This window comes from Sus scrofa, chromosome 3, assembly GCF_054392235.1.
Source record: "Sus scrofa isolate SSC_HxYL_T2T_F1_AM1 chromosome 3, Sscrofa_HxYL_maternal_Yorkshire_Landrace_v2.0, whole genome shotgun sequence".
NCBI classification, from domain to species: Eukaryota; Metazoa; Chordata; class Mammalia; order Artiodactyla; family Suidae; genus Sus; species Sus scrofa.
In genome coordinates, this window is record NC_139385.1 from 2,106,478 (window position 1) to 2,393,304 (window position 286,827).

Sequence of the window (286,827 nt, forward strand, 5' to 3'; positions counted from 1 at the left end):
CAGCTCTAACAGGTTACCTCAAACCACGCAGCTTGAAACAACAGAAATGTGCTCCCTTCTGGGTCTGGAGGCTCGAGGTCTGTAAATCAAGGTGTCCACTGGGCTGGACAGACCCTCAGGAGCCCTCTGCCTTTTGCAGCACTGGTCTCCCCCCCAACCCCCGGCCCCCACATTCCTGGACTTGCAGCTGCATCGCCCCAGGCCCTGCCCCTGCCTGCGTGGTGCCGTGTCCCCTCTGTGTTTCCGGATCCAAATGCCCCCCTTTTCTCTTGTGGGGACACTGGGCCCACGCTTGACCCAGTGTGGCCTCACTTCTCCTTTCTCAGGTTCGGAGTTGTTTGACTTATAAAAATTGTGTATATACAAAACATACCCCCAGCAGAGGGAGCAGCAGTCTGGCAGGTCTCACACAGGAAGCGTTTGGGGCCTCCAGAGGGGCATGTCCAGCGTGGCTGGATGTGGACAGCAGGAGGAAGAAGGTTCTGGAAGGGCCACATGGGGCTGGCTGCCGGGCTAGGGTCAGGCCCTCGCATGCCACCCCAGCACCACCCAGGGGGAAGGTCTAAAGCAGGAGAGGGATGTGACCCAATCGTGGTCCAGAAAGACAGCCCCCGCCCCCCCGCCACCATCACCGGTTCTGTACTTAGGTCCGTGTGCAGGATCTGGGGGGACCCTGACTCTAGCCCTTAACTGAGACTTAGCGTTTCCTTCCATGGGACCTGCTCACCAGTGGAAACTGGGCATCTTCCTGGCACAGGGGGCTCCATCACCTTGTGCTCATCACGACTTTGAAGTAACGACAGCCGTCGGCCCCATTGCTGGGTCCTGCTGTTGAATCTTGTTATTTAAGGTATTCACAGAAAAGCACAGAAATTACCAGATTACAAGGTTGCTCTTTAAATATTGTGATAACTGTATTTCAACAAAGACAGTTTCCTTTGCAAGCCGGTGCATTTTATTTTATGCATTTAAAGCTGTTCCTCGGAGGCCGGAGAGGGTGTGGAGAAAAGGGAACCCTCCGACGCTGTTGCTGGGAACGTAAACTGGTGCAGCCACCGTGGGAAACAGAATGGAGGGTCCTCCAAGAACTGAAAATAGAGCTGCCCTATGATCCTGCAATCCCACTCCTGGGCATGTATCCAGAAAAGACGAAAACTCGAATTCAAAAAGATACGGGCACCCCAGCGTTCCCAGAAGCACTGTTTACAATAGTGAAGACATGGCAGCAACCTAAGTGTCCGTGTGTGTGTGTGTGTACACACACAATGGTATAGGCACACACAGTGGAATACTGCTCAGCCATAAAAATAGGAAATAATGCCATTTCCAGCAACATGGGCAGACCTAGAGATGACCACACTGAGTGGAGAAAATCAGAAGGACAAATATTCTTATTGATTATAATTATAAAAATTAATAATAATGTTATTCGCTATCGCTTGCATGTGGCGTCTAAGAAAATAACGCCAATGACTGTCTTTATCAAACAGAAATGGACTTACAGACGTGAAAGCGCGTTTCTCGTCACCCAGGGACAGAGAGGGAGGAATAACTTCGGCGAATGGGGTTAACACATGCACAAAACCATATACGGAGACAACCAGCCAACAAGGACCTACGATACAGCACGAGGAGCTCTATAGAGCCAATACCTTGTAATAACCCGTCATGTAAAAGAATCTGTAACTGAATTACTTTGCTCTACACCCGAAAGAAACACAATGTTGTAAATCAATTACACTTCAATTTTTTTTTTTTTTTTTTTTTTGGTCTTTTGGCCAGTTCTTGGGCTGCACCCGCGGCATATGGAGGTTCCCAGGCTAGGGGTCTAATCAGAGCTGTAGCCGTCAGCCTACACCACAGCCACAGCAACGTGGGATCCAAGCTGCGTCTGCGACCTACACCACCGCTCACGGCAACGCCGGATCCCTAACCCACGGAGCAAGGCCAGGGATTGAACCTGCAACCCCATGGTTCCTAGTCAGATTCATTAACCACTGCGCCGCGACAGGAACTCCAATTACACTTCAATTTTTAAAGATGTTATTTTGAGAAGGAGGACGTCTCTGGGCTTCCAGACAGCCAAGGGGTTCATGGCAGAGAAACGGGTTAGAATCGCTGCTGGCCGACCAACCGTCAGGGGGAGAGCCGGGCCGGTGGGCTGCGGGGAGCAGGGGTCGGGGCCGGGGCGTGGAGGACTTTGACGGGCACAGCGGGTTCAGTGATGAATAGAGGCTGTGTGTTAGGCGTCCAGTCCGAGGGACCAGTGGGGCATCCCTGGAGCGGAGCGAGGCAGAGGGCTGGGGGGAGCAATGGAGCGTTGGTTTGGTTTTGAACATTTAATTTGGGCAAATCCCACTGGAGCCGCCGAGGGAGGCCAGGCCTCAGGAGACCCGCCGGTAGCAACCACGGAGCGGCAGGTGATGCCCTTTCGGGATTCCCTGCGTGCGCTCACTCGGGCCCCTCAGCGACGCCACGCGGAGTGTCACCCAGTTTGACGTCTCAGGTGCCTTTGGTGGTGGTGGTGGGGGTTACAGAGAGCTATCTTAGAACTCAGATGTCCCTTCCATCCCTGGGTCCTGCCTCCTCCCGCCCCCAGATGCCCAGGAGCCCTCTGCGTGCAGCCCCACCTGGACACAGATGTCACCAAGACGCCAGATGTCCGGCGGGGGCACAGAGGGGAAGAGGGATCTTGTTCGGGAGGTGCCGATGGCTCTCGGGGTCCTGAGCGCTGTCTCTCCGGGTGTCTGTCTCCTTCTGCTTCTCTCCTCCGCTTCATCTCTCCCCACCCCCACCCTCACCCCGAGGCAAACACAATTTCACCGCCTCACACCCCCGGGCCCGTTGGATCAGAGACACCACTGCTGGGGGAGGACACACAGCATCGGGCAAAACAAGATCAGAGCCACACGTGACATGTGATGGGAAAGAGAAATTCCTGTGGTAGAGGTTCGTTTCCAGTCACCCCAACCGGCTCGGAAACTTTCAATACAATTTTCAGCCAAGCACCTGGGGTTTCGCAGCAGCCTCTGCTAAAAGGGGAGTGTGAGGCCTTGGCCCCTCACTCACAGATGGCTAATTTTAGTACCCAAACAAACCAGGTCCTGAAACCCTTCTCTCCTCCTCCTCCCCGCCCGCCTGGCCCACCCCTGAGAGCCTCAGACTTCCTGCTTCGCGGCAGCCCTGCCTGGAAGGGCAAGCCCGGGGACCCAGGGACCCAGGCCGGGGCGCTCCTGGGGGTGAAGGGCTGGCTGGCGCTTCAGGGAGACAGGGTGTTGGGTCAGCATGGATGAGTGGCCAGGGAGGGGACAGGGAGGGACAGAGGCAAGCCCACCTGCATCTCGGTACATGTGGCCTCTCCCACAGGCCCCCCAGCACGGGGGAGGGGCTTCCCTCTCCCTCTTCACGCTTTCCTAAATTTTATCTGACCTTGACCCTGCCCCCTGCCCCCAACTGGAGCCTAACGTGAGCTCCGCGAGAGCCTGCACCCAGGAAGCCACAGGTGGCTCGGACGAGCGTCCCGTTTCCTCTGCAGATGTCAGCTCTGCCCCTTCCTGGTGAGGCCCCTCCCAGACTCAGTTTCCCCATCTGTTAAATGGGGGTGATATGTGCCACTGGCACAGATAGGTGGCAGGCTTGGAAACACCAGGATATGCCTGGCACGGAGTGGGTACACTGGTCCGCTGGAGGGGACGGCACTCTTGGGCTGGTGTGGGGGGTCTTTTTTGAGGTCAGAGGTCTGGGGCCCCCAAAGCAAAGGGAGCAGGTAGTCCCGCGTGGCTTACCTGAAGCGGAGCTCAGAGGCAGGAGCCAGCAAATGACTAGGGGGACAGCAGGCAGGCCCACAGTGTGGGCTGCGGCTGCTCTGCTACCAGCACAGTGCTGCTAACCAGAGGCAGGGGAGCGCCCAGCGAGAGCAGCGGCAACCTGGGCTGACCAACCGCATCCTGACCCAGGCCTGCGAGGGGCCGGACTTTGGCCCCTTAGGAGCCCAGCCAGCCCAGCTCCCTGGAGACCCCCACCAGCAAAAGTGACCTCTGCCTTCCGTTTGCATTTTTCTTTTCTTTTATTTTTTTTTGGTCTTTTGTCTTTTGAGGGCCACACCTGCGGCATATGGAGGTTCCCAGGCTAGGGGTCAAATCGGAGCCGTAGCTGCCAGCCTGCGCCACAGCCACAGCAATGCAGGAACCAAGCCACGTCTGCAACCTACACCACAGCTCACAGCAACACCAGATCCTTAACCCACAGAGCAAGGCCAGGGATTGAACCCGCAACCTCATGGTTCCTAGTCGGATTCCATAACCACTGAGCCATGATGGGAACTCCCTACATTTTTAAAAAAGGCACAAAAACACAACAGAATAACTTGCCCTGGAGAGGGAGTTAGGGGAGCTCTGACGGCTCTTCCAACACCACTCTCCCAGGGTCTGTTTGCAGCCAGCTACCTTGTTGTCAGCGGGGTCTGTGAGTCCCCCGATCCTTACAAGTCACTCTCACACACGACAGAACACCTACTTGTTCTTCAGTTGCCCTAAGCTGGTTTCTGCAACCCACCAAGAGTGGATCTTAACACACCCGCAACTGTAGCAATGAGCATCCCCTATAAACCTTCTGTTATTGTAGTCGTCAGGAGAAATAAAACCCAGTTGTTGTAAAGCATCGATGTTATATGTCGATTTATCAAATCATTGCTTCTGGATTTTTTAAATACTAACAATTGCATGACTGAAAACACTGTTTGTTTGTTTGTCTCTTTAGGGCCGTATGCACGGCCTACGGGAGGTCCCAGGCGAGGGGTGGAATTAGAGCTGCAGGTGCCGGCCTACGCCCCAGCCAAGGAACACCAGATCCTTTAACCCACTGAGCAAGACCAGGGATCGAACCCGAATCCTCGTGGATAACTAATCAGGGTCGTTACTGCTGAGCCCTGAAAGTACTATTTATATAATTTTTTTTTTTGTGTCTTTTTGCCTTTTCTAGGGCCACTGCTACGGCACATGGAAGTTCCCAGGCTAGGGGTCGAATCGGAGCTGTTTCCACCGGCCTACACCACAGCCACAGCAACGCGGGATTCAAGCCGTGTCTGTGACCTACACCACAGCACACGGCAACGCCGGATCCTTAACCCACTGAGCAAGGCCAGGGATCGAACCTGCAACCTCATGTTCCTAGTCGGATTCATTAACCACCGAGCCACGATGGGAACTCCTATTTTTATAATTCAAGATTCTAGGCAAACTAATGCCTCCACACATCAGCCCCTTCCTGCCACTGGTCAGTCTCTGAGCCCCATGCTCCACTGCCTGCGGCTGGCCAAACCAGAGATGGGTGAGAAGTTTAAATGCATGGCCTTTTTATAACCTGTGCCTTTTGAACTCTGAATGTTTGGGCTATTAAAATGGATACAATCAATTCTACTTTAATAAAATACAAATTTTAAACCATGGATACGAAAATTCGACACTAAGAATGAAGGCGAAGCACACATCTTCCTGGAAGCCTCTGCCCCCTCACTCCCGAGGCTCCCAGTGCCGGGCAGCTGGCCTGAGAGGTGACAGGTGGATGCCCCCAGTCCCCATGTCCCACAGCCACTTGGGGATGGCTCAGCAGGTGTTCTGCACTTGGAGAACAGTGGGGGCCGGGCAGGGAGCCCTTCCTGTTGCTTTCTGTTTGGGTCCCTGGGGTTTGAAATGAAAACTAAAAGCCAAGGTTCAGCCTTGGTTGGCGTGGCCCCTCTCCTCCTGGAGATTCCGCGCCAGGCCCTCAGAGCACAGAGGCAAGGCTTTCTGGAGGCTGCTGGAACTGTTGCAGAACCTTCTGGGCAATAAAAGGGGCTGGAGCAGCTGCTGGGAGCCGGGCCACCCCATCAAGCAGCCAGAGCATCCTGGTTGCCCTTGGCGGGCCTGCCAGACACAAACCTTGGAGACGGAGCACAGCAGGCCATGCAAGGGATGCCAACTCAGAGGGACGCACTTATAGGCCAACGAGGCCCTCAGATGCAGCAGCTTTTGAGGGCAGCACGATGGCAGGACGCCACGGCGCAAAGATACTCCTCTTCTCCATCCCCCACCTGCCCCTCCCCGGCTTGTGGCCTTGAGGTGGACACCCAGGCCCGCCCAGGCGGCAAGACCAGGCAGGGGAGGCTGCCCCCATCCCAGAGAGGAAGTCTGCCACCTCTCGATATGATCATTAGGCGACCTGGCCCCAAACCAGACACTGCCCTGGACAGCAACCCCTTCCCCCGTTGCTGGACGAGCAGAGAGGCACACAGATGCCACAGGGCCCCACACAGCACCGCTGAAGGGGAAGATCCAGCCTGGGAGCCTGCAGGTGGCCAAGCAGCCAGGCCTGGGTGGAGTTCCAACTATCAGCTGTGTGACTTTGGTCAAGTTACTTCACCTCTCTGAGCCTCAATTTTCTCCTGCATAACGTGGAGAGACGTTTTGGAATCTGTAAGGACCAGGGCATTTGTAAAATGCTTGGCCCAGAGGAGGAACTGAAAAACAAGTTAATATTTGCCTAAGCCAAGAGCAATGGGCCTTCATCTCTTGGGACTTACAGGATCCCTTAGGAATCTGAGAAATCCTGGCTTTTGTCCCTAGAACAATGTAGGTTGACACACACAGCACGCTTGCTGGGGCTCTGAGCTGCGTGGCTGGGGTCCTGGGAGGTAGACCAAACATTTGTCACTGGTGTTATCGGCCTGGCCCAGGGCACTTTCCAGAGCCTGGGGCCTGGGCTCGCTCGCTGTGTGGGTGGCATGCCCAACGGTGCAGCTCAGAGAGGCCTCCCTGAGCCCTGGGCCGGCTCCAAAGGAAACCCTCAGTCTGCAGGCCCCTGGGTGATAGCTGGAGCCGCAGCCAGACTCTGCAGAGCTTATGCTCTGCCTCCCCGGGCCCTGCTTTCCTTCCCGGGCGGCTGACAAACGGGAGCCTGGGGCTTGAGCAAATGATGTCAGGGGGTCTTCTTTGAAATCATCAGGGGACCGATTCCCCGGGGTGCCACACCCCGGGCTCCTGCCAACTTTGTCTGACCTTCACCCAGAATGCAGAGCCCGTCCTCACGTCTCTTTGCCCACCCGGCTGATGGGCACAGATGCAGCTCCACAGCTCTGCAGCCCGCAGCCTGGCTAGAATTACTTGAGGAAAAAAACACCCGCTACCAATTCTTTTAAGGTATCTTTCTCCAAGGGTGGCCTGTCTTGCCCCCTCCTTGTCGAGCCTGCCCCCCAGTTCTAGGCCAGCTGCAGGTCTGCTTCTTCTGCTCAAGCCTGAGAATGCTGAGGTCAAAGACATACATATAAATAAATCAGAGGGCATCTTCTTACTGCAGGACTCTTTTCCAGGCATGTCTGTCTCCCTGGCGCTCTTGACATACGTTACAAGGAAGCCTTGTTTCTAAGTGGGAACACGACTGCCTCGGTGCGGGGAAAATTTATTGTTGAACTTGGAGCTCTAACAAGATGGAGGAGGAACACCTGCGGCTCTCACGGCTCCTCAGGTGGCAGTTTATCTGGCCCTAAATAATCACTGAACCTCTGGAATCATGGCCTCTCCAGACCCAGCACATCCAACTTGTTCCTGGGGGCTGTTTGGGAAGAAGAAGAATTGCTAACTGGCTCTTGTGGGAATTTTATTTTATTTTTAAAGGCATCACACTTCTGGCAAACTCATTCTAGCGATGTAGAGCTGGTTTATCACAAGGAGAGGACCAGGCCCCCTCCTAGTCAGCCCCCCCCCCCCAAAAAAAACCCCTCATTACTCCCAAGGCTTTGTGGTGCTGATGTGATCTCTAAGAGTCGAAAGGCTAGAAAATGCTACAGGATACATGCTATTGTCTTTTTAGGATGAAGTATTCGTTCGTTAAGAGTTCTTTTATTAACAGTTTATATCTCTAATGTGAGGCAAAAACCTACCAGAAGGTCCACTCATGTCCATGGTATCTGAAACTACAAAGGAAAAGGTTGTTCCTCTGTCTGTGAAGAATTACTCTAGGCTGCAAGTAACTCAGAACCGAAATGAAAGTCATTTGGGACAAAATAAAAATTTACTCCAGTCTCACGTCTAAGAAACTCAAGCATTACCAAGAACATTTTTCAGAGAACACGAACAAAATATTTTAAAGTTTGGAAGCACAAAAGACACAGAATAGCCAAAGATATCCTGAAAAAGAAAAATGGAGCTGGAGGAATCAGGCTCCCAGACTTCAGACTCTACTACAAAGCAACAATCATCAAAACTGTATGGTACTGGCACAAAGGCAGAAATAGAGATCAGTGGAACAGGATAGAAAGCCCAGAATTAAACCCATGCACCTACAGCCAACTCATCTATGACAAAGGAGGCAAGAATATACAATGGAGAAAGGATAGCTTGTTCAATAAGTGGTGCTGGGAAAACTGGACAGCCACATGGAAAAGAATGAAATTAGAACACTCCCTAACACCAGACACAAAAATAAACTCATAATGGATTAAAGACCTAGATATAAGACCAGACACTATCAAACTCTTAGAGGAAAACAGGCCAAACACTCTCCGACAGCAACATCTTATCAGATCCACCTCTTAGAGTATTGACAATAAAACCAAAAATAAACAAATGGGACCTAATCAAACTTAAAAGTTTCTGCACAGCAAAAGAAACCCTAAACAGAACGAAAAGACAACCCACAGAATGGGAGAAAATCTTTGCAAGTGAATCAACTGACAAGGGATTCATCTCCAAAATTTATAAACATCTTCTGCAACTCCATACCAAAAAAAACAAACAACACCATCAAAAAATGGGCAGAAGACCTAAACAGATAGTTCTCCAAAGAAGACATACAGGTGGCCAAAAAACACATGAAAAGATGTTCAACATCACTCATCATTAGAGACATGCAAATCAAAACCACTACGAGGCACCACCTTGCACCAGCCAGAATGGCCATCATCCAAAAGTCTACAAACAAGAAGTGGAGAGGGTGTGGAGAAAAAGGAACCCTATGACACTGTGGGTGGGATTGTAAATTGGTGTAACCACTGTGGAAAACAGAATGGAGACGCCTCAGAAAACTAAACATAGAGCTACCATTTGATCCAGCAACCCCACTCCTGGGCATCTATCCAGAGAAAACCACGACTCACAAAGACACATGTACTCCAATGTTCATTGCAGCACTATTTGCAATAGCCAAGACATGGAAACAACCTCAATGTCCATCAACAGAGGAGTGGATCAAGAATATTTGGTACATATACACAATAGAATATTACTCAGCCATTCAAAGGAATGAAATACCAGCATTTTAAGCAACATGGATGGACCTAGAAATTATCCTGCGAAGTGAAGTCAGCCATACAATAAGACACCAACATCCAATGCTTTCACTGACATGTGGAATCTGAAAAAAGGACAGACTGAACTTCTTTGCAGAACAGATGCTGAGTCATGGACATTGAAAAACTTATGGTCTCCAAAGGAGACAGTTTGGGGGGTGGGGGGATGTGCTTGGGTTATGGGATGGAAATCCTGTGAAATTGGATTGTTATGATAATTATGTAACTACAGATGTGATAAATTCATTTGGGTAATAAAAAAGAAAGAAAGAAAGAAAGAAAGAAAGAAAGAAGGAAGGAAGGAAGGAAGGAAAGAAAGAAGGAAAGAAAGAAGGAAAGAAAGAAAGAAAGAAAGAAAGAAAGAAAGAAAGAGAGAGAGAGAGAGAGAGAGAGAGAGAGAGAGAGAGAGAGAAAGAAAGAAAGAAAGAAAGAAAGAAAGAAAGAAAAAAGAAAGAAAGAAAGAAAGAAAGAAAGAAAGAAAGAAAGAAAGAAAGAAAGGAACTCAAGTAGCAGTCCTGGGCTCCAAAGTCTCACCAGTGACTCTGGTTTTCTGTTCCACCATCCTCTGTATAGAGTTTTTGTCATCAGGGTCACCTCAAGATCTAAGATGACTGCTGGAGCACCAGCCATCACATCTGTATTCTAGATAGGAAACCAGAGGAAGGGCTCTTTATCTGCCCTGTCTCTACCCTAAACTTTGCCTTACATTTCCCTGATCAGCCTAGCTGCAAGGGAATCTGAGGACATTGGTCATTTATCTGTTTCTCAGGATAAAATCAGGATTCTGGTGGTGGTGAGCAAGGGCATGTAGCTATCAGACTGTCAATGAACAGTTGTTCCTACAAGCCCCTTGAACACAGAGATCTAGGTTTGAACCCCAGCCTGCCCCCTACCAGTGGCTGGATACCAGGCAGGGTACCAGGCTGAAGCTGGCCGGGTCTGGCTGTGCCTGTTGGACCTGAGCCTATACTTAGAAACTCGGCACTGAGGAGGTCGAGGAGAACATGGTTCTAGAATCCAGAGCCTTTGCAGTCAGTTGTCCTGGGCCGTGGGCAGCAAACCCACCACGGGCCCTTGGTCCATGTGTCCCCCTCCTGAACCAGAGGATGGAGTGAGGTGACATCAAGGAGGAATGCTCCACGCACAGAGACGGAGGACACGTGCAGGGGGCTCTGAGTGAGGGGGGGCCTGGCCTTGGGCTGGAGTCAGGAGACGCAGGGGCCTAGGCAGTGAGACCTTCCAAAGCAGCCTATTAAAGGGGGGGCCCTTCTCAGGGTGACAAAATAATCTTCCATCCAAACAGGACGCCTCTTCGTCAGAGGGGTTGCTATTAGTAATTAGCCCCCAAGCGGAAGATAAATCAGGCCTGTCTTGGGAAAACAGAGGCAGGTCACCCTATCTTCATGCAGCATGTGACATGGGCCTGAACTTGTAGAGGGGAGGAGGAAGGGCCCTCCCAGAACAGAGGGAAGGCAACCTGCTCTGCCAGCATCTGTGCGCCTGTGCCTGCGCAGTTCTGCAACAATGTAGCATAACCTGTATCCATGAGCGCAGGCGTATGTATAACTGTCTGCTCAAAATTTATGGAACACCTTGTAAGGGGGACAAAGGAATTTAGATGTAGTGGGAAAACTAATGGGGTATATAAGGAGACGTCCCGCTGTGTTTGGGGCTCAGCCTTTGGATATGAATCCGCTGAGCCAGGGCCGGCGGATAAATGATGCTTCCTAGCAAAACGGTCTTGGTGGCCTGTCTCCCTGGCTGAGAATCCTACAACAAACTGAGCTCGCAGGGGGTGGTCTGCACGTTAGCAAGGCGGCAAGAGCTGAAAACCTCTGCAAACTACTACATTAAAAAAAAAAAAAAAAAAAAAAAAAAAGGTTGAAAACAAGGAAATAGAAAGATTTTAATGCAACAAAAATAATACCACGGTGCATGTCCCCTCCTGCCTGGGACTGTGCGGATCGTGTGTCCCGAGGGCCGGCGGGTGCCTGGCTTTCAGGGTCCCCACCCTACAGGCAGCACACCTGTCCCATGCGTTACATTCAACTGCCACTCCGGCTTCCAGGGGCCACTGGCTTCCGACCTGGCTCTGCGTCCTTCGTGGGGGTCCCACCTCCCTGCTCATGCCCGCAGGGCTGGCCACAGACTCAGGAGGTCAGCCCTGGGCAGAGGAGACGACTCGCTGCCCCGACCCGCGTGTGACTGTCCCCCCAGCCGCAGCCGCCCCCGGGGCTGCCTGGAGGGGCTCCCCGACTGAGGACGGAACCCCTAGGCCGTCTAGGCAGTGGGGTGCCGCCTGGCTCCACGGCGCTGCCCGGCGGAGTCCGGACACCCGTCCCGAGTCCTGCTCAGACTCAGCGGCGCCCCCGCCTCACAGCTGGTCCTCATCTACCCAGACGGTCTTGCGCTGCTCTTCGCAGATCTTGTCCTTGACGACGCGGATCAGCTCCTCCACGCTGCCCCACATGTCAGCCTCCACCGTGGCGTACAGGCAGGGCAGGGCCTCCAGCTCCTTCTCCTTCAGCCGGCACAGGCGCAGGAACTCCTCCTCCGTCTCGGGCCGCAGCAGCATCTTCCTGCAGGCGGGGGCAGGGTGAGGGAGACACACGGGGGCTGTGGCATCACTGTCTGCCCACCCTGGGAGTGCCCGGCCACCCTTGCTGGCGCCCACCCACTGACCACTCGGGCCCTCCCTGCCCACCCACGGACCTCCCTTCCCGGCTTTGTTTCTCCAGACGGTCTACCCCTGAGCTTCCTATGTCCTGGACTCTTTTATTCTGTTCTTCGTGGAATCCCAAGAGATGCCCATTTTAGAAAAATGCCCTTGACGGGAGATCAAGATGGCAGAGGAGTAAGATGTGCTGCTCCCCCTTTTCCCACAAACACATCGAAAAAACACATCTACGTGTGGAACGATTCGCACAGAATGTCTACTGAACGCTGGTAGAAGGACTTCAACCTCCAAAAAGGGCAAAAAACCCTCCACCTAACAGGTGGAACAAAGGGAAAAAAAGAGAGAGTGAGAAAAAGAATCAGGATGCGACTAGCACTCCTGAGAGGGAGCTGTGAAAGAGGAAAGGAACCCACACCCCGGGAGGCCACCTAACCGAGGGGGAGATCAGCCGAGACGGAGGGACCTCAAAGTCACTGAGAAAAGCACCGCAGCTGGACTGAGGAGGGCCAAGCAAAGGAAGAGCCACACAGACCATCGGCACCACAGCCCCAGCCGGCACAGCCTGAGATGCTTGGGTGGGTGCTGGGCGCTGAGCCTCAGGCTCCGGAGGTCAGTTCTGGGGAGAGGACAAGGGCTGGCTGTGTGGAGACAGCCTGAGGGGCTAGGGAGTGGTGCACCACAGGCTAGGGAGTGGTGTGCTACTGGCTGGGGAGCAGAGCACCACAGCAGAGGGAACGTGGGAGCTGGGCCTGCAGGAGAAGCAAGGCGCCGTTGTCGGGGAGGGCGAGAGGAGGAGGGCGGACCGCCATAGGAATCTCTTTCCCTGAGCACGTGTGGGCTCCCAGAGGGCGGGGCACCTCTGGCACAGGCCATGGGTGGCAAGAGGCCACTTGCTTGGGCTGCAGGAGACTGGGTGCCTCTTGTGCAGGCTATGGGTGGCTGGGCACCTCTTGTGTGGGCTAAAGGCAGCAGGAGGACTAGCATGAGACAGTGCTTCTTGCATGATCTACAGGCAGTGGGAACAAACCACAGCAGTCATCTCAGAAACCAGAGGGGGGCATGGCCTGCCACCACTAGGGGTCTATGGACAGGCTCCACCTGCAGCCCCAGTCACCTCAGATGTTGGCAAAAAAGAGGGCACTGCAACCAAGCACCATTGATGTTCTCATTCACCTGGGAACACACCCTCCCTGCTGCTGCCAATGCCAAATGCTTGATCACTGTCACTTCCCAGGATCCTGCAACCAGGAGCAGCTTGTGCAGCACTTCCTGCATTGGCTAAACAGGATGGGGTGCTTCTTGCATGGTCTACAGTCATCTCTGACTCAGAGGTGGGCATGGCTTGCCACCATTAAGGGTCTGTGACAAGCACCTCTCAGACACAATCACTTCAGAGGAGGGCATTGCGACTGAACACCACCTATTGTTGCTCTCACTCCCCTGGGAACTCACACACTCTGTCACTGCCACTGCCAAGTGCTCTGGGCACCACCTAAATCTGCCTGAGGCTCATTACCACTTCGCAGAGCCTTGCAACTGGGAGTTGGCTGTGCCACCTTCTGGCAGATCCTTGCTACTGGCAAGAGTGCAGCAACCAGGCACTGACCACTAGCCTTACCCATTGCCTCCTTCTCCCTGGAAACACATTCAGCACCCTATCAAGGGGATAACAGCCTGCTCACACTGAAGAAAGAGACAGCAAATATCCAAACCCCCATGCCAAAAATAAATAGTAACACCCCACAAAATACAAAGGGGTGCTCTTACATAGAAAGACCTTCAAGACTACAGTAGTTCGTTTCCCTAAACTCACAGGAAAAGAAAAATATAAGCAAAACGAAGAAGCTTGGGAACCATTCCCAGTTAAAAGAACAGGAGAATTTACCTGAAGCAGCAGACAATGAAAGAGACCTCTGCAGTCTAATAGGCACTGAGTTCAAAAGGGAGATAGTGGAAATACTGAAGGAATTAAGGGTGAGTATGAAGGAATTAAGAGCAGATATAAACAGTACTTTAGAAAGAAGCTAGAAAATATAAGGAGGGACCAAGAAAAATTAGAAAATTCATTTGCAGAGATGAAAACCAAGCTAAAGGCACTAAAGGGCAGAATGAATAATGCAGAGAAACGAATTGGTGACTTGGAAGATAGCATAATAGAAATCACCCAATCAGGACAGCAGACAGAAAACCAAATGAAAAAACATGAAAGCAATATAAGAGATCTATGGGTTAATACAAAGCAAGCCAATCTAGGCATAATAGGGATTCCAGGAGGAGAAGAAAAAGAAAAGGGGATTGAAAATATATTTGAAGAAATTATGGCTGAAAAGTTCCCAAATCTAAAAGAAACAGATATCAAGATACGGGAAGCACAGAGGGCCCCAAACAAGTTGAACCCAAAAAGGCCCACACCAAGACATATTATAATAAAAGTGACAAAAGTTAAAGAGAGGATTGAGTCTAAAGGCAGCAAGAGAAAAACAAAGTGTTAATTGTAAGGGAACCCCCCCCCCCTAAGGCTGTCAGCTGATTTCTCTACAGAAACACTACAGGCCAGAAGAGAGTGGCAAGATATATTCAAAGTTCTGAAAGGGAAAAACCTGCAGCCTAGAATACTCTATCCAGCAAGAATATCATTGAAAATAGAAGGAGAAATAAAGAATTTCTCTAACAAACAAAAGCTAAAAGAGTACAGCAATACTAAACCCATTCTAAAAGAAATACTGAAAGGGCTTCTCTAAATAAAAAAGAAGTAACAAGAAACAGGATGGAGGAAATCACTGTTGGGAAGGAATCCCTTATATAAGCCAGTATACAGACCTAAAAGGAAAAACAAACCAAAAAAACCCTACCGTAAAAGTGACAGTAAACATAAGGAACAGCAAAAGGACAAAAGGGAGGATGTTAAAAAAGGACTTCGACATCCCCGAATGTGGGGAAGGAAAGTAAGGAAATTTAGACTTTTTTTTTAAGGGTGCACCTGCGGCATATGGAGGTTCCCAGGCTAGGGGTCGAATCAGAGTTGCAGCCACCAGCCCACACCACAGCCACAGCCATGTCAGATCCGAGCCGCGTCTGCGACCTACACCCCAGCTCACGGCAATGCGAGATCCTTAACCCACAGAACGAGGCCAGGGATCAAACCTGCCTCCTCATGGATGCTAGTCAGATTTGTTTCTGTTGAGCCACAATGGGAACTCCATAGACTCTTTTTTAAGAATGTGTTTGAGCCCATATAGGACTATCAGGCTAAAAAGCAGATATAGAAAGGGGTTAACATACTTGAAAAACAGGGCAACCACAAATCAAAACCAAATATTACTTTCCTCCCCCCCAAAAAAAAATTTGAGACATGTCCCCACCCCCCTGGCCCCTTTTTGGCCACACCCATGCCATAGGATGTTCCCAGGCCAGGAATCAAACCCAAGCCACAGCAATGACAACACCAGATCCTTAACCTGCTGTGCCACCAGCGAACTCCTAAAAATGTCTTTTTAATTTAATTTTCTTAAATCTCTCTCTCTTTTTTTAAGGGCCACATGCACAGCATATGGAGGTTCCCAGGCTAGGGGTTGAATTGGAGCTACAGCTGCTGGCCTGCACCACAGCCACAGCAATACCAGATCCGAGCCACATCCGCGACCTACACCATAGCTCACAGCAATGCTGGATATCCTTAACCCACTGAGGGAGGCCAGGAACTGAGCCCACACTTACTGGGAGACCAGTCAGGTTCTTAACCTGCTGAGCCACAATGGGAGCTCCTCTATGTTTAATTTTTGAGGAGCCTCCATGCTGTTCTCCATACAGCTGCACCCTTTTATATCTCCCACCCCCCTGCAGTGTGCAAAGGCTCCGACTTCTCCCCGTCTGGGCCCACCTGTGTCAGTTTCTGGTGTTTGTGCAGCAGCTATTCTGATGCATGTGAGGCGATGAGGTAGGGACTCTGGTCTCATTGACTTATGGTTCCCTAAGCCTAGCACCTAATGGGAAACCCTGGGGGAAGAATGGAGTGGCCTGGCCACCCTCAGTCTCAGCTGCAGCTGGTGTGAGGAGAGGTGGGGACCAGAGACGCCACCACGTGACAGGCAGGCCCCCAATCATGTGACAGGCAGGCCCCCCACCTCGGCATCATCCTGATTTCCTCCTTCTATTAAATCCCACAGCTGACCCCTCCCCCAATCGCACAGGCTTGACCTTGATGGATCCAGGATCGGACTTTCCTCATTGCTCACCAGATGGGACCCAGTCCCGCATCATGGTCCTTTGTCCAGGTTGTCGCCATGCCCGTCTTGGCACAGCAGCCAGTGGGCCTTGCCATCCCACGTTAGATTATGTCATTCCTCAAAACCACCAGTAGCTCTGTCTCACTCAGGAGATGTCACACTGTCCTATGGCCCACATGGGCTGGCGTGGTTGGACCCCACTTGGCTACAAAGTCCCTTCTCATGGCTCTGCCCACACTGGCCTCCTCCAGCTGTCCCACCTCTGGGTCTGGGCGCCTGCTGTGCCCTCTGCACCCGCCCGACCTGGCCTCACTGTAGTGGGTCTGTGCCAACATCAGCTTCCTGGACCACCTGGGTCCTGCGGCGCCCACCTGGCTCTCCTGGCACGCATCCTCCTGGACACCTTCCACCTACGTGTATGTTACTGTCTCTGCTGCTGGAGGTCAGGGCCATGTCCCTGGACTGGGGACAGACACTTGATAAGGATTCACTAAAGAGGTGAGCGGGGCTGGGGGGAACCCAAGCAGCCAGCTGTTCTTGGTGGGACCCCAGAGGCTTGGTGGGGTGGGGGTGGAGGTGGTACTTTAAGGCCCTGGGGGTCCTGGAGACCTACCTGAACTTCTTAATGTTCTTCTCTGACACGCGGATGAAGAGCACGATGGGGTAGATGCGGGACTTGATCAGGTCTCGGGTGCAGCTGATCCCAGCCTCCAGCAGACAGTGCTTGTTCTGCAAGCCCAGGGGACAGAGGTCAGCAGGGCCCATGCCACCTCTGCCAGGCTGGGTGCCTGGGGAGGGGCCCGCAGTGCAGGATGCGAGAGCCCCGAGTGCCCCAGATGGACCCCAACCTCTGAGACACATGGCCCTGCTCATTTAGACCCCTCGCTCCCTCTGCCACGCGCAGGGATGGGCACTGCCAGAGCCCCAGTCCCCAGCCTGGGGTGAATCAGCTGGCATGAACGAGTCTTAATAAAAAGCAAAGACAGCGAGAGAACACCTGCTACTCTGTTCTGCCTACAGATGCGCTCTTGGTACTAGATGGGGTGGAAAATGCTTGGGAGGTGAGGTGGGCTGGCTGTCCCCGGGGGGGTGTAAGGGTTCTCAAGCATGACTCCCTGGTGCCCATGAGCTCATCATTTCTGAAAATGATCCCTGTTTTGCTGCAGGTGCCACTTCAAAAAAAAAAAAAAAAAACCCACAAAAACAAAAACACCTTTGCACTGAAACAGAACAAGAATACCGAAACGTACACATGCTCCTAAGCTTGTAGCTCAGAAGACTTGTCACAAACTGAATGTGCTGGTGGGATGAGCACCCAGGGCCAGAGGCAGAGGTGGCCCTGGTCCTCCGGGTCACTGCTTCCCTGTCTCACCAGTGTAGCCACTACCGGAATTCTAACAGCAAAGATTCTTGGACAGTATCACCTTTGCACCTAAAACCTTCGTGGCTCCAACTCTGCCCACTCATTTTCCATCCACGCTGTCTGTGAAAACTTTAATACCCAATAAACTCTTCAAGGCTGGCTAATAGCCTGGCTGTGCTTTGATCTGTGTGACAATGGGGGCAGGTGCTTGAGTGACTGTTGGTTGGACAGCAAATCTGGAATTCCTGGCTGGACGCTTGCTCCTGCCATCCCCCAGGTCACTGCCCACCAGGGAGCCAAACCCCCAACTCTGGGGCAGCACTCATCCACTGTGGACTGAGAATCTCACCTTCGTCCAGACCTGGAGCAAGGAAGAACGCCATGCTCAGGGCTGCCCAGGATCATGAAGCCTGGCTCCAGAAGACTCTAAACCAAGCGCAGACGCCTTTTCTGCATTACTGCCAAGAACCCTTCCGATGCTCCATTTCCCCCTTTTGGAGAACACAGTCCCGACCACCTGCTCGCTCGCCATTTCCGGCCCCTGCTATCACAGCCAGGCTCAACACATCCCTGAACAATGTGGACCAGAGCACCAGCACCAGGGAGCTACCAGAAACACAAGGGGGTTCTGAACCATAAATGGACATTGGAGCCGGCGAACAGGGCTTGGTGAAATTAGCACGTGGCAGAGGGAGAGGAGGAGAAGGTTCACACGCAGGGAGGTGAGAGCAAGTTCTGCTCTAGTCTGTGGCCCAGGTGGCTCACAAGACGATCAGGCAGTGTCAGCCCCACCAGCCTCCAGCCCACCTCACCTTGGCTGCCACTGCCTCGATGTTGGCAGGAACGACACATTCAAAGGTGTTGGGGTTCTTCTCTCTGGAGTAGATGATAGTCTCTGACTTCTGCTTTCTGAGGAACTCTTCTCTCGTGACAACATCTGCAGAGAGAGGGACCAGTCCTGAGGGCAGCACAGGCGGTCTTGGGATGACCATCCCATCCAGGCGCTGCCCTGCTTCCTGGGCTCGACAGAGCTGCATGGCTGACCCCCTTCTGGCCACGTTTAAATGAATCTCATCTCCTCCACTAGATCCTGAGGTTCTTGGCCGAGGGCAAGGTCAGGGTCACACTTTACACTCCCCCCAGCAGCCCGCTGTCCACACGCTTTCATTAGCTCCTGGGCCCTTGATGGAAGAGGAAGAGGAAGGAGAGGAGGGGAGGGAAGAGGGGGGCCTGCGGGGCACGCACCTGGCTTGCATATGGTGAACTCCATGGCGCCCCCCGAGTTGAGCAGCTTCTGGACCAGCGCCTTGGCCAGCATGGTGGGTGTGAAGAGGACGGGCCGACGGCGCTCGCAGTAGAAGGCGTGCACCGGGCTGTAGGGGATCAGGCTGAGGTTCTTGCCGAGCTCACTCTCAGGGTCCAGCTCTGGGAAGGGACAGCGAAAGGCTGCCTGTGGCTGGGTAGGGGGCACCCCTGGGTGTCCTCTCGGCCCCAGGGAGCTTTGGAAGCCATTCTGGAAGGGTAGATGGGACCCTAGGGGCTGGTTCTCCTAAACCACTACACAGAGCGATGCAAGCCGGCAGCCCTGGACGCCCTTGGGCCACCCAGGAAGTGTATGAAATGACCTGCGGGCAGGCCCTGTTCTGGGAGCTGGGTCGACAGCACTGAGTCAGGCCCTGCTCAGAGGCAGGAGGGATGGAGGTGGCAGGAGGTGGACAAGAGTGGGTGACATGGGTGGACGATGCTGAGCTCCCCACGGAGGAGCGTGGCCTGAGGCCCGCCCGACCAGGAGGAGCCCGGGTGAGGGGGAGCAGGAGCAAGGACAGCTGGGGGCAAGGGGTCCCTGTCCTTCGTCCCCTGGCCTGGCCAGCCTGGAGAGGAGCCCCAGGCCCCCCGGCCATCAGTGCGAGGCCAGCAGGCCCTGGGAGGCAGGCCAGGAGGGCTGGCTCGCCACCAGCAGTGCCTTCTATAGGGGACTGTGGCCCCTCGCTGGCTTTATGATAAGTGGCAAGAGGCACTCAGTGGGGAGAGAAATCAATAAATAAATGCTTCATGGCAAACAGCTCCAATTAACACGGCATCTGGGCTCAAACCAACTACAGCAAGCGTCAGCTGGGGTGAGCTCGGCGGAATGCGGCCAGCAGGCTGCTGGTCCTCCCAGCAGGACCCCGCAGCTCCTCCCCAGGCGGCACCCCCTCCCCACTTCAAAGGAGCAGACAGGCTGGCTCTCGGGGACACTGAGGCTGCGGGCATGCGGGAGGTGGGCAGGGGCCGGCAGTCAGCACCCTACCTTCCTGCTTCTCGGTCAGGAGCTTTGTGGCGTCCAGCGAGGCCCGGCCCAGGCTCCCCCGCGGGCTCCCGGAGACGATTCGGACTCGCTCGTGGCTGTTCATCCGCTTGTACTTGTTCTCAGACCTGCTGACGAACTGGGGACAGTGGGGGCGAGGATGGCTCCTAACCCAGATCCCAGCTCTGCCCCCGGGGCCTGGGTCAGTCACTCCCCCCAAGGACAGGGGCCACCTGGCAGGTGCATGTTCTCCTGCTGTTTGGGAGCTGGGAGTCGGCAGGTAAGGAAACAAACGCCTCCTCTCTCCTCCCCAGATGGGCAGGACCTGCTGGGGGCTGCTCCCGAGCAGGCTCCCAGTGGAGCCCCCTGCAGTCTCACCCACTTCTCCAGAGGCGAAGACCCCTGGCTAGGAGCCTTCAGAGGAAGAACCCTGAGTCTTCTGGGGGTACCTCACCCTCCTATGATTCAGAGCTGAGCCCTGGAGGGCGGAAAGTTTTGCCCGGGGTGGGGGCCTATCCCCTGGGTGACTCTGCGTCTCTCCTCAATGTCCCTTTGCAGGCAGGAAAGTCCAGGGAGCGGGGACGTCAGCCCCTCTCTGTCATTAACCGGCCTTTGGGCGAGTCACCTGGAAGCTCAGGGTTTCGGCCTCCCTCGAGCCACGTGGGCACAGAAACGTGTGGTCTCACGTGGTCCTGTGTCAGACTTCACCACGGTGCCCCTCCGCCTCCCTAAGTGTCTTTCTGCTGCCTGTTCACCTCTACCTGGTTTTAGGGTCAGGTCACCCACCATTTCTCTGGGTTTCCTATGTTCCAACATGAGGACAGAGCAGTGGAACAAATGCATTAGTCCCTAATGAGCACAGCGCCAACCCAGGACCTCCTCGTGAGGCTACGTGTTAATACTACTCTCAGTTTTTGTCAGCCAGTGACAGGGAAAAAGCCGGCACACACTGCTCCTGCATTTATGTGAAGTCACTTCTGAATGCCTCACCCACTAAGCTGTTCCTCGTATAAAGATCCATGCCAAAAAAACCCACCCCTTTTAGAATCAAGTACAAGGAAAAATCCTTCCTGGTCCTAAGAGCTAAAACGTTTCTGCATCAGCCACGGTTTAAAGTCTCTGCTGGTTTTCCCTTTTTCCCTTGACTGCTGGGATGCTCAGAGATAACAGTGCTGAGTCTGAGGGACGAAACAGGCCTGGTGAGCTGGACTGTTTATTTCCCTCTCCTGATCTTTCTATTAATATTTCAACAGCTAAGGTGTTTCCATTTCTTTTAGCTCTAAGTTGCCCCAAATCTTTCACAGAAGTGAGGTTTGCTTCCAACAGGGACAGAGGCTGTCTGTCGACTTGTCCCTGTGAGGATAAAACGGGATGAGAGAGGGGAGGTGCCGAGAAAGGACAAACACAGCACAGTTGCTCAGATCCAGCCTCCTTTTGCTGGTGGGGAAAGGGCAGGGCAACAGCAAAGTGGGCCTGTAAAGTCAGCAGGTGCTCCGCGTGCTTTACCTGGAGGAGCTGGCCGAAGAGGAAACTTGCTCGGGAGAGGCGGGGGCTGACCCGGGGGTCTGTGGTGGGAAGGGGTTCTTCGGGCTGCAGGGTGTTCTGCAATCAGTTTATCAACCAGTGAGACCCCTAACACAGTAGTGCCACTGAGAACAGGAGCTCCCAAGCCCCCCACCCCCCACCCTCGCCCGCTCTGCACTGATGGAAGCATTTCAGATGGGGAGCAGGCTCAGGGCTAAGAGGGGACTCCAGACCTGTTCCAACAGAGACCAGAGAGCAGCGGGGCGTGGGGGGGGAGACTGCATCCCAGCTCGGAGAGGGGCTCCTTCTGGCGGGGGTGGCCGGCTCCTAAGGAACCTAGTCCCCTACAGTCATCCCACGAGACTGATGGCTCCCCCTTGGGATCACCCCTCAAAGGGCCCCAGGAGGTGGTGATTAGCTGGCAGGGCGCAGGGCGACCTACCCGGAGGGCCCTCAGCGTGTGGTGTGCCGTGTCCGCCTCCTCCCGGCTGCCCCTGTGCATCAGACGTTGCAGCTTGACCAGGAGCAGTTGCTGGGCGCTGGGGAGGGAGGGGGCGGAGCCTCAGGGGCCTGGCCGGGGCAGGGGGCCCTGGGCAGGGTGTGTGCTCTGAGCCCCAGGCCTATCCCAGGGAGGACTCAGCGTTGGGCATCTGGCCTTGAACCCTCCCTCTGGAGCCGACTCCTCATGGTGCTGGGGTGAATTCCCTTAACCTTCCCGAGACTCGGTTTCCTCATCTGGAAATCGGGTCTACTGATGCTGCCCTCGCAGGGCTGGCCTGGGCAGCAGTGTCAGGGGCTCAGGATGCTTTATGGATGCCTGGGCGTCTGGCCAGAGGATGCTGGCTCAGCCCCTGTGTCATCACCGAACAACGAACAAGGCTGGAGAGGTAAGAGGCCACATCCCCGGGTAGGTGGGGAGGGTTTAGAGGAGGAGGAGGGACTGGCGGGGCTCACTCTTCAGCAGGCAAAGGCTCCCCCTCTGCCGAGCTGCTCCATCCCGCTGGACCCGTCCGCCCCGCCGGTTCTGGCCTCACCGGCTGTAGCTGGGGATGGTGCCCATGTCCAGGTCGTGGTCCGTGAAGGGGTCGACCCGCGCACACAGCCACTCGTGCCTGTCCTGGTACATGGTGTCCAGGACGTGCACGACGTCGTCGCACTTCAGGGACATGGAGCAGGCGTCCAGCTGGCTGGAGATGTTGAGGTTCAGCCGGATGTAGAAGGAGTCGCCGGACGTGATAAGCCCCTCGTCTATGTCCTTCAGCAGCTTCCGGTACCCTGCGGGACCAAGGCGTGGAAGCAGCGCTGGCCGGCTGTGGGCCACCCCCGTGCAGCCCCCGGGATGGCCCCTTTGAGTCCGAGGCCGGGGACCCGTCCTCCCTGCCGAGGGAGCAGCTGGGTCGCTGACTGGGTTCCGTCTTTCTCTTGGCTGCCAGGAAGCTCGGAGCACACCTCTGTGCCACCGTACAACAGATCCAGTGATCCTGAACCCAAGTTCACTCTGCTCGCTGCAGGACAGGCCAATACATTGTTGGGGCAGGAACGAGGAATCCCAATTTTTAATCAGAAAGCCAGCAGGCCCAGAAGATGGCAGACTCGTGTCTCAAAAAAAAACCCCATCTTCTCTCAGCCCGAATTCAGGCTCCTTTTACCCAGAGGAAGGGGACAGAAGGGGCCGCTGGTCACTCCCTAACAGTCCTTGCTTGGGGGCGAGCCCACTGCAAGGCCGACCCGTGGCGGAGTAGGACCAGTCGCTCACACTGGGACCTCTGCTACGATCTCCAAGTCCCCCCCCCACAACCCATGGTCACAGAGCTTGTGTATTATCATGCTGTTCTTGAATCGATAGTCCCCCTCCACACACACACACACACACACACACACACACGAGCAGGCATTCTGTGCTCTTCCGCATCCAGCTTCCACCGCACAGCGCCACGCCTGTGAGATTCATCCGCGATGCTGCGCTGCAGCTGCGGGCATTCTTTTTCTTTGCTGTAGAGTATTCCACCCCACCCCCGCCTCGTGCTGACCGACCTGTGCTTCGGTGCACATCTGTGCCGTTGCCCGTTTTGGCTATTACGGCTAGAAACATTCTTATACCTTTGTAGAGCTATGTATGCTTTTTCTTAGGCATCGTCACAGGAGTGGCAGGACTAAGTCACTGACTGTCTGTAGGTTTAGATTTAGTAGACGCGGCCAGACCGGCTTTCTAACGTGGTGGGACCACGGCACGTATTTGAATGTTAGTTAACACTGTTGCCCTTTCATGTAAATTTTCACCAATCCTTTTGGAAGGAAGTATGGCATAAAGCCATACATACGGTAAAGGCGGGGAGCTGTCAGCTAACGTCCAGGCCATAAATCCCAAATTTAAGTCCTGAAATCGGCCTCACACGCAGAGCGCTACTTAACACGGAGGAAGCTAAAGCAGTCCCGGTAGCCAGGCCTAGAAACAAAGGCCCACACCACCCATGCCCCGGAGACTTGAGGCAGCAGGCTGGCCTCCACCTTTGGTGGAGACGGGGATTCGGGCGCCCTTCCCACTCACTTGGTCGGAGTTACCTCGCATCGCTGTCTGAGCGCCCCTCCCCCGCCCCGGAGGAGAGGCCCTGTAAGACCTTGCTAGAGGGAGCTCTTCTTTCCCTGACTTCCAGACGCAGGGCTCCGCAGCTGATGGGTCCACGGGCCACTTCTCACGCTGCGTCCTAGGGCACTGGGGCCGGTGGGCAGGGCAGCGCCCAGAGACTCACTGCCAGGCTGGAAAGCCAGGCCTGGCAGAGGGGAGGAGCCAGCCCGCGGGTTGGCAGGCTGGGCGCGCTATCTGGGGACAGAGGCTCATTATTATCTGCCGCACCGACCGGGCGCTGCCGGGAAGGAGCGGGCAAGCAGGCCGCCGTGTGGAGAGTGGCTATTTATGCTCTGTTGAAACATTCATGAGCCCTGCTGGGTAAAAATAAGATCCAGCTGCAGAGATAATCATGCAGGCAAAAAACCCAGAGGTGAGAACAAGAACTCAGTTTGGGAGGAGGAAGACAAAGCCTGGTGCCCCCTGCCCGGGGGGCTTGGCCGAGAAAGAGGAAAAAGCTGCTGGGGGCCAGACGAGAAGAGGGGTGAGCTGGCCTGGAGCCTGGCCACAGAACAACAGCCTGCTGGACCCGCCACCCCAGAGTCTCTGCCTATGTCAGGCTGGAGAGAGGAAGCAAACCCCAGCCTGGCAAGGAGAGGGGCGGGCTGGCCAGCAGGGATGCGGCCATCGCTCAGCAGGCTGCTTGGGGCTGGACGTGCCACCTGCACCATGAGCAGGGCGGGTGGCCTGAGGCACACCAGGGCAGGTGTGGGTCACACCATCTGCCCTCCCCTGCCTGCTGCCCCACAGTCCCCTCCGATGGCAGCGGGGCTGCGTCTTTGCTCACAGAGCAGATGCACAGAGGGCGCCGACACCAGGTCCCACGCCGGCTGGTGAACTCACCTTCCTGGTTGGCCTTGTAGTGCAGAGTGACGGGGCCGCTGCACCTCTGGATGGTCCAGTGCGCCTCCTCTTTGGTGCACGTGTCCAAGGGGACGCTCTGCCTCTCGCCTTTGATACAGCCCTCGAGCTAGAGATCAAAGACACGCTGTTCCGCTGGCGCCATGGGGAGCAGAGCTGCGGGGGCGAGGCTGCCCCGCGGGGAGGAAGCACCTCTCCCGACAGAGATGGGCTCAGCGCTGCCGCGGGAAGAAAGCGTCCGGCCGAAATGCGGTTCCCGCACCTCCCGTCCATGGCCCGGGGCACGCGCGTGCTGCGGTGTGCCCTGTGCGTGTGCACAGGATCTAGAAACACGAGCAAGGAGTGGCAGAGAGAAGGGCCTGGAGAAGGGCTTCTGACGAGGAAGGGCTGCTCCCCTCCGCCTCCCTCCCCAGCGTAGCACAAAGCCTTGGCCGGGGATGGGGGGGCGGTGGTCCATGCGCTGTCAGCGGCAGATGTGCAGAGGAAGCAGAGGGAAAGCCGTGGGCACTCCGGTGCCCAGCCTCTCACCAGCAGCAACTGGTGGCCCTCGTGGAGGCCGGCCTTCTCGGCCAGGGAGCCCGGCTTGACCGAGTGGATGAAGCTCCCGCTCGCGTTGCCCCCGAGCAGGGTCAGCTGGGAGATGAGGCTGTCCCCGTTCAGCGTGGTGTGCTGCACCGCGGGCCCGGGACCCCGCACGTGCCCCACGGACGTGACCGATGGCCGGAAGGGTCTGGGTCAGGAGATAACGTGGGGGTTAGGCGGCTGCAGGGCGGGCCCCCTGCCAGGACATGCCAGAGGGCGGGGCCCGGGGCTGGTCCTGTTCCTTGTCTCCATCAGGCTGTGTGGCCCTGGGCAGACCCCTCCCTCCCTGGGCCTGACTGGGGGTCAGGGGAGGCGATTTCTGACTCTGGGAGGCTCTGATTCCAGAACGAGGGTGACATGGACACTCCCCTTTGCAGGGGATCGAGGGGTGAAGAGCCTTTACCTCCTCCCTGCCCCCACCCCAGCTGTCCCCTTGCCCACGACCTTGGTACCTTTCCAGCGAGAACTTTCTGAACATGAGGTTGACCTGCTCCAGGTCATAGGCGTCCAGGCCCTCAGACTGGTGGGAGGAGGAGGAGGAGTGGATGGAGGGGGGGCCGAAGGAGTACCGCTCGTGACTGTCATCTGCAAAGGAGGGACGGACGCGTCAGGACCCCAACTGGCCAGCGGAGCAGGGAGGGGCTCCTGGACTTGCTCCAGCCCCTGCCCCTCCCTGCCTGCCTGCCTCCTGGGACATTCTCCTCCGGATGAATGAGGTGGGGGGGGGGCAGCCTCAGTCAGCCAGCCCCCAAGGCCCAGGGGGGCAGAGGGTCCAGCGCTGGCAACCTCTCCTACCCCGCCACTCCCCTGCCCCCAGGAGTCCCTTCTTAGCAGGATGCCTCACCAGTTTTTTTTAAGACTTTTGTTTGTTTGTTTTGCTTTCTAGGGCTGCACCTGCACCATATGGAAGTTCACAGGTTTGGGGTTGAATCAGAGGTGCATCTGAAGCCTACACCACAGCCACAGCAACATGGGATCCTTAACCCACTGAGCGAGGCCAGGGACCGAACCTGCATCCTCATGGATGCGAGTCAGGTTCGTTACCACTTAGCCTCAATGGAAACTCCAAGACTTTTTTTTTTTTTTGGTATCTAGAAAAAGGGTTTCCATCAGCAGGTGCTTGTTCTGCTTTGGAATCGGGTCCGTATTTTCCACTGGGGACCTCAGGTGTCACCAACATGCACTGGCCTCCATGGGGCTGGAAGAGCAGCGTCTGGAGTACAGAAGCCCCTCTCCTCCCAATTCAGCAGGACCCCGAGGCCCCAGGGGAAAGACGCCCACTCTGCTTAGCTGGGGTGGGGGTGGGAAATATGCCAGCCCTGCTCTGGGCTGCCAACAACGGCTCCTCTGCAAAGAGAATCTGTCCCGATGCTGCAAGGAAAAAAACCCCGCGTTGGACCGCTGCCCGGAATTCTCTTCGCAGCGCTCCCCTGCCCAGACTCCTTTAGTTCTTGCCATTACCCAGCCGCTATTAGGTGCTGACCTCCCTTTAACACTTGATAGCTTCTGATGGTCCCCAATTAAGGAGAGCCACTAATCTTTCATTGCATCTGCTGGCAGCCTGAGCCGGTGCGGGGTGGAGGCAGGCTGGGGGAGCACAGGAGTGGGGGTGGGGGGTGGGGCCTGGCAGGCCACACCCGCAGAATTCTGAGCCAGTCTCCACGCTGTCAGCTCTGCACCACCACAAGGCGCCGAGCCAATTCCCCAGAGGCTGGAACCCTCCCTGCTCCCCCCTCTCTCCTATCGGGCCAGCCAGAAGCTCAGGTTTGTAAAATCCTCCCCACTGGCCCAGAATAAAGCCACCACGAGTCTCTGAGTCCCATGCACCTGTCACAGAGCCTGGTGAGGCGTGGTGTGCTAGGCTGACCTGGGCCCCTGGCTGTAAGGGGTGGTGGCTGGAGCTGCACCCATGCGTACTCCCTGGAGACGGAGCTCTGGGCCGAGTGAATATCCCCTCCCTCACCCCCACTCCGCCTGTGGGCTGTTTTAGGGCTGCCACCTCCCCGTCATGTCCCCAGTGCTTGCCTGTCCCACACGTCCAATTTCAGGGAATGAAAACCACCGTATCTCCAGCCCAAGACCCCACCCCATTCCTGCCCCTTGTCTGGGTGAGACTCACTAACAGCTTAATTAATGTGCGGACTCTCAGAGGGTCCCCTGCTTCCAGGCCACCCTCCACCACACTGCTCCTCGGTTTCCCCAAGACTCTGTTTCTTCAGCTGCAACATGAGGACAATAGCATTGCTGCAAATGGGTGCTAAGCGTCACTGGAGTTGATTCACACAGCAAGCACGTCCACATTGCGTGGCTGCAGCCACAAGCACCGTTCTGTCTTAGAAACCCACACCTGGCTCTGAGTCCACGCTCAGCCCCGGGGTGGCTCCCACCACCTGTAAAACAAAAGATGGACTCCTCGGGTGCTTCCTGGCTCAGGCTGCTTCCGACGGCATAGTCAGCTCTCTTCCTAAAGACCTGCTGTGTGCAAGGCTTCGCCCTGGCGGGCCCTGGTGGAGGGTCAGGGCACGGCCGGCGTGGCTGCCACACCTGTAAGGCCTCTCGGATGGGCCGGGTACCCACCGTCAAGGTCTAAGCCGTCGAATCCACCGCTGTCGTTGTCTTCTTCGACTGTGCTGCAAGACATAAGGGAGGAACAGGGAGCTCTCCTGGCTGTGTGTGCAGGTGGTCAAGGGAGGAAGCTTCTGGAATGTTCTGGCTATCCAAGAGGCTTTGGTTCTGAGAGGGCAGGATGGGCGGGAGAGGCAGGTCAGCAGGTGGGTGGAAGGCCATGGGCCAAAGGAAGGTGGTGCAGGCTGGACGCTCTGCTGGGAGGGCAGGATGGCCCCAGCAGCCCGCAGAGGCCACGGTGCCTGAGGACGGACACAAAGAGCCGGTGAGCCGATTCCCAGACACCTTCATCTGCGGTTTCCCACTCACTCTTCTCGGATGCAGACGACTTAATATTTCTCAGATATCGGATGAGCTGCACTGTGCCATGAGCCCCAAAGAGCTGAGCCTCCAGGCAGGACTGGGTGGGAGGGAGGCACATGCTCCAAGAATTCTACGTTGTTCCTGGGTGGTTCTTGCGATGGAGCCGTTGGCAGGACCGGAGACACAAAGCCAGCCCTGCCAGCCACCCGCTGCTCTGGCCTTTCCAGGAAGCCCCTGCCAAGCTCTAACTCTCACTGTGACAGGTCAACCATCAGCTGAAGTGTATCAGGAACATCTGGGTGCCCTAGGGCATGTCTCACTGGGGACACCGATGGCTTCCAAGAGGTGAGGAAGGGGCCCCGGGGGGCAGGAGTGAGGGGCCACTCAAAGGGCCTCTCACCGTTGGCAGAGAGAGCCAAGCCGTGGAGCCATGGGGTGGAGAAACCCGATGTCGGGGTAGCACGGGGCAAAGTGACACAAGTTTCGTCCCTTGCTAGCTAGCGGCGACCCTGGGAAAGCCGTGTCCCTTCCTGGAGCCTCGGTCTCTTCATCTCTGAAGTGGGCACCGTCCTGCTTGTGTCTTAAGCCTACTTTAAGGACGGCCAAGCTAGTGGGTGTTGAGTGGCACAGCAGGCATCGGGCAGCTGCCCTACCTCCTCCGTCGCCCTGCCACTCACCTCCGATGAGGCGCGTCTTCCTTATAGCGCCTGACGATGGAGTCATTTCCTGGGGGCTCGGCCGTGATTGACATGATGCTGGAACGGCTCCGATGTGGCTGCTTCAACACACGCACACACACACACACACATTACAGGGAGCTGGGTATGTCTACGCTGCGCCTCCATGGGCATAAATATTACACACACAGGGACTTAATTTAACTCAGATGGGTCCTGCCTCCTACACAGGCAGTGTGGGCCCACAAGCTGGTTCTCAGCAGTGACCTTGGCCAAAGAAGGCTGGGGTGGTCAGAGCCCCTGAGCTGGGCGTACATCTGCTTGCACATCTGCTGGCCTGGGGAGTGAGGTGGGGCTGGGGGGTGCTGAGATCTGCCAGGCAGTGCCTGGCTTGTGCCCTGCACAGACTGAACTCTCTGTCCCCAGGGCAGTCCGGGCTTGGGCTCCTGCTCCGGAGGAGAGGACCTCTGGGTCTGGTGGTGGTGGGAGCAACACACGGCGACGACGACGCGGACAGCTCAGCTATTGGAGGAGGGTGACCCTTTGGAGCGAGGCTTGCGGGCTGGGGGAAGGGCTGCCTTAAATAAGAGCCTGGGATTTCACCTCCGAGAGCCACGCTCAGACAGGGGTCATTCATGGTCACCTCTCTGTCACCCCCAGGGTCTGATTTTGGAAGCAGAGCTGATGAGCTTCCCAGCGTGTCCCCTGGGGGCTGGAATTTCTAATCCCATGCCTTCGGCTGCCGGCTGGGGGGAGTAGCACCAGGCCGGTGGTATGGTGGTGGGGACCCTGCCTGGCCTGCCTGGGTGAGCTGGAGGGCGGCGTGGGGGCACGGGGCAGGCCCTGCTCTGCCTCGGGCGGCCTCGGCTGCTCCAGCCCTGCCTGCCCCCGCCACCAGCAGAACTGCCAGGGGCTGAGGAGCTGCGGCAGGACTTTCAGTGCCTGTGCCGTGCGCTGCGGCCCCACTGAGGCCCTCTCTTCCTCCCGCCAAGTGTTAAATTGGGAACGGCGGCGGCAAAAGGTGTAAACACATGGTGAGACAGGGACATATCTTTAAATAAACCTAAGGGGGGCCTGGGCCGCGGCCCCGGGAGGGGAAGGCCAGGGGCGCCGGGCCTGTCAGGGCAGATGCAGCCTGGGCTGGCGGGCCTGGGCCGAGCTCTGAGCTGGAAGCAGGGGGCAGTGGGGACCCTGCTCACCATCTTGGAGAAGGAGCTGGTGACAGGCAGGGACCTGGAGGAGCCCGGGCTGACGTCCATGCCGTCTTCTTCATGTCCCCTCCCTGTCCTCGGGGACACACAGGGATGCAGAGGGAGGAAAGAGAAGGGGGAGGAAGGTCATTGAAGAAGGCCACTGGGAGCCCCTGGGCACTGCGCCACTGGGGGCAGTGGGGGCACACCCTTCCTGGGGGGTGGGAGGCGCGTGGAGGCACAGCCTGGTCTTCTCACCAGCACGTCCTGCCTGGCTCTCTGTGTGGAACAGCAGGAAGCAGAGGACGTGTCTCTTGTGGGGCAGGAAGATTACTGCACAGCCGCCCCAACATCAGAAGGGACCCCACTGTCCCCACTTCACAGGCCGTCTGGGGACCGGGGCCCATGGGGGCAGGAGGTGTTGCCTCCAGCAGAGCCCCTAGCGCCCCATGCTCCTCTGGGGCTGCCTGGGGGCTTCTGCCCACTTTTGTTGCTGCAGATGGGGGGTCAGCCCATCCATGGCCCCAGGCCTGTGTGTGCATGTATGTGCGTGCACAGTAGCCCAGACTCTGGCTCCTGCGGGGATGAGCCACAGTTCCCTTCCTGGCCCAGCACCGCAGGCCGGGCAGTCAGCAAGGACTCCGTCCCTGCTGGAGTCCTTCCCTCTTCTTGGCACAAACGCCCTCTACTTCCCGCAGGCCACAGGCCCTTTACACCTCCCTTCCATACGAGGTCCTGGAAACACGTGGTCTGGCCCCTAGGGAGGTAGCCGGGCCCCCAGCTCGGGGCTCTCCTTCCCCCAGTGCCCCCACCAGGCCCAGGCGGGATCTGGACCTCTGGGTCCCCTGCTGTCCTCACAGCCCCCGGGAAGGATGAAGCCCACGGACCCGGGCCTGGCCATCCACGTCTGCAGCCTCGTTCCCAGGCCTGTCCCAAGCGCTGCCTGCTCCAGCCCTGGAAGGCGGTGCAGCCTTCCGTATCACACCCTTTCCAGGCTCCACATCTTGTCTCTGCTTCCTGCTCCATCCTGGGCGCCCCTCCAGAGGCCCTGCCCCGTGGCCTAAGTGCTCCCTCTTCCAGGCCCAGTCTACACGTCCCTTTCGGGACAGCTCCTTCTCCGGCATTCCTCCAGCCGCTCTCTGGGAGTCTGAGCCACTTCCTCCTCCCTGCCGACGGCCCCGCCTGAGCACCTGGGCCCCGGAAGTGCCTACGTGGACCTGCCAGCACCTGGCACACCACAGGGGCTCCCTGCACCTGGGCAAACCCTCGCTAGCCAGCTGTCACTCCAGAGCTGTGCCGGGATGAGGAAGGGGAATTCTGAGCACAGCGTGTCTTGGGAACCAGGGGCAGCTTGCAGGCTGGGGGCCGCCTGGCCAGCAGTCTGCGAGGTCAAGCTGCCCTCCGGCCGACAGGCCAGGAGCAGACATGCAAAGCTCAGCTGAGGGCTCGGGGGCCCTGGATGGACCCCTGGTGCCGGGGGTGGGGGGGTGTGTGGAAGGGAAACCTCAGATAGGACATTTGTGCAGGCAGACTCCTGCCCTCTCCGATGCCGTGTCCATCTGGACACCCCGCCAGCCACCCTGGGACCCCAGTGCCCCCAAGACCCATCCCGAGTTAACCTCACGGGATTGGTGCCCACGATGGCAGAGACAGAGGGACCCCGAGTCAGAGTGACAGCCTGGGGCGGGATCCAGACGTCTCACTAACCTGGAAAATCTGAGGCGCGCTTCAGGCTGATGGGGGACTTGGCTCTCTGCAGCTGGAGGTGGGGAGCAGAAGGAAGAGACAGAGGACACGATCAGACAAGGCCCGAGACGCGTGTCATCGGAGCTCGGGGAAAAAGGAAACTGAGTCGAGCCCACGCCGGCCCTTGCCACGTGGCTGCCGGAATCACAGAAGGCACAGGATGCCCGTCTCCACGCGGCTCCCCGGCCCCACGCGGGCAGCTGCTGGAATAAACAGCCCCCCCACCCCACCCTGAGGGAGGCTGTGCCATGTGGCCTGGATGGTACATGGAGCGGCAGGGGGGAACGGAGGGTGAAGCTGGGCAGAGCTGGGTATAGGACACAGGAGGATGGCAGGAAAGGAGGTGGCGTCGCGGCAGGCTTTGCCGCGCCACGTGTGCGAGGGCGGGGAGCAGAGGCGCTGCCCGGCCCCCTCGTAGGAGACCATTCCCGTCATTCCTTTGCTCACTCGTCCACTCGCTCACGCACACGTGTTCATCCCTCGGCCCAGGGGTGGCGCAGATACTGGGCACAGCGGACGGGTTCGCTGCTGTGAGTCCAGCGCCCGTCACAAGCCACTAACATCCATAAACGCGTGACAGGTACTCAATACCTATTTGTTCGATAAACGAATGAATTCGGAGGTAATGCCTCTTTCATTCTCTCTCCCTCTTGCTCTCCTTTTTTCCCTTCTACTGCAGGCACGAGAGATGAGGGCATGGATAAAAACAGCAAAGGAAAAAGCACAAGGGGGCACGAGTTCCGTTCAGAGCACGAAAACAGGTGGAGAGGCATCTGGGCTCCGAGACCCACCGCGGAACCACGTGGGGGCCCCCCCGCTGCATCCTCGCCCACCCACCCCCATCTCACCGGCCCCACCTGCGACGGTCCCGCCGCCGCCGCCTGCCCTCCTCCCCCGCAAGCACCTGGATGCCCTTGAGGTTCATCCTCCGCTTGGGCGGGTGGTAGGGCAGGAAGTATCGGCTGTCTTCCGGGGACTCCTCTGAGGTTGAAGAATCGTCAGCCTCCTGCCCGTTGGTCCTGGGGCTGCTGTCCCCGAAGTTCTGAGAGATGATGGTCACGGGCAGGTTTCTGGGCAGACTCTGGAGGCAAGGAGGGAGCCGGGTCAGTGATGGAGCCCGAGGAGCGGATGCCAGCCAGGGGAACGGCTCTGCCAATGTGCCATCATTCCCTCAGGCACCCAAGCCTGAAACTCAGGATGACCTGCTCCCCTTTCCCAACCCCCGCGCCCAGCCCGATGCCAGGACCTATCATTCTAGCTCTGCTCTCCTCCCCACAAGCCCTGGTCCCCTCCCTCCTGCCAGGGGCTGGAGCAGCCCTAGTATTCTTTGCAAGAGCAAAGGGACTGCCTCCTTGCTGGTTGCGGCCCCTCCTCTGATATGCCCCCACTGGATCCCTAATTTCTAGCCCTGCACTGAAGCTGCGAGTATAAAAATTGCTGCTGTGTAACACCAGTGCCAGGCACCGCCCTAAGGGACCCATGTCACGATCTGGGGCCGAGGCGCAGGGACCCTCTCAAAGCTGCACGACACCCTTCTGCTAAGTTGCCTCCAAACGCACAGCTTTGGGCCGTGCAAGAAGTACGATGCAAATCATCACAGTCCAAGAATAACTCAGACCAAGGTCCTTGGCTGACGGGCCACTGTGCTCCCTTCTGCTCCGCCCTCCAGCCACACCTCCCGCCTGTCCCCGCCACCCACTCTACAGATGGCAGAACCGCCAGGGGCGGCCCGTCCATGGCATGCCCTGTGTGTCACACCCCCGGACCTCGGCTTGTGCTGTCCCTGTGGCCTGGAACACCGGCCCCATCCCCCTGACCTAGCGGGGGCCTTGGTTCCCGGATTCGGCAGGCGTGCCCGGAGAGTCCACCCCGTGCCTGGCCCCGCGCCACGTGCTGGACAAACAGAGGCGCCTACAGGGAGCTTCTGCATCATCACACACCGTGGGACATGCCCACAGGGACAGCCTAACACAGAGGCTCCTGGTTTCCATTGTGGGGGTCGGGGAAAGCCTCGCGGAGGAAGTGACACTTCAGCCATGCCCAGGAGAAGTCAGAGGGGCAGCTTTCCAAGTGGGGATCTTGGCCTCTCCTGCAGGGAGGCTCTCTGGAACCCTGAGAGAATGGGGGCCCCCTGCCCTGGGCTCCCGCAGCCCCCCTGCACTCATAATTCACAATCTGGGTTGGATGCCGTGTCAGTCTGCCTCCATCGCTGGCTCTGAGTCCTCGGCGGGGGGCGGGGGCGGGGGCGGGGGGTGTTGTCCCAGCTCCTCCAGGCCACGGTCTCGTGATGCCCTCAGGCAGGTGGCTTAGCTATTTGTGTTCCGATTCCACCCTTGGCCACGGGAGACCGTGATCTCACCATCCCGGCAGGTCAGTTCCGTGGCCTAAACGAGACCCTGGCACAGCACCTGCATGAGACGGCGCCCAAACCCACAGCTGCAGGAGTAGCAGCATCTGTTCTGATGGCAGGAACATTCACGTCTGGATGCCTGGGACCCTGCTGTGACATGTGCCCTGAACTTTCTATCACCCGTAAACGGCAGTTTCCTTACGGGCCCTGGTGACTTTAATGGGAGCAGGGCATCTTAAACCCAGCGACCGTCCCGATGGGTTTAAGGAAACCCAGGGGCAAGGCTGAGGGCTGGCAGAGGGCAGCCGAGCACGAGCTGCAGTCCTAACGTGGACGTGGCTTGCCTGAGCCCACCCGGCCAGGGGTGGCCAGGCCAGGGTTTTGCTGCATCTTCCAGCTACAAAACGAGCGGCTTCTGCTCATCGCTACCCAGACGCAGGACGGTCCCGGGCCCCGGTGGGGAAGGGCACGGGTCTGCAGGGCGGGCGCAGGCCCGGCCAGCCCACCTGGTCCAGGCTGCTGCTGTCCTTGGAGAGGCGCCGGAGCTTGCTCTCCAGGTTCACGATGCAGGCCTCCCGCCGGACCATCTCGATCCGCATCTCGTCGTTCTTCTCCTCCAGCTCGCGGATCTGCTTCCGGTACTTGTCCTTCTCGATCAGGCACTGTGAGTACTGCGTCTGCGCTTCGTCCCGGGAATGGAAGGCCTGCAGGGAGGAGGAGGAGCAGGACGAGGAGGTCAAGGCCAACGGGTCCTTCGCTCCGACACACACACAGCAGATCCAGGGCGCCCCTCCCCAGCCCCCGTGGCAACCACGCCGTCCCTGGACCTTTTCTTGACCCTGACACTTAGGCGTTTCGGTGGCTCCTTTAACAACAAGTGCCCCAGGCCTGTCTGCCTGTCCAGCCCTGGCTGGGCATTGGGCGCTGGGTGCGGGGCTCTGATGCAGCCCCTCTCCGAGCCCACCCTCTGCCCTATCAAGGGGTGCTCTTCTTATCACTCCCATTTCACTGATGAGGGGACTGAGGCTTCCAGGGAGTGGCAGCTTGTCTGCAGGCACACGTCTGATGAGTGACAGGGCCTGGACTTGGTCATCTTGCTCCCAGGATCAGGGCCCTGGAGTCCAGCTCAGGCCCCCGTGCTCTGCAAGTGCCTGTGCCTTCTGAAAGCCTTTGGGGATAGAATTCATCTTTGGAAGGGAGGCAAGGAAGACAGATTCGTGAGCGGTTCCTGCGTGGTTAAGGACAGGACACCAGACACCCCCTCCTGCTGGCCCCCGGGACTTGGTGCCTGCAGTTCCACCGCGCAGCCGCCAGGCGGCCCCGTACCTGGTCCCGCTCCCGCTCCACCTCCTCCAGCTGCAGCATGACCGTGTTCATGCGGTGCTTGTACATTTCGCAGTCCTTCCCCAGCGTCGAGCACTTCAGCTCCAGGTCCTCCTTCTCCTCCAGGTACTGGAAGCAGCAGCGAGAAATCAATACGACCCGCAAGGCAGGGCTGCCGGCGTTTTCGAGCTGGGTCGCCCTGCTGGCTGGCCTGAGCGGGCCTGCCCCTCCCGACAGCGCCTGACCTTCTGAGCATCAGCTAGGCGACTAGAAGGGACCACGGCGGGAGGCCAGTCCACCCACTGGACTGGGTCGGGGAACGTGGTGGGGGACAGGGCGGACACCGCGGGTGTCCTCCTGGGGCCGGTAGTGGGGGAGGGGAGGCAGGTTCCAAGCTGACACAAGGATCCCAAGTACCGGCCAGGTGCTGCTGCTCAGGGTGTTTATACAGGCGTCAGACCCAGTCCCTGGAGGAGGGAGGGGCCTGGACGCTGCCCTGACCGCCCTTGGGCTCCCACCTTGTCTCGCAGCTCCTCCGCCTGGCGGACCTCCTCCTGCAGGTTGTAGATCTTGTTAACTAGCTCCTGTCGGTCCTCCAGGGCCTCCTTGCGGTCATGCTCCAGGATGTCCAGGATGGCCTTGTCCGAGTCCGGCAGGCTGCGCTTCCCGGCCTAGAAGGGTGGGGACAGGTAGGGAGGGAACATTTAAAGGTGTGTGTATGGTGGCGGGGGGGGGGGGGGGGGGACAGGGATCAAGGCACCCCGGAAGGTGGAAGGCGGCAGACAAAAGGGCCAGAGGGAGTTCCCATCGTGGCTCAGGAGCTAACAAACCCAACTAGCATCCATGAGGACGTGGGTTCGATCCCTGGCCTTGCTCAGTGGGTTAAGGATCTGGCATTGCTGTGGCTGTGGTGTAGGCCAGCGGTTGCTGCTCTGATTCAGCCCTTAGCCTGGGAACCTCCATAGGCTGCCAGTGCGGCCCTGAAAGACAAAAAAAAAAAAAAAAAAAAAAAAAGAGGCCAGCGACTGACTCTGAGTGAGCAGAAGGTTTTGTGCCAGGGAAGCAGAGGCAGGAATCACTGTCTCTTGGGTCCTTAAGCAGCTTATTATTTATGAGTTTTATCATCTGCAAAGACGCATAAATCCCACCTCTGCTCAGAAACATCCTGACGCCTATTGTTCTGCCCCAGCTCTTATCAGAGCCAAGAGCAGCGACTGCTGCTCCTCCCGACACTTCACGGGTGACAACAAAGAGAGGGCTGATCTGCCTTCCAGAGGCTTCCCCTGAAATATCAGTTAATCTGCTCCGATTAAACTGGGACTCATCCTCTGCTCTGAATAGGAGCCTTACACGCCAGGCAGCCAGTCCTGGGGCGGGGGGCAGATTCTGGGGGGAGGGGTGTATGTTGGGATGTGATTTCCCCGCAGACGTAGGTCGGGATGTCATTTCTCCACACCCACAGATGATTCCCTGATGACACCGGGGAGGAGCTGCTCTAAGTTTTAACCAATCCCGCTGAGCTGAGAGCTGCGTTTCATGGAATCTTTTTTTTTTTTTTTGGTCTTTTTGCCTTTTCTAGGGCTGATCCCATGGCACACGGAGGTTCCCAGGTTAGGGGTCCAATCAGATAGCTACGCCACAGCCACAGCAATGCGGGATCCAAGCCGCATCTGCAACCCACACCACAGCTCACGGCCATGCTGGATCCTCAACCCACTGAGCAAGGCCAGGGATCGAACCTGCAACCTCATGGATTCATTAACCACTGAGCCACGAAGGGACCTCCTGCGTTTCATGAAATCTTTAAGGGCAAGGCTGTTTCCTGGATGTCTTTTCCTTACAGCCCTCGTGCACTGATGTCGTGTGAATTTCACGAGGTGCTGCCACCAAGGGAGCAGCGGCACCAGGCCGACGCACATAAGGTCGGGGCAACAAGAAGCAGGTGGGATGGGCACTCTGCACCTGACAGGCGGGGGAAAGGGAGGGGCCCAAGGGTGACATGAGGTCTGTGCGGTCCTGGGCTCAGCAGGCGGGGGCTCCGGGCCTGCAGCCAACCGGCGGGGTGGGGCGGGGGTGGGGGGTCCCCGGCGCTTGCCTGGATGATGGACTGCAGCTCCTGGATCTTGGTCTTCAGCATCTCATTCTCCCGCTCCAGCTCCAGAACCTGCTCCTTCTTGGGCCGATTCTCGATGTCGTTCTTGAGCTTCAGTGACTGATTCCGCTCCAGCTTGCACTCCTCCTCCATCTTATTCAGCCGGTGCTTCAGCTGATCGATCTGAGACACCCCAGGGGGCAGAGGGGAGAAGGCAGTTGGCGGGGAACAGCCAGAAAAGGCAGCGCCTCCCGGAGCCTCCGGAGCTTCCAGCAGGACCTGCATTAGGCTCCCTTCTTTCCTTCCTCTGGCTGCTGACAGAGGAGGGCTCAAACAAACCACCACCTCCTTCCTGAGGAAGGGGCCCCCGATTCGTGCATTTACTCAGGACACGCTCTTGGGCAAGTTTTGTGTGTGTGTTGGGGGGACAGGTTACAGACGAGAATAGAAGATACCCAAGCGGGTGTTTCCCTGAGGTGGGCTACCCATTTGAAAGTTCTTTTTTGAGGGGTTTCAAACTCTGATCTTCAGAGCCAAGATTCCCCGAAGAACGCCCGTGTGACTGAAGCCAGCAAAGGGACGAGGAGGGCGGGTGAGGCCCCTGCTGCATTTACACCCCAGAGCAGCTCTGCCTGCATGTTTTGGGCTCTTGGTTGCACCCAAGATTTTTTTTTCAGCCATGCCCGCAGCACGTGGACGCTCACAGGGCAGGGATCGGACCTGAGCCACAGCAATGATGACGCTAGGCCCTTAACCTGCCGAGCCACCAGGGAACTCCTCATGCAAGATTTTACTTGAACAAATGGCACTGCTGCTAGTAGAACCGCTTGAGATCCACTGGGCTACAGGTTGACAGGCTCTCTGGCCTGAAGGACCTGCCCAGACTCAGTGCAAGACAGAGTGGCTTCCCGGAGGTGGCAGTGTCTATTCCTGGAAGTGGGACACCTGGAGATGTGCTCAGCATCACCCTCAAGAGGTGTCAGGACCTGGGACCAGGACGAGGCGTCTTAAACCGCTGGGACTACACGTGTCGGCTGCCCCGACTGAGCAGCCTTGGCAAAACACCCCAAACAGGACCGTTTTCTAGGGCTGCAAGGAAGGGAAGCCCCAAAGGGCGTGAGTGTCCTTTTTCAACTCTGGGCTTCACTTCAAGCAACCTGGCAGGGGGAGGGCCGTGGCCTTAGCAAGGAGGGGACTGCGGCTGCACGCCGGAGGTCCGAGGGAAAGGAGATAGAGGGAGGGAGCCCGGGCTGAGAAATGACCCAAGACTCAGCTGCCCAGGGTTCTTTCAAGTCCTAGGAGTGCTTGCTCACTATCAATACATGTCCAGAAAACATGAAACAGAAGATATTTGTCAGAAAGAAAGTTCCAAGTCTCTGCCACAGGTTAACCTCCCCTAAGCCTTGATAACAGCACAGAAACCTTTTCTCCAGGTCATGGGGGGAAAAAAAAAAAAGGCCCTCCCCAACATCTTTGAGGATGAACCCAAGTGCCCTGCTATGGGTCCAGAGCCCCAGCCCTATCCAAGCAGACATGAAGTGGGCACTGACGGCGTCAGCCTTTTTGCCAAAGAATTACTTGTCAGTATCTCAGCAATCCTAGGGCACAGGTATTATTCTAAATGTCACTTACAAATGAGGAAACTGAGGCCAACTAAAAGGTAAAGTGAGACGCCAAAAGCCAGATTGGAACGCAGGCCCAAAGACTGTAAAACTCGTGTTCTTTGCCTGCAAGGCCGCTGACGCAATTCACCCAAATTCTAAGGGATGGTTTACTGATCTGTCTGCTTCAACTAAATTGTAAGTGACCCGAGCAGAAATCAGGTTATTTATCCCTCTGTCCCCCACAGTGCTTAGCACCATGCCTTACACGTGGCAGGTGTTTAATAAATATTCCCAGAGTCTATTTTCCACTCCGCAGCCAGAGTGATCCTTCCAGATATAAATCAGCTGTCACTCCCAGCTCTCAATCTTTCGGAGGCTTCTATCACAACTGGAATAAATTCCAAAGTTCTTACCAAGCCCCCATGCCCTGGACCCCAGCCATCTCTCAGGGCTGCTTTCTCATTTGGCTCCAGCCCCACTGGCTCTCTGGCTGTTTCTCAAAAACACCAAGCATGCCCCCTACCTGGGGCCTTGGCATGCTCCCTTTCCTCTTCCCCTGAGACGTGGTACAGGGCTGGCTCCTCCCCTTTCCTCTGATCCCAGCTGCGACACTGTGTCCCCTCTGGGGAACCTTTCCTGAGCATCCTCCTTAAAACAGCATCCCTCACACACTCTCCCTGTACCATTTTTTCCCTCTTCTTAATAGCACGTATTACTACCAGGTATTGACATGTTTGTTTTCTGATTAGAATGTGAGCTCCGTGACAGCAGGGTTTAATCTTGAGTTATGTGTCCCTGGAAAAGAGCCTGGTGCACGGTGGCACACAATAAATAAAACGAATGAATGAATTAAGCCAATTCCCTTCTCTGTGTCCCTTTTGGAGGTAAACTCATTAACGACGTCCATCATTTGGCTACTGGATTATTCACTGATAAGTGTACTGACCATGCCACTGTGCCACGCAGAGCTTTGTGGGTACAGCTATGAAGGGCAGAGTCCTGGCCTCAAAGACCTCATGACCCGCAGGACAGGTGCTGTGCTCGTTTCCTCACTGATCTCCCGGAGGGCTGCGGTCTGGGTGGGCTCCTGGGTCCTCCACCTCCCCTCTCAGGGCAGGCCCTGTGTGCGCATGTCTGGTACCTCTGGCAGGTGGATCTGGGCTCTGGAACAAGGGAAGCCCTACCCGCCTGGCGGCGCTGGTCTGCACGCAGGGGCGCTGGTCTGCACAGGTGCCTGGCCGATTCTCGGGCTCCTGAGCAGGGTCTGTGTGCGCATGTGCAGACACGTGCGTGGTGGATCCTAAGCTGTCGCGCTAGGCCTCCCTGGGTGGGCGCACGCATGCGCACTGTGGATGCAGGCCCTCCTTGCTCCCCCACCTGGCCAGCTGGGAAATCCGGCACCTGCCTGCCTGGTGGTCTTCACTCTGGCCCGTAGGCCCTGCCCCGGGCCCCTCACCTCGAGCTGGAGGTCTCGGCTCCGCATGACGGCCATGTTTTTCTCTTCGCTGAGCTGGGCGTAGCGCATGGCCAAGTTGTAGTTGTCGTCCTTCACCTTGACCAGCTCGTCGTTGTAGCTGTCCCGCTCCTCCTTCATCTTGTAGTACCGCTCCTGGAAGGTCAGCAGCTCCACGCGTATCAGCGTCAGCTGCTTCTTCTCGTCCTCCAGCTGTCGGGACTTGGCCAGCAGCTCGCAGCGCTGCAGGTCCTTAGCCTTCATCTGCTGCTGCAGCTTGATGACCTCGTTCATCAGGAAGTGCGTGAGGCCCTCGTGGCCCTCCTCCACTGTGGAGAGGGGGCACCCAGTCAGGCCCGGGGACTGGAGAGGGGGAGAAGGGGCTTCTAGACGCGGGGCAGGAATCATTCGTTCACTCATTCGCTCACCAACATTTTACTGAGCTCTCACTACCCATTAGGCTCTGGGGGTTCAGGGTGAGCAAGACAGCCTTGATCCGGGTAGAGCTTACAGTCTGGTAAGGGAGACAGACATTAAAAAAACAAATGATCACACACAGATCTAACTACAGATAGGGTTTCACAACGCAAAGGTATTGGGGTCTGAGCGTGTGTAACAGGGGGACCAGATCCAGCCCAGGGGACAGAGGCATCAGAGAAGGCTCCTGAGGGTGAGCTGGAGAGGTGAGGTGTGAAACACGTTCTAGGAAGATGGAACAACATTGCCGAGGTCTTAGGGGGAGGAACTTGGCACATTTCCTAAAGTGAAGGAAGCCCCAGCTGGCTGGAGCCTAGTGAGGGAGGAAGAGGGAGGGAGAGAAGAGTGTCTCAGGGGCTGGACCATGTAGGTCCTTGTGGGCTGCACCTGGGTCTTTAGATGGAAACAATGGAAAGCCACTGAATGGGGGCTTTAAGTGGGGGAGGGTAACAGGAGGAGGAGAGAAACTATGGGAGCAGTGCAGGAGTGGGTGCAGAGAGTGGGGCGTTGCAGAGGTCTTGGCTATGGGAGGGGTATAGATGGAGAGAAGTCTGGCTCAAGAGTATTTAGGAAGGAAAACTAAGGCAGCAAGAGGGCCATGGGCGCTGGCTCATGGGACACTGATGAGAGAGTCGTCAAGACAAGTTCAAGATCCAGGTGGTACGAATTTCTACATGTTCCGTGAACTCCTTTTGGCTCTGCCTCCGTGTGCTCCTCCATCACCTACCTTTCAGCATCAGGCAGAAATAAGGAGTTGACAGCTCCCAAGTGCCACAGGGGCACGGCCCCGATGTCACAGAGCCATAGCCTGAAAACTGTCCCACCGCTAAACACACACACACACACGCATACACACCTCCCACCACAGTCCGAATGCTCCTGATGGCAAAGCCACTTACCCACAATGGTGGAGAATCTCCGGGTGGGTTCCTTCCCAGTCACCAGTTTGTACAGTTCTGGGTAGTAAAATTCCAGGCTCTCCAAGAAGACCACGTAGCCCCTTTGCCCCTTGGTATGCAGAATGTCCAACAGTCGGCCTAGAGGACAGGACAGATCCCTGAGCGAGGAGAGGTCATGTTGGACTGGACACACGTCTCCGAGTGGAGTCCTATCCTGGCTCAGGTCCCTCGGGACACTCCTGAGAAGACGGTCTCACCCCGTCCCGTGGCTCCTGAGTTATACCAAAGTGCCAAGCCCTCAGCAGGGATCCAGTGGGGGTTCGTTTCCTTTCTCCAGGAAACTGGTAGAACCAGAATAAATGGAACTGCAGCCACAGGAAACCAACAGTTTTAAAGAGCTTCCCAATCGAGCAGGGCTTCAATTAACCACATAGGCATCAGCTCGTCTGTGACGGATGGAGGTACAACAGCAATTACGGAGTCATATATGGTTCTCTGGGATTCAGACCAGGAAGACATATATTTGGTCAGGGAGCTAGGAAAAGTCATAGGAAGCAGGGATAGCTCCATGTTCTATGGGATTTTCGCAGAGTCTGGAAACATCTTTAATCTAAATGTAATCTGCTTGGCAGCCTTCGATTTTTATCCTACTGGTTCCACTGATTGTTTACATTTCTGCCCCTTCCTTAAGCATCTAACTTTCAGCTACTTCTTCCCTTTGGGTCCTAAAACTCTACCTCTCCTCTAGGAGAGACATAATAAATAAATTTCCTCTCGTGTCAACTGATGGTCTGTCAAAGCTGCCGGGAGCACTGTGTTGAAAAGAATTCTGAAGTTACAAGCACGCTGGGTGGGAGAGCATGCTGTGATTAGTGATGTCTGTCAGGTATGCAAAAGAGAGTCACAGCCTATGAGCTGCTTCTCACCAGTCACACTGCGGGCAAGTGATTTCCCACCTCTTATTCCACGGGGAGCCACAGGAAAAAATGTATTTTACACTGTGACCTCGAGCTTACACCGAGACAAATACACACACATTTGTGTGTGTACACACACACATGTATATAAAACCAAAACAAGGCTCACAAACCACCTTATTCCCCTTAATGAATGTGATAAAGTGTGGTGGAGCCCTAGGCAGTCTAGAAAAGCCTAGGTGTCCTTTATCAGAATAATGCTTTAAACAGATAGACTGCACTGGAATACAAAGGGAATCAATTATCATGAAGTCCCGTTATCAAATATTAAATTTGCGACTCTAATAAATGTGCTTCTTTATTAATGCATTAATAATCCAATCTCTTGGCAGGCCTAATAACTATTGTAATTTCAAGGGAGAGATATTTTGGAAGATCTGTGAGAGCTGTACTGTGATAGGAAGCTATCTGTACTGTTTCCTGTTGACAAAGTCACAGGTATTGCTCATCTCTGTGATCTGCCACCTGCCTGCATTCATAATCGGAGGGGATGCAAAGTCTCAATGTAGGCTGGTGAAATCAAGATGCCATCTCCTCACCTCCTGCGCCCCGTCCAAGTTCATGGATCCTCGCTACCCCTGGACAGCTTGGTGGGGGACCGGGGGAGGGCAGAGGTCTATGGATTCTAGTCAAAGCAGTTCCTGACTGAGAGAAACCATGTTGCTACAGCTAACTGTGGCTCCTGAGGTTACCTGCCCTGTTGATCTTGGATGGCAGCATGGGAGCGTTAAGCACTTCGTCTTCATCTTGCTCATCGATGACCTTGCACTGGCGCAGGTAGGGGGTGAGCTTGGCTGGGTTGATGTAGCGACTCAGCATATGCCGGTTGCACTCCACGTTCTCCCACAAGGCCTCCTCCTCATCCTTCAGCGTCTCCATGTAGTCATCCATCTCGGGCGCTCCTCCTTTTAGACACAAACCCCGACAAGGTGAGTAAAAGAGCCTCACTGGAATAGTTCTATCAACTTCGGCGAGACCGTCAGTACCTAGGAAGTTAAATAAAGTAAAGCAAAGCATGCATAGAGTGTTTTACTTTTTATTTAAGAAAGGATGGGATATGAATACAGGCATATATTTCTTAACGTACTAAACATCCACAATGGATGAATAAGCCATAAAATTTTAAAAAATGATAGGGAGAGAGGGAAGATTGTGCAGTTGGAGTAAATCCTTTCCATCCAAGTTCTTCTATCTTCCTAAGAATTTCTCTCTCCAAAAACAGTACATGCTATTTTTGTTTTACAGTTCCCCATAAACGGTGTCAGACTCTATGCTTTCCTGTTTCCCCTTTCAACTTGCTTCTTTCTCTCTGCGTTTATTGAGATTTTCTGAGATTGGTACATGTACACATCATTCATTCATTTTTTTAAAGCCGGGTTTGTTGAGATGTAACATGAATCATACAATCCCATTTTAAAAGCGTGCAAGTCAGTGGCTTTTGGTATATTCAGAGTTGTGCAACCATCAGCACAATTTGTTGCAGAACACTTTCACCCCCCCCACAAGAAACTTCCTTCCTTTAGCAGTCTTTCCCTCTTTTCCCTTCAATACCTGCCCCTCCAGCATGAGGCAACCACTATTCCACCTTCTGTCTGCAGACCTGCCTCTTCTGGACATTTCACATAAATGGGGTCACACGACTTGTGGACTATCGTGACTGGCTCTTTCCCCCATGACTTATATCATTTTCAAGCTTTATCCACGTAGCATTCTTTTTATTGGTGAACACCTTTCCACTGTACGGATATATCACATCGGATTTATCCATCCACCGATGAGCCTTTGGGTTGTCTGCCTATTATGAATTTTGCTACAATGAAGATTCACGTACACGGTTTTTCTGTAGACCCACGTTTTTCTTTCCATTGGTCAGATATGCAGAAGTGGAATGGATGAGCCATACGGTAATGCTATGTTTAATATTTTGAGGAACTGCTAAACTGTTTCCCCAAGTGGCTGCACCATTTGACACACCTGCTAGCAAGATATGAGGTTCTAATTTATCCACAGTCTTATCAATGCTTGTTACTGTCTTTTTCTATTATAGGCATCTGAATGAGTGGGCAGTGGTACCTCATTGTGGTTTTTGTCTCTATTTCCCTAATGACTAAGGATGTGAGCATTTTTCCATGTGCATGTTGGCCATTTGTGCATAGAGAACTGTCCAGTTAAATCCTTGGCCCAGTTTTACATTGGATGGTCTTTCTCATGGAAATTTTTTTTTTTTTTTGTCTTTTGTCTTTGTTGTTGTTGTTGTTATTGTTGCTATTTCTTGGGCCACTCCCGCGGCATATGGAGGTTCCCAGGCTAGGGGTTGAATCGGAGCTGTAGCCACCGGCCTACGCCAGAGCCACAGCAACGCGGGATCCGAGCCGCGTCTGCAACCTACACCACAGCTCACGGCAACGCCGGATCGTTAACCCACTGAGCAAGGGCAGGGATCGAACCCGCAACCTCATGGTTCCTAGTCGGATTCGTTAACCACTGCGCCACGACGGGAACTCCTCTCATGGAATTTTTAATGTGTTTTGGAGACAAGTCACAGATATGGTTTGCAGATTCTTTCTCCTGTTGATTTTCTTTTCACTTTCTTAAAGCTATTACTGGTAGCATGAACGCTTTAAATTTTGATGTGGCCCAATTTCTTTTTTCACTTGTGCTTTTGGTGTAAGAAACCATTGCTTAATTCAAGGTTATAGAAATATACTTCTGTTTATTTCTTCTAAGAGAGTTATACTTTAAATGCTCACATTTAGGCTGCCGATGCATTTTGAATTAATTTCTGTGTGTGGTGTGAGGTAGGGGTCCGACTCTGTCTTTTGCAGGAGGACATTCAGTTGTCCCAGCACAGTTTTGTTGAAAAGATTATTCTTCCCCCATTGAATGGTCTTTGGCACCTCTGTCAAATCAACTGATCAATTTCTGGACTCTCAATCCTATTCCATTGATCTAGATGGCGAACCTATGCCAGTACCACACGATCTTCATTGCTGTACATGTGTAGTAGGTTTTGAGATTGGGAGTTAAGACTCTTGCAACCATGTTCTCCCCTTCGCAGACTGTCTTGGTTATTCAGGGCTTCTTGCAATTCCATGTGAATTTTAGGAATCAGCTTATCAATACCTGGAGGAAAAAAGTAGCTAGGATTTCAATAGTGAATCCATTGAACATGTAGCTCAATTTGGAAAGTATTACTTTCTAACAATTAAGTGTTATGCTCCATGATTATGGGTTGTGTTTCTATTAATTTAATTCCTCTTTAATTTCTTGCAACAATGCATTGTAGTTTTCAGTGTACACTTCTTTTGCTAAATTTATTCCCAAGTATTCTCTTTTGATGGCATTGTAAATGTGAACTGTATTCTTAATTTCATTTGTTGAATGTTCACCACTAACATATCAATATGCAATTGATTTTTGTATATTGACCTTCCGTTATGCAACTTATTGAAATCACTTATTAGTTCTAATGGTTTGTTAGTATATTACTTATGATAAGATTTTTCTATATGATCTTCTTATATATAAGACAATGTTTGATGCATTTAGAGATCATTTTACTTCTGTTTTTTTCAATCTGGATGACTTTTTGTTTCCCCTGTAATTTCCTGGGCTAGAACTTCTAGCACAATGTTACATAAAACTGGCAAGAGTGGACATTCTTGTCTTGTTCTTGATCATGGGAGAAAAGTATCAGATCTATCACCACTGAGAATAATGTTACTTGATTAAGTGTATGTGTGTTTCAGATGTCCTTTATCAGATTGTGGAAATTCCCTGAGTATTTTTGTCATGAAAGCATGTTTGATTTTGTCAAATGCTTTTGCTACAGCCACTGAGAATATCATATAGTTTTTAGTTTTGATTCTATTAATATGGAATATTACATTAGTTGATTTTCAGGTATTAAACAAGCCTTGCATTCTGACATAAATCCCAGTTAGTTATGGACTTGGTTTCCTAGAACACTTTTGAGCATTTTGCCTTCATTTCGTGAGAGATATTAGTCAGCGGTTTTCCTTCCTTGTGATGTCTGACGGGTCTTGTTATCAGGGTAACTTTTGCCTCAGAATAAGCTGGGAAGTGTTTCTTCTTCTACTTTTTGGGAGAGTGTATGAAGAACTGGCATACTTTTTCTTTGGTGGAGCTCACCAGGGAAAAACATCTGGACCCAGGCTTTTCTTCCTGGGTAAGTTTTTGATTACTAATTCTTTACTCATTATAGGTTTGCTCATATTTCCTGTTTTTCTCGAGTCAGTTTCAGGCATTTGTGTCTTTCTAGGAATTTGTAAATTTCATGTAAGTTACCTACTTTATTGGAAACAATTGTTCACCTTATTCCTTTGTTTTTATTTTACCTTTTATTTCTGTAAAGTTGGTAGTAATGTCCCTTCTTTTAGTTCTGATTCTAGTAATTTGAGCCTTCTTTTACTCCTGGTCAGACTGGCTAAGGTTTTATCAATTTTGTTGATATTTCAAGGAACCAACTTTTGGTTTCATTGCTTTTCTCTATTGCTTTGCTCTTCTCTAATTCGTTTGTTTTTGTATTAACATTTATTATTTCCTCCCTTTTGCTTGCTTCAGGTTGGCTTTGCTCTTCTTTTTCTAGTCTATAAGGTGGAAGGTGAGGATACTGACTTGAGATCTTTTTAGAATATTAACATTTATAGCTATAAGTTTCCTTCTGGGTCCTGCTTTAGTGGCACCACTTAAATTTTGGCACGTTGCACTTTCATTTCCTCTCATCTCAAAGTAAATTTTCTGCTTTCTTTTGTGATTTCTTTGACCCATTGGTTGTTTAGAAGTGTGATGGTTAATTTTTCCATATTTGTGAATTTCCCAAGTTACTTTCTGTTACAGATTTTTCATTGGATTACACCTGTGGTTGGAAAACATACTTTGTATCACTTTTAAATGCACTGAAGCTTGTTTTGTGGAGCAGCCTATGGAGAACCTTCCAGGAGGCATGGACAAGAGCGTGGATTCTGCTGCTGGCAGGTGGCTGTGCTGTGGCTACAGGTGTCTGTTAGACTGTGCTGTGGCTACAGGCGTCTGTCAGACTGTGCTGTGGCTACAGGTGTCTGTCAGACTGTGCTGTGGCTACAGGCGTCTGTCAGGCTGTTTGTGCTGTGGCTACAGGCGTCTGTCAGACTGTGCTGTGGCTACAGGCGTCTGTCAGACTGTTTGTGCTGTGGATACAGGCGTCTGTCAGGCTGTTTGTGCTGTGGCTACAGGCGTCTGTCAGGCTGTTTGTGCTGTGGCTACAGGCGTCTGTCAGGCTGTTTGTGCTCTGGCTACAGGCGTCTGTCAGACTGTGCTGTGGCTACAGGCGTCTGTCAGGCTGTTTGTGCTGTGGCTACAGGCGTCTGTCAGACTGTGCTGTGGCTACAGGCGTCTGTCAGGCTGTTTGTGCTGTGGATACAGGCGTCTGTCAGGCTGTTTGTGCTGTGGCTACAGGCGTCTGTCAGACTGTTTCTTTGTAGTGTTCACATCTTCTATTTCCATGTCAATCTTCTGTCTATCGTTCTATCCATTACTGAAAGTAGAGTGTTAAAATACCCATCTATTATTGTTGAATTTTGTATTTCTCCCTTCAATTCTGTCCGTTTTTGTTGCATGTATTTTGGGGCTCTGTTGTTTGGGTTAGGGTTATGCTTGTAATTGTTATAACTTCCTGGCGGATTGACACATTGTCATTATGAAATGTCTCTCTTAATTTCCAGTAGCACTTCTGCTTTGAAGTCTGTTTTGTCTGATGTTATCCACTCTAGCTCTTTGATGACTCTTGTTAGTGTAGTATATCCTTACATCGTTTTACTTTCAACCTCTTTGTCCCTTTGGACATAAGATTTTTCTCCTGTAGATAGAATACAGGTGGATCTTATTTAAATCTAATATGATAATCCCTTAATTTCTATCGGTTTATTAATTTTATTTTTTTTATTTTTAGGGCCGCACCTGCAGCATATGGAAGTTCCCAGGCCTGGGGGTAGAACTGGAGCTGCAGCTGCCAACTGGTGCCACAGCCACAGCAATGCCAGATATGAGCTGCATCTGCAAACTGCATGACAGCTTGCGACAATGCTGGCTCCTTAATCAACTGAGCAAAGTGAGGGGTTGAACCGCATCCTCATGGAAACTAGTTAGTCAAGATGGGAACTCCTGGTTTATTCTTTTTTTTTTTTTTTTTTTTTGGCTTTTTAGGGCCATGCCTGTGGCATATGGAGATTCCCAGGCCAGGGGTCTAATTGGAGCTGTTGCTGCTGGCCCATGCCACAGCCACAGCAACGCCAGATCTGAGCCACATCTGCGACCTACTCCACAGCTCACGGCAAACGCTGGATCCTTAACCCACTGAGCAAGGCCAGGGATTGAACCCGAAACCTCATGGTTCCCAGTCAGATTTGTTTCCACTGGGTCACAATGGGAACTCCACTTTTTTTTTCTTTTCTTTTTTTAAAAGTAAAGTTCAGAATACACACGTGTGGTATAATAACAAATATGTTTGGTCTTGGCCTCCGGTTCCTGGCACAACTCCTAAAACTCCTGGAATCTCCAGAGTGGTCACAGTGGGTTTTTTGTGTGGAATGGAGGTGACGCTTGGGTGAGGGGCCCTGGCAGCTCCTGGATAGAGACTGGCTGCCAGAGAGACAAAGCAAGTGACGAGGGGGCTGTAACTTTCAGTCCCACACTCCCCCTCTGGGGTGGGGGGCAGCCTAGAGGCGGGGAATCCACAGGGGGTGACTTAATCCATCACTATAAGGTAATGAAACCTTGATTAAAAACCCCTCAACAGCGGGGTGCAAAGAGCCTCTGAGTGTCTGAATTCAAGCACAGGCTGGGAGGGTGGGGACAGAGGTTCCTGTACTCGGGGCCCTTCCAGACCTCCTCAGACACATCCCCATCTGCAACCTTGAAGATCAACCGTTACAATAAGTGTCGTGCTTTCCTCAGTCCTGTGAGTCAGTCCAGCTGATTAGTGAACCTGGGGAGGAGGCAGCGGGACACCCCACCTTCCAGTGAGCGCTCAGGTGGACCTGGAGCTGGCATCTGAGGCGGGCTAGGCTCGTGGGGTGGAGCCCGCACCTGGGCGTCCATGCTGATTCTGGACCTCCAGTCGGGTGTCAGAGAATTGGCTCATGTGTGAAAAAATGACACGTGTCTGGTGTCAGGAAAATACTGTTCATTTGATGTCAGAAAAATAACACAATACGGTATAAAATCATTCATGTAATCCAACACTGGTAATGAGATAGGTGTGTGTGTGTGCGCATGCGTGCGTGCATGTGTGCACCCGTGCACATGTGTGTGAAAGGGAGAGAGGAATGGGGAGGGGTGGGGCAACGTGATTCCACTGATACCACGGAGGAAGAGGAATGAATTCTAAGGTCAGTGGTCAGGAGGACTTGGCTGTCACCTACACTGGTCTTTCTTCTTCTTCTTTTTGTTTTTGTCTTTTTGTCTTTTCTAGGGCTGCACCCAGGGCATATAGAGGTTCCCAGGCTAGGGGTCCAATCAGAACTGTAGACTCTGGCCTACACCACAGCCACAGCAATGCAGGATCCAAGCTGCATCTGTGACCTACACCACCCCTCATTGCAGTGCCAGATCCTTAACCCAAGGAGTGAGGCCAGGGATCGAACCCACAACCTCATGGTTCCTAGTCAGAACCATGCAGCCTTGTGCTTTAGGGAGGCTGGGCAACTTCCGACCTGCGAAGAGTGGATATTATCTGGTCTCTACTACTGGCATAAGAATAACTATGTGGAGTGCTTTATAGCCTGGAGAACCCACCAGGAAGGCAGTGCTGATGCTTTTCCTTGATCTTTGACAGGAACACAAGGAAGGAATTTGGTCATGGAACTTTGGGACATTAGCATGTGAAGATGTGTGTGATGTTGGGGGTTTTTGCAGCCATCCTGTGACCTGAGGACTTACCTGAGGACAAAAGCTAACATCCCTAAGATGTCAGAGCAGAGAGATGGAAAGAACCTTGGTCTTTAATGGTGTCACCTGCTGGGCACTGAATTAACCAACAATGGGTCCCTCCCACCACTAGAGTCCTTTGTATATAAGACAATAGATGCCTTCTGCTTGAAGCCATTTAAAGCTGAGTCTATCCTTATTCACAGAGCAAAGCCTCCTGACTAGGAGATGCATCTTCCTAGCACAAAGACTTGCTAAGCACAATGAGTGCACAAGAGAACAGAGGGTCAGATGTTAACATGCTTATGCTTTTGGGGGGTGGGGTCAGAACCCCGTGCTTAGAAATTAGTGAAATGGTTGCTCAAGGTAGGAAGACAAGCAGGCTTGGATGGCCCAGAGAAGTTTTTGTTACTGCCTTCACCCACGAAGGAGATTGTGCCAGGCATGTGAGAAACCCCAGCTACGAGCATGCTCAATGCAATGAGGCTTCCTCCAGGGACCAGTCTGGCAATGCAGCCACAGAGCAGGCCTGTTGGTGACCTCCACCGGGAAGAAGACGGAAAAAACCAAGCAGGGAATGACCAGGGTAAAACAGATGTGAAAGGGACCCTCCTACCTTATATGCAAGGAAATCATGTGACTCATTCTAGCTTAAATCCATCAATACTACCTGTGCACCTCAGCTGCTAGTGAAGGCTGGCAGCACAGACCTCCTGACTTGTGACTGCTTAAGGGCAAATGCCTCAGTAACAGGCCCTGAGCGCTGTGCTAAGAACAGGGCATGTGAACTGTTTGTCCACAGTCCCTGCTCTCGGGAGGTGCTGAGTTTGTGCTAAGAGTGGGGGCCTGCACCACAGCTGCATCAGGTCATGATGAGGCCCGAAGAAGAGGCTGCCGTGGCCCCTGCCAGTGGAATGGGAGGTGCCCTCCAGGTGGGCCTGCCACCACAGTATCAGTCACCTCCTTCATACCCATTATCTCCCCCTCTAGTTCCCTATGGACGGAACCGTGTGCCCCAAAGTCCTAGGTTCAAGCCCTAACCCTCTCTGTGGGGCCCTTTGGGATGCATTAGACTAGATGAGGTCACGAGGATGGGACCCCACGACGGGATTGGTGGCCCCCTAAGAAGCGACACCGGAGCTCGCTGCCATCCACCAGGTGAGGGCGCTGTGAGCAGGTGGGGGCCACCACTCTGATCTTGGATTTCCAGCCCCCACACCACATGACATCAACGTCTGCTGTTTGAGCCTCCCAGTTGGTGGTGTCTGGTTTTGGTGGCCAGGGCTGATGAAGACAAGAGAGCAGCCAAAGAACGTGCTCAAGGTCACACGGCAAGTACAAGGTGGGCTTCCCGCCCGGACCTCCCTGGACCCCTCTGAGGTCCTTCTCCTCGGACAGCAGGTGGTATTCTAAGGGGCGTTCCCTGGGGGAGGGGAGGTAAATTAAAGCGGCCGAGTGAACATGAGAGTTCACCCTGCACAGATCCTGAGCTTGAGAGGAACTATGACCCAGGCCCGCCTGTTCCTCTTCAAGGATAAAAGACTAAGGTGATCGGTGATCCACCAGCATCTGTTAGTGGGTAAAAGAAACTAGGATGGGACGACAGGTCGACTTGACCTAGTAGGGTTGGACGTGCATGCCACACACCCCAGCCTTCCCACGTCGGCATCATGCCCACAGAAACTGCCCTGTACACCAGGAGACTCGTGTGTGCATCACGCAGTGGCATCACGCGCCCCAAACACCTGGACACCACACAGAGCTCTGGACACAGTAGAGAGGACAAGGAATGCGTGGATTCAAGAACGGCATGCTCTGTGCTCGCTTTGGCAGCGCGTAGACTAAAACCGGAATAATACAGAGAAGATCAGCACGGCCCCTGTGCAAGCAGGATGCACAAATTTGTGAGCGTTCCACATTCTTCAACAGACTCACAGACATGGAGAACAGGCTTGTGGTTGCCAAGGGGGAGGGGGAAGGGGTGGGATGGATGGGGGTTTCGGGTTAGTAGATACGAACTATGACATTTAGATGGATAAGCAATGAGGTCCTGCTGCGTAGCTCAGGGCACTATGTCTGGTCTCTTGGAATAAAACATGAAGATTGTATGAGAAAGGGAATGTGTGTGTGTGTGTGTGTGTGTGTGTGTGTGTGTGTGTCTGGGTCACTTTGCTGTGCAGTGGAAATTGGCATGACATTGTAAATCAACTACACTTTAATTAAAAAAAAACAAACAATGATGGACTCTACAACCGTGGGGAGGGAAAGAAACCCAGCTCATCCGGGTGCATCAACATACAACATGAGGCTGTGACATTTCTAAAACATACAGGTGTACGCTACACGGTTGAGGCTATAGAGCGAACCTGTACCAAAGGGGAACGGCGGGAGGGGATGGATTAGGAGTTTGGGATTAAAATGTACACACTACTATTTATAAAACAGATAATCCACAAGGACCTCCTGTATAGCACAGGAAACTCCACCCTACATCCTGTAGTAATCTTTAATGGAAGAGACTGGAAAAAAAAGGAATATACATATTTATATATACGTATATAGGAATATATATATTTATACATACACATAATGGAATCACTTGGCTGTATGCTTGAAACCAGCACAACATTGTAAAGCAACTCTATTTCAATACAAATATAAAAACAAAACCCAAAAGCTCCCACTACACTGAGGAGCAGAGGTCTGATAAATATCAGATGTGTCCATTTTACGGTTCTGCGTTTCATTGGTAGACACATATATTTTTATATGTGTGTGTTACAAGGTATGTGATATTTCATAGGCAAAAACTGTGGCTAGGGTAGCAAGCGGCAACAGAAAAAACTATCTTAGACACGATTTCAAGTGTATTTCTCTTCCTGAACCCTTCCCTGTAACTCAGCCTGACTCAGCCCCTCCGGCTGGATAAACCAGGATACAACAACCTCCTCTGAGACACACTCTCAGACACGGAGGCCCTGACCTTCAGCAGCCTGGCAGGCTGGATCCCTCCTGCCCCCTCGTTGCAGCCAGAGCTGGTGTGAGATGCAACTCTGACCCAGCCCTCAGCAGGCTCCGGCTTGGTCTTGAGTTAAACCCTAGACAACAGCTGTCTTTCTACAAACAGCGGAAAGGCAGGTTGCCTGCTCCCGGCAGGAAGAGGCAGGAAAGGCTACTCTGCTCACCTTTTTCGGTCAAGGAGCCTCCCTGCCCGTGGGCAGGCTCCGTGGCAGCTGTTGGTCTTGCTTTGCTCCCGCATTCACTGCAAACATCGATTGTGGGGCTCCTACTGCTGCTGCGACCCAGCTCAGCATCTGCACCCCGACCTCCGAGGCGTGGTGGTGAGCCTCCCGCCGGCCCCCACGGCCTCATCTCTGCGGATCCCTCTGCTTCTCCACAGACTCCCGCTCGCCTGGAGCTCTCCCCTGGCCAGTCTCACTTTATATTTATTTGATAAAGGGAGGGAAGTACCTGGCATGCAGTCGGCGCTCAATGGATGGGAGGTGCCCTCCTGTTACTGAGGCCCGGTTTCACTCCTTCTGGCTGCGGCGGGTCCCTCCCTGAGCCAGTGTCCTGGACATGGAGTCGTGATGGGCCGAACCTGCAAGAGGAAAGATGATGGGACTTGGCCCAGAGGCAGAGGCGGGAGGGGGAGAGAACCATTCAGGTACCGAGGGGTGCCCTGCTTTGGAAGAAAAGGCCACACAATCCTGGGGCCCGCATCTCTCCAGGTGATGGTGACACGGGGGACAGGGGCTTCTGTCCCCACCCATGGGCAGCCCGGAAATCCATGGGCCCTGGGCCCTGAGAGTCTGGCAGTGGAAGGAAGCCAGATGGTAACTATAGGGCTGCTCGGGGCTGGGTGGACGGTCTTCAGGCATCTGCTCACTAATTCAGCAGGTGAAAGCAGCAAACCATCTCCCGAGAACAGCAGAGCTTCCTCCGCTGTGAATTACCCCTGCTGGCTGCAGGGCTGGGCAGGAACAGGCTGTCATTTATTTCCCCGGTTGGCGTTCCTGATGGTGGCTGACAAGGCGGAGTGCCAGGCAGCCTCTCCAGGAGCCTGGCAGGGGCTGGGGGCTTGGGGAAAGGGCCGGTTCTCCTTCTGGAGAAAGGGGGGCGGGGGTGGGGGTGGAGGTGAGGCACAGACCCTGAGAAGGGGAGGAGGGGCTGACACCTGTCCTGCCAGCTGCCTGGGGACCCGCTGCCCAGAGCCCCCAGCAATTGCTCCAAACCCATGGCTCCACTCGGGGGTGATGGGGACCCTGGGACACCATCGTTTAATCGGGAACGTGCTCGGTTTTGGCTTCGAGGATTAATCACAAGTGACACCAGAGCTCCCAGGGCTGACAGAAGCGCCTCTCGTCGGGTGTCAGCTTGAATCGGGCTGAGCTGTCACAGACCCCATCTCCGGGAGGCGGCGGCCACGTGTCTCTCTGGAGGACACCATCTCCTTGGTGTCCTCACAGCCACTGGCCGGGGTTGGGGAGCAGGGGAGGGACCAGCTGGCGTCCCAGCCTCGAGCAGCAGGGGTGTGCTCAGCCCAAAGGACAAAGGCACGGGAAAGGACACTTGCATTAGAACAGAAGAATGCATTTGCATGTCCCTTCTTTTATAATCAGAAGAAAAGCCTTGAAGAAAATTAATTTCAGAGAGGTTCTAATTGCAGGAAAGGAAAAGCAGGTCTCTACTACCCGACATGTCAACATAGGTTCGGAAAACGGAGGCACAAGACACTCAGTAATGAGGCTGAACTTCCTACGTCTCTGCCCTTGGAGTTCTGAGTACGCCCTTGAGAACGTGGTCCTAAGTCGGGGAGAGTGGAGACGATGTGTCTCCTGGGAGACGGACTCATTGGTAAAACATGCAACTGGTACAAACATCATCCCTGGACTTATGGACTATTTTCTGTGCCAGGCGCTGTGCCAAGCCCAACTGCTCAAGGAGCCTTTGAGAAGGGGGGGTGTGCGCAGGGGGGTATCACCCCCACTCCCACCACCATCACCTCAGTATAGCCAAGAATATAAAACTTGGGGCGTTCCCATGGTGGCACAGTGGTACCAAACCCGACTAGTATCCAAGAGGATGCAGGTTCGATCCCTGGCCTTGCTCAGTGGGTTAAGGATCCGGTGTTGCTCTGACCTGTGGTGTAGGTCTAGATGCGGCTCAGGTCTCACGATGTTGCTGTGGCTGTGGTGTAGGTGGCCACAGTTCCGATTTGACCCCTAGCCTGGGAACTTTCATATGCCACGAGTATGGCCCTAAAAAAAAAGGACAGAAAAAAAAAAAAAAAAAAAAAAAAAGAGGAACGAAAATAAAGCCTGTGAGAGTTCAAAGAGTCATATAATTAGCATGAAAGGCAGGATTTAGATTTCCTCTTAATCCTTTTAATCACTATCATATAGTTCCTCGAAATGACCTTTTTTTAAAAATTTTTACTTTTTATTTTTTTTATTTTTATTTTTTGTCTTTCTGCCATTTCTTGGCTGCTCCCGTGGCATATGGAGGTTCCCAGGCTAGGGGTCGAATCAGACCTGTAGCCACCGGCCTACACCAGAGCCACAGCAACATGGGATCCGAGCCACGTCTGCAACCTACACCACAGCTCACGCCAACGCTGGATCCTTAACCCACGGAGCAAGGCCCAGGATTGAACCTGCAACCTCATGGTTCCTAGTCGGATTCGTTAACCACTGCGCCACGACGGGAACTCCAAAAATTTTTTCCTTTTAAATGACTCTCACCCAAAAGTGAAAAAAAAGAAAGAAAGAAAGCAAGAAAGAAAGCGTATGCACCAAAGCTCCCTGAAACATCACTTTTAACACACAGCTTAAGAGAGAACTAAAACCAAGCTCTCAGAGGGCAGATGTTGGCTCAGGGTTCAAAGGAATAACTTTTGCTTCTCGGAAGAGGAATAGAGGGCTTTTTAGTGAGTTATGAGCTCCCCGTCTTTGGTGTTATTCAAGCACAGTCAGTGAGTATTCTGCCTCCGGGAAGCCCATTAGTCCACAAACAGAACTTAAACACACAATTTTGTTGCCTCGCACATAAGAATAAACAGAGGACCAAGGATCACTTGCTGTTCAAGGAGAGCCTCCAGATGAAAGAAGGGATCAAAAGAGACGAATTGATACATGGAACCTGGAGGGAGCAGACAAGGCACAGAATAAGGGAAAACAGAAAAAAACCACAATCCAATAATTAAAATCCATTAAGAGATTAGATATCACAGCCATAAAGCAATAGTAGGGTGCTTTGATGAGGGAACAATCAAAGAGCAAGAGAGAGTTCTAGCAATTAAAATCACATAGGGGAAGTTTATAAGCCATAGAAAGTTTGGAAGATAAAATGGAGAAAATCTCCCAAAAGTTAATAAAGAATTTAAGAGAAGGAAGAAAAGAAAGGGGGGAGGATGAAGTCAATTGAGAGGGTTTAATATCCAATAAATAGAAATCTTAGAAAGACTACAGAAGTCAGGCTTCTTTTCTTGTATGTCTTTTGGGGATATGATCAATTACAGGATGAAATTATCAGTACAATCAGTGGAAAAGAATATCATTCTGAAATTTCAGGGCAGCAAGGACTAAGAGAGGATCCTAAAAGCTTCCGGGCAGAACACAGGAGGTCACGTGCAAAGGACTAGACGTAAGATCACATCAAATCTTCCAGCAGTAACACTGGACGCGGAAGATGATGAGAGGATTGCCTTTGCCTTGGCATTTCTGATGGAAAAGATTTCCAAGCCTAGTGTTCTAGTCCTACCCAAAATATCCTGTGTGAAGACAGGATTATGATATTTTCAGAAGGGCCTAGGTACCTGTTCTTCGGAAGCTACTGCAGGCTATGCTCCAGGACAAGGAGGGAATAAAGCAATGACGAGGGAGGCAGGACGGGCAGGAAGCAGGGCAGCAAGGAAAGTTCCAGGACGAGAGGGACGTGGCCAAAAACAACTGGCCTAGATTCTGGCAAGATCAGGGAGGAACCACCAGAGGGAGATTGCCAGGGGGAGAACAAAGAAACGTTATCTAGTATATTTGATAATTCGGGAAAAACTATTATTAGGCAAATAGGTCTGAGAGTCAGAAAAAAACTGACCATAGGTACATTAAAAAAAAAAAAAAAAAGCTTGGCAAATACAAAAAAAAAAAAAAAAAAAAAAAGACAGAGAGAGAGGCACTATTAACTTTGAAAGATACAAAAAGATAAGAAAGGAGACATAGTCACAGCATACACCTTGCCCGGACACAAATAATGTGACCTGGTCACAATGTAACACACACAATTGATCTACACGTCTGGAGGGAAAGTGCATGGAGCTGGGAACTAGGAAGAGGGAGCTAAGTTATCGTTTACCTAACGGTGCATCAATAAATAATGTCTTAAAACCGACACATCAATACGTAGCAACGTGAGCGTACTATTTAGGAACAAGGAGGTAAATAACAGAAGGAAACAACATGCAGCAGAGTTAGACCTGCCTGCCTCAGGGGGACTGGGGATGAGGAGAGCCAGGTTGAGAATGGGTGTTTTTTGGGTTGTTGTTGTTTCTGTTTTTTTTTTTTTTTTTTTTTTTTTTTTTTTTTTTTTTTTTGGCTGTGCCCACCGCATGCAGAGATTTCAGGGTCAAGGATCGAACCTGCACCACAGCCGTGACCCAAGCCAGAACGGTGACAACACCAGGTCCTTAACCCAATGAGTGGCCAGGGAACTCCAGGAATGAATGTTTTCATTACATGCCTACCTTCCTTGGTAACACTGCATGACCTATGCATCGTCATGGGAAAGAAAAATCATGAAAAATTACAGGTTGATGGTTAGACATTTGGACCATGCACTTGAGTACAAAGTCTGACAGAATGAGAGGCTGGCAGTAGCAGATGTTAAGCTACTGTGTATCAAATAAACAACAAGGACCTACTGTGCAGCATAGGGAACTACAGTCAATATCCTGTGATAAACCATAGTAGAAAAGAATATTCAAAAAAGAATGTATATGTGTGTATAACTGAATCACTTGGCTGTGCAAGAGAAATTAAAACAGTATACATCAACTATACTTCGGTGAAAAAATATTAAAATAAAATCGGTTACCTCCATTCTCTACACACTTACCGTATTCCACCTTTTGTAACACCTGTCAAACAGCTCACCCCCTCACAGATCAGAAATGCTAGATGCCACCCCACTTAACCTTCACAGGAGCCCGATACGCTTGGTTTTATCATTTCCGTTTCGTGATGAGGAGGTAGGGTCAGACAGCTAAACAATGAGGCGAGAGGCCATAGCCACTAAGTGGCAGAGCAGAGATTCCAACTCCCATCCAAGGGCTAAAAAACGGCGACCCGATCCTGCTTAGCTTCAGAGACCAGATGAGATCGGGGCGTTCAGGGCGGTGCAGCCAGAGACCAGAGCTTCCCACTCAACCCTCGCTGACTCAGCATCACCTGACCTTATTAAACTAGCCACCATCACAGCTAACACTTAGGAACCTTAGCATCTAATCTAACCAATCAGACTCCTCGCGTCCTAGGCTCCATAGCATCCTCTGCTTTGCTTTATTCCTTCATTTTGCTGGAGCGTATCCTCTCAGAGCTGCTTAGGAAAAGGCACACGGGAGCTGCTAGCGGCAGACGCTGTGCTAAATGCTCCATGTGGATGAAGTCCTTTAATGCAACAACCCTGCAGGCTGGATACTGTGCTCTCCCCATGGGATAGAAGAGGGAGCAGGTTAGAGAGGGTCGGCTACCTGCTACACGTCTGCCACATTCTGCATCCTCCCTTCCCCCCATCTCCGCCACAGAGCTCAGCACGACGCCTTCCTCTTAGAAGGTGGTGTTCAGTATGCATTTGTTGGGCGAATAAATAAAAATCCGGTCCTGCATAAAATGAACACCGAGGCTGCTATCACTTCAAATCCAGTGCCAAGCCCTTTGGAAATGCGCTGTCTCTGGGGGACAGACTTCTCCGAGATCCGCCCCAGAGCAAAACCTCGGGAATGAGGAGGGGGTCAACCGTCCGTTAGATGAATGCATCTCTGGTTAATTGATTTGCCTGGATGATTGGAGTGAGAGGCTTGAGATGAAGGGTTTAATTATTCCAATGAAACCTCCACTTAATTGAAAGGACTTCTGGCAAAAAAAAAAAAAAGGAAAAAGGAAAAAGATTATTGAAAAAGATGGTCTAGTGCCTGTGAGAAAGTGAGGGAGTCATGGGTGCGCCAGCACTCCGGTCTCTGGTGTTTACCTCCCAGAAATGAAAGCCTTATGAAAAAGAACAGAACCTGCCTCTCCTGCGTGCCTGCTCCCTGCAGTCCCCCGCCCATCCATACCAAGGGGCACCTGGAGAAGCAGCTAGAAAACTCCCCCTGCAAAGTTCTTCTCTGGCCTTCCAGTTAACTTTTTAACCTCTCTCTCAGCTCACTGAACTGAAATATTGAGATGATAATATTTCCCATGAATTAACATGTGTATGGCAATCAGCAGAGCGTCACTGATACATATTTTGAAAGTAGCAATTATCATTTGACATTCACCGTGGAGTGGCAGACACTGCCAGCTGCCGACCCAGCATCCATCCTCTCTCTTACTTATTAACAGAGCCTTGATTTTGTTTGGAACATGACTGGGCTCATCTCGAAAAACCTTATTTCCAGGCTCCCTTGCAGCCAGACTTGTGGGTGTGACACAATTCTGGCCAATGAGATGTCAGGGGGGCAGAATCAGGTGAGAAGCACCTTTTGTTTGTCTCTGTCTTCCTACCTGGAATGTGGATGCAATGCCTGGAGGCAGAGCAGCTATCTTGTGAGCATGAAGACAAAGGCCACACTCAAGTAAGGCTGCACTGAATGCTACAAGGACTTTGGGTCCAAGCCAACATTTGAGTTCTTGCTTCATGAGAAGAATAAAATCCCTCACCTTGTATGTATAAAACTCTTATTTTGTTTCTATGCCTTGCAGCCCTGAGCCATTCTAGCAGATACACACGGCAAAGAAGATCTAAGCCTTTTGAGAAAATCCCATAGGTCCCAGCCATAGACTTTCAAGACTACAATCTGGGCAGCTTCCGTATCTATTTCTTCCTACTTCTTTTTTTCTAGATACAAAATCAGAGTAAGCAAGCAATCAATATGGACTGACCACTGCCTGTGAATAAAGTCTTGCAGTGACAGAAATGGCACGACTCCGAGGGCCGAGCCCAGGAAAGGGTAACAAACACTACACCCCCGTCCACCTGCTTAGCCATTCCCAGCTGCCAGTGCAGAGGCAGGACCATCTATCCTGCCTCCTAGGTTCCGCCTCAGATCCCCGCTGAGCCCCTCACATTTCAGCTGATCTCTAGTCACGGTTCCCGCTTCTATCACATCCAGTGAACTCATCTCTTCTCTCCAGCCCTCATTATTCCATGTGCACCCCCCCATCTCAAGTTACAGCGAGACCTCTCAGCCACCACCCCAGGCATATCCTGGCCCTCAGCCCAGGGCACTGCCCACCACCCCCGAGCATCTCCTTGGGCACCAGGCCGCCTATAATATTTCTACCTGACACTCCCCAAGGTGCTTCGTCCATCCACCTGCTTTCAGGTAACCCGGGTGAAGGGCCAATAGCCTCCGTGGACTAAACATGCCTCAACTCAATAGCTTTTAGGAAAGAAAGACATAACGGTGGGCTGTCAGGGTTTGGAGGTGGTGGGGGCACACTTACTGAGCTCAGGAACCAAGACGTGGCAAACACCGCCCCCTCCCCCTCCGCGGGCCCTGCCACACGTCCAGACGTCTGGGGTAGTGGCTTCTGACTTGCACCCAGGAGGCAGGGCATTTTATTTTATTTACTTCACTATTTGTCTTTTTAGGGCTGCACCCGAGGCATATGGACGTTTCCAGGCTAGGGGTCGAATCGGAGCCACAGCTGCCGGCTTACACCACAGCCACAGCAACGCGAGTCTGAGCTGTGTCTGCGACCTACACCACAGCTCACGGCTACACCACATGCTGGACCCGCAGAGCGAGGCCAGGGATGGAACCCACGTCTTTGTGGATACTAGTGGGGTTCGTTACCACTGAGCCACGACGACGGGAGCTCCCAGGCAGGGAATTTTAGAGGGGCGTTCACACTGCCAGTACCAAAGGAGAGGCTTTTTCTCCCCCTCCGGCTCTCACTTTGCCAGCACCTGCAGAGGAGCTGTTGTGAAAAGCACAATTAGGAAGGACAGATTTAAATTGTCCTGAAATGTGTATCAATGTATCGCATTGGTTCTTTTTTTTTTTTTTTTTTTTTTTGTCTTTTTGCCTTTTCTCGGGCTGCTCCTGCAGCATATGGAGGTTCCCAGGCTAGGGGTCTAATCAGAGCTGTAGCCACTGGCCTACGCCAGAGCCACATCAACCCGGGATCCAAGCCGAGTCTGCAACCTACACCACAGGTCATGGCAACGCCAGATCCTTAACCCACTGAGCAAGGGCAGGGACCGAACCCGCAACCTCATGGTTCCTAGTCGGATTCGTTAACCACTGCGCCATGATGTGAACTCCTCGCACTGGTTCTTTAGAAGTGTTTGCTCTGTCTGGTTTCCAGGCCCGTGCACACAACAAGCTGACAGCTCCGATGGTCTCCGTGAGCCGTGCCTGGACACCGCTTTCCAAACCCCCGTCCCAGGGTGTGGGCTCACCCTCCCTGGCTCCTGGGAAGTATAGCCTTGCTCCAAGCTGGGCCCAATGGAGATGAAACTCTGCTCTCTGTGGCTGTCTTCCAGGCCCGATCGGCAAGCCCGCCTTGCCCACGGGGCCCTCAGCTCACCCAGACCGCCGGCTGGTTCCAATCCCAGAGGGATCTGTGCTTTCAGAGAGAGATCCTCGGCTTCATCCACCCGCCTGAGAAAATTCCCCATCACTGCCAAACTCTGTGCTGTCTTGGCCACCATTGGATGATCTGGGTTGGAAGCTCGGAGAGTCCACGGTGCGTCTGTGAATTCTTCACGTCCGCCTCACGGCCTGGCGCTCAGCCACGCTGACGGGGAGTGGGTTTTCCATAAACATTTGTTGAACTGGGGTTTGGGGATGAGCACATTCCGTGGCTGCAGAACTGTATTCACTCAACCGAGAACTGAGCGAGTGCCAGTGGCATGATCTGCCCAGGCTGGCGGTTCTGGGGACTCCAAGGGCACGGGCGCGCCCACCGCCCCATCCACGCTGTGCTTTCCAGCTGGTTTGGCCCTTATTTCTTCATCTGCTGCAAACTTGTCATGCTCCGTGTGTCTCCAGCCGCCGCCCACCTGCGGGTTGGGGTCAAGGTCTCCTTCCAGAATCCACCTTGGGGAGAGACTTGGTTTCCACTACTCAGAAGCAACCCTGAAGTGGGGCACGCAGCAGGTATTTTGGTTTTTTTTGTTTTTTTTTGTTTTTGTTTTTGTTTTTTTGTTTTTTTGCTATTTCTTGGGCTGCTCCCGCGGCATATGGAAGTTCCCAGGCTAGGGGTCGAGCTGTAGCTGCCAGCCTATGCCAGAGCCACAGCAACGCGGGATCCGAGCCACGTCTGCAACCTACACCACAGCTCACGGCAACGCCGGATCGTTAACCCACTGAGCAAGGGCAGGGATCGAACCCGCAACCCCATGGTTCCTAGTCGGATTCGTTAACCACTGCGCCACGACAGGAACTCCGCAGCAGGTATTTTGGTGCAGAAACTGCAGAGAAGGTGAATTCTAGCACAGGAAGGGTGGGCGGAGACCAGGAGCTCCTTTCCAGGTTGGGGTCTACAGGGGGCTGGCAGCATGGAAGGGACAAACCCGGACCCAGGCAGCCCCAGCCGTGAGCACTCACGGGCAGAGTCCTGCCCCAGTGCCTCTGAAGCTGGCATGTGAGTGTGGGGTGAGCCTGGCAGCCCCCAGAATCTTCTCAGTGAGAAGCCTGGGTCCTTGCGTTTGGTAAGAAAGGTCGCCAGCATCATCAAACACGAGCCCTCCTGGAGGGCAGCCAAGAATGAGACCTGGAAGCTTCTGCGGGAGCCACAGGCAGACTTAAATCTTCCCTTTTTATCTTCTTGTCTCGCTTGGCTGCACCGCATCCCACAGGAGCGTGAGACAAGGTTAGGAGACGGGGTGGCCCAGGGCCCCTGGACGTCCACGGGGGCCGAATGCAGAGTTTGCTAAGAGGGTACTTTGGAGGCGTCTTGAAGCAGACGAGGGGGAGCCTCACTCCCTCATTCATTCACTCACTCATTTACTCACTCACTCCTTCATTCACTGGATTCAATGACCATTACTAGCTGCAGACGACAGAAGACTAAGAAAGAGGAACAGACTAGAGAAGGTTCGGGAGAAAAAAAAGACAAGAACAAGTGAGGCTAAGATACAAGGGACACATGTAGGGACATTCGGAGCAGAGCAGAGGAGGCAGGGAAAGAGAAACTCAAAGGGACAGAGGTGAGAAAGATTCACTCGCAGATTCACTGGAAGAAAGAAGAGGAGGCGGGAGAGAGCTGGGAGCGGTGGCTGGGGAGGAGGGACAGAGGCAGAGGACCCCGGCCTGGCCTGGCCCTTGTTTGAAGGCAAGTGCCCTCTCCTCTGAGATGCAAAGCTGAGGCCCGGCCCAGCCCGCCACCAGGGCTGGGAGGGCAGTCACTCGGGTACCCCCTGCAGCTAGGATGGAGTTATCTCCTGTGCCCAGAGCTGGCGTCCTTTGAGGCCTGGAGCCAGCTGCACACAGAACATGCTCGGGTCTCTCTCTTCTGCATTTATAAGCCACACTGAAAATCTACTTAGGTTCGATGCGGTCATCAATTTCAAATGCATTTTCAGCGGTGGGGCCGCCTACTTTATGAAATGCCTTGGGGACAGGGAGACGCAGGAACACTCTGAAAAACCCATTTCCATGTGTTTGAAAATAACTCCACCAGAGAGTTCAATCAACTAGAAGGTTTGTATCTAGAAAGAGGCACATTTTGGGTTTTCTTATATGGGTGCAGGGTGATGGTGGCGGGGGTGGGGTGCCTCTGCCTCCAGCTTTGTAACCCTCCATCATCCAGGGAGAATGCCGGCAGGTGCATCAGGGCTGCTTCCTTGGCAGCAGCGGGGAAGCCAGAGGCATGAAGCTCTGACTTTCCCAGCTGCCAAGGGCTCCCAGGGCCTCTTTTCTTGAGAGGCCTTCGGGGCTGGTGGAAAGACTGAGGCAGGAAGCAGCAGACCAGGCTTTTGTGCAGACCTCAGACTTCTGCCGACACCCCGAGGCGCTCAGGGCTCAAGGTCAGAACTGTGCTTCCCCAGACCTCGGCCCCTGCGAAGAGGAAGGGGAAGTAGGGAGATGGTTTGGGGGCTGGTGGTGGTGGTTGGGGGGTGACTCTGTGAAGATGGGAGTTTCTCCTTCAGCTGTTGACTTAGAGAGCTGGGCTGGGGGAGGCGACAGGTTCCACAAGCGGGTGCCCTCCCCCCCAACACAATGACAATGGAGCACTTGCTGGTGTGAAGTGACGTCATCCCCCCAAAAAAGGCAGGGGCTGTGGGGGAGAAGGACTGCAGGAATTCTATGCTCATCAAGCAAAAAAGAGTCAAACCCCCAAATCTTTGCATCCAGAGAGAAAGCCAGCTCCTGCTGCTTCCCTGGGCTCTAGAGGAAGGGATCCGGCCCTGAAATGAGAGAGTCCTGGGTTCTGCCGTTTTCAGCTGTGTAGCCTCAGGCACCCAGCTTAACCTCTCTGAGCCCCCATTTATTGTTCTGCAAAATTGGGCACGCAGCACCTACATCCTAGGGTTGCTGCCATGCACACAAGGCACTTAATCACTATCACTCAGTTCCCCCTTCAGGAGCCTCTGCCTCGGCGTGCCGTATACTTACCTCCAGATCAAACGGATCTTAGAAAAGCAGCTTTAAAAATCTGTCCTCAGTCCTTTTGCCTGGGCTTCTGATTTGCAACTCTGCCCTCCGGGGTTGTCAGCATCTGTCTCCCGTGTTGCCTACGATCCTCCAGGGACGCCCGCCTCCAATTTCCCTGTCCCCCTGTGGCCTAGCGAGCATCCTGCACCAGGAGGCGTTTCGCATTTATGAGGTGATCACTTTCCAGTGGATAAGTGTCGGTGCTCCTCTCCCATTTGAGCTCCCTCTCTTCAGTGGGCCGGACTTCCATCTCGGCGTGTGCAGGGCGGCTTTCCCAGGCAGCCTGCTGATGGGATCACACGCCCTTCGTCCGCATCTGACTTGTTTTGCTGAGACGGCAATTCAGATCTAAGTGCCAATCTATCTTGTCACCTCCATCAGTCAGGGACGGGAGGCCCAGAAGACCCACCCCTCCAGCTTCTGATCTGCTGCGACAGAGCCATCTCATCACAAGCCATCTCTACGGAGAAATGCAGGAAAGCCAGTGGGCCCTTCCATCCTGCACTGGCTGGAACGGCCAAACCTCAGGTCCAGGTGATGGCAACAACGGATTTCTGCAAGGGGCTCCTTGCACCTTGCAGGAGCAGGAGTCTGAAGGACCTGCTGCATTTTCCTTCTTTCCTTTCTTTTATTTATTTACTTTTTTGGCCATGCCCTCAGCATGCGGAAGTTCCCAGCCAGGGATCGAACCGGTACCCCAGCTATAACCAGAACCACCCAGTGACAACACTGGATCCTTAGTGTGCTGAGCCACGAGGGAACTCCCTGCTGCACGTTCAAGGAGAGCCCATTCCGGCCACTGGCGTGCTGGAGTTCCATGTGTGGAATCCTAACTCTTTGAAAATGGAGAACCCAACAGCAGCCAGCATTTGGGGGAGTCGGCCTAAGTAATGTCCCTCCCTCACTGTAAGAGGTCACAGGACATTTACCTCCTCACCTCCTCACCTGCTGACACCTGGGGGCACTCGTTCCAGGTCAGAGGTGGGGACAGGATGACTCAGCTACAAGCCCCAGGGGTGGGGGCAGGCTGGTCTAAGAAGAGATGCTATAAGGCAAAGAGCTGGCTAACCTGCCCCCTGCAAGTTCCACGTGTGGGACTGGCCAGACCTCGGCCCTGCTTCCCGGCAGGAAAGCAGCAATCCAGACGGCGGGCGACGGAAAACTGCAGGACGCAGCAGCGATTTTTTAGTTTTTAGCGGGGCAGGAAGACAAGACGGGCGCCTCCCTCCCCAGCACATCTGCTCGCTCAGGAAAGGACTCGGGCGGGAACGGGGACAACGGCCCTTTCCCAATCCTTCTGGGACGGACGGCAGCCTGAGGAAGTTCCAGATGCCTGATCTGTGCCATGCCCCCTTTTTCTCTGTGTCTTGTGGCAACATCACCATTTACCGGAGACATTTTTGGAAGAATACAGAGCGATGCCTACAGCCGGCGCACTTACGGCCACTGTTATTATAACAATGAGTGTTTCCATACGACAGAAGTGAAATTCAAACCAGATTTTCTCTCCTGAGATGCTCTGCCAAAGAGACCGCGAGGGAGTAAGTTAGTTTAAATGCATTAATCGAGCATCCACTGCGCTGGGAAAGAAACAGGCGTGTGTGTTCAATTAAGCGTCAGGCTTCAGAGAGGGAGAGAGAGGAGGAGGCTCAGGAAGGGTCTCTCAACTCAGAATTCACTCCGAAATCAATAGCTCTCTCGTGGAAGGGGCCCCTGCCCCTCCTCCCACCCCTGCAGCCCCACCCTTCAATCAGTCCTGGGCTCTTCTGGTTCCCTTTACTTGGGTGCGTCAAGGGCTGGCTGTAGTTACCTGTTATCATGCACTCAGGAGCAGACCCAAACGGCAGCTTGGCGAGGCTGGCTGTGGCTGCAGGCTTCTCCCCCGTCAAAGGGGCCACCACAAAACAGAGCCACCCTGGGGTGGGCGGGGGCCATGGGCCGACTTCCCGCTTCTCCCACCTCCCTCTGCCCAGCTTCCCTGCCCAGACCTGGCAGCCATGAACCTCAGGGCCAGTGACCTTTAAAATGAAGACATCTGTATACAGATGGCCAGCAAACACATGAAAAAATGCTCAACATCGCTGATTATAAGAGACATGCAAATCAAAAATACCATGAGATACCACCTCACACCAGTCAGAATGGCCATCATTCTTAAGTCCACACATAACAAGTGCTGGAGGGGCTATGGACAAAAGGGAACCATCCTGCACTGTTGGTGGGAATGTAAACTGGTACAGCCACTATGGAGAACAGTTTGGAGATACCTTAGAAATCTATACATAGAACTTCCATATGACCCTGCAATCCCACTCTTGGGCATCTATCCGGACAAAACTCTACTTAAAAGAGACACATGCACCCGCATGTTCATTGCAGCACTATTCACAATAGCCAGGACATGGAAACAACCCAAATGTCCATCAACAGATGATTGGATTCGGAAGATGTGGTATATATACACAATGGAATACTACTCAGCCATAAAAAAGAATGACATAATGCCACTTGCAGCAACATGGATGGAGCTAGAGAATCTCATACTGAGTGAAATGAGTCAGAAAGACAGACAAATACCATAGGATATCACTCATATCTGGAATCTAATATCCAGCAGAAATGAACATCTCCACAGAAAGGAAAATCATGGACTTGGAGAAGAGACTTGTGGCTGCCCGATGGGAGAGGGAGGGAGTGGGAGGGCTCAGGAGCTTGGGCTTATCAGACACAACTTAGAATAGATTTACAAGGAGATCCTGCTGAGTAGCACTGAGAACTATGTCTAGATACTCATGTTGCAATAGAACAAAGGGTGGGGGAAAAATGTATACATGTAAGAGTAACTTGATCCCCATGCTGTATGGTGGGAAAATATATATATATAAAATAAAAAAAAAATGCCAACCATCAAAAAAAAAAAAAAAAAAAAGAAGAAGAAGAAGAAGACGTCTGGAGTTCCCATCATGGTACAGCAGAAACAAATCCGACTAGGAACCGTGAGGTTGTGGGTTCCATCCCTGGCCTCACTCCGTGGGTTAAGGATCCGGCACTGCCATGAGCTGTGGTGTAGACTGGCAGCTGAAGCTCCAATTGGACCTCTAGCCTGGGAACATCCATACGCCACGGTGTGGCCTTGAAAAAAAAAGCCAAATAAATAAAAAAAAAATAAAACGAAGACGTCTTGCACATACAATGGAATATTACTTGGTCATGAAAAGGAAGCAAGTACCGATCCACGCTACAACACGGAGGGAAATCTCGCAAGTGTTATAATGAGTCCAAGAAGCCGGACACCAAAGGGCACAGACTGTGCAAGTCCCTCAATGTGACAAGTGCATCAGGGGAAACCCACACAGTCAGAAAGAAGACCGGTGCTGGCCAGGGGCTGGGTTGGGGGTGGTGCTGATGGGAACGGGGTATATCTGGGGGTAATGAGAATGTTCTGGAACCAGAGAGAGGTGGCAGTTGCACCGCATCGTGGACGGGCTAAATACCATGGAATCGTTCGCTTTGAAACAGTGAAGGTTGACATGCAAATCTCGCCTCCTATCAAATCACATCGCAGCAATAAAAACAGCTACAATTCCTTGAGCACATGCGAGGCATCAGGTTGTGAACCAAGACTAACCCCAACCCTTTGAGAGCCCTGCCCGAAGGCATCTGGAAGGCCTGGTTCATTCTGATGAGGAAATAAGGAAATTGAGGCCGGGGGCGGGAAGGGGGGGGTGCGGGGAGGGGAGTCAGGGAGTCCTGTGCTCTGCTGTGTTCTTCCTCCGCTAGTTTTTCACAGCTCAGGTGCTGGAAGAGGTGGGAATCGGGAGCTCGACTTCCGTGGGATGCTGCGAGAGGAGCAGAGGCAGCAAAGGGGGTTGGGGTGAGGGTTTGAAGAGGGGATGGGGCCAGAGAAAACGGAACAGGAACTCAGAGTTTTATTTAGTACCCACAGGTGCGGGGCCGAGAAAAGGACAGAGAAATGAAGCAAGATGCCAGTAAGGGGAGGCGAGCCGGTGGCGGGGAGCACGGCGGGGGGCCGGGGGAGGGAAAGCGGGGTCCGACGAGGAAGGGCTGCTCCCCTCTCAGCATCCCCGTCAGTCGCATCCCTCCCCTGCCAGCTCCTGTGACCCTTGCACTTGAACTTGAGCAACAGCCTGCAGTCCGGCTCACCTGTTTTAAAAGACGCCAGTGAGCTCAAAACACAAATACTGAGACTCACATTTTCCACGTATCTCTGCAAGATCAGGGGCGTCAGAAAGACAGCGTCACAAGACATCTCCAAACACGCGGACTTTCCTTCTGAGGCGCGCTGTGCTGCGACGCCTCCCTTCGCATGGGCTGCTGTGCCAAAGTGCCTTTGAATGGATTTGTCAGGGTTGGGGGCCGGTGGGCGTTTCTTTTTCACTTTCTCTGCCACCAGGAACCGGCAGACAGGAGCCCATGTTTTTCTGATGCTTCACGCTTCCTACACAGTTGTGACGGAAATAACTCGACCACGTCTCTGAAAGTACCAGTGACGGGAATTTGGGAATCGTTGTGCTCAGAGATCACCTCGAGCTTCTCGCTGTGTAAGCGAAAGCTTTTAAATCAGATGCAAACCGGAAAGACTTTTTTTTTTTTTGCATGTTCCAAATGACACCATTACCAATAATGAAGTAAGGCACCCCTCCACGCTGCCCCCAGACACTGTAGACAGATACAGAGTTGAAGCCGTCAGGGAGTCGGGGAGCCTGGTGCTTCTGTGGTCCATATACAAAGGCCAGACGTGCAGGCCGGCTGGGGCTTCATCTGGCAGGAGGTGACATTTCTGCATCAAGGGGTGTTCTCTGTTGCGTGACTGCGATGCCATGAGTTTATCCCTGTTTCTCATTTTAAAGGATGCCTCTGAGACCCAGCTGGCTTCAAACCAGTGTGGTCCGCTGACCTCCCCAAAGTAGGCTCTAGTCTCTAATAAACAAAAGTTCCTGGAGCAGCGGGGCCGGGGCGGGGGGAGCGGGCACAAAAGGTTTTTCAACCCCCCGGGACTCAATGGATTCCTGAAACATTTCATTAGGAAACGAGGGACCTTCTCAGATGCCTCCCGGGTGGGGAGGGGGAGGGGAGACCTCCCTGGGGGCCTGGGCCTCCTGCCTCCCTGGTAAGCCCTTTGCCCCCCTCCAACTGGGCCGGTCCTCCTGGGGATTCTGGATCAAAGGTCTCCTGCTGGGCTCAGCTCTGCCATCTCTCTCTCTCTCTCTCATTCCATCTCACTCGTGGGCAGGGACTGGGCTTCGCTGTTGGACAATGTTTAGCAACAGGCTGGCGTTGGCATCTTAAAACACCTGGGAGGGGCTGATGGACAGGTGCTGCCCGGGGAGGGCAAGCCTGTGGGGCTGTGAGCTTCGGATCAAGGGAAGGGCCCCCGCTTCTGGGAACAGGCGCTCACACACTTCCTCTCCACCCAGCTGGGGCTGGGGGCACCTCACTCCTTCCACAGGAACCCATGGCGGATGCCCACCCCCATTCCTCGGCCCCTTGCACCGGCATCCCTTGGAAGAACGTTAAAAACCCCAGGACGTAAAGATGAGGGCATTTTGGTCCAAATCGCTCATCAGGCATTTATTGGAAGGCTTCTCTGGGCTCCAGTCCACGCTCTGCAATCAAAGCTACAGCAGAAAATAGCTGCCCCGCCACCTGCCGTTGAGAGTCGGCTGTGTTGTTTAGGAAATTAAGACGGAAAAAGAACATGCATGAGCCCGAGAGAGCACATGGCCGGGACGAGGGCAGGACCAGCAGGCGAGCGGCTTGGGAAACAGCGGCAGCCCCCTGACCTGTCGCAGAGGTCACCTCGCTGACCGAGGACGTGGACGCATAGCTTGGCGCACGGGTCCGAGTAAGAGCACCAGCGGGTTGGAAAACATACTCACGTGTTTGCAAACTAGCTCTGCCCCAGGTCTGGCCAGGGGTCTCTCCAGGGTCTCGCAAACTCCCTCTCCTCCAGCGCGGTGGCTGCCAGGCCCCAGAAAACGCTGATGCTGCAGGGACGGGTGGCCTCCCCCGGAAGCCCGCACAACACCCTGCTCAGAGGCTGCCTCTATTTTTAGCAGGGGCAGAGGTGGGGGCTGGGGTGGGCTGCCACACTTCCCTTTTTATTTTTGTTCTGAGCAGAGGCTGTGGGTGACTTTCCGCGGAGGGGGAGGCTGGGAGGAGGGGCTGTGCTCTCTCTGGCAGGCGGGGCACTGCAGAGAACAGGGGGGCGTGTCTGCCATGGGGGGGCAGCGAGGATGGGGGGGAAGAAGGAGAGGGAAGAAGGGCCAGGAGCTCAGGGTCACCCCAGCCCCACCCTTCCTGCTGTCCCTGCCCCTGGGCCAGACCTCAAACCTCGGTCCTGAGTTTGAACTGCCCAGAGGAGGAAGGCCAGCTGATGGGAAGTGCGGGGCCCAGAACATCCCAGGAAAGATGCTTCCATGGGCGTCGCTGGGGCTGCCCAGAGCAGATGCACCATCGCGCCTTCCTCCTCTGGACATCTTGCTCTCCCACTGACGCGGCTCCCCCGGCAACGGTGCCTTCCCTTCCCCTGCTGTCTGGATCTCACCCTGCAGGCTGCCACAGGGTGGGGACCCCCCCCGGGGGGGGGGACCCTGGGCACAGACGCCTGGGGATGGATGGGCTGGCAGAACTCTCAGGCAGAGAGCGAGCTGTTGGTGGGGGATGGCGGTGATGCGTGACAGTCGCCTGTCCGAGGGTCCTGCACGCCTGGGTGATCCCTGGCGCTTGGCCCCGTCCCCTTTCCCCGAGGCCTGCGATGCTTCCCTGTTCCCACGCAGCCAAACCCACGTTTCTCACCTTCTGCTCTGTGGCCCCACACGACAGAGCCCGGAGCTACCCATTCAGCCTGGTTCCTCTATTCTCAGCCTGGAGTCTTTCCAGCCCCCTTTCCTTTTCTAAAAAAACCACGGTGTGATGAGTAAGCTGCACGCATCTTAAACACTCAGCTTAGCGAGTCTGAAGAGAAGACCGCTGTCACCAAGACCCCAGTCGAGAAACAGGGCATGCCACCACCTCCTCTTCCCCACCCCCACCCCAGAGGCAACTTCGACTGAGCTTTCTCAGTTTTGCCTTTTGCTGGACCTCGGGAAAATGCGTCAGCACGGCAGGCTCTCTCTAGGATGTGGCTTGTGCCGCTCAGCACGTCGAGGGCATCAGCAGCAACCTGTCCTTCCGTGTCCACAGAGGTGTGGACCACCGTGTGTCCACTCGCCTGCTGACGGACGTTCGGAGTACAGTCCCAGCTCCCCTCCTGGGACCTCCCCGTACGAATCTTCACGTGTTGTCGGGTCTGTTGCGTAAAGGACCCCACATGCTGGGTCACACGGTCCGTGCGCGTTCAACTCTGCAAGAGGCCCAGCCCTGTCATTCTGCGTTCTCGCCAGCAGGGGGCCAGCGTTCCAGTGGCTCCGCGCCCTGGTCAGCACTTGGCCGTCAGGTTCTCCCATCTCAGGCTTGCCATGCTGTTCCTTCTCTCTGCACACCCCACGCTTCTCGCCTCATATCCCTTCTTGCCCTCCCCCCGCCCACCGGGACCACTCCTCCTGTTACATCCGCCCCTCCCTGCCCCCGCCCTGAGTACAAGGCTGAAGAGCGTCCCCTTAGACCCCTGTCCGCCTGGAAGTTCAGAACGTGACCTTTGCCTGGAATCAGGGTCTTTGCCGAGGTACCTGAGTCAAGAGGAGGGCTTCCTGGATTAGGGTGGGCCCTAAATCCAGTGACACGCACAGGGCACAGAGGCAAGGTGGCCATGTGAGGACGGAAGCAGAGACAGAGTGATGAGCCCACACGCCAAGCGCATGGAGCCACCAGGAACGGGAAGAGGCAGGGAAGGCTCGCCCCTAGAGCCTTTGTCCCGAGCACCGGCCTGCCTTGGTTTCAGACCTCTGGCCTCTAAGACTGTGCTAGAACATGCTTCTTGGGTTTTTAGCCATCCAGTCAATGGGCATGTGTTACAGCAGCTTCCAGAAATGTGCACACACTCAGAAACATCTCCAACTGTGCCCCCCAGTCAACCTCCTATCCAGCCTCAAGACCCTCCCTCACCAGCGCCTCCTCCTCCATGAAGCTCTCCCTGACTGCCCTCATCTCATGCATCTCCTGCCCACCAGCGACCTCTAGAGAGGACCCACAGTGGCTCCAGGCAAGATGCTCTGAGCACCACTGACCAGGTGGGTGACCCTGGGCAAGCCAGGGGCTGCTAGGACACACATGTCATAGAGCTGGGTCTGGGGAGGGAGTGATGAAGGGCCATCTGCAAAGGTGTGGCAGGCAGGTGACAGGGACGGAGTGCACCAGGCCTGCGATCCCTGGAGTCCCGCTAGACTGAAGGGCCAGAGGGAGGGGGTGTGGGCACTGGGACCCCAGAGCTGCCCTTCGAGGACTAAATGCCTGACCTCCACCCCCTGTGCTCTCCCACAGGCCAAACCCAAGCAGAAGCCAAGGTCAAGAAGCCATGGGCGGGCTTGTTCAGGTCAGTCCCGGGACACAGCAGGGGGGCGGGTCTGCAGGGCGGAGGGAGACCCGCCAGCACATCTCTCAGGTCCTGGGTGTCTCCTCTGTTACGTGGGGACAGTGCCTGGGTGTCTCCTCTGTTACGTGGAGACAGTGCCAGTCTGGCAGGGGAGCGTGAGGACAGAGAGATGATGCCTGGAAGAAGAGAGGCCGCCTGCACGTGGTGGGTGCTGGGGCCTAGGAGCCGTGTTCTCTGTCAGGGACGCCCCGCCAGGCTCTGCTCAGCGCCAGCCGCCTTCCTGAGCAGTTTTACGCATCTCCTGCTCATTCTTCCATGTGCTGGGTGCTCCCAGCATGACTACTGCTTTGAACTGGAAGGGAGTGTGGTGGGGTGGGAGGGAGAAGTAAGCCTGCCCGTCTCTGGGCAGGGGACTGGCTTTCAGAGGACCTCTTAGAGATGCTAGAACCTTCTTCCTCCTTGTTCCCAGCTTCTGCCACAGCCACCCCTACAGGAATGCCCTGGGGGGAGCCCTGCCCCACCACATTCTCCAGGCTGCATCCCGCGTGGCTCAGGGGAGGTGCAGGGCTTGCCTGAGGTCATGTGATATTCGGGGTGCCCAGGTGGCTTAGCCAGCAGGTGTGCTGGAGGCTGGATGTCTGGGATCAAGACATGGGCAAGTGGGCATCTGGTGAGAGAGGTTCCTGGTTCATAGACAGCGCCTGCTCACAGTCCTCACATGGCATTTCCCTGGTGTAAGTTCCACTGTCTCTGCTTCTAGGATCACCCATCCCATCGCGAGGGACCCCCACCCCCCCCAAGACCTCATTAACCCCCATCCCCCCCAAAGGCCCCTCCTCCAAGTACCACCCTGCTGTGGGTCTGGGCTTCAACACATGGATCCTGGGACCCAGTGTTCAGCCCACCACATGGGAGAAATGCTGACGGTTTGGCTCCGCGTGGCAGAGAGGGGCTCTCGCTGTGTCCCCCACAGGGTCAGAGCCCCATTGCCACCTGCTACGCTGGGAGCATCACGTTGTCAATGAGTGACAATGCCCTGGGCCAATCGGTGGGAGGGAGGCACGATGCAAAGGTTCAGCCTGACGCGGTCAGAGCGCAGGGAGTGGCGTTTCAGGGCCGGTGGGGGTCTCGGGTGGCAGTTCAGCCCTCGCCCGGCGGTGTCGCAGCCCAGGGAGGGAGACAGACGTGCTGAATTACAACCATCCACGAACCGTTCACGTGTGGAACACGGCCCTCTGCCCTCCGTGCTGCAGAGGAGGGTCTGAAGGTGGGGGTGCGGGACCTCCTCGGGGACCCCCGGGGGAGTGAGGGGACGGGGACCAACCCTGGTCTTCCCTGCCATCACCGCCACCTAACTCTTCTTCCCTCAGAGGACGCTGGACCTTCCAGGCTCAGGCAGGACAGACAGCAATGATGACAGTGCCCAAAGCAAGCAGAGGGACGCTGCCCAGGCTTGGGGGACGTTTCGGGGCACGGGGGTCCAACCACACGCAGGTGGGGCCAGACGCCCTCGAAATCCCTTCCAACTCAGGGATTCTGACACATGCCCTGGCGAAGAGACCAACCCAGATGGCAGGGTTTTTCCATGACGGGGGTGAGGAGATTCCCACTGGCCTGGCCGAGGGCCCTGCACAAGGGATGGAGCTGACACCCAGGGGCCCAGGGAGCTGAGCTCCCGGCCAGCCACCCAGAAGAGAGGTTACTCGAGACCACAGTGGAAGGCGACCCGGGAAGCCCTCGGAGAAGCAGCAGTGACTAAGGGACACATGGAAGGAAGTGGCACCCGAGAGCGTCCCGCACACCCCCCGGGGAGGTTTGCGCCTGAGCGTGGCGGCGAACGTGACTTTTCTGGCACGGCAAGAAGGAGAAAGAACAAAACCAGCTGTCGCTGCAAAAACACAGCCCGACAGGAGCTCAGGGGACGAAACTCAGTGGACATGGACCCTGTCCCAGAGCCCCGACCCTGTCCTGCGTCTGTCCTGCCGAGGACTAGTTAGCTCCCCCCAGTGATGCTTGCTTTATTCATCTCTGCCTTGCAACCGAGGTTCTAAATGGAGCAGGTCCCCCGCTGCTGACTCAGCCGCCAGAGCCCAAACTCATAAAATCCTATTTCAAAAAGGTCCAATGATTTTATTTTCTGATCATAAATATGAAATTTAATTAGCAGCTTGCTGCTAATGAAGTCGCCGAGAAAGCAGACAGGGGACGAGAACGTCCCGGGTAAAACAACCCGCCGCGTGTTCACGCTCGCCTCCCCCTCGTCCCCTCGCCCCCGGCAAGGCCTGCAGAGCAGAGGCGACAAGGACAAGGGCCCGGCGCCCGTGCAGGCAGGGAATCAGGTGTGGCTCTGGCACACGCGTCCCCTCCTTGGGTTGCTGGGACGTTGCCAGGCACGTCGGCCTTGTGAGAGGCCCAGCTCTGTCTCTACAGCAGAAGGAAGGGGCTGGGAAGAAAACGGAGTCTCTGGCAAGAAGCTTAAGGAAAACCCACTAGAGCTTAGAAAGAGCCCAGTTACTCTCTTGGACGCTGGGCATCTGAGGGTGAATGACCCTGTGAGAGCCACATTTCACCCAACACCAGACCCAACACCCACCCTGTTCCTGTGCTATCCATGCCCTCAGTTCTTCTATAAATAGGAACCCATAAATAATCTAGGGACGGTTTATCTATAAAATGGGAATGGGAATGCCCACGGCTGGCAGAACTTCAGTGATGATGAAACACATTTCGAAAGCACCGGCCTGAAATACAGTAGGTGCTCAATACACGGGAGCTTTCATCATGATCATTCTTGCACGAGGTCTTTGGTTAAACCCAAAGTCCAGAACTTACGAACATCTCAAGTCCTATTATGAAGAAACGGACTCTTCTGAGCATCATCCAAGATGTTGAGGTTAAACATGCTTGCTAATTTCTTAAATGTGACGGGGAAATAACTCATTCTGCGTGGTGAGTGGGGAAACACGGCTAACATCGCCCCAAGGGGGTTCTGCATTCCAGTGCCTAAAACCCAAGTATGTATGGAAAGGCTGATGTGTGCCTTTTACACGTGCAGAGGCCACAGGCATGCACACCGGTGTACACGGGAGCAGGTGCATGGACTCTCCAAACACCAGCACCTACTAGCTGTGACAAGGGACGTGCTCCCTCCCGATGGCGTCTGAGGCATCAAACTAGGACCGTGTGTCCTCAAGGAACATGAGTCGATATTCTAGAAAAAGGTTTCTGACAGAAAGTAACAGCATTTTTGTTTGTTTGTTTGTTTGTCTTTTTGCCTTTTCTAGGGCTGCTTCCCATGGCATATGGAGTTCCCAGGCTAGGGGTCTAATAGGAGCTGTAGCTGCTGGCCTACGCCACAGTCACAGCAACGCGGGATCCGAGCCATATCTGTGACCTACACCACAGCTCACGGCAATGCAGGATCCTTAACCCACTGAGCAAGGTCTGGGATTGAACCCACAACCTCATGGTTCCCAGTCGGATTCGTTAACCACTGCACCATGATGGGAACTCCTTCTTTGTTTTTTGCTTTTTAGGGCTGCACCTACGGTATGTGAAAGTTCCCAGTCTAGGGCTCGAATCAGAGCTGCAGATGCCAAGCACAGCAATGTAGGCTCCGAGCCACGTCTGCGACCTACACCACAGCTCATGGCAATGCCAGATCCCTGACCACTGAACGAGGCCGGGGATCAAGCCTGCATCTTCATGGACACTGGTAGGATTTGTTTCCACTGTGCTGTGATGAGAACTCCATTTTTTTTTTTTTAATTGAGGATTATTTCCATTTTCTGGCACGTGGGTTCTGGAAGTAGGGACAGCCCATGTTTTGACACCTACAGGGAATTCTTCGAGGGTCGTGGCTGAGATTCCTGGGATGCTAGGCCCTGATGCCCCTCAGGTGGGTAGAACTGTCAGCCCTGCAGGTGCAGGCAGCTTCAAGAATGAAATGTTTTAGCTTAACTAAATGTGTAAATCAAACCCTCCTCTCTCCATTTACAGGTTTAGCACCGTGGTCTCTCCTGGGGTCCAAGCACCAGCAGAGTCCCCAGGAAGGAGCTGCCTGGTGTGAGCTCTGGCTCACAGGTTCAAAGTCCCCACCAGCCAGAGTGTTGTCTGTGGGCCCCCAGCATCAGCACCACCTGGAGCTCGGGATTCACCTCGGACCGGCTCAGACAGAGTGGGCATTCTCACAGGCTCTCCAGGGGGCTGACCACCCTGCTCACCCCCTTCTGAGTCTCCTAGAACCTTCTAGACCCATGCTAGTCTCTCCTGGCCCATGCCCTGCCTTGTCTTTGATGGTGTTGCTGGCTTCCCATTTTTGGCTCTACACACTCAAGAATCTTTGGGGTAACTGAGCCCCAAGTTGGACCAGGTCTTCACACTTCATTCTGCAGCAGCCCTCGCTTTCTTGGGGCCTTGCTGGTAGGCCCTAGATACCCAGACACGTTGACATTTCAGTGGTACATTAACTTCACTCCTGACTGACAACACCTGAATGCAACGTCCAGGACTTGAGGCTGTGGGGCTGTGCTGCCCGTTGCCTAGCTCTGCTCAAAAATCACCATTCAACTTCCTAAAAGGGTCAAGGAAGAACTCTGTTGGCCTGTGGCTAGCCCTTTTGTTAAGTGAAAGCTTCTGCAAAGTAAGAATTAAGACCCACAATTATTTCCTATGAAAATCTAATATTTCACACACCAAGACGTTGGGGTGTACTTAAAGTCTTACCTGGGGACAAGGTGCTCAATGAACCCTACCTACCAAGTCCTACTTCACTGCCAATCTTTTATGATGCCCTCTTATCTGCCCTGGTAAATTCAGATCACTTGTGAGGTTTGTGGAAAGTAGCACATTCTGAACAACAGTGACAATACTGAACAATGATAAAATGGAATCAGATATCGGAAACAACTGTTGGTAAACGCGGACCAGCAGGTGGCTAGGGATGACCCTGGAGGAAGGTAAATCTATGAGGTTAGCCTTAGGATCACTGCTTTTTTTGCCTGGAGATACTTTACATCTCAGGGGGCAGAGCAGTGGAATGGAACTCAAACTGATCCCAGCAGTCCTGCTGAACTGAGGTGACAGACCAAATACAGGGCTGCTGAGGTCTGCACTTGGGGAAGTGGGGGTACCAGGAGGAGGCAAATGCAGAAAAAGAGAGAGAGAGAGTTTGGCTAAATGGCAAACTATATGTGCACAAGTAGGATTCCACGAGCTGAGCAGAGAACAAGTACCGTGGGGTTGGGAATGGAGAGATTTCAGATGATACGCAGGACAGACAAATGCTGGAGCTCCAACTAGCCAGACTGGGAAGATCACACTGTTCCCTGTGAATTCAGAGACCTAGAAATTCCACAGCTGAAGAGCAGGGCTACTCGTGCTCCAGAATATGGACCACTCTAGATGTAACAAAGTTTAAAAACAAGTTTAGAAAGAATCAAGCCTATTTATGTATAAATTAACTATTTGCCAGATCAAAACTTAACACATCTTACAGACAACAAAATCCAGACACTGGGCATCCGCAATGACTAGAATTCAATAAAAATTTTTTACTGGACATGTGCATAAGCCAACAAATTTGACTCATAAGGAGAAAAACCAGTCAATAGAAACAGACCTAGAAATTACAGCAGTGTTGGAATTTGCATACAAACCCTTTAAAACAGTTAATTATAAGTAGGCCAAAGATTTAAAGAAAAATATGAAGAGAATAAGGAAAAAGATATGAAACAAGAAATAACCAGGAGTTCCCATCATGGCTCAGTGGTAACAAACCTGACTAGTACCCATGAGGATGTGGGTTTGATCTCTGGCCTCGCTCAGTGGGTTAAGGATCTGGCATTGTCACGAGCTGTGGTATAGGTCACAGACTCAGCTCAGATCCTGTGCTGCTGTGGCTGTGGTGTAGGCTGGCAGCTGTAGCTCCAATTCTACCACTAGCCCTGGGAATTGCCATATGCTGCAAGAGCAGTCCTAAAAAAGCATAAAGAGAGAAAGAGAGAAAGAGAGAAAGAGAGAAAGAGAGAAAGAGAGAGAGAAAGAAAGAAAGAAAGAAAGAAAGAGAGAAAGAGAGAAAGAAAGAAAGACAGAAAGAGAGAAAGAAAGAAAGAAAGAAAGGAAAAGAAGTAACCAAATGGAAGTTTTAGACTTAACATTTAGAATTTATGGATTACAAATTCAATAGATGGGCTTAACAATCACTGGAGATTGCAGAGGAATAAAATCAGTGAACTTGAAAACAGAGCAACAGGAACTATACACCTAAGGCATAGAGGGGAGAAAGGCTGAAAAGGCTGAACAGAGAATCAGTGAATTGTGAAATAATATCAAGTGGTCTAACATCCATGGAATGAGAGTCCCAGAAGGAGAGGAGAAGGAGAAATTGTGGAAGAAAAAAGATTGCTTTAATTTTTTTCCAAATTTAATGAAAAATATCAACCCATAAATCCAAGAAATTCGATGAACTCTAAGCAAAATAAACATGAAACCATACATAAGCATATCTTAAATTGGTGAAAATAAAATATAAAAAGAAAATCTTTAAAGCAGAGAAAAGGAGTTCCCGTTGTGGCTCAGTGGAAATGAATCCGAGTAGGATCCATGAGGATGCAGGTTCGATGCCTGGCCTCGCTCAGTGGGTTTAGGATCTGGCGTTGCTATGTGGTGTAGGTCCCAAACAAGGTTTGGATTCCAAGTGGCTGTGGCTGTGGCCAGAAGCTGTAGCTCCAATTCAATCCCTAGCCTGGGACCTTCCATGTCCCTCTGGTGAGACCCAGAAAGCAAAAAAAAAAAAAAAAAAAAAGAAAGAAAGAAAGAAAGAAAGAAAGAAAAATGCAGAGAAAGGATACATACAGTGAAATAGTGATACAACACAAATATAGATTATTCCTCATAAGAAACAAAGCAAGAAAGAAGACAATGGAACTACATCTTTTTTTGGGGGGAGGTGGGGCACTGGTATGCAGCTGCTTTATGTGGGATCTCAGCTCCCAGACCAGGGACTGAACTCAGGCTGCAGTGTTGAAAGCACCAAATCCTAACCATTAGGCCACCAGGGAACTCCCTGGAGCTCCATCTTTAGAGTGCTGAAACAAAAGGTCCACTTGGAATTCTTTATCCAGTGAAAAATACCTTTCAAAAATAAGATGGCACATAGACTCTTTCTTTGATAAATCAAGATGGAAAAATATCCATCATCAGCACACCTGTGGTACCAGAAATGTTAAGTGATACTCTTCAGACTGAGAAGAAATACAATGCCAGAGGGAAACTTGGATCTGTGCGGAGGATTGAAGAGTGTCGCAAATGGCAACTATGTGAGTAAAGATAAATGTCTTTCGTTTGCAACTTCCTTAAAAAATAATTAGTGGCTTAAAGCAAGATTAACAACAATCTATTGAGTCATTTGTAACAGATGTGGGTAGAAATACATGATAATCAGTAACCAAAGAAGGGATGAGAAGTGGAAATACACTGTTCTCCCTCTTCACACTGTGTGAAGTGATGCAATATTAACACGTGGGCTGTGATTAGGTAAGGGTGCATTTTCTAAACCATACGCGACTGCACACATGCACAAATAAGGCAAGGAAGTGGGCTAACAAGTCAACAGAAGAGATAATATGAAGTACCAAAAAAGACCTTGATTCATTCAAAGGAAAGCAGAAAAGGAAGAAAAAACAACAAATAATGGATCCCTCAAAAAGAAAACACTTAGAGGGAAATGTAAATGGATTAAACACTTCAGTCGAACGGCAGCGCTTATCCGTGGATCAGAGCATGATTCGATGACACGCTGTTTCTAAGAGACACTTTGAATATAAAGACTCGTTTCAAAGTAAAAATACGGAAACAGGATTCATAGCAATTGGAATGGCTACACTGATAACAGAAAAGTTGACTTCAGGAAAAAGAGGATTCATAGAGATAAAGAGGGGTTTTTTAAAATGAAAATAGGAGTTTCCTCCGTGGTGCAGAGGAAACGAATCCGACTAGGAACCAGGAGGTTGTGGGTTCCATCTCTGGCCTCGATCCTTGGGTTAAGGCTCTGGCATTGCCATGAGCTGTGGTGTAGGTCACAGACGTGGCTCAGATCCCGCGTTGCTAGGGCTGTGGTGTAGGCTGGCAGCTGCAGCTCCAATTCATCCCCTAGCCCAGGAACCTCCATATGCTGCTGGTGCAGCCCCCACCCCCCAAAAAAGGAGTGAATTTGTTAAGAACATGTAACAATATGACCTGTGTATCACCTAATTATAGAGCTTCAAAACACATATGGCAAAAAAAAAAAAAAATGGGTAAAACTGAGAGAATCTGATAAATCCAAGATCACAGTTATAGACTTCAGCAGTCCTCGCCTGGTACCTGTGTGGACAATTAGATAAAAATTAAGACTGGAAACGACATTCACAAAAGGCGCCTCTTAAGAGCGGCGCGAGGCCCGCGCCACACATCTGCTTTTCACGTAAATGTGGAATATCCCCCAGGACCTTATGTTGGAGAGAAAACAGGTTTCAGCAACTTTAAGAAGCATTAAAATTATATGTTCTCTGACAAAAGGGAATTAAATGGGAAATGGATAATTAAATGGCACCCAGTAAATCCCTGGATATTTGGGAATTAAATGACACAGGCCTAAATAACCCACGGATCAAAGAAGAAACCAAAGGGGAAATCGGAAACTATTTTGAACTGAATAGAAATCAAACCGAAATATCAAAATGTGTAGAACGCAGCTAACGCAATGCTTAGGGGGAAATGTATACTTTTGAATGATTATATCCGAAAAGGGTGGCTTCACATGAATCGTGGGCGTTTCTACCCTGAGAGGCCAGAGGAGCCAAAGTAAAGAGATGATAAAGATACGTGGAAACCAGGAAAACAGAAAGTGCAGGTGCAATAAGGAGCAAATCCGTGAAGTCAAAAGCTTTGGAAGGATCAGCAAAACTGGCAACTCTCCTGTGAGACTGATTACACAATAAAAGAGAGAAACAAAATCACCAATCCCAGGAAGGAGAGGTGAGCTATGACTACAGATCCACCAGGAAGGGAGAGGATGTTACGGGGATATCATGAAAAACTTTGGGCCCGCAAATTCTATGACATTGATGATAGGCGCAAAAAGTTCTCAAAAGACACAACTTTTCCATTAAGGAATTGGAAGTCATGATCAGAAACCCTTCCACAAAGAAAGCTCTAGACTCATATGGCTTCACGGGTGAGTGCTGTCAAACATAATAAGGAAGACACAACACCAGTTTTACGTGAACTGTTTCACTGTATGTGGCCAACATTATGCTGATTCTAAAACCAAACAAAGGCATTACAGGAAAAGTATGAACGAGTGCCCCTTATGAATATAAGTACCGCAATCCTCAAGAGAATTTCCGCACAAAATATCCGAAATATTAAGGATTACACATCATGACCAAGTGGGGTTGACTCATGTCTTTACAATCTCAACGCAATATCTTTATGACCTTGAGGGAGGCAAAGACTTCCCAGGCAAGATCCAGAAAGTCCTAAATATAAAACTGCAAAAAAAAAAAAAATCAATTGGACTTCATCAAAACAAAAAACCTAAAAAATGAAAAACTGCTCATCAAGAACACCAGTAAGAAAATGAACAGGTCAGAGAGAAGAAACAGTCGTAACATATGTATTTGATAAAGGACATGTGCCCAGAACATATAAAGAACGTCTCAAAAACTGAAAGTAACAAGTCAAGAAAAAGAGGGCCAAAGGCTTGAACAAGCATTTCAAAAAGGAGGAACTACAAACAGCCAATAAGCACTTGAAGAAGGGCTCAAGGTCATTAGCCAGCAAGAAAAGGCAAGCTGGACCAAGAATGAGATACCCACACACATCCGGTAGAACGGCTAACATTTAACAGCTCACGACACCCAGTGCAGCGAGGACAGGGAGCAACTGGAACTCTCAAACACAGCTGATGGGGTTGCCAACAGCACAGCCACTGTAGGATGCAATCTGTCATTTCACATCGAGTCAACCCTACACTGACCTCGGGCCCCGCGAAGACCTAGGAACCTGTGACCCAGGACCCCGTCACTCACTCAAGAACAATGATTGCATGTTTGCACAAAGATTTGCCCATGAATGTTTGCACAGCTTTATTCGCGACAGCCCCAAACTGCAAACAACCCAAACGTCTGTCCAAGGAAAGTGGATCAACACACCACAGTCATAAAAGGGAATAAAAAGGAACCGACTACTGATACACACAAGGATGAATCCCCAAAATGTGCTGAGCCAAAGAAACCAGACACAAAAAGCTACATTTTGTGTGATGCTGGTTCAGTGAAGTTCTCAACAGCTCAGCTGTCCAACACGAAAGAAATCAGAGCAGTGGCTTTTCTGGGGGGATCCGAACTGACCAGAGGGACAGAAGGGAACTTTCTGGGGGTGTTGGGAATGGTCTGTATCTTAAGGGGGTTTGGGTTACCTTTGTCACTGAGGATTAAAACGGGATACTCGGCACTTGGGATCCGTGCCTTTCACAGTGTACAAGTTATATCTCAATTTATTTTCATTTTAAATTTTTATTAGTTTTATTTATCAGTTTTATTTTATTTTTTATTTTTCCTATGGATACTCCTTTCACTCACTTGAAATCCGAGACATCTCAGCAGGTGGTGGGGCAGTTAGGTGGAATTTCAGCAAACACCCTGGGGATGGACTCAACCCCATCAGCACCTGGGCACTGTTCACACATGGGAACCCCACGTCCAAAGGCGTGCAGACAGAAAGAGTTCGAACACAGCTACATGCGACGACACCTGAGTCCGCTTCCCAGGGCGGCAGCAACAAATTACCAGAGACAGAGGGGCTTAAAAGAGAAGAAATTCAGTCTGGCTCCCATCAGAACATTTACGACCTCAGCCGGACTGGTTCCTCCCAGAGGCTCTCAGGGACAGTCTGTTCCAGGCCTACGGACTTCTAGGGGTTTCTGGCAACCCCTCGCATTCCTAGTAGATGCAACGTCTCTCTACTTTTGCCTCCACTGTCACCTGCCCCCCCCCCTTTTTTTGACCACACCCATGACCCGTGGAAGTTGCTTGGCCATGGACCGCACCCATGGCGCAGTAGAGACCATGCTGGATCGTGAACCTGCTGAGCCACCAGGGAACGCCTCTGGCCCTCATCTCTGAGTCTCTGTATGTCCTCTTTGCTTTTCATAAGGACACCAGCCAAGGCATTGAGGGTCTGCCCTTAATCACGCGCAGCTCATCTCAACTGAGGAGAGATCTACAAAGACCCTATTTCTAAGTCTGCTCACCTTCTGCGGTTCCAGGTGGGCGTGAATGCTGGACGACACTATCCATCCATGAGTGTCTGCCCATAATCCCCCCAATTCACACCCACCCGACGTGCAAAGCGCGTGCCCCTCCCCATTCTGGCATTCCCCAAAGCCTTCAGCCGTCCCCAGAAGGCCCCTGTGACACTCACACGTTCCTGGGAAGAAAGGCTGCAGGGGGCAACCCTCTTCCAGGTGGGTCCCATTAGAACGGCATCATTTGCCTAGGAAGGCTCAGGGAGCCTGGACCCTGGAGAGAAGCACAGGTCAGGCAAGGTCCAGAAGAGGTGAAATAGGAAGACCCCCCCGGGGGATGAGCACTGAGCATCAACAGCCCCTGTTTGGGTTTGGGATGTGCAGGCCTGGGCAATGGAGAAGCAGCAAATGTGTATTTTTCAGCATTAGCATTCAAAAGAGCAAGATCCGTACACAGTCAGGCCGCCATCCCATCAGATGCAGGGCTGTGGGAGGCACCTGCCGAGGCTCCTGGGAAGAAAGGGGCATTTCCAGTGGTCATCCTGGATCCGTCTCTGGTCCAGCCAGAGGCAACGCTAAAATCTGTAGGTTCTGGGGACACACCTCTGACACCTGTTAGCCCTACAGGTAAGAGGAGGGGGCTGTGCCAGGGCCAAGCTCAACGAACACAGAGAGAGAACCAAAGGCCCGCCCTTCCGTTCTGGCCAGAGTGGCCTCTGCGTTGCTCTCAAGGCCATTGGTTTCCTCCAGAGGAATTAAGCTTGAGCAGGATGAGTAACTGCTTCTCAGCTGGGGAACCTCCTGCGGGTTCGGTGGCAGAGCTGGCAGTCAGTAAACCTGTCCTGACACACCCTGACCACTGACCCCTGCTCTTCTTCCAGGTGGGGGGGCCGGTTCCACCCACCAAGTACTCGGAGTCGTTGTGTCTCTTTAATCTTGTCCCTCAAGCTCCTTGCCCAGAAAAGCATGGAGGGAGCCACAGCCCCCTTCTCCAGGAGGAGCGTGCTCACGACCCCCAGGGTGGCACATAACCCTCTGCTCCTTGGGGCACCAATTCCCTGCCAGGCCCCAGCCCCGCTCAGGCATGTCTGGCTCGGGGCCACGGTTTCAGCAGTTGGCCGTTTCATGTGTCACCTCTCTACGAACACTTGTTTCAAAACAGTTGAAGTTCACTCCCCCTGGCCGAGGATTTTCATATACCAGTGATCTGAGGGTGTGTGTCGGTGGCAGAGGAGAGAATTTTTCCCAAAAAGGGGGCTTCAGAAACATACCACGCTTTACGCACGAGAAAAGATGCATTTAAAGGGTTGAGCCGGAATGGTTTCTGCCTGTGAATGCCAGAGGCTCAGAAATCCCCAGGAATGTTTAAAGACACCCCTTAAACACGCTGGGTTCTCTGTGGTGATGTATGGGCCAGGTGACTGGGTACCAGGCAGCTTAGACAACAGACACTGACTTTCTTACAGCTCTGGAGGCTGGAAGTCCACGGTCAAGGTGATGGCAGGGCTGTTTTCTGATGACGCCTCTCCTAGCTTGCAGGAAACTCCATTCCCACTGTGTCCTCATGTGGCCTTTCCCCTGGGTGCATTCACCCCCTTATCTCTTCCTCTTCCCCCAAGGATGTCAGCTCTACTGGATGAAAGTCCTGCCCTTATGACCTAGGGTAACCCTACCTGCCTCCTTAAAGGGCCCCGTCTCTAGACAGGGTCACGTTAGGGCTTCGGGCATGAATGCATGAATTTAGGGAGGGCACGATTCAGTCCCTAACAATCACAGAGTATCCACCTCTCCCCCCAGCATGACAGGGTTCAGGAACCAAAACAGACTTTTTGAAACAAAGAAGGCGTCATGGATGACAGACACTCAAGTGACCAGCCCTTTAAGATGGCCCTTCCAACAACGCTGCGATTGCTCAGTTCATCTGAAATGCACTCTGTGGGTTTATAGGCAACGGTCCCAAAGCTTGAAAAACAGCTGTGGGTGTGACATCAGCCCTGGAAAACGGGGACAGCCCACTGGCAGCCTCACCTCCGCCACAGCCTGTGCTGCTCCCTGGACCGGAACGCCTGTCCTGGGCATGTGTGCTTGGCAGACCCCTCCCTGCCCACCAGGGCCCAGGGCCACCCCTGGATGACCCCCGCAGCAGGGGGTCCCCGTTCCCCCAGGTCTCTCCAAACCCTGATTTGCAGGGCAGCGCTTGCTGCAAAGGCTCGTGCTTTGCCCGTGTGCCTCGTCCCATCCAGGATTTGCCCTCGAGGCAGGAGACTCTCCTTTTCGCCAGTGCAACCAAGGCCTCATCAATGGGCCACCGTCCCTTTCCTGTCCCTCTGCTCTGCCCTGTGACCCTGGTTCAAATCCTTGCCTCACAGACAGCTTTGGGGGAGCCCCGATGTAGCCACGGTCTGGACGGGAGACAGCTCTGGGCAGGCAAGGCTGACATCAAACCCCAGCTCCGACCAAGGCTCCTGGGGGCTCCGAATTCACACCAGACACACAATCTGCACCCTGAAGTCTTAAACCAGCACCTCAGGCAGATGGACACGCACCATTTCTCAGGGAGAAGGATGCCAGGCAGCCCAGAAGCCTCCCGCAGTCCAGCCCGCGTGGGCTGGTGCAGGTGGGCAGAACTGCCGGAGTTTGGTACCCTGCGATACTGTGGCGGTGTGGACGTGGAGACAGTCCTGGGACCAGCAGGCCCAGAGCGGAAAAGGCAGCTGCTGCCATGCCTCAGGCCTGAAAGGCAAGCTCCCCAGAGCTGAGCCGGCCTGCACGCAGCTCCTGGGGGGGTCCTCTTTGGGAACAGGGTGGTGGTCTGGGCCCTGGGCTCTCAGCTCAGGCCATAAAGGGAAAAGATGGGGTTATTTTCATTTCTCTGCAGACTCAAGCTGACGGGGTCTAACTTTACCCAAGGAAAGATCTAGACCTAGAAAGAGCTCTGTGCTGGATGCCAGTTCTCATAAAGGCCTCCTGCGGCCGTTTTCAACAATGACCCCCGATTCTCTGCCACTCCTCCCAAGGATGGGTCCTCACCTACGCCTCCCCCCTCGGATCTGGGCCCTGCAACTGACTTGCTGAGCACACAGCAAAGAGGAGGGGGGCAGAGTGGAGCCTGGACCCAGGCGCTAGGGGAACTGGCAGCTTCCAAGCCCGACTCTCTGCGACAGTCCCTCAAGGCCCAGCCACCATGCAGGGAGGGAGTGAAAGCAGCCGGGAGACCCCGGCGTGCGGAGGGAGGAAGGTTCCCGGCCTTCAGACCAGCTCCCAGCCCTTGGCCCTGTGAGCCCGCCAGCTCGGGGGAGGGGCCTCCGCCCCACCTGGTGTGCGTGGGACAGACACGCTTTTGCAGCCACGCTCAGCCCAAATGGCAGATTTGCGAGCTCAATAAATGATCGGTGTTGTGTAAAGGCATTAGGTCCTGGAGTCGTTTCTATGTCACAGCATTTAATGAGAACACCCGCTCTGCAGCCTCGGGCAGACGCCTCACCTCTCCAGCCCTCAGTGTCCCCCACGGTAAAGAGAGTACGGTTCAAAGCCTTCCAGCAGAACTTTCAGCTCAAATACTCAGCGCATTCTTTTAGTGGGAATAATCTTTTTCCCTGGTTTTCTCATGAAATAATACCTTTTCTCTAGTTCTCTAAAAAATGCCTTATATGGAGTTCCCATTGTGGCTCAGTGGTTAACAAATCCGACTAGGAACCATGAGGTTGTGGGTTCGATCCCTGGCCTTGCTCCGTGGGTTAAGGACCCGGTGTGGCCGTGAGCTGTGGTGTAGGTGGCAGACGCAGCTCAGATCTGGCGTTGCTGTGGCTGTGGTGTGGGCCGGTGGCTACAGCTCCAATTAGACTCCTAGCCTGGGGACCTCCATAGGCCACGGGTGCGGCTCTAAAAAGACAAAAGACTAAGAAAAATTAAAAAATGCCTTATATGTTCAAGAACACGGTGTCAAGTGCTTCTTAAACACTGATGTGCAATTGTCTCCCTGGGGGATCTAGTTGGGTGCAGACTCTTTATGCAGGAGGCCAGAGACGGGGCCTGGGAACCTGCATTTTTAGGGCCGCACCTGCGGCGTACAGAAGTTCCCAGGCTAAGGGTCGGATTGGAGCTACAGCTACTGGCCTAGGCCACAGCCACAGCCACACGGGATCTGAGCTGTGTCTGTGACCCACACCACAGCCTACGGCAATGCTGGACCTTTAACCCACTGAGAATGGCCAGGGATCGAACCTGCGTCCTCATGGATACTAGCTGGGTTCATTAAAGTTGAGCCACAGTGGGAACTCCAGAACCTGCATTTTAATGCAATGCTAGCCCACCGGTAGCATTTTGAGTGGCAGGGCCTTTGTCCCCTTGTCACCACCAGCAGCCACTAGCCACGGGACTAAATATGGAAAGACAGTCTCTTGTTTAATCCCTGTGACAGCACTCTGAGCAAGGTCTTGGAATCACTTGCACTTGACAGACTGGAGACCGGAAGTCTGGAGAGGTCAGGTGACTGGCCAGAGGTTGCAGTTAGTGCATGGTGTGGCCAGGGTCTGAGTCCAGGTCAGCTCGCAGACACACATTCCCGGGCTGCCGTCTTGTAAACACCAGCTGACATGAGATGAACCATTTTGGGGGGGAGGTTAATCTCCCCCGCCCCCGTGCCTGCAGCTAGCCAGCTGGGATGAAAATCTATCACGTAAGGACAGAAGTGGGGACGTGGGAACACATCGAGAATAACAAAACAGAGTTACCAAAGATAGAGGTGACTTTTTCAGGTTCCCTATCCCCAGCCGTGATTAATTTACAGCTTTTTACATGCTAATGTTTGCCTGCCTTCTGCCAGTAATAAATAACCAATATGCTTTAATACCTAGTTATTATTCATCCCTTCCGGATATCTGGATTTTGATTCTTCGCCGCAGCTCAATCACATTGAATTTCTTTAACCAGGACAGCTCCATTAAGAGTCCCCTCCAAGGACATCCTGGCAGGGCAGTGACAGTAATGGATAATGAATGGGTGACAAGGAAGAGTGGGGAGCCGAGACACAAAATATTTAGCATCAGGGCCGGGGGGGGGAACCTTAATAAGAAATGCCACCAAACGCCACTGGAGTCACGGTAAGGTTATGACACTGACCAATAAAACCAAGAAGCGTCACATTACGGCTGATGTGCCATCTGTCACATGCCTACGTTTGCCTGCTCCTGCAACAGAGACCGGGGTCCGTCTCCTCTCCGTCCGGACGTGGGGGCTCCCCTCTTTCCCTGGAAGGAGTGGCCCATGGCTCACCAGCCCTGGCCGTGTATTTCAGCAAGTTCCTGGGAGCTTTCTGCCTCTTTCACGTCCTCAACGTGTTTTTCAAGCAACAAAGGCCAAGCCCTCCAAGCCAAGGCTGGGAAGAAGGACCATGCTTTTTGGAAGAAGCGGTCCTTCCTTTGTCCTAACCCTCCAGAAGCCTCTGGCCATCTTGTCCTCCATCCAACACAGGGCAGCTCCTATTCTTTAGGGTCCACTGAGGATCAGACGCGTCCAGCCCCATTCTGCCCTGTGGCCACAGAATGCCAGCCTCACTGCTACGGTCCCTGCGGCGGGTGGGGGTTGGGGTCAGGCTGGGCCCTCACTGGACAGTCCGCTGCCTACCCAGGCCAGCCTCCTCCCTTCATGTAGGAACTGCAGGGTGGCACGTTTCCAGAACAAGGGGCCTTTCCCCGAGGGGCAGCACCTCTGAACTCTCCGAAATCCATTTGGTATCTGGAACGGCTCTCAGAAAAAAAATGATTTTCAACACACGAAATAACATACAGAAGATGACAAATTATATTGAAACAGTTATCAAATTTTTGAAAAATTGTGGTGTTCTAATATGTGTGTCTGCCTACCAATGAAGTCCATGTGAAATCTAGCACTGGGGCCTCAAAGCTACCTGGATTTTGAAAGCGGGGGAGGCAGACGATATTCTGAGTTATCTGCCAAAATCGTAATGGGATACGAAAACATTTGTGATTTCTGCGGGCGACAAAGTTCAAAGTGTCGCTGATATGACTGTCTTGTCACCTGATTTCCCAACGGAAAGAGATGGCGACTCCGCATTAGAGTGAGAGGAAATAAAGATATAATTTCTTCCATCCAAGTTCAGGGACCTTCTGAATTCTATCCACGGATCCCTGACGGAGGCGGAGCTCTGGGCTCCAGGGTGAGAGACCCTGCTCCTGGGGTCTCCTTCCTGCCGTTTCCTTGCCAACACCTGCAGAACCACCTGTCTTCCCTGCAGGGCCCCAGGGTCAGGAGCCCCGTCTGTCTTGTTCCCAGCGGCAACATGATGCCTGGCAAAGCGCCTGGCATATCTGCAGATGCATGAGAAATAGTGGATAAAAAATGACTCGCGTGCAACTTTGCTTTGCATCTGTGCACAGCAGTTCTGGGGGCTCCTTGAGAAAGGCAGGGAGTCCTGGGTTTTCCCATTTGCCTCTGTGGGGATTCACTCAATCAGTACACTATACATTTGTTGATTTTAACTGCGCTCTAATTCACATATCGTAAAATTCAGCATTTCAAGTGTACACGTCAGTGTGTTTTAGTATGCTCAGAAGGCTGTGCAGCCATCACGACCCTCTGATTCCAGCACACGTCCATCACCCCTGAAGGAAACCCCATTAGCCATCACTCCCCGCCCCTTCTCTGCCCCAGCCCCTGGCAACTACTAATCTGCTCTCTGTCTATGGAGTCCCTCTCTGGACATTTCTTAGCAGTGCGATGCTACACCATATGGTCTGGTTTATTTAGTGTTATGGTTTCAAGGTCCATCCATGTTGTAGCATCAGCACTGCATTTCTTGGTACGGCTGAAGAGTATTCCATTGTGTGAATGGACCACTTTTTTGTTTGTTTGTTTGTTTTATTTGCTTTGGATGCACCCATGGCATATGAAAGTCCCCAGGCCCGGGATCGAACCTGTGGCACGGCAGTGACTCAAGCTGCTGCAGGGACAATGCTGGATCCTGAACCCACTGAGCTACAAGAGACTTCCAAGAATGGACCACATCTGGCTTCTCCACTCATCTGTTAATGGACATGCAGACCGTCAACAAATACTGATTTAGCACCAAAATGCGCCGAACGGGAACTCAAGGCAGGGAGGGTGCGTGCCCTCAGCGGGTCAGAACAGCAGCCTCCGAGGCCAGATCCCTGGGTGTGACCCCTCAGTTCCCCCGTCTCTAATGTGGGGGAAACATCCTTCTCCCAGGGTGGTGTGGGGGCCTGAGAAAGTGAATAGGCCGGAAAGCTTTAGAACAGTGCTTGGCACACAGCCTGGTTGGGGAATAAATACAATACATTGCAACAGTTACACAACCATTCAGGCTAGGGAACCAACAGGTGCTGAAAGGGACGAGGGGAGTTGTTGAGAGACCCCAGGAACTTAGACAAGGCGGTCAGCAAGGCCTCAGTCAGTGTTCATTTAAGACCCAAATGAGGAGGGCAACCAATCTAACGAAGCATTGGAGGCCCAGGGCCACTGGCACAAAGATATGGAATAAAAAGGCCGGTAGTGGTCCCGGAACTCGATGTCCAACAGGAAGATGTTGGCCAGGAATGCAGGTCACAGACGTCGTCTTGAATTTTCTATGAGTTCCTGCTCTGGTTGAGTGGGTTAAGAATCTGGGCATTCTCACTGTGGCGCAGCAGAAACGACTAGTACCCATGAGGATGCGGGGTCGATCCCTGGGCTCGCTCTGTGGGTTAAGGATCCAGTGTTGCCGTGAGCTGTGGTGGAGGTCACAGAGGTGGCTCGGATCCCGCGAGGCTGTGGCTGTGGTGTAGGCAGGCAGCTGTAACTCTGATTTGACCCCTAGCCTGGGAACTCCCATATGCTGCAGATACCGCCCTAAAAGAGAAAAAAAAAAAAAAAAAGAATCTGAGTGTAGTGGCTCAGGTAGCTGCAGAGGTGAAGGTTCAACCCCTGGCCCGGCACAGTGGGTTCAAGGATCCAGCATTGCTGCAGCTGTGGTGTAGGTTGCAGCTGCAGCTCAGATTCAATTCCTGTCCTGGGACCTTCCATATGCCACAAATGTGACCATAAAATAAAAAAATAAAATGAAACAAAAATAAATGTTCTATGGGTCATGTTAAAGCAGGGCAAAAGAAACAGGGACAGCTAATTGGAATCACATACCGTATTTCACCTAATATAGCTACAACATGATTGTGTGCACCTGTGATCAGCATGGAGCACGCTGGCAGAATCTCCAGCATCCCTCTGTCTTCCACGCTAAGACTGAGCCTGGCGTGTATTTACACACACAGCGCATCTTGGTTTGGACAGAGCATCTTCGAGGGCTCGAGAGCCTCGCTGGACCTCACAGAGGGAGGACGTGTCAGAGGGTGAGCTGAGGGGGGCTGGAGGGTTGGGACCACAGGGAGAGTGGGGCCAGATCATGCGGGGCCCTGACGGTCCCGGGAAGGACGCTGGAGAAGCTGTTGGGGGGTTTCGGGTCGGACAGGGACACGATGTGGTCTGCATGTGAAACAGACTGAGGAGGCTCGGATTGGGAACAGACCCTGCGGAGACAAGGGTGGAGGCGGGGGAAGAACCTGGGAGGCCAGGATGATGGTGACCTTGGATGCTGGATGTTGACGGTGGACACGGAAGGGCTGACCATTTCCATGGAGTCAAAGGACAGTATTAAAGTAGCAGATGGTGAGGGCATGAAGACATTACTGCTGCTGCCAGCCTGAAGGTTTCTTGGTCCCGGGGACCATGTCTGTTTCACCCCTGCCCCTCGTGCTGCTGCAGAGACGAGGGTGGAGTCCTGCCTGGTTCTGAGCCCCAGTTGCTTGGAGGCCGTGCAGGCTGAAGCACATGCACTGGCTTCCTGTGTGGTCTACTGCTCCCCTGCCTAAGGAATCATCACAGCCTGGACTATGAATAATGAATCTTTGCCTGAAGGCCTCTCACTCTCCTTAATCCACTGTCACATCAGCTCAATGATGCACTTTTGGTAAGAACCCAAAGTCAGGAAAGACATAGGAAGAGACGCCACCATCTGCAATCCACCCCCCAGAAGGCGCCGGGCCTCCTCTTCCCCACACCCCCCATCACTTCTCCCCCTGGGGTCCCTGAGGGGAGGGGCCCCATCCAGGTGTAGGTCCCAGGCTCTTGCCATGGAGGTCACTATGGAGATGAGATGTCGGGTCCCCATGGGGACAGGAGGTCCGCAGAGTTCCCAGGTGAATGAGTGTCTTGGGAGAGCCAGGACTGGCCAGAGTGAGGATTCCAAAGCCCCAAACAGGCTGGGAAAGAAATGGCAAGAGAGCCCAAAAGAGAGGCAGCTGAGGTCACCTGCTGGGGGGCGCGGAGCCGAGGGTAGCATCCTGGGGCGTTTTGAGGATAACAGATGGCCACACACCAGAGGGCTAAAGAAATCAGACCCTGACTGTCCAGCGCAACTATGGGCTAGGAGAGAGGCCAGCAACTCCCCCGAAGCTCTCAGTCTGCCACCACAGCCTCACGTGCCTTCCCAGGTAAGGACTCAGCCAGCTCATCTCCAGGGTTGCTTGAGCAGCTGTCTAAGGACGCCTGAACACAAACGGCACCCTGCCAGGTCTCTTTGGGCAGGAGAGTTTGACCACAGAGAGACAGGTGAAGCCTCCAGAAAGAGACCAGGAAGCTGGAGATGCTTTCATGGGGTGACCCTCCACTTGGGGTGCGGGCTCAGCTGTACAAGCTTTAATTTTTTTTTGTCTTTTTGTCTTTTTAGGGGCCCACCCACAGCATATGGAGGTTCCTGGGCTAGGGGTCCAATCAGAGCTATAGCTGCTGGCCTACACCACAGCTCAGGGCAACGCTGGATCCTTAAGCTACTGAGTGAGGCCAGGGTTTGTGGATGAGGTGGGGCAAGGACCCATCACTCCAGCAAGCCAGCTTGGTTCAGCCCGCACGGATGACCCTCATTTATTTCACCCCAACTCTTGTCCGGTGGAATGTCAGGATGGCGTTTTCTGAACCTGTTTCCACACCGTGAGACTTGGACAAATGCCACCAGAACCAGCCGGGTAACTTACACAAGGTACTCCCCCATCTGTAAAGTTAAAATCATAACATCGCCTCCACTTGGGTATGATGAGTGAGTCTTTACAAAGCATTGACTGCAATGGCTTCCACGTCAGAATGGGTGTGTGCACGTACCCGCACCCCCCACCCCTGGAAATGACATCAATGACCTCCCCCAAGAAACTCACCCTCCAGGTGCAGAGGCAAACCAGTACGCCAGAGCAAGCAGGGCACGGCAGGACGATGACGTGCCAATCTGCGAGGGATTAACAATCAGTACATCCTGATGGCAGCGGCTCGCCAATTTCTTATGATAACCTTGAGGATAAGATAATAGCATTTGGAGGGACTGTTTTTCCTGAGAGGTGAGCTGGCAAGTTGTGGAGCAGCGTTACCCAAAGGGTCCTGACCACAGCTCTGTCTTCATAAACGTTTGCTGAAGAAATCAACAAACCTTGGGCAGGGTCTCGAGTGGGGAACCCAAAGCGCTCATGTCTGGGTCCCGCTGGGTTCGACCTTTTGGGCAATGATGGCAGTGAAGATGCAAAGGGGTCTTGTCAGACTTGCAGGTCACACGGAGTCGGAGGAGCGCTGATGTGATAAATGCGCTCATCGCCCTTCAAAGAGATTCGACAGACAAAACTCTAAGACCCACACCACACGGTGGAATCCAACAGAAATGGATGTAAAGTACTGAAGCCTGCCTTTAAAAAGTGTGCAAGGATCGGATGGGGAGGACTGGCAAGGCAGAGGCTTGTGGGGAGGAAAAAGAAAAGAAAAAAGAAGCCACACCTCTGTTCTCCATGTGCTGTACCCTAGAAAATGGTCAGAGCACTGTACGCCAGCTGTAATGGAAATAATAAAAATTATTACAATAAAAAAATAATAAAATGTGAAAAAAAAGAAAAAAAAACAGGGTGGGCTTTTTTGATCAATTTCATGTTCAAAGTGACAGTAATGGAAAAATGATAAAAATTACTGAATGTACTTAAAAATAATGTAAGAGTGTATAAAGAAGGAATTCTGCATGTGATGCAATCTCTCCCCTTCCTTCCACCCCTAACTCAGGGGAAGAGAAATTATGAAGAGTCTTTCTTCATAATTTGTGATAATGAGGAGACTGAAAGAGAAAAACCGAAGTCCAACTGGCAGCAGAAAAGGCCACGTCCAAGCTTGAAAGTGCCAGACACAGGAGTGGCCCTGGGGTGATGAGCCAGAGCCCAGCTCAGGACAAAGCAGCCAAGCCGGCTGCCCCACCGCAAACCCCTCCACCTCCCACGGCCAGAGCGCAAACCTTGGGGAGATCTTCCCGCAGGTGGGAGCTGTGATGGGGAGCTTGGTGCTCAGGGAGGCAGGGCGGTGCCTGGGGTAAGAGATGGGGTGTGCAGGCGAGACCCACCAGGAACAGAAATATCTCTTGCCCACAACCCACCTGGGATCATCTGGCTCACAAAACGGCTGCGAGTGAAGGGATGCAGCAGTGGAAGATGGGTTATGGAGAAGCAAAGTCCGATGTAAATTCAGTCCCCTCACCCAGGAAACACTAGATGTCTGAGCAAAGTCAAAACCATGTGCAACCACGTGCAACAAACAGTACCTGCACCCGGGAAGCTGTTTACAGAGCCAGCAGAACAAATCACTGGCACACACACTTAACACCCCCTTGAAAGGTGCAAGTAATATGGGCTCAGCCAATGGAGATTTAAAAGGGCTGACACAAGAATCAGCAGGCAGACTGAATTTGCAGAGTTCAGACACAGCCATGACTGAATTACTACTGAGCTGGAAGACTGAATCAAGGAATTCTCCCAGGATCCAGAAAAAAAAAAAAAAAAAAAGAAAAAGAAAGAAGAAAGGAAAAGGCTGGGCAGAATGAAAGAAAAGTCAAGAGAATGGAAGCTACATCCAGACTTCCAACATTTCTCTTATAGATGATCCAGAAGGGGAAAAATGACAAAAAAAAAAAATTGGAGAGAAAGACAAATCCAAAGGCATTCTAAGAAATACATTTTCAGACATGAGAAAAGACACGAGTCCTCAGCTTAAGAGGACACACGGAGTGCCAGGAAGATGCAAGAGACAAGACAGCATCTATTTACATTGTGGTGACCCCAAAGCTCACAAGAAAAAAATCCTCAAAGCTGGAAGAGATACATTACCTACAAAGAAACAGAATCGGATTGACCAATTGGCAATACCCAATGCAAGAAGATAAGGGGGGCATTATCTTTAAAGTCTCAAGGAAAAATGATTTTTAAACTAGAATTCCACATTCAGCTAAACAATGACTGGGGTGTAACATGTGGAAAAATGTATTTTCACACACACAAGGACCAAAATGTTTACTATCCACAGACCTTCAGTCAAAAATCACCAAGTGGGAGTTCCTGTCGTGGCTCAGTGGTTAATGAATCCGGCTAAGAACCATAAGGATGTGGGTTCGATCCCTGGCCTTGCTCTGTGGGTTAAGGATCCGGCGTTGCCGTGAGCTATGGTGTGGGTCGCAGATGCGGCTCGGATCCCGCGTTGCTGTGGCTGTGGTGTAGGCCGGTGGCTATAGCTCCGATTTGACCCTTAGCCTGGGAACCTCCATATGCTGTGGGAGCGGCTCAAGAAAAGGCAAAAAGACAAAAAAAAAAAAAAAAATCACCAAGTGATGCACATCAGTCGGGAAGGAGGAAAGAAATGCCGAGGGGAAAAACAGGATGTAAAAAATAATGGTCCTTGCCTGTTATGATCTGAATTGTGTCTCCCAAACTTATATGTTAACAGCCTAACCCCCTGTACCTCAGAATGAAAGTGCATTTGAACATAAGATCTTTAAAGATGTGATTAAGTTAAATTAGGCCATTACGACGGGGTCCCAAGAAGACGACACAGGTTCTAAGTTAAAAATGTTTCAGGAGACAAAGAAGGATGTCATACATTGACAAAAGGGTCCATCAACTGATTCAATGCAACAGTTTTAAATGTATATGTGCCTAACAACAGAGCCTGCAAAATCTATGACGCAAAAATTGACAAAATAAGGGGAAAACATGAGCTCTCCGGTAACAGTGGGAGACTTCAAAAACCCACTTTCAATAATGAAGAGAAAAACTAGAGAAACGATCCATACGAAACAAGGATGGGCAAACCATTACAGGAAAAAATAGAACAAAGAAAACGTGATTAATTCTGCAAAAGACGAGAAGTTTTAAAAAAGGTTAAAAAACACACGATGAGATATTACGAATAGGCTCAATGTATCGTTAACTACAAGACGTTTAAGGGTTAAGACGAAAATAGAATTAGAGGGAAAACATTCAAAGGGACGAAGGAGACTTTATGTTATGAGGAAATAACGACCATTACCTGCTATGGTCACGTGCCCCACAACGCGGCTTTGATGCCCTTAAAGCAGACCCTGGAGAAGTGCAAGAAGGAACTGGCAGAGACGCTGGCAGAGCCAGTTCGCAAAGCCCCTAAGAAGGGACGGACAAGTATGGTTACAGAAGATGAAAAGTAATTAACATGTTTGCGCTAATGGATGGACAGAACCCTGCACCCAACAAACGGGGAAAACAAATTCTTCTCAAACGCGCATGGAAATTTTACAAGTTAACCATGGATTAGCCACAAAGGAAATGTCAAATAATGAACAGCAGAAAGAACGTATGGCATATTTGCTAATGAAATACAACAAATAAAAAACTGCAAAGGAATAACCATCTCCAACCTAGACATCAAAGAAATTAAAAAATATATCAATATATTAAATATCAGTATAGTAATATTTAAATATATAGTATTTCAATATAAACCTATTGTTTAAATATATCAAATATTAATATATTGATATTGATATTTTAAAAATATAAATAAATAAACGTATTATTTAAATATACAAATACATACATTAAAAGTTGACTTATATACATCTATAAATTAAAAGTTATTTGTAAAGGAATAGCAATAAATGGCTAGAACTAATAAGAGTTCAGTAGGTTGGCTAAATAAAAGATCCACTTATGTCTCTCCAGATATTAAGGCATACGGAGGAACAATAGGCCGTAGCAGTGCAGAAACAGAAAATCAGATTGAGGAATAAAAGCCTGATAAACAGCTCACTCACGTGTAGACATTTAGTGGTGACACTTCAAATCAACAGTATTCCATAACTGCTGGGGTAATTTGCTAATAATTTGGAGAAAACTATCTTCCCACCTTGCCGCTCTGCAGAAATAATTTGCACCTCTTCATGACTTAAAAATTAAATAATGAATTCCGAAAGTTTTAGAGGAAGCAAAGTTGAAAATATGCTAATAACCTTGGGATAAGAAAGGCCTGCCTCAACCAGGCATAATACGCTAATGTCATTTGGGAAAAGATTGATGAATTTCAGTACATCGTAATTTAAAACTTCTGCGTGATGGAAAAAAGTGCAACCACGTTCAAGTGTAAGCTATATTTTAGGAAAACAGCTGTAATACATGAAATAAAGATTAATGTGCAGAACGACGACACGAAAAAGACAAGGAACAAGGTAGAAAAGTCAATTAGGAAAATGAACCAGCCAGTCAGAGACTTTTATGTGATCAATAAACATGAAGCAATACTTTGGCGCAGTAATAATCAAGAAAAATGTTGAAACAATAAGATGCTCTTCCCACCTGAGTTTCCTCAGCTATAAAACAGAAGCCATAGAGAACCCCACCTCTCGGGATTGTCGTGGGATGAAATGAGTCAATATACAAAAACAAAGGCATTGGGGCAGTGGCCGGTACATGCTCAACAACCTATAAGCATTTGCTATCATTATATCTTTAGCACACTGCTGCAAGCCGAGTGGCAAAGCTTTTCGATCTTGGTAATACAAAGATTTGGCAATGGTGTAGGTAAAAAAACAAACAAACATGCTCACGGTGTCTTGGCGAGACTATAAATTGGTCTCAGTGAATAGAAATATTCATTGCAATATCTTTGGGCAATTTGGCAATATCCATTAACACATATAATGCATGTACCCCATACCTGGCAATTCCATGTTGGCATCTAACCTGGATGAACGCGCACCTCTCTGCACAGGAGGCATGTGCAGACGAGGAAGGGCAGTGCCCTTCAGCAAAGGACAGATTACATGAAACACGGTGCTTTTCTTTCTCTTTTTTCTTTTTTTTGCTTTTTAGGGCCTCACGTGTGGCATATGGACGTCACCGGGCTAGGGGTCGAATCAGAACTGCAGCTGCCAGCCTCCACCACAGCCACAGCAGTGCGGGGTCCTCGACCTCCACTACAGCTCACGGCAACGCTGGAGGCTTGACCCACTGAGAGAGGCCAGGGATCGAACCTGCATCCTCATGGTTACTAGTCAGGTTCGTTACTGCTGAGCCACAATGGGAACTCGCTAAACATGGTGCTTTTATATCATGGGAGACCTTGCAGGTGTGGATAAGAATGAGGTGGCACTTACACTACTAGCGTGGAAAGATCCCTAGGACATAATTTTTAAAGTGAAGAAAGCAAGTTGCAGACCAGTGACCACTGTACGATGCTCCTTAGGAAAACAACCACCCCCCAAATAAAACCTGTATTTCTGTAGCTACATCCATATGCCTGGAGAGAGGTCTGGAAGATGATACCCGAAACCGACAATGTTCCTCTGGGGGGTGTATTGGCACGGATGATACGCTTGGAAAGAAAAATTTAAGAGCCTAGGCTACGTGACTTGAAAAACTTAAAAGAATAGTTGCACGTATGAACTTTTAGAAATAAAAATAAGTAAAATATAAAACAAAGCCTAACACCAATGCAATCTTGGCTACTTCATAATTGTGGGAATAGAGTGTCCAGGTCCAAAGGTGGGACAGACCCATTGCATGTGGGAGGGTCAGACAACATCTGGAGTTCTGTGTCCAGCTGAAGCACTGTGCCTTATTAGGATACGTCCCAGTTTTCCCGGGTCAACACTGGTTTATTTTTTTAATTTTTTAGTAATAAAGAAGTTAGATATTTTATTTAAAATTTAACTAAGGTTTTACAAGTTTTTAAGGAATTAATGGAAAACATATGAATTCTTTTTTCTTTTTTTTTCTACTTTTTTTTTTTAAATTTTCCCACTGTACAGCAAGGGGATCGAGTTATCCTTACATGTACATATATTTTTTCCCACCCTTTGTTCTATTGCAACATGAGTATCTAGACATAGTTCTCAATGCTACTCAGCAGGATCTCCTTGTAAATCTATTCTAAGTTGTGTCTGATAACTCCAAGCTACCGATCCCTCCCACTCCCTCCCTCTCCCATCAGGCAGCCACAAGTCTATTCTCCAAGTCCATGATTTTCCTTTCTGTGGAGATGTTCATTTGTGCTGGATATTAGATTCTAGTTATAAGTGATATCCTATGGTATTTGTCTTTGTCTTTCTGGCTCATTTCACTCAGGATGAGATTCTCTAGTTCCATCCATATTGCTGCAAATGGCATGATGTCATCCTTTTTTATGGCTGAGTAGTATTCCATTGTGTATATATACCACATCTTCTGAATCCAATCATCTGTCGATGGACATTTGGGTTGTTTCCATGTCTTGGCTATTGTGAATTGTGCTGCAATGTACATGCGCATGCATGTATCTCTTTTAAGTAGAGTTTTGTCCAGATAGATGCCCAAGAGTGGGATTGTGGGGTCATATGGAAGCTCTATGTATAGATTTCTCAGGTATGTCCAAACTGTTCTCCATAGTGGCTGTACCAGTTTACATTCCCACCAACAGTGCAGGAGGGTTCCCTTTTCTCCACACCCTCCAGCACTTGTTATTTGTGGACTTATGAACGATGGCCATTCTGACTAACATTGGTTTATGACAATTTCCCTGATGTAATTATTAATGGTGCTCCTTCTTACTCTTAGAAGTTTCCTGGTTTGATTTAAAGGAGTTCCAATACCCACCCCCCGCAAACAACAACAACAACAAGAAACCACCAAAACTCAAAACAGCCAAAACAGGTACAAACTCTATAACTGAACAGACACTGATGAAAGAAATCCAAGAAGACCCAAAGAGAGGAGGAAACATACCATTTTCATGGATTAAATAACTGGACATGACCAAGATGTGAATGCTTGCCAAACTCACCTACAAATTTAATCCAATGTCAATAAAAATCACAGCAGGAGTTCCTGCAGATGCAGACAGGCTGATTCTAAAATTTGAATGGAAAGGCAGAGAAACTAGAATAATCAAAACAATTTTGAAAACCTGTATTTGAAACTGCTATAATGCCACATTCATCAAGAGAGTGTGGTATTGCTGAAGGGACAGACACACAGATCAAGGAACAGAATAGAGTTCAGAAATAAACCCATAGGAAGAAATACGGCCAAGTGATTTTGGACCAAAGTTCATAAGCTACTCGATAGAGGCAAGGCTCTTCGACACATGGTAAAGGAATAAAAATGACATCCCTATGCAAAAAGTGGACCTGCAATGTATACCTTATGCCTTGTACAAAAATTAGCTCAAAATTGATTACATATGTAAATATAAAACACATAACTCTAAACATTTTAGAAGAAAACAAAAAATATTTGTGGCAATGGGTTAGACATGGAGTTCTTAGACAAGATAACAAAAGCACAGCACACGGAAGGAAAAGTTTACAAGCTGGACCTCCCGAAATTAAAACCTTTGCTCTGCAAAAGACACTATGGAAAGAATGAGAAGACATACAGACTGTATGAATTTAGCACACTTTATCCATTCACCTGCCAAATGAATGTATTTGGGTTATCCCCACCTTTGGGCTGCTGTGAACAGCACTGCTGTGAACCTGCGTGTACAGGATTTCTTCGAACACCAGGTTTCAGTTCGTTAGGGTACAGACCGGGATGGGATGAGAATTACTGGGTCACATGGCAACTCTGTGTTTAACCTTTTGAGGGTGGCCAGATGGTCTTCCACAGCACCTGCACCTTTTTACATTCCCACCATCATGGCCTTTTTTTTTTTCCTTTTCTTTTTAAAGCCACACCTGCAGCATATGGAAGTTCCCAAGCCAGGGGTTGAATCAGAGCTACAGCTGCCAGCCTACTCCACAGCCACAGAAACTTGGGATCCAAGCCTCGTCTGTGACCTACACCACAGCTCAAGGCAATGCTGGATCCTTAACCCCCTGAGTGAGGCCAGGGATCGAACCCACATCCTCACGGATCCTAGTCAGATTCGTTTCTGCTGTGCCACCATGGAAACTCCAGGAGGTCCTTTTAAATCACAAAGTGCAATAGAAATTCAGAGAAGGTAGGCAGCAGAAGCTTTCATGGGGCTTGAGGGAGAGGCAGGATGAGAGGTCTGCACACAGCTGACGGATGGGAGGGGGAGGGCAGGGGGACACCAGGGCAGGGGCCGCTGGGGGAGCAGGTGGCCCTCTGGCCAGGGACTAGCTGGCCTGAGTGCATCCACTGAGTCTAGGACGTTTCCTTGATTGCTGACTCAAGGGCCTCTAGAAGAGGCTGGCCTGGGGCATGCGGACACTGGTGCCCCTTGGCCTCTGAGTGGATAATGGAAAGTGTACAGTAAGAGGCAGGCGGGCCACCGGGAGGGTAGGGGAGCTCGCAGGAAGGTCATTCTTTTGTCCTGAGCTCTCAAGTGCAGAGGCGGGGCACCTAGAGCTGTCATCTGTCTGCTCCCAACTGTCATAAAAGAGATGTGCCAAGCAGGGCAGATACCAAGCTGGATTTCGCCTGCAGCTGAATAAAGGAATGAGCCAGCTCCCGTTTCTCTCTCTGACTTTAAAATGAACTCCCGGAAGCTCCCACAGTGCGTCAGGCGAGCCAATTTTTAAAAAACTAGGAGTTCCCTGGTGGCTCAGCAGATGAAGGATCTAGCCTTATCACTGCTGTGGCACGGGTTTGATCCCTGGCCTGGGAACATCTGGCGCTGCAGGTGCAGTCCCCTTCCCCCATATTTTTTGACTGTAAAAAATTAAAAAAACATTTTTTTTAAAGTGACCTCAGCCCCATGCCCGGGGGAGGTGCCTCGTAACAGTGGGTAATGGCAGTGGGGGATGGGCGCGAAGTGTAATCACCTCTCAGGCAGCAGAGCCCTCCGCCCTGCTCTGGGGACCTAGGGCGGTACCTCTGTTAGAATGAGCTGCACTGAGCTCAGGAGCCTGCACCGCAGCCAGCTGCAATACTTAATGCTGCACCACGATTTCTGGTACCCACAGGGAGCGTGCGGTTCTCGCCCTTGGGTTGGCACAGAGGTGGGGACAGGGAGCCACAGCAGAGAAAGGTCAGCAGCAGGGCTCCTGCACCTGTTTGCTGGGGCTGCCATAAGGAAGCACCGCAGATGGCAGTTCCGCAACAGACATTTAGTGGCTCCCAATCCTGGAGGCTGGAAGTCCAAGATCGAGGTGGCAGAGGTTGGGTCCCTCGGAGACCTCTCCTTGGCTCACGGACGGCCGCCTTCTACCTGCGCCCTCATTTGTGTCTGCGTCCCCACCTCCTTCTCGTACAAGGACACCCGTCCCCTTGGATGAGGGCCCACCCACGTGACCTCAGTTCACCTTAATCACCTCTGCAGAGACCCCACCTCCACACACAACCACATTCTGAGATGCTCAGGTTAGAACCTGTGTCTTCAGGGAGCGGGAGCACAATTCAGCCGGCTCCCCCACCCTCGGGGCCCTGCTGCTGAGCTGCTCCCAGGCCAGCCCCCCCCTCATTGGGCTGCGTCAAGCCCCTCTGGCTGGGCAGCCCTTCCGGACTGATTGCAGAACCCACCCAGGGAAGGAACCAACTGCGCTGGGGCTCTGTTACTTAAAACAGCAGCGGCAGGCACTGACTCACCCCAAGCAGCATCCAGGAATCTCAAACCACCCTCACGGTGCCATTAATTAAGACTCACAGCATCTCCGGGGCCTCTGGGTGACTCATCCACCTGGCAGATGAGGAAGCATTGCTCTCGGGGAACAGAACTCTGAGTGCCCGCCATTCACTTAGGAATCTGGGACACATGAAGGTCTGGTTCGGAGAAAAAGGGAAAACAGGGGTGCAGAGGGAGAGGCAGCCAGAGGGCCAGGGCCACCTGACTGACTTCCCCTGAGAGGGAGGGCTGGCCCCTCCACCTCTGAGACCACGCAGGGCACCAGAGCGCCAGTCACGCGTGTGCGTGAGAAGGATGGGGGTGGGGCTCGATGGCACCTGTGCCTCCTGCTTCTTCCCATCAGTCCTGGGTCCCACTGCGGTTCCCGGACCCAGTGATGGAGTCCAGTGAGATGACACTGTCACCCAAAGCCTGAGCTTGGCAGCCAGACACTGAGAGCTTCAGGAGTTCCCGTCGTGGCTCAGCAGTAATGAAACTGACTAGTGCCCAGGAGGACGCGGGTTCGATCTCGGGCCTCACCCGGTGAGTGAAGGATCTGACCATGAGCTGTGGGCAGGTCACAAACGCAGCGCGGTTTGGCGTTGCTGTGGCTGTGGCGTAGGCCGGCAGCTACAGCTCCGATTCGAACCCTAGCCTGGGAACTTTCATATGCTGCACAGGCAGCCCTTAAAAACAGAAAAGCAAAAACAAAAACGAAACACTGCTGAGAGCTTCAGATGAATCCAAGATCCCAGGAGAACAAAGTGCTGGGACTTCGACAAGCAGGTGTCTGACTCCAAAACAACACTGTGCTGGTGTAACAACATGTCATTCATATTAAACGCGCAGGAATCTACTCGTTGCCCTCTAGGGCCGTTTCTAACTCTCCAGAATGTTCTCCCAGATCCAGGCTGAGAACTTCTCAAGGCCACGGGCTGTTTTTTACCATCTCTGCATCTCCTGGGTATCTACCATCTGTGAAGATCTTACAGCACCACGCTCAGAGCCTTGCTCCAAATAAGGATGTGACTGGCTGGGGTGTGGACCAGGCTTCTAACTTCCAAGCTCAAAACCTCTGCTCTTGAGTTCCCAGCTTTATCAGGGACACAGGCGGAGCAGGACAGGGAGTCAGTGTGAGAGGAGAGGCAGGCAATGGGGAGGGGCCCAGGTGGAACCCTAGGTACGGACCACGCTTCTCAAAGGTGTTTCAAGAGCCACAGGGATAACCTGGGGCTCTTGAAACACTCAGAAAGTCTGGGGTGGGGTCTGGGGGCCTGAATTTCCAACAAGAACCCAAAAGAGTCATCTGTCCTGTGGGCCCGAGGACCACACTTTGAGAAGCAGGAGAAAGGAGTACCAGAAGTCGCCAGTAAATACAGAGAAAAACGTTACTTAAAGTGCTTCTAGCTGAATTTCCAGTTAAACCCGTACACATTTTGCTCTGTTCCCTCCTGAAACTGCACTAATTCAGCTGTACAAGGATGGTGCACACACACACTCTTTGCATGCATGTGTATGGGTATGCGTGCATGCATGCGTTCACATGGATGCAGAGAATGAAGAAGCCCACAGCAGGTGAGAAATGTCAACAAAATTTTGGAAGCCGGAAAGCAGAAAGAGACCACTTTCTCTGGGAAACTATGTGGTCTAAAAACGCTTCCCCCTCATGCATCCAAAATGCCACATAAAATACTTTAAAATATTTACTAAAGAACATGAGTGACCTGGCAAGACACTAAGGGAAGTCCTTGGGGGCAGCAGGAGTCTGGGAAAGTCAGAGAGCAAAGAGGCTCTGGGGCCGCCCCGACGGCCTCTCGCAAGCCCAGGTGAACGAGCCAGGGCCAGATGGCGATGGGGAGTCAGGCCAGATGCCGTCCCCTGAGACACGGAACCCCCAAGGGCTGCGTTCCCAGAGAGTGGTGAATCACACAACCCACAGATGGAGACAGCGGGGAAACCCACCCGTCTTTGCAAGCCCTTGTTCCGAATTTGCAGGCACCAGTTTCCTGTGACTTGGGGACCTTCTCAATTCGCTGGACTTCGTGGACCCAAAAAGCACCAGGCTGAGGATTTGGTTTCCATCACCCTTTGCTCTCGTACTGCTGGGGAAATACAAGGTAGTACAACCATTCTGGAAACCTGTCAGTTTGAAAGCAGAAACGCAATATCCTGTGGATGCCCTCTGCCCACAGTTCCATTCCTGGGGTGAGACTTGAGAGGAAATCAGCATATGCGCACACAAGACGTGCACAGGAAGTTCAAAGAGGCACGTTCGTCATCCCCCAGATGGGATGCACTCAGGTGCTCACCAGCCATAGCAGAGCTGAACAGAACGGAATGCTCCACGGTGATGCCCGTGAACTTGCCCATGAACCTGCAGCCTCAGCATCCACCTGGATGACACTTGTGGGCATAGGCATAGGCCGAGGGAAAGAGGCCAGGTATGGAAAAAGAGCACAGCCTGGACGATGCCATTTACATGCAAACGGGCCAAACTACTCCATGTGCAGGACTGTGGTGACCTTAGGGGAGGAAGGGATTATGCAGAGCAGGAGAACATTCTCTAGTTCTGACCATGACCGGCTTCCTGGCCGCAAAAGCTATGTGTGAATCATCTGTGGATTTTTTTTTTTCTTTTTTGGATATCTGCCACACGTCAATAAAACATTTATATTAAACAAACGATCATTGGCAGAAGCAAACCCGCATCATCTTTGGGGGAGCAAACCCTCAATCAGAGGTTAAAAATTTCCTGCAGGTAACATTTCAAAGAACACGAGCGCATGAATTTAAAAAAACCATAAAAGGAAACAAAGCCCCATAACCACTAGTTAGCAGAACAGCAAAGGCAGCATTAGCTCCACAAGGAATTCGGATGCAAGTTGAATCTGAATGCAGCATTATTATATTTTGTATGTTTAAATAAATAAAAAAGAGAACACAAATACAAAAAGTACATAACTCCTCAAAATAAAATTTGAGGCAGACTTCTAAAAGGACCAAATAGAGAAAGTAGTGAAAAACTATAATGATTGAAATTAAGAATTTATGGAGTTAGAACGGTTAGAGATGAGATGCTAGGGAATTTGGGATTTGCTTTAAACAATCCCATGAGGGCAGCTGTGGGGCGTAAAGATACACAGGAAGAATGTAAGTATAGATAATTACTGAATTTGGACAATGGGAAAAGGGAGGGGGTTCATTATTTGAATCTCTCCATTTTTGTAGGTTTGAAAAATATCCTTAATAATATGGTTTTTATAGCCCTCAAAGAATGGGTTAGCATAGCTACGCCTGAGGTGAGAATGGGTCAACCAAAACCTAAATATGGAAATATTACCTAGCCATAAAAAAAGAATGAAATATTTTGCCATGTGCAACAACGTGGATGGACCTAGAGAATATTACACTTGGTGAAGTCCGACAGAGAAAGACAAATATCACATCATACCCCTTACGTGCGGGATCCAAAAAAATAATACAAATGAATTTATATTCAAAAGAGCAATACATTCACAGACATAGAAAACAAACTTATGGTTACCAAAGCGGGGGATAGGGATACATTAAGAGCATGGGATTAACAGACTAACTACTATACATAAAATAGATGAGAAACACGGATGTGCTGTGCAGCACAGGGAGTTATATTCAGTATCTTATGATACATATAATGGAACATCATCAGAAAAAAACCGTGCATCATTATGGTGTAGACGTGAAACGAAGACAATACTGCAAATCAACTATAGGCTTCTATAAACAATAGATGTGGGCAATTACTAAGATACGAAAGACCAAGGATACGGTACAGCAAGGCCAAAAGATGGAAAACATTGGGGAGGCGGAGGCATGTGGAGAAACAGGTAAAACGACAGCACACGCGTCAAGAGATATCTCAGAAGAGAGACAACACACAGAGGGAAGGGAGTTGAGAATTTTGCAGAACTGATGAAAATGTGAATTTTCGCATTCAGGATGCACCATGAATCCCGAAATGGAGAAATAAAATGTCAGTCCAGACCCAAATATTCTGTGGCAGAACTGCAGAACAAACACCCTCAAACAGAAAGCATTTATAAAAGAAGCCACCGGAGAGAGGTACAAAGCATTAGGTGTAAACTAGTCTACAAGGATTTACTGTGCAATATGGGGACTATGGCAAATATTTTACACTAACTATAAATGGAATAGAACCTTCAAAATTGTGATCACTACAGTTCATACCTGTAACATAAATATTGTATATCAACTATACTCCAATTAAAAAAAAAAAGAATCAGCAGGAGAAAAGGACTAGCCTCAAAGGAACAACAATTAAACTCAGAGATGAAAAAAAGTGTATATATATGTGTGCCTGGGTCACTCTGCTGTACAGTGGAAACTGCCACCACTGTAAACCAACTGTAATGGACAAAATAAAAACCATTTAAGAAAATAAACTCAAGAGAGGACAAAAATGTCAGCCTGGGTGGAAACCTCGGGCAGGCGATGGACGTATTCGATGACAGAGCTGAAAGACCCCATCAGTCAACCTAGTATCCTCTGTGAACAACAGCGAAATCAAGGCGTCTGCAGACCAACAAAAATACAGAATTTATCTCCAGTGAACCCTCATGAAAGGAATGTCTCATGGATATAATTCTGGAAGGAAGAAAAATATTCTCGGGTGGAAAGTCTAGAGGTGAGAAGGAATAGTGGCCAAAGAAAATGGTGAGGATGTAGATACGTCTAGACAAACACTCGATCGATAAAACAAAACCACTAATGTCTACTCTGGGGCTCAAGAATAACAGAACTCAAGTGTCGGACAGCAGTGCCTGAAGTGGCATGCTCAACATTTAGAAAATCATACTAAAGTGGAGTTCCCGTCATGGCGCAGCGGAAAGGCATCCGACGGGGAACCACAAGGTTGTGGGTTCGATCCCTGTCCTCGCTCAGTTGGTGAAGGATCCGGTGTTGCCGTGAGCGGTGGTGTAGGTCCCGCGTTGCTGTGGCTGTGGTGTAGGCTGGCAGCTCTAGCTCGGATTGGACCACTAGCCTGGGAACCTCCATACGCCACGGGTGCAGCCCTAAAAAGCAAAAAAAAAAAAAAAAAAGCAGAAAAGAAAAGAAATTAATATTAAAGTCCTTGTGTTTTGGGGGAGAAGGGCAAAGATATTAATGCTATTAAATATGAATGTTAAAATGTCTAGAGTATCCAGGAGGTGACTAAAAAAACAGACTGCGTAACTTTTGGACCAGAAGCTAGTGGGTGGGTAGGAGGATAAAATCAGGAAAGAAACAAAACAGAAATCCCAATCGATTCTGAAGAACTAGGAAAAAAATACTCTGAAGTGGGGAACAGAGGAAGCATAAAATGAGTTAAAACAAAAAGACTGTCCGACTGGCAAAAAAAATACAGCCACAATAAATGAAATCATGACCAAGTTGGGTTTGTCCCAGAAATACAAGGTTGGTTGAATTTTAGAAAGTATGACGTAATTCTATTCCCTAACAGAGTGAAGGCAAAGGGCTCTATTCAGACAGACCTTGGTTTACTGCGTTTCACAGATCCTGTGTTTTTTTTGTTTTTTTGTTGTTGTTGTTTTGTTTTGTTTTGTTTGTTTTTTTTACAAATTGAAGGTTGTGGCAGCTGTGTGTCAAGCAAATCTGTTGGTGCCATTTTTCCAACAGCTTTGCTCACTGCAGGTCTCTGTATCACATTTTGGTAATTCTTGTAACATTTCAAACTTCGTCCCCGTTATTACGTTTGCGCTGGAAACCACAGACCTCATGTTTGCGCTGTGATCAGTGATGTTTGATGTGACTGCGATGCCTTTATTTGCTGTAGGCTCAGATGACGGTTAGCATTTTTTAGCAAGCGAGAAAAGTTAAAGTAAGGTATATACTTTTTTAAAGACATAATGCTGCTGCATACTTAATCGGCTACAGCATAGTGTAAAAATAACTTTTATATGCACCCCAAATTTGTATGACTACCTTTCCTGGGATGGTCTGGAGGCAAAAACTGCACTATCTCCAAGGTGTGTCTGTACAGTCACTTCAGGAACTGCAGAAAAAGCCCCTGATAAAATCTGACATATGTTCCTGATAAAATATATGGGCAAACTGTGAATGGAACGGAAATAAAAGCTCTCGACCTAATTAAACGTATCCACAAAAATCCTTTCATGAACGCAATTGTTAAGGGTGGAGCTTTGAAAGCTTTTCTTTCAAGAGAGAGCCCAAAACATAGATGCTCACTATTATTGCTGTAATTCAATGCTTTATTGGAGATGCTAGCCAGAACAGTAAAAAAATAAATAAATGAAGAAAAGAAAAAGACATAAAAGATCAAAGAATGGAAAAGAAGAAAATAAACAACTGTTCTAACTCACAAGTGATATTATCTACCTAGAAAAACCAAAAAGAATCTAGGGACTAATTATCAGAATTTTAAAAAGAGTTTAGTATAGTTATGAATTCAAGATTAAATATAAAAAAGATTGACTGTGTTTCTCTACACTAGGAACAAACATAAATGCGAAGTTTTAAAAGATATTCTTTATAATAGCAGTAAAAAACGAAAGACATTAGGAATAAGTTGAACCAAAACTAAGGAAGCCTTTTACAGAGATGCTTTTAAAACTTTACTGAAAGACATTATAGAATACCTTTACAAATGGGCAGATAAGCCAAGTTCATAGATGAAAAAACTTATTGTCATCAAGATGCCAGTTCCCCCAAACTGATCTATAGAGTCAATACAGCTGAATTCCCACCAGTGTTTCACAGAACACGAGAAGCTGGATCTGAAGTATCAGGAGAAGCAAAGGACCCCAAAGATAGAGCCACGCTGGATAAAGGAGAAGGTGCCATCAGACACTAAGATCTACTAGGAAGTAGAAGTGGTGAGGATGGTAGCTTTTCCTGAAGATCCATTTTCTGTTCCTTTGGGTGCAAAGTCTGAGCTCTCTATGCACTGTGAGCAAAGGCACGGTGTTGCTTCTGGGCTGGGTCCATAATAAACCTGCCATGGGTGCACCTTTCTGCCCTTACCATTCTGCTGCCCGGATGCAAACGACACGAATGACGGCTGGAGGAGGGCTGTCCTGCTGACCCCCCCACCCTGAGTTGTACCTGTGCTCTTTAAGACCTCGATATTGGGGGGGGGGGAGCTATTTATTACACAATGTAACTAACTAATCTCTTACAGCGACGCTTGGTATTTTGACCCACGGTTTCAGCTGCAACATGTCAAGGGCTTGGAAGTTACCACTTCTCTCCTTACAAGAAAAAGCTGGACAAACTGAAACACCAACAACGTCCTTGGGTCCATCAGAGAACCAAGGTCACAGGACAAATGACTACCCTGAAAGCCCAAGAGACGGGGACGTCTAGAGGGATACAGCAGCTGAGATCCGCTCACAGGGAGAAGAGGCCCCGGGAGCCGTGCACTGGGGGGGAGACTTAAAGGGTGATTTTGAAAGAATGAAATGGGGCCACTTCCAGCAACATGGAGGGACCCGGAGATTGTCATCCTAGATAAGGTCCGTCAGACAAAGACAGACAAATACAATACGGTATCACTTCTCCGCGGAACCTGGAATATGACACGAAGGAGCCCATCTATGAAACAGCCACAGACTCAGAGAGAACGGACATGTGGTTGCTGAGGGGGAGGGAGGCTGGGAAAGGAAAGGACTGGGAATTTGGGATTAGCAGAGGCCAGCTATTATATGTAGGATGGATAAACGGTAAGAGTCTACCATAGGGCACAGGGATATTCAATTGTGATACACCATGTGGCAGAGAATATGGGGTGTGAGTGTGTGTGTGTGTGTGTGTGTGTATACAAATATGCTCCGGAGCAGAAATTAACACAACATTGTACACCGACTATCCTTCGATACAGTAAATTTTAAAAAAGAATAGTGATTTTTTGATGAGCGACTGGAGGCTGGGGACTCATGGGAGAGGGAAAAGCAGGGAGGGTGGCGGCCACAGCTTAGGGGCCACCACGCTGTGGGGGCTTTTCAAAGTTCTCAGGGTGAGGATCCCACAAAGACCCCCTCCCTGGTGGCTCTGGCAGAGGATGGGACAAGGGGCCCCTGGGAGGCAGTCCCAGAGCCTTCGTCCTAACAAAGGCCTCTTCTCCAGGGGAGAGGACATGGCCGGATGCAATTCAGAAACCTTACCCCCACCTCCAGGGTAAGAAGGTCCTGCCTTCTTCGCCCCCCCTCCCCCGCCCTCCTGTCTCACCAAATGGGGAGGGAGAGCCCAGCCACCAGGATCAGACATCAAGGAGACAGCCTGGGGATGCTGCAGCTGGGGAGCGGGCAGGGGGCAGAGGGGAAACTACAGCACCCGAGAATCCCTTGGGAAAGCCTCAGCCCCCAAACGCAGCCCATTAAAACACTAACATTTCATCATAGTCTATACACCACTCCCCTTCCCCACCAAGGGCCACAAGGCTTCAGCGATGTTGTGTGTTACAGCAGAAAGAGCTCGGGACGTTCCTGTGTTCCCGCCGTGGCTCAGTGCTTAACAAAACCGACTGGTATCCATGAGGATGCAGGTTCGATCCCTGGCCTCACTCCGTGGGTTAAGGATCCGGCGTTGCCGTGAGCTGTGGTGTAGGCCGGCAACTGCAGCTCTGATTGGACCCCTAGCCTGGGAACCTCCATATGCCGCGGGTGTGGCCCTAAGAGACAAAGAGAAAAAGAAAGAAAGAAAGAAAGAAAGAAAGAAAGAAAGAAAGAGAGAGAGAGAAAGAGAGAGAGAGAGAGAGAGAAAGAAAGAAAGAAAGAAAAAGGAAGGAAGGAAGGAAGGAAAAGAAAGAAAAGAAAGAGAAAGAAAGAAAGAAAGAGAAAGAAAAGAGAAAGAAAGAAAGAGAAAAAAAGAAAGAAAGAAAAGGAAGGAAGGAAAGAAAAAGAAAGAGAAAGAAAGAAAGAGAAAAAAGAAAGAGAAAAAAGAAAGAAAGAAAAGGAAGGAAGGAAAGAAAGAAAAAGAAAGAGAAAGAAAGAAAAGAAAGAAAGAAAAAGAAAGGGAAAGAAAAGAAAGAAAAAGAAAGAGAAAGAAAGAAAGGGAGTTCTCAACACCAGCCTCTCTAAGGAGGAGGACAGAAGGAAGCCCAGCATCAAGAAGGAAGACACACACGGGGGAAGTGGAGAAGATGAAGCTTCTAGCACCTGCTACTACAACAGGCAAAGCCTGGCCACATTAACATCTATCCTCGCACGGAAAGCCTTCTCCACCTCCGTTCCTCCTGCCTGACACAGCGTGCCGCCTCTCCAAAGGAAGGCACAGCTACGCCAAAAGGCAAGAAAACATACATTTTGAAGTGACAAAGCCTCGATCAGAACCGGACTCCAAGATGACACAGACGCTGGAATGACCAGACAGGGGATTTTTTTTTTTTTTTTTTTTTGGCTTTTTGTCTCTTTTTTTTTTTTTGTTGTTGTTGTTGCTATTTCTTGGGCCGCTCCCGCGGCATATGGAGGTTCCCAGGCTAGGGGTTGAATCGGAGCTGTAGCCACCGGCCTACGCCAGAGCCACAGCAACACGGGATCCGAGCCGCGTCTGCAACCTACACCACAGCTCACGGCAACGCCGGATCGTTAACCCACTGAGCAAGGGCAGGGATCGAACCCGCAACCTCATGGTTCCTAGTCGGATTCGTTAACCACTGCGCCACGACGGGAACTCCCAGACAGGGGATTTTTTAAAGCTATGTTTTTTGTTTTTTGTTTTTTTTTTTTTTTTTTTTTTTTTTTTCCTGATGTTTAGAGTAGCTTTATTCATAATTGCCAAAACTCGGAGGCAACCAATACGGCCTTCCGTAGGTAAATGGCTAAATAAACTGTGATCCATCTCGACAACAGGGCATGATTCAGTGCTAAAAATAAACGAGCTATCAAGACCGGAAAAGATACAGAAGAACCTTAAAGGCATCTTACGAAACGACAGAATCCAATCTGAAGACAGGACAGACCGTACGATCCCACCTATAACGTTCCTTTGTTTGTTTGTTTGTTTGCACAGACCTTTCATAAAGGCGTCATTTAGAAAAATGACCCAGAAACACCTGGCTTCCGCCCTCTTCTTCCTCCCTATTGGCTCCTCCCCGCATGGAAAATGCAGAACTGTTTGTAGAGTAAGACAGCTATGGTTTTTTTCAAGGAAAGTTTGTCCGGATATATGCCCCAGAGTGGGGTTGCTGGGTCACATGGTAGGTCTAGGTATAGTTTTCTAAGGCGCCTCCATACTGTTCTGCATAGTGGCTGCACCAGCTGACATTCCCACCAACAGTGCAGGAGGGATCCCGTTTCTCCACACCCCCTCCAGCACTTGTTCTTTGTGGATTTATCGATGGGGTTCATAGATGCAGACTACTGCCTTTGGAAAGGATTTGCAATGAGGTCCTGCTGTGTAGCACTGGGCACGCTGTCCACTCACTCAGGATGGAGCATGAGAATGTGAGAAAAAAGACTGTGTACTTGTATGTGTGACTGGGCCACCATGCTGCCCAGCAGAAAAAAACTGTCGTGGGGAAACAACAGTAAAAAATTTTTTTACATTTTTTTTTCCCCACTGTACAGCAAGGGGGTCAGGTTATCCTTATATGTATACATTACAATTACGTTTTTTCCCCCACCCTTTGTTCTGTTGCAACATGAGTATCTAGACATAGTTCTCAATGCTACTCAGCAGCATCTCCTTGTAAATCTATTCTAGGTTGTGTCTGATAACCCCAAGATCCTGATCCCTCCCACTCCCTCCCCCTCCCATCAGGCAGCCACAAGTCTTTTCTCCAAGTCCATGATTTTCTTTTCTGAGGAGATGTTCATTTGTACTGGATATTAGATTCCAGTTATAAGTGATATCATATGGTATTTGTCTTTGTCTTTCTGGCTCATTTCACTCAGGATGAGATTCTCTAGTTCCATCCATGTTGCTGCAAATGGCATTATGTCATTCTTTTTTATGGCTGAGTAGTATTCCATCGTGTATATATACCACATCTTCTGAATCCAATCATCTGTCGATGGACATTTGGGTTGTTTCCATGTCCTGGCTCTTGGGAACAGTGCTGCAATGAACATGCGGGTGCATGTGTCTCTTTTAAGTAGAGTTTTGTCCGGATAGATGCCCAAGAGTAAACAGTAAACAATTTTTAAAAAGAGATGGCTATGGTTCATGTGCAGAGGGGTCTCATGGACAAACTGGACACCCTGCCTATGGTAACGTAAACAGAGAATGAAGCTCTACATGGACATCAGACACACGGTATCAGAAACACAGTGCCTTGGACAACCTAACCCATCGAAGAGCTCTGGTCATGGAAAAAATCAGTGAGCTTGGTATATAGGTCAGCACAACTTTCAAGCTGAAAGGGAAAGAGAAAAAAGAATGGACGGAAAACAGAATGCAATAAGCAAGGGTTACTGGACGATATCAAAAGTGTGGTATATACAGGAGTTCCTGCTGCAGCACAACGGGTTGGGTAGCATCTCTGCAGCGCCAGGACGCAGGTTCGATCCAGGCCCGGCACAGTGGGTTAAGAATCCGCTGTGGCTGCAGCCGTGGCGTAGGTTGCAACGGCGGCTTCGATCTGATCCCTGGCCTGAGAACGTCGTGTGCTTTGGGGAGGCACACACTCAAAAAAAGGGGGTAAATATGCACAACAGGATGAGCAGAGAGAGAAGAAAAAGAGAAGAAAGCAAAAGAAAGAGCTGAATGCATAATAGCCAAGAACTTTCCCAGCGAAGGACAGCAAAACACACAGACCAGGAAGTTCAGAGAACACCAAGCAGGGCAAATAACAAGAAAAGCATAGCTCGGCACGTTAGGTCCAAAATGCAGACATGCAAAGACAAACAGAAAATCCCAGAAGACGCCGGAGACGGGGAAAAACACCTCCCCTGTGAAGAATTAATGATGACAGCAGACTCCGTATCAAGAACCCACGCAAGCAAAAAGGAACCAGAGCGAAGCACTGCAAGGACAAAAGGAGAAAAGACTCAGAAGCCTAAGTCCAGCCAAACTGTCCTTAAGCGCAAAGGAGAAATAAAAACCTTCTCAGATAAACCAAGACGGAGGGAACTGACGGCCAGCAGGCTTGCCCTGCAAGACGTCTTAAAAGAGGAGCTTCAGGCAGAAGAAAATATCAAGAAAGGAAGAACGCTGAAGAAGGAATAAATAAGAATAAAATATGACCTTTTGTTTTCCTTATTCTTAATTGATCTACATGATAACTGCTTTTATTTATTTTATTTTTTTTGTCTTTTTAGGGCCGCACCCACGGTATATGGAGGTTCCCAGGCTAGGGGTCAAATCGGGGCTGTAGCGGCTGGCCTGTGCCACAGCCACAGCAACGCAGGATCCAAGCTGCATCTGTGGCCTACACCACAGCTCAGGGCAACGCTGGATCCTTCATCCACGGAGCGAGGCCAGGGATAGAATTTGCATCCTCATGGATCCTAGTCAGATTCGTGTCCGCTGAGCCTCGACGGGAACTCCCAGTAACTGTTGTTAAAGCAGTCATAGTATCAGTACATCTGGTGATGACAGCGTGTGGCTGCATGAGATGAACAGCTATCTCCAGGCTTGGGAGGGGGAACGGGGGCTCACATGGGAAGAGGGTCCTTTCAAGGGGGACCTGGCCTAAACATGGATTTTCTACTCTATGGGGCAACCGCTGAAAACAACGTAAAAAGAAGGAAAACTGATACATGGAGAGAGGAGTTAAAATGGGATCATAAAATGACCGATTAAACCCTGAGAAGATGGAAACCAAAGGGGGGGAAAGAGAGCCTGGTATGTGGGGGCAAAGGCCAAGCCGACCTAAGGAACAGAACAGCGAGCTCACACGCAGCGCGGGGGACACGAGGGCACCGGGACCAGAAACTCAGCACTGCAGGTCAGAGGGGAAGGGATGGGCTGAGCGAGCCCTTTGGAAATTAATTTAGCACATGTCCTTGGGTTTCAAACCATTCACAAAAATAAATTCCATAGACGGAAATAGGAACCCTTTTTGTTAGTATTCTTCATAACATATATATTTATTCTTTTGTTGGGTTTGGTGGGGGGATGTGCAGGGCGAGCCTATGGCATGTGGAAGGTCCCAGGCCAGGGATCGAACCAGCGCCACAGCTGTAACCAGGGCAGTGACAATGCTGGATCCCTCACCCGCTGACTATGAAGGAACGCCTTTGATTTGATTTTTTAAAAAGAAATTTATCCTTTTAAAATGTCTAATGAATGAGAGGAGAGAAGGATGAAAGCTAAGTGCTGAACGGTGGAAGAGCTGGAAAGAAAAAAAAGCCAATGTGCTTTGGCAGAATCCCAGAAAAGCCCAGAAAACAGAGGCACCGTGGACCACACAAGGCGGGGTGCAGGGTGGGACTGATACAAGGAAGATCCGGCCTTCCCGTCGTGGCGCAGTGGTTAATGAATCCGACTAGGAACCAGGAGGTTGCGGGTTCAATCCCTGGCCTTGCTCCGTGGGTTAAGGATCCGGCATTGCCGTGAGCTGTGGTGCAGGTCGCAGACGCGGCGTGGATCCTGCGTTGCTGTGGCTCTGGCGTAGGCTGGCGGCTACAGCTCCGATGAGACCCCTAGCCTGGGAACCTCCATGTGCTGCAGGAGAGGCCTTAGAAAAGGAAAAAAAAGACAAAAAAAAAAAAAAATATATATATATATATATACGAGGAGGATCAGCTGAAGATACCCCAAAGGAGCAGTTAACCCCCAGATTCTCGCCCCAGGCCTGGCAGGAGAAGCGCGGCTTACTTAAGGAGAAGACTGGACTTTAGGTGTGCGGGGTGAGGGGCCCTCCAGAAGGAGGTGACGCAAATGCCAGGGCAGTGGGAGGGGTGGGCTGGAGGACGGCTCTTTCTAATTTTAAGCCTTGAGGAAGAATCTGACCTTTTCAAGCAATACCTACATTGCTTAAAGATAAAAATTAAACTTAAAAAAGTAAAAAAAAAAAAAAAAAAAAAAAAAAGCAAAAAAAAAAAACCCAAACCCCCCAAAACACCCCCAAATTAAGGTCTCCACTGGGTTTGGTCATTGGGATGGTTTCTCTGTGCTGGTCCAGGGCATAGATTAGGAAGCAGCTGCACCCGGAGCCCGCAGCTTTGCAGGGCATCAGTGGGGCCCGAGGTCCAGCAGAGTGGGGTCCGGGGAATAGAGGGTGCTCCTGTAACGACTTCAAAATTTCTTCCCAACTTAGGCTCTCTCTTCCCTTTCATTTTTCCCCCAAACTCGATAATCTATCATGTACTTTGCCTCGCTTCAGGCTATGCCATTAATAACAATAGAAACAGCATTTTTTTTGCCTGTCGCCTTTCTCCAAGGCAACTTAGATGGTGTCTAAAGCTTTCCTGTGCATACAGAGTACTTGCGAATTTTGTTAAAATGCAGATTCTAATTTAGTCAGTCTTGGGTAGGGCCTGAAGGTCTGCATTTCTAACCAGCTTTCAAGTGAGGCCGTGGTGCCCCTCCATGCACCACGCTCAGAAGCAAAAGGACACGAGGCAAGTTGATGGGGTGGTGGAAACCTTTTATATCCTTTTTTTTTGTCCTTTTTGCCTTTTCTAGGGCCACTTCCCGCAGCAAATGGAGGTTCCCAGGCTAAGGGTCTAATCAGAGCTGTAGCCACCAGTCTACACCACAGCTCATAGCAATGCCGGATCCTTAACCCACTGAGCAAGGCCAGGGACTGAACCCGTAACCTCATGGTTCCTAGTCGGATTTGTTACCCACTGCGCCACGACAGGAACTCTGGAAACCTTTTATATCTTGATTGTGGCAGCGATTACAAAGGTATAAACTTTATCCAAATTCCCTGGACGGTATAGTTAAAATGGGTGCATTTTATTGTACATAAATTATCCTTTATGCAAGATGACTTTCAAGGAAAAATCCATTTTAAATGGATTATAGATATAAATGTGGAAGATGAACCAATCAAGCTTTTAGGAGGAAACACACACCTTGGAGCCAGCATATCTTTCTTAAGCAGGACTCACAAAAAAAGGTGAGCCATGAAGAAAAAACCACATGAATTGGATTCCATGAACTTAAAACCTTCTGAGTTTGATAAGCTCATAACGGAGTCAAAAGGCAAACAATAAACTGAAGGAAGGTGTCTGCAATCTCTGCACCTGACCAATTACTCCTACCTGTCATATGTAAAGAACGACTCCAACTCAATAAGAAAAAGACGAACCAACCAAACAACACAGGCAGAACCCTGAAGAGACACTTCACAGAGGAGGACGGGCGACACGGCTGAGAGACACATGGAAAGGCACTGGACTTAGTCACCAGTCACAGGTAAAGTGAAACCACAAAAGGATTTGTTTTGACTGCACAGCCTTGGAACAGCTCAAACGAAGAGACCAACAACCCTGCATGCGAGGAAAGTGTGGAGCAACCAGAAGGCTCATCCATGACGGACGGGGGTGTGGTTTGCACCAACATCCTCAGAGAACTACTTGGCTGTATTGATTAGAGCTGGATATAAAGATACCCTAAGATCCAGCAAAGCCACCTCTGGGTGGAAATACAAACCCGTGTCTCCAGAACGCAAATATAAGAATGCTCAAAGCAGCCTGATTCATAATGGTCTCAAATTGGAAATAACACAATTATCCATCAATGGTGGTCCAGATAAAATGTGGAATATCCAGGAGTTCCCTGGCGGCTCAGTGGGTTAAGGATCTGGCACTGGCACTGCTGTGGCTCTGGTTTCAGCTGTGATGGGGGTTTGATCCCAGGCCTGGGAACATCCCCATACTGTGGGCGTGGCCAAAAAAGTGGAATATTTAGAAAACAGACTCTCACAGGCAGTAAAAATAGGAAAGCAATACTGCTCCTTCCAGCAGGATAGATGAAGTCAGGGCTGTCGGATAAGCTACAGGGCGCCCAGGTAGATCTGTATTTTGAATAAACAATGAATCATTTTTTTTTTTAAGGACGTGAATGTCCCATGCAGTATTTGGGGACATAGACACCCTAAAAATGATCATTCTATGAAAACTCATTACTATTTTTAATTACAATATTATTTTTCAGCTGGTCTCGTTCTGTGTCCCGTCTGGGTGCGGGGGGCGCCTTGTGAAAATTGGCTGTGCACACACTGAGAATGTGGGCAATTTGCCGGACAAATGCTAAGCTTCAATACAAAGTTAATTGGAAATAACGACACAGCTAATCCTGGCCCTCGTCCCATCAGGAGGGCCCTCCCGGCCTCTTGCCCTGAGTCTCCCATCTGTTCCCCACACCGCTGCTGGTGATCTTTTGAACCTGCACATCCAGCCTGGCTCCCGGCTACGGCTCCGGCGCCCTTGCCCACGGGACGGCATCTGCCTCCTTGGCGCAGCATCTGGGGGCTCTCGGGGCCCCTCCTCCCCCGTCCCCACCTCTCCACATCTTTTGGCCAACGCCGATGCTCATCACACCTCCATGGCTTTTGCCACGTGCTACTTCTCTGGGGGCCCTCCCCGCTTCGCTGCCTGGTAAAAGCCTCATTATTTTCCCAGTCTCATTCCAGCTTCCCATCGGCCCTGGAGGTCTCTCCGTCTCCCTGGGGCAGATCTGGGCACCCATATCCCTCACCTCCACCTTCTCTGTGCGTCTTCAGCTTGTAACTGGCTATCTCCTCCCTGGACTACAGGCTTGATGGGTGGGGGCGGGGCGGGGGGGGCGGCCCTTATATCTTTTATTCCTGGCACCTAGCGGAGTGCCCGTGACTGGCAGGTGCCGGTTACTTGCTAAGGGCTGAAGAAGTGGGTAACGGGGGTGATGCATGTGAATGTAGGGCTCCGGCGAGGAATGTAAACAAATGTTATACAAACGGATTGTGCTAGACCTTAGGTCTGGTCAAAGGCCTTCAGAACTTGCTACCTGAGCGGCACACCTGTCCCAGGAGTGCACACCTGTTCCCCCCACCGTGCCTTCCTGAAGGCCCTGCACAGGGCATCCCAGCCATCTTCCTTGGTCGGGAGGAGGGATGCTCTTTCTACACCTGTTTGTTTCACTGATGCTTTCAGTGACTTGTCCAAGGTCACCTGCTGGGAGGGGCAGAGCCCACAAGCAGTGCCCTTGTTATTCTGTGAAACACACCAGGCGCTGAATCACTAAAATGCCCCCACGGAGCAAAACAGACAAGAGAGAAGGCGTCGGTGGCCACTCTGCCTCTGGCAGCTCTGTGACTCAGGCAGCCTTTCTGGTCCCTCTCAAATCGGTCTCCGTGGGTGGCCACCCCCTCTCGTGGAATGGCCCGTGGGGAAGGGACGTCCCCCCCCCAAGCCGCCAGACACAGCATTCAGCTCTGTCCAGGGGCTCTCAACTCCTGCCTGAGATTTTCAGGTTTGAAGCAAAACAAAAATCTGATTCACTGTTTCCAGTCCTTACAGGAAACTCAAGCCCTTTATTTTTCTGCCACTTAAAAAAAAGAAAAAGAAAAAGAAAAAATCAAACCTTTCTATCTTAGAAGAGGTTTGAATGCTTCTCATTTCACACCGCACCAAACATTGTTCACGACAAAGGCTGCAGACAGAGGAAGCCCAAAGTAAAAGAGGAAAATGAAACGCATTCCAATAAAACACACTCACCAATAAATAAGAGCCTGAGCAATGAATCCGACTCAGAATATACTACTGGCAAGAAGAAATGCCCCAAAGCTTTGCTTAAACCAAATAATGTAAGAACAGATGGCTCCCCTGGGTCTCCGGGAAAAGTTAATGCATACAGGAAGCTGCAAACAGAGACGCTGTTTGGGATTTTGGCAGAAAACACAAGGCATTAACAACATTCAAGGTGAAAGAAGGGAGACTTGTAGATTTAGGGAAAGGATGCTTTTTTTCATCAGGTAACAAAAACTGATATATCTGGATATCTCCCCAGGATTCCCACAGGCTGCAGGGCATAGGCCCGCGCCCGAAATTAACCAAAGCTGCGCCCAGCGTCGCTCTGGGGAGACCCACGGCTCCCAGTGGCCGCCTGGGGAATTAATTTAACTCCAGAGATTTGGATAATAAGGAGGAGCCCTTAAGGGAGACAAAAATTTATTTAAGGAAGATGTTTCTCCTCCTGTGGTACAGAAGCACCTCGAAGTGATGGGGTGACCGGGGGCGGGGGGCGGGGGTGGCGGCGCCCAGTAGCTGAAAGGCCCTGGAAGAGGCTTCCTGGCTTGCACCTGCCCCAGGGGCTGAGAAAGATGCTGAGACCTTCCAAGCTCAGACAGATCACACCCCACACCCCATTCTCCTCATCACCAGGGAAATTCGAATGGCACTGCCTTGCGCCCCCCCCCGGGGGGGGGCAACAATGAAGGCAAAGGCTTTTGCCCAGCCTAAGAAGATGGTTTAGAGGAAAGCATGACTAACACAAAGGCATGACTAGGGAGGTCAATTAATAACCACGAAGCCTTGCCTTTCTATAACGCTCTGTTATTTTCAAAGCAATTTTTCACCCACTATCTCACATGCTTCTCCAAGCAATTTTGTACGGTAGGAAGGCAGGGATTATTCATCTCCATCTTGTCCAAGAAGAAACAAAATCTGGGGATAGCGAAGTGATCTGCTCAAGGTCACGGGCGCCAGCACAGATTTTTACGGCGGGGAGAGTTCTCAGCGGGGAGGAGCCAGGGCAGGGATGCCTGATGGGGGCACCTGGGGCTGCACTTGTCAGTTTCACACCCACAGCAGACATGGGCAATCGATCACAGAGCTGGGGTGGGGGGGGCGGGCTTCTCCAACAAGCCATGACTAGCTGCCAGGAGCTGACCTCAAGGTGAAACCCGTTTGCCATCAATGAGGAAACTGAGCCCAGAGCAGAGGCGGGCCGGGGCCAAGATGGCCCAAGGATGATTGGCCCAGAACCCCAGGCCCACCTTCGGAGCCCCTGAGTCTCTCTGGTCCATCATGCTAAGCCCCATCGGCCAGGGAACAAGGTCCCCCTGGAAGATGCATTGGCCAGGCCCGGGAAGGACACTCTTGGTGGCCAAGCCAGAGCAAAGGGGGTTTCTGTGCTGTGTGTGGACACATTTCTATTCCTAAGGGAGGAATCCAGGACCAGCCAAGGTTCTGAAGCCTGAGCATTTGGCAGGATGGAAGCGCAGATGTTGGAGTCTGGACCCACTCCACGTCCAGGGGAACACGTCCAGACAGTTGGCTACTTAAGTCCAGCATCCAAGTGGGGAGGCCAGGGAGGAGATGGCAACTTGGAAGCCGTGAGACTGGGTGGGACCCCCCAGGAAGGCGCCCCGAGGGGACTCTGACCTTAGAGTGTCAGGGGACACAGAGGAATCAGAAGAGAGAGACTATGAGGAGACGGCAGTAAGGCAGGAGGAAACCAGGAGAGGGTACCAACTCACAGTTCAAGAAGAGAGATGGAGCCACCATGTCAAATGCCTCGGAGAGGTTCCTGCCCCCCCAGGGACCAAGAGTGGACCACTGGGCTTGGTGGCTTGGAGGCTGCTGGTGACCCTGATGAGAGCTACTTAAAATCAGTGCTGGGGCAAAAGCCTGACTGGAGCAGGTGCAAGACAGAGGGGAGGGGCGGGAACGGGGACTGGCCGTGGACAACACGTTCTGAGAGCTCACCTGTCAAGGTGTGATGCACTGATGTGTGTGTCCAAATTTGGATGCTGAAGCCCTAAGCCCACTACCTGTAGTTGGAGACAAAGCCTTTCAAGAGTGATGGAGTTAAAATGCGGCCCTAATCCTCTGGGGCCGGTGCCCTTGTAAGAGGAGATAGGACAGAGAGACGCCAGAGGTGTTCGCACACAGAGGGCCGGCCATGTGAGAAGGTGGTCGCCTACAAGCAAGGACAGAGGCCTGTGGAGATGCTCACCTGCCCACACCTTCCTCGCAGACTTCCAGCCTCCAGAACAGTGAGAGAGGAAACTTTGATTGTGTCAGCCCCCGGGTCTGCGGTCCTTGGCTGCAGCAGGCCCAGCAGATGCGCACGGAAAGGGTACAGAGCGAGGCAGTGACAGCTGCGAGGGAATACAAAATCCACGCAGGTTTGATTTTTTTCTTTAAAGATGGATGGAATTGCAGCGTATTTGCACCCTGGTGGGAACGATCTTTGTAGGGAAGGGAAAAAGATGATGCAGGAGAGAAAAGATGCGTCCTCAGATGGACAAGGTGGGCTCTGGGGTCTGAGTGCAGAGGCAGGTCTGGGCGAGTGAAGGCTGAGGGCCCAGGGAGGCTGGGCTGGATGCAGGATGCAGGATGCAGGATGAAGGATGGTCATGACCTTAGGGCAGGGGGGCCTCTCGGGCCCAGGTAGTCTGGTGTGAGCGATTGAGTTTTCAAGGTGTATTTTATTTTATTTCATTAGTTAATTTATTTTTTGGCCATGCCCACAGCATGCAAAGTTTCCCAGCCAGCGATGGAACCCGCACCATGGCAGGGACCACACTGGATCCTTAACCCGCTGGGCCACCAGGGAACTCCTCACATGCGCATTTTAAAATTAAGTGCAATTTTAAAAGACACAAAGTTGAGGGGATGGAGTTCCCGCTGTGGTGCAGCAGAAACGAATCCGACTGGGAACCATGAGGTGGCGGGTTGGATCCCTGGCCTCGCTCTGTGGGTTAAGGATCCGGTGTTGCCGTGAGCTGTGGTGTAGCGGGCAGATGCGGGCTGGATCTGGCATAGCTGTGGCTGTGGTGGAGACTGGCAGCTGTAGCTCTGATTGGCCCCCGAGCCTGGGAACCTCCATGTGCCACAGGAGCAGCCCTGAAAAAAAAAAAAGGAAAAAAAAATATATTGGGAAACAGAGTGACACCTGCTAGAGTCAGCTGGTCCCGGGCTTGGAGCAGTTACAGAAAACTATCCTTTTCTTCCTTGGCCACTTGCCTTGATGACCTAACACCTCCCGAAACTGAGACCCATGTGTCTCTGGAGCCGCATGAAAGAGCCTCTTCTCAGAGCACGGAAGACACGGCTGTTGAAGATGGAAAAGTCCCACAAGGAACAGGGACCCTCCCTGTGTCTCAGCAGCCCACCTTCAAACAGGGATGGCTGTGGACCTCGGCTCCCCAGGCACCACAGGGGTTCACAAATTGGTTTTGAAAAGCATCTGAGAATTGAAGACAGCTGCCTTGGAGAGAAGCGCAAGGGAGCGTTATTATTCAACCGAATAACCATCTGACCCTCGAATCCCTTTTTCAAAAGGCCACGTCTTCTTAGAAAACTTCAGGGAGACTCCGACTCCTTGCTCAGAGGCAGGGAACCAAGCTGCAATGTCAGCACAAGGCAGTTTTACTTCCTATCAACATCCGGCCACTGAAATGACCATCGGCTAAGCCTCCAGTAATGCTGGCACAGGGTTCCAGTTTGCCCTCCGATGGGGAAAAAAAAGGGGGGGGGTCATCATCGCCAAGACTTCTAGAAGAATGTTCGCAGCAGCTCTCTCATAAGCACCCCAAACTGCACACAATGTTCCCGTTTAGCCACGGGAGAATGGACAAATTATGGCCACTGCTCACGATGCACTATGATGCAGCAACAAAAAAGCCCCGTGAGTGCTGCCCGCAGGATGAATCCGAACACGGAGAGACAAAACAGTGTGCGCCACGCCACGGATGTGAGTTCAAGTTCAGACTAAGGGGGTGGGGGCTTCGCAACTGGGAAGGGACATGAGACACCCCCTGCACCACCCTCCCCACCCCTGGAGGCCTGGGTGACTGGTTACCTGGGTGGGTGTGAAGATGGCACCATCAGGCTGTTTCAGATGGGGGACAGTGTTCTGTGTGCCCCAACTTCATTTCAAACAAATCCTTTGTTGTTTGTTTAAGCAATCGGTGTGCCTTTCAACTGGAGGGCAAGTGATTTCTCTTACTGGGACATGGCTGAAATCAGAAGTCACTGCCAGAGAGACTCACTTTCTGCAAACCAGCAGGTGGGGAACCAGGGCAGCCAGGATTAGGCCAGGCAGCAGTGGATGGGACCATTGCCCTCGCTATTCTCTTCGGAACCTGCTATTCTCTTCTGAACTTGGTTTTTCTTTCTCATTTTCTTAATCAGGATGATAATAGCTGCTGAGGGTAAAAAAAAAAAACACTGCTGGTGGGAATGTAAATTGGCACAACCACTATGGAAACAGTATGGAGGCACCTTAGAAAACTATACATAGAACTGCCACATGACCCAGCAACCCACTCCTGGGCATATACCCAGATAGAAGTTCCCTTGAAAAAGGTACATGTGCCCACATGTTCACTGCAGCACTATTCACAACAGCGAAGACATGGAAACAACCTAAATGTCCATTGACAGATGATTGGATTAGGAAGATGTGACACACACACACACACACACACACACACACACACACACACACAATGGAATATTACTCAGCCATGAAAAAGAACAAAATCATGCCATTTGCAGCAACATGGATGGAACTAGAGACTCTCATACTAAGTGAAGTAAGTCAGAGAAAGACAAATATCTTATGATATCACTTTTATCTGGAATCTAATATACAGCACAAACGAATCTTTCCACAGAAAAGAAACTCATGGACTGGGAGAACAGACTTGTGGTTGCCAAGGGGGAGGGAGTGGGATAGACAGGGAACTTGGGGTTAATAGATGCAGACTATTGCCTTTGGAATGGGTAAGCAATGAGATCCTGCTGTGTGGCACTGTAGCACTGCAGCACTGAGAACTGTCTAGTCACTTACGATGGAGCATGATAGAGGATAATGTGAGAAAAAGAATATATACATGTACGTGTAACTGGGTCACCTTGCTGTAGAGTAGAAAAGTTATAGAACACTATAAACCAGCTATAATGGAAAAAATAAAAATCATTATAAATGAAAAAAAAAAAAAGGAAAGGACACAAAATAAATACTAGAATGTTTTCCCCTTGGTCCCTGAACCCCCATTCCCCAGACATCCTACTATAGGAGTTTCTTTCTTTTCTTTTCTTTTTCTTTCTTTTTTTTTTTTTTTTTTTTTTTTTTTGGTCTTTAGGGCTGCAGCCTCGGCCTATGGAGGTTCCCAGGCTAGGGGCTGAATCAGAGCTGTAGCTGCCGGCCTGCACCACAGCCACAGCAACGTCAGATCCAGGCCGCATCTGCGACCTACACCACAGCTCACGGCAACACCAGATCCTTAACCCACTGAGCAGGGTCAGGAATCAAACCTGAGGCTTCATGGATAGTAGTCGGGTTTGTTACCACTGAGCCACGACGGGAATTCCTAGAGCAGTTTCTTATTCATGCCAGTGGCTTCTTCCAAAAAGTCCCTCTATGTCCCTGTCTCATTAACAGCCTCCCGAAATTCCACTGTCTGGATAAACCTTGCTTTTTGGAGCATTTGTGTGGTTTTGAGCTTTCCCCCATAAAAACAATGCTACAAGGAACCCTGACAGGCAAAAAAAAAAAAAAAAAAAAAAGATGGACAAGTCTCTCCGTAAGAGAATTTCTTAGAGGCGGAATTCCTGGTTTACTCACTTATCATCTTGGCAAATATGGTTAAAGCCACCGCCCATTAGATCACGGGTTTCCCTCTCTTTTGCCAATACTAGATTTTATCAAACGTTTTGACCCTCGCCACTCTGACAGTGATAAAGATGGCACATCCCTGTTGTATTTCTTTACATCTATTCATCATACATGACGGCTAGGGCTCGGTCTATTCGAGTTCTGCTTTTTCACATCCTTTAAGCATTTTTCTCCTGGGTTGGGTGCCCCAATTCTGGAGTTGGCCAGCGATGGTTGGAGGGCCTCTCCTGCACTGTCCAGCCTGCACCAGGGGCCAGATCCGGTCCTGCTACGAGGACAGGGCTGAGCTGCCTCCACAGTGCCATCTGCTCTCAGTGCCTAAAAGAACTACTGTCTGGACCTTTTCAGAAAAAGTCTGCCGATGCCTGCATCTCACGGATTTCTTCTGAGAGCGCTCTGTAAATTAAGGAACTAGCTTGTCACGTGTACCTGGTTTTGCTTTCTATCTCCCACCCCCAATCCTGTCACAAATAACCAAGTCATAAGGGCACCTTTACAGGCAGAGCTCGCGCTCTGATTGGAAAGACTTGAGTCTATATTAACTTAGGAGGCGGGGCTTCAGACCCATTTTACCCACGTGGCAACGGAGGCTCAGAGCCATTGGTGACTTTCAAGGTCACACCGCCAGTACGTGGCAAAGCCAGGGTGGACGCCCTTTCTAAAGCCAGGCTCCAAGTCCCTGGATCTGTCCCCTGGAGGACTCGGACTCTCCACGGACAGGGCCAGCACCAGGGGAGGGCGCTGACTGTGCGAAGCAGAGGTTGGGGTGATGCTGGCGCAGCCTCGGGGAGGTATGGGGGACAGCCTGGGGCCCTGCCTGGGGCCCTGCCTGGTCACGGCCACACCTGAGTGTGGTGACTCACATTCCTGAGCTGCAGTGGCGGTGGGAAAGAAGGCCACACCCTCAACACAGAAGCCACTCGGGGGCGCGGGGGGATGCAGAGCACCCCACCTCAGGCTCACCGCCTTGCCTGTGGGGCTGGACCAGGCGGCTTCATCACCTCTCAGCACTGGCCCATGACGCAAATTTGACAGCGACCATTCTAATCTCACAGCCCTGAATAAACCACGGACAAGAAGGCAACCCTCCTGAAAAAAGTCACCCCACGAAAACGACTGACCCGCAAGTGGCAGGTGCTCAAAGAGACTTGGGTGGGGGATGGTGCACGGGGCGTGTTCTGCACGTGTCACGTCACCAGCCATGTCCTTCCTGTGGGCTGGACCGCAGGTGAGGAGGCTGGCATCTGGGCATTTGCCAACTTAATTTTTCCTTTGCAGAAAAGTGATTTTAAGGGGCTTCCTTGGCAGTCAGCCTTTCATTTCAGTCTGCATATTTCAATCAATTCAAATTTTTCTGGACCAACTGGCCTGCTTTGGCTGTGGAGAAATGACATGGCCTGAAGCTCCTTCCGCCCCCTCCCCCTCCAAGCCTGGGATCCCGAAGGTGGGACCTGGGCCTCCACTCCCTTCGTTCCTTGATCTGACTTTAACACACGCTTCACTCTGTGTCCAGCTGGTCATCTGGGAATTCTGGCCATGGGCTTGACCGTCGTCTGGACTGCCAGAAGGCGCTGTCTGCAAGGCCAAGGGCAAGGCAAGAGAGCACAGAAGGCAGCTTTAAGCTGATAGGGGGTGCTCCAATTATCAGCATCTGGGCCTCCATCTCGTCGCAATCATCTGAACAGTGGGACTCGATCCGGCCTTTCACGCATAAAGTGCTAGACACGCCAAGCCAGCCCTGGCAGCCTGGGGAAGCAAAGCCTCTGTGGGAAGGTGCAGAAACACCATGCAGGACAGTGGAGAGGAAGTCAGCACTTCCTCAGCCCAGAATCTTCTCGTAACCCCTGGGCCCTTGAGTCCCACCACCTCCCCCGCTCGCCTCCCAGCATCCTCCCTTCCCTCAATCCTTCGTCACAGCGACACAGACCGTACAGCCTGAACCACTTAAGGGGAGACATTTGGGTGTCACGTTCCTTCTGCGTGTCCCCCACGGTGCCCAGCACGGTGTCCCCCAGACAGTGCCCACTGAGCGATTCTAACAAGGGCCATCACTGTCAGAAGAGTTAGGCGTACACGTCATTTTGAAAGATCGCATAAAGGATGGACAAATAAACAGAATGTGGCCGTCCGTAAAGTGGAATATTATACAGCCTTAAAAAAGAAGGCAATTCTGACACCTGCTGCAACAGGGATGAAGTCTGAGAACGTGATGCTAAGCCAGACACAAGTACTGGAGGATTCCACCTCCACAGGGTCCCTAAAGGAGCCACCTTCATAGAGATGGAAAGTAGAAAAGCAGTTACCAGGGGCTGGAGGACAGGGAAAAAGTGGGGTTGCTGTTTAATGGAGACAGAGCTTCCTTTTGGGAAGATGGAACGTTCTGGAGACGGATGGTGGTGATGGCGCACAACGTCAATGCATTTAATACCCCTGAACCGTATACTTCGAAGCAGTTAAGATGGCAAATTTTATATCAGCTGCATTTCACCACAATTAAAAAACATCATGCAAAGGACCATTCGCGCAGACTCAAGATTGCAGAGGCTGGTGGGGCTATGAGCCTTCCTTTCTGATGTGGGAGCTCATAAAATCCACGTCCATCCAAACCACTTTGCTGGGATGTGACAAAGCTGAGACCCGGGCTCCCTTTGCTCCGGTCCGCGGCAGGACCACCACCTCTTTACAGCGGCTTTGGGGCTGGAGCGAAGCAGAGACAAGGGCCAGGGCAGAAGTGGACAATTTAGCTGAATTCCCACTCTCGCGTTAGCTCACGGCGCTTGGGTTTTCCGATGCACATTAGCCACCGAGCAAGTTCTCAATAGCTGTCCACTCCCGGCCCAACATCCCTTCCCTCCTGGGAGGCTGGTAGCCCCGCACTTTCCAGGAGGGGCTGTCAATGTCGGGAGACCTCTTCTGATGTTACAGGGGCAGGCTGGGCGAGGTGGGTTTGGTCCCAGACCAGGTTTGGGTGGATGGACGGCCCTCTGCCGACTCCACCTGGAGCAGCTGTCAGGAAGCTCAGACACATCCAGGTCCAAGAGGCCCTGCTCCCTGCACCACAACTGGCTCCCTGGGACCCTCCAACTGTGCTCTGAGCTCTGAAAAGAACCCCTCCCCCGTCCTGGGCCAAGAGCTGGGGAGACCCTAGGGGGAAGCCCTTCCAGCCCCAGCAGTGTCTTGGGGGAGGTCAAATCCCAAAGGAAGGGACTTCCGGCCAGAGGCCACTAGGAGCTCATCCTGGCATTTTGGGGGCCTGGGCCCCTCCTGGCTCCACACTCTCCCCGTGGGAGGGGCTGTCGTCTCTCCCCTCCCCTCGCAGGGGCCCCACCTTCTCGGGAGCCTCCGAGTCAGGCCTGGCTGTGGTCTGGAAACTTCCTGCCCTTTCAGGTCTTAGAAAAGGTTTTCTTCCTTCCTCTGGGGCAGGTGTGCACCAAGGGGCACCCTGCTGGGCTGCTGGCCCGGTGCCCCTTTCATCCTTTTCTTCTCTGAGGGGCATGGGGACTTTGCCAGGAGGAGCCACTCAGGGACAGGTGGCCCCAGAGAAACCCGGAGGCGAGACACGGAGAGATGGGAAGTGGAAGAAAGGAAAAGGTTTTGGGGGGGAGGAGAGAGGGAGTTGGAGAAAGAAGAAAAGGAGGAAAGATGGCGAGAGGGATGGGGGTCCAGTCCCTGCAGACCCCCGCGCACCGCCCGGACTCTGTGCCCCCCGGTGCGGGCCTCTGGCCCCCCCGCATCTCTTCTCCCCCAGCCGCGTCCCCCACCACGACGGCGCCGCCCCAATGTGGCCCCCGCGGTCCCCCCCCCCCCCCCGTCTCCACCCCCGCGTCCGCGGCGCCTACCTGGGCCGCTCATGCTCCGCCAGCCACGGCGCCTCCTCCGCGCAGGCCGCCGGCTTCCTCCCAGCGCTCCGGGTCTCGGTCCCGGCCGCCCGGACCGTCCGAGGGGCGCAGCCCGCCCAGGGGCTGCAGGGCCGGGAGGGGGCTGCGCGACGCCCAGGCAGGACTCAGGAGACCAGAGGAGGCAAAAGAGAGAAAAAAGGAGAGAAAGTGTGTCATAGGCTGGAAGGGGGAGGGAAATGCAAAACCCGACAGGAAATGAGACTTAAAAAAAAATGCAAAAGGTTAGAAAATGAGATAAGGAAGAGGGGGAGGGGTGGAGCCTGGGTCCCAACCCTGGAGGAGGGAGGCGATGAGGTGGGGATGGGGAGTGGCTCCTGCGTGAGAGGCTGCGGGGCGGCGGGCGGGGTGGGCTTGGGGCTGGAGACCCCCAGGCGGCCTCCGGGAGGCCCTGCCCCAGCTGGGATGAGGCTGGGCCCCTGCCTGGGGCTTCAGCCCCCACCTGCTCTGACCCCAGAGCCACCCACTCGGGTTCAGGGACCTGCCAGAGCCCAGGAGCGGCCTTGGGAAGGGTCGCCCCCTTCTAGGCTCTGCAGGCTCTGCCCCCCACTTTGAAGATTCTCCCAGAGGCCTCAGTGGGATGTGGGGTTAGGCTTTTCCCACCGCAGAGTGGGAGGCAAGGAATCCTGCAGCCCTGGGCACTCCCAGGCTGCTTTCTGCCTCAGCCTCTGTTCTGGAAGCTTCCTGGGGCTTGCCTGGCAGTCAGCACACTTTAAAGGCCTCACACAGCCCTCCTGGACACTTGGTGACAGAGTCTATCTGACCCACCCCTGCAGGTGCTCTCAGACACCTGTGACGGAAACCAACTTCTGGAGGCGGGTGTTCCAGCCTCTACCCCCAAAGCTATGGCACGGGGCCCTGGGTATGTTGCACTTGCACGCGGCTGGACAGGTGGGAAGGCCTCAAGGGTTTTCTGAATCAGGAACTTAAACATCTGGACAGGAGTTCCCATCATGGCTCATTGGGTTCCGAACCGACTGGTATCCATGAGGATGTGGGTTCAATCCCTGGCCTCGCTCAGTGGGTTAAAGGATCCAGCGTTGCTGTGGCTGTGGGGCAGGCCAGCAGCTGTGGCTCTGATTTGACCCCTAACCTGGGAACTTCCATATGCCGTGGGTGTGGCCCTAAAAAATTTGGGGGCAAACCAGGCACACGCAGAGAACGTTGGCTTCTCATCCACCGACTGCCTGTTTACCCGTTCCTCCCCCGTCCCCCACCGCTCCTCCTCTGCCTCGCTTCCCTGGTCCCCCCCCACCCTCCCATCACAGCCGGAGAACACACCCTCTTGTTCCGTGTTTGACGTCCTCTGAGTAAAGTTCCTTGAGCTCCTGGAGGGAAAGGCACTCGATAAATTAAGCGACTAAGCAGGGAGATAAATAAATAATGGTTCAAGCAGAGCAGAAGGGGAAATCTCGGCACTTTTTAAGGAGTGTGGTTGACTGATGCACGCGGGCCAGGCGCTAAGGGAGACACGAGTTTGCTTTCTGCACAGCGTGTTCAAAACACAATCAAGAACCGCAGAGAGAGAAGGTTCCTAAAATAAATGCCAAGGCCCATAGCAACCAGGCCCTCTGTCCCCAGTGGCTCACCGGGGACCAGGGTTGACTCTCTCTTGCACTTGACGCATCTTTAAAACCTGCTGCCTGGTTTTAAAGACCACGTCTCCTCCTGCAGAGCGTGAAGGGCAGGCAGGCCTTCAAACAACCCCCCAAAAGGATACGAATTCCTCAGAACACTAGAGAAATTGTCACCAAGTGGACACACCCAGGTCATCAAAACATAGAACTTTCTTTTTGGCCTGGAACTCCCCCTTATGCCCCCCCCCCCCCAATCCCTCCAAGGATAAACCACATTCTGGCCTCCAACCGCATAGGTCTGTTTTGCCGGATCTTTGGCCCCTGAAGTTCAAAACCTTTATATAAATGGAGCCGTCCACAGATTCTCTTCTGGGTCTGGCTCCTTTGGCTCAGGATGTTTTTCAGATTTAGCGACGGGGCCACATGCTGGTGTCATTTCTTGAAGACATCTCTTTTTTCCTGCAACATCTTATGAGAGTGTTTACACATTCAGAAGGCCTGGGAGGACTGAACGGTGGACCCCACATAGCCCCCTCTTAACTCGATAGGGGACTCACGGTGCGTTATTACACCCACGCCCAGGTTCCCCTTGAGCCACCTCAGTCCTTCTCGATGGCTTTTGATGCACTTCAGAGCCAACGGAGACGTCGACACACTGCACGCTTAAATACGTCATCACACGTATCATTAACTAGAAGGTCTTCGGGGGTCACATTTACATACAGCTTTTTCTGGGTCATGAAACTAGTCTTGACAAATGTATACACCATGTGACTCAAACCCCTGTGAAGACAGAGACTGGTGTGGTCCAAAATAGCAGCCACACTTGGCTGTTGAGCACTAGACATGTGGCTGGTTTGAATAAGGCACCAAATTGTAAGTCCCATTTAATCTTAATTGATTTTCTTTCTTTTCTTTTCCTTTTTACGGCTGCACCTGCAGGATATGGAAGTTCCAGGGCCTAGGATTGAACTGGCGCTGCAACAGCCAGCCTAGGCCACAGACACAGCAACTCAGGTTCGCAGCTGCGTCTGCAGCCTATGCTGCAGCTTGTGACCACGCCGGGTCCTGAACCCACTGTGCGAGGCCAGGGATCAAACCCACATTCTCATGGATGCTATGTCAGGTTCTTAACCTGCTGAGCCACAGTGGGAACTCCTACTTTTAATTGAAATCTAAAAGCTGACACTTGATTCTGTGATGGGAAAATGTTTAAGTACGTTGGGAGCAGCTTAAGAATATTAATCTACTTTTCCAACTGTACATTTTACAAAAGCTGAATACTGGGGAACATTTCAAGGAACATTTAACATCTGAATTGGGGTGCTGTGCGTATAAAAGGTGTTCTGGTTTTTTTTTTTTTTTTCTTTTTTTTTAAGGGCCGCACTTGTAGCACATGGAGGTTCCCAGGCTAGGGGTCGAATCGGAGCTATAGCTGCCTGTCTACACCACAGCCACAGCAACGCAGGATCCGAGCCACATCTGCGACCCACACCATAGCTCACAGCAACCCCAGATCCTTAACCTACTGAGCAAGGCCAGGAATCAAACCTGCGTCCTCAAGGATGCCAGTCAGATTCATTAACCGCTGAGACACGGCGGGAACTCCTCTTTTTTTTTTTTTCATGTCCCAGGTTTTGAAGCCATGGTATGTGAAAAAGAATGCAAAACACTTCCCTCGGAATTTCGACATGGCTTGCATGTTGAAATAATAGTATTCTGGATGTGTCGTGTTTAATCAAATCTATTGTTAAAGTGAATCTCGTTTCTTTTTTGATGTTGCTGCTAGAACAATTTAAATTATACCTTCTGTTTTTATGGGACCATGGAGACAGAAAGCAGAATATTACTATCCCCCGGAAAATCCCCTCCTGCCCAGGTGTGCCCCTTTGAAGACTTGGTCCCTCTGTGACCCCAGGGTGATTCAAGATGCAGAAGTAACAAGGACCTACATGCAGCCCAGGGGCATCTACTCGGTCCCAAGTAAGGACCTCTATGGGAAGAGAATCTGAAAAGGACCAGATACCCGTGTGTGGATAACTGGCTTACTTGGCCGAACACCTGAAACGAGCACAACTTCGTCATCTATGCGTCCATATAATTTTTTTTAAAGAGTAAATACTGAAAAAAGTCTTGGAAGAAGGACTTCTGTTTCAAGACAAGGAGCGAAACGCGCGCCTTCAGCTCGTCTTCCGGAGACCGGCTGGGATGCTGGCAGAGAACAGACTGTGAGGGTTGACAGATGCCAGGTGAGGAGGTGAGCCTACAGGTGAACACAAGGGGGGGGGAACCTGAGGCCCCCCGCTGAGCGTGCGGGAGAAGCGGCACCCAGGGGGCGCAGTCCTCTCACACGCAGCCTCAGAGCTGTCGGGTTTGCAGGCAGGGCAGCAGAAGGGGGGCTGACACGACGCGATGGCAGATGAATTGCTGAACATGGGGACCCCCCCCGCCCCGATGCCCCTGCCTCTGACCTCCCACTGTGCGCCCCAGCTTCTCCTCCAGGCGAAGCCAGAGAAGCATTTCTCGAGAAACTTGCTCTGAGGGTCAGGGGCTCTTAGGACAGGGGCAGTGGCCCAAGGGGACCCCTCTGCCTGTGACATTTAGCCTAGGGGCAGCCGGCCCAGACCCTTCTCTGCCTGGGCCCCCAAAGCAGGGCCCTCTGACCTCTGTGGCAAAAGTCATCCCCGTCTTTCCAGCCATGAAAACATGTCTGATCTGTTACAGACTGATGCTTTTGTCCAATAGCATTGAAAAGAATTCAGAAAATTGGATTAAAAAAAAAAAAGGTATTGGAGATACAGGCCCGCTGACCACACGTGGCTATGGCACGTCTCGATGCTGTAAAGCTTTCTGTGCTCAGTCTTGATTTCTGTTCTGGTCTCGCTCGCTGAGGACTGGGGCGCAGGAGGACACGGGTCAGGGGCTAGTTTCCTCGTGGCGCTGCCCTGGAGAAAAGGCACCTCGCTGGTGCATCTCATCTGCCCCTAGAGCCCAGGCAGCCTCTCGATGAGGAGGTCGCAAGACGTGGGCAGACATCAGCAGCTTGAAAGTGAGGGATCTAGAGGAACAAACAGGACAAGCCTCTCCCCAGGGTGCAGGGGAGCCTGAGCAGCGCTGGGGAGGGAACGGAGCATAATAAGCCCCCCAAAGGCTCTGGTGCGTGTCCTCAGAGAGCTGAGAGCAGAAATCCCGTCCATAAAATAAGAACGGGGCTGCCTGCAGAAAGGACGGTCTGCACAAATTAAAAACACGACTGCCACAATACGAGGACAAATGAATCACACTTAACAGCAGGGCTGGAAGAAGATGTGTGTCCAGGGGTCTCCGAGGCTGGAAAGTCTGAGCAAATGAAACCCCCCGAGACGTGAAAAGTTCAGACGTAAATGATCACCTTGAGAAGACCTTCGTCCATGTAGAAAGCAGGAAAAGAGAAGCTCCCATCGTGGCTCAGCGGAAACGAATCTGACTGGCATCCATGAGGACGCAGGTCCGATCCCTGCCCTCGCTCAGGGGGTTAAGGATCTGGCGTGGCTGTGGCTGTGGCTGTGGTGTAGGCTGATGACGACAGCTCCGATTCGACCCCTAGCCTGGGTCCTGGGGAAAAAAAAAGACCTCCGCCCCAAAAAGCAGGAAAAGAGAAACTAGAAGGGGAGTTGATCACAAAATGATCGTAATATTTGCCAGAGCTGAAGAGTGAGAGTGATATGGTTCTTCCACATTGTGCGAGGGACCAGGGAGAACCCATGCGATGAATAAAAAAAAAAAAAAAAAAAAAAAGGATCTGCCTCTAGACACATCCTCATGAAATTTCAGGAAAGAAAAGAAAAAGATGGATGACACGCACATTCTGCAACCTTTCAGAGAGGCAGAAAGCAAGCACGCCGATGCTGAGGATTGAATGGGACTCTGGGCTGTCATCAGTAACGCTGGATGATCTTCCAGGGAGGCGATAATGAAGTGATGGCTCGACGTTCGCAGGGAAACGTCGGCTAAACACGGACGTCTGCGTTCGGCCAAAGTATCGATCACGTGTAAGAGCCAAATACACACGTCCTTCCGTGGACACGTGGGAGCTTTGCAAATGCGCCCCTCCAGCCCTTCTCCAGAAAAGCAATTACTTGAGTGAAATGGAAAAGGGATCTAAGACGGAGGAAGGCATGGGACCTAAGAAAGAGGGAAATAAATTCCTGAGAACCACACCAAGGAACAGAAACTATGCGGGAGACCCGAAAAAAACAAGACAGGCAACGCTTATCCACAGGATGGATAAACGGCACCATCCTGTTGGACAGGGAACGGCCCTCGATGCCTTGGAAAGCGGAGGAGAGAGAACATAAGTAAAACAGAATCACGTTGCCGAGACGAACACGGCATCAGGAATCAGCTGTACATCGATTTAAAAAAAACAATAAGTCAGGATGTATCTGAGTTTCAGTCCAATCCTCACCACCCAAGGCCCCGGCAAGCACCATGAAGTTACGGGATTGGACTCCGTATTACGTCAGATGGATCCGAAAGGCTTATTTGGGCAAAAATAGGCATTTCTAAGGGGCTGAATTCAGAAGGAGTCAGGAGGGCTCAAATGGTCTCCACTGGATGTCCTTCCGTCCTGGGAGCTACATTTCATGTCACGTAATTCCTTTAGCATAAAATAGACCCTTTCTGCAAGAAGTGGGGTGGGGGAAGCCTGAACCGTAAACCCCAGGGAGGAACTTAGTTCCGGGTCCGCCCCGCTCCCGTCAGGGTCTGAGCTCGGGCTGGGGTCTCGGGGTCACTCTCGCCACCAAGGCGAGAAAAAGTCAGAGAAAAAGTCCGCTGTACCTGGCCGTGACCTCGTCTTCCTTCTGGGCCCTCCCCAAAGCGCCCCTCTTGCCGCCTCGATGTGGCTGCTTCCTTGTCTTTGGGTGCAGGAGATCTTTTCTGGTAGCTTCCAGCCTGTTTTGCGGATGGCTGTTTGTTCAGCAGTGAGCTGTGGTCTGGGTGTTCTCATCGAGAGGAGGTGAGCGCCAGGTGACCTCTCTCCTTGAGATGTAGCCTGATCCAGTGACGTAGCTCTTTGGGGTATTCTGGAATAAAACGGTTTGGCCTCTCCCATGGCTGCCCCTCCCTCGGTGTCACCCCAAGATGGTGCCCGAGTGTGGGGGAGGAGAGGGGCTTGGGGACCTGAGGACCACAAGGAAGACGTGAGACTCAGAGCTCCCACCAGTGCCCGGAGGACTCCAGACCCAAGTCCCTCTTGGCTTGGGTCAGTATCTGCCATGGCCTCACCCAGCCTGGAAGGCCACCTGCAGCCTCTGCAGAGGGACCACCTTTGGCGCCATAGCAGGCACGCGCTGTCTGTGTCACCTGTCACTGGCAGGCTTGGGAGGAGCTCGGAAAAGCCCAGGCCTGTCTCTGCAGGAAAAGCTGTGCCATCAGGTTTCTCGAGGGCAGCCTCAGACCCGTGTCTGTCCCCAGTACCCCTCTTTCTGACCCCTTTGTGCAACTGCTGGGAGAGTTCCAGGAGCCCCCACCTTCCCGAACGTGAGGGAGCTGACCGGAAAGGTGGTCAGGCGGGAGCTCTGGGCTTCTCTCCAGAGAGGGTCACCCTGAACCAGCCTCCTGGACACGGAAGGGTTACAAACAGCAGGGATCCGTGTCACAGCTGCACACTCGGAGGCAGCGCCCTGAACTAGTTCCACGCCCAGAACTGCCAGCTCCGTTTGCTGTGCATCCTTCTCATTCTTGCTCCCCAGTAGGTCTCAGTATGTTCCTGACCCTTGATTCCCCCCCCACCAAACAATGTCAGCGGCGCTCAGCCGCTTAAGAGCAGCTGGAAACGGCGAGCCTGGTTTGATCTGGAACCACATCTTGGCTCCTATCACCGTGTCGTGTTTGGGGAGGTTTCCATGTTGCACTGAGAGCAAAATGCAATGAGGGCGGCAACCAGGAGTTCCGAGGTTCCGTCTCTCAAATGACCCCTCCTTTGACAGTGCTGCCCCCCTCCCCGCCCCCCCGAGAGCTCTCTCCTCCTGTGAAGCCTGCCTTCACCTGCCAGGAAATCAGTCCTTATCAGGGAAAGAGTCACACGCGTGGGACAGCAAGAAGGTATTTCACAAACTGTTGATCGGAGAATTAATATATTGCTTTTTTTCCCAGATGCCACCCCTCACCGGCACGATATATTTTCATACCCTCCAAACTAGCGTGGCGAGCCAAACAGAGCCCACCAGGCCTTTAATTACATTTTACCTGCTTTCTACTTTTACGCTATTATTGTTCTTGCCGCCCCTTCAAGCTCCTTCCTCTTCATTTCATGTTGTTTTTTACGTTGTCTGTCTATGCAGAGATGACTCCAGAAAGGCATGAGTGTCTGCATTACGATCCCACACAAATAAAACACACCCCAGTGAAAGAGCCATTTACTCTCTCGTGTGCGGAACACCTTAAATGACCCTTGACTTTTTTTTTTTTTTTTTTTTTTTTTTAATTCTTGCAGAAAGCATGGCTTCCATCCAGGAGGAAAAAAACGTCCCCATCTGTAGGCTGGTAATGTGCTTTGATAGCTTTCAATTGCTTGAGTTATGAAATATGATGAAAGCCATCTATGTATCTCCTGGGGGAAACGACTCCTTGAATTTCGCTCTGAAAACAGTGCGGGAGGGGAGACATGTCTGCAAGAAATGTGCAAAACGGTGGTGGGCCCCCCATCGTACCCTCGCTGCCGAGAGCTGGGGGCTTCTTGGTCTGAGCCCCGGAGGGCAGCTTCATGAGGCCATGAAGGCGCCGTCCTAGGCACCAAGCAGACAGAGGCGGGGTAAACGTAGAATCCCCCGGTCTCTGCACATGCTTTGTCCTGTTCATTCTTCCTCTCCAAGGGGTCGGAGGACGGTCTCTGGGCCACCGTTTCCCACCTCAGTTCATCAGCATTAGGGCAATTGACACCTTACATCCGTTCTACAGCGTGGCGTGTGCGCTGGCGGCTCTCTATCAATAATGAACAACCTCCGTAATGACCAGAAATGCGGGGAGCGCTTGCAACGAGCACGTGATGGATGCTTTGTTTGTCTTCAGGGACTGTGCTACCAGCACGTAACTGATTAGGCTCTAAAACACTCTGGGTTACCTGAGGCCTGAAAGGTGCTTCATCAACCTGGACTCTGTTCCAGAACTTATGCATGGCCCAATATTTGCTTTAGGTCCCCTTGTTCGAAAATGGAAGATATTTAGCCCGGCTCATCCATCACCATGCCTGCCAATTGTTCCCCCACCCCTTGCTTTTAGAGAAAGCAACTAGAAACACCCCAGCATTACAAATGGCTCTGCGTTATGTCTGTTTTTAGTACACAGTGTTTGAGCAGAAAAGTCAGGGCTCATTAAAAATACGAATGTTGTCGCTTATAGAATTGGCCACTTTAAACACAGTTGTCTACACACCAGTGGCTCTCAAACGGTTTTATGGTAGTCAGGGTGTTTATGAGGCATCTCTCTGCATCTCTGTGCACATTCCACTTCAGATAATTTCCCCAAGGTCCCGCTGGGCATGGCGTCCACCAGACCCCTCCAGCCAATGAGGAGGCAGGCAGCCCGCCACGACGGATGTGAGAAGCACCTGTCACTGCGTCCCTGTTGGCACCGATGTGACAGTCATGTTAGGACTATTTAGAAGAATTATATGCATTTCTGAGCGTGGACTTCTGCACTCCTTTTAGCTGAAGCCTTTGAAGTGTTTACATTCTAGAAAATTCACTGCATTGTTATCTTGCTTGGAACTTAACCACACCGACAGTCTTGGGAAGATTTGTTTCTCTGACCTTTGATTTTCTTAATCAAAGCATCATGCCCCTTGGGAATGTTCCCACTGAAATGGCTGAGTTCCTCGTATAAGAACACGGTGAAACTGTACCTCCGCTAATAAAAAATTAGTCGCGAAGGAAACCGTACAAGGAGCAAGAAAGAAATTTTCTTTCTTTGAAGAAAGGAAAGAAAGATTGGAAAAGAGAGCCAGCAGGAACCCCTCGAGGGGTGATCAGACAGAAGCAAATGTTGGGGAGAGCCGGTAAGGTTCACAACGGTTCAGCCCAAAGGACCGAGGCCACGAGATAAGCACATGGAAGAAATACAAAGAAATACGTGGATCGCCGTGCCGGGGGCAGGGCTTCACCTGGCATACGCGGTCTGAGGCAGCCAGCCTGAGAGTGGCAAACTCTGGGAGCAACTTCAAAACCGAACCAAACAGCCTCGCACACAAACGTGTGCCAGTTTTGTATTCCATATAGACACCTTTTTCTTTTTTTCTTTTTTTTTTTTTTACTGCTGGCTTTTGGACATGGTGAGGCTGTGATTAAATTATGATCTGGAAACGGTCCATACAATTTAAAGTACTTGACTAGATACGTGAAATACATCAATATCTTATTCATAACCATTAATATCCACTGCACCTGCCGCTATTACTCTGGGTACAGCTAGTTTCTTTCAAGTGTGCCCTTCCAACCATTAATGACAGGTCCAGCCCCAGGGGCACCAGCGCACCTGGCACCTGGGACACATCATTCATAGCAAAATCCCCTCTAGTCCAGAAGGATGTTCAGCAATAATTATACCAGAATCAGTCATAATCTTTATTTTTCTTTTTTGTCTTTTTTAGGGCCGCGCCCAGGACATATGGAAGTTCCCAGACTAGGGATCAAATCAGAGCTGCAGCTGCTGGCCTACACCACAGCCACAGCAACGTGGGATCCGAGCCACATCTGTGACCTACACCACAGGTCATGGCAACGCCAGATCTTCAACCCACTGAGCGAGGCCAGGGATCGAACCGGCATCCTCATGGATACTAGTTGGGTTCGTTGGCCACCGAGCCACAACAGGACCTCCCTGGTTTGTGGTCTTCAGACAATTATCTTTTATAAAAAGAATGAATCTCAATTTTAAAGATAGTATTCAAATTCAGGAAAACATTTCACATATGAACCCGGATTTGTACTTAGCAAAAAAAAAAAAAAAAAAAAAAGTTACAGTTTGTGCTCACGTGGGTTTCTGTATCCAGCTTCTTTCACTCAGCAACTTGTTTTCAAGATCCACCATGTCATGGTATGTGTCAGTATTTCATTCTTTTTACTCCCAAATATTTTTCCTTTCTGTAAATACAGCACATTTTGCTCATCTGTTTATCAGTTGATGGACATTTGGGTTGTTTCCACTTTGGGGCTGTTACGAAAAATGCTACAAACATTTAGGTACAAGTCTTTGTGTTGACATGTTTTCCCCTCTCTTGGGTAGATGCCTGAGAGTGGGATTGCTGGGTTATATGGTGGTTCCACGTTTACCATTTTGAAGAACCACCAAACGCTTTTCCAAAGCAGCAGTACCATCTCACATTCCCACCAGCAGTGTGTGAAGCTTCCATTTCTTTCAAAGACATTTCTCCATTTCTTTGCCAACACTTGCTATTGTCTGTCTTTTTCATTGCAGCCATTCTAAGGGTGTGATGCGGCATCTCACTGTGGTTTTGTTTGGCATTTCCTTCATGGCTAATGATGGGGAGCATCTTCCTCTTTAGAGAAATGTCTGTTCAAAGCCTCTACCCATTTTTTAAAAATGGGGTTGTCTTTTCATCCCTACGTTGTAAGCGTTCTTTATATATTCTGTCTGGATACAAGCCCTTTGCCAGGTTTGTGATTTGTAAATATTTTCTTCTGTTCCATGGCTTGCTTTTTCACTTTCCTGGTGGTATTGTTTGCAGTTCAAAACTTTTCATTTTGACACTAGCCCAAATTATTTTTTTTCTGATGTTGCTTGCGCTTTTGGGGAAATATCTAAGAAATCATTGACTCACACAAGGTCTCAAGTATTTACTCCTGTGTTTTCTTCTAAGCTTGCTGAATGGACCGAGACGGTCTGGGGAGCCCGCTGAATGGCAGACTCTGTTCCGTCTCAACACTGCTCGTGGGAGCCTGTGGTCAGAGTGTACAGGACGCCAGCACCGCAGGGGCTACGGTGCTGGGTCCTCGCACCCTTGGGTGGAGCAAGGGCAGATGAGAATGACTCAGTTCTGCTGTTACTCATCGTGTGACCCTAGGGCCCCAGCTGTAGCTCTTTTGGTTTCTCTTCTGCGAAGTGGGGATAAGGTGCCATCTGGACCCCCCCGCCCCCCTGCCCCCTCCCCATTTCGCTGCCCACCTCAGAGTGGAAAGTTGGTCCGTGTGGCTGGTTACCGAGCCTTTCCAAGGAGCAAGATCTTATGAATAAGAAGGGGAAAAAGCAGCTGCCTCAGGGGCTCACAGCCTCGAGTTGTCAAAAGACACTTTAAAGGGGGTTTCACTTTTTTTTTTTTTTTCCGGAGATGAGGGGGATAGGGAGAGGGTATGGTTTTCCTCCAGGAGCCGACCAGCCGAGAGTCGCTAGTCCTAGGGATAAGAAAGAGAATTGCAGGAATAGGAGGGCAGCAAATGCCAGCCCAGGGGCCAAACCCACCCTGGAGCCTGATTCTCTCAAGTCTGTGCGCTAAGGATTGGCTTTGCTTGCGCTGTGATGATCTTGTGAGAGAAGGGTGCTGACGTTTAGAGAAACGTGCCTAAGTGCTTTTCTCCACAGTTTTACTGAGAGACGACTGACAGGTAACACTGCATTCGTTTCAGGGGTACAGCATAAGAATTTGAATATATTGCAGACTGTGAGTGTATTCACAAGTCCAGTTGACATCTATCACCTCGCATAATTACAAACTTTTTTTCTCCTGTGATAAGGACTTTCATTGTGCTTCTCCCAAGCTGATGAGGGATATTTTTTCCTTTGGCTGCCCCCTGGCATGTGGAGTTCCCGGGCCAGGGATCAGATCCGAGCCACCACTGGGACCTAAGCCTCCGCTGCAGCAACACCGGATCATCAACTGGCTCCCCCGGGGCTGGGGGTCGAACCTTTGTCCCAGAGCTCCAGAGACGCTGCCAATCTCGTTGGGCCTCAGCAGGGACTACTGAGGGGATTTATTTTAAAAAGGCGTCTATTCGTTACACCGGATGGTGGTGTGGGTCGCTTCGCAGATGGAAGAAGGTTTCACACGTCCGTGTGGGAGGCCCTTGGGAAGGTGTGCTCTGGGTCACCGGAGCGTGCATCGAGCAGCCAGTCCCTTTGCTTGGGAAGCTCTTTCCTGTATCTGGGAAACGGGGGTAATAATTCCTACCACAGAGGTTTGCTGTGAGGCGTCAGTGGGGATGGTGAGTAAGCCTGGGACCCGTTTCCTTCCCGCCCCAAAGCGCGCCTTTGACAGGAGGGTGGAGTCCAGCCGAGCTGTGTGTGGCTTCTTTCAAGTTTCCAGACCCTTTGGTGAGTGTCAGACAAGCATCAGATGAAAGGCAGTTTATAAAGTGCTGCTCTGATGACGATTAAGCTTTAGCCCCAAAGTGACATAAATAACAGTAGTAACAATAAAAAAGAAAGAAAGAAGGAAGGAAGGAAGGAAGGAAAGAAAGAAAGAAAGGAAAGAAAGAAGGAAGGAAGGAAGGAAGGAAGGAAGGAAAGAAGGAAGGAAGGAAGGAAGAAAGGAAGGAAAGAAAGAAAGAAAGAAAGAAAGAAAGAAAGAAAGAAAGAAAGAAAGAAAGAAAGAAAGAAAGAAAGAAAGAAAAGAAAAGAAAAGAAAAGAAAAGAAAAGTGCGGCGGCGGGGACATTGCCCAGCTCTGCCACTCTTCCGGCTCCTCTACCCCCCACCCCTAGGTGGCGCTCTCTCCCCCTGCCTTGGCACCTGGCTCTCCCACCTGGACCACTCCCAGCCTCTCCAGGGCCCCTCTCCCCTCCAAGTCCCACCCACTCAAAGGTTACGCCTGCGCCTGAGAGTTAATGCACCTTCCTCTGTGTCAGACTCTTTATATAGACTTTCCATGAATCCTCATAGGAACTTGGCTTCCCGGAAGCGGACGCTGAGAAGTGCATTTTTGTGTAAGTGGTTTCTTTGGGACGCAATCCCAGGAAGCACGGGTGGGGGTGAGAGGAAATGAAGCCAGGAAGGGAACGCAGCGAACGCAGGCTATTTGATGAGCAGGTCGCCACTGGGAACAAGAGGACCTTGACCCTAGGAAGGCAGCCGTACAGTAGCATCTGGATGACCTGGGGACGCTCTTTCTGTGACAGCTCTTTGATGTCTGGACAATGTCCCCTAGGCACAGAAAGGCAGGTCTAGCTAAAGAGAGCCCTGGTTGCTCTCTAGAACCGGCAGGTCTCGGCGGAGGACGCTGGCTGTTTCAGCCCCACTCTCAGAGTGCGTCAGTCCCCCTTTTGCAGGTCAGGAAAGCAATGCCTTTTTTGTTTATTTGTTTAGGGCTGCACCCACGGCATATGGAGGTTCCCAGACTGGGGGTCCAATCGGAGCTACAGCTGCCCACCTACGCCATGGCCACAGCAACATCAGATCCCAGCTGAGTCTGCAACCTACCCCACAGCTCACGGCAACGCCAGATCCTTAACCCACTGAGTGAGACCAGGGATCGAACCCACAACCTCATGGTTCCTAGTCGGATTCATTTTCGCTGTGCCACGACGGGACCTCCAGGAAAGCAATGCTGATGGAAAGAAGCTCAGTCTTTAGCCCATGGCGACTGACGCATAGTGGAACTGGAGATTCACAATGTCGTGTTGATGCAGTCTCTCCCTCCTGCTCCGTGCCCCACGCCCAGCACCAGGAGGAACCAAGTTATATAAAAAAAAAAAGCGTGAATAACACCCATGACCAAACTGCCAGCCCCTGGCCCAGGGCCTTGTCTTTTCTTCTCGGGACGCCCACTGGGCAGAGCTCATGCCTTTCATGCCTGTAGCTGAAGGTCAAACCCAGGCTGAATTTGAACTAGCTCCTATTTGTAATCTGAGGATGGCAGTGAAAATTCACCATCAGAAGAAGAAAACCTATACACGGATAAAATCATGATACACCCCAGGGGGGCGTGCGTCTCACAGCTCAATCTTTGCAGGGAGAAGACTTTTAAAAACACAGGTCCGCAATCAAGAAAAATCCAAGTGAATTTCATTCCCAAGTCATGTTTCTCCAAGCACATTACAGGGGGGTCCAATCTAAACCCCACATGAGCACTCCTTAAGCCCCACCCCCTCGCCCCAATCCCCAGATGCTCCCAAGGCCCCACCATCCACTCACCCTCCCCCCCTACACCCCTTTCTCAAGCCCCGGCTCTCAGGTTCCTTTCCGACACCTTCCCCAGTCCATCCTTAGACCAGATTCCTGCAAACAAGAATTCCTTCTCTCTCGGAGCTGGAAAACTGACCCAGTGACAGCAGGTTTCTGTCTGTTCAAGAGCAGAGACAACACGTTCTTAATGTGGGCCCCATCGAGGGTTTTGTGTTGTGTAAGGACAAGTCGGGTTGACTGTTGTCTCTGGTTCCTGGGAGGGGGCTGCTAAACCCTTGGGATCTCCCAGTGGACGGAGCATCGGCTGTTCATGGTGGGCCCGTCAGACCACAGCTGTTTCTGCTAGCAGGTGGCACAGGCTGGGGCTCACCAGCACACCAACCGCATGATTGGAGGGATGGAGCTCCGAGGCATGCGACGTCAGCCTGACCTCTGGGGAGGTCAGGGGCTGGAGACTGAGTTAAATCAGGGAGCCGGCAATTCAAACAATAATGCCCGCAGTGCAACTCCAATAAAAGCTCTGGACACGGACGCTCACTGCTCTGTTGGTTCGGAATGGGAATCTACGTTCAGGGGTTGTAGAGGGTTGAGGACGTGGAGACTTGCCTTTGGGGCTGTCCCAGTCATTACCCTATGGGTCTCTTCTTTTGGCTGGTCCTAATTTGTGTCATTTATTTTATCTTTTTTTTTTTTTTTTAATGTCTTTTTGCCTTTTCTAGGGCTGCTCCTGCGGCATATGGAGGTTCCCAGGCTAGGGGTCTAATCAGAGCTGTAGCCACCAGCCTACACCACAGCCACAGCAATGCAGGATCCAAACTGGGTCTGTGACCTACACCACAGCTCACAGCCTAGACCACAGCTCATGGCAACGCCAGATCCTTAACCCACTGAGCAAGGCCAGGGATCGTACCCGCCACCTCATGATTCCTAGTCGGATTTGTTAACCACTGAGTCACGACAGGAACTCCCTGTGTCCTTTATTTTAAAAAAAACAAAAAACAAAAACAGTAATCGATGGTACAGCACTTTCCTGAGTTCTCAGAGTCATTCTAGTGAATCATCAAACCCGAGGGGACAGTGGGGGCCCTGAATGTGGAGCCCGATGGTCAGAAGTGCAGGTGCCCTAAGGAACTTGTGAGCTCTCAGTGCCTGAAGTAAGGACAGTCTTAACCTGTGAGATTGTGGTACTTGTTGTCAGAAGCACATTGTAGCATGTTTCCGCCTCATACTGTGGCTAAGAGGATACAATTTAGATGAGAACTGGCCATTTCTGGGTAGAGAAATCACTTGTTAGAGTGTGACTAATGCCTTACTCGGGGACCCAGATTTTTCCCTTCTGCCCTTGTTTTGTTTTCTGTTTTTGATTGAAGATGAGGATCAGGGTGGAAAATTAGTGTCTGGGATTGGAAAACCAGGCCACGATGAACTGGCAGCCCCGGAGCTGAAGGTCCTGTCTGCGTTTCCCTCTTAGGAGGAGATGGGCCGTCAGGGTCAGAGGCCACGCTCATGAAGAATCCCAAGCTCCCTCCGCAGTTTGTGCTGCCTGATGGCTCTGCATAAATACTTCCACAAGAGCCAACAAATTCATGGCTCATGAGACCCTTTAAAGCCTTGTAAGCAGCAAAGAAACGGAGAAGACCCAATTTGTTTGGTTCAGAGTTATTGGGATCAAGCTGGGCTTGGTTTCTTTTGTTTACTCATTTGTTTCCAAAAATAAATTTCGGGAGGACAGATCACTAAGGAGAAAAGATGCTCCAGTGTACTTGAAACTGTTTGAGAACCAGGTAAAAAGGCAGTAAAGTAGAAAATTGATTGGGGCTAAGGGTTTTTCCCAATGCCAAGGACAACAGCTGTAGACAAGCACAGACGGTGGACCATTGATCTTGGCCAGATCACGGCTCCCCCCTCCGCTCTCCCTCTCCAGTTTTCCAGGACAGAAGTCCCCATGTGGTAGACAGGAAAGAGAAATGCACTATTTGTGTTTAGAGCCTGGAATTTGAAGTCTTTCTGGAATACTCATTTCCGTTTTGTGACATACACTGATTAAGCCTGAATTGTGCCTGGCCCACCTTGAGCCGGTTTTGCCTGGAGCCTCCTCTCTGAGCTTCCAAGAGCTCCCCGGCTTCCATATGGAAAGTGCAGTGAGAGCTCAAGCACCTGGGCATCCTAAAATCCTGGGCTGAAATCACCCGTGTTCCACTTACTAACTGTGATCTCGGGCAACCTCAGTTTCCTCTTTCATAAAAAGGCCGATACCAGTAACTACCTGTAACGGGTTAAATGGTGTCCCCCTAAATTTATGTCCACTGGAACCTCACACTGTGGCCTTATTTGGAAATCAGGGCTTTGTAGATGTAATTAGTTAGGGGTCTTGAGATGAGATCATCCCGGGTTTAGGGTGGCCCTTCAATCCTGTGATGGGCATCCTTATAAGGAGAGGAGGGGATACAGAAAGACACACCCTGGGGAGGCCAGGGAAGATGGAAGCAGAGAGTGGGGTGATGTGTCTACAGGCTCAGGAACACCAAGGGTTGCCAACGAGCACCAGGAGCTGGGGGCGGAGGCATGGAACAGAGTCTCCCTCAGGTTCAGAAGCCATCAACTTTGCTGGCCCCTTGATCTCGGACTTCTGGTCTCCAGAACTGAGACAGGGCACTCCTGTTGTTGTGGTCATGTGTTCCAGCAGCCCTAGGAAACTGATCGAGTACCCTGAGCAGACTAATGGCAGAGTAAATAGAAAGATGGATGTATGTGTTTGATCAATGCCAAGAGCCACCTGATGCTAGTTCTTCTCTCCACTCTAGGCTGTTTTACTAGGTAAATTTGGAGCTATGTGTTGGCTTCATGTACCTGCTTCCTAATTTATTCACTGAACAATGTCTTTGTGCAGGTTCCATGGTGGCCCTAGTTTAGGTCTTCACTTTGGAGTTGTTTGGTTATTTTCGTATGTGTAGCAGACATTGTCAGTGCCCTGCCCACCTGCCCTTGGCGTTCCTCATTTCCACACACACTGACTCACCACTTACAACTGCAGCAGTTACAGCTCTTTCTGAGGGCTCTCCTGGCTGCCGGCACCTGCTTGGTGTGCACGTGGGAAGGAGCCTCCCAGAAAGACCCTCCAATCAATGTTGGCTGAGACCATGAATCAGTTACCCGGTTCCTCGCACACACACAACCCCACTGGGGTGGCTGTGACATGGGATCCACACAGTGTCACACACTTTCTGCAGGACAGAGCCCCGGTTGCCCACAGCAGTAAGCTGCTAGGTGACATGCACCATATTGGGTTTCTTCCTATATTGGTTTCCTGTGGTTTCCATAACAAACGACCACAGACTTGATGACTTAAAACAACAGACACTGTTCTCTCACAGTTCTGGAGGCCAGATGACTGAACGCAGTATCTTTGGGTTGAAAGCAAGGATTAAAAAAAGAAAAAAGAATGAATGAGCAATTAAGTGAACAAATAACCTTCAAACATAGTAGTGTAACTTTTAACCCCTCCAATGATTTCATTTGTCCCCTCCAGAGGCTCTAGGGGACAATCCTTTCCTTGTCTCTTCCGTTTCTGGTGGCAGCAATGCTTGACATTCCTTGGCTTATGGCCACCTTGTTCCAGTCCCTGCCTGTTTCCATCAAGCCTTCTCTTCCACGGTCAGGTGTCTCTCTGCCTCCCTCCTGTAAGGACACCTGCAATGCTCCTAAGGGTCCAGCCACCCACATAAGCCAGGACAATCTCCTTGTCTCAAGACCCCTAAATTAACCACGTCTGCAAAGTCCCTTTGTGCTGTAGGTCACAGTCCCAGGGACCAGGGCTTGGATGCCTTGTCAGCCTGCTGCACATCCCTTCCTCAGCACTTCCTGGAATCAACTCCCCATTGAACGAGTCACACTTGCCTCCTCGGCTCAGGGCGAGGACCTCACTTCTGATGGTGTCATTTAACAGGGAATGAGATTCCTTCTTTCAGGGGATCACTGACTAATGTCTTCACATTTCAGTAACAGTTCCACGTACATGAATTTGAATGAGGTGATTCCATTCTTGAGAGGTTGTTTATTAACTCACAACCTTCACTTCCAGGAGGGAGGAGTGATTGGCTTGAATAGGTTTTTAGATAATAATCATCCAAGAACAAGGAGGCAGGAGATGTCTAAAGGGGACTCTCCCTGCCACTTGAAACATTTCTTTTTTTTTTTTTTTTTCTTTTTAGGGCCACACCTAAAAAGCATGTGGAAGTGTTAGGGGCTGAATTGGAACTGCAGCTGCTGGCCTACACCACAGTCATGGCAACATCAGATCTGAGCCACATCTGTGACCTATGCTGCCCCTTGTGGCAATGCTGGATTCTTAATCCTCTGACCCAGGCCAGGGATCAAACCTGCATCCTCGCAGAGACAACGTCGTGTTTTTACCCCACTGAGCTACAATGGGAACTCCTATGAAGCATTTCTCAGCTGCACTCTCTGTGGTTTATAATTTGATATATCCAGTGGGAGAGACATGTGGGGGGGAGAGCCACAGGCCAGAGAGAGCCAAACTCTCAAAGCTGTGTATTTGCACTTGCAGTGAGTTGGGGAGGCGGGGGAGAAGTGAGGGGTGAGCTCTTCCTGGCAGGCCCCTTTCGGTTGGCAAGGGTGAGAACACCCCTGCTCCCCTGCACCAAGGCTGCGATCATGACCCCACGGTTGGTGCTGTTGACTTTCTTTGGAGGGGCTGCAAATGACTGAACTGTGTTTGGAGGTATTTGCCTGGTCACTTAATTGCTCATTCATTCATTCTTTTAAAAAAGTGAACGGAAGATTCTTTAAATTCTATAATGATTTACAATTTTCAGAAGTTTCGTACATGACTTCATATAATCCTGTAATAATCTGTTTTATCCCCCTCCCCCTCTCCAGCCCCTTCCCCTCCCCTCTCCCCACTGGTAACCACTAATTTCTCTGTATCTGTGAATCGGATTCTTTTTTTTATTATTCACCAGTTTGTCGTATCTTTTTGATTCCACATATACGTGATATCATACACAATTTGTCTTTCTGTCTGGCTTATTTCACTTAGCATCATGCCCTCCAGGTCCGTCCATGTTACCACAAATGGCAAAATTTCATTCTCTTTAAAAGCTGAGTAATATTCTCTTGTGTATCTATACACCACATCGTCTTTATCCACTCACCCACTGATGGAAGCTTAGGTTGCTTCTGTATCTTGGCTATTGTAAATAGTGCTGCTATGAACATTGGGAGGCAGGTATCTTTTTGAATTAGTGCTCTTGTTTTTTTTCAGATATATACCCATGAGTGGAATTGCTGGGCCATACGGTAGTTATTCATTTTCTCTTCTGTTGAGCAAATCTCTGTTGAGTGCTTGTCCTGTGCCAGGTGGTGGAAGGGCTTCTTTCCATCACGAGGAAGGAGGTTTGGAGGGCCTTCCTGCCAAAGTGACATTTTAAATGGAGACACCAAGGAGAAGAAGGAGTGAGCCAGTTAGATGATGAGCAGAGTCAAGTGTTTCTTGGCAGAGGAAACAGTACATGCCAAGCCCTGCAGCAGAGAAGGAAAGTCCCAGGAGGAGTTCCCGTCATGGCACAGTGGAAACGAATCGGACTAGGAACCATGGGGTTGCGGGTTTGATCCCTGGCCTCGCCCAGTGGGTTAAAGATCTGGCGTTGCCATGAGCTGTAGGTCACAGACGCAGCTTGGATCTGGCATTGCTGTGGCTGTGGCTGTGGCCAGCGGCTACAGCTCTGATTGGACCCCTAGCCTGGGAACCTCCATATGCCATGAGTGCGGCCCTAAAAAGACAACAAGACCAAAAAAAAAAAAAAAAGCCCCAAGAGCTCAGGGGAGACAGGATGCAAGTGTCCTGAACACAGTGGCTGGAGATCAGAGCTGGACAATGAGGCAGGGGCCCCCTCTGCTACTCTGCTGGAAAATCTGTGTTTATTCAAAACACAACAGAAAGCCACCAAAGGCCGGGGGGAAGGTCATGACCTGAGAGGTATCTTAAGAGCATCACTCACTCTAGCTATGTGTGCAGAAAGCACCAAGAAAAGGGGACAGTGGGAGCAGAGGGGCTAGGTTCAGCTTTGTGGACATCTGGCTGGATGGGGGGTCCCTTGGCTTTATATGTCTTTATGGTCTGAACTGGGTCCCCTGCAAATTCATGTGTGAAGGCCTAACCCCAGGAACTCAGAAGATGACTGTATTTAGAGAATGGGGTTTCTGAAGAGGTAACTAAGGTAAAATGAGGCTGCAAGTGTGGATGCTGATCTAACCTGACTGTGTCCTTGTAGGAAGAGGCGACTAGGACACAGACCCAGCAAGTGACACTGGGAGAAGACGGCCATCTGTAAGCCAAGGGAGGATGCTTCAGGAGGAAGCGACCCTGCCGACAACTTGATCTTGGACTTCTAGCCTTCCAGAATTCTTTGCACAGTCTAGTTCCAGATACCTCCCCCCAAAATTCTGGGCTGCCCTTTCCATTGCCCCAAGGCCCCCACACACTTATAGCAATTCCCCAACAAATGAATGTCACTTTTCCATTATAGAGACAGACCAAATTAGCATTTAGCAGAAAAAGGGACTTCGTCTTCTTCTTCTTTTTTTTTTTTTTTTTTTTGCAAATCATATAACTCTAAATTACCTTCAATTTCCTAAATGGAATTTGGCTCGAGATTCACCCTGGTAGGGAGTAGTCTGTAATGAGATTATATTATGTTTGGGGGAAAACATTCAAATGACCAAGATAATTAATTTTGCATAACAACCAACATATAGCAAGAGCCAAAGCCGTAACTCAAAGCCTGCAACCTGCCAGGGGCCCCTGGGGGTGATAATGTTTCTTTCAAAATACTACCTCAGAGATGGTTCTGGGGACCCGGGAAATGCAGAGGTTTGAAAGCTGGAAATGTGTTCTTTCTGTCCCGGTGGCCATGCTCATCTTTTCTCCGTAGCTGTCATTCACACGAGCTCTCTCCTGGGCTCAGGAAGATGAAAGATATCCCCAGACCCCAAGGAGCATCCTGAATGGGTTTTGTTGGGAGGAATCTTTTGAGAGTTAATTCCAAGTGTTTAAAATGTTTGGTGCTGTTTCAAAGGCTCAGCTTATGGTAGGATGTGGGGTGTGTGTGTGTGTGTGTGTGTGTGTGTGTGTGTACGCACACGCACAGGTGTGCTCATCTTCTAAAGGAAAGACTAAGATCAAATGCTCTCTGGTTCTTTGAATTTGCTTTGCCAGGTGGCTTTATTTGTATGATATTAGCCTTGTCTGAACATCTGGGAAGGATCTGACGTGGCAGCAATTTTCTGGTTCTGATTCATTGCTAAAGTCCCCTCAGAAATAGCCAGGACCTGGCTGACTGCCCACCTCCATCCTTGCATCTCTTGGCTGCATCTCCTCCTAACGCAGTCCAAGAACGTACATTGGGTTGGGAGCCAGCGAACCTATATTTTTTGTTTAAGATCTGCTTCTAACCACCTGCATGGTCTAAAAAAAACCAAAAACCAAAAAACTTCTGTACTTACACACTTGTGAATGTTCACAAGAGACAAGAGAGGGGAACAACCTAAATGTACATCAGTGGACGAGTGGATAAGCAAATTGTGGTATGTCCATACAATGGAATAATACGTGGCCATAAAAAGGCAGGTAGTATTGAAAGCATGATGCTAAGTAAGAGAAGCCAAATCTAAATTATCACACATTTTATGATTCCTTTCATATGAAATGCCCAGGGTAGGTAAATCCAGAGACAGAAAATGGATTGGTGGGTGCCAAGGGCTGGGGAGAGAAAGGAAGGAGGAATGACAGCTTATCAGGTATTGGTTTTCTTTCCAGGTGATGGAAATATTTTGGAACTAGGTAGTGTGATGATGGTTGCTTGACACTGTGAATGTGTTAAATGCCAATGAATCATCCACTTTAAAGTGATTACTCTTATGAGAATTCCACTACACTTTAAAAAAGTTCCCTCCATCCTTAAGCCCACCAGGTCTTAGAGCATTTATCTGGAAAAATCAGATGTTAGACCAGAAACAGATTTCAAACTTTCAGGTTCTAGACCACATTTGGCCAGCTAATACTTAATAGGGCCTCAACAGCAGTTCCCACAATTCTCAATCTGAATTTCCTTTTGTGGTCAAAGATGAGCTTCTCTCCCCACTGCAATGTGCCACGTCTCCTGGTCTTCATGTCCTGTGTAGCCCCTCTCACACCGAAACTGGGCTGACCCTGTGATTAGCACTGACCCGCAGAAGTGACATCATGTAACGTCCAAGGCTGGACCCTGAGACACCTGCAGTTTCCACCTGTGACACCATGGAACGTGACACCATGCTGTGAGGAAGCCCAGGCTGCACAAGGAAACACACACACAGGAGCCCCAGGCAGCCGTCGGCACCCACCACCAGCCATGTTAGTGAACAATCTTGACATTCCAGCCCAATCAAGCCTTCAGGGGACACAGCCTCGCTAACCTCACGTGGAGGTTTTCTGCGATGTTGCTGTAGCTACAGCTGTCGATACATTGCTTATATACATATGTATCTCTATCTGAATCTGTATCGATCTAGATATAGTTACATATAGATACAATCATATACATCTCTCTATCTATTTATCTATTTATAATTGACTGAACAATTATGGGGACTGACAAGTCCAAAATGTACAGGACAGGCTGTCAGGTTCGACTCCCAGGGAAGAGCTGATGCTGTGCTCAAGGCCTAAGGCAGACAACTGGCAGCAGGACTTCTTCCTTTTGGGAGGTCAGTCTTTTTTTTTTTTTTTTTTTGGTCTTTTTGTCCTTTTAGGGCTGCACCTGAGGCATATGGAGGGTCCCAGGCCAAGGGTCAAATCAGGGCTGTAGCTGCCATCCTACACCACAGCCACAGCAACGCTGGATATGAGCCACATCTGCAACCTACACCACAGCTCATGGCAATGCTGGATCCTTAACCCACTGAGTGAGGCCAGGGATAGAACCCACAGCCTCATGGTTCCTAGTCAGATTCATTAACCACTGAGCCAGGACGGGAACTCCTGGGAGGTCAGTCTTTTTTCTGATAGCCTTCACCTGATTGGACGAGGCTCACCCCCAATATGGAAGATAATCTGTTTCATTTAAAGGCTGCTGATTTAAATATTAATCACATCTTAAAAATACCTTCTCTGTTAACATCTGGACTGGCGTCTGAGCACACACCTGGGTAACATGGCCCACAAAGTTGACACATAAAGGTCACAGGGGCATGAAGTGACTGCCACCCTTTGCAGTCTCCCAGATTACGCTTCTGTCTATACCCCACCCAGACCCCCTTGGAGCCCCTTTCTCTTTCCCCAGGCCCAGGTGCTGTGGCCACTCCCGAGCCTCACCCCTTCTGCAGAGGCCACCCTTGGAGCCACCCTGTGTGAGGCACAGAGGGCTGGAGCCTAGGGGGATCTCCTGCCAAGGGTGATCCTACTCCCTGCTTTGTTACTGTCAGTCTGGCCTCATCCCACGAGAGGCAGGAAGCCCAGGCTGTCCCTTTGGGCTGATACACCTTGGAAGCCTGATTTCAGGCTTTCTCCCGACCCATGTTCCTCCCCTGTGCTTCCCCCAACACCCCAGCCATGCTAGGTTCCTTTGCTTTCTCCCTGTCTGCTCCCCACTCACCCCCACGCCAGTTTCTCTTGCGAGTACTCAAACCCTCCTCTGAGGGTCTGCTTTAGGGGAACCCAACCTAAGACAGACCCCCGTGTGAAGCCGGGAGCAAGACATGGTGTATCACGTGCCTCCCCCAAGCACCTGCTGGGTCCAAGCAGGGGAGGAAACAGGCAGAGCCCCTCTGCTTGTGGAGCTAACATCCTTCCATGTGGCTGACTAGGAGGTTTTTCCAGCTAGAGGTGGAATTTATGCGTCTGTTCTGATGGCGCTGCTCCCTGCTTTGTTACTGTCAGTCTGGCCTCATCCCACGAGAGGCAGGAGAAGGCGACCCTGGGTTTCAGTTTGATTTGTGCTCAGTGTAGCTCCCCATTGCCTCTGGTTTCCTGCTCTTACGAGCAGAAATCAAGTGCACGTTACATGTATCTGCCAGTGCGAGGCGGGTCTCATCCTTTACGTAGCATAACCAAGCCCCAGAGGCCGGGCTCCCCATACCCAATGCACAGGGCCCCAATCTCAGCTGCCCCCCCCAACTTTCCCACAGTTCTCCTCTCTTCATCACACCTTCTTCCTGTGGCCTCTGCCCCAGTTGTGCCCCTCAAACTGCAAATACACCCCCCAACAGGAGCCAGACCATTCTTCCCCACCACCAGTGGTCCACGCGTCCCAGAGCCCCCTGCGCTGTGATCGCCGCCTTTACAGATGTGTGTGAGGGTGCGTTGGTGTTTTGTGACAGATATGGAAATTCAATAAAAGGCAAGTTAATTAAAACAGAACAAGCTGTTGCCTGGAGCAGCAAAATGTAACTGCTTGTTATGTGACTGAATGTTAAGATACAAGGGGAGTATAATCTTTTCTCTCTCTCCCCCTGCGTTTCTTGGAGTCTGGCAAAAACAGAGCAGGAGCCGGCCAGCCAGGGCTGGGATGTGTGTATGGATGTGTCTGTGGTTGGCCTGGGTACCGAATACAGAAAGAGAGAAACCATAGACCGAGAGCTGCAGGGCAGGGCAGGAATCCCGGCTTGTGCCTGTGAATAACCCCAGTGCAGACACAGTGCTGGCCCTCGCTGAAGGCATCTGTTACTAATGGCCATGATATGCCATGAAACAACACATCCTGCTAAGGGCTGAATCACCCCCCCCCCCCCGCGCCAAATGCACCTTGGAGTCCTAATACCCAGGACCTCAGAATGTATTAGGAGATGAAGGTCTTTAAATACCCAGAATAGCCAAAGACATCCTGAAAAAGAAAAATGGATTTGGAGGAATCAGTCTCCTTGACTTCAGACTATATTACAAAGCAACAATCATTAAAACCGTATGGTACTGGCACAAAGGCAGAAATAGAGATCAGTGTAACAGGAGGGAAAGCCCAGAATTAAACCCATGCACCTACAGCCAACTCATCTATGACAAAGGAGGCAAGGATATACAATGGAGAAAAGACAGCTTGTTCAATAAGTGGTGCTGGGAAAACTGGACAGCCACATGGAAAAGAATGAAATTAGAACACTCCCTAACACCATACACAAAAATAAACTCCAGATGGATTAAAGACCTAGATATAAGACCAGACACTATCAAACTCTTAGAGGAAAACAGGCCAAACACTCTCCAACATAAACGACAGCAACATCTTTTCAGATTCACCTCTTAGTGTATTGACAATAAAACCAAAAATAAACAAATGAGACCTAATCAAACTTCAAAGTTTCTGCACAGCAAAGGAAACCCTAAACAAAACAAAAAGACAACCCACAGAATGGGAGACAATCTTTGCAAATGAATCAACTGACAAGGGATTCATCTCCAAAATTTATAAACACCTTCTGCAGCTCCATACCAAAAAAACAAACCACCCTATCCAAAAATGGGCAGAAGACCTAAACGGACAGTTCTCCAAAGAAGACATATGGATGGCCAAAAAACACATGAAAAGATGTTCAGCATCACTCATCATTAGAGACATGCAAATCAAAACCACTACGAGGTACCACCTTGCACCAGCCAGAATGGCCATCATCAAAAAGGCTACAAACAATTAGTGCTGGAGAGGGTGTGGAGAAAAAGGAACACTAGTACACTGTGGGTGGGATTGCAAATTGGTGCAACCACTGTGGAAAGCAGAATGGAGAAGCCTTAGAAAACTAAACATAGAACTACCATCTGATCCAGCAATCCCACTCCTGGGCATCTATCCAGAGAAAACCATGACTCACAAAGACACATGTACTCTGATGTTCATTGCAGCACTATTTGCAATAGCCAAGACATGGAAACAACCTCAATGTCCATCAACAGAGGAGTGGATCAAGAATATATGGTACATATACACAATGGAATATTACTCAGCCATTAAAAGGAATTAAATACCAGCATTTTTAGCAACATGGGTGGACCTAGAAATTGTCCTGCTAAGTGAAGTCCGCCATACAATGAGACACCAACATCCAATGCTTTCACTGATATGTGGAATCTGAAAAAAGGACAGACTGAACTTCTTCACAGAACAGATGCTAACTCACAGACATTGAAAAACTTATGGTCTTCAGAGGAGACCGTTTAGGGGGTGGGGGATGTGCTTGGGTTATGGGATGGAAATCCTGTGAAACTGGATTGTTATGATCATTATAGAACTACAGATGTGATAAATTCATTTGAGTAATAAAAAAAAAATAAAAAAGAGTTGATTAAGGTAAAGTGAGGTCACGTGGGGGACCCTGATTCCACACGACCAGTGACCAAGGGAGAAGATTAGGAGTTCCCGCTGTGGCAGTGGAAACAAATCCGACTAGGAACCACAAGGTTGCAGATTTGATCCTTGGCCTCAATCAGTGGGTTAAGGATCCGGCATTTCCATGAGCTATGGTGTAGGTCATCGACATGCCTTGGATCTGGCGTTGCTGTAGTGTAGGCCAACGACTATAGCTCTGATTGAACCCTGAGCCTGGGAACCTCCATATGCCACAAGTCCAGCCCTAAAAAGCAAAAAAAAAAAAAAAAAAAAAAAAAAAAGAGAGAGAGAGAGTAGGACATTAGGCACACACGGGAAAGGCCACGTGAGGACACGGGCTACCCACAGTCCAAGGAGGAAGCCTCAGAAGAAACCAACTCTGCCAACACCTTGGTCTTGGGTTCTCAGGCCCTGGAATTGAGAGAAGATAAGTTTCTGTTGTCTAAGCCGCATCGTCTGACCATTTGTGATTGCAGGTGGACCTGGTGGTTCTGCTGATCGCAGCTGAGCTTACCTGTGCTGGGGGGTTGGCAGGCAGTGGCTCCTCAGTGGCCTCGGCTGGGAGAGGAGCCCTGTGGCTGTGCTGCACTGTGGTCTCTGATGCTCCAGCAGGGAGCCCAGGCTTGTCGTCATGGTGACCGCAGGGTTGGGGGAGAGAGGGAGAAAGGGGACCAGTGCACACGTCTCTCGAGGCCTGGGCTCCAGCCTAGCCCTCCGTCATTTCTGCCACATCCCATTGGCCAAGGCAAATCAGCCCTGCTTCAAGGGGTGGGCCACAGACCTTGAGAGGCCCAGGAGGTGGGCTTTGGGAGGAGTGGAGAAAGGGGGTCACTTTTACAGTCAACCTAGAGCATTACTAAATATTTGTCTTGAGTATAAAAACCAGAACTTCAAGTCTGAGTCATTTGGGGATGGTTAAGGGGGACAGAAGCACTTCGAAATAAAGAATTACAGGTCCCTGCCAAGCAGCTGTCAATCAGAGGTGAGGCTGAGGTTCCCTGACATGAAGTCAAATGGAATAATCAGAATCAATCCACAGAATTTCTAGGGACACGGTTTCCAAAGTTTCTGTTCTATGCCAGGAAATCTACACATACTAAGGGATAAAGCTGCTGGGAATCCCTGGTTTGAGTCCAACAGGAAAACCTGATCCTGGCTGCTAGAGTCAGGATTGTTGGCCCCTGATGAAATGTCACTTCCTTGGACGGCGCGTGTCCAGGTCCCCAGCCTGAAGGGGTTGGCCCTGCTCTGGTTTCCCAGAGTCCAAGCTTTCCCCATAGCCCTTGCCGCGTGGGTGGTTGCGGGTCCTGTGAGCTTCCCGGTTTGCTCGACGGCAGGCCCCGTGGGGACAGGGCCCTTGCCTCCTGGCTTGCTTTCAAAGCGCGTGCCAAGCCCACCAAAAAGATGTGCTGGTTGAGTCCCAACCCTCCCCACCGTTCCCCCCCCACCCCGCAACTCCCAGGGTGCAAGGCTCTGCTGCTTTCTGGGAAGAAACAGAAAAACCTCTTTGTTGAGAAAGTGCAAAGTCCTTCCTTAGCAGCCCCATTCCTTTCGGGCAGCCCTGGAAATAAGCAGAGATTTATTTACAAGGAAATAAAAAGGTTTGCATTTCTAATGGGCTAAGAACCATTAAGTTGATGCCATCCCCAGCCTGCCTGCCAGGGATGTGAGCGAGACAGATGGTGAAACTGTGACCAGCCTTTGCAACGAAAACAAACGGCACCCCCACCAGGCCTGTCGTGGCACCATCGGCCCTGCTCTCTGGGGCATCCTAAAGCTAACAATGCTTTGGTTTATGGCTCAGTTTGAACCCGGCTTTGTCCAGCAAGATGTTTCTCAACAGCTCAGAAATATGTGAGCCCATTCCTTGAACACGTGTAATTTAGTTGCAATTGCCACTTGCTGGTGGAACAGTGCAAATGAAAATAAACAAGATTCATACTTATTTTCAAGCATGCTGCCATATGAGCAAAATTAACGTTGGTAAATAAGACCCTTCTGAAAAAGGATGGAGTTGGTGGAAACTGCTCCATACCCTGGAAACTAATTCTGACGCTGGAAAGACCCAGCAATCAAGACGGGGATAGCAACGCGCACGCAGGAGGCGATGCGGCAGAAACAGGCTGGTGCAGGGAGGTCGGGGCTAGCTCTGGAGTGAGACACAATATGATGCCATTTATTTCTCACGAGCATCTTTCACACGGAAGCTTAACAAAACGTTCCACTGCTAATTACTGACTTTCTATGCAAATAACAGGCTAAGTTCGAAGGGCACAATTCATCAAACGGATGGAATCGGAAAACATTGCAGGACAGTCACAGGCGTAGGGGCCGGTCCAAGGAGAGCATGGATGGCGCCATTAACTCAGAGCTGAAAGGCCACTTGTGGGGGGCGGTGATGTCAGGGCCAGAGGGGTCTTGGTGTTACTGGGAGGATGAGCTCAGACAGCCAAGATGCCCTGGGTCAGGGCTTGCGGGTGGGGGACCAGGAACCAGTCCTCTAATGATACAGGGGACTGATCAGGAGACAGGAGGTAAGGCCCATCCTGGGTGGGGATGGCGGGACACAGGGGCATCTCAGGGAGCAGGGGTGATGCTCCGACTGAAATTCTGATGTGGACGAGAAGCCGTAAAGGTTTGTGATGACCGCTGATGGAACGTCCATGTGCCCTGCCGAAGATGGAGAGGTGGGAGGGTCCTGCCGTGCGGGACCAGCGGTGGAGACATTTCAGGGACCCAGCTTGGTGGGGAGCAAGAAAGTCCCACCCGGACCCACCCTTCGTATTCCAGAGGTCGGAAAAAGACGAAGGCTGGGGTGGGAGAGCTTTAGGTGACAAAATTTGAAGGGGTGACATTGGTTGGACCCTGAAGTCACCAAGTGCTGGGCAAACAGCAAGTGGAGCTTCACTGTTCAGGAAGGACTTTGGGGCCCCGGGAGACAGACAGACTGGGGCTCAGCACGGGGCGGGGGTGGGGGGGAGACTTGTCAGAGAGATAATTACAAAGCCGCCTTAGGAATCCAGATTTCCGATTCCAAATCCAGGTTCCCAAGAGGAAAACAACTTCCAGTGTAAGCTTAAACCCTAATTCTTAACCCCCTAAATGGCCCCTAACCCGGGCACTTCCATGTGCCTCAGGGGACGCCTAAAAAGAAAAAAATAAAGAAAAAAGAAAAAAAAGAAAACCCAGTGTGTTATTCTTTAAAGAACAGAGGATATTGGGCAAATCAGTCCTCAGCCTCTTACAGAGCAAACATTTTTTTTTTTCTTTTTTACGGCTGCAGGTACCACATATGGAGGTTCCCAGGCTAGGGATTGAATCCCAGCTGCAGGTGAGGCCTACGCCACAGCCACAGCCACACCACATCCAAGCCGCATCTGTGACCGACACCACAGCTCATGGCAACGTTGGATCCTTAACTCATTGTGTGAGGCCGGGGATCAAACCCATATCTTCATGGACACGGTGTTGGGTTCTTAACCCACTGAGCCAAAACAGGAACTCCTAGATTAATCGTTTCTCACAAAGGAAAGAAAGAGAACACACCGAAACAGAAGCCCAGTGAAACGACTGATTTTCAAAATTTTTTTTGCACCTTCTATTTTGGCGTTATGGCTTTTTGTCTGTTGGTTGGTTGGTTCTGCGGCATATGGAAGTTCCCAGGCTAGGGGTCGAATCAGAGATGCAGCTGCCTGCCTACACCACAGCCACAGCAACACCAGATCCGAGCCATGTCTGCGACTCATACCACGCTCATGGCAATGCCGGATCCTTAACCCATGGAGCGAGGCCAGGGATCAAACCCTCGACCTCATGGATGCTAGTCAGATTTGTTTCTGCTGTGCCACCACAGGAACTCCCTGGTGTTAGGTGTTTTTAGATTCTGTCATCAGGCCCACATGGTTCCCACCACTGTAAGTTTAGCCTGTTTTCATTTTAGAAAATCTGAAGAGGCGAGACCTCAGACGCAAGCCGAGGGGCAGCGTGAACGGACCGGCCCCTCTGCTTTGCTGCGGCTGGAAGGCTGGCCGGGCCCCCACCCCCGGGACTTCAGGTCAGACTTGGATATTGTCCTCGACGTCACGCTTCTCACCTTCAGGAGGAGAAGAATTACGACGCTCTTTCAGCGTGTCCTCAGCTGATGGCCAGGGAAGAGAGGTGATATTTACAATTTTGTCCTTACAAAACGCAGACAGAGATGCCGGCCATATATTTGAGAAGCAGGGACTTAGTATTTTGAGATGGGATGTCAGGCCAGGAAAGGTGGACGGCGTCCTCTTATTTATTCATTTATTGGGGATAGTGGAAACGTCTCGCAAGGACCTCGATGTCATGCCTGCAAAATGCCCAGGCAGGACACGTGGCATCCTTAACTGGGGTGGGGAGAATTACTTGGGATGTGTTAACAAGGCAAAAAAAAAAAAAAAAAAAAAAAAAGCCGGGAGATCTGGGTGCTAACGAGGAGCCATCAGCATCCGTTCCTCTTTGGCTGAATTTAGTCCGAAATGACAGCTTTGCCCGTAGGCTACAAAGCAAAGCCTTCAGAGAAATTTGGGAACGGTCTTTCTTTTATATTTTGCTGAGCTGAAGAGTGTCATTTTTCATTTGCTGTTTGAGACACTCTTTAGTGCTCTCTTTTTCCACTTAGCCGTGGCTGCCACTTTCCCTGAGAAAAGATGAGGCGTCTTGGATTTCGGGGAGAAGACCTGCTTTGCAAACCCTGGAGGCAGCACTCTTGGGGTGACACCTGGGGGGGCTGCCAGAGATGAGGTTCTCCGCAGGGAGCCAAGCAGACTCTTGACCTGGAAACACTTTGACCTTAGCCCTAGTGAGATGGCTTTAAAGTCTTCGAAGCCCCCACAGAACCAGGAGCCACGTCCAGCTCTTATCACCCCAGGTGACCCCCCAGCCCCGGAGGGTGACAAAGACCCCTTTTTTCACCGGGGGCGGGGAGCAGCTCAGACACACACCTCTCCTGTGTGGAATCCACCCCCCCACCCCCATCCCACCCAGATGCTGTCATCCCGCAGCTCTGGCAGAACCACCCCGAAGCAGACTGTGCTTTTAGCCATAGGTCCTCTGAGCAACTCAGGCACCTGCATCCCACTTGCTGGCATTGATGGATGAGCCTATCGGTTGGGAGGAGATGCTCAGGTCATGCACCGCTGATGTGTTAGGAAAGAATTTACTGCATAACATTTACTCTCCAGTGCAGGCCTGGGAACAGAAGGCCACGGGACGGTAAGGGGAGTTTCTCCTCCTTGTCAGGGGGTCCCTGGTCCGACCTGCCATTTAGGGGCTGGATGGCAGGGAAACACTCTGGGGTCCGGAAGCACGTCTCCATGTCGGCAGCTATGCGGGGCCAGGCACAGCAGTGAGGCGGTCCATCTGAGGTTGGCTTCACAGTTTCCCAGAACTTGGAGTGGGACCTGCTTCCTTCAAAGGGCTGGTGGGTTTTTTGCTTTTTTTTTTTTTTTTTTTTTGGCCATACCCATGGCATGTGGAAATTCCCGGGCCAGGGATTGAACCTGCACCACAGCAGGGACAATGCCGATTCTTTACCAGGCATTGATGGAGGTTTTATCCCAGGGCTGATGGAGTTTTATCTTGGTGCGGCCCCAAGGAAGAATGAAAACAGGAGATTGGGGAGTGCTGTGGGTGTAACTGAACTGCCAGAGGTTCCTGGTGGAGGTGGTTGCAAGGACTCAGCTTCTCCGTCTTAGACCTTCCATCCTCTGGGCTCTGTGGAAAGACAAGCGACCCTCGCCCCAGCGGGAGGCCTGGGGGAGCAGGGTGGGTGCCAAGGGCAGATGTTCACGTCAGATGACCCACCTGTCTCTGCTGTTCTTAGACCCCCTCCTGGGACCCTCTGGCTCCCACCAGCCCCCCTGCACTTGGCACTTCCCATTGTGGACTTGGGAGAAGACCGCCAGCTGGGGGAGAACTCAGGTTCAATCAGATTGCTCAGCCTCAGCTTCCCCATCTGTGCAAAGGGAACCTCGCCAGGTCGCGGCCAGCCTTGAAACAAGACAACATGTTGGGGCTCAGTGTCGGTGCACCGAGTCACCAGCTGGAGCTGCTGGTGTTAGAGGGACATGTGAGGACCCAGGAAGCAGCAAGGATGGGATTTGACAGAAGGGGAAGGATGCTGATGAAAGGGGGCCGAACCAGAGGGCAGCTTCTCTGCCACTTGACAGGGTCACGTGCAAGTCCAATTGCTATACACAAAATGGAACTCCCCGCATGGGTCATTAGCCGTGCAAACGTCCTAAGGCCGGTGGGCCACCCCTAGTTCCTGTCCTCTCTCCTTCTGGCTCTTGCTGTATTAGCCCGGGACGTCCACGGCTGGGAATGTATCCTGTTGGAAGGAATTCTGGGGCGCAGGCAGAGGGCCATGCTCATCCCCCCACTTCCATCAGGGGACCCACCGGGGGGTGGGGGGTCAGGCCCAACTGGGGAAAGCAAATTCTTTTCAAGTCCACTGGGGGGATCACTCGGGAAATCCCCTCAACTGGTGAATCGTGTCTATACTTGGAGAAATGGCTCCCTGTTGTCTTCCAGGGCCTGCTGCTGTTTATTAACCCATGGGCGAGGCCGTCTTTCAGGGACCCAAACATGGCCACTTCTTGCTTTTGTTTCTGTTTTGCTTTTTGACAGTGAGCACGAGTGCCCCACACGTGTCCTGTGACATCCTCTGTTGTGAGGACTCAGTCATTGATGAGCAGACATAGGTTGTCATTAACCCAGTCACGAAATGTTACAATGTTATTCTATATTAATAAAATGTATTATTAGAGGATCAATTTGCTCATTCAGTGACTATTTTATTGAACACCTCCTATATGCCAGGCTTGGGCTGGGTTCTGGGAAGACAATGGTGGAAAAAGTAGAAGGTCCCTATCTTCCAGCAGAAAGCCCTCAGCCTCCAACCCCTTTGGCTGCTGGAACGGGTGCTGGCCCCCATCACACCCCTGCCCAGGAGAGCCAGTAACCCCTACCGATCAACGCAAGACAGTGTGACAGTTCATCCCACCTCCAGAATTCCCAGTGGGGCTGTCTGAGGCCATCCTTGGCGCTGGACCAAAGCTAGGAACGCCCCCTGCCCACGCCTGCACCATCTCCCATTGCTCCAGGGAGCTTCCCCCACAAGCCCCTGCATGCTCACCTCAGGAGTCTGCTTCCTGGGACACCCAATCTGAGCCCTACAGTAGGAGAAGGGATCAGGGGGGTACAGGTGGATGAGGGAGACCTGGGAGGAGAAGACTTCCCTAGGTTGGGCAGGGGGACTTCCCTGGCATGGGGGTTGGCACGCATGGTCGGGGAGGGACGGGTTGAATGGATGTTGATGTCCTGACCCCACGCAGCTGTGAATGTGCCCTTTCTTAGAAATAGGGTCTGTGCAGACCATCAAGTTAAGATGAGCTCACGAGGGTGGGTCCTCCTCCAGTGCGACCAGGGTCCTTACCCAAAGGGGAGACCTGAGCACCAAGACTCACACACAGAACAGCAAGCGGAGATGAAGACAGAGGTGGGGTGATGCAGGTGCAAAGCAAAGATGGCCAGCAGACCTCGGGGCCCGGGGAGGGGCCTGGGAAGACCCCCCCCCACAGCCCCAAGAGGACCCCACCCTGCCCACACCTTGGTCTCAGACTCCTGGCCTCCAGGACCAGGAGACAACCAATGTCTGTTGTTGGAACCACCTAGCCCATGGTGTCCAATCACAGCACATCCGGCAAACTGGAGTTAGTGGGCGAAAGATGGGGTGAAGTGGGTACCTCTCATCATTACTCAGCTCAAATGATGAACTCACACGTCTGCAGAGAAGCCCAAACTTTAAATACTGGCAAGTGTGAAAAAAAAAAAAAGTGACGCTTTAAAAACAATCTGTTGCTGTGGCTGTGGCGTAGGCTGGCAGCTGTAGCTCCAATTCAACCCCTAGCCTGGGAACTTCCATATGCCGCAGGTGCGGCCCTAAAAAGACGAAAAGACAAAAATAATAATAATAATAATAATAAAATAATAAAAATTTAAAAATCTGTTGCTATAAAGGAAGAAGGGTAGGCCTCCCCTCCCCCAGGCTGAAGGAGGCGTCTGCAGCCCCGTTTCCTGCACTGCCTGTGGGTTTTGTGCGTGGTTTCCGTGTACACAGCTCAGGAGACCGCTTGCGGCGGGAGGCCAGGCGGGGAGCAGGAGCTGCGGCAGTGCCAGCCCTTCCGGGCTCCCATCAGCTCCCTGACTCTGCCTTAGACCCACTTCCAGAAGGCAAAAGCCCAAAATCAGGGTGGAGGGGGCTGCCGGACCCTGGGGTTCCTCTCCCCCCAAGGCCCACCCTAGCGCCCTTGTGCAAAGGCCGGAGATGACTGCAAACGAAACATGAAAAAAGAGAAGTTTTTCACGCTGGGTGTTGAAGCAGATTTTTCAGTCTCACCAACTCCATGGCAGAGTCTTGTGTGTGTTGTGTGGAACCATTATTAAAGGTACAAGATCTCCCTGTTCAAGGAATTCAGGACACCACCAGAGCTTTCTGAAGATAAAGGTGAAGAAAAACAAAGCAAAACAACAACTCAAAAAAAACCCCAAAAAACCCCAACCCACATCCAACTCTCATCTTTGGAATAGAATAAGGTTAAAAAAATTAAAATAATCACAAAGGTATGATTTAATTTGTACAGGGTTATAAATATTAATATGAAAACGTCTTTACATTGGGAAATGTTATTATACAGTATGATGCTAATTTTATGAAAATCAATTCATTTAGTGCTCATCCACTTTTTTACTTCTCTCTCTGGCTTTTGCTGACGATTTACGAATTACAGTCTGTGCGAATGTATCTTACTTCAACAACTACCGTCTGGTATCGGGCCATCTGGAGCATGGGATTCTGACAACACAATTATTTCTCCAACGATGCTCTGTGATTGCCCACAGCTGAGCTGCAAGGTGGGTGTGTTTAATGATACGGTGACTTGACTGACATCACGCCCTTCAGAGACACGTGGCCTGAGGCCCTAGAGTCCATAGTTCTCCTCTGGGCGTGTCACTAGGACGTGACTGGCTTGAGTTGGAAACCCAGGTCCTCTTAGCTCCTTGGCCCGGCTCCAGGAGGACCAAGACCTCTTACTACCTCGGACTAAAACTAGAAATTTCAGGGTGTCCCCTGGTGGGTCCCCTCACACCACCAGCCTTGATCCCAGGGATGCCTCCTCAATGAAGAGTCACAAATCCCAACCAAAGGGAATTAGAAGCAAAATGTCAGTGACCACCGTTGTGTTTAGATGGAGGGACCAGGGTCAGTGTGTCAGAAGCTTCATTCACTGTACAAGAAGTCAACACTCTGTTCCAGTTCCCATGAAATGGGTAGCAGGGTGAAGTTCTTTTTAGAGATGGAGCATTGTGAGAGTGCTGATGGAGGTGGGGGCAGGTAGGGGATATCCAACATAAAATTACATTTGGAACCAACTTCAGCTCACAGAGAAGGATCTGGAAGCCTGGTGGTGGGGCCATGACAGCAACCAGTGAGGGAGCGCCAGGATGGAGTTGCCAGAACCATAGCCCACTCTTCTAATTTGCCAACTGAGAGCCAATTGTGCAACCTTGTTAGGGAGATGACACGGGATGAAAATGGGACATGCTGGTGTCAAGAGTGACACACCAGCTCCTTAGCGAAGGGCTAAGGAACAATCAAGTTGAATTAATTTCTAAGAGACCCTGTGACAGATTCTTGATTATGGTTCCCAATTAGGGAAACCTCGGTTTCGTTTTTGTTTAATGTCAGGAAGTTAAGGGGCTGCCCAGCAGACAGCTGAGAAAGACACCGAGGAGGAAGCCGAAGCTCGTTTGAAAAGTACCAGGACTGTGGCTGCAGACCCTTTCATGCACCCTCAGAAAAGAAAGCTGTGAAAAAATCAGTGTCTCAGTTGATGCCCAACCAGGGAAATGCGGTCACTACAAGATAAAGGGCTTCTCCTCATCCCTGGAGCCCACAGAGGCTAAAAACATCAGACAGGCTTGTTCTGTGAACAAGGGAAATGAAAGATTCAGTCTCAGACTAGAGAAACATGTCTGGGTGAAAACAGGCCACAGAACCAGAAAATCCAGAGAGAAACCTGATGTTGAGCATTTCCCAAGTTGACAGGGGTCTGGTCAATGGGAGCTAGGGTGGCATTACCTGGAGGGGAGGGGAGGTATGCTTAGTTGTCCTATAGGTTGAAGGAAAGGGGGTGAGATATGGGCAAGGCCAGGCCCCGAAGGGATGCATGGAGGGGGGGGGGACACAGTGGCAGGAGCAGGTGCTGGGGAGACAGAACCCAGGTTCCAGAAGGTGGCAGCACAAGGACAGGATGGACTGGGGAGACTGACACAGGGGAAAAGGGGCAGGAAAGTGGCCAGGATGCCCAGCCCATCAGCACAGGACACACCATCTAACAGGAGGGGGCAGTGTCCCAGCCAGCATGCCAAGGTCTGGGAAGGGATGAGGGTCCTAACCCTGTAAACTTGGGGGTCTTTGAAGTTAGGGGGCAGTCCACAAGACTGCCCTCACTTCTGACACCAGGACCACTCTCAGTTTTGATGATTAGCCCCAGAACTCGCTGAGAGATGTCATACTCATGGTTATGGTTTATTACAGAGAAGAGTACAGAGTAAAACCAGCCAAGGACTGAGGGGCAAGGCACAGAGCCCAGGAGGGGTCCCACCACCCAACGGAGGTGTGGACGGTGCCAGATGCTCCCAGCAGTGATGTGTGAAAAGACACATGGGGCATTGTCCCCAGAAAGTCCCAGAGCCTGGATGACCAGTCCCCCCTGGGCCTCCATCGTGTAGTCATGGTTGTCTCCCCATGTGGGTGACCTCGGGCTCCAGCCCTCACAGGGTTGAGTTGATATCTGCTGATCCAGAGCCCCCAGCATAAGTCACATGATTAGTCCACCTGGTGTGGCCTAAAGCCCACAGGTCAACAGATGTCTTATCAGTAAGGACATCCTGAGGGTGCAGAGGTAACCTCCCAGGAGGTTTCCAGCACAGAGATAGAGGCTCAGAGAAAGGGATGGAGAGCCAGAGTTTTACACAGGCACGGTGAGGAGACTGAGTCCCCCAGTAAGGCTACAGCTGGGAATCAAAGATGTGGTGTCAGGCCTGACCTAGAACTGGCTCCAGGAGAGCAGGCAAAGGCACCTGAACCCCCCCCTTCCAGGTGAGGATCAGGATGCGGGAGCGAGTGGAGGGGGAGCAGGGGATCCTGAAGCAGATACCCGCAAACAAGGCAGACCGGGTCACCGTGCAGGCTGGGGTGCAGCACAGGGCCCTCCAGGCCCCCAGGAGGTGGGAAGACCCCTCCTCAAAGAGAAAGGACCATTTCCCAGAGAAAGGATAAAATGTGCACAGGTGAGAGCCGCCCAGCCCCTGTGCTGTCAGAGCAATTTGGGACAAGTTTAAGAATTTGGATTGTTTAGAGTCCCATCCCAAGCCCAGGAAAGTAGAGTCTTTGGGGCTGGACCCAGGAATCTGCATTTTAAAAAGCATCTTGTTTGTCTTAGGCTTAGCAGAAGGGGTTTGGGAGGGTTGGCTGGGCCAGTCTCCACCACCTGGGTGAGAGTCTGCCTCTTAGGCGACTGCGTCTCAGATTCTCCAGCTGTAAAGTGGGTTTGTTTGTTTGTTTGTTTTAACTACACATCCTGTAGGGATGGTGAGGGGATGAAATGAGCCATCCAGTGAGCTCAACACAGGCTGCTTTAGAATCCAAGGTGCAGAGGTGCTTCTGGGATGAGCAAAGAGTTTTGAAACTAGAGACGTAGAGAGAGATGGCGATTCAGAGTATCGTGATTGTGCTTAAACATCAGCAAATTGTCACCTTAAAATGGGGGATTGTCCTTCATGAGATTTTCACCTCACTGATAAAAATGACAGTAATAATAAATCCAGGTGCGGAATGCTCCTCCAGTATGGGGCTGCCTCTCCAGATCAAGATCCAGGACCTCTTGGGCCTTTTGTGCCTGGATGCCCTGGCTTCCCGCCCTTTGGGTCTGCACACACACCCCCTCCCCCCACCCTAATGTCTCAAGGTTGAAGCTCTCACCTGAACCCCACAGTGTGCCATGTAATAGTCCCTTTGCCTTTTGGGAAGAAAGATATTTATACATGTGTGATAGGTTCCCAAGGCCCAGACGTCACCTAATTCTCTTGTGTAAAGTTTGCAAAGTTGGCAGAACCCAGGACTTTGTATAGTAGCCGACCTGGACTCCCCCTACCCAACCTTGATCTAGCAAGTTTGGAGGACTTGTGTTGAGGTCTCTTACGGCCACCTGGCCAAAGAGCTCTGCCCAGCAGCGTCAATGAGATCGCACCCAGAATGGCTCTGAGGACGCTCCCTGGGAAGATGGCACTTCTGCCCACTAGAGTTGCAAACGGTGGTCACGGATCAGAAAGGCTTGCAAGGTCCCCGCAGGGGCTGGACCATAGGTGCAGGGTCATGACCCTAGACCAGGGCCTGGGACCCTTGAACGTGGGAGGCTCTCCAACCTACCTCCAATCAGGGGGCAGGTGGACACCGGGCACAGCCACATTACATTCCGATGGGATCAAAAATGCCCAGAAAGAGATTTTCACCACTTTCCCTCTCTTGGGGGGGTCTTGCTGCAATGAAATAACCTGGTCTAAATAGGTGATCACCTCACCTTGGGGGCAGATCACAAAATAAAGTCTAAAATGTGGGTGTCCCTGTGAAAGGCCTGGCTGAGTAGGCAGACCACCTTGTCAGAGGATGACCCCTGGGCAGCACAAAGGCTGATGCTTTTTTTTTTTTTTTTTTTGCACTTTTTTTAGGGCCACGTTCTTAGCCTATGGAAGTTCCCAGTCTAGGGGTCTAATCAGAGCTGTAGCTACTGGCCTATGCCACAGCCACAGCAACACAGGATCTGAGCTTCGTCTGAGATCTACAGCACAGCTCACGGCAATGCCGGGTCCTTAACCCACTGAACGAGGCCAGGGATTGAACCCATATCCTCATGGACTTTAGTCAGATTCATTTCCACTGCACCACAATGGGAATTCCCAAAAGGCTGATCTTTAAAAGATCTGCCCTCCCCATTCCCCGCCACAGACACACTGCCTGGAAAGTGGTCTTCCAGTGTGTGTTAAAAAATGAACACACTGCCTGTCTAGCAAGGTGACAAAGTGGCACAGAAGAGAAAAGTGAATTCTTCTCTGCCCAGTGGACGGGCTTCCCACCCCGGACCAGGGGCACCTCTGAATCCTGTGAGATTGGTCTCTGCTTTCCTGAGTCCAAGATGGTCTCAAGCTGGAAGACCACCCAAGATCCCCAAAGAGTGGCTGGTTACCTAGGGGGTCTTGGCTGCTGAGAACATCCATGTCCTTCCTTCGTCTCAAAAGACCCCAGTGAGGAAGGAGGATGTGGGGGGGGGGGACCATTATTTCCATTTGGCCGTGGGACACACGAGGAAAGTTAGAAAGCTCATGGCTGGTTTAAACCAGGAGTGGATGGTTTAAACCCAGGGCGCTCAGGGCCGAATTCCACCCAAAAGGACCTCCAGACCCTGTCATCTGTAAACCCCGTCCAGCAGGCGTTGGGACATTGGTCATTTGCAAATGCTTTATTTGTTTCTGATGTGAAATGATTTGCCTGTGACTAGCCAGCTGAACACTGCTTTTGTGTGTCAGGACAACCAAAACATTCTTCTAGAAGAACACGGACATGGCAGAAAATGAAGTCAAGTGGTCTGTCGGGTCCTTGGACAACACATCGGTCCCTTAAAGGAGTTTGGGGACCACTGCCCGGGACCACTGTTTCCCAGAGCGAGTGCTGTGTCTGAGCCCGTGTCCTTGGAGAAGCTTACAGCTGGCAGGTTAATTCTGGGTAGCCACGCCACGACCCTGGCAGGTTAATTCTGGGTAGCCACGCCCGCGACCCTGGATTTTCCACCAACAGCCGGATCACAGCTCTAATTGAATACATAGGTTATCTCCCCTGACAAAGGCAAGATCCCTGAGGGCGAGGCCACGTCCATTTCATCACCATGGCCCTAGTTTCCACTGTGGGGCCGGGCAGGAAGTAGGCATACAATAAACGTTTATGGAGTGAAAGCTGGAGGTCCGTTTGGGGCCAGCTAATGAGCTTTCCTTTTTGAGATTCACAAAGCAGGTCTGGCTGAGACACAGTTTTTTGACTTTTTGTGATTTTCACTGCAGGACTTCTCAGAACCTTTAATAGGCTGGGCTGCTTTGTGAAATCTCCAAGGTGGGGCTACACTGGGCTGTGCTTTCAATATACAGTGTCCCCCCCCCCCATGTGTCCCCCTAGTGTGATGCTTGTTAACATCCTGAGGGACCAGCATTCTAGGGGGTGCATGATGTACTAGGCAGCGGATTGTAATCAATGACAACTCGATTCTGAGATGTGGGACATAAAGGAGCCGCCTGGAGAAAGCTGCCAAAGTGATCACTTACTCCCAGTGATGGCTGAGTCAGGGCCAGAGAGGGCAGGGGGCTGAGGGGACCAGACCAGGGAAACCTCGTGGGCAGGAGGCTAGGGGGAGGGACCAAACCAGGGAGACCCTGTGGAGAAAGGGCTGGAGGGGACCAGACCAGGGAGCCCCTGAGGGTAGGAGGCTATGGGGGACCAGGAGACCCAGCATTCCGTCACTCAATCAGCACATGTTTCTATTTCTTTTTAAACAGACTCGATTCCTTTTCCAATCACAAAAGTAACAAGTGGACCAGGAGTTTGCATAGAAGGAGAGACCCACCCCTGTCTCTTACCCTCGGTCCAACCAGTACTTGTTGAGTGGGTGAATATGGAGTAAATTAAATGGTAAAGTAGTTTTACAAAGACATGGCATTTCACCATGAGGCCGCCTCTGAGAGTTCTCTCCTGGGATGATTTAATTTGAATAAATATCATTGGGGGAATGTGTTCAAAATAAAATATGGGTTCTAGATTCCCGGGCCTCGCTAGAGAGCTACAGGATCAGAACCTGCGCTTCCTATCACTGCCCTGGAGAGGGCGCTGCAGGAGCTCCTGGGCTGAGAGTCCCAGAGATCTGCCTTCAAAAGGAGCTCTGGCCTTTTTTAGGGGCTGGGGTTGGGGTGGGGTCCCTCGGATGGGATGGTTATCCTGGGAGGCTTCCTGGAGGAGACCGCTGCAGTGACACCAGGGCAGGAGGAAGCAGCCAGAAAGGGGACAGTCAGGGGAACTCAGGATTCCCCGAGAAGCAGCCCCAAGGCAGAGATTCAGGTAGAAGTTTGCTTGTGGAGGTGATCTGTCCGGGGAAGGACCCGAGAGGGCTGGGGAGGAGAGACAGGGCACAGAGGCAGCCAATAAAGGTTGCGTGTGGACTTCTCCAACTCAGAGGGCCCGGGGGGCGGGGGGGGGGGGGGTGCTGCCGACCTACGAACTCCTGCTCATCTTTGTTGAGCATCTGGGTTGGGGGAGGGTGGGAATGACACACACACACCACTGTATAACACAGACCATTAACCAGACCCTACAGTAGAGCACAGGAAAGTCTGCTCAAGAGTGTATAATAACCTACCCAGGAAAAAAGAAAAATGGGTATATTTAGATGTATGACTCATTCACATCGCTGTACACCTGCAACGAATACCACGTGGTAGGTCAGTTATACTCCAATAGGTTAAACAAAACGAAAGAGGACTAGAAAATCCACAGTTGATTTGATGGACGAATATAAAGTCAGCAGCCACTAGGAGTGTGGGGCAGTACTAGGGACGAGGCAGAATATCTTCCTAACAAGGAGTTCCCTTCGTGGTGCAGTGGTTAATGAATCCGACTGGGATCCATGAGGATGTGGGTTCGATCCCTGGCCTTGCTCAGTGGGTTAAGGAAGATGCAACCGCTCTGATGAGCTGGAGGTGTTCTGGAAGGTTAGAGCGGCGGAGACACTGTGGGGGCGCAGCGAGTGAGCAGGAGCAGGGAAGGGAGTGGGGGACCGCAAATATTTTCAGCTGGCTCTTAAAATAAAAACCCACGCCTCCCCCAAGCCTTCCCCAAAACCAAAAATCACCGAAAGCCCTGGTTGGTAGTGTCTGCCCACTTCCAGGGTGCAGACACTCGCATCCCGGCCGATGTGGTCCACGAAGGGGAACCCTGAGCGCAGAACCGGAAGGAGACGCCAGGGGGGCTCTCGGGCGCCGGAACATAATAAGGAGGCGCGGGGAGGGGTTCCGAAAGGAAGACGGAAAACCAATAGAAGGGATTTAGGCAGAGGACAGAGAAGATGATTTAATTTCTGTCTGTCCACGAGGCGTGAGGCGAGGGAGAAAACGGGATGACCCGTAGCACTTAGAAGTGAGACCCAAGATCTCCTCCCTTGAGCATCTTGGCAGCGGGTATCCCTCGCCAGCATCCTGTTCTGAGAAGCACAGCTGCTGAGCCGGGACACCCCCCCCCCCCATTTAAATAGCCTTAAACATCTTTCATAAATTGACAAAACACAAGGGGCCAAGGGGCCACAAATAAAAAGGGACACACCACATCATCACAAGTAACCTGCATTTTCCCCCATGGTTCCCCTTCGCCTGAGTCACTTAAAGCCTCAACACAAGCTTTGGTGACTTTTGTCGGTTTAAGTTAGACCTTTAATACTCCTTAAACATATTTTCCTGTAAGTAATAGAATCAAGACAGAGAAATGAAGCTATCTGTCATATAATGCCAGCGTGGAAGGAACAGGGGTGTAATAATGGGGGGGGGAAGCTACCAGAATACCTGTGCAAATGAAAATTGATTTTCTTGAGAATTCCTTGCCTGGTGAAATAAATTAAATCTACATTTACTTCTATTTGTTTAAAAACCTCTTTGTTAAAATAAGTACAGCCGTGTATAGACATAATCTAATAAATTAGAGGAGGATAAATTATACCTAATAACATTCTGCACGCAGAATATACACAGAGGGAACCCATAGGAGACAGGCTCGTGGAAGCCACTTAAATGTTTGCACTAATTCTATTTGCAATGGTAAAACTGACAAACAGATATGTTTAGGCCTCTTCAAGCTTGTTTAATTTTATCTTCTTCCAAATCAGTTTTATTATTATTTTAATTGGGAAAAAATAATCTACCGAGTTTCCACTTAGCCTGAAGAAATACAAGTTTAACTAGGTCTTAAAATTTAATGCAGCTTGAATGGTGCACTGTGAGGAACAAACTGTCTTTAATGAGAGGGACCTGCATTACCAGCCTTATAGGAAAACGCATTACATGAAGGCTCACCTCCCACCCCGAGCTCACTACCTGGCCGCTCAGATTTTCACCTGCCCTCGCAACAAAAGGGAACTTTCAAAAGCATTGCTTATTGAATGTCTAGTAAGCCCCTAGCATCTGGCACTGAGTTGCGTCCAGAGGTGGTGCTGGGGTGGCTGAACAGGGGTTTGCTTGCCCGCTGCATTTAGGAATCACTGGTGTCCGTGGTAGGGTTAGTGGTTGGTTGCCAGAAACATGAAGTTGTCACCCCAGCTGCTGTAAGCACATCGGGGTGTATAACTACAACACAGGCAGGGTGGTTAATCCCCCATTCAAATCCGCCCCCCGCCCCGTGCCTTTTTGGGAGCCAAAGCTGCAGTTTGTGGACGTTCTGGGGGCCAGGGATTGAACCCGCGCCACAGCAGCCACCCAAGCCACACTAGTGAAAACACCAGATCCGGATCCTTAACCTGCTAAGCTACCAGGGAATTCCTCATTGCTTTTCTTTTTTCTTTTCCCTTCCTTCCCTCCTTCCGTCCCACACCCGGGGCATATGGAAATTCCCAGGCTAGGGACTGAATCCAAGCCACAGCTACGACATATGCCACAGCTGCAGCAACACTGGATGTTTTAACCCACTGTGCTGGGCAGGGTATCAAACCTGTGCCTTCACAGTGACCTGAGCAGCTGCAGCTGGAATTTTTTTTTTTTTTTTTTTTTTTTTTTTTTTTTTTGCTTCTTAGGGCCTCACCTGGGACATATGGAGATTCCCAGGCTAGGGGTTGAATTGGAGCTACAGCTGCTGGCCTACACCACAGCCACAGCCACGCAGGATCTAAGCCACAACTGCAACCTACACCACGGCTCATGGCAACACCAGATCTCCAACCCACTGGGGGAGGCCAGGGATCAAACCCACAACCCCATGGTTCCTAGACGGATTCGTTTACACTGTGCCACAACCGGAACTCCTACAGCTGGGTTCTTAACCCACTGTGCAACAGCAGGAACTCCTCAACTTTTTTCTGAATGTGGATGTTTATCACTATACATTCCCTCTTAGAACTGCTTTTCTTTTGCTGTATCCCATATGTTTTGGTAAATTGTGTTTCCATTTTTCACTTGTCTCAAGATACGTTTTGATTTCTCTTTTGATTTCCTCTTTGAGCCATTGCTTACTCAGGAGCATGTTTAATCTACACATATTGGTGAATTTTCCAATTTTCTTCTTGTAATTGATTTCTTGTTTAATTGTTGTCAGAAAAGATGCTTATATTTCGGGGTGGTTTTCACACAACAATAGACCACTAGAACAATTGGCAAGCAAAGCTTACTGCCCATTCCCTCTCCTTTGGTAAAAGAATTCTGGTTTTGTTTGGACTGGCTATGTGCCTAGCTAAATACTGGCTCTTCCAGCCTCCCTTGCAGCTGAGGTGGCCAGGTAATACAGCTGAGGGTCCTGAGAAGATGTGCTTCCCTGTTAAGGGGGAATAAGGCCACTTACACTCTCATTCCCTCCCTTTTCTAAAGTGAAAACATGATGGCTGGAGCTGCAGCAATCACCTTGTGATCCCGAGGAAAAGGCCAAGCGACTTGCCGAGATGTGGATTCTGACATAACTGAGTGGCTGAACCAACACCTGCAACCACCTACCTGGATCTTCTTGTCACCTCGATCTTCTTGTCATACGGTTTGAGCCTCTCCAGCTAGGATTTTTCTCTTTGCAGTGGATGCATTCCTGACTGGTCCCCTGCTCCCCATCTGTGTTAGGTCGCTTCTACCCTTAGAGTTTATCTCCATGAGGGCAGGGACCCCGTCAGTCTCTTTCATCACCGCATTGCCGCATGTGGCATGTTGGAGGCGCTCAGATATTTGGTAAATGATGCCGAGTAAGGGAAAGGCATTAATGGATTTTCAATGGGTTAGAAGCAGGCATTTCTGACCTGACAATTTCTTTTTTTTTTTTTTTTCGTCTTTTTGCTATTTCTTGGGCCGCTCCCTCGGCATATGGAGGTTCCCAGGCTAGGGGTCCAATCGGAGCTGTAGCCACCAGCCTACGCCAGAGCCACAGCAACGCGGGATCCGAGCCGCGTCTGCAACCTACACCACAGCTCACGGCAACGCCGGATTGTTAACCCACTGAGCAAGGGCAGGGACCGAACCCACAACCTCATGGTTCCTAATCGGATTCGTTCACCACTGCGCCACAACGGGAACTCCTGACCTGACAATTTCATGTAAGGCGGGGGCAGGGTCTCAGACTCCCATTCCAGCCCCTCCCGTTCCCAAGGTCATGAGACGCCTGACTTCTCTTTGGGGTCGGGGAGGGGTGAGATGGGGAAACGGCCATCCATCGTACATGCAGCCTGTGCTGGGAGCTTCCTCTGCAGGTTTCGCTCCTCCGATGTTCGAAAATGCTAATTTGCCGCAATGATCATTGGCCTTTCGAGTGCCCTTTACACTACTCTAATTTTGTGACCTCACTGAAAACGAATAACCTGGTAATTGCACTTGTCCTTACAGAGCAATCCTTGGGGGAGACGCTCTAAGGCAGGGGCGAGTCCAGGTAAAAATTTCCACCGTGAGGTTTCTTCTGCTTTGCATACAGATTTAGGTCGTGCATGTGAAACATGCTGTTGTTTCCATGTGGACTGGACATGCTGCCGGTGGTTACAGCTCTCTCATCCCACTGCGTGTCTTTCCGATGCTCTTTGGGCAGAAACAGCCGCACACTGGCATTTAGGCTAATGCCCTATAGTGTCGTTTGGATTTCAAAACAGCCGGTAAAAAAACCTGCTTTTTCCCGTTTCCTTTGAGTCCTAGAGGACCCAGGAATCCCTTGCCTAAGGCTCCCCCCAGCCCTGGGGGCTGATGCTCATCCACAGCTGTGTCACCGGTGTCACTCCCTGGCGCCATCATTGATCGTGTGAGGTGGGGACAGACCCCAGCGAGGTCTTTGGGGCTCCCCTGCCTGGGTGGATTCTGGCTCTTCCTCTCAGTAGCTTTCTGATCCCGGGGGAATTTTCTGAGTCTTTCCAGGGCCTCCTTCTTCCCCTGGAAACCAGCCTCGTAGACCACAGCATAGATTAATTTTTGCTGGGACGTGAAATGTGCTGAGAGCGGAGCCTGACGTGCTATGTGAGTGGGTAGCGTCATCATCCCCCCCGAGCCGAGGGACAGGTTTGGAGCGAGCCCTGCGGGGCAGGAGACAGTCAGTGACAGGAAACGTCACAAGTGTCCCAGGGCCTCTGCTTCTCCCCTGGGAAGGAGGTGAGAGAGGCGCTTGTGAAAAACCCTTTGCAAGTAACGTGGATAGAGAGAGTTGCTGTAATTGCAAGGTTGCAATTTCTATAGCGTAGGGAGACAGCGGGGCGCCTGCTGCATAGATTCACACCTAAGGAGTGTGTGTGTGTGTGTGTGTGTGTGTGTGTGCGTGCGTGTTCGTGCACGCGCGGTTTCTATTGAAAACAGGCTTCACAAAGGCAAAATAACCACCAGTCCTGGCATCGAATGAAAAATAACAAGATAGAGGTCGGGATGCAAGAGAGGCAATGCAAATAACGTAGGTTGATAAATCCATCCAAAGCCCTTCCCCAAACGCCGAAGTTAAATTTCATCTCTGGATGCTTTGCATAACAAGCACTTTGAGGTAAGGCGGCCCCTGAGAGCTGCAGAACTTTTAAGCGACAGGCAAATATTTCTGTTTGGTTGTTAAGAGGGGTGACTTTCTGACCGCCGTTCTTTGAGCCAGCAGCTTGGATGGGCTGCAAACGGATGGGAGCTAATGATTTGCTTTTGCAAGGCAGCCACCGCGCCTGCCTGTGGGGATAGGTGGCAGGAGATGGCGCTGCCTGATAAAGGGCTGTAAGAGTGGGAGCCGCTGGCTGAAGGCACAGGACCTGAGCTGCCGTGCAGCCTCCTGTCTCTGATGGGAGAGCCGTTGTCAGGCCGTGATGCCCATTTGGAGAGGAGAAGCCGGCCCCGGGAACACACAGAGGATGGCAATTGTATTATTAAAAACCCCCAAACTCGAAGTGGTTTGTATGATCTGGGAAACCCGTAAGAGTTGAAAACCACACCAGTGCGTCAGCTTCTTTGGCCCCGGAGAGGACGAGGCAAGAGAGACATCCTCCTCCAGTTCTCAGCCCAGACACCAGGCCCTGGGGAGCAGGGTGCAGGGGGTACACACGGCCTCTTTCCAGAAGGGCAAATGGAGGTGTTTTTTGCTGCATCCTTGAGTCTCCCACTCAGCCCCACGATTCAATCATGGCGAGAAATTTGTTGGATGAAACTTGAGCTCGCCCTTGCTCCAAACAGAAAACTTCATTCAAGGTGAATCACAGACCCAAACACAAAGCCCAGAACCGTGGGAGCTCCTAGAGCTGGGGTGGGCAACTTTTTCCCTCAAGAGCCAGTTCTGAGGACCATCTAGTCTCTGAAGCGACTCTGCCTCCGTGATGTGAAAGAAGCAGCCACAGATGCCATGTGAAAATGCACGAGGCTGTGTTCTAATCAGACTTTACGCACATTGAAAATTCAATCCCATATAGACATTTTGGCATGTAACAAAATGTTATGCTGCCTTTGATTTTTTTTTTTTTCCTCAGTGATTTGAAAAATGTAAAATCAGAGTTCCCATCATGGCTCAGCGGAAACACATCTGACTCATATCCATGAGGATGCAGGTTCAATCCCCGGCCTTGCTCCATGGGTTAAGGATCAAGTGTTGCTGTCAACTGTGCTGTAGGTTGCAGACACGGCTCGGATCTGGTGTGGCTGTGGTTGTGCTGTAGGCCGGCAGCTGCAGCTCCGATTCGACTCCTAGCCTGGGAACCTCCGTATGCTGCAGGTGCAGCCCTAAAAAGACAAAAAGTGAATAGAAATTAAAAATGTAAAATCATCCTTCATTTATAAGCCAGACAAGCATAGGATCTGGGCTGAGAACTATCATTTACCAGGCCCTATTCTAACAGGAAGCACAGGAGAACATCTTATGACCTTGACAAAGACTGTCTTATCAGGACTCATAAAGCACTAACCCCAAAATAAGAAAATTGAATCAACTGGATATCATCAAGATAAAATGTTTCTGCTCATCACAAGACAGTGTTAAAGAAAGGCTCATCAAAAGATACCTCTAAGATACGCACAGGCTGAATAAAATATTGGCAGCACGCACATCCGACAAAGAATTTGTACCCAGAACATGGACAGGACACCTACACATTACAATAAAGGGAGAACAGCTCGGCTGTAAAACTTAACCAAAGCCTTGATCAGACCCCTTACAAAAGATCTAAGAATGGCCAATGCATATATCAAAGATTCCCAACATCTTAGTCACCAAAGAAATGCAAATTATAACCACAGGAGATACAATAAAGATGAGCAGCAGCAAGTGTTGGCAAAAATGAGAAGGTGGAACTCTCATCCATTCATCCATGTTACTGACGGAAATGTGAATCGGCACAATCCCTTTGGAAAACTTTATTATTCGGTTCAACGTGTACCTACCATTTGGCCCAGCCATTCCTCTTTGGTGTTTATCCAAGAGAAACAAAAACACATAGTCACATGCTGACCTGTGTGGGACTATGTCTAGCTGCCTTATCGGAACTGTCTGGAACTGAAAAGAGCCCAAATGTACAAATGAGGGAGAAGAAATAGTGGGCTGTCGAGGCAGTGGAATATTACTCAGCCATAAAAAAGAGCACACTGCAGGCAGACCTCATTCTGTTGCTCTTCCCACCCTTGTAAATCACAGATACTGCCTTTTTTATAGATGGGAGGTTTGTGGCAAGGCAGCATTGAGCGAGGGTGCGGGTGCCCTGTTTCCAACTGCATTTGCTCCATTCACGTCTCTGTGTTGCCTGTTGGTGGTTCAAAAAGTTCAAACTTTTCCGCTCTTATTACCTTTGGTATAATGATCTGTGATCTTTGATGTCGCAACTGCCAAAAGATTATGACTCCTTGAAGGCTCAGATGATGGTTAGCATTTCTTAGTAAGAAAGTCTTTTTAAATTAAGGTATGTACTTTGTTTTTTAGGCATAAGCCTACCGCACACTTAAACGACTGTTGTATGGTGAGAATATAACTTTTATATGTACTGGGAAACGTAACATTCGTGTGACTCACTTTATTGTAACATCAGTTTTATCACAGTGGGCGGGGACCAAACGCATGGTATCTTTAAGATATGCCTGTACTGACACATGCAAAACACAAGATTAAGTTTTAAATGATTTTTTAGAGCCATTTTAGATTTACAATAAAAATAAGAGGGAGGTTACAGATTTCCTACATCCCTGCTATGCCTATAGATTCATAGCTTCCCCTGTTATCAATGTCACTCACCGGAATTGTACCTTTGTTTTTTACCAAGAATAAACTTCCATCAAAGTCACTCGAATCTATACATCAGGGGGCATTCTTGGTGGGACAGATTCAGTGGGTTTGGACGTAGGTATAGTGACCAGCATCCGTCATAATGTCATACAAAATATCTTCTACCCTAGGAGCATTCTGTGCTCTGCCTGTTAATCTCTGGCTTCTCCCCTCCTGCCAACCCTAGGCACCCACTTCTCCATAGCCGTGCCTTTTCCGCAGCGTCCTACGGTTGGCCTCATAGAGTATATAGCCCTCTCGTACTGGCTTCTTTTGCTTACTAACAGGCATTAAGTTTTCTCCCTGTCTTGCCACGACTTAAGAGCCCATTTCTTTTTATTGTGGAATTATACTCCATTGTCTGAAAGCATCACTGTTTATTCTTTCACCTGCTGTAGGATATCTTGGTTGCTTCTAAGTTGGGGCAATAATAAAGAAAGCAGCCCTAAGCATGTGTGTGCAGGTCTTTGTGAGGACACAAGGTCTCAGCCCTTTGGGGAAACTATCAAAGGGTGGGATGCCTGGGTCCTCGGGTAAGAAAGACCCCACGGTCTTCCAAGGCGGCGGCAGCATTTTGCCCCTCGGACCAGGAACGGATGAGGGTTTCTGTGGCTCTGCCGTCTCACAGCCTTTGAGGTTGTCAGGGTTCTGGGTTTGGGCCCTTTGCTTACGTGTGTAGGTGGTATCTCACTGATTCCTAAAAACAATTATACCGAGCAAGATAAGCAGGACATGAAAGAGTACAGATTGTATAATCCCATCTATGCGAAATCCAAGAACAAGGGAAATCGATGATGCTAGAAAGCAAAAGGCGTCTGCCTGGGTGTGGAGGAAGGACACTGAGACGGGGCAAGAGAGGACTTTCTGGGGTGATGGAAATATTCTGAGTGTCACTCTCCAGGGCGGTGGCCCTGAGCTGTGGCTGGTACCACTGAGGAATCGGATTTTAAATTTTAATGGAGAAATGAAAACGGAAGCAGTACAAAATATTCTAACTCTCGTTGGAAGGATGTCATTTCACATTAATGGTTGAAAAACAAAAACCACCTGAATCGAGACGGGATCTGAGTATAAAATATACACAGTTACAAAGATTTGTTACCCAAAAAAGTAAAATTTCTTATTATAATCGTAATCTTCAGGATGCTGAACTGATAATGTCTTAAATGCACTGGGCTAAGGACATGGTCTGAATGTCACCTGCTTCTGTTTACTTTTCCCAATGTGGTCACTGGACAACTGAAAGCGGCGTGTGCGTCTCTCAGTGTATTGCTGCTGGACAAAGCCCGGCCGTTTCTTGTCCTGGGTGGTGGTGGTGCCTGAGCGTTCACAACTGTCAAAACCCATCGAGCCAAATGCCTGAGGTCTGAGCATTTTACTGTGTGTTAATTATAGTTCAGTCGAAAAAGCGACACTCCTATGACCCCTTCTTGGCTAATTTATTCAAAACCAGGTGAGGGGAGAGCCAGTGACTAGGAAGAAAGGGAGGAGACGTCTGAGGAGCTGGAATGTTGTTTTCTTGGTGAGGATGCTGACAAGCCACGTGAGTTCCGTTGGTGAAAATGCACAGAACTTCGTGATGGAAGGTCAACGATATAGTGAAGATATATTCCCATACATGCTGTAATGATATACATAAATGATGTGTATATATCCATAGAGATACATACTGTCATATATAAATCTTTAATAAGATCTACAAAATTTGTATATTTCTAATATATAGATTATATACATGTGTATCTTCCTTTACTACAAAGTTAAAAAAAAACTTGTTTGGGTACAGCCACTATAGAGAACAGTTTGGAGATACCTTAGAAATCTATACATAGAACTTCCATATGACCCCGCAATCCCACTCTTGGGCATCTATCCGGACGAAACTCTACTTAAAAGAGACACATGCACCCGCATGTTCATTGCAGCACTATTCACAAGAGCCAGGACATGGAAACAATCCAAATGTCCATCGACAGAGGATTGGATTCGGAAGATGTGGTATATATACACAATGGAATACTACTCAGCCATAAAAAAGGATGACATAATGCCATTTGCAGCAACATGGATGGAACTAGAGAATCTCATCCTGAGTGAAATGAGCCAGAAAGACAAAGACGAATACCATATGATATCACTTATAACTGGAATCTAATATCCAGCACAAATGAACATCTCCTCAGAAGAGAAAATCATGGACTTGGAGAAGAGACTTGTGGTTGCCTGATGGGAGGGGGAGGGAGTGGGAGGGATCGGGAGCTTGGGCTTATCAGACACAACTTAGAATAGATTTACAAGGAGATCCTGCTGAATAGCATTGAGAACTATGTCTAGATACTCATGTTGCAACAGAAGAAATGGTGGGGGAAAAACTGTAATTGTAATGTATACATGTAAGGATAACCTGACCCCCTTGCTGTACAGTGGGAAAATAAAATAAAATAAAATAAAAAACTTGTTTGGTACGTTCCTTGAGTCTTTCTTTAAACGTGAGCTTTGCTTTCTGGTATGTCCAAGTGGTTTGATCTTTTGAATTGAAAAGGCAGAGTTCTGCAGAACAGCTGGCTCATGAGTTAGGCACTGTCTTGGGAGCCTTTGTGTTTTTCAAGCAAGAAGGGTGCCCAGCCCAGGACTTGTCTCCCTAACTCTTGATCTCGCTCTGGGGGGGGGATGGGAGGGTGGGGAGGACTTGCCCTGCAGGAAAGAGCCAAGATCATGGCCCCCCCACTGCCGCCACCACCCCGACTCCCTCAGCCCGCTTCCTCTGAATGCAGCCACTGCGCTGCCCTGAGCCCAGTCTCCTGTGAGTCCTTGTCTTCAAAGAAACGCGACCCCCGCCCCCCGCCAGTACCAATGTGCTGAGGCTTAAGCACAATTTTCAGGGGAAGCAAAATGTCCTGACCAACAAGAGGCCGTTCTGTCTGCTGCAGCCAAACCTGGTGCCCGGTGAAGCGAGGGACACGCCGTGTGACCCGAGCTGGGGTGGCTGCGGTGGAGAGGGTAGGCATTATTCATTCAGATCCACATGTCCTGTTCAGAGTGACCACAACTCTGGGCTGGTTCAGGCACAAAGACCAGACACATGCAGGGCTTCCCTGTGGGAGTGTGGAAGATGGCACGTGCGCCCTGGGCCAGCGGGGAGGCGGGTGGCAGGGATGCACCCAGACTACACGAGGGGATGGCCAGCAGCACCAGGTGACATGGCCAACCTCAGCTCCATCCCCGTCTTTGGGAGGGTCAGACCTGCAGACACTACGTGGCGACAGGTGGAGAGAACAATGGGAGAGCCTCCACCACCACGATGGAGGCGGATGTGGGTCGAGAGCTGGCTGGGGCGCTGGTAGTGCAAATGGGCTCGAGTGCCTGGATTTCTCTCAATCTCTTTTCCTCTCCTGGAAAGGGAGGTAATAATAGCTGCTTGTGGGGTTGTTTAGGAGTTAAGGGAAATGGGTAACTCTAGTCCTCATGCTTGGTTAAAGCATGGAGGGTTCAATGGTGGGGGGGGGGGTTGTCCATTAGCAGGACGCCAGGAACCAGATACAAGACAAAGGAGAGAACGAAGCCTCCTAAGGGCTGGTTAAGGCCACAGCCCAGGAGAGCGGAGCTCCCAGAAGGGCTTCGATGCCAGCCGAGAGCCAAGGGCGAGTCATAACGTGGGCAGAGTTGGCCACCGCTGGTGCGTCTTTGACGGGGCTCTCCAAAGGCCGATCCTTAGGGAGGATTCATGGGGAAGCGAAAACCCTCTGATAGGACGTATCCCCAGGAAAAAATGGATGGGAAAGGAGGGAAGTGGGGCCGGGAAGGGACGAGACCAAGCGAGGGTTTGAAGACGCACACAGCGTATGAGAGGCACCGTGGTGGCCCAGATGGCGCCCAAGGATGCCCCCCCCGCCCCCGTATTTAGGCCCCAGGGTGGCCCCCTCTCACTTTGAACAGGGTAGGGTGGAAAAGACCCACTGTGGTTCCTGAGGTTGGGTCATTAGCGACATTGCAGCTACCCCCTTGCTTTCTTGGATCACCGGCACTGGGGAAGGCCGGCCACCGTGTGGGGACACTGGAGCAGTCTCTGAGGATGCTGCCAGCCACCCCAACTTGCCAGCTTGTGAGGGGCCACAGAACCCCCTGCCCTAGTCCAGCCTTCAGACAGGGTGGTCCTTGCTGTCTTTACTGCAACCTCATAAAGCTCCCAGAGCCAGGGGCACCCAGCTACGCCACACCCAGATTCCTCACTCACTAAACAGGGAGTCATCATAGATGTGTGTTATTATTTAAGCTGCAAAAATTTGAGGTTCATCTGTTTATACTGCAATAGAGAAATGAAAAATCATTTGACTCAGTTGCACCGGGGTCTCTGGAGACAGGGCAGGTCACGCCTCACAGTGTCCCAGCCAGTGGGGGTTAGAGAAGGTACACCTCCAAACCCATCCATCCTTGGTTCGGAGACGCTGGGGCTGGAGGGGCAGGACCTCCCCGTGCAGAAAGGGAGCTGGGCTCCAGCAGCCGGAAGGCAGCCCCCCACAGAGCCCCAGGGATGGCTCCCAGGATCCAGGGCACAGTGGGGTCAGAGGAAGCATGGTGGAGCCCCAGCAAGTTCTTTCCGCCGCCACTGGGGCAGCTGTGGCAGGGGGCAGAGGGCATGGCGAGAGGGTCCGTGGTTAGGATGCAGAGGTCACTAACCTGTGGGGAGGTGGCACAAAGCAAGATGGTTAAGACCATGGCTGTGGCTTCAGGAAGGGCTGGATTGGGATCCAGGCCTTTTGGTGCCTGAGTCTCCACAGCCACATCTGTAAAATGGGTCAGAACCAGGTGCTCGTTCATAGGGCTGCTGTGCACATTCAGTGAGTGCTTGCGGACTGGCTATTAGCCCATGGTCAGAGCGCAGGGTGCTGGCTATTATTGGGTATTATTACTACCACCATGAATAGGGAGGGTGAGCCAGCATGAGGCATGTGTGCCACTTCCAAGCTAACAGCTTGGAGCAGAGCTGGGGACACCTGAGCCTATAGAAATGACACCTGTGTCCAGGGCCGGGGGCGCTTGCTGAGGCACAGGGACAAGACGCAGCTTGGAGGGTCTCGGTACATCAGCTCCACGGAAAGACCCCTCCCCCACCTCTCTGGGGGGCTGCCCAGCTGGTGTAGCTACTGCGTACCATGCCAGGTACCTCGGGAGCCTGCTCCAGAAGCCCCCTGCCCTTTGACCTTCAGATGTGCCAGAGCACCTGCTTTTTCTCGCACATTTTGGTCCACACCGTGGCTCCCAGCTCGCTGGTTCAGATGGGGTGTGCAGGACAGTGCGACAGGCACTGCTCGACAGCATGGAGGTGTGGATTCACGCTGACCTCTCCCCCCAGAACCAGGGCTGCCTTTGCTCAGCTCTGGGGGCCAGTAAGGTGGCACCCTGCCCTGCCTGTCCTCAGAGCAGCGCTAACTTCTGAAGCCTATGGAGATGTTTCCCGGGCCCGGAGTATCCTCACAGCCTTGCAGAACCCTGGCCCTGGGAAACCGGGCTGGACCTAGGAGTTGAGAGGTCACCGCTTATCTCAGCCTGGCGGCTTCCTCCACAGAACGCCTGCTATTGATTTCTATTTGATAATGACAGGTGCAGCGCTGGGGCCCTTTCTCAGGTGGATCTAAGCTGTCTGTCAAATGGGAGAGACGGGCAAGAGAGACGCATTATTATTCCAAAGCAGAGCCATTAGATTATTGGTAAAGCTCCAGCCACAGCATTGGGGGGGAGGGGGAATCAATGAGATGACAGAGGTGAGCCTGTCTGCAGATGGGAGAGCTGCGTTTCCAGCCTGGGTCCTATTTATAGATCATGTGTGTTCATTCTGCCCTCTCCCAGCCTTCTTGCCTCGAGCTCTCCTAGGCGAGCTGATTATCATCTTCTAGGGCTGGGTGTCAGCCACATAAACCACCCGCGCCAGCACTCTTCGTCTTTCCCCATGCCCACCAGGAAAATTAGACCCAAACACTGGCCCTTCGTGTCAGAGCCAAGACATTTTTTACGGCTTTTCCGAATGAAATTTGTATCTCCCCACAATGGATCTTTTCCTGTAACTTGAGAAAATAAAAACTTTAAGGGCATAAGCAGACAGCAAACTTTAAAAATAATTTCCCCAAATGGATGTCCCCTGTGCCCTTTTATCCATAAACATTTAGTTTCCCATGTCATAGCTTGTCAGCATGTGACTTTATTTTGATGGCTTTAATTTTTGTCTTGTAGATGGATTATTCAGAATGGGTGCAGGTGGAGAGGAGGGAACTTTTCTAAATGCAAGGAGAGAATTCTCCGGTTCTCAGAGTGGAGCGAGGCTAGAGGTGGTGGTGGTAGGAGTGTGGGCAGGGCAGGGGCTGACAGCTGCTTGAGACCCCGAGTGTGGTAGGAAACTGGGAACAGACAAAGAAAGGAGATTGATGGAGGGAACGCCCAGGGTGTAAGTGCAGGGTGACAGGTGGCCAGCCAGGAAGATTGCTATTAGCCGGCACTCCCACCCTGGCATCCTGGCCAACACCCCCTCCATTTAAAAGGAACTCCGCATTTCTCCCGTGTTCATGGACCACTCGTTCTGAACCAGCACTGCATCCTGCTCACCATCGTGTTTTGAGCACCCCCAGCATCAGAGCTCACTGATCCCCCATGGATGGGTTTCCTGTTCCGAGCCTCACCTTGCCCTTTGGACTTGGTGATTTGATGACCCTCCGGTTTTTTTTTTTTTTTTTTTGCCTTGAGCTGATTGCCTCAGATCAAGCCCCTCCTGGGAGCTACAGCATCCTTCTCTCTTCAGTGCCTCCTGTCCTCTCGGGTACGAGTCTCTTGCCTTCCCATCCACCCTAAGGGGGACTTAGAAACCCCAGGGGGAGTCCGAGTACATTACGGCCCCTTCGGCCCAGGAGGCAGCTCCGGTCCTGGGACGTTCTCTCTCTACTGTTACCCCTTGATAATTTCACGTCTGCAAATGCAGCATTTAGAAATCCAGTTTTCTCCCACATGCCCCGTTGTGTTTTGGCAACAGTTCCCATTCAGATGGGATCTGTCCTGCCTCCACATTTTTTCTAGGTTCTAGGTTAGAACTATGGACGTTCCGTTAAGAGTGTATTAAAGGGTATTGTCTGACATAAACTATACAGCGCGTTACCAAACACACCAAGTCAGGATAGCATGTAAAACACAGGCCCAGAGCTCATCAGTCCTTAGCTATGATGATTCCACTCCTCTTTCCCTTTAAGACTTTAAGATCACAGCCCTAATAAAATCGGAAGTCATCGAAGGGCTCGACCACAGGGGATGGGTAAAGATACGCCCCCGTCCTCTTAAACAACTGAGTGTGCAGAGCCTGTTCTGTGACTGGAGGAAATGATTCTGAGTCAAACAGGTGGGGTGAAGACGCATCTGCTGCGTGACCCCAGTCCCACGGTGCCCTGCAGCCTCGGCCAGGACACTGGCTTGCAAGGCTGGGGACCATCTCTATCCTCCTTCAAGCCCTGCTGGGCAGAGTATCTGACATCAGTTGTGGGAGCACAGCGCTGGGCGGATGGACTCAGGGGCTGGGGTGGCCAGTGGAAATCTGGGGAGTGACAGGCATCACGGAGGAAGGGCTGCTGCTTCAAGCTGGGGGGAATCAAGGTGGAAAAAGCCTGTGTGTGCCGGGCGGGGTGACAGAGGGCGGGAGGGGTGGGAGTCTCCTCACTGCAGCGTGCTCTACCAGCGGTCAGTTTCTTTAGGTGATGGTGTCTCAGGCTTATCTCCATCCTTTAGTGCCTATCTCGATTTTTAACATGTGATTTATACTGAGGCACAGAATAAATAGAATCATGCTGTGCTTAGAATTTACAAGGCTGATTTCACACACGGTTCAGTTTCACATTCCATCATGTTCTGAGTGCATGCACGCACATACACATACGCGTGCACGAACGCACGCACCCACACACACAGTTAACCCCACAGAAATCTGAGCACACTGGAACTTGAGGTGGGGGGTCGGTGCTGTCGTGAAAAAGAGGGGGGCAGGCTCTGGTCCCCTGGACTGAGGTTGCCAGATTAAATTTGGATTTCAGACAAACGAATTCCTTTTTAGTCTAAACATTTTTATTTGCCTTATCTAGCAACCTTGCCTGGATTCTTGGTTTCTAAGAAAAGCTTAGATGAGCATTTACTACCTCCTTGGATGGAGAGAGAGAGAGGATTGCTTCCTTAGGCAGCTCTCGCCTGGGCACAAAGCCCCGTTGGGACTGACTTTCTCCAATCCAAGTTTCTCTGCCAATTTGCTTTCCTCTCTTTCTCGAAATTTTCCTTTTTGAGAGAACGCACTCTCCCCATCTCCTATTTGCCTGGAATTTACATGTAATGAACCTCCTCACCGTCTCCCTAGCAACAGGGGCCTCACCGGCAACTTTCACAGCCTCAGACAGAAACCCTGCAAAAGATCTGCTCTAGAAGCGGCTGGCATCACTTCCCGCTGAACATTTTTAAAGCAACATTTAAACAAGATTTGGAAATGGGTTCATCACTTATTAACTTCTTGCTCTTCATTTTTGGGGAAAAGGCCCACGGATGCTTTTCTCGTACAGAACAGGAGATACTTTTCACTTAGCTCTGCATCTGGGGTAACCTGGCATCGAGAGAAGTTTCCAGATCTTGCTCGATAGGCACAGAAGCCTGGTGCTAAGGACTGCGGGACTCTGGGGAGGATGAGGTCCTCCCTGTTCCTCCCTGAGGAACAGGGAGACAACAGCCCCCCAGCCGTGATCCTTGTACAGCTTGTACTTCGAAAGGTTTTGTTGACTAAGTTGCACTGATTACTAATGAATCCAATTGGAGTTCTCGTTGTGGCTCAGTGGTTAAGGAATCCGACTAGGAACCATGAGGTTGCAGGTTCGATCCCTGGCCACGCTCCGTGGGTTGAGGATCCTGCACTGCCGTGAGCTGTGGTGTAGGCTACTGACAGGGCTCAGATCCCACATTGCTGTGGCTGTGGCGTAGGCTGGCGGCTGCAGCTCCGATTAGACCCCTAGCCTGGGAACCTCCATATGCCGTGGGTGTGGCCCTTGAAAAGGCAAAAAAAAAGAATCTGATTTAAAATTGTCATGAATAGTCAAACAAGAGGCAATCTTGTGCCAGTTCTGAGCTAAACAGAGTTTCCCTTGTGGAAGGCAAAGACGCTCTGTATTTTAATTTGCCTGAATTCTGTCATGTTCTATAAATGTCTGGGTCTTTCCAATGAGCCTTTGGAAAATAGAGAAACAAGATGAAGGCTCTCTTTCTGCCTGTGTGGATGCTGGCGGGGCGCTGACCTTGGGTCAGACGATGTCATCCTAGTGGGGGGGCTCAGGAGGAAAGACAGCAACACAAGGGTTATTTGTGGGGGGTGGGGCTGAATTGGACCCTCCACCACAAACACACCAGGGCAGTTCAACAGAGTGACTACACTGCAAGATTTGACATCCAGCCCCCCCCCCCCCCCGAAGGTTCACACCTCAGCTCTGCACGTAGTCGAGTAGCCCTGACCTCGCTGAGCCTCCATTTTCCCATTCGTAAAAAGGGGCTGATAATGGTAAAAACGTGCAGCATTTCAGCTGCCTGTGGATGGAGAGAAGGCAAACGTCAACTCCAGCTGAGATGGTACCTTGTCTCTTTCCATTTCTGGTCATTGTCCATGTCTTCATATAGTAATTAAGACTGCCACCCAGTCCTGGAGCTGGAAGCATGCCCGGAGGGGGGGGGAGTGGAAGCATGCCCGGGGGGTGGGGGGGAAGAGTGGAAGCATGCCGGGGCGGGGGGGGGGGGGGGCGGGAGTCGCAGAAGAGAGAGAAAGAAAACTTCCTCATGGAGCCTTCACTGAGACCCCCCCGGCTTCGCGCAGGGATGTAGACGGTGTACTCCCATCTGAACCTTCAGGGCCCCGGGGCAGGCGATTATAATGGGTCATATCAGTCCCCAGATACCTACCCCTTTCTCTAGAGCAGAAGTTATCCCCAAAGAACAACCCTGAATGAAGATCAAGGTACTCATGGGAGCGTCCCATGGATTTAGGAAGATAACACCTGCCCAGTGCCAGGTACACAGTGGCCACTCAATACATGTTAACTATTTGTTGGCTGCTACGGTTTTCCCTGTGAAATTTATGTAACCAGCAGTCTTATGAAAAAAATGATCTATCGAAAATGTTTCTGCTCATATCCTTCATCATAACCACCACCATCACCACCACCAACACTACCACTGCCATCATCCTCACCATCACCACCATCGCAGCATCACCTGCACCATCATCACCACAGCATCACCATCCTCACTGCCATCATCCTCACAGCACCACCATCGCAGCATCACCAGCACCACCACCATCACCACCCATCACCATTCTCACCACCATCATCCTCACAGCACCACCACATCACACCAGCACCACCATCACTGACGCCAGCACTGGCTGAGGGCCTCCTGAGTGCCAGCACTATTTCAGGTGCTTCGCAGACCTCTGTCTACTCCCCAGAGCAACTTGCGAACTGGCGCGCATGCGTCACCGACGCCAAATGCGCTCCCCCCCCCTTCCTTACTACACAGGACCCGATTGTCTCCAGCATGGCAAGCTACTCAATCTTTAAAACCTGATCTAATAAAAACAAACAACATCCACTTTTCCTCTGAGATGGGATCATCTAAAATAGAGACACAGTTGCAGAAAGAACGCGTCTTGAGAGACGAGAGAGACAAACGACAGAAGCGCCGACACCCGTGGCCTCCCCAGCCTCCTTTGCGGCCAGGCGTGGTCACGTGACACACCTGGCCAATAAGATGTGAGCGGAAGTCTGCCCGAGACTTCCGGGAAACCTTCGCCCTCTTGACGCAGGTACCACTCACTCCTGCGTGTTGCTCCCCCCGCCCCACTGCTTCCTGCCCATGACGTGGATGGGAGGCTGTGTAACAGGGACTCTCTCGCGGTGACAAAGATGAAGATCGTGCACCAAGAACGACGGCGCAAAGGGAAGTTTAGGATGTCGAGGACGTCGAGGAACAAGGCGGCCTCCTGCCCGTATTTCGTTACTAGTTGAGAAGGAGAGGAAGGCACCCTCCTTGCTGAAGCTGCGGGCGTGGGGCTGCTCACCGGCTCTTGCCCCACATCAGGACAGGCTTTAGGGATGGGAAAAACAGGCGTAGAGAGGGGGAAGCATTTATCTCAAGTCTGGGATCAAAGAGGCTCCAAAGCATAGTTTTCAGAAAGGAAGGAGCTTCTAACACAGGCAACGTTATGGATGAACTTTGAATACATGGTGCTCCGTGAGGGGAGCCAGACGCCAAAGGCCAAACACCAAGTGATCGCACTTCCCTGAGGTCCCTGCAGGAGTCATGCTCAGAGAGACAGAAGGTGGGGGGGTGGCGCTGGCGGGGAGGGCAGTGTTTAAAGAGGACAGAGCCTCAGTTTGAGAAGATGAGACCCTTCTGGAGATGGATGGAGGTGGCGGCTGTACAATAATACGAATGTACTTAATGCCACCAAGCTGGACACTTAGAAATGGTTAAAATGGTAAAGTTTATGCCATGTCTTTTACCACAGTAGAAAGAAAAGTGCCATGTGGGAAAATTTAACTAAAAAACCAAAAATGAACAACAGAAACAATTTTTAAAAAAATGCTCGCTCTCATACCTGCCTCCTAAAGCTAAGAGCAATTTGTGCTGCTTGTTGAAGGGGTTCCTGCCTCCCGTTTCCCTTCCTGTCCCTCCCCTAGTTGCTCCCGGTTCTGGTCGACCTCTGGGGTGATGGCTGAGTGTACTTGAAGTGGCTTCTGCCCTTGGGGCTGGCACCATTCTGCCTGCGGCAAGGACGATCGACGGGCTTGGCCTTCTGCTCACAGCTCTCAAGACAGAAGCTGAATTTCTAGTGTCTGAGGAGGGGGAGTAACAGGGCCAAAGCTGGAACCTCAGAAGTGGAGACAAGTGGCAACTCCAGACCAAGAGGGCCAGGGATAACATTTCTCCAGGAACAAGACATTTCCAGCCTGCATACATTAACATTCAAGGCTCCCTGAAAAGACTCAGAGTGCCACCAAGGTCCTGATTTGGGGAGGTGCTCTCCCTTTCCCTAAGTGAAATGTCACTGCTGTGCTTCCTGACCGGAGCTCACAGCCGCTGGACCACTGAGGCATCTTAATTAGGTTAAAGGGTTTACACAGCTTTCCTTCTTGACTCGCATTCATCATCTCTGTTGATATTTCTGTGTGTGAGGGTTCAAGCTGTGAATCACTTGTTTCCTTCCTGGAGGGGTACATCCAGAGGGCTTAAAAAAAAAGTCAATTTCACCCTCTGCTGTTTAAAGCAAATCTCTCTTGCAGGAGGACTTGGAGGGACAGAGACCAGGGTTCATGTAGGACAGTGGATCTCAGCCCTGCTACCCCTGAGGACCTTGACTGACGCAGGTGTACCAGCTACAGCCCAGACCAACTAGAGACCCTCTCGGGAACTAGGCATCAGTAAATTTTTTTTTCTGTCTTTTCTAGGGCCGCACCTACAGCATATGGAGGTTCCCAGGCTAGAGGTCTAATCAGAGATGCAGCCGCCAGCCTACACCACAGCCACAGCAATGCGGGATCCAAGCCATGTCTGTGACCTACACCACAGCTCATGGCAATGCCAGATCCTTAACCCACTGAGCAAGGCCAGGGATCAAACCTGCAACCTCATGGTTCATAGTCGGATTCGTTAACCACTGAGCACGACGGGAACTCCAAGGCATCCGCAACTTTTTAAGTTCCCCAGCTGACCCCAACATGCAGCCAAATATGAAACCCAGAGCTCTGGAATCCTTGCTACTCAGTGTGTGGTGCATGGACCAGTAGCATGAGCATCACCTGGGAGCCGGCTACAAACACAGCTTCAGCCCCCATGCCAGTCCTCCTGGATCACCAGGATTGCCCAAGTCAGCACCTACACATTAACAAGAGTCTCAGGAGATCCTGTGCGTATCACCTTTCGGGAAGCATTTGACAAGATCGCCACTGGGAGGAGTCTTGATTATCGTTGACAGTTCCAAGCCTCATTGCCCGCCCCTAGAGCCAACGGCTCTCCAACCTCTCCCACCTTTAGAGAGATGCAGACCAGGGATGCTGACCACCCCAGGTTCTCCCACCTTTAGAGAGACATGGACCAGGGATGCTGACCACCCCAGGTTCTCCCACCTTTAGAGAGACATGGACCAGGGACACTGGCCACTCAGGGAGACCTTAGAGTCAACTCTGACGTCTTCACCAGGACATGACAGAGAGGGTTGGCTGTACACAGAGCTATGCAACCATTCTAGGACCAAATACCGCCTCTTCAGCTACTACTACAAAGCTAATAATGATCAGTAATAACAGTTATATTGATTAAAAGCCTACTATGTGATAGGCACTTGGCCCCCCGTGCCTCATTTAATCCTTCTGGCAACCATGTAAGTCAGTGTTACTGCCCCTGATGAAGAGACGGGGTAACGGATGCTCAGAGAAGACAGTCACTTGTCCAGCAAGTTCATGCAGCTGGTAGGCAGTGGTGGTACGTGGCTGGTTGCCATCCACCCCAATGTACTTGGAAGCCTGATGGTGGGAGGTGAGAGGGAAGAAGGGAGGGGAATGAGAAGATGATGAAGCAGGAAGACGGAGATGCAGGGCAGGGAGCCCAGAGATGTCAAGTGCGGGTGTCAGGACTGTGACAAGTGACAGAAGCCTTAGACACGCTGAGAGAATCACAAAGAGGAATTTGATGCCTCAGCTGAAACACCGAGGAGCGGCTGTCTCCTAGTGTCTGTCTTTCTTTTCCTCCATCGCTCAGCTCTGCTGTCCTCCGTGCTGACCTCTTCCGTGGGAGGCGGGCAGGGTCCTCCAGCAGTGGCCATCCTCTGTCTTAGCTGCGTGGCAAGACCTGCAGCAATAACGTCTCAGTAACTCTGCTCAAACCCTCAGGACTGACTTTGGCTGGCCAGGCCCCAGTCATCTGCTTCTCCCCGTGGCGAGAGGGAGCGATCACGTGCCCGATGGAGCTGGAGGGGCAGTTCTCCCAAGGACAACTGTAGTGCTGTCACCAAGCATGGGGGGAAAGACGCAAGGCACACAGGAGCCGTTGGGGGGTGGCTGTTCTGTGTTTGACCCTCCAGCTCTGCACTCTGCCCCTCCCCGTCCTTTCTGCCCCAGACTGATTTCTGTTGACTCCATCATCAGGCGTTCCTTCTCGGGCTTTTCTTTATTTTAAATAAGCTTTATTAAGGTATAATTTGCATGCCATACAATTCATTATAAGTGTACAATTCAGTGATTCTTGGTCATTTTATCACCACAATCCTATTTCCGAACATTTCCATAATTCACTCCAGCTTGCTCACAGTAGCAGGCAATATTGAGAATTTGCCTTTTCTGGACATTTCATCTAAATGGGATCATACAATATACAGTCTTTGATGTCTGGCTTCTTTCATTCGGCATAAATTTTTGAGGTTCATCTGTGCTGTAGCCTTCATCTGTATTTTGTTTCTCTTTATTCTGCAGAGTATTCCGTGGTACAGAAACACCACGTGTGGTTTATCTTTTCACCACGTGATGGACATTTGTGTTCTTTGCAGGTTTGGGCTATTATTAATAAAGCTGTTATGAACATTGACGTGCAAGTCTTTGTGGGGACATGGGTTTTCAGTTCTCTTGGGTCGGTGCTGAGGAATGGAATTGCTGGGTCATACAGTAAGTTTAACTTTAAAAAAATTTATTACAGTTGATTTACAATGTTGTATCAATTTCTACTGTACAGCATAGTGACCCAGTCATCATACACACACATAACACACACACACAATTTTTCTCATATTATCTTACATATAGTACAAATGAACCTATCTACAAAAAAAGAAACAGACTCACAGACGTAGCGAACAGACTTATGGATACCAAGGGGGAGAGGTGAGGAGTGGGATAGATGGGGAGTTTGGGATTGGTAGATGCCAACTATTAAGTTTAGAACGGATAAGCAAAGAGGTCTTACGTATAGCACAGGGAACTATTCCCGGTTTCGTGGCACAGATTATGTTTAATGTTTATTTTTTATCTTAAACATAGTTATTTATTTATTGTAATGATTTTTATTTTTTCCATTATAGCCGATGGATTACTACTGAGCCATAAACAAGAACAAAATAATGCCATTTGCAGCAACACGGATGGAACGAGAGACTCTCATACTAAGTGAAGTCAGACAGAGAAAGACAAATACCAATGATTCCCCTTATATCTGGACTCTAATATAGGGCACGAATGAACCTTTCCACAGAAAAGAAAGTCATGGACTTAGAGAACAGACTTGTGGTTGCCAAGAGGGAGGGGGAGGGAGTAGGAGGGACTAGGAATTTGGGATTAATAGATGCAAACTATAGCCTTTGGAATGGATAAGCAGTGGGATCCTGCTGTACAGCAATGGGAACTATATCTGGTTACTGGTGATGGAGCATGATAATGTGAGAAAAAAGAATGTGTACATGTATGTGTGACTGGGTCACCTTGCTGTGCAGCAGAAAATTGACAGAACACTGTAAATCAGCTACCATGAAAAAAATAAAAATAAAAATCATTATGTTAACTTTTAAGGAAACTGTCAAGCTATTTTCCAAAGCTACTGTTATCATCTTACATTTTCACCAGCAATAAATGAGAGTTCCAATTTCTGCACGTCCTGACCTATACGTGGTATAGTCTGATTTTTTAAAATTATAGCCATTCATTGGGTTGTATCTTCTGGTTTTAATTTGCATTTCCCACAACAATGTTGAGTCATGTGCTTATTAGTCATTTGCAATGTCATCTTTAGAGAAATGGCCATCAAATCTTTCGCTCATTCTAAGTTTGGTTAAATTGCCTCATTACTGAGTTGCAAAAGCTTTTTGTATACTCTGGATTCAAGGTCTTCATCAGAGATGTGATTGGCAAATACTTTTTCCCAGACGGTGGCTTGTCTTAATGGTGTCTTTTAAAGTGCAAATTTTTTAATTTTAATGATGTCCAGTTTATCCATTGACTCATGCTTTTGGTGTCATGTCCAAGAAATCTGCAGCCTCACTCAAAGTCTGGAAAATTTTCTCCTGTGGTTTTCCTCTGAAAGTTTCACACTTGTTCTTACAGTTAGGTCTATAATCCACTTTGAGTTCATTTTTATATAAGGTATGAAGAGCCTAAACTAATTTTTAATATGTGACTAACCAATTGCTACAACACCAGTTTTGCAAAGATTATCTTTTCCCCTATTGAATTGTCTTAGCATCTTTGTCAAAACTCAACCATGGATGCAAAGCTTTATTTCTGAAGCCTCACGTCCGTTCTTTCGGTCAGTGTTCTGATTCTTACTCCAAGATCATGTGTAGCCCTTGTGACTGTAAATTTAAAGTAAGTTTTGAAATTGGATGGTATAAATATTCCAACTTTGTTTTTCCTTTCCAAAACCGTGTTACCAATTTTAGGTGGTTTGCATTTCCACATACATTTTAGGACCAGTGTGTCAGTTTCTTCAAAAAAAATCCTGCTGGACTCTGACATGGTATTGCAGTGAATCTAGAGATCAATTTGAGGAGATTAACATCTTAAAAGTATTAAATCTGCCAGTCCCTGAACATGAACCAGGCTTCCATTTATTTACATCTTTAATTTTTCTCGGGAATGTTTGAGAGTTTTCAGTGTGCCGATCTTACATATGTGTGTTCATTCCAGTGTTTTATTCTTGTTGCTGTTACTGCAAATGAATTTTCAACAAGTTTTATGTCTATTACGGATAATAGAAAAATACAGTTTATTTTTGAGCATTGATCTTTTATCCTGAAAGCTTGCTTAATATACTCGTTCTGGGAGGACTGCGTGTGTGCATTCATTAGGATTTTCTACACACAGGGTGATGCCATCTGTGGTGAAAAAGTTTCCTCCTTTCGTTCCAATCTGCCTTTGGTTTGTTTGGCTTTATTTCGCGGGCGAGGGTCTTGGGCACAATGCTGAAGAGAAGTGGGAGAACGGCTGTCTCTGCCTCCTTTCCCACCTTTGGGGAAGGTGTTCGGTCTTCACCATTAAGTGCAACGTTCATGGTGGACTTTGTTGTACAGCGCGTCAGGTTGAGAAAACTCTCTCACAGTCCTAGTGTGCGGATGATTTTTTTGTGAATGGCTGTCGTATGTGTCAGTTACTTTTTCTGCGTCTTTGAGATGACTCACCATATGACTGTGCCATCTGCTTTCTGTTAGGACCCTGACTGATGAAAAACACTCACCGCAAAATGCAATGTGTATGATGGAGTTGGATTCCCTAGTCTTCACATAATGAATCGTTAAACCGATTGGGTGCCTCCTCTCCCAGCCCTTTGACATAGAGAGATTTGGTTTTAATATCTATGGAAAAATTAGGGGACACGCCTCCTTTCAAAGATGAAGCCTCATTTGCATGTGGACTCAACTTAGCGACTCATTTCTGATGAACAGAATGTGGCAGGAACGGTGGTGTGTGGTTTCTCGGACTAGGTCAGAAGAGGCACCCCGACTTCTGCCCAGCTCTTGCTCTTGGACCACTTACTCACAGGAAGCCAGCCGCCATGCTGTGAGGCCACTCAAGCAGCCCTTCAGAGTGGACCACCTGCGTGAGCCATGTGGGGAGGAGAGCCAAGGTCTGACGGCAACTTCATGAGACACCCTGAGCCCAAGTCATCCAGCTAAGCCACTCCCCAATTCCTGACACCCCCAAACAGCAAGATAACAAATGAGTGTTGTTTTTAGCCTTGATGCGTCGGAGTGATTTGCTGGGCGGCAAGTGAAAATGCAAGAGACATTGCCACTTCTCCTCAAGATGTGTTCAACTTGAAAAATGATGAAAAGGTGGGTCTGAAGGAACAAGGGTTTCTGGCCCCCAGGGGCTTGTTTGGACGTTAGGCCCCGTCAGAATTGGGAAGTGCTCTAAGGAGGAGGTGTGGTGCGTGATCTCTGTGAAAACATTTTGCAGGTGATAAATACCTGGTAGATTATTCCTAGGAGTGCCACTGTGGGATCTAGAGTTACACTCAATGCCATCTTCCTCAGCACCCTTCTTCCCATTCCAACATGTCAGGTCTTTGGTAATTTGTGTTCCTCTGAGAAAGGAACCCAGGGCCGTGACCTCTCAGGACTGACCTGCTGACCAGGTACGTGATGTTGACACAGGAGCCTGCCCCCATCTGGCTTCCATCAGTTGCTCTTTCTAGAATCAGTTGCCCGGAGCGACCTGCACACTCTGAATCTTGATCACCTGTGGGAGGCTCATCTGCTTTCAAATTAGACTTCTCTGCCCAGGCACTTCTGTGGCAAGTTTCACCCAGGAGGAAAGATCTGCAATGGTTGTGTCAAAGGTTATAGAAGCATTTATACAACAAGCGACATCTCGCTTAATAATCAGCAACCAAAAAATAAAAAAAAAAAAAAAAAAAAGAGGAAGAAGGAGGAAACATTTGCCTCCAGCTGCCATCCTGCAATGAACCATTCGTATAAAGTGGAAAGTTCAGTTTCTGTTTTCCGGAAAGAGGACAAGTTGCTGTGCAGATGAGCCAAGAGGTCAACATCCGTCTCCATTTGCATACAAATTAAGTTCTTTCTCATCTTTTTTTTTTTTTTTTTCCAAGTGGGAGGAAAAATTGGTTTATTGCTCTAAGAAGCAGGAAGCTCTTCTCAAGGAGTCTTGTCAGGACGTTTTGAATGCAAGTCACTGAAACCCAACCCAACCTTATGTAGCTTAAGCCAAACAGGTGACTTTGTCTAATCAAACCATAAAAGCAGATAAGAATTTAGCTGGAGGAGTTCCTGTCGTGGCGCAGTGGTTAACGAATCCGAGTAGGAACCATGAGGTTGCGGGTTCGGTCCCTGCCCTTGCTCAGTGGGTTAACAATCCGGCCTTGGCGTGAGCTGTGGTGTAGGTTGCAGACGTGGCTCGGATCCCACGTTGCTGTGGCTCTGGCGTAGGCCAGTGGCTACAGCTCCGATTAGACCCCTAGCCTGGGAACCTCCATATGCCGCGAGAGTGGCCCAAGAAATGGCAAAAAAAAAAAAAAAAGAATTTAGTTGGAAAAACAGGGATTCAAGTGCCACCTTCCATCTTAGTCCCTCTTTCCTCCAAAGGAATTTCTTTCCATATCAGGCTAAACCCATGGCCACCTGGAGCTGGATATCCCCAGACTGGAACTCCTGCTTCTGATTCCCAGCCCTCAGCTGGGTGTCACCAATTGAATATCCGGCAGGGCTCTCAAGATAAGCAGGTTAAAATTCAGTTTCTGATCTCGCTCCTGGAACTTGCTCCTCGCCCAGCGTTTCCCTATGTGGAGGCAGAGTAGGTGGTCCCACCCGTCGCCCCTCAGTCAGCGGCACCAGCCAGACTCCTCAGCATCGTATTTGCCATCGCCCTGTCTTGTCCCCTCAGAGTCAATCAGTAAATACCTTCCCAGCCCAGTCACATTTTTCTTCCTCCTGTCCCCGCTAGCTAACTCCTAGCCAAGCCAGTGTCCCCCCAGTGTGCGTTATGGCAGTTATCTTTGATGGATCCATCACTCATCATTCCTGCCTCCCTCTGACTTATTCTCCATTTGGCCGCCACAGAGACCCTTAAAAATGCAGACCCTTCCCTTATTATTAGGATAAAAGCCCCAGTCCTCAGGTCACGTCCCCGCCCCCACACTGCCTGGCTCTCTTCCTTTCCTCTTTGCTCAGCAGCCGCGGTGCACCTCCCGCCCCAGGGCCTTTGCACACCTCGTTGCCTCTGCCCAGGATGTCCTGCCCTCTCTCTGTACCTGCATAGATCTCATCCACGCTCAGAGTGGAGGTGTGGCTTTTAGAACAAGTCTGCAAATCCCCTGATGTTCCTCCCTCCAAAACAGAGCCTAACCTCCTCCCTTTGACAGTGGGCCGGGCTTTGCAACTCACTTCTGATGAACAGAATACGGCAGAGGTGGCGATGGGTGACTGCAGAGACCAGGTCTCGAAAGGCACTGAGGTTTCCTCTTCCTTTCCTCTCTTGGGCGGCTGCTCTGAGAGTTGCCAGCTGCCCCCTGAGGACACTCAAGCGGCCCTCTGCCCAGGTCTGTGGGCTCAATGGCCAGCGAGTGAGTATGGAGGTGGATTCAGATGCCCCAGTTGAGCCTTCAGAGGATGCGGCCCCACCAGCATCCTGTCTGCAGCCTCCTGAGAGGCCCCGCCGGACCCACCCAGCCGAGCCCCAGAAATGGAGGCAATACATGGCTATTATTTTGAGGCACAGAGTTTTGGGGTAATCTCTTACTGGGCCATAGAGACCTGATATGATCGATGCCAACGTTATCCTCTTTCACAGCACTTACGACGTTGATACTTAAATGATTAACTGTGGAATTCACGGAGGAGAAATGTCTATCACGGTCTCTGCCGCAGCCTCAGGGCGGCCTGACCTGCATACCTACCTATAGGACCGAACCTCACAGCGCACCCAACCCGTGCTGGTTCTAACGTACTGGGGGGCAGGTACATCCAAGCAAACCCACACCTGACGCCCACCATTTTCAGTATCTTCCTCCTTTATAAGACAAAATGATTTTCTGTAATAATCATGGAACAGTAATTGTTTTCCTGAATCCTCCTTTCGTTTTAAAACGAACAATAGCAAAAAATAAACTTTTAAAGACACGACTTGAATTCAATGACAGATCACCAGTCCACGCTAAGATCTGCACCTGCCAAGCAAAAATACGATGGCTCTCAGATCTCCTTTCTCAGTTTTCAATCTTGACGAAAAATACAAACTCCAAGTGATCATCGTGAATGGCCAGAACGCAAGTAACTCAAATTCTGTCTTCACCACAACCAAGCTAGTGTGGATTCTGAATCCACTGTCTAAACACAGACTACACAGTGCCGGGGGGAGGGGGACACAGACCTGAACTGGGCCCCAGGTGAGTCTCAATGATTCCAAACCCTGGTGAACTTTCTCTTCAAATAGACACAGGCAGCTAAGTTCCTGAGTGTTGGGGGCAAAGGGTATAACTTTCCACGTCACATAGAGTGTTTATCAGAGGATGAGGCAGACCATGTGCCGATCTGAAGCTGTGCCATAGAAACCCAGGGGTCACTGGGTAGAACTCAAACCCAAGAGAGGACTTCGGGGAGGAAGCGTACGTTCTCACTGGCCAGGGTCTGGGGATAATAAAAAACGAATCGATGCTGCGTTGGTCGTTTTATTGTTTTTCAATGCTCTCCCGAGGATGCTTCCCTTATCGGGGCCCCACCTTGATAGGCTCCCACCTTGATAGGCCACCACACCTGGGAGGACCAGGAAAGGATCACCCAGTCATGTGGGTCAACTTTTTTTTGAATGAGCATGGGTGGCGTCTGCCACCTAATGACTTTGAGGCATTTTTTCACGCTCACTCTTTGAAGATCTTTGCTGTCTATGCTGCAAGGGCAGGGGTCCCAGTGGTGGGACCCCTGATAGCTCTGGATGCCCGGTGACAGCCCAGTCGTGGCTGTTGGTTCATCCGGGGCTTCAGCGGCAGCTTCTCAAACAGCTCCTGCATCTCACGGATGAGGCTCCGGCGCCATCCGCCAAGCCCCTCCCAGAGCGAGCACGGGCTTACAAAAGACACTCTAGATGTTGTCAGCTTATGGTTCCATTTACCAAGCAGAGTCCTTAAAATGCATTTAAATATTTCAAATCATCTCTAAATTTTTTAGAATTCATAAATTTGGAACAGTAACAAGATAATAAAAGAAAAAGGCTGTTCCCGACCAATGGGAGACAGAACTGACTTATTTATATGTTTATCATTTATTTCCACTTCCCACCTGGATGGTCCCTGGAGATTTGATTTCGCGTTTCGTGGAGAAATCCAGAGACAGAAAGCAGAAGTTGGTGTTAAATAATCTTTACTCTGCACCTGTTCAAACTACCTGCAAGACACCAGTCATTTGTCCTTATGCACAAACATCAATCCAGGGAACATGAAATTTTAACTATCAATAAATATTCCAACATCCGCACACACGCAGTGCCTAATCCCAGCATCCAAATGCAGATAGGCGTGAACAGATATTCGGATTTACGACAAAAGGAATCTCGTCGGGAAGCCCCTCCCGGGAGGTTCTGGGGTCTGGGTGTAAGATATTGGGGACACTGCCTGCTTCCCTGTGCCCATTTTTACCAAGTTGGTTTTGAAATCCTGTTTAATTAATAATAAACATTGCAGGGCTTTTTCCCCAGCATTTAAATTATGTTTGAAATGTGACGGCTGGATGCTTCTTATAAAAATGCCTTGAAAAATAAAGCATGTTGGAAGTGAGTGATTTATTATCGTTCTGAGCGCTGGCAGGGACATCTCAAAAGAGAGGAAAGACAGGATCGTGCTTCCTGCCGGCACTTCTGCTACCCGGCCGGTCGGAGGCGCCTTCCTTCTGGGTCCTCACGTGAGGCGGCTTTCCCACGAGGGCCCCCCCCGCTCTGTTGTCTCAGACCCCCCCTCTTCCCTCCGCCCCAAACCTGCCCACATCGTTGGGGGCCAGGCCTGTCACTGTGCCACAGAGCCAGGCAGGGGGTGGAAGGACCCCTGGGTCCTGGGGGGCTCTGCGCTTGGCACAGCGGCCCTCATCCAGTTGCCAGAGTCGAGGGAAGGAAAATGAGCCCCCAGAGCCTAGAAGACTTGTTTTTTTGGCCACAGTCAGGGCATGCCAAAGTGCCCGGGCTAGGGATCCAACCTGCGCCACCGCAGCAGAACTAGCTGCAGCAATGACAACACCAGGTCCTTAACAGCTAGGCCACCAGGGAACTCCTAGAAAACTGTAAATGAGCAGCGTGCCACTGAAAACATCAAAGTTGGGCGAACTTCCAGGCCAAGGTTTCTGAGCAGATTCTGCGGAAACCACAGGGCCGTTCTGCTTCTGATAATTTCCTCCGTGAGGAATAGGACTTCTTGAGCACCTACTCTGTGCCGCGCACGAACGCTCTCTGATCTTTGCAATTGGTGGAACCTCTTTGACGGGTGAGGACAAGCAAGGCACACAGCAAGCAAGCCGCCAGAAGAGACACCCAGATCTGCGCCTCCAGGATCCAGACACAACCCTCTGGGTACACGGGTGATGACTGACACTAACAGCGAGCCTTTTCTGAACACTCGAGCCCGGGTGATGTGCTAAGCCCTTCGCACATACTGTCTCCTTTGTCTCTGCAGAACCTGCAGAACAAGAATCACAGTCTGCTTTGGAGCGTTGAGGAAGCTGAGGTCCAGAGAGGGAAGTCAGCTGTCGAAAGGAAGTCTCAGCGCCAGCACGTGGACGCAGATCTTGCAAAGGCCATCGCGCGTGCTCGAAATTTACCTTATCGGGTTGCTCGGCTTTATTGAAATGGCAGATGGGATGATGGGGCTGTAGACCTGGCCATGAGGTCTCTGGAGAGCTGGAACCAGTTTCAGGTCTCTTAAATCAGAGTCCTGCTCTGGTGTGTGTTCCCTCGGCTAGCTTCACCCGAGAGAGCCAAAGAATGACCCCACGGAAACAATTTGGAGGGCCCGCTCCCCTCGCCCAGCTATCAGATCGTTGCAAAGAACAAAGGAAAGTTGGACCCTGTTAAATGTCGGGGAGAATGTGTGGGAAGAGCCACTCTCACGCCCCGTGGATTGGGTGCAAATCGCTAACAGCCTTTTTCTGGAGAGCCACTGGGAAGCACCCAGGAAAGCTGAAAATGCACCATGGTCAGGAGCAAGGAAGGGCACGCGCCTGAAGAGAGACGCTGCAGGAGAGGACAGCCGAAACGCCCACGGGCAGGGAGACGACGAGGAAGCCAGGGTGTGTGCATATGCCATGGACTTCCACAGGCAAGCGTATCAACGAACAAGATGGAGAGAGGTCACCTCGGGTAACTCCAACAAGAAAAGCGAAATGTTGAGTGACAGTACCTTCTAGAAACCCGAAAGCAGCCCAAACAATAATAGCACAGATTGTTCGTGGAGACCTTTGCAGTGGGCCGGGGGCAGGGGGAAGCATTCACAAAGGCCCGAATACGTACACCCCAGTTGAGAGGCAAGAGGGAAGCCCCCCTGACCCAAGTGGGGTTGAAACGGATGGAGCTTGAGCTGCAATGCTTGGCTCTTTTTCTTAATTTTTACGGCCACACCTGTGGCACATGGAAGTTCCCAGGCTAGGGGCTAAATTGGAGCTACAGTTGAGGCCTACGCCGCACTTAGAGCCACGCTGGATCCTTAACCAGGCGAGGCCAGGCATCGAACCCACATCCTCACAGGGATGACGTCAGGTCCCTCACCTACTGAGCCACAGTGGAAACTCCCCATTTTTTATTTCGAAAACACCCAGAAGGCAGAAGACATTTGTTCCCGGTGGGTGACGGGCACTTGGGCATTTGTTCTATCATCTCTGCATTTTTCGGGGTTTAAACATCTCGTAAAAATAAAGGCCGATTCGAAACTACATGCCCCATTTTTCTGACCCTCTGCTTCCACGCCTGGTGAGTTGTTCTGCAGCAGAGTCGGTGGCAGAAGGAGATGGAATATGCTCCTAAAGGCAGAGGATTCCTTGCAGACATGCCCTCTGCGGCAGCAGGAAGGGAGCTGGCTATCTCTGCAGTTGCATCCTGGGGACCTTTTAAAGAAAAATCTGGACGTCGTAGGCAGTATTGATTCACAGATACCCGGAGACACAGATGGCGAGGAGACGGTACAAAGTAAATCAATAGACAAAATGCATTTCTTCTGTTCTAGACCTTAGATCACACATGCTGATAGAGGGCCTGGTCACTGATTCTTAAAAGCAGTGTTAAATATTAATTATTAGTCATATGCCTTGGCCCCAGGAGGGGCCACCCTCCCCCACCCTCAGGGCTCTTGGGGCGGCGGGAGGGGGGGTATCCCACAGTGTCCCCACCCCCACTCCACCACCTGGAAACACAGGCGGCTTTAGATGAGAAATCACCACGATTCTTGCTCTACGAGCATGACTGCGGACAGATAATTACAGAAACAGAATTCATTGTTCGAACAGGCTGAGCTCATAATATTAGCGTGGTTTTTTAAAAAAATCATCTCTTGGCCAAGAATTAAAAATAACTTGTTCTCCCCCCCCCTCATTTCCCCAACCACCACCTCTCTCTCTCTTGCCCGATTTAGAATCTGAGAAACCTTGATAGGTCACCTCCGAGTTAGTATTCCTGCAGCACCTCCTATTTGCAATATGCTTGGGCGTCATTTCCTTTAAATACCAGCTCTTTGCAGTGTTCCTGTGCGGGCGTTCTGAGATATTAGCTCGGTTTTCAAAGCAAGGAGGTGGACACAGCGAGGCAAGGGACCTACCCCCGGGGTCCTCAGGGACCGAGGTGGTGGTTCCACCAAAACTCGGGACTTTGCCCCAAATTTGAGAGCAAGTTCAGCTCCTTCGCCTCATTGGCCCCCTTGTATCTATGCTCAGTGGGCTCCCTGCCACCTTAGAACTAGAGGAAAAACGTAAATCAAGGCTTGATGGCACCTTTTTTTATAGACGTGGAAACTGAGGCCCATGGAGGGTGCCCAGCCAGAGCACCCTGAAGCCCGGTGGGGGTTCTTGCCGCACTGTCAGCCGCCTTCCTTTCTGTCGGGGTCGAATTGTGTCCTCCTCGAAGTTCATGTCCACCCAGGACCTCAGAAGGCAGCCTTCCTTGGAAATAAGGTCTTTGCAGATGTAACCACTGAAGTTGAGATGGGGTCACGCTGGACTAGGGTGGACCCTACAGCTAAAAGCAGGTGCCCCTATAGGAAAGCCCCATGAACAAAGACAGAAGGCCATGTGAAGACGGAGCTGGAGATTGGATGGTCAGGGAACAGGGAGGCAGGAAGAATCCTCTCCCCACTCCCTACACCCCCTCCCCAAACCTTCAGAGGGAGCGTGGCCCCACTGACACCTTGGGGTCAGGCTCCCAGCCCCCAGAACTGTGAGAGACTAGACTTCCACTGGCGTGTGGTCTTCTGTTACGGCAGCCACAGAGCACTAACACACCCTGGGATCTGTCCCCTTTCATGAGCAACTGTGGCTCCCAGGTGCCACTGACCTTGGCATCCAGCATTGGCACAGGTCACGAGTAGCCATGGGGAACAAGTCAACACCTTCTTTCCGGTCCAAAAGCCTATTTATGAAACCCAATGCTTGGGGCTGCCTGGCGTCAATCACTATTTTTTAAAAAATATGAATCTGGGAGTTCCCGTTGTGGCGCAGCAGAAATGAATCTGACTAGGAACCACGAGGTTGCAGGTTCGCTCCCTGGCCTCGCTCCGTGGGTTAAGGGTCTGGCGTTGCTGTGGCTGTGGTACAGGTCACAGACGAGGCTCGGATCTGCTGTGGCTGTGGTGTAGGCTGGCAGCCGTAGCTCGGATTAGATGCCTAGCCTGGGAAACTCCACGTGCCTCGGGTATTGCTCTAAATGGCAGAAAAACAAACAAACAAACAATAAACGAATCCTTGTAAACAAATGATTTTTTTCCACCAGAGACTGGGGTTGGAATGCTTCCCCCCAAATAAAAACATTTTTCCTTTAATTTTTTTTCCCTTCTGCCTTCTTTCCTTCCTTTCCTCTTTTTCTTCTCCTCCACGTCCTCTCACTATATCAGAACCCCATACTGTGTGCGGAGGAGTTAATGTGATTTAGGACTCTCAGCTGGACGGATGTGACCCGGAGAAAGCCATCAGAACACCTCTCTCAAGTTCACGTGCACCTTCTGAAAATATTGCTGGAATCCTACTGATTCAAAAATCACAGAGTGACACAATTACAGGCAGACATCAGAGATACAGAGCGAGTTTGGTTCCAGAATACCACAATAAAGCAACTCTCGAAATAAAGTGAGTCACATGAAATTTTTGGCTTCCCAGTGAATAGAAAAGTTATGCTTACCTTAGTGTGGAGTATGGAGTGTGCAAACTAATTATGGCTTAAAAAACCATGTATATACCTTAATTAAAAAATACTTTCTTGGAGTTCCCGTCATGGCTCAGCAGAAACGAATCTGATTAGTATCCATGAGGACACAGGTTCAATCCCTGGTCTTGCTCTGTGAGTTAAGGATCCAGCATTCCCATGAGCTGTGGTGTAGGTCGTAGACTTGGCTCAGATCTGGTGTTACTGTGGCTGTGGTATAGACCAGCAGCTACACTCTGATTCATCCCCTAGCCTGGGAACCTCCATATGCTGTGGGTGCAGCCCTAAAAAAAGGCAAAAAAAAAAACCCAAAAAACAAAAAACTTTCTTACTGAAAAATGCTAACCATCATCTGAGCCTTCAGCAAGTCGCAACAGTAACTCAAACGCCACTGAGCACAGATGACCGTCACAAATACAGCAATGACGATGAAGACTGAAATACTGTGAGAATTATTAGAACGTGGCACAGACACACAAGGGAGCAAATGCTACTGGAAAAATGGCGCTGAAGATTTGCTGGACACAGGGTTGCCTCAAACCTTGAATCTGGGGAAAATGCAAGACCTGCAAAATGCAGGAAATGGGGTGTGCCTGTGTGCTTCATTGAAATGTTTCCAAATGTTTAGGGGGAGCCTCGCCTCGATGCTCTGAAAACTGGCCACATCCTTGTGTCTCGGGGGCTCCTTTGGCACAAAAGCTCCCACATCCCTCTGGCTTTTCCATCTGAGAAGCTCCTTCCTAAGTCAGTGCATCTCAAGTGTCAGCGTTCCCCTGGGTCAGTCGTGAGCCTCGGTAAATCGCCACAGGTGTGGTCTTGGACGCTGCAGGTGAGGTGCGTTTCTAACAAGCTCCTGGGGAGTGCCTGGCTCGTGGTCTTGGGACCACACTTTGAGTGGCCCGAGTTTCTGCCCCCTGTCTCTGCCCCATGAATGACCGACTCCCTGGCTCCCTGGTTCACCTCTCTAAGGCTGACAGGTCACTGACACCACCTTATGTCCTGCCAAGTACACATTGATGGCACATGATGGAGTAAATGAGTCTTGGGCACAGAGAGGTCCAGCATTTGATTGTTATGCCTTCTGATGCCCTCTGCCTTTGGGGGCTGTGGAATGGCATCAGTGATGCGGAGGAAAGTGCATGCTGGGAGGATTCTTCGGTGCCCCTTCAGACCTTGCGATAAGCAAGCATCTTGGACGTGATAATAAGGGTAGCACTGTAAAGAATCATCTTATGATTAGAGGTGAATGTGAGCTGCCCAAACCTGGGTGGACTCCCGCCTTGGAACTACGTGCTAAATGAAGAGGTTGGTATCTTTTTCCCATGGCAATGCCCATCATGCTTAGGCAGTCAGTGCTGTTGCTTTATTCCTAAAAGGTCTGTTTGTTTGTCTTTTAGGGTCACACCTGTGGCACATGGACGTTCCCAGGCTATGGGTCGAATCGGAGCTATAGCTACCGGCCTTTGTCACGGCCACAGCAACACAGGATCCAAGCCAGTTCTATGAACGACCCTGAAGCTCACATCAATGCTGGATCCTTAACCCACTGAGCGAGACCAGGGCTAAAACCCATGTCCTCATGGATGCTAGTCAGATTCGTTACCACTGAGCCGCAAAGGGAACTCCTCTTCCTATAAGATGTTTAAGTAAGTCTGTGCGGTTTTGCCACCGTCCTTTTTTCCTCCTGCAGCACAGCTATTGGGGTGCAACGGAAATCCTTATGATCCAGGGCTGGGACCACAGCATTTGAAGCCATCACAAATTCAGAAATTGAAAGAGGGAACAATAACTCTAATAGGGAGGAAATGTCACATTCGTCTGTGTAAATGCACTTAACTGTCAAACAAAGACCTTAAAATGATGGAGCCCACATCGTGCCCTGGAGAGACAAAAACGAGAAGGAAAAATGCTGCTACCATTTATTCTGAGTGCTCGCATGCTTAGAAGGGACCACGTTCCAGTTCCTAATCATTTGCTAAGTCGTTGCAAACTGGGGAGGAAGGATTCCGGCCGTGGAAAGCAGCGTGAGGCCAGAAAGTACTTGGGGGCCCGTGTTCTGGTTCCAGAATGGTAGCCCCAGGCCACGTCTACTGTGGACAGAAAATCAGGGGACAAGGAAGAGAGAGGGGACAAGGAGATGCCCTGCTCTGGTGACGGCTGAATATCTCATACCTCCAAGGCCAAAACTAAGAGCTGCTTCCAGGGAGGTCCCACTGTGGCCCATGGCACAGGTTCAGTGCCTGGCCTGGGAACTTCCACATGCTGCAGGGGTGGCATTAAAAGGGGAGAAAAAGAGCTGCCCCAAAAATGATTACGGGGTCCTCACGGCCTCCTGTGGGGGAGCTTCTGCCGAATTTTAGAGCTCAGGAAACAGACTTGGGGAGGATAAACTCCCTTCTCGAGGCTGTGCCTGCTGGGGGACTTATACAGACCCTCTCCCACCGTCTCCCCCTAGTTTTGGATTACATGGAAACGGCTTTGATAGATAAGGCAAAACTAGGTATCACTAATGAATTTTATGTCACATAGAATTATTGCCAGGTTTTCCTTAATGCCACGTGTAGGCTGCCCAGTAGGCTGATGCTTAAAATGTCCTTTAGGGAGGAAGGGAGGCTGGCCTGCATCACTGGAGCACTTTGAGGAAAAGCTTTCAGCTTCTCACCACTGAGCAGGATGCTAGTTGTGGGCTTGTCACCTGCGGCCTTTATCCTGTTGAGGCAGGTTCCCCCTCTGCCTGCTTTCCAGCAAGTTTTATCATAAACGGATGTTGAATTTTACCAAAAGCTTTGCTGCTGGGTTTTATTCTTCTGTGAGTTAACGCGGTGTGTCACACAGATTGATTTGCAGATAGTGAAAAATCCTTGCATCCCTGGAATAAATCCCACCTCATGGCAGTGTATGAGCCTTTTGATGTGGGGTCGGATTCGGTTTGCTGAGGATTTTTTCCTGCTGAGGAGTTTTGCTCTGTGTTCATCAGGGATATTGGCCTGTAACTCCCAACAAACACAAGCAGGAGCAAAGGGCTCCGCAGGTGAATTCTATCAAACATTTAGCAAAGACTTAACACCCATCCTTCTGAAACCTTTCCCAAAAGTTGCAGAGGAAAAAAAAAAAAAAAAGCACTTCCAAACTCACTTGCTGGTGCCACCATCACCCTGCCGCCAAAACCAGACAAAGATAGCTCGAAAAAATAAAATTACAGTGCAGCACTTGGAAACAAACGTCCACTCCACTCGGTTCAGGATGCCATTTTCTTAAGTGAAGGTAATTGCTCCCCAGATCAACACTGTCCTTGAGTTCTACTCCAGTTGGACACCGGACACCCACACACCCAACCCAAGTTAAACCAGGGCGCTTCCTGCAGGCCCCCCTCTTTCCGCCCAAGGCGCAGGCGCTTCCATCAGGCGCTGGTCCACGGCAGTGTCCCAGATACCGCAGACCTAGCCCCATGCACCTCCCCCCCAGGGCATCGGCCCCAAACCGCATGGTGGTCCATGGAGTCAGTCGACATAAACCCAACGCCGCGTGGACTCCCGCCTCCACCCTGCACAGCAGGGCAGATTCACTGAAACCCGCCCCAGCCCTGCTTAACCCTCCTCAGCCGCTCTCTGCCTGCAGGCACCGTTCAAACCGCCTGGCATGTCCCTAGAGCGTCCCCACAACCAAGGCCCTGCCCATCCTCACGGCCTCGGCCCTCCTGGCTCCCCAGACCCCGAACACGCCAACCCCCAGCCTCCGAGCCACGCTCTTCCCTCGCGTGTGCTGCACCCCCCCGACCCCATCCTCCCCACATCCCTACCCACAGGGCCCTCACCGCCCTCTGACCCGCCACCATGCCTCCTGCGGGCTCCCAGGGCAAAGGCCAGCTGGTCCCAGCAACCCTGGGCCCTGCAGAGGGGTCGTTTGACCCCAGAGTTCCCCAAAGGGCTGGCAGGCGTGGTGGAGGCTGCTTCCCAGCATCTCCCTCTGCCCTCAGGGGCGAGCCCCCTTCTACAGCTGGGTCTGTCTCAGGGAACCCTACCTGGCCAGACGCTGAGGTCGCAGGTACAGTTGGGTGATGGGAGAGGGGCAGCAGGTGAACCAGTAAGCAGGCCTATAGCCCAGACAACACGAGGCACCAGTGCTGCAGAGTCCGCTGTATGCACCCCCGCCTAGGGGGTGGCCTAGGGGCCCGTGAACCACTCCGGGAGGCTGTAGGCGGAGCCGCCCATGGCTCCGATGGAAATTAGAAGATGCACCTGCCTTCCTGCAATTAACCAGTGCCGGCCAGCAGGATTCTCCATTCTCCCCCCGCTCCTTCACCTTACAGGTGTATTGTATTTTCTGCGTTCTGATGTTTTCACGGCTGGGCCCTTACTGACCTGCGCCCTTGCTTGGACCACCGCTCCAAGGGCAGCCAGTTCCTAGAGACAGTAAAGAAGTCACCCGTGAGCACAGCTTTCCAGGGCAAACCAGCCACCCCAGAGCCCGTGCCACTGCTCACCCACGGGGCTCCCACACTCTGGGCCACCATCCCCTGCTCTCATCACCCCAGGGGCCAGGTACCGGACAACCAGGGACAGCCCTGTGCCCCAGAGTCCGCTGGAATGACCAACAGATGCTAAGCCTGCTTGCCCTGCACATCCTTGAGGGGTGAGCAGATGTCTGACTGTGCCCATTAGACCAGGAAGCCAGTGACGCACACGGACCAGCTGTTCCAGGAAGGGATACAGCTCCCAAAGGGCTCACAGCTGAAGGCTGTCTGCCCACAACACTGCCAGCGGCTGGACAGACATGTCCCTCCCTGGTGGGGCATCTGGGTGGCACAGGCGCCCCTTACAGCCCTATTCCCCCTCCTCACTCAGAGGAGTCTTCAATCGGTAAACCTCCATTATTTTATTTTTTTTCTTTTTAAGGCCACACCAACGGCACATGGAAGCCCCCAGTGGTGGAATCAGAGGCGCAGCTGCCGGCCTACGCCACAGTCCCAGCAACTTGGGATCCTTAACCCAGGGAGTGAGGCCAGGGACCGAACCCACATCCTCATGGATGCTAGGCAGTAAACCACCATTATTAAAACATTCCCCTGCTCCCTTTATTTTGCTAAATCTTATTTGCATTCACTGTGTATCTTTAACATATTACTTTGCATTTGCTGATCTCACAGGCTATGTTCCTTGCGGTGGAGGGACATTGCCCTGGAGGGTATACACCTGCCTCCTGGAGTGAGGGCATGAAGTGTTACATAATTAGGTTATTGACCTGGTGGGTTTTATTTTTGTTTTTCCCCCCACAGCGTGCAGCGGCTTGATGTGGGATCTCAGTTCGCAGACCAGAGAGTGAACATGGGCCGCAGCAGTAAAAGTGCTGAATCCTAACCACTAGACCACCAGGGCGCTCCCAGTTATTGATGTTTTAAAGGCTTGATGTTATAAATACTTGATGGATTTGGGGGTGATTCTTGGAGAGGCTTAGTAATTTGGGGACTTTTTTTTTTCTTTTTGTCTTTTTGCCTTTTCTAGGGCCGCTCCCACGGCATGTGGAGATTCCCAGGCTAGGAGTCGAATCAGAGCTGTAGCCACCGGCCTACACCAGAGCCACAGCAACACAGGATCTGAGCCAAGTCTGTGACCTACACCACAGATCATGGCAACACTGGATTCTTAACCCACTGAGCAAGGCCAGGGATTGAACTTGCAACCTCATGGTTCCTAGTCGGATTCGTTAACCACTGTGCCATGACGGGAACTCCTGATCTGGGGACTTGATTGGGGTTTTCCAACACGTTGGTAAAGCATTATGATATTAAGACACTTAAAATAATGGAATCTAGTTTCCTATTCACCTAAATGTGACTTGATGACCCATCTGAAGGAGCAGCAAGGGTGGGTTTTCACTCAGCCATCCAGCATGAAGAGGTGTAATTTGTTCTTTTAAACTGTTGCATGATGTTCCCTAATATGCCCTGTAAAACCCAGTCAGCTTTCTTTTCCTGGAAACGGCCTTCAATCCATTTCCTCCCATTAAAAACAATCCTTTACATCCTTGAATTGTTTCCAGTTTTCCTCCCCTACAACGTCATAGGAATCCTTCATTTTTCCTACCTCGAGCCAAGCTGCCACAAATATCCCCAAACACATCTTTCATGCACTGTTGATCTGACTCGTGTAGAACTGGGTTGCTTGCTCAAAGGACTTGCGTTTTGCTTTTTCGTAGGTACTATACGTTTAGTTCCCGTAAAGCTTGCAGCCATTCACACTGTTTCACAAAGTGGGTGAGCACCTCGTGACCCACCTTCTTGCCAGCAGCGGAAGTTACTGCCTTTTTAATCAATCGTTAATCTAATTGATGAAGAATGGCAGCGCATGATCAATTTCATCTGCCTGTCCTGGGCGGCTTGCTGTGCGATTTTTTTTTTTTTTTTGGTCTTTTTTTGCGTTTTCTAGGACCACTCCCATGGCATATGGAGGTGCCCCAGGCTAGGGGTCAAATCGGAGCTGTAGCCACTGGCCTATAGCACAGCCACAGCAACACAGGATCCGAGCCGCGTCTGCGACCCACACCACAGATCACGGCAACGCCGGATGCTTGACCCACGGAGCGAGGCCAGGGATCGAACCTGCAACCTCATGGTTCCTAGTCGGATTCGTTCACCACTGCGCCACGACGGGAACTCCCAGCTATGTGATTTTGACGTCCTCCTCTGGGAATTGTCTGTTTCTACTTTTTCAAACTACTTTTCTCGGAAGTCTTGGTTTCCACCTCCATCAAGTGGGGGAGCGATAGGACCTATCTCTCGGGAGCCCTGAAAATTTACGCACACGAGGACCTTGGAGGGCACCTTGCAATAGAGAAAGCCCCGGATGGGTGTTTTCGTCACCAGTGGGACGGGCCAGGCTAGGCTGAGAGCATGACCGCATCTCAGACTGGAAGGCAGGAGCCTGCAGTCGTGGGACCTAAGCAGGATCACAGACTGGAGGAGAGAAGGGGGGATTCGGGCTCCAGAAAAATTCAGCTGATCCTGAGCAGCAGCCTGGGGGGTTGTGTGCGTAGAGTTCCCACCACAGTCTGAGAGCTTTGCCTCCACAGCATCCCGGGGAGGTGGGGCCCATTATTCATCCTCATTCCAAGACTCAGAGACGCTAAGTGATTTGCCCAAGGTCACACAGCATGTGAACTGCAGCAGGGCATCAGCGTGAACCCAAGATTGTCTGACCCCAACCCCCAAACTCTCCGCTGTCCCATTTTGAGAGATTGAACTGACCAGTTCGGTCCCAAGCAACCCTGGCCATAAGTGAGGGACCCCTGACCTCCTGGGTCTGGTCCTAACATCCCCATGTATGCCTTTTCCAGTGGATTTCTTTGCTAGAATTTTAGGAAGAAAATCAAAAGCTCCTGAAGTCGTTGTGCAGCTTCTGCATTTCTATATCAAGCGGGCGCTGCATTTGTTACCACACTAATTGGAGCAGAAATTAGCCAAAATGCTGAGTTTTAGTAGAGAGCGATTCTGCTGCAGGTGTCAGTAATTAGCAAAGTGCGCGTCATCTGATGTTTGTAGACACAGCCTTCTCAACTTTCTGTTCAAAAATAAACTTTGTGGGCATATTGTTCTGAACGGCTCCTCCAAACGCATGTGTCTATCTGATATTGTAATTCAGTATAAATATTTTAAATAAATCAATAACATGGGCCTCCAGTGGCAGTGCCCAAATGAAATTTTCAAAAATGAAGGGAGAATGAAATATTTTTTAGTGAGAAAGGCAGACACCTGCAAGACAGAAATGACTGTTTCCTTGCTCTTTCTCTTTTGCGTCTCTCTTTCTTTGGGTTTCTTGGGGGTATAAATAATTCACGTCCAATATCCTGTCCTGAGCAGGGACGGAGCAAATAAAATAAATAGGATGCCAGTAGATATCTGCAGACTTTGGAAACGGCATGAGAAATCCCACTTGGACTAGATGTTCACTGGTTAGTCCAGAAGGTCTCTGCATCTCCTCTGAGATGAGAGGAGAAGAAAAAGAAACTTCCATAGACATGGAAGTGCCTTAAAAGGCAGAATCCACTCCTCTATCAAACCAAGGGCGCTGGCCAGCTCTGAGCTACGAGAGCATCTGTGTTTTCAGCAGGTGAAAAGGGAGCCTGGAAAGTACGTTTCTCATGAACCATTGTTGTGAGATTTGTTAGCGTGATGTGTATACATGTCTATGGGCAGGTGTGAGAAAAATGTATTTTGAAGCTTAGAATCAGTGTCTGCAGCAAACATAACCCAACAAGGCACACCCCCCTCCACGGATAATCGGGTTCAGGTTTCTCACTCCTGACCATGAAGGATGCCTGGCCCTTCCTACAACAAGGCTGGGTTCTAGAACAGTTCTCTGCTGATGGCTGCTCTATCTGGGAACCATGTGTCTGCATATGGGCAGATCTTGGATGGACCAGGTGAGATGCTGCAGCCTGTGGCCAGACGAGGGGACGCTGCCTTTCCCCAACCCTGGCAGCCCTGGCGGCTCCTGTGCTGGAAGCTGCCAGACATGTAGGGGGGGGTGGTCCTACAGATTCCTTTCAACAATTCAGCAGCCTTCAGGGTGACTAGTGAAATAGATGGAAACACATCAAGTATGTTTAAGCGTATGAATCCACGGTACTTCAAAAAGAAAAAAAAGAAAAGCCTCACCGACTACCTTTGGAGGATGCTAGGGTACCAGCTTATTCTCTTAAAAATTGATCAATATCCAAAATTTATAAGCACCCCCTGCAGCTCAACACTAAACAAGCAAACAAACAATCCCATCAAAAAATGGGCAGAAGATCTAAACAGACAATTATGTTCAGAAGACATAAACATGGCCAAAAAAAAAATACATGAAAAGGTGTTCAAATCACTAATTATTAGAGAAATGCAAATTAAAACCACCATGAGGTACCTTCTTACACCGGCCAGAACGGCCATCATCAAAAGACTACAAACAGTAAATGCTAGAGAGGGTGTGGAGAAGGGGGAACCCTCCCACACTGTTGGTGGGAATGTAAATTGGTGCAACCACTGTGGACAACAGTATGCAGATTCCTCAGAAAACTAAAAGTAGAATTACCATTTGATCCAGCAACCCCACTCCTGGGCATCTATCCAGAGAAAACCATGACTCGCAAAGACACATGCCCTCCGATGTTCATTGCAGCACTATGTGCAGTCACCAAGACATGAAAGCAACCTAAATGTCCATCGGCAGAGGAGTGGATCAAGAAGAAGTGGTACATATACACAACAGAATATTACTCAGCCATTAAAAGGAAAGAAATAATGGCATTTTTAGCCACATGGATGGACTTAGAAACGATCATGCTAAGTGAAGTTAGTCAGACAGTGAGACACCAGCTTCAAATGGTCTCACTTACATGTGGAATCTTAAAAAAGGACACAATGGGAGTTCCCGTCGTGGCGCAGTGGTTAACAAATCCAACCAGGAACCTCGAGGTTGTGGGTTCGATCCCTGGCCTTGCTCAGTGGGTTAAGGATCTGGCGTTGCCGTGAGCTGTGGTGTAGGTCGCAGACGCAGCTCGGATCCCGTGTTGCTGCAGCTCTGGCGTAGGCTGGCAGCTGCGGCTCTGATTCGACCCCTAGCCTGGGAACCTCCATATGCCGCGGGAGCGGCCCAAGAAAAGGCAAAAAAAAAAAAAAAAAAAAGGACGCAATGAACTTCTTTGTAGAACAGATACCAACTCACAGACTTTGAATAACTTACGGTGTCCAAAGGAGACAGGTGGGGGGTGGAGGATGCACTGAAGGTCTGGGTTGGAAATGCTGTAAAATGTGGTTGTGATGGTGGTTGTACAACTATAAATGTAATAAAATTCACTGAGTAATAAAACTAAATTGATCAATAAATGAAAAACTCCAGCATTTATTCTGCCTTTTCCCCTAGCAACTGTCCCCAAGGCCAGCTGACCAAATGGCGAAGTATTACAGCTAATTAATGAAGAAAAAGGTAGATTTCTAATAGGACCGTTTGGCAGCCTCGAATAAATGAATGTGTCTAAGCAATGACCGTGAACATCCATGACCTCCTCGCCCCAAAAAAGGAAAAAAACCAAGGATTCTGTGCTCCAACAGAAGGACACAACACTACCTAAGAAAGCATTCTTGCCCCAAACCAGAACCCAAATCTCAGCAAATCCTCTGGACCCAACGCCCAATATACAGAAGAAACGGAGGACAGAGGCACCCCTTCAATGACACCGTGGAGATGCAATCATCGAAATTCAGACCGTGGCCAACTCTGTAAAGCAGATAACTCCGTTCTTTCTCAGATAACTAAATGAAATAATCTTTTAAGTAAGTAATTGCGAGGGGCATCGGTTACAGGAGACTTAGGAGAAAGATCAACCAATCCCCAAAAATGGGCCTTATTTAGATGCGAATGCACAAGTGAAAACAACAACAACAAAAAAAAAAACTGTAGAGGACTTGGATTATTGGCTGTATATTTGAGGATGCTAAGGAGTTAATCTCTACAGATTAAATGACGGAATGCCTGGGATTTGGCTCAAAAAAACCCAGAGCCCCCTGGGAAAGGGATGAGGAATTGGGTAGAACAGGATCAGCCGTGAGCTGGAAATTGTCGAGGCTGGGGGAGGGGCTGTGGGGGTTCAGGATGTGTTCTTTCTACATTTTTTCAGGCACAAGTGAGTTTATATGCTCTTTGGAGTATTTACAGAAATGTCTTTCTAATCGCTGATCTAAAAATCCTTAGTCCTAGCCCTGGAATATGTTACTGATAAATGCTTTTGTTTTTTAATTAACGGTTTATGACATGTTTCCATTGTGTAGCCTTTGCACAATTATGTCGCTTCTCTGAATTTCAGTTTCTTCATTGGAAAATGAGCTCAGCACTGCATATTCTTGATGGGACTTGGGGGAAGAGTCACACGATCATTTTGTAAATTATAAAGCTCTAAAAGTGGCTCATTATTATTTTTGTTCTACATGTGACTGCACATGGAATAGATAAATTCCTGATTCAGTTTCAAATTTTCCATAATGAAAAGTCGGTCTCTTTGGTGGGAGTTCCCATTGTGGCCCAGTGGGTTCAGACCCGAGCAGTGTCCATGAGGATTCGGGTTCCATCCCTGGTCTCGCTCATTGGGTTGGGGAGCTGGTGTTCCCTTGAACTGAGGCGTAGGTCACAGATGCGGCTCGGATCCCACGTTGCTGTGGCTGTGGCGTAGGCTGGCAGCTGTGGCTCTGAGTCCCCTAGCCTGGGAACTTCCATATGCTGTAGGTGCGGCCTTAAAAAGCAAAAAAAAAAAAAAAAAAAAAATGACTCTTTGGAAGGAAGTCATTGCCATGACCCAGGGGGCAGTAATGTACAGTGGTAGAAGCATGGGTTTTGGCTTCAGGAAGACTGAAGTGTACCCATCCGAAAAATGGGTTGGTAACAGCCCCTGTCCTGTATGAGTGGTGGGAAGATTCCACTAGATTTTGTCAGTCTGGAGCTTGGTGCAAGGATCAATAAAAGATTGCTCTATGATGCCTGGATTATTTCACGCTAAAGAGCCCTGTGAAACTGATCCATTAGAGCAGATGAGACCTCTTTCAGCAGCCAGAACAGGCAAGGGGGGCAGGGGTGGGGAGACAGCAGGAAGAAAGCTGCTAGGATGGAGCAGAAGGAAGAAAAAAATCAGCCCATGAATGAAAGAACTACGCTGCCTTTCTGGAAACACACACACACACCTCTGCTATGTGTTCAATTGATCCCAATAAGAAGAGGCAGAGAAAGAGTTTTCTGCAGTTTGAGATCATTCGGGGCCTCTGCGTGGTACTGAGGGGTCCTGAGTGGGACTAGAGATGCAGGGTCTTCCAGACCAGGGAAGGGCAAACTTTACTGGTAAAGGACCGGATGGCAAATACTTAGGGCTTTGCGAGCGGGGCAACTGCTCAGCTCTAGGCTCAGGGCATGAAAGCAGCCCTAGGCCAGGAATAAAGGAATGGGTGTGGCCGGGTTCCAGGGAGGGCACCCGAGGACAGTGGGTTGACCAGTCCTGCCGTCTGACCCGTTGCTGTCCCGCAGGGCTCTCTGTGACCAGGAAGCGTTCTTTCCCTGCTGTCCAGTGTGGTAGCCACTCCCTGGAGACAGAGACCCAGATTCCAGTCCTAGCCACACTTCCCAGGCTGTGGGACTTGGCGAAAGTGGGGGACCGTTTCTGTGTCGTATCTCTCTATTGGTCCAATGGGACCTTCACCCCAAGCTCCCATCACTTGGCCTTGCCCACTCCCCGCTGGGGTCACCCGAAGATCAGGAGACAAGATTAAGTAAAAGCCTTTTGCAGACTTCAAAGCGCCCAGGAATCCAAGGGTGTTTTGCATTCATTTATCTCACCCGAGGTAGGAAAGTGAAGCGTTGGCTACAAGAGGCTGGAGAGGGGCTGAGTGATTCTCTGCTGCATTGAACCCCCACCCCCCAGATTGAATCTCTTTTTCAGAGAATTTCCTGGGGAGAATTCAGGGCTGTGTTCCAGCTGACAAATTCATTCCTTTGCTTTGACGCTGAACCAAATTCTGGGATGGCATCAAAGCCAGCCTCTCAGGAACCTGCCTGGGAACCATCTGGGCCCTGCCACCCACCCCCTGCCCTCCAAGCCCCCCCCCCCTTCAGCTCTGTGGAAGCTGCTGCTCCCCCCACCCCACCCCACTCAGACCCCCACTGTACCCCCGTGATCCCCCATGATGCAGCTGAGGCCGCTGTCATGAGAGTCTTACTCTTTAAATCAGCCAAGGGAAGCAAGTCCCTTTGCCTGGAGAAGGGAGCAGGGGTGGGAGGGGCAAAGCAGGAAAGCCTTGCTCCTGTCTGAATCTGTTCCCTTTGGAAAGAAGACAGTCAGAGGGAGAAGGAGACAAAGCGGTGAGCAGAAAAGCAAATGTCCTACTCTAAACAGGACAGTGAAACCTCAGCAAGCCCCTCCGGCTGACCCCGTCCAGTGCAGGGTCAGGCCTGAGGACGCTCTTAAGGAGCAAACTGCGATTCCTCTTCCGAGGTGAGGATGGTTCTGGGAGGGGACGTGTTACATGGAAGGGGTAACCCCAAGGGGACCAACCCGGGCCATTTATTCCCAGTCAAGTTCTGGGCTAGAAATCTGTCATTGTTTGTTTTAAAGGAAGGAAGCTCTGCCTCTCACCGCCGCACTGCCCCACGACGTCAAGGGAGAAAGAATTGAACTCTTAAGGATGCTGAATGAGAGACAGGGTCGCACATCTTGGTCTGGAGAGGTCTGGCTGTAACCTGAAAACCTAATTCAGGTCTAGAGATGGTTTGATGAACAAGAGGGGATCAAACTCATCCTGGGGGCAAAGGAATTCTGCCAGCCCCCCCGGAAGGAGAGAGCTTGGACATGACATTGAGGGTTGGGGGAGCCTTCTCCAAGGGCATGGGCTCTGGGCAAGGGTCTTTCTGGATCTTTCCTTCCCTTGCCAACAGGAAGCCGGGATCACTCAGGGGACAGGTGCAGCTCTGACTGCCCTCCTAGGAGCTGCCAGTCCAGAGGGCACGGGTGGGCATCCATGAGACTGGGCACATCTCCGCTGCCACTGCCAGCACCCTGGCTTCCTCCCTCAGAGGCCAAACCCGTCATCTTTGGCTGGCAGACTTTGGCCAGCAGGCTGTGACAACAGTTGAGACGGGAGAACAGTTCAGCTTAGAAACACCCCATGAGCAGGCTGCCTGCCACCTGGAGAGGCAGTGGGTGGACACGGGGCTTCGGGTCAGGTGCCAGAGGGCATAGCCACACTGCCCACTTGCTAGAACTTTACTGACGCAGCTTTCCTGGGCTGCTGTTCTTGCTGCTCCCCCTCCCCCCCTTTTTTGTTTGAGGGCCATTTCCGGAAAAATAAGATTATTTGTGGGCCACATTTCTCATTTCACAACGTTTTTTAATGACTATTAGCGACGGCAACAACCTGCATTTGTGCTTCACCACGTCTGTTTCCTTAAAGTAAAACGCTAGAGGATTTTAGTTTCGCTTAAATCGGCTCTTTGCAAGAGGAAAAGATCCGAAGGTGATGACAATGGTGATGGCTGCACAACTGTGTGGATTGATTCCACGGAACCGCACATTCCAAAAATGGCTAAAATGTTGAAGTCTATGCCACGCGTAATGTTTCACTGCAAGGAAATGGGCGCCGCGAAGCACAAATGCATGTGTGGCAACCTTTACGATATCATAATGAAAGTCTCCCGGGGGGCTGTGAGAATTAAATGGGTTAATATATAAAGACCAGAGCGGCCCGCCGTCAAGGTTGGCTGTTCGCATCCTCGTCTTGGTCTGATGCCTCCCAGCCCGCCCCCGGCTGCAGTTCTCAGGGAGCCCAGCAGAGGGCGGTAGCTCAAGCTCGTCACAGATTGGGGGAAGGGAGTGGTACGTGATCCAGCGTTTTGTCCTGTGTTCTCAACGCTCTTGGTTTCTCTGGCCAGGGTCGCTACCTCCTGCCAGAGCGCTGGGGTACACCCTTCCCTTTCCCCTGGAAGAAGGCTAGGCCCCAAAGCAGCGCTTTCTCTCCCACGTGCAAGGGGGGCTGTCTCCTTCCGGTCAAGGTGCTGTAATAAAACGCCCGCAAACCCGGAGGCATGTAAACCACGGGCGCTTACTTCTCGGGTTCCGGAGCCCGGGAAGTCCGAGATCAAGGTGCCAGCAGATTCAGTGTCTGGGAGAGAGTCCTGTTCCTGTTCACCCACAGCATCTTCTGCCTGTATCCCGGTGTGGCGGAAGGGGCAGTGGAGCCCTGGGGGGGTCCCTTCGATAAGGACCCTGATCCCATGATGGGGCTGCAACCTCATGACCGCATCATCTCCCCAAGGCCCCCTGACATCATCGCAGCAGGATAAGAACCGCAGCGGGAACTGTGGGGGGATACAGACATTGGATCCATCACAGAAGCTGACTGGGTCTTCGCGTTCAGGACCGTGCCTTCAGATCCCCATAGACCTGGAGCTTTCTCCCCTCCCGCTGTCTGTCCTGCACCTCAGCGAAGTGCTTCTCCAGCTGTGATGAGCCCACGGATGAGGGGAAGGCCCACATAAGATGACTCAGTCAGGGGCTGTGGGTTTCTGCTGGTGCCCGGAACAGCCCCCAAGGAGCAAATCCAAGACTCAGAATGCTGTGTGGTGTGGCAGAGAAAGACAAAAGCAGGCTCTCTCCCCAGACTATGGCCACACGGCTGGTGGGGTGTATTTCCAGTCTTGCCACAGCTACTGGTCACTGGCCGTCGGAGCTCTGTGGCTGGTTTTAATGGAGAGAGTGGAGCCAGTAACCAGGGAGGTTGGCGTTCAGGAGCAATTAGGAGCCTGCCTCAGATCCCACTCAACTTAGTTGCCTGGGGCATCCATAAAGCCCCTGGGAGCGCCCGGAGCAATAGAAAGTTCCAGATGCACTTTGCAAAGACCCTTCTGCATTTCCTTCTATGGAATGTTCCCTCCTAACAAGGAAGAAATAATACCCTGCCTGGTCTGTCTGCTCAGCCTGAGAATCTAACCAGAGCTTCTAGACACACGCTCCCAGGGGAGCAGGGCGAGCTCACATTTGCTGGGGGGGGAGGGGAGGCCAGGATGAGATGCTGGATTTACTGTGCAGGTGGTCAGGCCCATGGAGGGTTTGTTTCCATGCATCTTCTCAGCACACACTCTCCCGGGCTCTTGGCTGAGACCTGAGTCTGGTCCCCGGCTTTCTGCCCAGAGCAGAAATCCCGCTTCCCTAAGACGCCAGGGAGCTCGCTGGAAAGCGGCCACAGTGCGAGCAGATATCCCACTCCAGCCCGGGAGGAACAGAACAGACCAATGGAACAGAATAGAGAACCTGGCTAATGAGCAAAATCCAAGCACTGCCCACCCCCATTAGCTCCTACCGGAGTCACAGCTGTCACCGCCGCTTACGTGCAGTCCTGTATCCTGGTGTTTCCCGAAGGCTGGCTTTTCCTCCCTGGATCTGTAACTCGACAGTATAATAGCAGGTCAGTACCAGAAGTTTCCTTAAATGTTTTGCATACTCTCTCCTGTGTGCTGCCTCAAAGGATTTTAATGATGACTGTGTTTAATGGGAAGTCTTTTCTCTCTATTAATCCCCTTCTGCAGAAAACTTGGCGGGTTTGCCAGCCTGCCGGGGGGTTGCTGCATCTGGGCAAAGCAGCCCCTTCACTCACTACCTATGATGGGAAGGAGCGTGGAGCCACCGAAGAGGGTGTCCGCTTGGCCTGAGCTTGGCTGAAGCGAGCAGGATACGTGGGTGGGTGCCGGCTCTCAGAGACCCCCCTCCCTCTGCCCTCTCGAGCCTCCTCTGGTTGGCATCTGGAGCTCTGCCCTGAGCAGATGGGGGTGGGGGTGACAGAGAAAGCCAGGGTGAGTGAGGGTAGGGACTGACCGTGGGGGCCCCCGAGAAGGCGCATCAGGCCCCTCCCTTCTGATGCAAGGGCACCTGGGCTGGGGGTCCAGGCTCAGGGCACAGGAGGGTCTGAGGGATTCCTCTGATCCCAACGTTCTCAGGCCACAGTTGGGAGAGTGTCAAGTTGGGGGAGTGTCACTTTGTCCCCATGCTTTGTTCTGCTGGCTGTGGGGCCAGGGATGGGCAAGACAGCTGGGGGATCTGCTGCAATCCCCCAAAACTGTGCTCATAGAGGTTTCTTCACACACGCAATGAGCCCTGACACCCCACAAAACTGACACCCCAGGAGCATCCGAGATGGGGGGCTAAGGCCTGCTCCAGGCTCTCCCCACGCTTGGCCTGCGAGGCTTAGGACCACCTGCCCTGCCCTGGCAGTTGCAGGACTGGGACACTCTGGGCATGGCGGGGGGGGGGGTGGCACTGCACCTAAGGCCTGGAATGCTCCCCAAATAGCACAGCAGCAGGCAGCCTGGCGCTGAGGTCAGGTCTGTCACATGCTGACCAGCGTCAGACTCTCTCCCAGGCCTGGCGATGGATTCACGTCTGTCTCCAACAGGCTGTGTTGCAGGCCTAAGCCCCGTCCCCGTGAACGTGGCCTTACTTACTTGGCGAAGAGGGCTTTGCAGGGGACTCGCGTTAAGATGAGCCCGAATCCAGTAGGACTGGGGTCCTTATGGAAGAGAGGAAACTTGGACTCAGAGACACGAGTAGAGGGAAGAGGATGTGAAGTTGACGGGGCATCGTGGGAAAACTAGAGCGAGGCCACCCCAGACCAAAGAACGTCTGGGGCTGCCTGAGACCAGAAGAGGCCAGGGAGGGGTCCCCTGCAGGTGCTGGGCTGAGCATGGCCCTGCAGACACCAGCCCTTCTGGTCTCCAGAACAGTGAGGCCAAAAACCTTCTGAGCTGCCGACTTTGCAGTATTGGTTACGGCAGCCGGAGGACCAGATCCTTGCGGAGAAGGGGGTGACAGTACCCGCTGGGGGCTGTGTCGGGTCCTAGAAACGCTTGGCAAGCTGCTGGGCAGCAGGGAGGGCTCGGAACTGGCAGCTTCTCGTCCCCAGGGATCCCGGGGCCTTTTCCCAACCTGCCGAATATGAGCTTGACCTTGAAGGTGCACAACTTCAATTTTATTTCATGATATTTTATTTTGCCAGCCGGGAGGGGGAGAAGGGCAGGGAACTCCGAGACCCTGCCTGGAAATGTATGTGAAACTTGAAATGCCATTTAGACAGCTGAGCCAAGAGCCCTGGGCCGGTCCAGCTGGTTCTCACCGTTTCTCTCCCTCTCTGTGACTCTGCCTCACGCGTGCACACGTGCACGCGTGCACACACACACTCCCTTCCTAGCTCTCCTCAAGGCAAGAGGGGACGCAGACCCCTTTGTAAATGAAGCTCCCACTCTTTCCCTGGGTCGCTCCCCTCCCCCCACCCCATCCACCTTGACCTGCAGAGATCCCTGACTCCGGGGTACCTCTCGCCGCATACTAATGAAATATTTCAAATGGTTCTTATCCATAGTTAAGTGAGGATAAAATTTTAATGATTTAATTAGCAAGCTCAAGGGGGAAAAAAAAAAGCATGATGAAGAAAGGTGTTTGCCACTGTCCTGGGTTTGAGCACTTCTTGTGATGCTGCTTTTGAGAGGCTGGGACCTGGGTGGTTCTCGGCCACCCTGCCCCACCCAGACACACCACCCTTCCCCCAGAGGACGGTGTTGGGAGCAGGGCTGCTCTCCTGGGGGCAGAGGGGCCACCCACAGGGGTGCTGGAAAGGAGGGAGAGAAGCAGTGTCGTGGGCCCTTTAGTTTGGAAACCAGTGAAAGCCCCTGATGCTATTTGCCAAGAGGCACTCTGGAGACTGGTCCATTTTCTCATGCCCTCCTGACTTTTTTCCATTTCCCTTTGGCTGTCCAGCTCTCTGATTTTCAACGTGGTGACCGATCGACTTGCAAGCAGCCACATTAATGTTCCGATTTTGCTAAAAGAAATTTCTCGTGTTGGAGGTGGGGTTGGAATGGGAAAATTAACTGCCTTAGTTGAAGATTTTTGATGTTTCCACCTTGGACATTTCCATCTTTCATAGTGGAATATATATATATTCTTTTTTTTTTAATGCAAAGAAGCAAAGAACCCACACCACCCCCCATAGAGGGATATTTCTCTGGGAGGTGGTACCCTCCCCTGCTCGCCCCCACATCCCTCAGGGCTGCCTCTATGTGGCATTCCCACCCCCCGTGCAGACCCCACAGTTTCCCCCAACAGACCCCACCGCTTCCCCGAAAAGGCCTTGTAATGCTCATTCAGCCGAAAACAAGGCGTCCTGAAAAGCCAGCGGGCGACGTCTCCCTGGGCAGCTCTGGCAGGGGGAACAGGCCTGTGCGCTCAGCTGCGTTGAGAGCTGGCTCTGGGAGGGGACCCCCAGTGCCCACTCCCGGCACTGACTAGGTAGAGGACAAGAGCGCCCCATGCTCTGGGGAGTGGACGATGCCTGCGTGCACGGGGGCTCCTGTTCCACCTGCCCTAAGCTGCCACCCCGTGTCCACATCTGATGCATGATGCCAGCAGGGAACCAGCACTTTCTGGATTTCTCCTGCACTGGGCACAGGTCTTTGTACACGGGAAGTTCTACTAAAAAGTTGAATGCGTGTGTAACAGTTGCTCTCAGTTCATCTTCCCCTTTTGAACCTCTCTTCTCTGGCCTCGTCATTTGTGTTAATTGTTTATTTGCTGTGTTCTGATGCTTTGACACCTGGGGTCCTTGCTGACTCGAGGGACTGTATCTCCCAGGGCAGCCAGATTCTACAGATAACAAAGAACTCACCTATGAGCACACCTTTCCAATGCAAAACCCCACCCCTCCTCCACGGGGCTCCCACCCGCTCTCTGGGCCACCATCCTCTGCCCTCGTCACCCACGACAGGTGCCAGACAACCAGGGACAGCCCTGTGCTCCAGAGCTTGTGGGAATGACCCCAAACCAGCCGGTCCTCAGCCTGCTCCCCCCTGCATTGTCCTCTCCTTCTGCAGAAGCCACATTGAGGGCTCTTGTCCACAGCATCCCCTGCTCTGGCCCTGACGAACCCTGGTGCTTCTCCGTGTAGCCCTGCCGAGCATAGGCCTCCTGATTCTGGGGACACACGAAGACTAAAACTTCTCCTTTCATGACTGTCACGTGCATGACTGCGTGTCATCTTACCCTACCTGGTTAAAACTAATCTCAAGTACCTTTGAATCCTTTGTGGCATCGGACTATGTGGAGCCCAGCCCTGAAGAGCTGTCCTGGGGTTTTCCTAAGAGCTACAAATATCCACATCTGCTCTCTATTCTTTTCTTCCACCCTCAGCCCAGGAGGCTGATCCCATTGGACTAGCCTGTCTGTGGCTTCCTGTTGGGGTCAATGGATGGGGAGCCCTCAAGGGGATTCAGAGGGACAGAAGGTTGCAGGCTGGTGAGTTGATTTCTCTGCTTCCCTCCCGGGTGATGGTCTTGGGCCAGCTGCTCCCTCGGCTGAAGTTATAAGTCACCTCAAGGTGGCCCTCTGTATGTGACTCTCTCCTCCTTAGTTCTTGTCATCGGCTCCTCCCCGGCCCCTTTGGGTCTGTACGTGGGGGCACTAGCCCTGGACTCCCTGGTTTCCCTTGTGGTTTCCCAGAAGACTTCCATCCCTTTGTGAACAGTCTTTCTTAAGCCTTTCTGGAAGCATCTTAATCGGAGGGAGGGTCTTTGCAGCGAGGGTCCTGAGAGAGACATCCCTTTTCTTTGAGTTCGTCCCTGTGAACCCCTCTTCCTTGCCACCACATTGTGTGAGTTTGGGAGTCAACAGACAGAGGAGTGTCTGTCTGAGACCCCCACACTCTAAAACAATGCTGGTGGACGCAGGGGTCTTTTCAGGGGGCACGGGTTCTGTTGTATCTGCTTCACGTCCCTACACAGCCCCGCCACTTTCTTTCAGAGAGGAGAACCCAGGAAGGAGATAGTTCTGCCAAAAGCCTTTTCCTGTCATTAGTATGTTAACAAATGCTGTCAAATAACAGTTGCAGCTGACGGAATTTGCTGTTGGCAGAGACTGCCTGCTGCCAGACAAGGTTGTGTCTGTTCCACAAAAGCCCAGCTCCCTCTGCCAGGAGCTCTTGGCACCGGAGGTCACCAAGCCCGCTGTGGGGCCTACCTACGCCATCAACAGTGATGATGTCTCATGTATGAATAATGCCTTGACAGAGCGTTTCTCAACTCCTTCCTGCAAAGAAGGGATCAGAGAGTCTAGGGGGAAGGTAAGCGCCTGCCCAAGGCCACACGGTTGTGAGGGGGAAGGGCAGGAGTGAAAGCCAAGGTCAGGGTGGGAGCAGAGATCAGGGCAGGACCAGCCAGCTCCGTGTGCTGTGGACTGAGAGGTTCAAAGGAAGTAGAAATGTCAATACATGGGAAACAGGTGGACTGAAAAATCGATGGCAGTGCTGAAGGGTCTTAAGCAATCAATATTTGTGTAGGATGTGCGGAGAAGCAGCTGAGCTAACATGAGCTTCATCTGCTGAAGGTGCTGATGAGCTAACGTGTGGAATGCGGAGGACCGAGCAGTTCACAGGAGGGTGTGTATCAGTTAGCATGAAACTGCTGCGTAACAAAATAGCCCCAGGCTCAGGGGCCTAAAGGTCAGCTGATGGCCTAGTCTGGGCTTGGCCAGAGAAGCTGTTTTTTTTTCTCCAGAGACAGCAGGCCAGCCAGGCCTGTCCTGCTCCTGATGCTGGCAGAAGCATGAAAAGACAAATGCAAAGGTGCAGACACTTGAGACCCAGACCCGGAGCTGGCTGAGAATGCTCAGGCCCTCCTGGTGCTCTTGGGCAAACAGGGCCCACGGGGGACCCCGCAGGCAGGGGGTGGGGAAGTAGTCTTCACCCCTTCAGTGGGAGGAACTTCAGAGTCCTGCAGTGAGGGGGTACGGGGAGGGGCCCATGGTGGGTGAATGCGGGGGGGAGTGGGGGGTGAGACTGGAACTGGGGGCTTCCCATGGGAGCCTGTATCTGTCTTCTCCTGCTTTCCTCCCTCTCTTTCTTTTCCAGCCACTGGGCTGCACACCCTCTGAGAGCAGGACTTAGTGACTTCTGCTGTCTGGCGGATCTTCTGTCCTCGAGCACCACCACCACTGGCCAGCGGGTCGGGTGGTGTGTAGATGTTTACGGCGGACCTTCCAGCGAGGGTCCCGTGGGATGAGAGGATACTTCCTCGTTCCTTTACTGGGGTATGTAGAACTCCGTACATGTGTACCTGGTCCAAGGAAGAGGTGACTGCGAGACAATCTGAAATGACTTTAAAATCCGAACAGCAATTTCGAACTAATTGGGTGGTGAATTTTCCTCAATGTCTGAAAAGGACTCCGATTTCTTTTATTTTTCCTTTTTTTTTTTTTTGTTCTTTTGTCTTTTGGGGGCCACACCCTTGGCATATGGAGGTTCCCAGGCTAGGTGTCCAATCAGAACTGTAGCTGCCAGCCTGTACCACAGCCACAGCAACGCTGGATCTGAGCCACGTCTGTGACCTACAACACAGCTCATGGCAATGCTGGATCCATAACCCACTGAGCGAGGCCAGGGATCGAACCCACATCCTCAGGGATGCTAGTCTGATTCGTTTCTGCTGAGCCTCAACGGGAACTCCCAGAAGAGCTTTTTCAAGCTTCCTCTGTTTAGCAAACTCACATAGAACGCTGAGACTCTCCACCTAAAATATCTTGCCCCCAGTGCATGTTTTCCCAGAAAGCAAAGTTTCTTTTTGGTGTTCTGTCTGGATCATCTCTCGGCTTCGCAGTTACAGCCCAAGAACCGGAATGGCTGGAACCAGATGGCGTCCGAGCCCTCACCGGTCCAGGAGCCAGGGGCTGAAACACTGTCTCTGCCCAGGACCATGGTGTACACAATGCATTTGTACTGGAATCCTGAAGTGTCCCCCAAAACGCAGCTCAAGTAACCATCCCCCCCACTGCGCCCCAACAGGGCTCTGTTCAGTATAGGGTCATGTTGGCAGAAGCAAGCCATTCAAATAACACTAATTAAAGTAATTCCAATATTGGATCAGTTTTCTCATAAAACATTAAAGGAAATAGAATTGTAAGCAGTAACAGCCTTCTCTTTAAAAAAAAAAAAAAAACTTAAAAAAAATCAATAAACAACTTTCCCAATGAGAAACTCTGGCAAATCAAATTCTTCACCCTGTGCATTCATCAGGCGCTGATCGTGCGCCTCAGTTGTGCTTGGTGTTTGGGGGTAACCTTGGAGCCCCAGCGATACATTCGGCTCGGGGACTTTTCTCCAGCCATCTCGGGGAGCAGGCAGTGTATTCGGGGGTGGCCCTCTGTTTTCTGAGCAGCATTTGGAAGATTTTCACGTGGCTTCCAGCCCCATGCCGGTCCAAGTGGGAAATTAATCGGAAGAAGTCAATAAATCAAGAGCTGCGCATAACAGTTCCATTTGCTCCAGCGAGTGGACGTGAGCCCCTCTCCCCTCATCGCAAAGGCGGGTCTTTAAATATCACTTAAAGGGGGCAAAACACTTAGGAGCCTCATCAGCAGACGGGATAATTGGATGGAGCAGACGGGGAATCTCCCAAAGCAAACCTCCTCAGTTCATTACATATCTCATCGATCGGACCCGGGGTCTCTACATCTCTGTCAGAGCCCCGAGGAGGTGCTCATTTTTCCTGCTTTTATTCTCCCCAAGTCACAGCCATTGTCATCCCGGGTTGGGCCCCCCCAACCCCCCGGCCCTCAGGCTCCCTGGAAGTGGGAGACACAGCCTCATCACCAAGGCACTGGCCCCAGAGAAACGCCGTCCCCTAGACAGAAAATGGAAAGGGCTGCAGAGAGGGTGGGAGGCATCCTCTGTGTCCCTGGGGGTCACATCCAGATCATTCGTCTTGCTGACAGACCACAGGTGGGGTGCCCTCCCCGCCGAGCCGGTGCCTGGGCACGAAACGGTTTCAGATTTGTTCACTGCAAAAGCTCGGCTGAAGGGCAGAGGGAGGCTGAGTTCACGGCTTTGCCTGGTCAGGAGCACCCTTCCCTGAGCACGGAGAAAAGCATCCCCTCGCCCCGTCACGCTCGTGGGGGCAGCACGGGAGGGAGCCCGAGCAAGACCCTGGCCTCTGTGGACACTGCGGCCAACAGGCCAAGACAAACCAAAGAGCAACGTCTGAAGGGCCTTTCCAAGCATAGCTCTGCCTCCGTGTGGTTTTTTCTTGGCAGAACTGTAGAATGAAAGCTCCAGTTCAACGTGACTCCCCTGGACCCGGCTCCCCACGTGGTACCAGGTTTGGGGAGTGTGGGAACATCTCAGGGCCCCGCTCCCCACCCCCTCACTCCTGCCACCTCCCTCATCCCCCACCCCACCCAGGAGCGAGTTTCCAGAAGCCTCTGGTAAGTGGACAGAGGACCCTGGGTGTCAGCAGTGGCTGATGAGGCAGCCGTGAGGGGGGTGGGAGCTGCTGACTCACGGGGATTTCCACCCCTAACTTGACCCTGACCCCACCACGCAGAGCCCCTGGGGGCCCTCAGAGCGATGAACACAGTGGATCATACCTCTGCCGCAAAGGGTAGGTTGAAGGCTTCACCCCTGGTACCTGTGAACGTGACCTTAGTTGGAAATGGGGTCTTTGTCGGTGTAATCAGCTTGGGATGAGGTCACACTGGATTGGACTGGGCCCTCCTCCGTTGGCCCAGGTTGGCAGAAGACAGGGAAAATCTGAGCACACGACCCGTAGGAGAGAGAGGTCCTGTGAAGACAGAGGCCGAGTTGGGGTGATACACCTACAAGCCATGGAATGCTAGGAACGCCAGCAGCTTCCAGGCATAGATTGTCCCTAAGCCTCCAGAAGGAACCAGCCCTGCGGACACCTCAAACCTGGACTTCTGGCTTCCAGACGCAAGAGGCTGTCTTTCTGTTGTTTTCAGCCACAGCTTATGGCCCTGCTTTGTGTGTGTGTGTGTGTGTGTGTGTGTGTGTGTGTGTGTGTGTGTGTGTGTGTGTGTGTGTCTTTTTGCTATTTCTTGGGCCGCTCCCACGGCATATGGAGGTTCCCAGGCTAGGGGTTGAATCGGAGCTGTAGCCACCGGCCTACGCCAGAGCCACAGCAACGCGGGATTCGAGCCGCGTCTGCAATCTACACCACAGCTCACGGCAACGCCAGATCGTTAACCCACTGAGCAAGCGCAGGGACCGAACCTGCAACCTCATGGTTCCTAGTCAGATTCGTTAACCACTGCGCCATGACGGGAACTCCTGGCCGTGTTTTTTTTAACAGCAGCCCCAGGACACTGATACAGCCTCTTGGGGAGAGTACTGACCGTCAGATGTTGGGGGTGTGGCATAGACACCAGCTCTCGGGAAGGCAATTTGGCGAGACTGCTGCGAAGGCCAGCAGCCCTTACCTCCTGGCCCAGCTTTTCCTCTCCTACAAGTTTGTATTCACAAGATGTTTCTCCCACAAGATGTATTCACGCAGGTACCCAGAAGCATTTCTTCAGCGTATTCTTTCCAACATGATAGAAATTAGCCCCCAAATGGAAAACAACCCAAGTCAACAGGCATCTGCCTGACTAAATTACGGTGCTTTCCTCCCACGAAAAAGAACGTGCAAAAACAAACGAAAAAGAATGAGGAAGTTCTTCTGTGCCAACACGGAACGGTACCCAAGTCGCATTGTTAAATGAAAAGAAACCCAGGTGCCAAAGGAAGTATGAGTCACTATCCGTCTTGGAGTTAAAGGAGCTGCATATATGCGTGAGTGTGTACGAAGTATTTGAAGGCAGTTGCAGGCACTCTTGTCTCTTCGGGAAGGACGCACGAGCACGGGTGACCGTCTCTGCTCCCGGGGAGGACGAACAGGTGTCAGGACAGGGTGATGACGGACCCCCCACCCCCGCATCCCACTTTGTACTGATGAAACGGCTCCCTTCGGCAAGGAGTATGTACTCGTTTTTATAAACCAAAGTTCTTGCACTGTCTATCAGGACCATCACTTTGGGTTCACGAGCTGATGTTCCGTATGCACAGTCTGAAGATGAATTTGGTGATCGGGGTGGGGGGAGTGGGGGGAGTGGGGGGTGCAGCCCCTGGTATGAGCCACGCAAGTCATCCTGTGTGTGAGTCCTACCGATTCACTCACCTCCCCTCGCAGCTCAACTCGTATTCCACACATGACCTTGTGTGGGGCTGCTTCAGAGGCTGTGACACCGCACCCCCTGCCCGGCTCGAACACGGAGACACCAGGCAAGAAGGTTTCACTCCTGCCACACCCTCCCCACCGACCACGGGGTGGGAGAGCACCTGTGTTTTCGAAGCCAGGCATTTCCGAATTCCTGTAACTGCATCTCATGCAGTAACGTGGGGAGGGCTGCCACACTGTCCCCATTTGACAGATGGGGAAACTGAGGCAGGGCCTCGGGGGGCCAGGCCATGATCTCAGAGTGGGAGCTTCAGCTCGGGTGTCCTGACAATGACTTTGTGCTCTCTCTCCAGGGTCCAAAATGGGATCGGAGAATCAGAAACCAATTTCCCAGCAAAACCTCACTGAGTTCAAACATTTTTTAAAAAGCATTCCCATTGCGGCTTAGCAGGTTAAGAACCTAACGTAGTGTCCGTGAGGATTCGGGTTCGATCCCTGGCCTTGATCAGTGGGTTAAGGATCTGGCGTTGCTGCAAGCTACAGGGTAGATCACAGATGCGGCTTGGATCCCGTGTGGCTGTGGCTGTGGTGTAGGCCAGAAGCTTTTGCTCTGGTTTGACCCCTATCCTGGGAACTCCCATATGTCACAGGTGGGGCTGTAAAAAGAGAAAAAGTTTTTTTCAGTGTTGCTTTAACCTTTCCCCTGATACAGAATATTCTCCACCCGGCAGCCGTGGTACCCATCCCTCTTTTCCTAATTCCCTCTTGAACAGTGTTCAGGGCTGCTCACAAGCCAGACCAAATCTGTGGTCATGGATCTGCCTCCCTGCCTCAACCCTTGGGAAGTTGCGGAGTCGGTGGCTAATCCAGATTTGCCAGCTCAGGGTCACCAGATGTACTGGTGACCTTTTTAGCATCTCGAAGGTGAGACCTGTCAGGAGCTGCCAGTTATGGAGCAGGTGGGTACCCGTTCTGCTGACTCCAACGGCCTCACCTCGGGTCCAGTGCATTCAGAGGAAGCCCTGCAGGCTCCAACCTGCCACCACCCTCCCCAAGGCCCCCAAGCTGGGAACCCGCCACATCATGTGACGTCGAGACAGCAGAGACAGCGCGGGTCACCCCGTGCCTGACCCTGGACGGCAGGCGCCGTTTATTTTCTGTGTCTGGTGCCAAAACCTGAGACACACGCCATATGCCCACTTATTTCTAAAGATGCTAGGATTCTAGGAGGCCCGGGTGCCGTTCGACACGTGGGGAGCCGCAACCATCGCCAGCACACGGAGCGCGCCTGTGTCTGTGCGCCAGGAGGCTCCGCCATCCTTCCCGGCCACATCAAACAGACGCATATGGTGCTGGAGGTGTCATAATTCTAGACACAGAGCATATGTCCTTGGAGCAGACAAGGCGCTAAATTAATTCTAAACGCCGGTTGTAAGTTTCTGGCCGAAGCGTTCCCTCACTGCATAAATAGCTTTGCCTTCCCCATTTCCTATCGCGGGCTCTCCGGAAGCCCAGATATGCGATTCTGGCTTTCTTTTTACAGCGCTGAGCATTCTCGAAAATAGCCCCATCTCCACAAAGGGGGGTCGGAAAGAAACGATGAAGCACTAGGCAAAGGGACCTGTGCCGTCTCTAACGCGGAGTCCTTTCCTCCTGCTCCAGCTCCTCGGCGCAGAACGGTGCTCCTCCCGACCTTCCAGGGAGGGACCGCTTGTCCTGCTCTTTACGTCTCTTCTCCAAGAGAGGCTGCGTCCCCACTGCAACCTGGGGTCTGGCCCAAGTCCTGCCTCCTGCGTCTCTTCTGAGTTGAAGGTTGGCTCCATGTTTATGTGGAGTCATTGGTGACATCGTGGCCTCCTCTATGAACTTGAGGTGCACCAGATTTGGGAGGAGAACAAACTAGAATGCTGCCCAGAGGATGGCAAAATGAGATGGAAGATGACTTTCTGGGGGGGTGTGTCTGGTGAGGAGGGGGAGGATGACAGAGGAGTGGGCTCCCTAGTCTCAGCCTGGGTCTTCAGCCTCTCCTCCCCTCTCCTCACCCTCTAGTTCTCCTGCTCATCTTCCCCAGGACCACAGCAGTCCATGTGGCTCCTTTATGGGTATTAGGAAAGTGTAGCCCTCTGGGTACACACAACTCGGTAGGGCAAGGTTGTCACCTTAGCATGTAGACAATGCCCTTTGCAAAGGAGAAGTCTGCCCTCTCTGAGCAGACGCAGGTTTGTGCATGAACACAAAGCTCGATGAGTGGAGTGAATGGATTTCAGATCCTACCTGCCTGCTCAGCTGGATGCTTTTGTGCAGTGCACAACCTGCACAACAGTCCCAGGCGGCCCAGGAAATATTTCCCTTTCTCTTAGTCTAGAATAGACACTTTCTGTTTGCTCTGGCTTTTGTGACAGAGTCTATTCTCTAAAAACTGGCAGCAGTGATATTTTCCATTTCATATGATCTTACAATGAGACTTCTTTCATCTAGATGTGGAGTCTACGTTCTTGCCCCTTGAATCTGGAGAGGGTGTGACTTGGCAGAGGTGATGCTGTACGACTCCCAAGGTTTAAAAAGGTGGTTCTCTTGGGACGCTCACCCTTGAGACCCAGCTGCCATGCTATGAGGAAGCCCAACTAGCCCATGCAGAGAGCACAGAGAGAGGTCCTGGGTTCATGTTCCAGCTGCCAGGACAGATGAGGTCCCGGCCGACAGCCAGCACCCACTGCCAGACATGCAAATGAAGAAGCATCCAGATGATTCCATTCCTAGCCCTCCAGCCGTGCCTGGCCTTCAGGTGTCCCCAACTGGGACCCCAGACACTGTGGAGCAGAGAGAAGCCAGTCTTGTTGTGCTTTGCCCAAATTCCTGGTCCATGGATCTGTGAACATAACGAAATGATTCTTTTCTGCCACTAGGTTGGGGTGTTTTTATTATTGTTTTTGCAGAGCTGTAATTACTAGGATGGCCTTCAAAACTCAGCTCTCTGCTTCCTCCTTCAAGAAGTCCTCCAGGATGCCTAGGCTGGATCGAGTCATCCTTCTTCTGTGCACTGCCCCCTCCTGCCCCCCGCCTTGCCCCAAGCTCTTTGATCATGGCCTCATATTGTGGATTAATCCTCATGCCAACTCTGGGGTCTCACTGGCCCCATTTTATTTTATTTACTTTTTGTCTTTTCTAGGGCTGCACCCATGGCATATGGAGGTTCCCAGGCTAGGGGTCTAATCAGAGCTGTAGCCACTGGCCTATGCCACAGCCACAGCAACGCGGGATCCGAGCTGCATCTGTGACCTACACCACAGCTCACAGCAATGCCAAATCCTTAACCCACTGAGCCAGGCCAGGGATCGAACCCGCAACCTCATGGTTCCTAGTCGGATTCGTTAACCACTGCGCCACAATGGGAACTCCATCACTGGCCCCTTTTTACACACCGATGATGGAGCTGAAGCTTGGGAGGTTAGGGGACATTGTCCCTGTCTGCAGCTGCTAAATGGCAGGGCCAGGTCTCTTAGTTGGAGGGACTGTGAAAACTGCAAATGCACAAAATAAAATCCATGCGATGACCTGGTACCAGGTTCTTGGACCCTCTTACGGTGCCTGTGGAGCTCTTGGTTAAGGACCCGGACAGAGGAGAAAGAAGCCCACAGCACCCCTCCCACGAGGCACCCTTTGCACAAGGCAAGACGCCTTCCAGAGCTGCCAGGGAGGCACCAGGCAGGAAGAAACGGCCAGGGGATGTGACTGATGCTTGCTCAGGGCAGAGCAGGGAGTGGAAGAAAGCCGTTCTGTTTTGCAGCCTCCTCTGGGGCCAGGCTGAGAAGCTGGAGGCACTGGCCTTGCTTTGGCGGCCTCAGAGCTGCTGCAGGTTCCTCGCTGACTGCTGACCAGGAAACGCATGCATCTGTGAAGTGGGGTCAGGCGTTGGTGGAGCAGAGGGCGGGCAGAACCACCCCTCATACAATGAAACCCTTTCTTTCCATAACACAGCCCTTTTATATATTGATTTTGAACATCACGAGTGGCTTGCATTTTAAAGAAATCATACAGTGCAACAATACACTGTAAAAATGGTTTTCAAACAGAACATAGGATAAGAAATTAAAGTTTCCTCTTTTACCCATCTCTCCACTTTCTCTCTATAAAGGAACCATTGTTAACACTTCGGTCTGTTCCTTTGTGGTGTTTTCTCTAGGAATTTGCACACATACACACATGTGCGTAGATAGGCCCAGACACAAAGTTTGACATTAAGTACAGTTATACTATTTGGATTATTCTTGATTTTCACCGGACTTTTCTTTTTTCTTTTTAAGACTACTGTGATGGTGCTTTGTAATAAGTTTTTTTTTTTTTTTGTCTTTTCTAGGGCCGCACCTGTGGCATATGGAGGTTCCCAGGGTAGGGGTCTAATCGGAGCTGTAGCCGAAGGCCTACATCACAGCCACAGCCACACGGGATCCAAGCCACGTCTGCAACCTACACCACAGCTCAAGGCAATGCCAGATCCTTAACCCATGGAGTGAGGCCAGGGATTGAACCCACAACCTCATGGTTCCTAGTCGGATTCGTTAACCACTGAGTCACAACGGGAACGCCTCTTTTTTTTTTTTTTAATTTTAATGATTTTCATTTTTTTCCATTATAGCTGGTTTACTGGGTTCTGTCAGTTCTCCACTGTACAGCAAAGTGACCCATTCACACATAACATGTATACATTCTTTTTTCTCACCTTATCATGCTCCATCCTAAGTGACCAGATATAGTTCCCAGTGCTATACGGCAGGACCTCATTGCTTATCCATCCCAAAGGCAATCATTTGCATCTATTAACCCCAAATTTCCAGTCCATCCCACTCCCTCCCGCTCCCCCTTGGCAGCCACAAGTCCATCCTCCAGGTACCGGACTTTTCAAATTGATTATCTTGGGGGTTATTTCCTCTTTGCACAATTCACGGATTCTTTTCACAGCTGCATAGTTTTCCACTGGGCAACCGTGCCATGATTTATTTAATCAAGTCCTTCTGGGAAGCCATCTGAACTGTTCTCCATGTTTGGCTGTTACCATTGCTCCAAACCATTGAATTCTGTCCACTTGACTCCTTTGTGCTTTTGTGCAAGAATTCCTATCAAACAGATTGAGGTGCTGTCTTCCAAGGTGAGGTGCATTTAAGGTTGGGGGGGATGCTGAAGTGCCCTCCCCAGATGCTGTTCTAGCGACGACTGCCTCCCCTCGTGCGCAAGAGCTCAACCCCCCCGGCCCCCCAGCCGTGGCAGCCTTACTGATTATTAATCTTTTTACTCTTTCCCCACCTAACGGGCACCAATGACTTCATCATTTGCATTTCCCAGTTCAACACTGCTGCTGAGCATATTTCCATATGTTTATTGGCCCATCACGTCTCATCTAGAAAAGTGCCTATTCCTATCTGTAGTAAGGAGGGTGCTTTTGGGAGCAAGGAACAGAAAACCACGACTCAACTGGCTTTGACAATAAAGGGATGTCTCTTCTTATAGGAAAAGAGCTGGAGATGAAGGAATGCAAAATGCTACAGCTGCTTTGGAAAACAGTATGTCTGTTCCCCAAAAAACAAAACGAACAAACAAAAACACCCCACATAGAATCCCTCCAGGATGCAGCAAATTCCATCTCTGGGCTTATACCCAGAGGACCTGAAGCAAGGATTTAAAGAGATCTTTGTTCACCCACGTTCCCGGCAGCCAAAAGCCAGAAGCAACCCACTCGTGCACTGAAGGGTGAATGGGTACACACAGTGTCGGCCAACCTCACAGTGCGATGTTCTCCAACTTAGAAAGGAAGGAAGTTCTGGCCCGTGATGCCACACGGATGGACCTAGAAAACACCACGTCGAGTGAAATAAGCCAGTTATGAAGGGACACACACCTGAACGTGAGCTCCCTAAAGGAGTCAAGTTCTCAGAGAGAGAAAGCGGAAGTGGGCTGTCTGTCGGCGTGGGGGGAGGGGCTGGGGAGGGAGTGTTTCCTGGGGACAGAGTCTCAGTCTGGGAAGATGAACAAGGTTTTGAGATGACAACGGCGATGGCTGCACAACAATATGAATGTGCGTAATGGCCCTGAAGCTGCCGACTCGAAATGACTACTTTATGTTGCATGTATTTTACTATAATAAAAACAATTTTTTAAGTAAAGCGATTTTTTTTTTTTTTTTTTTTTTTTTTTTTTGCTTTTTAGGGCCACACTCACGGCATGTGGAGGTTCCCAGACTAGGGGTCGAATCGGAGCTGCAGCCACCGGCCTACACCAGAGCCACAGCAACGTGGGATCTGAGCCGCGTCTATGACCTACAGCACAGCTCACGGCAACGCCGCATCCTTAACCCACTGAGCAAGGCCAGGGATCGAACCCACAACCTCATGGTTACTAATTGGATTCGTTTCCATGGCACCACAATGGAAACCCCAGTAAAGCAATTTTTAAGTAAAAATTTGTTTAAGTAAAAAAAAAAAAAAAAAAATGCAGCCTAAAAGTAGACCAGGCGGGAGCTCAGCAGCCCAGTGATGCCCAGAGGCCCTGGCTCCTTCCAGGATTCTGCTCCACCATCCGAGGAGACACCCTCATCTTTAGCCAGATCCATTCCTGGTCCAAGACGCCTGCCTCCACTTCAGGCCTCCACACCACATCCACCCCCCCATGACTGGACGCAGGAAAGGGGGGCTTTTCCGAGTTTCTTTTTAAGAATAAGGAAGACTTTTCCTGAAAGCCCCCCTCCGCCCCGCACCCAGCAGATGGGATAAGGGACATGACAGTCTATGGGCCCCAGGCAGGGAGCATGTTCCCCTGCAACTGGCCACGACGAGCCTGGATTCCAGGGCCCTGGGACCCGGCCCTGCCCCAAGCACCTGCCCACGTGGGGGTGGGGACCTGAGCAGAAATGGGACCTTGGGACAGGGACGCAGAGGTGGCTGACACAGAGGTAACCAACACTGCTGGTGACACTGTTCATTGTCCATTTTTTTACGGGGCCATTTGTCTTTGGACTTTGTTGTTGTTCTTTTTACAGTCACACCTGCAGCATATGGAAGTTCCCAGACTAGGGGTTGAATCGGAGCCATAGCTGCCGGCCTACACCACAGCCATGGCAACAACAGATCTGAGCCGCGTCTGTGACCTACACCCCAGCTCACGCAATGCCAGATCCTTAAGCCACTGGGCGAGGCCAGGGATCGAACCCACATCCTCACGGACACTCTGTCAGATTCTTACCCTGCTGAGCCACAGGGGAGCCTCCAGGTCTTTTTGGTTTTGATATGCGGGAGCTCTTTATATATTATCCAAAGCAATCCTTTTTCTGTGACAAGTGTTAATGATATTTTCCTGGTGTGTTACTTTTCTTCGAGTGGACTGTACTGATGTCAGGCTGAGGCTCAGCTAGAAGTCTGCTTTCTCTCCCCACATCTTGACTTCATTAATAATACAGAGGCTTTTCTCTTACTCAGTGGAAGAACTGGAGGTAGCTGAGATCACTGAGGCCATCATTCTTGGCCTTCAGGCTTTTGAAGTATCCAGCTCGAGGCAGCTGAGGAGCTGAGTGATCTGGGGACCGGAGGTAGGCTGGCACTCCTGTCACCTACGGACACAGGAGGGCAGGGACGTGATGGAGCTACTGCGGCCGCAGAAGGGGAAGAAGCTGCCCCGTGGGCCACTGTGTTCATCCCAGGGGCTCTCTCAGAAGTGGGGCTGTGCCCTTGGGACGAAGGTGGCTGTGCCCTGCCTCTGCCCGAGCCCACACACAGGACCTGGCCGGGAGCAGATCCTTGGCCCTCATTGTGTTGCCAATGGGTTAACCACAAACAAGCTAATTGAATGGAGACCATTAAAGAATCTTAACTGGAAAAAAACAAAAACAAAAAAACAGGTGCAGCTGAGGTTGTGTTTCTATAGGGGACCTACATGGAAGAGTCACCTGCTGGGCGCGCTAGGGGGCAAAGCTGACTGGTGGGGCGGGGTGATCACAGGCAGGCAGACAGATCTGAGACCCCAGGTGCCACCAGGAGCCATGCAGGCCTGGGCTGGCACGATGGCACTGAAGATGCCTTTGTAGGGAGAGCAGTGCCTGACGTGGCTGAGCGGACAGCCTGGGACCGTGCCCGGCTCCTGGTCCGCAGCCCCTAGACAGTGGAGGGCGGACTTGAAGCTGCGCAGAGAATGAAGGGGCAGCTTGGCTCTCAGTGGCCTCACTCACCTTGTTTAGGGCCAGGGGGACAAGGGGGTATCACTTAACAGGGATTCCCTGGCACGTCCAGGGACATGGGGTGGAGCGAACGCAGCTCCCCCATGTGCTGGGATCCTGGTGCTCCTGGTGCTGTTCTCGGTGCTTCGCTGGCATAATGACCCTATGAGGTTAGAACTACCTTTGCCCCATTTTATGGATGGGGAGACTGAGGCCTGGGGGAGGCCAAATAACCATGAGCAATGCCCCAGATCTTCCCTCCTAGTCACGAGGCCTTAGTCTTTTTTGCCAAAACCCGCATCCTGGTCCCTGTGTGACTGGCGGCTTGCCTTCCTCGCCAGGACCTGGACGACCCCGTCACAGAATGAATGGAAGGTCACAAGGGGCTCTGGGGAAGGAGGAGGGAAAGGCCGTGTGACACCAAGGAGGAAAGGTCCACTCCTGGGCTACAGGGTGACACGCAGGAGGCAGGAGTCTCCCCCACCAGACGCTCGGGGTGCAAAGGGAAGTCCGAGTTTTAAGTGGGGGTGACGGGCAGGCACACTGAACAAACACATGACCCTCTGAGTCTTTGTCCAGGGGGGCCCCCCGTCCTTGGGCTGCATGATGTCCTCACGCTGCCCTAGCAGTCTCTAACCACAGGGTGTTTGCAACACACAAGGCGCTTGCACCCGGCCAGCTCTGCTTCCATCCGGGATACCCACAAACACCCTGAAACTGTGCATGCGCCTTTCTGCATTTTTTCTGCAGAAAGAATGTGCAGCTTTCAGGGGGACCTCCGGAATGCCTCCTCCACAAGGTTAAAGCCATTGTTCTCTGGTAACGGCCAGCGCTAAAACGGGCAATGGATTGGGAGTGAGATGCCTTAATCTCCAGATCCCGGAGCTGCAGGCTAGCCTGAGTAGGAGGACTGCGGCAGCAGGAGGGGCCCTGGGTCAAAATCGCCCACTGAAACCCAGGGAGATTCCAGGCTGGCTTCCTACCCCGTCTGAACCCTGCATCCTCATCTGTAAAAAGGAGAACCTCTTTCCAGGATGGGTGTGAGGCGTCCCTACGATGCTGCGCCTAGAGCCCTGGCCCGGGTCTGAACTACAGTCGGGTTCCTCTCCCGCCTCTGGGAACGGCTCTCTTCTCGCTCCGCTTGCACCTGGTGCGTCACCGCGTATCACCCAGGGTGGGGGAAGCAAGGGGCAAAAGCTTCAAAGTCTGACAACTTTTAAATAGCTGCAGTTAATATCTGGGGGAGAAAGAAGCTGTGCTTTCGAATATTCCTGCAGCTTCTCTCCTCTGCAGACCCCGCCCTGGTCAGGAAGATTCCAGAACCCGATGAGGGTTAAGTTACTTAACACCACCTTTCACAGCCAACATCTGGGGACACTCAGGCCCCAGAGGCACCACAAGAGAGGCGGGACCAGACACGCATTTCCTCTTTGGCCACGTCGCAGCCTAAGCCAGCTGTCCCCACATGGCCCCCATCTGCTTCTGGCCCACAGAGGTGAGAGGGGGTGAGCTCCCGGGCCTCGGCCCATTCATCTCACTCCCATCGCTAACGCCAGAGCGCATTTATGGCCCAATCAGTCCTTGCACCTCATCTCTTCGGAGTCTCTGCTTTTTTAACATTCAGCTTCCGTATTTTCTGGTGACCAGCTAGGTCATGTCCGCAGCAAAGGGTACTCCACAGTCACAGCAGGTCATCGTTATTCAACTAAGTAATACTGACCTCAGATGGGTGATTCATTCTTAATTTGGCTGGGACGATCAAGACCCCACCCCCACCCCCGGATTTCTCGGCCCCGCCCCCTCTGCCTAAGTGGCACCGTGTGACTGGCTCTGGCCTTTGGGCGGTGAGCAGAGGGGGCACCCACCGCTTCAGGGCAGGAGCAGTTAACAGCTGGTGGGAGATGGTCCCACCCTCTTTAACTTGCTACAGAACTTGGCAGGGGGGCATGGGGTGAAGGGGGGGCTCTATGGGAAGAATCCTGGAGGGCTGAGTCACCGAACGGAGGACTGCTCTAAGATGCAGTGCAGTGAGTCCAATAAGGTCATCCGATCAGGATACAACTGCCATTGGAAAGATGGCTTGTTACTTACGGTTCCCGGGAGCAGGGGGCACGGAGGCCAGGCAGGGCCACGTGGTGAAGCCCCAGGGTCCGTCTGGAGGCAGAGGAGGGGGCTCTGTGGACAAGAGCCCTCGCTGCGGTTTCTGCAGAAGGAAAGGACAAGGCAGGAGGAGCAGGCTGAGTTCTGGCTGGTTTGGATAATTCTCGTGGGCTCCAGGGCACAGGGCTGTCCCTGCTTGTCTGCTGCTACCTGCCCTGGGTGATGAGGGTAGGGGATGGTGGCCCAGGGGGTGGGAGCCCCACGGAGGAGGGGTGGGGTGGGGTGGGCTCTGGGTTGGCTGGTCTGCATGAGAAAGGTGTGCCCGCAGGTGAGTTGTTCGCTGTTTCTAGGAATTACCTAATCCTGGGAGGGGCCGTCCCTGCAGCATCAACAGGGCATCCGAACAGAAAATAAAGGATGCGGTTCATAGGAAGACAACTCACATTGGCTTTGCAGGAGGGAATTAGCCTGCATTGTGTCTGGCCCTGGAGATCTGGAATCGATTTACTAGGTCAGTGCACTACTGTGCAAACACAAGGAGAAGCCTGGGGACACGGTTTCAATGCCGAGTCCCAGCACCTTGCTGCCATCTGTGAAGTCCGTTCGTTCACCCACTCATTTGTTCATATATTCAATCAGTGGGCTTTGCCCACCAGCTGTGTGTCAGGCCCAGGTCTGGGTCTGGATTCACAGAGGTCAAACACTGGCCCTGCTCCTGGTGAAACTCTCAGTCTCCTGAGAGAGGGAGACACATCGAAGGAGAGGGAACTAAAGGGTGAGGACTGCCACGCAGAGGCGGGGACTGATGGCTCTGGTGGAGGAATCAGGGAGGGCTTCTCAGAGGAGGTGATGTTTGCGACAGGTCCTGATGGAGTTACGTAGTATGAGTTCCCCTGCAGAGACAAGGGGCATGGATGTCCTAGGCAGCCTAGGGAAAGCAGAAATAAAGGCAGAGCCAGGCTCTTTGAGGAGTTCAGCAGGGCCAAAAAACAGAACAAAACAAACAAAAGCGCTTTAAAGATGAGCCAAGACCTGAAGAGATATTTCGCCAAAGAAGACCTACAAATGGCCAAGAAGTGTGTGAAAAGATGCTCAGCATCACTCATCCTCAGGGAAATGCAAATCAAAGCCACGGCGAGCTATCCCTTCACACCTGTCAGGACGACTATTCTCAAAAAGACAAGAAATAGCAGGTGTTGGCAAGGCTGTGGAGAGAAGGGAGCCCGTGTACTCTGTTGATAAGAAGGTAAACTGGTGCAGTCATGATGGAAAACAGTATGGAGCATCCTCAAAAATTCCAAACCAGAAAGAAAGCATGATCCAGCAGTCCCACTTCCAGGTCTACACACAGGAAGGAAAGGAAATGAGACTGCTGAATAACCTAAGCATCCACTGACACGGAAATGGATAAAGTGTGTGTGGACTTTAGCCTTTAAAAAGAAGGGCATCCTGGAGTTCCCGTCGTGGCACAGCAGAAACAAATCTGGCTAGGAACCATGAGGTTGTGAGTTCGATCCCTGGCCTTGCTCCGTGGGTTGAGGATCCAGCGTTGCCGTGAGCTGTGGTGTAGGTCACAGACGCGGCTCGGATCTGATGTTGCTGTGGCTGTGGTGTAGGCCGGCAGCTGTAGCTCTGCTTGGACCCCTAGCCCAGGGACCTCCACATGCGGCCCTAAAAAATATATATATTTTTTTTTTAAAAAGAAGGGAATCCTGCCATTTGAGGCAACCTGGATGAAACTGTGAACACCATGCTGAGTGGAGTAAGCCAGAAACAGAAAGAAAAATACTGCGGAGTCTCACATGTAGAATTTGAAAAAGTCAAGCTCATTGAACCAAAGGGTGGAACAGTGGTTACCACGGGAGACGGGAGAAGCTTCCAGTTAAAAGAATAACTCTGGGCGCGAATGTGCAGCATGGTGAGGCAGTGAATGGCACCGTAGCTATACTGGGCAGTGGCTGAGGGTTTAAAGGTTTCCACCACACCACACACAAAAAGGTAACTACATGAGGTGATGGATGGATTAACTTGATTGTGGCGGTCACGCCACATCGTAAACACACAGTAAACCACTGCCTGTATAGCTTTCGAAAACCACATCGGGCAACCTCAATATATACAACGCTGTGTGTGTGTGATTGTGCCTTCAAAAGCTGGGAGGAACAGTTCAGTGAGGCTGGAACAGAAAGTATGTGGCTGGAAGGCCAGGTGGGTTGACATCTGGGACAGCTCCGAGAGCAGGACGGGGCCCTGGGCTTCCTGCTGCAGGCTTCTCAGAGCCTGGACAGACCAGAGGGTGACCTGATGTGATGAGCACTAAGGAGGCTTTCTTCTTAAGTCCCTCCTTCGGTGGCCCGGCTAGCAGGTTTTTAGTGTTCCTCCAGCCACTCCTGCCACCACCTGGGGCAGTGTGTGTGTGCTGGGGGGTGTGGGGTAAACCCTCTCTTCCCTTCTTGCACCCACGGCAGACATAACTAATCAACAAGAGATCCACTGCATTACAGGCCAGATAGAGCCCCTGAGGTTTCTCAACACAATGCTTCAGGCAACTACTAGCTGGCATGCATGTCAAATGCACACATGCATGTGTCATTTCTGTTTTAAGGGAGCAAGGGCATAGCTTCGCTTTCTAGAATTATTTTTATTTTTATTTTTTAAAGAAGAAGAACTGGCAGAGGGAGGGCAAAGTTTAATCAGAGGAAGAGATCTTTAATGGTGGAATTTTAGTCAGCAGAAGCTGGAGGAAGAGCAGAGACAGAACCCCCTAAATCAGACCTGCCCACACAGAACTTTGTCGTCTCTGCAAACCCAGGACATTCTCTTTGTTTTCTCTCTTTCCTCCCTCCATTGTTCCTGTTGTTTGTTTTCCCGGCCAAGGTAAATACCCCTGAGCAGGAACGGAGACGTTTCCATGGTAAGCTCCTCCCACGTAGTCTCCCTTTGTGTCCCCACAATGCCCACGATCTTCAGGCAAAGAATAGACTCTCAATAGACGGTTATTGATCGAATCTAAATTGCAATTTTGTCTACAGCCCTCAGGGAAGCGGAGTGGAAACGAAATTCACCCCCACACAGTGCAGAAATGCAATGATTGTCCAGGAGCAAGCGTAGGGCAGCCCGGACTGTGAGATGGTGTTTTACAAAAGCCACATGCATCACGTCGCTCCTTGGTCCCTCAGGGATTCATTCACACACTTGTACCCGGGTCATTTTCACTGCTCAGCATCCTGTGACCCGGCCCCAGAGGACGCTGGCAATCAGCGCGTGTGCAGGACTGAGACTGTTTGTGGCCCAGGTGGAGGAACCAGGAGGCTCCCCATCCTCCTGCCCAGCCAGCAGGGGTGGGGGCAGTGTGGCTGGGTGCAGGTGGCGGCACAGGCAAGGCCAGAGGGCACCTGGAAGGGCAGGTGGGAGGGGCGCTGGGGGGAGGGGCCATGCCCCGACGGTTCCGTCCTGAGCTGTGTTAACTTTTAACTTGACTCGTGGGACCTACTTGGAGAGCCTGTGAGAACGGACATCGGGGTCCTGGCAGTGATGGGGGAGCCCTCAGGGGCGGGGACCAGCCAGGGAACGAGTGTGAGGAGAGAGACGGGAGGCAGGTCAGTTTCTTGGGGGCGGAGGGGGAAAGCGAAGCTGCGGGGGAGAGTCAGGGAGGGGATGTGTGCGGGGGTCGGGAGAGGAAAGCCAGGCTTCCAAGAGTGCCTTCATCATAGAGCGAGGCCCACAGACGGGATGCTGAGCGTGGACGGCGGGGGCCTCTTACCACCCACCCCCGCCCCCAGGGCCCTGTCCTCCCGGGCCAGCCTTTGCAGAGCTGAGTTTTGCACCGTTAAAACTGCAGAATTTCAGACGCAGCCCCCACCCCGTCCCTGGCGCAAACCCTCGTGGGGGGATTTTTTTCAGAGGCTCAGGCAGCAGCGTGCGTGACCCCTGCTTACGCTTTGGCCCCGCCTGCGAGGTCAGGTCGGAGGCCCCGGATGTGTGCACTGACCCAGCCCAGAAGATTCGACGAGCAGGGTGGCGGCGTTTCCAGACGGTGGGGCGAGGGCAGAGAAGCAGCCCAGGAATCTTCAGCGTCCTGGACGCTGTCGGTGCCTCTCGGGTCGGGAGTCGCTGAATGTTTCCAGCCTTTGTGCTGAGAGTGGACCAGCAGCCTTTGCTCGGGGCCCGCTCCTCAAGCTCACAACGCGGACGGGGAACCCGCTCGTGGGGCGGTTCGGTCCCCTGAGCCACTGACAGTGTTATGGCAAGGTGACAGAGCCCCCGGAGGTGGGGACAGCGGGACCTCCTCCTGCCCTCCTCCCCCGCCCCCACCCTCGCACCTGCCTGGTTCAGACGGGTCAAGGTCAGGGGCTGCAGGGTGACGGGGAAGGGCTCCTAGAGGACACCTCCCAGTTGACTTTGGAGGACAGACCTGAAGGGGACAGCACGAGTCGTGTCACGGCCTCAAGGTAAGAGGACGAGTCTTTGGGATGTGAGGTGAGGGCGGGAAGTGACACAGGCATGGAAGGCAGCCCAGCAGGCGGCTATGGCTAAGCTGGCCACCACGTGGGCAGCTGGGATAGGGGTCGGGGGCGCTGAACCCCACAGGGAGATCTGGGAAGTGGTGCAGGGCACCTGCCTCAGAGGGTCCCACCGCGGAGTGAGGGGCTGCGGCGGAAAAGGCTGCCTCTGGGGGATGTTGGTTCCCAGGTGGCTCTGGGAATTCACTGCCGCTTTCCAGCAACTCTTGTCAGCGATGAGGTTCTGGTCTTTGGAGATCAGACTACTCTGTGTTGCACAGACGCAGCAGGTCCAGGGGCTGCAGGAGGTCACAGAGAGCTGCCCCAAAGCATTGCAAGGCATCGGGGACAGTTGGGGGTCGAGGGTGGGGAGATTTGGGCAGGGGGCAGAAGAGGCTGGCCAGGGCCAAACTGCGGTGTTGCTTTGCAGGGCTTTGTCCTGTCTGCCTGGGGAGCTGTGGAGGGTTCGAAGGTGGCCTGCTGGCAAGCTCCTTTCAGTCTATAACGTAAGGAAGGGATTAGAGGGAAGGAGGAGGGTTTGCAGTGGTCTGGGGGGGACTGGAGCCAGGTCCCACTCACCCCACCCACTGGACTTTGCCTCTGAGCCTGCTGTCACCCTGTGTGTCTCACAGCCGCTCCGACATCCGCCTTCTGACCACTGCGGGCTTTTGACGGTTTGCAGAGCTGTATCCAGGCGTCCTTGCACCATGACCACCAGGTGTTTGCCATCCACAGGTGGCATCCATTTCCCCACCTGCTGAATCCTCCGAGACTTGCCTTGGCCAGTAGAGTTGGGTGGAGGTGACACGTGCCGATTCTAAACCCCATGAGGTTGCATGCTTCTGCTCTCTCTTTTGGGACTCTGCAGACACCAGGGGAACCAGCCAGGGTTAACCTGCTGGATAATGAGAAATATCATCTCCTATATTAGTTACTGCTTGCTGCACAGCAAATCACTCCCCAACTAAGCAGCCTAAAACAGCATGCTTTTATTTTCTCACCCTCTCCATGGGTTGGGAATCAAGGCGTGGCTTAGCTGTATCCTCTGGCTTGGAATCTTGCAGTGGGGGTGGGCGGCGTCAGAGCAAAGTTTACCTGGGATGGAATCCGCTGCCAGGCTTGATGAACAGTTCCTGGGAGAATTCTGCTCCTCTGAGGCTCTTGGCTAGAGCCAGTCCCCAGGCTCTTGGCACATAACTTTGCCATAGGACCGTTCATGGGGTGGGGCGAGCTGGCTTGTCAGGAGGAGAGAGGGAGGGGAGGGGAAGGGGAGCTATCAAGCTGGCCATCAGACTTTTGTAAGCTCATCTCAGAAGGACATCCGCCACTTTCGCTGTCATCTGTTCACTAGAAGTGGGTGGGTGGGTCAAGCCCGCCTCAAGCTTGTTGAGAACTGCCTCTTCCACGAAGCTTCCTGAGACCCTCCTGGCTTGGGGTCTTCCCCGTGTCTGACTCCCTTGCGTTTGGTTGTCTCTGCCACCACGTGGCACTTCTCACTTGCCCCAGGAACCTCTGCTGGTGTGTTTGGCATGGCCTGCCCCCACCCCCACCCCCGTTCCCTACCAACCAACCCCGCATCTCCTTCCCGGAGAGAGACACGAGCGTGCAAGTTCTGGGCATTTCCAACGCTGTGTCCTCTGACTCACCCAGAAGCACATCTTCCATTTAGCAGGAGCATCAGGAGTGATGTAACTTTGAGTCCCTGGTCCGTATCACACAGGTGTAACCTTTTAGAAAAACCTTTAGACTGTAGTGAAGAGGCAGGTGGTTGTAAGAAACAAGCAGAAGGATCCTGGGTACCTTTCACCTACTCTGCCTCGGTGATACCGACTTGCATGACTTATTACAGTATCCCAGCGAGGGAGTTCCCGCTGTGGCTCAGTGGGTTAAGGATCTGCATTGCCTCAAGCTGCGGTGTACGTTGCAGATGAAGCTCGGATCTGGCATTGCTGTGGCTGTGGCGTAGGCCAGCAGCTGCAGCTCTGATTCGACCCCTAGCCCAGGAACCTCCCTAGGCTGCAGGTGCAACCATAAAAAGCAAAGAAAACAAAATCCCAGCAGGAAGGGGCCGTGGCTCTGACCCACCAATGTTACTCAGCTCTTCCCGTTTTACAAGCATTCGTTTGCATGTGTGTATGTGTGTATTCAGTTCCATGTGGTTTTATAACGTGTGGGATGTGTGACCACTGCCAACCACAGTCGACACAATTCCATGAAAAGGATCCCTCGTGCTGCCTTTTTAAAGCCAGAACCACCTCTCCTTCCCCCACTCCTCGGAAGGCCCTGGCAAGCACTAATCTCCACCTCTAATTTTATCATTTCAAGAGGGTTATAAAAATGGAATCATGAGCTACGTCACCTCTCAAGTTTTGGATTTATCACTCAACACAATGCTCTTGAGATCCGTCCAAGTTCGCGAATGTATCGCTCGTTTTTTCCTTTTATTTCTGGAGCGGGTTCTGTGGTGCAGACGCATTGCCATTTGCTGAATCACCCACCCTTTGAAGGACATTTGGGTTGTTTCCAGTTTGGGGCTATTAAGAAGAAGCTGCTGTGACCATTCCTGTATAGATTTTAGTGTGAACATAAGTTTTAATTTCTCTGGGATAAGTGCCCGGGAGGGCAGTAGCTGGGTCGAGTGAGAAGCACGTGTTTCGTTTTATAAGGAAGCGCCACACTCCTTCCCAGAGGGCCTGTTCTGTGGTGCTGTGTTCCCATCGGCTTTGTAGGAGTGATTCTCTCTCCGCATCCTTCCTCGCCTGATCTTAGCACTGCTTCTTATTCGCGCCTTCGGATAGGCAGGGAGTGTTGGTCCTTATGGCTTGGGTTGCGTTTCCCTGCTGACTCGTGGGGTAGATATCTTTTCCTGTTCTTGCTGCCTTCTCTATATCCTCGTTGGTGAGATGGGGCTTCCTGCCCTTTGCCCATTTTCTAATTGGATTGTGTATTTACTGTGAATTTTGAGACTTTTTTTTTTTATGTTCTAGCTATGAGTGCTTTGTCAGACATGTAGTTTGCAAATATTTCCCTTCCGTCCACTGCTTGTCTTTTCATCCTTTAAAGAGGGTCTTTCAACAGAGCAAAGTTTTAAATTATGATGAACTGCAGTGAACCAATTTTTTCTTCTATTAAATGTGCTTTCAGTAAACTTTATTTTTGCCTGCATCTGTGGCATATGGAAGTTCCTGGGCCAGGGATTGAACCCACGCCACAGCAGGGGACCTGAGCGGTAGCAGGGACAACACTAGATCCTTAACCCATTGCACCACCAGGGAATTCCCTCAATAAACTCTTTGGCTGCCCCCATATTGCAAAGATTTTCTCCTATTTTTTTTCTAAGGATTGTATACAGTTGGCCCTGGATAACACAGGTTTGAACTTCGAGGGTCTTCTTACAAGCAGATTTTTCTTTCAATCATAAAGACTACAGTACCTGGAGTTCCCGTCGTGGCTCAGTGGTTCACGAACCCGACTAGGAACCATGAGGTTGTGGGTTCATCCCTGGCCTTGCTCAGTGGGTTAAGGATCCAGCGTTGCCATGAGCTGTGGTGTAGGTCGCAGATGCGGCTCAGATCCCACATTGCTGTGGTGTAGGGTGGCAGCTGCAGCTCCAATTGGACCCCTAGCCTGGGAACCTCCATATGCCGTGGGTGCGGCCCTAGGAAAGACAAAAAATAAAATAAAATAATAAAATAAAGACTCCAGTACCACACAATCCTCAGTTGGGTGAGTTGTCAGAGGACCAAATACAGAGGAGACTCCTGTACAAAGGGCTGTCTGTAAATGGATTTGCTCTACACAGATTTTCGACTGGCTGGAGGGCTGGCATCTCTAACTCCCAACATTGTTCAAGGGTCAGCTGTAATTGTAAAAAACATTTAAGTCCATGACCCATTTTGAGTAAATTTTTGTGCAAAGCGTGAGGCTTGGATAGAGGTCCCTTTTGTTTTCATTTTTGGGCGTCCAGTTATTCCAGCACTGTTTGTTGAGTGGACTCTCCTTCTTCCCTTGAATTGCTCTTCTCCCTTTTCCAAAAAATCAGTTGGGCATTTGTGAGTTCATTTCTGGGCTCTCTATTCTGTTCCACTGATCTGTGTACCAAATCCCTCTGCCAAAACTACAGTTTTGATTACTGTAACTACCTTATAAAGCAAGCCTCATTATTAGAGAAATTTCTCCCAATTAAGTCTTTTTCAAGAATACTTTCAGGAGTTCCCACTGTGGTACAGAGGGTTAAGGATCTGGAGTTGCCATAGCTGTGGCATACATTGCTATTGTGGCTCAGAGTCGATCCCTGGCCTGGGAACTTCCATATGCCAAGGATGTGGCTGGGAAAAAAAAAAAAAAAAGACTTCAGGGTCCTGTGATTTTCCATAAAAACTTTAGAATCTTCTTAGCTGTAAAAAAATCTTTCTGGGATTGTGACAGTACTTGCATGAAAACCATGGATCAATTTGGGAAGATTTGGTATCTTTTACTATGTTGAATCTTCCAAGCTGTGAACGTAGTATATGTCTCCATTTATTTAGGCTTTTTTTCTATTTACTTTGTTAGTATTTTGTAACATTCAGAATAAGATCAGGTACACGTTTTATTAGATTTATACCAATTTCATTTTCTTTACAACCACGGTAAATGTTTGTAGTTTCATTTATCACACGTTCACTGTTTGGACACTGAAATGGGATCAGAATCTGTTGGTTGTTCTTTCATTGTGGGATGTTGCTGAACTCACCTATTAGTTCTATGAGCTTTTTGGTAGACTTCTTACGATTTTCTCCATAGGCAGTCATGTGTCATTTGTAAACAGTGACAGTTTTATTTCTTCTCTTCCAAGCTATATATCTTTTATTTCCTTTTCTTGCTTTATTGTGTTGGCTAGAACCTCCAGTACTGTAGCAAATAAGGTGGTGAGCAAAGCTATCCTTCTTTTGTTTCCAAACTTCTCATTTAGTATTTTGCCATTAAGTGGTGTTAACTGAAGCTCTTGGCGCGTGTTCTTTATCAAGTTGAGGATGTTCCCTCTAATCCTAGTTTTCTGAGAGCTTTTATAACGCATGCATGTTGGATTTTGCCCGACTTGGGTTTTTTTCCTGCGTAGGTTGATATGGTCATAGGATTTTTTTCTTCCTTAGCCTATCAATATGGTAGATTACATTGATTTTTTCTTTTTTAATATTGAACCAGCCTTGCATCCCGGGAATAAAATCCCATTTATTTATGGTATATGATTATTTTTTATAATTAACTGAATTCACTTTGCTAAGATTAAAATTTTTTTTTATTAAAGTGTAGCTGATTTGCAGTGTTCCTTCAATTTCTGCTGTACAGCAAAGTAAGGCCATTTTCAGCACCATGGATGCAACTAGAGATTCTCATAGTAAATGAAGTCAATCAGAAAGAGAAAGTCAATTTGCTAAAATTTTTGTTTAAGAGCTTTGCATTTAAATTCATGAGAGATAGTGGCTTGGATTTTTCTTTTTTTTTTTTTTAACTATCTTTATCTGGGTTCGGTGTCAGGGTAATATTAACCTTATAAAATGAGCCGTAAGTGTTACTTTCTCTTCTGTTTTCTGGACGAGATTGTATAAAATTATTGATTGCTGTGGGGATTCATATATATATATATATATACACACACACGCACACACACAATTTTTGTAGTCTATTATAATTAATGCTTTACCACTCGAGTAAGATGTAAGAATGTTACTTCCACTCAGTTCCCTTTAACCTTCTCATTAAAAAATATGTATATATATATACACACACACACACACACATATATATAATATATGTGTATATACTTATATGGTTATATATATAATTGTCTTAAGAATATTCTCTACATACATGGATATCACATCAGATGTTATAGTTTTTGCTTCAATTATCAAATACAATTTAGGATACTCATCATGAGAGTTATAATCTATTATATGTATCCTTATTTCTGCACATCCCAAAGTTCTTTTTTTTTTTTTCTTTCTGAAGTTCTAAGCTTTCTTGAAACAAATGAAAAAATAGAAATTCTCGGTAAAAAACCAGACGTTATATTTTACAAAGTTTCTGTTTAGACCACGTCTTTTACCCAGTCTTTAAGAGTATGTTTGCTGACAATAAATGCTCTTGGTTTGACTTCATCTGAGAATGTCTCTTTTTCCCTTCATTTCCGAAGGATATTTTTGCCAAGCCGATTTTGCAGTTCATAGTTCTTTTTATAGCACTTGAAAAATGTCAAACCACTTCTTTCTGGCCTCCATAGTTTCAGATGAGAAATCTGCCATCATTCAAGTGGATGTTTCCTGGTAAGTTATGTATTGTTTCTTAGTGCTCCCAATAGTTTTTCTTTGTCTTAATTTGCGGAAATGTAGTTTTTATGTGAGCGTCTTTACATTTATCCAGTTTGAAATCGAGTCAGGGCTTTGAACCTGTAGTTTATGTCTTCCTCCACCCGGGAAAGTTCTCAGCCATGATTTCTTTGAATACTTTTTCATTCCCACTCTTTCTTCTTTTTCAAACTCAGAGATAGGAATGTTAATTCTTTTCTTACTGTCTCAAGGACCCAGAGGATCTTTTGTCTTTTTTTCAGCTTATTTTCTGTCTGTTGTTGACACTGGGAAATTCTATTACTCTGTCCCCAAGTTTGCTGAGTCTTTCCTTTGTCATCTCCCCTCGTCTGTTGAGCCCAACCTGTGAGGTTTTTGGGTTTTTTCCCTCCTGGTGATTGTGTTTTTCAGCTTTTAAATTTCCATTTGGTGTTCCTTTTTTTTTTTTTTTTTTTAATTTGCCTCTATTTTTATGGCTGTGTTTATTTTCACATGACTTTGATGTGTCATTTTTTAAAAAAGTATTGTAGTTGATTTGCAGTGTGCTCACTTCTGCTGTACAGCAAAGTGATGCAGCTACACGTATATATTCTTTTTCGTGTTCTTTTCCCTTACGGTTTGTCATGGGATATTAAATATAGTTTCCTGTGCTCTACAGTAGGACCTTGTTGTTTGGGTCTTCTTTTTATAACTTCTGTTTCTTCACTGAGAGTTTCTATTTTTGTTTGTTTCAAAAGAATTCATGAGGGCTTGCCGAGGCATTTTTATGACAGCTGCCTTTGCATTCTTGATCATCCCAACCTCTGATTCATTTCTGTATTGATCCCTGTTGAGTGTCTTTGTTAATCCAAGTTGTGATTTTCCTGGTTCTTGATCCTGGGGGTGATTTTTCCATTCTATCCTGGACATTTGGAGTATTATCTTACGAGACCCTTGCTCCTGTTCCGTTTTTCTTTTTGAGCAGGCAGCTCCCATTGAGATGTAGTATGAAGGCTGGATGGGTTGTATGATCAGCTTCCCACTGAATCCCCTGACACCATCTGGGCAGTGGTGAATGCTCACTCTCACTGCCTCATTGCAGCTGGGTAGATGGCCGTTAGCGTCCCCCTGGGCTCTGCTGACACCTTTCCAGTGAGAGTGGAGAACCAGCTCACACCACCTTATCAGCTCTGAGCCCTGTGCTTGGCTTCCTTGGCACAGGGATGGGAAAAGAGCGAAGAGCTGGATCCCTCTGCTTTGTTGTTGCAGGTAGGGAGTAGAAGCCCTGCTGACACCCACTGGGAGAGGGGAGAGGGGAGAGGGGAACTCTTGTTATGTTTCTTTGCTCTGTAACATCCAGGGATTTTCAGTTGTAAGAAGGAGGACCCGGGAGGAATGAGGATTCACTATCTTGTCCAGGGTGGGAAGTTCAGGCACATCCTTTCTGTTCTCTCCATTTCTTCACTTGTAAATGGGCATAATGACACACCTGCACTTCAGAACTGTTTTGAGAATTAACTAAGATGTTTACGCATATGAAAGGGCACTGGGAAATCTTAAACTAGTAGAGAATGTTATTATATGGTTGTTATTTCTGAATCGAGGGTCTGGTAAGTAGGAGCTTGAAAAGAGACAGGATACAGGCTGAGGCCCCTCCACCCCCATCTATCAATGTGCTGTTGGTAGAAGCAAACTTGACAGCCAGGAAGAAGGCAGCCTTCTCGTGCCCGTGTCCCTGTTTCTTTTGCGTCTGTGGCAACCTTTCTCTTGATGATCAATAACCCCGGAGAAAGCCAGAGGTAAATGAAGATTAGGGTCATGGCAAGGAGAGAGCAGTAAAGTAGCTTTAAAGAGCCTAATAAACCAGGATAATTGAATGTCACAAGGATGGTGGCTGGGACAGGGGTGGTGTCTCCAGCAGCATTTCCAGGAAAACAATCACAAAAGGGAAATAACACTGAACCTGGGAGGGAAGGAACGAGCCATAAAGGGGACCCGGAGTGGGTAGAGAGAGCCATTCCAGACAACCAGGAATGGCCCTGCCTCACTTAGGGGCCTGGGACAGGACTGCCTATTGGCGTGGCCCCAGTGTCATCAATCAGGAGACGTGGGTCTCCTGTGTCCTTGGCGCCTTTTCCAGACGGGCAAAGGGCTGTGCACGTCCTGTGTTTGAGTCTCAGCCCTGCCATCTTGTGTCTGTGTGATCTTGGGTAAGCTCCTCAATCCCTCTGAGCCTCTGTTTCTCCATCAGTTGACACTGGCAAAGATGCCAACCCCACCAGGTTGTTTGAGGGTCAAAGGTGCGTCATGAACCATTCAACCTGCCCATGGTAGGTAATCGATGTCTAAGGTAGTTCCCTTCCTGGCTCCAGGCCTAAGAGTTTTGACCTCAGTCTAGGCTGGGCCCTTCTTCAAGACCTTACACGCCCTGCCATTGTCTCCTGCATGTGGTGGCCCAGATCTGGGAAGGGTCCGTCAAGGTGATTATTCCCTAGGGTTCTCTCTGCAAAATACTCTTCATTCCAGTCTCCTGGTTCCTCTTCCTCTCCTGTCCTGGTGGGTATCTCACTGTGTGGAGGGAGGTGGGCATCACAGGAGCTCTGGAGTCTGGGTTCTTGGGGAGGACCCTGAAGAAGAGGCATTCCTGGACCAGACTGGAGGCTGGAACAACCTGTGGGACCATTTCATCTCCCACCCTCTGCCTTTTGACAAGTGGATGCTGGGTTTAATAAAGCACACGATCCCTCACGAAGCTGTAAGGTCAAAAGATGGGCTCTCTCTGCCCCGTGCATGATTAAAATCCCCACCCAGCACTGGCCTAACAGGCCCATGGAGGGGACCATGCTCTGCTTTTCTGACAAGCCCCCAGGTGACACAGATGTTGGTCATGGACCACACTTGGAGCCAGCTCCTCCTCCAGCTTGGGAGAGCCAACTGTTACATTTTAAGAAATATTGTAAGCTGGTGGTTAAATATAGACATTATTAAAAATTAAATTATAAAAACTTTGTTATACTTCAAAGATAATGAATACTCAAAACTCATCACTTCCTAGTGATTGTACTCTTAGCTCTGCTCTTGGGGTTGTTCACATCTCTTTATCTGGAGGGTGGACACCCTGTGTAGCACGGTGCTGTGCGACGTCGTATTGGCAGCTTGACGCCACCTGTGGTGGGAGTATTTACACCACAGGAATCAGCACACACTACAGATCAGAGCTTGGTGTATTGTTTGGTCGATCATCCAGATTTAAGCCCAAAAGGTTGATAGGGTAGATTAAACTTAAACGTGTGTTGTGTTAAATTGACAATAGCACAGAGAATTAAAGAAATAGTCTTCCAGTATTTGGTAGCTGTTATCAGACCCAGCCAAGCGGTGGCTCGGGTCACGGAGGAAGAGGTGAAGTTCCAGTGTGTGCCTTTGTTGTTCTCCTTCTGTCTTAACACAGATGGAAGTACTGATGGAATTCCTCCCATAGAGCCAGTTGTTAAACACTAACCAGCACACCCCTGCCCCACGTCTAGAGTAGTACCTCACGGAAAGGGCACACTCAGTCAATACTTTTTGGGTGATTGGAATCATAGAACACAAGCCACAAAGGACAGAGGGTGGCCTCTCACCCGTTTTGCCTTGGCAGGGGTGGCCCTGTGTGTTTTGGGTCCTGTCTCCCTCCCCATCCTTGTTCTGCAGCCCCTTTGCGCCTGTCCGGCTGTGCTCTGTCCCAGGGTTTCTCCAGCTGGGATGTGCACGCAGATCACCTGCGGGTCTCATGAACATGCTGGTCCTGACCCAACGGGCTCTTGGCGGGGACCAAGCTCTGCATTTCTGACAAGCCCCCGGGTGACCTGGATGCTGGTCAAGGACCACAAGGCTGTAGCCACAGTGACCTCCTTCTAACATGCCAGGGCTGCCATGTGACCTTTGAACTTGCCCCCTTCCTTACCTTCGGCGCTGGTCCCCCCGATCCTCACAGATGCTTCCACGCATCTTTCAGGTCGCTGCTCAAGTGGCTCCCCTGGAAAAGAAAGTGCTTCCCTGATTACTCCCCGACAGCACCCCACCTCGCTTCCCTGCACAGCATTAGCTCCTGTTCTCTCTGTTCTGGTTGTTGGCTCCCCTCACTGCAAGGTAAGCTCCAGGAGCTCTCCTGGCCCCTCTGCTGACTCTAACAGTCGGTGCTCAATAAATGTGTGTTGGACGATAGTGGTGCTGTTGCAGATATTAAGGGTGATAGGAGTCGGGGTGCTGCAAGTGATGCTGGGGAAGGAGGGGATGATGAGATGGGGGATTTATACCTCGACTCTATGTAAGTAAATACTTTTCTTACAAAATCATGGACTTGGAGAAGAGACTTGTGGCTGCCCGACGGGAGAGGGAGGGAGTGGGAGGGATCGGGAGCTTGGGCTTATCAGACACAACTTGGAATAGATTTACAAGGAGATCCTGCTGAGTAGCATTGAGAACTATGTCTAGATACTCATGCTGCAACAGAACAAAGGGTGGGGGAAAAATGTATACATGTAAGAGTAACTTGATCCCCTTGCTGTACAGCAGGAAAAAAAAATAATAAATAGGCAGGAGACCCTCTATTCAGTCATTGGTTCCTCCACACTCATGACCCACTATCAAGAATACAAGCCCCGCCCCCAACCCTTGTCCCCACTTGCTTCTTCCCTGGGCCAGGCTTCCCTGGTGCACGTGGATGAAAGCAGAAAGGACCCACCTGAAGCTCTGAGTAAAGGCTGTCCGGGTGCCAGCTTTCTCATCAGTCTCTCTGGAGTTTTGCACAAACATGGGATATGGAGCTATAGACGTGGAGACCCAGAGGCCCGAGCTGGCCAGCCTGGTGCCCCCAGCATGTGTCCTTATCACGTTCTTTCTCTGGAGCTAAATTGCAGCTTGGGCAGTGTTGCCCTCCACCGCCGACTCAGCCAGGAGATGCCGGGGGGCCCTTTGGTTTAGGGAGGAATATGAAGTCTCCGGAATGTCCTGACATTCCCATGTGACAACTCCTTTTTTTTTTTTACAATGATTTTTATTTTTTATTATAGCTGGTTTACCGTGTTCTGTCAATTCTCCACTGTACAGTGAGGTGACCCAGTCACACATACATGTATGCATTCTTTTTTCTCACATGATCATGCGCCATCATAAGTGACTAGATATAGTTCCCTGTGCTGTACAGCAGGATCTCATTGCTTATCCATTTTAAAGGCTATTTGCATCTATTAACCCCAAATTCCCCATCCATCTCAATCCTTTCCTTCCCCTTTGGCAGCCACAAGTCTGTTCTCCAAGTCCATGATTTTCTTTTCTGTGGAAAGATTCATCTGTGCTGTATATTAGATTCCAGATACAAGTGATATCTGTCTTTGTCTTTCTCTTTCTGACTTACTTAGTATGAGAGTCTCTAGTTCCATCCATGTTGCTGCAAATGGCATGATTTCGTTCCTTTTTATGGCCGAGTAGTATTCCATTGTGTCTATAAACCACATCTTCTTAACCAGGCATTTGTCCATGTGACTACTCTTAACATTAAAACAACACTTGGAGTGAGTTTTGTTATTTTTGTCTTTTTTAGAAGCAGTGTCGTGACTAATATCAGTAGATACCACATGTTGAACACTCTACCTCCATTGCACACCAGGCACATGTTTCATCTCACTGAATTCCCCCAACAAGCCCATGGAAACAGAATCTCATTCTGCCCCGTTTTAGAGACGGGACACTTGAAGCTCAGAGAATTTAAGTCATTAAATTAATGGTTAAAAAGCCAGTCGGGTGAGTCCCTCCCCCCCGGGGCCAGGAGCTCAAGTGCCTAGAGCAGAGGCAGCGAACTGTTGGTTCAGGGCCAAATTATAGATATTTTAGGCTTGGCAGCCCCGCCAGGCTCCGTGCAGCTGCTCGTCTCTGCCGCTGAAATGTGAACGAAACCATGGACAGTCTGCAAACAACCGAGCCTCAGGATGTCCTAATAAAACTTTATTTAGGAACACAGGTGTTGGGCCAGACTGGGCCCATGGGCACAGCGTGCTGGCCCCTCCCTAGAGAAGCCAGTAGATAAAGTCTGCGAGTAAGACGTGCCGGAAGCAAAAGCAAAAGACACATACACACACAAGCCCACTCAGGATGCCCCGTGGTTCTTGCTCCTTGTCTTCCCAGGTGGGAGGTGAGAGGACACAGCGCAGGTGCCTGCTGCATGGCCACCATCACCGAGTGGCCACTGCAAAGTTGGGAGGGGCTGGCGCCCACCTGCCCCATCCACGAGCAGCAGCTGGTACTCGCTACAGCCCCTTGCCGACCTTCCACCCCCAACCCAGACGTGTGGCCAGTGTGACCAGTTTTTAAGAGAAGGCGTAGTTCTGTCTTTGAGGGGTATGTCTGTGTGTGCGTCGGCGGGGGGGGGGGATCTACACTCTCTAATGCTGGCTTCAACAAGTCAAACCAAACCCCAAACCCGGCGCAGACCACGGAGAAGAAGCCCCATAGGCTGCCAGTTTCCAACCCCTGCACTCTATAAAAAACTCCCAAACACCACTGCATTTATTAAGTAATAATTCATCTGTTTTCCTATATTTTATTTATCAAAGACCTCAGTAACTGTCAAGCAAAACCTCTTAGCAGCAGGAACTGACCAGCTGACAAGTGTTACCTCGCAGGCCGATTATAAATCCCGGGGAGCCGGGGAGCCCTGACATTTTCATCATCCGCAACATGCCTTTCAGTGGTCAGTCCTGAATGCGGCGTCTCGCCTCGTCTGTGGGCCCCTGATTGGGAACCTCTGATTTGGTCCCTCCGGGGCCACTCGTCTGCACGGCTCATCCTCATTATTTCACTGTGCCTGCTGCCTTCATATGACTGAACACACCGCCAACCCCATCAGAGGGAGCGCAGCCTCCTCTGACTCGGCGCACTGCGTGGCATCCTGACCTGCTGAAATTGAGAAACGAAAAAAGGGGGGTTCTGTTTGCTGCAGCCCCAGAAAAAACAAAAACAAAAGACAAACAAAAAACAGATTTTTTTTTTTTTAAACGCAGAAGAATTATTCCAGACCAAGCAATGTAGTGGACAGATTTCCCCTTATTTGGACTCGTCATGGAACTCTCTAGGGGGACCATACGGGGTGAAGTCCCTTGCAGTTGTTCTCCATGCAGCATGTAAAACAGAAAAGGATAAAACAGGAGATATCCTGGGAGAGTGAGAAATGAACAAATCAAGCAGCCGCGGTTGCGTTCACAACGGGCCTCCAAGGAGTGGTTCTTAAGGTTCATAAAGAGACTTGCCCGCTGTCTTGAAGTCCGCTTGAGTGGCAATGCCCATTGATGCTGGCTCCACCTTTGAACAGAACCACCTCCCGCTGCTCTGCTGTCGGAGCAGCTGTGTTTCTCATCATGTGACCTCACCCGGCAGCAGGTGGGACCAGAGGTGAGGGCCTGACCGAGGGCAGCCAATCCGGAGGGGGGCCAGCCCCCTCCGGGGTCACGGAAGTCGGGGAGAGGCCCAGTCGTTGTCCCTGTCACAGAGATGCAGAAGGCAGCTGGGGGCCGATGTGGGCCTGGCGCTGCCCACGTGGGGAGTGCGGCGGCCTGGCTGCCACATCCCGGCCGACGTCCTGGACCAGCTGGGACAGGAAGAGGCAGAGTCGGGGTGAGGTGGAGGGAGAGGATGGAGGACCTGCGGGGAAGGCGGGGATGCGGAAGAAGAGGCTCCGTGCAAAGCCGGCTCCTCAGTGGAAACGGGGGCGCAGGCGGGGCCCTGTGCTTCCTCGTGATGGGGGGAAGCCGCCGAGCCAGAAAGACCCGAGCCTTCCCGAAAACCACAACGCTCGGGGCCTCCCACGCAAGGGCTTTCCCTCTGTCCAGCGAAAAACCCAAGTCCAGACTTAGGAAAGCGGGACTTTGTTTGGAGGGATTTCTCTGAGCAGGAAGGGGGGGTGCGGGGAGCCTTGCCGTGCGGGGGACACCCTGACAGTAGCGTGTGAGCACGCAGGGTTGGGGAAGGTTTTTCTTTTAATGGAAAAGCAAGGCTAGAAAGAGTGGGGGTGGGGAGGTCATCTGAAGGGGAGCGGGACAGAGAGGAGTGGCCAGCAGGTGGGCGACCGGCTGGCCCTGAGGCCAGCCTGTTCTCCAGGGTGGGCGAGGTGGGCGGGGTGTCTGCCAGCTCACCTGAGAGTGACCTGCAGGACCTGCAGGAAGGAGGAAATTGAACCCAAGTTGGGTTAACAGGGGTTTGGGTGACCAGTGGGACAAGCAATCCAGTGACTCATTTATGAAGCAAAGACGGGTGTTTGTCGGGGCGGGAGCGTGGGGTCGGTCCTGAGCCCGGCCTTGTCAGAGGCAGAGAAGGCAGCAGCACCCTTTGGTCTTAGGAGAGCATGTTGGGGGAGGGTGTTTCTTTCATTGTGCTGTTTCTGGAGCTCAAGAGGGTGGGGGTGTCTTAACCAGGGTGTTTTCCCCAGTGGAGTGCAGGGCTCCGGTGAAATCCTGCATTCCCACCCCCGGGGGTCACCTAAAATACCTCCTGGCTTACGGATATTTACGAATACTGTCCCCTTCGCCTAGTGCTGTGTCGTGACCCTGTGGGCCTACACCTTCTGGAACCTTCCTTTCTACCCTGTGCCCCCAAACTGGCTGGTCCCTCTGATTCTCGGTGGAGGGGGGGGGGAGTTGGAAGCAAAGGCTGAGCAGAGAGGTTGGCCTCAGCCTCCCCTGAGTTTGGGGGAGGCCTCTGCTGAGGTCTGTCCATCCTGACCCCCCCAGACCCTGTTGTTAGGGGGGTCCCTGTGATACCCAAACCCTTGGCCTCCCCCCACCACCTCTTTCACCCTCATCCCCAGCCAGCTCTTTTCCCAACAGCAGACTCCGACCCTGCCTACCAGGTGCTGTCGCCAAACCTGAAAATTTTGTGATTGTGCATATCTGCCTGTGACAGTATTGCCATGAGCTGTGTCGCCACGGATGGGGAGGGTTCAAGGCTATTTGCACGTGACAGTAAAGCTAATACTCACTGTTATCATCATTGTGATAAATATGATAACTACTGAAAGTGCCGTGGCCGTGGCCGCGTGCCGGGCACTGCTGCAAGCGCGGCACACGTGTGAATTGATTCATCAGATCCAAGCAACAGCCCTGCAGAAGTGGGTAGTCTTATTGTTCCCATCTTACAGGGGAGGAAACTCAGGCTCCGAGAGGTTGTCACTGAGCTGGGGTTTCAGCCCAGGCAACCTGACCTCACAGGCGGCCTTTTATCACCACCACCCGCTACACTCAGGGCTCCGAGGCAGCACGGCCTTATTCCCGTGAAATAGTCTGTCCCGCTCCTGGCAGCTGGCGTGGAAAGACACCTGCTGTGAAGGTAAGACCGGTTTTTGCTGCCCAGGCAAGGGGGCGGGTCTGTCCCCTAAAGCTGGCTGTTGACACAAGTGTCTGGTTACCCAACGCATTGTTTCTAGACCAGAGCCGGGAACCTGGGTGCTGTTCCCTTCAAGAGGTTCTCAGAGAGAGTTGGATGAACTTGAGATTCCATTAAGATAGCTGCCGAGGAAGGAAGCCGGGCAGTCTGGCTGTACAGGTTTTGTCTTTCTTGTTTTGTTTTGTTTTAAAAGCCGTACCTCTTTTCCACTGAGATTGGTATCAGTTTGGCAGTCCTCTTTCCGCAGGTGACTCACCTCGCTCCTCAACCTGGCTGGGAGGGGCGGGGACAGTGGCTGCCGCCTGCGGTGCCCGTGGTTTGCGGTTCGCCCTGGAGCTGAGTGGGGCCAGCGAGAGGACAGTCACCCAACAGCGGCGTCTCCCTGTGGATGATTGGGTCCTACTGTGTGCGGGGCGCTTGGGTTAAGCCCTTAACATTCGTCGTCTCTAATTAATTCAGTAACCCTGGAGGTGTGTTATGAGTAAAAGCTTGGGCCTTGGAGTCGCCCTGAAATGGGTTTAAATCTCCGATCGGCCACTGGCTGAGCCTTTGGTGGGTTGCAGTCGCCTCTGTCATTTCAGCGTCCGTCTCTAATAAGATGGCCATCCGGATAGTACCTGCCGAAGGGAGCTCTTGTGAGAATTAATCAAATCATGCATACGCATTAGTCTTGCATAGACAGTCAGGATTACATAAAGACGTGTTCGTCTTTAAATGAGCCTGGCCGTCCCCACTGTATGCAGGAGGAGGCTGAAGTTCGAAGAGAAATGACCTGTCCCCAGGTCGCAAAGCCGGTAAAGGGGAGAGATGAAGCTGGCAGATCTGGATCCAGAGGCCAGCTGTAGAAAGCAAGGAACACCTGGGAAGTTGAGTTCCCGTCGTGGCTCAGTGGTTAACCCAACTAGCATCCATGAGGACGCAGGTTCGATCCCTTGGCTCGCTTGGTGGGTTAAAGACCTGGCATTGCCGTCAGCTGTGCTGTAGGCCGGCAGCTGCAGCTCTGATTGGACCCCTCACCTGGGAGCCTCCATAGGCTGCAAGGGCGGCCCTAAAAAGACAAAAAAGGAAAAAAGAAAAAAAAAAACCAGTGGGAGGGAATATTCATTGTATTATTTATTATTATTGTTGTTGTCATTATTGTTATTACAAGCCCGTGCCTTGGCGGCGGGGGGGGGGGGTCCCAGGAACCTGAGCCGACCCCTTACTGTGACTTCCGTCCTGTGGGGACTCTGGGAGAGGGAGGCCCTTGCCGATGAGGACGGGGCTCGTGAGAGGACTCTTTAAAACAACTTCCTCCACGCCTCGCTTTGTTCCCTTTACGTGCAGGTGCAGCAGAGGGTAGGCTGAAGCTCACCTGACCCCTCAGGTGGCGATGCCATCCTGTCTGACATTTGCAAACCCAGCACAGGTACTCAGGGAACGTCAGGAACACATGAGCCCTTTCAGAGCTGTTGCGGGACTGCCTGTCTGGATGATGATGATAATGATGACGGTAACAGAGAGGCAGGTGTGCACACCGGTTGCAAGTACAGACTGAGAGCGTCAGCCCCAGTGCTGGGTTCAGAACCCAGATCCGTCACTGGCTTGGTCGTTTTATATATACGTGTCTTTTCTGTTATTATTACAAAATCCCATCCCCATCTCACCCACCCCTCCAAGGACACATTTGCTAGCTGTGCCACTTTAAACAAGTTCCCCAACCTCTCTGAGCCTCAGTCTCCCCATCTATAAATGGGGACAATAACAGTACCTACCCCTCAGAGGCAGGGTGAAGATGGAATGAGATAATGCTTGTCGAGTGCCCTGCCCGCGGCCAAGCCCACGATGCAGTTTAGACATAATTTGGCAGGATGGGTCCCTCTTGGCTCCCGGGGAGGCCGGGGTCACACGTGGGGGTCGTGATGGTTCTGTGGCACTGTGTTCATATGCGGTCTTATCTTCGAGCACAGCGTGATGGCAACTTTGGCCTCACTCCCGACCTCTCGGAAGGAAGTAAACAAATGAAGATTGGGCAGGTCCCACAGAAGGCCAGCCAGTTCCATGCCCCTGGCCTTGCCCTCCGCTCCCCGCCCGCCCCCAGCACACCTTCGACCCCCTCTCTTCAGTGTCTGAGTTCTCCTCCCTCCTGGGGAGAAAGCCAAGCCCTCAGTTGTGACATTGGCCTCTCTTCCCTTTTGTTTAAAAAATACGGTGAGAAATCTTCCCTTCCTGCATTCCTGCACCGTCTCCTCTGTCTCTCCCTCAATTTCTTAGGAATGAAATCAGCCAAGATATAAATAAAATGTTCTAAATAAAGCTGCGCTCCACTGCAGCGTAAGACATATCTGCGTGTGTATGTGACTGTCGGCCAAGATAAATTAACCTCCGATGGAAGTCATTTTCATGTAATTAATTATTCCTATATCAGCTAAAAGAGACAGGTGCACCGTGGGCGTGCTTTGCCCGGACTCCTCAATGAACTCTGTAAGAAATCTGCACTTAAAACACGCCAAATGCCTGGTACGCAGCTCTGGCTTTTGTTCTGATACTGTTTCTTGACTCGGAACCTTCATTTCTCAATTACTGCAAATGGAAAACAAAAGAACTGACATCAGAGGCATTTTTGAAGCACAGGATGTGCTAATTAAGGAGCAGGAATGCAGTGTTTTCTGTCAGCTGATGTTCTCCTTCTCCAGCCTACAAAGGGGGTTTGTTTGTGGTTTTACAGCAAAACAACCTGTGAGGTGGTTAAGGCTGTTCTTAGCACAGGTTCTCTCTGTGTCTTGGCATCGTCAGAGTCCTGGCATATTAAGATATCTGGATAAGCTGGAAAAATAACAGGATGAATGACAAGGTGGCTGGGGGACTTTGCAACTTACAGAATGAGTGTCCAGATGAGCTCGCCTGGGGCGTTGGTGTCTCCAGTGGAGTGCCTTAGGGCTCTTTTTTGGGCTTTTTTCCTGAAACTATTCAAGGCTGATCACAGGGGGGACAGGTCATGAAGCAGGGCAGAATCAGACCAACCAGCCCCCAAAAGACTGAAATGACAGGTCTATCGAACCAGCTGCTGTTTCCAAAATAAACAGTCTGTGCTGGGCCCAAGAGATAAAAGCAACTTTGGGATACAAAGAATGAACTTAACAGCCACCTTGCGATATTAACCTTGATGAGTCGTTTGGTTTTGTGTGCCTCTTTTTTTTTAATAAATAACATATAACTGTTTTAAATCCAGTTTGATACTTGATATGAGTTTAACCCAGTCACATTTATTGTGATTCCAGGTATATCAGGATTTAATTCTGTCGTCTCATTTTGTATTTTTTCTCTTTGCCGTGTTTCTGCCCCTTCTTTTCTTTTCTTCCATGGATTGATTTTGTTCCTTTCTTTTCTTTTGTTTCTTTCACGGTGACAGAAATGATGGCTTATGTTTCTTTTCTTCCTTTGTTATCCGCAAAAATATTTAACGGAGGTACTTTATATTTTTCTCAAAAGCCTCAAGTTACACAGTGTCTCTGTTCTTCCCTCAGGCAAGAAAAGGGCCTTAGCAAACTCCACCCCTTCCCCCCCATTTTCCATGTTACTGCTCTGTAGAAGGGCACATCTGTCTTTTGGTCAACACACAAATAGCTTTTTGTACAGACAAGCCTTATTGAATCACGTGATGATGTGCCTGTTTACTCTGGCTTCCTCTGTCCCCATCCTTCACCAGGATGTACGTTTCTTTCTGCTGAAGTACGTCCTTGAGTAGCCTTCTTATGGGTGGGGGGGACCATCTGTGGAAATAGACTCTGTTAATCTTTTCATGTGTGAAAACATCTTTATTTTGTCCTCACCCTTGAATGATAGCTTATCTGGGTATACTATTCTAGATTGACTTTTTTTTTTTTTTCCCTCGGTAGGTTTATGGTTCTTGGCATCGAATGTTGCTGATGAGATGTCTTCCTAATTGTCTTTGCTTTGTGAGTGATCGATATCCTCTTCCTGGCGAATCTGTTTGTTTATCTTTAATACTTGGCAGTTTCACTAAAATTGCCTTGTGCATTTGCTGGTATTTATCCTACTCAGCACAGTGGCAAAATTTCTAATTAAGGATCCAATATCCCTCTGCAAAAATAAACTTGAGCAAGTGGAAAGACATCACTTATTTTTTTTTTTTGTACAGGATGGCTCGGTAACATGAAGATGTCAATTCTTCATAAAAATGCCAAGTTTTTTTTTTTTTTCCTGCAGCTGGACAAGTTGATTTGACTGTTCAAATAGAAAGAAAAACATGCAAGAATAGGAAAACCATAAAAAGAGTAATAAAGTCTAACTACTCCCCCAGAGATTCAAATATATTATACAGCCTCTATAGCGAAGAGTGTGGTGCTGATGCACAAACAGGCAGAAAGAGCAATAGGAAATCTGGAAATATACTCAAAGATGTACAGACATTTGTTATGGAGTAAATGGGACATCTCAAAATCACTGGGGATAAACAGACTTTTTTAAAATTGAAGTATCGTTGTATGATATTATGTAAGTTACAGGTATATGATATAGTGATTCACAATTTTTAAAGGTTATACTTCATTTATAGTTATTATAAAATGATGGCTATATTCCCTGGGTTGTACAAAATATATCCTCGGAGTTCCCATCGTGGCTCAGTGGTTAACGAATCTGACTAGGAACCATGAGGTTGTGGGTTCGATCCCTGGCTTTGCTCAGTGGGTTAAGGATCCAGCGTTGCCATGAGCTGTGGTGTAGGTGGCAGATGAGGCTCGGATCTGGCATTGCTGTGGCTGTGGTGTAGGCTGGTGGCTACAGCTCTGATTAGACCCCTAGCCTGGGAACCTCCATATGCCGTGGGTGTGGCCCTAGAAAAGGCAAAAAAAAAAAAAAAATACAACAGTATGTCCTTGTAGCTCACTTTATACCTAATAGTTTGGACCTCTTAGTCCCCCATAGGTATATTTCCCCTCTCTCTTTCATCTCCCCACTGGTAAACCACTGGTTTGTCCCCTAGATCTGTGAGTCTGCTTCTTTTTTCTTATATTCACTAGTTTGTTGTATTTTTTTAGATTCTACGTAGAAGTGAAGTCACACAGTATTTGTCTTTCTAAGACGGACTTTTAAATAAATGGCTTTGTGATAGGTATTTCAACATAGAATCAAAATTTAATCCATTCTTCAGACCATAAACTAGAATAATTCAAAATGGATTAGAAATCTAAAGTAAATAATGAGGAGTTCCTGTCGTGGTGCAGCAGAAACTAATCCAACAAGAATCATGAGGTTGCAGGTTCAATCCCTGGCCTCACTCAGAGGGTTAAGGATCTGGTGTTTCTGTGGCTGTGGTGTAGGCTGGCAGCTGTAGCTCCGATTCGACTCCTAGCCTGGGAAGCTCCATATGCCAAGAGTGCATCCCAAAAAGTCAAAAATAAATAAATAAAAATAAATAATAAGTAAATAATGAAACCACAAAATGTTTTTTAAAATAATGGATAAATTCCTTTACAACCTTGGAATGGAAAAACCCTTTCTAACTATGATTTAAAAATCTATGTAAATAAAAAGACTTTCACATTTAATTTCATGAAAAATATACCTTTTGTGATTAAAAAAAATCAATGTAGAAGTTTCCATTGTGGCCCAGCAGGTTAAGACATAGTGTCTGTGAGGATGCAGATTCGATCCCTTGCCTCACTCAGTGGGTTGAAGATCCAGCATTGCCGCAAGGTGCAGTATAGATTGCAGATGCGGCTTGGATCTAGCTGTGGTGTAGGCCTGCAGCTGCAGCTCTGATTTGACCCCTAGCCCAGGAACTTTCATATGCTGCAGATGTGGCCCTAAAAAGGAAAAAAAAAAAATCAATGGAAGCCAAGTGAAAAACAAACAACAAATGAGAAATCCGGGAAGAAGACTATAACCTCTATCATAGATAAAGGGCTAATATCCCTAACATATACAGGAAGAGTGAAAGACCACAAACTTGACTGAAACAGGAGCAAAAGGCACAACCACATGGTTCATAAACATCAATACACAAATCACCCTTTTAGACCCCCTGAAAAAGTATTAAACTTCACTCTTAATAAGAGAAATAGAAATTACAACTACTCTTAGGTACCATTTCTCCCCTTTCATTGTGGCAAACATTCAAGACCTGGACAGCAGTCTAGGCGATGATGCAGGGGGGTGCAAAACAGCTGACCCTTCCAGAAAGGAATGGGGCAGTATCCCGCCAACGACAAAGCATCTACTCTTTGACCCACCAATCCTACTTCTAGAAATTCACCCTGAAGACACACTTCCACAAATACAAAATGACATATGCTTTAAGTCAGCTACTGCAGCCTCGTTTCTGCAAGCGAAATATCAGAAACAACCCGACTACCCATCAGTAGGAGACTGACTGAATAAATTAGGATACTTCCATATACTAGATTACTGAACATCTGAAAAAAACAAAAACAAAAACAACGAGGAGGCTGGAACTTTAAGAATTGATAGAATGTTTCCCAGAATTTATTGCTATGTAAAAAAAGCAAAGTGCAAAAGAGTGTTAATACACTAAGTTTTGTATATATGTACCTATTTGATTTTTTTCTTCTGTAAACACATAGGAGAGATCAGAAATTAATGAAAGCAATTACCTACAAGGTTTAGGGGACTAGGGTGGAAGTGATAGGAAATTAGATTTCTCTGAGTATAACTTTTTATAGTTGGATTATATAGCTACCGTATTTCTAATTTTCTGTTCACAATCCTTCCTTCCTTTCTTTTTCTTGGTCTTTCTCTCTCTCTCTCTCTCTTTCTCTCTTTCTTTCTTTCTTTCTTTTTCTTTCTTTCTTTCTCTCTTTCTCTCTCTCTCTCTCTCTCCCTCCCTCCCACCCCTCTTTCTTTCTCTTTCTTTCTTTCTTTCTTTCTTTCTTTCTTTCTTTCTTTCTTTCTTTCTTTCTTTCTTTCTTTCTTTCTTTCTTTCTTTCTTTCTCTCTTTCTCTCTTTCTCTCTTTCTCTCTTTCTCTTTCTCTCTCTCTCTCTTTCTTTCTTTCTTTCTTTCTCTCTTTCTCTTTCTCTCTCTCTATCTCCTTCTCTCTCTCTCTCTCTCTCTTTTTGTTATTTCCCCAACACAATTTTTTCCCCACTGTACAGCATGGGGACCAGTTACACATACATGGATACATACTTCTTTCTCCCATGGTCATGCTCAGTGGAGTAAGTATCTAGACATAGTTGCCAGCAGGATCTCATTGCTAATCCATTCCAAAAGCAATAGTTTGCATCCGTTAACCCCAAGCTCCCAATCCATCCACTCCCTCCCCCTCCCCCTGACAACCACAAGTCTATTCTCCAAGTCCACGAGTCTCTTTTCTGTGGAAAGGTTCCTTTGTGCTGTGCATTAGATTCCAGATATGAATGATATCATACAGCATTTGTCTTTCTCTTTGTTTCTTTTTCTGACTTCTCTGTTTTGAATTAAGCATTTTATGTGATTCCATTTACTCTTCTCTGTTAATATGTCAATTATATTTCTTTTAAGAAATTTTTTATGTTTTCAAAATATGTTTGCAGCTAGTCAAACTCCACTTTCAAATAACACTGCACCTCTTCCTTATAACAGACTATTCCCTGTGTCTTTTATAACATTGCTGTCATGCATTTCATTTATCTATTAGCTATAATGACCCAGTTCATTGTTGCTATTATTTTTTGAACAGTTATATATCAGATCAATTAAGAATAAGAAAAATAAAGTATTTTTAAAATGTAATCTTCATTTATTCCTTCTCTGCTGCTTTTCCCTTCTTTATGCAGATCTGAGTTTTTGCTCCTTATCACTTTCCTTCTCACCGAACTCTTTTTTTTTTTTTTTTTTTTTTTAGCATTTTTTAGAAGGCAGAGCTACTGGCAACAAATTCCTTCCTTTTTGTTTGTCTAAGAAAGTATTTCTTCTTGTTGAAAGATAACTTTGGTGGACAGAGATTTCTAGGTTGGAAGGCTTTTTTTTTTTTTTTTTCCTTTTGACGCATTAAATGTTCCACTCCACTCTCTCCTTTTGCTTCCATGGTTTATTAAGAGAACTCTGATGTAAATTCTCATTCTTACTCCTCTGTAGGTAAAGTGTTTTCTTCCTCAGTCATCATTCAGGAGTTTTCTCTTTGTCTTTGATTTTCTGCAGCTTGAATATGGTATGCTTAGGTGTAGATATGTAGGTGTTTATCTTCCTTGGTGTTCTCGAAGCTTCCTATAATTGTAGTTTGGTGTATGTTATTAATTTAGAGACGTTCTCAGTCATTATTATTTTAAATATTTTTATGTTTCTTTTTCTGTTACTCCCATTACATGTTATACCTTTTGTAATTGTCCCACAGCTTTGGGGGTATTCTGCCCCTGGTTTCCCCTCATTCTTCTTTCTTTTTGCATTTCAGTTTGGGAATTGACATTTTTCGAGCTCTGAGCTCTGTGTTTCTTTCCTTGGCCATGTTCCGTCTACTGATTCGCCCATCAAAATAATCCTTCATTTCTGTTACAGATGTACAGATTTTTTAAATCATTTCCTTTTGATTATTAGCATTTCCATCTCTCTTTTTACATTACCCATCTTTTATCACATGTTATACACCTTTTCCATTGGATCCCTTAGCATATTAATCACAGTTATTTTAAATCCCCAGCCTGATAATTTCAACATCTGTGTCATATATGGGTTTGACTCTGGTGCTTGCTTTGACTCTCCAGGCAGTGTTTTTTCCTTGTCTTGAATCATGCCTGTAATTTTTTGTTGAAAGTCAGACATGGTGCATCAGGCAGCAGGAGTAGAAGTGAGCAGGACTTCAGAGTGAGGTTTTCTGTTTCCTTGGTAGGGGTTGGGCTTTGTTAATGTTTGCTGCAGCTTCAGTGTCAGAGGCTTCAGCTTGCTCTGGTGTCCTTGTTTTTTCCTCCCTGTGTCTTTGGGTTTCTCTGGAAACTTCTTTTTAAAATAGAGTCTGTGTTTTGCAGACACACTTCTCAGTTGTAATTCACCATGACTGTGCTGGAGCCCTACTGACGTGGTGGTGAGGTACTGGTGAGGGGAGATATCCTGTCATCTTATGATTGAATCTCATGGCTTTTTTTTTTTTTTTTTTAAAGTGAATCTGGGTCCCTGGGCTATGACCTTCAGAAGAGTTTCTCAGCCTTTCCCCCTCAAGTTACATGAGATTGGAAGGCTGGGTAGGGCAGAGGGACTCCAGTTGTCTAATTGCCCTTCCCCTGGATCAGAGAATGTTCTGGAAATTTCTCATGAGAGGAGGCTTTTGTTGCTGAGTACTGAATTTTCTGGGTGTATTTCAAAGTGGTAACTTTTTGCTTCCTCCTGCCCGAAGCATGGGGGGATTTTTCTCCATTTTTCACTGAGAGAACCTGGTGAGTCTCCTGGGCCCCCAAGAGTTTAAATTCTCCAGAAGCTTCCGTTCACATAAGGTATGATTCTCCATGTCCACTCACCTCTCCAAATTTCAAAGCAGTGATTTGCCCAATGATTCAGTTCTATGATGGATCTAAGAAGAGTTGTTGATTTTCAGTTTGTTAGGTTTTTTCCTTCTCTGAAGGTTGGGAATGCTAAACTTCCAAGCTCTTTACATGTTAGAGCTAAAAGTTGGAAATCAGTTTCCTGTTTTCAATTCCTGTTTTCCTTTCCCTGCTTTCTTGTGGGTTACTTCACCATTATTTTCTAACTCCACTTTGATTTATGTATAGTGTATTTGAATGAATGTATGTCTTTTATAGATTTGAGAGTCATTACTCTAGCTGTAACACTATATATACAAAACATTTAACAGTCTACTTGTGTCCATATGTTAGCATATTGAGAAAAACCTTATTTCTTTTTAATGTCCTTTTACCTTCCCCTATTGGCAATGTAATTGTCATGGAGAATCACATCAGTCTTTTTTGTTTGTTTGTGTTTGTTTTCTTTTTTAGGGCCACACCTGCAGCATGTGTAAGTTCCCAGACTAAGAGTCGGTTTGGAGCTACAGCTGCCTGCCTGTGCTGCAGCCAAGGCAACACTGAATCTGAGCTACGTCTGTGACCTATGCCACAACTTGTGGCAATGCTAGAATCTTAACCCACTGAGAGAGGCCAGGATCCAACCCACATCCTCATATGTTGGATTCTTAACCTGATGAACCATAGTGGGAACTCCTGACAGTGTTACAATTTTTGCTTTAACCATCAAACATAATTTAGAGATTTCAAGCAGAAAAGTCCCTTGTGTTCTTTCTTCTTTACTTTGTTCCAAGCTTTCTTCTTTTATCATTTCCTTTTCTATTTATAAAACTTCCTTTAGCTATTCTCTTAGCGTAGTTGTGCTGGTGATGACTTCTCTTAGCTTCTATTCATTCGAAATCATCCTTGATTCCTCCCTCCTGAAGGAATTTTCACTAGATATAAAATTCTGGGTTGACGGTTCTTTGATGTTGGCACTTGGAAAATGTAGTGTCACTTCCTTTTGGCCTCCATAGTTTCTGATGGGATATCGACTGTTGTATGAATTGCTTTTCCCCTTTAGATAAGGTCTCATTTTTTTCTCATTGCTTTCAATAATTTTTTTTCTATTTTCTTTGGTTTTCATAAATTTGATCATGATACAGATTTCTTTCAGTGTATCCTGTTGACGGTTTACTCAGCTTCTCGAATCTGTAAATTTGTATCTTTTGCCAAATTTAGGAAATTTTTAGCCAATATTTCTTTGAAGACTTTTTCATTCCCACTCATTTTCTCTTCTTCTGGGACTCAGATAACATGAATATTAGGTATTTTGTTATACTGCCACAGACTTCTGAGGCTGTGTGTGTGCATATTCTCTGTTGTTTAGATTGGGTCATTTTTAATTGTTGTTTCTTCATGCTCACTAATTCTGTCCTCTCCATTCTGCTATTAAGCTCATCCACTGAGATTTTTATTTTGGTGGTTGTATTTTTCAGTTTTACATTTTAAATTTTATTTTTTAAAAATATTTTCTATTTCTGTACTGAGAGTTTCTATATTTTCATTTGCTTCAAGTGTGTTCACTGAAGCATTTTATGATGAGTGCTTTACAATCTTTGTCAGCTAATTCTAACATCTGTGTCATTTCTGTGTTGGCATCTGTCTTAGTTTGCTCAGGCTGCCATAACAAATTACCTTAACCTGGGTTACTTAAAACAGCAGTATTTATTCTCTCCCAGTTCTGGGAGCTAGGAGTCTAAGATCAAGGTGTCAGCAGGATTGGTTCCTTGTGGAAGCGCTGAGGGAGAGCCCATACCCTGCTCCTCTCCTAACTCCGGGCGGCTGCCAGCAGCCCTTGGCATCCCTTGGCTTGTAATGCACCACTCCAGTCTCTGCTTCTGTCTTTATGTGGCTGCTTCTTTGTCTATCTCTGTGTGCTTCCTCCTACAAGAATAGGAGAGGAATGTCAAGGTGAAATCACATCCGTGGTGGTTTCATCCTGATGTTCGTACCTAATGACATCTGCAAAGACCCTCTTTCCAGCCACAGTCACATTCTGAGGTTCCAGGTGGGTGTGGACTTTGAGGGGGGGCTGTTTAACACATCACAGCAGCTGTTGAGGCACTTTCCTCCGTCAAGTTGAGGGGTTCTTTTTTTCTTTTTCTGTTTTCTTAAGTTGTCTTTTCTTTCTTTCTTTCTTTCTTTCTTTCTTTCTTTCTTTCTTTCTTTCTTTCTTTCTTTCTTCCTTCCTTCCTTCCTTCCTTCCTTCCTTCCTTCCTTCCTTCCTTCCTTTTCTTTCTTTCTTTCTTTTCTTTATTTATTTTGGCCATACCTGCAGCATGCAGACATGCTGGCCAGGAATCAAACCCACTCCACAGCAGTGATCTGAGCTGCTGCAGTGACAACACCAGATCCTTAACCAACTGAATCCCAAGGTAACTCCTCAAATTGAGTTTTTGTGTTCTTCATATGATACATAGTATCTGATGGAAACAACAATCTGAGTAGTGTTATGAGATTCTGGGTTTTATTTCAATCTTCCGTTTTAGCGGGCCTTTTCTACACTTTTTCAGCTGATGAAGGCCCCCCCCCTGCCTTGTTCCTTCCAGGGTTGGGGTTGGGAGGGATGCAGGGTTGGTCCCATTGCCATCAGAGGGAAAATTTTTCTACGTTAGTGCTGGGTGGAGGGGTGGCTTCAGGCTCCCCACCAGCCACCGCTGACGTCACCCTGGCTGGTGGGCACACAGGTCCTTTCTTACTCTGTTCTAGGTGGTGTCCACTGTCACCACGTGAAGGTAACCTTGTTACTGCCTGACCATGTCAAATGGTCCAATTCTCCACGTGGCTCTTCTGACACCCCTCCCGCCAGGAGGGGGATGAGCAGGGCATCCTGCCAGGTCCCCATGTGGTCTCCACTGACACTGCTCGGGGCGGGGGGCAGGGGTGCTTAGAACCACTCAGTGGGGATGGACGTTCTGGCTCTCACTGGCCTTGCTGCTGTAGGAGGGGGTCGCAGTATTTTCTGTGGTGTTGCTTTACGGTGGAGCAGTTATTGTCTAAACGCGCTCTGTCTTTCGAGGCTGCCCCACTGCTAGTTTATTAGCTAGAGCAAGCAGGCTTCCCTGAGACTTGGCTTCCTTTGTGCCTGTGCCTCTTGGTGTTTCCACGTTGCTCGCTTTTCTGGTGGGACATTGAGTCCAAAGGAAACGAAAGAGCTCAATGCTGTCTCCTTTCTTTGCTCCTAGGAGCTCTGTCTTCTCTCCATCTCTCAGCAGCTTCCCGTGTTTGTTTTATACACAATGTTCAGGGTTTTTAGGGGCAAGTATGTGAATTCCATCTTTCAGTAGGTGGAATTTCTTATTTCCAGGATGTTTCATTTTTTTAAAAACTTCGCTTTTTTGTTCATTCTTATCTGCTTCATTTTTAGTCCTTGTCTGGGGGTCATTCGAAGGCTGCCTTTATCTTTGAGGAATGTAGTTATACTTATCTAAAGGCCATTTCAGATTACCCTGGTTTTTTCATTTCCTTGGGACCGAGGAGTCCGTCGGCCATCTCCCAGAAGGCATGCCTTGGAATTTTTGTTCAGGGGCGTATCCTGAATACAAGTTCTAAGGGCCTGCCTGTCTGTTTCCCCAGCTCTGGGATCACCGCTCTGTGACCAGCCGTTTTGCAGTGGCCTTCACCTAACCCGCTGGCTTTCTGAATGTAAGTTGGTGACCTGGGGTTATTGTCCCACAGGGACATTGTCCAGGTGTGATGTGACATAAGCCCAGTTCCGCAGGTGCTTCTGCTTGTTCCTGCTGCCTGTGGCAGTCACCCTGGGCCTCCATTCGTGGCTGAAACACCCTTCCGAGACTGGACCCCGTTCTGGGGTACGTGGAGACCGTTCTCTGTTCTCTTTACCTTGCATGATTCAGCTCCCAAAGAATCGAAGTGTTTTTCAAAGGTAGTTACGTCTTTTTGTCTTTTTAGGGCCACACCTACTACAGCATATGGAGGTTCCCAGGCTAGGGGTCCCGTTGGTGCTGTAGCTGCCAGCCACAGCCACAGCCACAGCAACGCAGGATCCAGGCTGCGTCTCTGACCGACACCACAGCTCAGGGCAACCCACTGAGCGAGGCCAGGGATCGCACCCGCATCCTCATGGATGCTAGTCGGGTTCGCTAACTGCTGAGCCACAACGGGAACGCCAAAGGTAGTTAAGTCTTAAAACGTGTTTTTATACTTTATGCATTATCTCTATGATTTTAGAGATGGAAGGGCCAAACGCTGCGTGAACTCATGTTGCCATTTTTATGGGAAGGAACCTCCTCTCCCCGCCTACAGCTCTGAGAAAGAAGCTCGGTTTCACAGAGCATGGATTGCTTGGCGATGCAGTTGCTATCTTAATTAGCTTGTAGTCAGGCATTTGCTTGATAACGATATTAAGTCTGGATAATGATAACAATCCTTTTAAAAGAGTATTGACTGGTACTTGAGATTTTTCCATCAAAACCCTTAAATTGCAAAATTATATATTTCAGGCGTGTTTTAAGTTGGGTAACAAAAGTAAAGAGGCCGCAGAGACTCTTTGAACATCATTGAACTTCCTGCTCTGGTGCACAATTATAGTATTTTTGTACAATTCAAAGGAAGTCAGAGGATGTGATGTTTCTCTCTTAAAGACAATTTCTTTTTACAGCCCCTCCCCGGGCCCATAATCCCCGAAGCCAGGCAGGGTTTCTGCTACCTGGTCCTCCCGGCCGTTGTTCACATGCAGTCCAGGTGATCTGCCAAGACATGTTTGAACAGAAATAGCCATTTTGCCCACCCCCAATCCGCTTTCTTTTCTGTCCCCCGTTGCCACTCCAATTTGGCGGTAATTGTACTGTTCCCATAACAACAGCCCAATAACTGGATCTTTGTGGAGGGCTCATAGCAGGGATGTCCACAAAGCCGCTGGCAGTGCTGTATAGACGCTGCATATCCACATCTCACAAAAGAGGCAGCTATTGGGGCGAACGCTTCCTGGCAGCTCCCAAGCCAGCTTGTGGCAGGTGACTCTGGCTGCATTTCAAAACTGAGGCCCGGCCCCTGTCCCTCTCCCACAGTCCTCACGGGCACGGCGCCCTCACACGCTCATCCTCATGTGCCTGCCTGGGATGGCTACACCTGCACACATGGAGAGAAACACACAGAAGCTCCTGTGTCAGTATTTTGCCAAACTGCAGCAGGAGTCAAAGCATCACATCCTCCACGAGGTCTCAGGGCTGTGCTTCAGGTGATGGGGCCGTGCGACCCCCGTGCCGGGAAGCAGAACAGCTGGAGGTGCTTCTCTCTGTAGATGGGGGCAGAGCCACTGTGTGATTTCAGGAAGCATGTTTATCCATCCAGGTGGGAAGCTCTTCGTCATGGCCTGCAGGTACATCAAGCGAGGTTAGGTGTGTCTCTACCAACAGCTCTTTCGCTCTCTCAGTGGTAAATGAGACGACCGCTGCAGGAAACCCTAGGGCAGAATCCCACATCCTGTCTGAACATAGCACTGGGATTCTGCACACGGCCAGCTCTGGCACCCTTGCTGGTGTGCAGCCCACGTGTGAATTGGCCGCACCGAGATCCAGGCTGAAGGGAAGAAGCTAGAAGTTGCAAGTCCTGTTCACATCCAGCTGCAGACTTGCAGGGTTTGCTTGTAAGGACGATGTCGCGTCGGAGCTGCAGGGGGAAGTGGAAACAGAGCCCGGGGTCTCCATGCTGCAGAGCGAGATGGTGCCTGACCGCCTCTGGTGGCCCTGGGAGCCAGGCTGGGCTGGGCCAGGGCACAACCTGACACCGGGCAGCAGGTGGGCTCTGAGAGCTGAGGCCTCAGGTTAGACCTCTCAGAAGGGGGTTTCACACGCATCACTTTGAAGCAAATTAAGTTTGGGTGAAAAGTGTCCCTGGCCGGGGACAATGCCAATATCTTACATTTGCAGGAACAACTGTCTAATTCTCTGAGCAAGTTCTTGTGTTTTACGAATGATTCCGTCTGTCTCATGTGCCTTGAATATGCTCTGACATTTGAGTGTGCAAAGTGCGGTCACAGAACCGCAGTGTGGGCGCCACTTGGAACTCATGAGAAATGCAGACTCCCCCTGCCCCCCATCCCACCACTTCCACCCCTGAGCAGTTGTCCGGGCTCAGCACCTGCATTTGACAGGGTGCCCAGGTGGTTCACGGTCTGTTGGGATTTGGGAGGCACTATTCTGGGTGCATCCTTGGCCCGTCCTTTCAGAGTGCTCCTGGATTTGCGTTTCCTTGGGAGAGATACATTTGTTTATCGTATTTTATAAGATACGCTTTGGAATTGCTGTTGAAAGCTCCTCTTGAGTAAGTGTCTGTGTGTGTATCTGTGTGTGTGTGTCTGTGTGTGTGTGTGTGTGAGTGCGTGTGTGTCTGTGCATGTTAAGAGCCTGCTTCTGTGCATGGTGTGCGCGTTTCTTTTTCTCTCGAGGCCCTGGGGACCTCCGCTGTGAAAAGCTCGAGGTTCACAGTCCACCCTGCCCGAGGGTGGCCCCTGAGTCCGGAACTGAGCAGGTGTGTGGTCCTGGAGCAACGGCCTCATCCCCTCGAGCCTCGGTTTGCTCCTCTGTTCCGCGGGGAGGATGATCCCGACCTGGCCCAGTTGCGGGGATGGGAAGGAGGCCTGTGAAGAGATCCTGTCCCAGTGCTGAGCGCGGTGAGCGTTGAATCCGTGGCCGTCCGTGGTCACCAGCCTCTGTTTCGCTGAGGTGTGGTGTGACAATTAAAGGGGGCAGAGCTCAGCGTGGGGCTCTGTGAATGTTACACCTGTTTGCACCTCTGTAACCGCCGCCTCGCCAGGTAGGGATCGTTGCCCTCCCCCCCCCCCCCGAAAACTGTCGGAAGTGGTGGTTATTGAAGAGACGTAAAGAGGCGGGATTTGCCATCGAGGAGCTTTGACATGCCTCGGGGACAAGCAATCTGCGATACCTGCAGCGCTTCGTGAGCTGCCCTTGGGGAACGTGTCTCCGCGCGCGTTGCGGGCTGGCGTCTCCGGCCGCTCGGGCGGCCACAGCGCAGGTGTCACGGACCGGGCGGCTTCAGCCACAAAGGTTTCTTCCGCACCGTTCTGGAGGCCGGCAAATCCAGGGTCAAGGCGCCGGCAGATTCGGTGTCGGGGGAGGATCCGCTTCCTGGTTCACAGGTGCTTGCGCGGCGAGGTGGGGCGCGGGAGCCGGGGAGTCTTCTACGAGGGCACTGATGCCACCCACGAGGGCTGCACCCTCTGACCCCATCACCTCCCCAAAGCGCCGCCTCTGTGTACGGTCACCTTGGGGGTTGGGATTTCAGCCTGTGCATTTTGGGGTGACATAAACCTTCAGTTCATGGCAGCCGGGGCCTTTTAATGAGAGACGTGGGGGGTTTGAGAAGACAATGCAGGAATTGCTGAGGAAGGCAGAATGGGGTGAGCAACTCTGAATCATCTTCCTGAGGCGAGGGAGAAATTCTTGCCCTTCGCAGAGCAGACCCTGAGTGTTAGATTGGTAAACCGGGTGAGATTAGCGCTTCTCATCTTGCAGAGTCCTGGTTCTCCATCCTGATTCTCTGACATCGGCTTCGATTGCCGTCAGGCATGGAGGATGGCGCAGAATTTCATGGCTGCTATTCCCAAGTCCTTTGTGGGACCATCACGAATTCGAGAGGTAGGTAGTTTCACGGATGAGTTCAGGGAAGGCTTCCTGGAGGGGGTGTCGCGGGATGTGCTTCTCGAAGGCTGAAGAAGCAAAAGAGGCATGGAAACAGAAGTTTTGCCTTCTGGCTCTAGTCGGCCAGTCCTGGCTCGGATGGAGCAGGCCCATCACGCCTCATCCTGGTGAACACCTTGAGTTAGATCTCTGTGTGTTTACCAGCTACGAAAGGCCGTGAATTTAAACAGTTTGAAGCCCTGGGGCACCCTTAGCTGGGAGTTGAGTACTGTGGGTTTGGTAAGCCCTCAGCAATGTGTGCTAAAATAACATGCCAACCCTCTCAGCATTGCCAACTCCTGACAAAGAGATGATGGCTCAGCTGAGGGAACAGTTAGTGCAACTCGTGCCCTCTGGCAGTGTCACTGTTCCCAAGTTGGACCAGCCAGATGAACAAACTGAGAACGGGGACATCTGTTTGAAGGCAAGAGAGGAACTGCCTCTCTCCTCAAGCTTCTCCAAGCCAACGCAGGCGGCTGGTGTGCTGACAGGATGCAGCCCGAGGAAATGGTGGCCAGTATTCAATCAACAAGATGCCACGGATGCAGACCTGTTCACTTCCAGCCAACAAACACTTGGGGAGGGTCTGCCTTGCGGTGGGAGGTGTATCAGGCAGAATGTCCCAGAGAAGATCTCGCCGTCATGGAGCCTACAGATTTTTTCAGTGTTTTTGCTCTAAGCGGCTACCTCGCCAGTCACTCAGTCACCCTCTGGCTTGTTAACTCAAGTATTTATTGAGCACCAGCTGTGTTCCAGGCATTGCATGGAGTTCTGAACCTAGAATGCGCTGCCAAAGCAAAGAGCTGCTGGGCGACTTACTTAAAGGGGAGAGAGAGAGATGTGAAGCCCAAATCTTCCAGAACTTTTTTTTTAAGGCCAAGATAGAAAATGTTGTGTATTTTGTGACTACTCAACCAAGTTGTTTCAGCATGAAAGCCACCACACACAGTACATAAATGCATGAGCTTGGCTGTGTTCCAATGAAACGTTATTTACAAAAACAGGTATCAGGCTGCATTTCGCCCTCTGGTTATAGTTTGCCAACCCCTGATTCAAAAAGGTCACATGCCCAGTACTTAGAACACACAGCATCAGAATCAGAAGGAGCCAGACAAACTGTCATCTCCCTATAGAAATTGTCTCTAGGTTGCCATGTGATCCAGCAATCCCCACACCTGGGCATATATCCAGACCAAACTGTAATTTGAAGAGATACATGCACCTCTGTGTTCCTAGCATTATTCATCGTAGCCAAGACACGGAAACAATCTAATTGTTCGTCAACAGATGAACGGATTAAGATGTGGTACATATATACACAATGGAATACGACTCATCCATTTAAAAGAATGAAATAGTGCCATTTGCAGCAACATCCATGCAACTAGAGATTCTCATACTAAGTAACTCAGAAAGAGAAAGACAAATACCATATGATATGACTTCTATGTGGACTCTAAAATATGGCACAAGCGAACCTATCTCCAAAACAGAAACAGACTCGCAGACATAGAGAATAGACTTGTGGTTGCCAAGGGAGGTGGAGGCAGGAAAGAATTGGGAGTTTGGTGTTAGAAGTTGCAGACTATTATATATAGAATGGATAAACAGCAAAGCCCTGCTGTAGAGCAAGGGAATTGTAGTCACTATCCTGTCATAAATCATAATGGAAAGGAATGTGAAAAAGAATACACATACATATATAATTGAGTCACTTTGCTGCACATCAGAAATTAACGCAACATTGTAAATCAACTCTACTTCAATAAAATAAATGTTTAAAATCGTCTCTAAGACAGCGCCGAAACGTAATTAGTCAGCTTCACGTAGGAAGGCTGTCCTCCATCAAGTGGTCGGCTCATCTCATGGCTGGACAGTTCTGGTCACTAGAACATCTTTGCTGGGTACAATTTGTACCTGGATATAGAGAAACTCTAGTACCGATATTCCAAGTCTACCCCAACGGGGTTTGCTTAAAGAAAATTTGGAAATAGCCTAAATGACCATCCGTACAAGAGATGCATTAGAACATGCATGTGAGGTGATCTCATAAGTGGATAAAAATAGATTCATGCTTATCAGAATGAAGAAATCGCTAAATACAGATATTTCAGAATAATGTGAAAATATATGGCTTTTGTGCAAAATTGCAAAATACACAAAACAATACCATACATTATTTACAATCATACTTCTATGTAGAAAAATATAAAATCAAGAATTTAATGTCTTTATACCAAATTTCTCATGGTGGCTGCCTCCGGAGAGCGTAGGGAAATAATGCAACCAGTACAGGAGGTAAATCTAACTGCATTTTCACTTGCTATGCTGTCTTTATTAAAAATTTGAAGAAAATGATTAAAAATATCAGCTAAGAATGGAATGCTCCTTAATCTCTGTAGTCAGCCACGTACACGGGAATTATAAAAACAGTCAATCAGATTCTCCTATTTAGCTGATAAAAATATTCTTTTTTTCAAGAGTTGTTTTTAGAGGTGTATCATGATTTTAAATACAATGTTACAAGCTTAAACTAGTTAAGTATTTATAAAAACAAGTCTTTCAAGGGAGATACTCATAAAGGGAAGAGACTGAAAAAAGTCTATGACTTTTCGAGGCCCAAATGCAGTGTATAATAGCCATGACTTTGTTCCAATTTTAAACCCTTGAGCCAATCTCACAGCCTCAAAGAAGCAAATGGGACAATTCAAGGTGAACATAAGGTTCATTCCCTTCTTCATTCAGGAAATGTTTCTTGAGCAGCTCTTCTGGGATGCCACTCTCCAGGCTCTGGGGCCAATGATGGTGACATCCCTGCCTCGTGGAGCCTAGGACCATTCAGGGTGGAGGGTGTATTCTGACCAAATAATCACACAAGCAAATGTGAGAGCACATGCCTGACAAACAAAATTAAGGAGCTGCTCTGAGGCTACCAGGGCAGTGTTTGGCTT

General features: G+C 50.7%; 1 protein-coding gene, 3 long non-coding RNA genes and 1 other non-coding gene across 11 annotated transcripts; 3 read left to right on the forward strand and 2 right to left on the reverse strand.

Annotated features, from left to right (window-relative positions):
- Window positions 1-11,203: 11,203 nt before the first annotated feature.
- Window positions 11,204-133,178, reverse strand: CARD11 (caspase recruitment domain family member 11). 7 transcript variants are annotated; one of them, XM_021086018.2, is made up of 25 exons: window positions 132,989-133,178; window positions 54,582-54,711; window positions 43,877-44,089; window positions 42,208-42,345; window positions 40,835-41,160; window positions 37,778-37,957; window positions 36,201-36,353; window positions 35,686-35,811; window positions 34,866-35,063; window positions 32,914-33,090; window positions 31,971-32,022; window positions 30,273-30,355; window positions 29,074-29,171; window positions 28,046-28,098; window positions 25,921-26,053; window positions 25,415-25,616; window positions 24,869-24,995; window positions 22,434-22,674; window positions 21,842-21,938; window positions 21,382-21,477; window positions 19,879-20,014; window positions 18,834-19,013; window positions 18,401-18,525; window positions 16,839-16,954; window positions 11,204-11,901 (listed from the first exon to the last, which is right to left on the reverse strand). In XM_021086018.2, the coding sequence occupies exons 2-25, from the start codon at window positions 54,586-54,588 to the stop codon at window positions 11,697-11,699; spliced, it is 3,462 nt and encodes a 1,153-aa protein (XP_020941677.1). In that variant the 5' UTR covers window positions 54,589-54,711; window positions 132,989-133,178; the 3' UTR covers window positions 11,204-11,696. The 7 variants fall into 7 exon arrangements, 5 of the variants coding, with proteins under 5 accessions (XP_020941677.1, XP_020941674.1, XP_020941678.1 ...); XM_021086015.2 differs by having other exon boundaries at window positions 29,074-29,174; XM_021086019.2 differs by lacking the exon at window positions 132,989-133,178 and adding an exon at window positions 71,871-71,980.
- LOC146404323 (U6 spliceosomal RNA) lies at window positions 52,928-53,033 on the forward strand. Its single transcript, XR_014842694.1, has one exon. It is a non-coding gene; the product is annotated as a U6 spliceosomal RNA (small nuclear RNA).
- Window positions 133,179-183,453: 50,275 nt separating the features above from the next.
- Window positions 183,454-214,795, reverse strand: LOC146404324 (uncharacterized). The gene is made up of 2 exons (XR_014839602.1): window positions 214,665-214,795; window positions 183,454-185,337 (listed from the first exon to the last, which is right to left on the reverse strand). It is a non-coding gene; the product is annotated as an uncharacterized LOC146404324 (long non-coding RNA).
- Window positions 214,796-226,740: 11,945 nt separating this feature from the next.
- On the forward strand, window positions 226,741-233,225 carry LOC146404325 (uncharacterized). The gene is made up of 6 exons (XR_014839603.1): window positions 226,741-226,891; window positions 230,390-230,494; window positions 231,081-231,317; window positions 231,534-231,632; window positions 232,104-232,282; window positions 232,849-233,225. It is a non-coding gene; the product is annotated as an uncharacterized LOC146404325 (long non-coding RNA).
- Window positions 233,226-250,307: 17,082 nt separating this feature from the next.
- Window positions 250,308-267,804, forward strand: LOC146404326 (uncharacterized). Its single transcript, XR_014840041.1, has 3 exons — window positions 250,308-250,950; window positions 261,304-261,437; window positions 263,472-267,804. It is a non-coding gene; the product is annotated as an uncharacterized LOC146404326 (long non-coding RNA).
- Window positions 267,805-286,827: the final 19,023 nt, after the last annotated feature.

Excerpts from the sequence above, each read along its gene's own strand:
- CARD11 (XM_021086015.2), bottom strand. Across the intron at positions 42,346-43,876 it reads ATCCAAGATCAACAGGGCAG|GCCGACTGTTGGACATTCTG; the intron begins GTAACCTCAGGA and ends CCTGTCCTCTAG. Across the intron at positions 26,054-28,045 it reads CGACGGCTTAGACCTTGACG|ATGACAGTCACGAGCGGTAC; the intron begins GTGGGTACCCGG and ends CCTCCTTTGCAG.